The 257,964-nt window shown below is 41.1% G+C and overlaps 1 protein-coding gene and 1 long non-coding RNA gene across 3 annotated transcripts; one reads left to right on the forward strand and one right to left on the reverse strand.

Annotated features, from left to right (window-relative positions):
• Positions 1–55,413: 55,413 nt before the first annotated feature.
• On the reverse strand, positions 55,414–230,122 carry LOC125243498 (rab effector MyRIP-like). 2 transcript variants are annotated; one of them, XM_048153210.1, is made up of 3 exons: positions 229,485–230,122; positions 212,067–212,258; positions 55,414–56,533 (listed from the first exon to the last, which is right to left on the reverse strand). In XM_048153210.1, exons 2-3 carry the CDS (start codon positions 212,174–212,176, stop codon positions 56,308–56,310), a joined length of 336 nt encoding a protein of 111 aa, XP_048009167.1. In that variant the 5' UTR covers positions 212,177–212,258; positions 229,485–230,122; the 3' UTR covers positions 55,414–56,307. The 2 variants fall into 2 exon arrangements, with proteins under 2 accessions (XP_048009167.1, XP_048009168.1); XM_048153211.1 differs by lacking the exon at positions 229,485–230,122 and adding an exon at positions 213,008–213,696.
• Positions 130,160–130,527, forward strand: LOC125243499. The gene is made up of 2 exons (XR_007179054.1): positions 130,160–130,354; positions 130,437–130,527. It is a non-coding gene; the product is annotated as an uncharacterized LOC125243499 (long non-coding RNA).
• Positions 230,123–257,964: the final 27,842 nt, after the last annotated feature.

Below are 257,964 nucleotides of genomic sequence, written 5' to 3' on the forward strand. Positions count from 1 at the left end.
TAATTGTCTATATTATTGTGTTATTGGGAGTCTTTGTATTGGGTGTTCATCTTTGCGCTCCTCAGGAGTGCAAAACTACTGGAATTATATACAGCTCTCCCTAGACATAGAAATAAATATTCACACACCACAAGCCTTACTCCACAACTGAACGAACATCACTCTTCGATTCACCCTTAGGGCCCTGAGATAGATGAGAAACCTGTTTACATGCTGACAACACAGACACATGCACATAAAATTGTAAAAGGCTCTCTTTCTTTCTATTTTCAAAGCATGAAGCATGACCCTGCCATCTCTCTTGACAGATGTGTGTCCAGCCATCTTTAAACATGACATCTGCCAAATGAAAAAATGCAGCACCTGTGGAATAAAGCGCTGCCATTATTCCCATCAGAGACTGAGATATAACAGCTTTCCCATAGAAACATGGCAACAAGGCATTATGGGATGCAAAAATGGAATAGGATGACTAAAAAGCTCCAAATATCCATCACAGCAATGTCTGATCTAATAGGGCTGTGGAAAAATATCAAAATGTCTCAGCAAACAGAGATTCAAAGATCAAAAGCAAAATGGGCATTATGTGACTTTAAAGGGGTGGTTCATTATGATTTCACTTTTGTGTAATGTTGCTATTAAAGTAACACCAAAGTAAATTAAAATAACACCGCTCAAAGTTCAAAGCAAAGGGAAATAATTTCTTTTACAGAATTCTCTGTAACAAACAGCTGGTAGGGATTACAACGAGCTTCTTCCCGGGTTGGTGACATCACAAATTCTAAAATTTACATAAACCCTGCCTCCCAAGAACACGCAACAAGGCGTTGAGGCCATGTTATTGCAATACAGTACGTAACACAAATGCAACAGCATGTCATAAAAGCAACATAAGTTATAACCGTAATTAAACTAAACTATACCTGTTCTATCTTCATGCAGCATATATTCTCTGGCTCTGTTGGCATCTTACAACAGTTCCCACACGAGCGATTTATGGATTATCATGACAGAATATGCTTGTCAATGACTTTAAGACAGTTAACTCCACATCAGCTACGTAAATTCATAAACCAATCATTCAAAAAATTCCTGTTGCATTCTACATGTTGTCACTTCTTTTCTGAGTCTCTCAATCATTGTCCGACTTCGGTTTTAACATAAAAGGCTGAACAGTTTCTGACATTTTCAGTGAGTATGAGGTATTTGGCGCTGCTAACACTATGTGCTAACATAAGCTCTTGAAACTCCACCCTCTGCTTAGGAGCAGCTGCTTATTTGCATTTAAAGGGACACACACAAAAACGGAGCATTTTTTGCTCACCCTCAAAAAGTGACAAATTTAACATGATATAAAAAATTATCTGTGGGGTATGTATTTTGAGCTAAAACTTCACATACACACTCTGGGGACATCAGAGACTTATTTTTGTAAAAATGGCATTATACTGTATGATATAAATAGTATACCACCCCTTTAAGTCCAACTGAAAATGCCCATTGACTGACTAGTAAGTAGCAAATCATGGTTTATCGTTGTGATAAAAAAAAAACCTATTTGCTATAAATGGGCCAATCAATGTTTTGAACTCAATGGATGTCATTAAACTGTAACTATAGATTATGAATTCAGATTGAATAATTCCATGACCTATTACAATAAATTTGGATCACTATTATCCAATTACAAATGCCAGAACAGTTCATAAATCTCACAAATTCAGATGATTTTCAGATCTGTGGTCAAAATAAAAAATAAACTTTTAAGTTTATTAAAATAAAGTTTTTTAACTTTTGATCAATGTTAATACCAAGTATTTTTCCTAAGTTCTGTTCTTCCACAACTTTATGATATCACTTTTACAAATTGTAGTTAAAGTACTAGTTTAAAGATGGTCCTGAATAGAAAAACAGGCTTCATCTTGAACTGAATGTTACACAGCTTTGCTAGGACTAATTAAACATCTGTTTTACGGTTAACGGGAGGAATCACACTAACCAGAACAAAATCTGTCAACATCCTCCCGAACACTGTGATTGACCCACACATGCGCGGTACACTTCAGTGCTGCTCTATAATGGACGGTTACCCTTTAGCCCTAGAATGAAATCAGTTAAATGGTCAATTAAAGGGATAGCAACAGCACAACATGGGAAAACACACATAAATGATATGCTGACCATTTAGAAAATAACATTATGCTCAAACATGATCTTTTATTGTCTTTTTTTTATTGTCTCTTTTATTGTCTTTATCACTCTCTGTTGGCCTCTCCTCTTTTTTTCTGTCTTTAAGCTTTCCATAGACAGCTTAAACATTCTCTTTACTGCTGTGCTCTGCTTGACTACAAGTCATTTTAAATCATGAAAACCTCCACAAATATCCTTTCATTTCAAACATCTGTCAGTACATCTAATAAGCTCGATAAATGTCACACTGATACCAGCGTAGACCATTGCCCAGAATTAGCAGCATCACATCTGTTTCACCGCTGACGCTAGCTGACCTAACACACTTGACGTGGCCTCTGCGTAAATGAAGAAGTGAGTATTAACACCCTGGGTAAGATTTGTCCTCTGGAAGTGTTGTAACACTCAAACTGAAGAACATTTGAAAAGCATCTGTGTTCTAAATAAAAATCACACTTTACAGACGATGCATCAAATGGCTCTCAGGGGTGAGATATCACAAACATTTCATGAACAATCCCTTCTGTTTCTCACTCAGTGACCACAGTTTCTATCACAGCACACTCTTTTTCTCTCTGTCCAACAAACAGCTCATGTCTGTCCTTGACCTTTCAGGATATGAAACGCCTACTAATGCTCATGAGAATCCATATAAAAAACAAACAAAAATTAAAAATATACACTCAGATTATTCTGTTTTTCAAGTTTTTCCTGTGTCCATCAAGAGTTTCATAAGAGATCTCAAGAATGTCTCACTCAACCTGCTCAGATTGTTTGCAATCAAATGTAAGATATTTCAGTATGAACTTAAACTTCTACATTGGCTTTATAGCTATATACTTATACTGTATCTCAATTGCTTCTGTTCTAATTTATCCTTTGAAAACAAAAAGTTGACAAATGAGAAAACCATTATGCTGAGCAATCATTTTTACCACGCATTGATGAAGGACATGCCATGATGCTTTGTTCTTCTGTGGTTTGAACCCTGATCTTTGAAATATAAAACTCTATCAATAATCTCTGGGCTGTCAAGGGCTTGGACCTAAGGCAGCACCAAGTCAAGCAATATTTGAAACTTTAATTTGCCATGCTCAGCTTTCACAAAACTCAGAAAAAGACTCAAGCCCAAAGTATACTTCAGCTGATCGCATTCCGTGTGACATAATTTTTGTCATCAGGAGAGTCTGCAGATATCCGCGCACAACAGCGCATGTGCAAGGTGAACATTGAGACAAAAGAGTCCAATAGGTGACAATACACAGTTGTGATGCATTATGCAGTATTCGAATAAGATCCATATTGTTATTATTATTATTATTTATATGGGCTAGACCATATGGACGTCATATGGACTACATTTGTGATGCTTTTTGTCTTTTTTTCAAGCCTGTTCACTTTCATTGTATGGAGAGCAGCCTACACATTTTGCTAAATAACTCTTTTGTGTATCACAGACAAAAGACAGTCAAGACTGAAAAACTCTATGTCGGCACCAATGGCCTCATGGGCAGCGGCGACATGTAGCGGCAATGCGCTTCGGGCGACCCGAGTTCGAGTCCCGGCTCGTGGTTCTTTCCCGATCCCGTCCCCCTCTCTCTCCCACTTCGCTTCCTGTCTAATCACTGTCCTATCATATTAAAGGCAAAAACGGCAAAAACAAATCTTAAAAAAAAAAAAAAAAAAAAACCCTGAAAAACATTTATTCACGGAGTGGGTAAGTAAATGATGATCAAATTTAAATTTTGGGGGAACTATTTATTTAGAGTATCTTAAAAAGGCTTGATTATTTATCTCTGTAATCTCAGCCTTGATTTTAAATGTAAAATCTAAAGGTGATTAGTACAGTAATAGTTAATGATCTGGGTGAAGTAAAAGGTTGCAAGTTTACCAACAAGTACAAGCACAAACAACCAGTGACATCATATAATGCTGCTATATCAACATCATGTCTGCACAAGAGATGAGCACTTTATCCCATGGTCACTGTTTCTGTGCTCAGTGTACTAGATTCTGTGGATAAAAAGTGTATAGGCTTTGAACAACAACAAAACAAACATTGCATTACACAAGAAAGGATTGAATCATCCACAGAAACATACACTCCACTCAAAGATCACTCAGACCTCTGAACCATTCTTAAGACATGCTCAAGAGGACAAAAAGTGAATCCTGCTGAAATCATTGATGGTAATTACTTCTTTACATGCCTAGATTCTAAATGGGTCTCAAAGCACTGTGACTAATAGTGACGACACAGAGCTGTGTGCCTCATGGAGTACAGCTCATATACTTTCTACTTTCAGAAAAGTGAATACTGTCAAACTCAAGGTTTGGCTGAATAAAATGGTCCAGCTCTGTATTACCTGTTTTTTAATTATCAATAAAGAGCCCTACAATAGTTACAATGTCTATACAGTATAGCAATTGTGTTTTTATAGTCTATAGTCTGGGCTTTATACAACAGGAACTTTTTCCAAGCAATATGAAAAGAAAAAGAACACCTATACGTATGATGTGCACTGAGGAACTAAACAGAGATGCTGCTGTAAAATGTTAGCAGTTTAGTAATGTGGAAGTAACACTATTAATTAATGTGTTTGTATTGGACTCTTGATTCAGCCTAATTAATTAACTAGAATTGCATTTCCTCAAGGATATATCAGTGTTTACAGAGCAGCACTGGAATAGTGTTGTAATTTTAGGTTTTAGGCTTTGGTTCTGAGGAAATGAAACACCATGTGAGAACTGCATCAGGATGCATCTTGTTTGCAGTTGGCCACGTAAAAGTATCAATAGATAATCACTATTGTTAAAAGGCAGTTTTAAATAGGTACTGTAAATATATGCAGGTAAGATGGCCAACCACAATTCATTATGCAAATATAACATCAAATAAATTAAACCCAGCCCAGGCTCAATGGAAAAATGTGCCTGTGTAGTCATGTTATTTTTATATGTTCGAACATGTGTATAATAAGGAAAGTGTCACAGAAAAATAATGTGTAGAGTACATCAACACATTTTTTTTTTCCTTAACACAACCCTTATTGGTTCAGTTTGAATCAGGGCTGACCTGTCAATCAATTTGCCGTCTTTGATTGTAGATGAGACATAATGACTCTTAAGTGATGGGGTTTTAGCACAATAAAGGACCAGGTTTTGAACTTGTAGCCGTATATTCAAGTGATTGCAATACCAAAGTGGCATGGTAAAGAGTGGGAAACTCTGAAAACGTGAATTACACCTGTGGTGGGAGAAAACTCAAAGGTTCTTGGTAAATTATAATTGCAACTCAAATTTTTAATCAAAATTTAAACTGAATATGGGACTATTCTACTCCTGTCCATCATCGGGACATCTTTTAAACCATCCAGACTACTATATTCGTCCTTGACAGCTGCTGGACTTGATCAGGTTTGGCTGAAAGTTTTGCATTATGTTCTATGTACTTCAGAAAAGACGTAATGTCTGAAGTTAAAGTGCAACATAAAGGTAAGCACATTATTGTTGTTGTTGTTGTTGTTATTATTGTTCATTTTTTGCCGTCAGATTATCGTACACTATATATATATATGAATGACACATTTTTGTTTGACATGGTGTGTGCATGAACGTAAGTCTGCTAATTGCGATGCTTTTTCCAATCACTTATATTGGGCACTTTTTGCAATTAAATTAGCTTATTCTTACTGCTGACATTGAAAATGATGCATGTGTTTTTCCGAGGGTTAAAGTCATCTGTTAATTCCTTGATTCATTGCCGTTTTAACATTATAGCTCCAGATTTGTCATATTTGCTAATTCTCAGTTATGTTTTATATATTCTTTTGGGTGTTTAGATATGGTGGTAGGGTGAAGAGACTGAAAATATTTCTATAAAATGGTTAAAAAACTGCACCAACATATTTATTGTGAGGGTTATATTCGATTTTTGTTCCGTTTTTCGATTTTTGTTCCGACCAGGGCTTTCTCAAAAGCATCGTAAGGCTAAGTTGAACAAAGAACCATTGCTACCAATGGTCTCTAAAATGAACTTAGCTCACAATGCTTTTGGGAAACGCAGCCCAGGTTGTTAATACTTACATTAGGGGATTCAGAGAACAAAATGTACGAGGAATATCAAGCAATGTAAGTATTTACAATGCAAAAGTATCTGTGCATGTCCAGAGCACAAGATTAAGATTATCCTCAGGCTGTACAGATCCACAAATATGCAGCAAACTCAAATTCAATCTCAGTGGACTGAGTATTTACACAATTTACAACATTCGCTCTCAGACACAGACTAAAGTTCTCAAAAGAAACTAGTTATGCTGCAAGAAAAATACCAGAAACATGTAAACTTTGCATCCAGCATCCTTTATACTACTCCAGACAGACACACATCGCACCAACTCACTGTCAGCTTTTAAAAATTTACTGTTTGTAATCAGCCATCTCAAGTTACCTCTCTGCCAAGTAATTTTTCCAGTTTTCAGTGACAGATAATCAGAGCGGTGGTGAGTCAGAGTGTTTTGTCATATAGATCCAGAGGCTTCTGTCAGATCTGACACTAGAGTGACTCAGCTTTCATTTCTATATCATTATACATGAGTGTTTGTTTCTGCTGTGGAGTTATTAATCAGGTAGTGCTTGAGCACAAGCACCCAATCAAACCTAGATGGTATTAGCAGATAATGTCTGAATATTTACATGTTATTGTCCAATATGAATATGAATGAACAAATGTCTACTACATTAAAGTTTGACAGTTTATTTGACATAATTGAAAACACAATGCACCATGTTCTTTAAGAATATAATTACTATGTAAACATATTCTAATGTTAACAATTAAACATTTAATCATCATATGATTAAGTTATGATGTCATTAGCACATTAACATAAAATGGTTGTCATTTATACTTTGAATCCTTTGCAGTAGATTTGCCAATCAAAAGAGATGTCATTTACATAAAAACAACACTTAAAGTAGAGTAGCAAAAATTTGCCTGTTCAATTTGAAGAGTCATAATAGATAGTGGATATGGTCATTGAAAACTAAATTATTTTTTGGTAAAAAGAAACCTCAGAATATTAACATTTTGTCAAAACTCTTAATCATCAATAAAAGCATTCACAAATAGCCTCAGATGAGAGACATACAGTATAGGTGTTTGGTGATCAGACTGTTGTTTTAAAGGTGCTGTAAATGATAGCTACTATCTGTTGTGGAACTTCCACCACAGTTAAATCAGAATTATGTATACACCCTTTGTCCAAATTCTCACCCTACAAAGATACTGTTGTGCAGCTGAGATTGAGAAGTGCAGCAAAATGTCATCTAAAAGTTGACAAAGGCAAAAGTAGCAAATTAGCATTTTTGCTAGCAAATTAACAAGGCAAAGCAAAGTGAGGCACATTTATTTCTAAAGCACATTTAAAAACAACCAGTGCTGACCAAACTGCTGTATAATATGACAAAATAAAACAATATAATATATAATATACTGATAAGAAAACATATAAATTAATAAAACTACATTGATCCAAATACCAGAGAAAAAAATGTTTCTTGAGGGAGGTTTTTTAAACCTTTAACATCAGAAGACAACCTGATGTGTAATGGAAAATCATTCTACAGGCGTGGTGCAGCAACAGAGCAACAGAAAATGCACATTTTAACTTAAAATTGGAGAAGGAGACCTGTGATATATTGTGGACCCTGGCCATTTAACCCCATATACACTCTTGTGAAAAAGTGCACCTATGTGTATTGAAAATGCATGTGTATTTGTAAATTTTTAACTGTACTTGCAAATAATATAATAACACAATTCAACTAAATTTTACTATAATATACATTTTAAATCATCATGTTTTAATAATCTTTTGTAGTGATTTAAAGAAGTACACTTTCTTTGATGTGTTGACTAACAACGTACTTAATTATAATTTTAACTGTGTTATTTGATATTACATTAAAGTTAATATATTTTAAAAGTATGCTCTTTAGAAGTATACTCTTTAAAAGTATGCTAAACGTCAGAATGCCGACTCAGTATTGGCCGGCTCCTACGTCAGCATGACACGCATGCGTCAGCGTTCTAGCCATAGGTTCTGACGTAGAAGCCTGCACTGTCTATACAACGTACACAGCATAGGAGAATGACAGGGAAGAGACAAAATTGTTGAATAAAGTCATTATTTTTGTTTTGTTTTTGCGCGTAAAAAGTATTCTCATCACTTCATAACATTACGGTTTAACCACTGTAGTCACGTTGACTATTTTAACAATGTCTTTACTACTTTTCTGGACCTTGAATGTGGTAATTATGATGTTTTCTATGGGGGGATAAAAAAAAAAAACCTCTTGGATTTCATCAAAAATATCTTAATTTGTGTTCCTGTCACAGACACGTCAGGTTCCAACATCCACCAATCACAGCGCACGCCATCCCCAGAGTACTGATCACCGCCACCTGCACCTCATCACTCCACTCATCAACAGCACTATAAAGCACACACTCACACAGCACACTATGTCCGGTCTCGTTCGCATATACTCTCTGTTATGCTTACCTCAAGGACTCCTCTTCATATACTCACCTGTCTCCAGCGTGTCTCCTTCCCTCTGTGTGCCTCGTCTGCTGTGTGGGTGTGTTCCAGCCAGCTCCCAAGTTCTCCAGCTATCTCCAAGCTCCAGCGTGTATCTACCTGCAAAAGAAAGGACAGTAACTATACCTCATACTACCTGCTCAAACCTATCTACAACCAGTTCACTCACCTGTGTTTGTTCCTCTGCTCTACTGTGGTCAATAAAACAACCGTTACCTGTTACATCTGTGTCTGCCTCCTGTGTACTGTAACAGAAGACCGGACCAACACCGCAGACCCAGTATGAGCCAGCCGGATCCCTTTCAGGAACTTGTGGATGCGCTTCGGCACACATTATCCATCAATCCACCACCGCCATCTCCAGTCACTGTCCCTTCACCTGCACCAGCGAACACCACCGACAATGTCAACAGTCCTCCTTCGTTTCCACCGTACGCCAGTCCCATGGCCAAACTGGCGCCCTTCTCAGGATCGGCATAGGATTGCAGCGGATTCCTGCTGCAATGTACACTGGTCCTGGAGATGCAGCCGCACCTGTACCCGAGTGACACATCCAAGATAGCGTTCATCATTTCTCAGCTCAGCGGCAAAGCATTAAAATGGGCCGACTCCATCTGGTCCCAGCGGGGCGCTGTAACCCAATCCTACTCGGCGTTTATTTCCCACTTTCGGGAAGTGTTCGGGAAACCGATCACGGATTCTTCAGCTGGTGAGAAACTTTATAATTTAAAACAAGGATCAATGTCCATTTACGATTATGCTTTGCAATTCAGAACACTTGCAGCACTCAGCGGATGGAATGAACAAGCCCTGATAACAACTTATTGTCAAGGATTAGAACCTCGGGTGCGGCTGCATCTCGCTGCATGCGAGGACTCCATCGGCCTTGAAAAGTTCATCCAGCTCTCCATTCGCTGCGCCACTCGCATGCAAGCGTGCATCCAAGAGCACCAGGACCAGTCCCTCTCCAACGTGCTCCTCTGCCGATCCGAACCCGTCAGCACTCCAGAACCAGCCCAAGAACCCATGGAAGTGGAAAACTCTCGTCTATCTTCTGAAGAACGCCGCCGCCGGCTGACCCTGGAGACCCTGGGCATGTGATTGCAGCATGCCCCACATGACCGCCGCGACCCCTGGTGAGTGCTATTATTCCTGCTACTCATAAAATGAAACCACTCACTACTGTCGTCAATCTTACTGCCGCTACTGTCTCCCTTTCAGTGGTCGCGCTCATCGACTCGGGGTCAGCCGGCAACTTCGTCTCCGGCGCCATCTGTCGCCAACTACATCTCAAGACCACTCCGTCTCCGACCATCTACAAGATCAGCTCAATAACCGGCAGACCCCTGAGCCGTAAGTGCGTCCGCACCGTGGCTGGACCAGTAACACTTCAAGTTGGTTTACTACACCGAGAAGAGGCTCATATGCTGGTTCTGGAGGACTCCACCGCTGACGTGGTTCTGGGGCGCCCCTGGTTGGAGCAGCACAACCCTACCATCTCCTGGAAAACGGGCGAAATCCTGAAGTGGGGCGACACATGCTTCTCTCGCTGTCTGGCTGAACTTCCTGTTCCACCATCTCCTTCGCCTGACCTCTCTCTCTGCGCCACGTCCATCGAAAGTCCAGTCGAAGTGTTACGCCCCCTTCAGCGATGTCTTCTGCCCGCAACGGGCTTCCAAGCTGCCTCCACACCGGCCATGGGACTGTGTCATCGACCTGCTTCCGGGTGAACCAGTGCCAAAGGGTAAGATATACCCTCTTTCCATCCCGGAGGAGAAGGCCATGGAGGATTACATCAAGGAAGCCCTTGCCCAAGGTTACATCAGGCCGTCTACTTCCCCTGCTGCTTCCAGTTTCTTCTTCGTGTCTAAAAAGGACGGAGGCTTGCGGCCATGCATTGATTATCGCTCACTCAACAAAATAACAGTCAAGTTCAGGTATCCCCTTCCTCTCGTCCCGTCGGCCCTGGAACATCTCCGTGGTGCCACTGTGTTTACGAAGCTGGACCTCCGCAGCGCGTACAACCTCATCCGGATACGTGAGGGGGACGAGTGGAACCCCTACTGGCCACTACGAATATCTGGTTATGCCGTATGGACTGGTCAACGCCCCCTCCGTATTCCAGGATTTCATACATGAGGTGCTCCGGGAGTTTCTCCACCGCTTTGTCCTAGTCTACATCGACGACATACTCATATACTCCCGGAGCCAGGCCAAACATCGCCAACACGTTGCGGAGGTCCTCACCCGTCTTCGTCAGTACAACCTGTTCCTCAAGGCAGAGAAGTGCTCATTCCACCAATCCCCCGTCTCTTTCCTGGGTTACAACATAGACCACAGTGGCATCCGGATGGACGAGAGGAAGGTGGAGTCCATCACCAACTGGCCAGAACCCACCACCATAAAAGAACTCCAGCGCTTCCTCGGATTCTCCAACTTTTACAGACGGTTCATCAAAGGTTACAGTTCCATCACCCATCCACTTACCAGCCTGCTCCGCAATAAGCCCAAGTCTCTGTCCTGGAACCCAGCAGCCACCAACGCCTTTAACCAACTCAAGGAAGCCTTCACCACCGCTCCCTTACTCGTACATCCAGACCCAGAGAAACAATTCGTTGTCGAAGTGGATGCCTCGACAACTGGAGTGGGAGCGGTGTTGTCGCAGCAGCAGGGGACGCCAAGTAGACTCCATCCATGTGCCTTCTTCTCCCGCAAGCTCAGCCCGGCGGAAGTCAACTACTCCATCGGTGACAGGGAACTTCTTGCTGTGAAGCTTGCCTTGGAAGAGTGGAGGCATTGGCTGGAGGGAGCCAAGCACGCGTTCCTGGTACTGACAGACCATAAAAACCTTGAATACCTTCGGTCAGCAAAGAGACTGAACCCTAGACAAGCTCGCTGGGCCATGTTCTTCTCCCGCTTTAATTACATCATCTCCTACCACCCAGGTACCAAAAACGTGAAGGCAGATGCTCTCTCCTGTCTCCATGCTCCTGAGGAAAAGACCGAAGAACCTGAACCCATCATCCCGAGCTCTCTCATCGTGAGTCCAATTACCTGGTCAGAAGAGACCATCCCCTCCTCCACCTGGCTTGCTGTACATTCCACGGACACGACGCACTCCCACCATTCACTCGGCTCACACGTCACTTGGCACTGGTCACCCGGGGGTCAATGAAACCCTCTCGTTGCTAAAAGAACGCTTCTGGTGGCCAGGGATGGCTTCGGATGTCAGAAGGTACGTGCAGGGCTGTCGGGAGTGTGCCATCTCCAAGTCTCCTCGTCATCTGCCAGCTGGGAAACTCCTTCCGCTGCCCGTTCCAGATCGCCCATGGTCACACCTAGGAGTGGATTTCATTACTGATCTCCCTGTCTCAGAAGGAAATACCACCATCCTAGTTGTTGTGGATCGCTTCTCAAAATCATGCCGTCTGATCCCACTTCCAGGATTACCCACTGCCATGGAGACCGTCGAAATACTCTTCAACCAAGTCTTCAGATACTTCGGAATACCAGAAGATATAGTCTCCGACCGAGGACCCCAGTTCATATCCACAGTATGGAAGTCGTTCTACTCCCTCCTAGGTGTGGCCGTCAGCCTGACTTCCGGATACCACCCGCAATCGAACGGGCAGACGGAAAGGAAGGTGCAGGAGATTGGCCGCTTCCTCCGTACCTTCTGTCATGACCACCAGGACTCTTGGAACCAGTTCCTGGGTTGGGCCGAGTACGCCCAAAACTCTCTCCGGCAGTCAACTACAGGGCTCACACCATTCCAGTGCGTACTCGGCTACCAACCCCCACTGTTCCCCTGGGATGGGGAACCCTCCAACGTTCCGGCAGTGGATTACTGGTTCTGAGAGAGCGAGAGGGTCTGGGACTCAGCACACCATCAACTGCAACGAGCCCTGCGCAGACACAGGATGGTAGCCGACCACCGACGTTCCAACACCCCAGTCTTCCAGCCTGGTCAGATGGTTTGGCTATCCACCCAGGACATCAGACTGCGTCTGCCCTGCAGAAAGCTGAGTCCCAGGTTCATTGGCCCATTCCCCATCGTCAAGCAGGTCAACCCAGTCACCTATCAACTCCGTCTTCCACAAGGGTATCGTATACACCCCACTTTCCACGTGTCACTGCTGAAAGCTCACCACCCTTCTGTTCTTCCCACAGGACCTGACGTGGCTCCCGCCGAACCCCCCCTTCCACTCATCCTGGAGGACGGAGCTGCGTATGAGGTTCGTGAGATCTTGGACTCCTGGCATCGTGGTGGTCAGCTGGAATATCTAGTGGATTGGGAAGGATACGGCCCCGAGGAGCGCTCCTGGGTCCCAAGGAACGACATCTTAGACCCCAGCTTACTCCAGACATTCCACGACAGTCACCCTGAGAAACCGGCACCGCAGGGAAGAGGACGACCACCACGGCGTCGGGGTCCTCGGCCCTCTGGAGCGGGCTGTGGAGGGGGGGGGGTACTGTCACAGACACGTCAGGTTCCAACATCCACCAATCACAGCGCACGCCATCCCCAGAGTACTGATCACCGCCACCTGCACCTCATCACTCCACTCATCAACAGCACTATAAAGCACACACCCACACAGCACTCTATGTCCGGTCTCATTCGCATATACTCTCTGTTATGCTTACCTCAAGGACTCCTCTTCGTATACTCACCTGTCTCCAGCGTGTCTCCTTCCCTCTGTGTGCCTTGTCTGCTGTGTGGGTGTGTTCCAGCCAGCTCCCAAGTTCTCCAGCTATCTCCAAGCTCCAGCGTGTATCTACCTGCAAAAGAAAGGACAGTAACTATACCTCATACTACCTGCTCAAACCTATCTACAACCAGTTCACTCACCTGTGTTTGTTCCTCTGCTCTACTGTGGTCAATAAAACAACCGTTACCTGTTACATCTGTGTCTGCCTCCTGTGTACCGTAACAGTTCCGCAGATGAACAAAGGTCTTACGGGTTTGGAACGACATGATGGTGAGTAATTAATGACAGAAATTTCATTTCTGGGTGAACTACCCTTTAAAGATGGTGAGGAAAGCAAAAGCTTGTATTATAATTTCGTCTGTGTCCATTGCAAATTTTTTTACTTCCGTTTTTACTTCCTTTTCAGCCTACGTTTTCTGGGTCAGTCTACGTCTACCTTGAGTTGTTTCACCAAGTGTATAGAGTAAATGCATATACTGGATATGGGTCACTTTTATAAGAAGATGTAAGCTGTGTGTCAAAAAAACAAAACAAAAACAAAACAACAACAACAACAAAAAAACAACAAAAAACAAAAACAAATATAGTCAACAAATCAGAATTGGGCATCAAGACCTGCAGTGTAAATATGGCCATAGAGACGGATGTGATATTTCAGGACATATTGCATCTTGGAAAAGTATCAGTGATACAAGTCAGATAATAGTGATATCTTGTTCAAAACTGCTTACACTTTTAATGGAGACACGGATCGTTCGTTAAGATGCCACTTAACTGTTACAGGCTCATATGGAACACATCTGCAGCTGTGCTTGAGATAGATGTGCATGACACCAGTGCCATACTGCGATTTGAGAATAATGAGAGAGCTACTGCAGGGACACAAATTCAATGCCTGTTTCCCCTGGAGCCACACACACAAAGACTCAGTCCCACACTGCAGGCATACACACACACAGCAGCGGCTTTGATGAGGCTCCAAGCACACACAAAATGCACCAGCATACGCACACTACCCCAGGTCACATTTGCATCTGGGCATTGTCTGTGGAATACAAACAAAATTGTTATTCTCAAGTTTTGTGCTCGCTTCCTTTTTTCCATTGCAGTCTCCAACAAACATGCATTCATTAAAATGTATGCAAGTCCTATAGTGTTAGTGCTTGTTTTTACATTCACTTCTCCATTTCATCCATCCATATCTGTCTGCCCATCCATCTGTCCATCCATCAATTTATCCGTCCGCCCATCCATGTCCATCCAGACATCTAGCCAATCTTTCATCCATTCATCCCTCTATCTGTGTGTCTACCATTACAGTAAGTGACAAAATACAAAATATACCTGTTGAAATACTACAGCAAATTACAGTAAACACAGTAAAACACTGTTAAATGCCTTTTATTAGAGTAGGGATTTCCAAATTGTGGTCCAGGGAGATGCAAGGGAGTGCTATTGGGTCAGTGGAAAATTTTAGAGAAAAACAGTGTAAAAACAAATCCCTTGGATTAGAGTACAAAACCTTTGCGTTTCCCAGGGCTACTGCTCAGCCCTTTTGTATGAGCTTAAATCAGACAACATAGGGACCCTCAGCCTTGAAAACAGATCCAGTTCGAACTGACCGGGAACACCGAAAAAGGATTTGAAACAGTGTTACCAGATAAAACTGAGTCTGTGAGAGAGTGTGTGACTCACCAAACTGAATCAAAGGGTAACCAAAGCACAGGAAAACTCACTTAAAACATCAATCAAGTACAGCGAATGATATCAATGAAAACATCTCTGAAGATTTTCTTCTCTTTCAAAATTTTACCTGAAGATGAAAAGGGAGCCATGTATTTCTTTTTCCCCACAGGAAAAAAAAAATGCACACCTCTGTTAAAGCAGCAGGGGGTCTTTCCACTGCGCAATCATTGATATGCAGAAAGTGTGTACGTGTTTGAGTGAGAATGAAAGAACAGAAACATCAATTAGAAGTGCCTTTGAACAAGTGCGCAGTAGGGACAAAGGAAAATTCACATTAGCATATCCTTTAATTGTTATGCATGCACTCGGTCTCCTTCAAGGAACCAAACAAAGTGCTGCGCCAAATCTGCACACATACAACATATTCATTTGTCTTTTTTTGCAACAGAACTGCAAAGAAAGAGAGAGAAAAAGACAAAAAGGCAGTGTTTGCAGTACTACCAGAATTATTCACATGTATTCTAATTAAAGTAATGCATTGTGATGAGTTCAGTGAAAAAAATTGTCCAAGATGGCAGACAAACAGAGCAATTATTATAATAAAAGTAGCACTAGTTTATCCAGTATTTGTGTGTGCTGTGCTTTTTATGCTTCTTAGAGTATCACACTGTTAGCATAGCAAAATGCTAACAGCAAAAGCTACTGAAATCAATTGCTAGTCAAGTTTACTGTGCACTCAGCATGATTATGCTACTTGGGCACATTGGAAAAGCATACCTGTGGCGACATTTCAGCAAAATGATATTACATTGCTTCTTGCACGTTTCATGACAAATTTTCAAATTTCCAGTGAGTGATGCTAAAAGCCTGTTCAGTTTTATCCAAAACAGATAAACATGAAGCTGGCAATGTTTTATTACCTTGGTTGTTGTACTGTCATGGAAGTTCGGAAATTAAATGTCCAGTGATTGGTGCTAAAAGGTTAATCGTGCTTGAAAATAATGTCCTGTACCACCTAAAGTGAACCTTAACATAAACCTAAATGATAGTGTCAACAAAAGCAAATAAAAACACTGCTGTGCCATTAAAGATTGCTACAAGCCTTCAAACTCACATATCGGGCATTGTGTGTTTCACAGAACTCACACACGAGAGCTCTGTATCGCAAGTGCAATGCTGTACTAGGTGAGCTACCGAGCAAGTTTATTCAAAAAAGCCATACAAATGGAACTGGTTATGTTATGTTAACATCAAAATGCATTTGTTTACAAGTCATGCACTACAGTAAAAGTGTTTTGAGGTCATAACATAGTAACATTGATAATCTGCACCTGTAATCATAATTTGTGTGAAAAACAATAAAAGTTGGTGGTGTTTTACTGCCAGTAGTGTTCATTTCATCTGGAATCTGCAGTAATTGTATGAATAGGTACGTTTTTGGACCTCTACATACATTTTACAAAAATGTAGAGGCACATTTTTCCAATGAGTCTATGCTGTTCTTATTGCTATTTGTGTGATGCACGGAATTGCTGCCTATGTACAATGATTCAAATCAATGAACAAAGAAGTCCATTTCAGTATGACGTTTGAAAAAAGAGTGTGTCAAAAAAGGAAAAAAGGACAACGAGAGACTTGTGGCACTGTGACAATGAAGGATTTCAGCAATTATGAAAATGTTTGCACAGAAGCTTGGTTCCCCTCCTTCTCTACCACAGGCCCTTCTCATCTCTTGTTCGCCCTCAGTTCCTCTCTCTCTCTCTCTCTCTCTCTCTCTGCCCTCTCATCTTCAAACACTACTCTTGAGGCATGGAGTTTGCCTTGTGAATATGAAACTGCTGAGATGTCAATTTCTGAATTCACATCAATTTATAGTCAGAGACAGCAGGGGGAGAAAGAGCGAGAGTGAGATTGTAAAGGAAAAGGGGTAATGAAAGTGTTTTATTAAAATACATGATTTTGGCCTCTATATAGATTCTGCTATCATAAACACTCTTCTCCATCTTATGTTGCTCTCTAAACCATGTGTAACACGGTGGTTATGGAGCAAAACAGGGATAGCTCACTATTAGACAGACTTCACAGAGGCGATTGGTAATTACACAACCGGCGCTTTATTCCTCATGGAACTTAGGTGACAGTCTGTCACAAATGTTGTCACAAATGTCCAAAGCATTACTTGAGAAATAAATTAAAAATAGGAGCAAGAGAAAAAGACTGAAAATAACCCGCATATATGCTGTGCTTGGATCACACATACAATGCAGATCATCAGCAGTTTAACGGGAGCGCGCAGTTCTTAATGGGGCCATACTTTTACTCGTTACAGATTTCCCCCGGCCAAAAAAAAGGCTGCCCTCAGCCATACACAGCAAAGAGAACACATGTATCTAACAACCACTCATACATGAAGGAGTTGAAAAGTTACCAGGGCAGAGGAATAATGTACAGACAGTACAAGCATACATGTTAGCACAGCGTACATTAGTTTAGTAACACTGGAGAAAAGTATGACCACAAAACAGAAGTGAAACACTCAACTTTCCCTATATGAAAACCATGAATATGCATGAACATTAACAATTAACACATTTAAGTAACACTGAACCTTGGTCTGTCGTCACTACAAGTCAAACCTTTTTGCATGGTAGGGGTTGGTCCACTTATTCACCGTCCAGTCAGAAGTAATTCTAGGGGCTTTTCTTTGTCTCAGTCCCTGATTTGTGGGCTCGTCAGTAACAGTGTCAGGTGTCAAGTCATGAGAGCCTGAGACAGCTTCAACGTCAATACTGTCAGGAACAAGGTCAAGTGATTGTTCAGTGCAATGTTCTGGAGAACTTTCATCCGAGTGTTGAGTCAAAGGTTCATTTGAACAGTCCGTATCAACCCCTTGGTCTGCATTAACAGATTCCTCTCTGTCTGTTTGGGAATCAAAGTCCACATCCATAGGTAGTCACATTTCAACATCACCATAGGAACTTGCTGTAGGCATGGCTGTATCCCATGAATGAAACGGCTGCAGATTTACAACATGATACACGCCAGCATCCTCTCCAGTGTCAACATTTGAAAGTTTATAGTTAACACTAGACAGTTTCTTAGAGACGCGAAATGGTCCAGCATACACTGGGGCCAGTTTAGCAGTAAAGTTTGCGACAGCATCAGATCTTGGATGAGTCTTAACCCTGACTAAGTCCCCCACAGCATATGAAACTGTGCGTCGCTTCTTGTCATAATAACGTTTCTTTTTCTCATGGCTTGCACTTAGAGCAGATCTGGTGTGATCGTGAGATAAGATCGATCTGTTCCTGTTCTGGAGGTGGTGACTTAAGTTTCTTGAATTCAGATAACAAGTGTGCAACAAATGTTGGAAATGGTTCTCCTTGAGCTTGAACGCGGTCCAGAATACCCCTCCAGACATGCTCTTGGTTATCCGAAGGAAGAAATACAGTATTGAACAGGGTGCAGAACTGTGCCCAAGATGTAACGTGTGAACTCAGTACTATAAACCACTTTCTGGGCTCTTTAGCTAAGAAACGTGGCAATTCAAGCAACATTTGAGCATCACTGAGACCCAAAGAAGTTCTGTAGGCATCCACGAGTAGAAGCCAGTCATCAGGTTGATCTTTTCCATCGTTCACAAACACTGGGGGTTCCAGTCTTGATTGATGCAAGACTGAAGCCAAGGTTCTGGTTGCATTGTTCAATTCAAGAGAACTTTGAGCCAGGCCAAACGCATTTTCCGTTCTGGCGTTCATTGCCCCTTCGAAGGACTGAAGTCCATGTTTTTGACCAGTTTGTGCTTGAGGGTATGGGGTTGACGAAGCAACAGGTCTGAGTTGTAAAGGTAATTGGTATGTAGGAGGTATGTGCAAGTTTTGTGTGCAACTGTCAATAATACCTCTCTGTAGATCAAGAGACTCACTCAGGCATTTCCTCAGCATCGCCACTTCCTCTTTCAATGACTGAACCTGTGTCTCCAGGCGTTCCGCAACAGGTCTGACTTGTAAAGGTAATTGGTATGTAGGAGGTATGTGCAAGTTTTGTGTGCAACTATCAATAATACCTCTCTGTAGATCAAGAGACTCACTCAGGCATTTCCTCAGCATCGCCACTTCCTCTTTCAATGACTCAACCTGTGTCAACCTGAACGCGCAATATGGCGGAACTCAACCTGAATTCAGGAAAAAGTCCAGTGCAAATGCCAAAAAAAAAAAAAAAGTTTCTCAAGTTCAATTAAACCAGTTCAACAGTTTCAGTGAATGAACACAAATGGACGAGGAAACCAGGTCTGAAACAGTAAAAGTTCACAAATAGTCAAATTCCCGATTACCTCAACGAACCACAATCCTATGTGCAAGTGAAATCCATGGAAATTGTCTCCATAGTGACATAAATCCACTGGAATGTGAAGAAGTATCAGCTGCGTCACTCACACAAAATGTCCGCTGCAGCGTCGGGCAGTTCACTCCAAAGACTATAGAATAATATAAGACGTGTCACTCGTATTGTTTTGAATGGGAGAAAGTGAAATGCGCAACATGGCGGAAAAAGCCCCACCTTCTAAATAAGAGCCAATCGCCGTCTGGTAAAGTCATTGCGTCACTGCAGCAGCCATTAGAAGCACCGGTTTCTATAGAAACAGTCAGACGCGCGCCTCCGAAATGAGACACAGGAGATGCGCATTTATGTCTGCGCATGCGCATTAGCTTGACCCAGCCTAAAAAACAGTTTTTTTTGTCTTGATTCGAGCGTTTGGGAAAAAAAAAAAATGATGAGACAGTTGTTATTAGATTTGATTGGTGATTACAAATATGAAATTTAATCGAAAGCTTGGCAAACAGCTTTGGAGAATTTGATGTTTCCCCATTCAAAGAGATAGGAGTTGCACTTGCATGCCCGAGAGGCATTTCAAAGATGGCTGCCGAGTGAAATGACTTGTCTTAAAGGGACTTAGGTTCACTCTGTTCGCACTGGAATAGGCCTTATGCAGACTCACGCATGTCTACGAGAAAGACTGCAGTATTTTCGGCCTCACTCGTCACAACCCAGTTCTGCATCCGTGCAAACCTCTCCATAAATCCAAAGCCAGAGATAAAAATGTTCGGGCGGCACTTGTAACGCGGTGGTTACGGAGCAAAACAGGGATAGCTCACTATTAGACAGACTTCACAGAGGCGATTGGTAATTACACAACCGGCACTTTATTCCCCTTGGAACTTAGGTGACAGTCTGTCACAAATGTTGTGCCGCCCACAGCATTACATGAGAAATAAATTAAATAAAGGAGCAAAAGAAAAACACTGAAAATAACCCGCATACATACGGTGCTCGGATCACACATACAATGCAGATCATCAGCAGTTTAACGGGAGCACGCAGTTCTTAAAGGGGCCACACCATATTTTCACTCCTTACACATGCATACCAGAAACAAGCCACATGTAAATGAAGGCGAGAAATTGCAACATACAACACAATGTCTATAAGAAAGGAAGTCTCACCTTCCAGTTAAATAAATCTCTAAGGACATAAACATACTTCATGCAAGTATTTAACACAAAATGCTTCAAGCTTCAGACAGTAATTCATTATGAAAAGGTACTACTGCATTAGCATAAACTGTCTTCTTCTGTGGTTCATTTTCATGTCAATTACATTAGCTGAACAAACTTTATTAAAAGAAAAAATTACAATATCTTTTTTTGCCAGATTTTACTAGTGATTTGACATATGCAACTAAAATATATGATCAGCAAACAGTTTTAGAGATTACTCAGACAAGAGCTGTACTTGCATGAGCAGATTCCCCCACTCTGTCTGTGAAGTACTATACATCTAACAAATTACCAATGATTATTAAAACAAATATGAATCACTACGTAGAACCCTGCTTTCATATTTCTATCTTGTTGTTCTCTCTAAACTATGCACCACAAATCTTAAAGTCTGTAGTCAATCATTTTATCCCTTAAAACTAATCTTTGATCACCAAAATGACATATTTAAATATTTTTTTCATGTGAAAAATGTCTTCATGCCTGAAAATAGTTTGAATGTAACTCTACACCCTTGCCTCATTTCACGTCAGCTCAGTCAACTTACTGAGGTAAACGCTGCACAGTGGTGTGGCTCATTACAACATCGGACACATAACGTTAATTAATATGATTAGCCTTTGACTTGACTATGTTATCAAACAGATAATAATGTTACTAATGTTACACAAACCATGTTACCGCATGGCATGTCAGAGTCAGACAGCTGCCTTCTAACAATCAGTATCCTTACAAATGCTTTAACAACTCAGAACGTCAGTGGAGAACAGAACCATACGGCCAACACTAACTGTATGCATTATCATTAATAAATATACATTTGACAAAAGTGGTCCTGACTGAAAAGCAGTTACTGTATCTTTAAATCTTTCTGAATTTCAGACATTTTAAGTTTAAATCTATAAATGTTGTCAAACATTGTGCAATTTGTTTTCTGCCTGCTGTGCATGAAAATCAACATTCAACTTTTGTGTGCTTACACATGACCGCTTACTGTGTAAGCCTTTCCACCTCAGACTGAAAAAATATAAAGGAAATCGCAAATGTATGCTTTATGGAATGCTGCACGTGATGTTCAAAAAACACACTGCATCTGAAGAAAACACATGCAAATAGAAAAAACACCAGCAAATTAAGAAAACATCTTCATCAGTTTGAAAACACATGTGCTGCAAATACTCACAACTCAACCAAATACAGAAATGCACTGCAAATAGCACAAAGCTCATTGCGCTGCTACTGAAGAAAATATGTGCAAATAGAAAAAAACACCAACAAATTAAGAAAACATCTTCATCACTTTGTCAACACACGTGCTGCAAATACTGACAATGCAACCAAATACAGAAACGTGCAAATAGCAAATAGCATGGAAATGTTTCAAGGGGAACCCAACAAATGACGAACCGTTTTATTTTTCAATGTCTCTTTGAGGTGTTGTCTATAACCTAAAAGGTGTGTTTTTGTTTATTTTATCATCCTGATTGTATATGCATTGAATTTTTGCAGTGCGCTTCTGTATTTGGTTGCGTTGTGAGTATTTGCAGCACATGTGTTGTCAAACTGATGAAGATGTTTTCTTAATTTGCTGGTGTTTTTTCATTTTGCAAGTGTTTTCTTCAGCTGCTGTGCATTGAGCTCTCTCGGCCACTGTAAAATTGCGCCCATGTTGCACTAATTCAAAATAATAAAACATGGCCACAAATTAATAAGTCATGAAAAGAAAGGAGAAAAAATCTGCATGTCAAATGTGAGGCTTTGTAATATTTCATAATTGCAATTTTATTTCTCAAAACTGCGATTTCATATCTCACAATGTGAATTTATATCTTGCAATCAATACATTTCATGTAATTGTGACTTTATATCTTACAATTACCTGTTTTTACTCAGAAACAGGTTTTCCATGATTGTGATTCTATAAGTTCATTAGTTACAATGTCTGTGTAAACTGACATACATACGCATATACAGGTGGTGCTCGCCACTCCACAAGGGTTCTGCATACTGCATTCAATAGCAAAGACAATGGAAAACCTTTAGAACTGGAGCTCTTTGATCATTAGTCAAACATACACACTCACGCAAATGCAGAGCATGTTTCTTCTTAGTCTGGATCCAAAAGGGTGAAACAATGCAACAGAGACACAGAATAGGGCTCTGATAGAATGAGGTTAGTGAACTGAATGTAACAAAGTAAAGCATTATGACACAACAGCAGGTGCTCAGAAAAATGTTTCCTGATGTACTGGTATGGAACTGCACGGATGTAGGTAGGTGATGTTTATTAAGTGGCACTGCAACTGGGATTTAGTGAGGCACATTGGGCAATTTAGATACCAGAATGTGCAAAGAAGTATTTTTGGTCTTGCACTGACAGAAAATCCACTAGAATAATAATTTATTATTTTTACTGGCTTTCAAGCCAGTAAAACCCCACCTAGAATTGATCTGAACAGAAGGAGAGGGAGACCGAGAGAGGGGGCATTGCATCAGAAAGATGAGAAAAACTAATACATTTTTCATAACATATATTTTAACTTCTCAGTGCAGCTGTGAATGTTTATAAGGCCAAATGAACAGTTAAACACAAACACACACTCAATTCGTTTAGGAACAAGAAACTGTTCTATAGATAGATAGCACTGTATCTTCTTGGGGTACCTGTTAGGATGTTAACAGTCACAGAACAGGTGTTCATGACCATTTCCTTTGTGAAATGTCATGAGAAGGATAAGCAGTGCTAAATTGGATTTACTGCTCTGTTAAACAGATTCACTGTTCGCTTGTTGGCCCACCTATCGCACACCTCTGCAGGACTGACTTCCCCTGAGGCCTCATGGGACTGAAAGCATAGAAATCAGGTGCTGCCTACAATGCCATCGTGAGACTAGGACGCTTGTAATTAACCTTAAATATTGAGATTAAAAGTCTAACCTAGCCCCATTTCTTAACTATTTAGGTTTGCTAATTTTTGACATTTGACTTTTTTAAACCTTTTTTTGGCTTACCATATTTTGGCTAATCCACACCTTGGTCAGATTCATTACACAGCAAAACAAAGATGCTGATCTTGGGTAACATCATTCATCTGTATGTTGATGTAAATGTTAATGCAGTAGAAGAGAATCAGTTTAATATTCATTAAATATGTGTGGAATGCTCCTCTGTGCCTGACAAAATTAAATACAGCAGCCTTGCAGCTAACCCAGGCTTACAGCTTAAACTCATTTGGAGCAGTCTGGGGGGGACTGGACTTTCACTAATCAAATTTTCCAAGAAATAAACTTTCTTGTGTAAAAGAATTTAAATCTGGTGGTGAACCAAATTTTTTTTTTTTTTTTTTTTTTTTTTTTGATGATGATGATTTAATGGAGTCATATAATAAAACAATGTCTCCAGGATCTTACGAATTTCATGCACTGTGTAAAAATAAAAGCTGATTTTTTTTTTTAACTTTTCATCAAAGAATCATGCAAAATATATATATATATATATATATATATATATATATATATATATATATATGTGTGTGTGTGTGTGCGTGTGTGTGTGTGTGTGTGTGTGTGTTATGGTAATAATCTATAATTATAATATTTAAAAAAATAAAACTTTATTATAATAATGTTTAGTTATAAGTCATTTATAAGTTATTAGTTAATGATGAACTAATCATTTACAAAACATGACTACCTTCATTAATGATTAATAATGTTAATGATTTACAAATACAAAAATGAAACACAAATACAAATACAATAAAAAAAAAAAGTGATGGGAGATAGGGCTTTTTCTTCATTAGCTCCAAAACTTTGGAATTCTTTACCGATTGAGATAAGGCAATCTAAATATCTTAGCATTTTTAAAACTCACCTTAAAACTATTTTTTTTTTTTTAGGGTAGCTTTTAATTGAATAATTGTATCAATTTTTCATTGTGCTTATTTTATAGTGTATTTTGTTTCTTTAACTTTAATTTTATATTGTGTGGTGTAATTTTGTTGTTTTATTTGTTTTTGTAAAACGCTTTGAGATGTACATTTAAAGACACTATAGAAAATAAAGGTTATTATTATCATGTGTAACAGAGATAATGACACAATTTTGAAATAAATATTTAAGTCATTTATAAGTATTAATAATATATCAACTTATAACTGATTTACCATCTACTACTCTGATTTATTTCATGATTTACTAATTTAAGATAACTTATAACTCATTTGTAAATCGTTAGAATAACACTTATTAATTATTTATGAACATATAGTCATGTTTTGGAAATGATTAGTTCATCATTAGCTAACATTAACTTATAAATGACTTAAAACTGAATTAATAAAACATTCATAAAATGTTAGCATACTGTATCACTCATTAATCATTATGAATGCATAGTCATGTTTTGTAAATTAGTTCATATAGCGAAAAACTTGTGACATAACTGAATTAACAAAACATTCATAAAGTGTTAGCATATCACTTATTAATGATTTATGAATGTATAGTCATGTTTTGTAAATAATTAGTTCATCATTAACTACATTAACTAATACTGTAACATAAATGACTTATAACTAAACATTACTATAAACTGTTACATGCAATTTATACAAAGAGGCTGTTATGATGAGGAGGCAAAAACTAAATTAAACTATAAAAACCTTTATAAGATCTTTAACAAGAGTTTCTGTAAGTTAAAGGGCACTTTATATGCCAACAAGCTTTCAGAGACAGGTATAGAATTCACACAACCCTCTTTCTTTCAGCTGCAGTGGCTGACCCACAGCTAAAAATACCCCTCCACTGAAAATGAACAAAAGGAAAAGAGAGGGACCCATTCGTTTCATCCCTCCTGGGCTATTCCCTCCTATTCTTTTAACTGAGACCAGAGAAAAGAGAAACTAAACAGGCAAGCTGTTGGTGACACTTCAATTTACGGGCTGCTTCAAGCTATAACTCAGCGTTTACGACAGCGCCACAATCACAGAAATATGCACATGTGCAACTAAAAAGCCAAAACCAATCAGGCAGATGGAATACCAGTGCCTTAGATCTTCAAATAAAACAATTGCTGGAAGTGTGTCTAATCTAGACGAGAGAAGGTCATTAGATAGCACCTCTGCTAAAACTGTGCCCTTGGGTAAAGGACTTAGCCATGCATTAGCACCGGATATACTCGGCGGAGCGGATCATATCTAATGTGTGTTCTGTTGATTATATAACCATGTCTGCTGGATGACTGTAATATGATTATGGGCAGCAGAATAATGAACTTCTGGATTCATATGCACTGACACATTAGATTTATGCTTTTGGCAGATGCTTCTATCCAATGCAACTTAGCATTCAAGATACATACATTTTATCAGTTTGTGTGAAAAATCTTTTGAGCTACAAGTACCAAAAGAGCTATAGGAAGCATGTTCATTACTAATACACAAGCACATATTGTAAAAGCCAGAGAGTGATGGAAGAAAAAAGTAATTAATAGAGATGAATGACTCATTATCAGGTATTTCTTATGTCTTTTAATAGCACAAGGGAGAATCCTCATCAACATTAAGATGTCAGATATACACTAATGTATCCATTACCTCAAACCATTAATATACACATTAAAGCATTACCACAAATGTGCCATTAATGATAATGAAGGAAATGCCACTGTTAGTGTTTCATGAGAGAATTTATTTGAGAGATTGTCTTATATGGTACTAAAAGAGGAACACAGAGAGAGAGAGAGAGAGAGAGAGAGAGAGAGAGAGAAAAGAGAGAAACAACTCATTCACATCAATCAGACACAAGCACAGAGATGATATACACCCTATATGCTCACGATAGCACATTAGTTCATGGTTGGAAGTGAAATGCTCACTGACATAACAATAGACCCTCTGCAAAGACCCGCCCCCCTTAGTTACTGTTGCTTTGTCCGACAAGCCATGGTGCTGTCACGCCACAGAGTGAAAAATACATTGCAGAGCAAAGAGGACACTGACAACACATCGACAGACAAGACAGAGCAGGTTACTTATGATATTAAACAAAGTCCCAGCTTTCACACTGTGTAATTTTTCAAGAAATTCGAACAATAAAAAACGGTTTGTGGCTCTTTAATGTGTCGTGACAGATTGCTGTAGCGCCTCAGCTCAAAAGGCTCGTGAACTGATCATCTCTTCCTACTAGTTAATTTATAGCATCAAATAAACATGAACGAACATGAAAAGGAATGTTGTTTCAAATGCGGAAAGACGTCAGTACACACCATTTTTCAAGTTCAAGTCCACCGAGGTTAATCTTCTAACTCCTGACTGCTTTGTTGGACAAAATGGTGGATTTGGCATTATGATTGGTTAGACCGCTTGTCAATCAAACTCCCGGCGAAGGGTCAGTTAGCCATAAAGCATACAGCTACAGAATGTCAACACAAAATGACTATCACACATGATATTCAAGTCCCTTTTAAAACTGTGAAGAAGACCTCAAAAATGTTAGTTTCATGCAATATTATATTTATTTCTGGTGACTGTGCAGGCCATGGGAGATGTTCAACTTCACTTTCATGTTCATCAAACCATTCTGTCAAAAGTCTTGCTGTGTGCATTGGTGCATTTTCATGCTGACACACGGCCGCCGCTTCAGGGTACAATGTTTGAACCATTAGGTGCACATGGTCCTCCAGAATGCTTCTGTAGTCCTAGACAGTGACACGCATATCAAGCACAGTAGGGCATGCCATGATATTGCAGCCAAAACCATCAATGATCTACCCCTGTGCTTCACTCTGGGCAGCAACAGTCCGGGTGTTACACCGATTTGGCAATGGCAAGAGTTACTAAAAAGTTTGCTATAACAGCAGCCCGACCATTAATATTGATCGTGTGGAGCTCCCGACAAACAGTTTTGGTGGAAACAGGAGAGTCGATGTACGCATTTAATTCTGAAAAGAGTTGGGCAGCTGTTTTATGATTTTTGGACACAATCCGAGTTAGTACCTGGACATCCCTTGCTTTCTCTTGCGTCGACAGTTACTCCTATTGGATGTAGTTCGTCCTAAGTGGTGGTATGCTGACATTACTCTGGATACCATAATTCTCGATACACTACAAAGACTTGCTGTCCTGGTCACAAATGAGTCAGCGAGACATGCAGCAACAATCTGTCCTCTTTTGAACTCTGATATGTCTCTGATTATGTTGTGTGGATTGCAATATTTTACATACAGCTATTGCTCTGCTAATTCAAACTCACACTCTGCTCTTACTCAGACTGAATATAAAATCAGCGGAGATTGGCCACCATATATAGGTGAAACATTCTTCCAAATATCTTCCTTTGTGTATAGCAGAACAAAGAAATTTATACAGGTTCTGTAACAATTTGAGGGGGAGTAAATGATGACAAAATTTTCATTTTTGGGTGAGCTATCCCTTTAACATGGAAACCGTGTAGGACTTCGCCTATTTATTAGCTCAATTAAGTATAAAGAATTAAGTTACAGGGAATAAGAATCGAATCAACTGTAATTGATTCACTGTAAATGATTCAGAATTAATATTTAACACTTCATCAATTATTCTGGATAAAATATTATTCTGTGGCCAACAGTAACAATATTTTATTATGATTATTATAAGCAAGAGGTAACTTTTAGGATCTTTTGAGTTTAAGACAGTAATATGATACACAGCACAAGAAACTTGTATATGTGAAAATCAAAACAAGCTTTATTGACTACTTCTAATGATTACAAGAAACTAAGGCTAAACACACACACATACATACATACGCACACACACACACATTCGCGGAGTTGATATGAGTTATGAAGAAAGTCCCAAATACTAACTAAACATCGCAACCTGAGGAAAATCACAAAAGCAGAGCTTTGGCTTGATTCTTTAGGTTTAAAGGAGTTTCACCAGTTTCCAGCAAGAGAGAGAGAGAGAAGTTTGCTTGTACCTGCGTTTGCTCTGACAGCTGAGGTAATCGGGTTGCTCTGTGACTCGTGTGCAGCGGAGTCCCGTTTTGGATTGGCTGTCTTTGAGGTGACGTCTTCTCGGGAAAGCCCTTCGTGGGTTGTGCGGAAGCTTTGAAGTTGTTGCTGGCTGGTGAAACGTGCTGTTCTGAGCAGTTTTCTTCTTTGGAGACTTTGGTCAGATATTTCACAGAGTGTTTTGGAGTCTGGATGTGACGGCTGTTGAATGGTCAGCTGCGCGGCTTGTGGATGAAGTCGGCGACTGTTAGATGGAAAATCAGCCCCGGTAAAGGATCGGTTCTCAACTTCTTCTTTTCAGCATGACCCAAGCAACTTTTCAGCCGTGGTCAAAGTAGCGGTGCTTCGGCTACTGGGCTTCAACGACTGTGCTTCAACTCCGACTTCGCCGACCGACTTCGACAACTAGCTTGTTTGGACAGCATAGTTTTAAAGCAGCAAGTTGACTCCATCCTTCAGATGCGATCCTCCAATGAGACGTTGCTATATGGAGCTTAGACACGCCTCGTTTATTGTCTATTGATCACATCGCGTTTTATTAACAACTTTATTGCTAACGTTTCTTAATATCTTCCTGATACTGAATTTCAATGTTTCATTCACACAGAATTACAGGGAATTATAAATTCTGTATTTAGAGATCAAACATTCTTACACACATATTACTAGACTGACCTAATTAAAACAATGATTACAAGAGAAAGAAAAGGCATACAGGAATACAAACATATAATGCATTGACTCCAACATGTAAGTAATCACATCATAGCAAGTGTTATTCTGGATATAGTTAATACTTTAAATAATCGACAATTGTCCCTTTTGAGATTCAAGATTGAGTTCTTAAGCAGAGTTTAAACTTTGACCGGAGTCACGAGTGACCGGGTCAAAAGGGATTCCTAATCAGGGTATGTCTGTGAGGATCCGTTGTGCATTTAGGTCCGTTAATTAATGTTTCCTGTTCCATCCGATAATACAAGAGGGTTTTGTGAGAGAATCAATAGATTTAACATGATCAGACCCCACGTGACTTTTGATTAGTTTACTTCTGATGAGCTCAAGACAGGCTTCTTTGTTAAAAGAAGTCACGTCATCATTCCTGTTAAGGCTGGAGGTGAGGAAATGGACCTGTTGGTCAAAATGAAGCTTTGTTTGGTCAGTTCCTGGTTGATGGAGTCATAGGGCAAGTCCTGTTGAACGATGCCCTACAGTCCCCCTTTTGCTTGGCGAGGTTCCTGGTGCGAACGTCGGCAGGCACTGGAACAAGAGGCAGAGAGAGAACAGACAAACACAAGACACAAACAACGCTTCCCTCACTTGACTGAATCCTGGTTAAGGACTTGGGTATCTTGGAATAAACGGGTTAGGAACACTTCAACTAACATAGGGGCATACTGTTTAAGATCAGTTGTAATTGGGTGGTTTCGACTAATCTAATTGTCAGTGGTTCGACGAGGAGGTAGAGGCGTAATTTCAATCAGGTTGGTTGAGTTCTCGAGTTCAGGTTCTTGGTCAGTTCTATCACGTCGGAAAATGCGCGGGATGCCCGACGTGCATCTATCAAAAGACTCTTGCACGGCGTTCACCCGCTTGTGCAGGATGAAGGCCAGTGTCAAGGTCACAATATATCCTACAATAGTAGAGATGCAAAGCGCTGTGTCAGCAGCAGACCAAGACCGAATGAATGGCACACCAGCGGGCGGAAGGCGGGCTATAGCTTCTAAGGCCGTATCAACAGGGGTCAGATCAATAAGTTGCGTTCCTTCCTCCCTGATCCTTTCTTCCAATTCCGGATCGAGGACGAAGGAATGCTGTTTGAAGAACGATGAGATTTCAAGTTCAGCCTGGTACTCATCGTCGCCAAGGTGATACAATGCAAGATCGTCGACGTGGAGGATCGAGCCCTTAGGGACACTGATCCAAAGAGTTTGGTTAGGCAGAATGATGCGTGTGGCAGTATCGTGTTGATCATAGGTAAGGGTAGCGGTACGTGCAGGGGTGTTGACTAACCATCGGTTTCCTATGATTTCGGCTTGCGTTGCCTCGATTTGGGACCGTGGTGTAGCTTCGGCTGGGCAGCTAGTGTCGGGTATAATTGATTCTAGGCCGCAAATGCCCTCGGTATTGTCACGGACCAATGGTTTACTCGGGCAAAGGTAATGAATGTCTTTCGTGAGTGTACGCATTTTAGGTTTGGGGCCTGGTACAACTGTTCGTTGTTATCGTGGTACGTCATGACCTCAGGAGTGTGTATTTTGACATAGGTGTTCCCTTGCCAAAATCAAACATTCACAACGTCTTTGAGCCGGTAAATATTATTCAAATCGATAATGGGCAAGCTGAGGAGGAAGACTAATGATAGTGAAAGAGGTAAAAGGGGAAAGCATAAGGAGAGAGAGAAAATAAAACACTAATAGACACAAGGACCCTGAGTTTACTAGAGCAAAGTGAGTGTCACGTGTGAAGCGACTCCTTTCTACTAGAGGTTGTTCCTAGCAGTGCTGTGGAGGAGCATGTGTAAGTGTTGTGTAAAACAAAACCAGAAGAAAAAAAAAAAAAAAAAAACTTTCCCTAGCATGACAAAGTCATTAGTGTGGTGTAGAGTAGGGGATTGTCGGTCTGTGTCAGTGGGTTTGAACCTCCCCCTTTTCCTGTCGGTTGGAACCTTGGTGCCTCTTTATCTGGTTTCGATGGACCCATCGAAGGACAGGCTCATTGCGGCCTTGTCTGATTTTGATTCGGTAGGCAACAGGTGAGAGCTTGTCCACAATCTCAAGTGGTCCTGTCCAGTGAGGTAGGAATTTCTTTAACAGGTGATGGGGAGCTTTCTGCCTTGGCTGGGCAAAGCTGTAGTACCACACTTTGTCTCCGACATTGAGTTCTTGGTAAGAGGCCTTTTTGTCGTAGTAGGCTTTATGATCTTCCACGCTTCTTTGGAGGTTTTGTTGTGCGAAGGTGAAAGTCGCTCTCAGGTGCTGATGCAACTCTTCCAGATACTGGTGAGTGGTGTAGGCGGTGACGAGGTTCATGTCACCAGGTTGGTACAGCAGGTGTAGCGGAAGTGTCATTTGTCGCCCTGTCATCATTTCGAATGGGGCTACTCCGGTAGACCGGTGAGGGGTGGCCCTGATGGCCATCAGTACCAGAGGGAGCTTGATATCCCAATCCTTTTGGTTGGCGGACACATACTTCTTCAACATGCTTGCCACTGTCTTGTTGGCCCGTTCGACCTGCCCTGAGGAAATTGGATGATGGCTTATGTGAAGCTTGGCCTGTATGCCCAGGAGTTTCCATACATCCTGCATAACCTCAGCGGTGAAGTGGGTTCCTTGGTCAGAGTTGACTCTTAGAGGCAGTCCAAATCTTGAGAAGATGTGGTTCATTAACAGACAGGCTGCATATTGTGATGAGTGAGGGCCTAACTTGAACTGTTGTGGTGGGCAAGGGTCATTGTTAAGCCAGACCACGCCTGCTCCCGCTTTCAAGTTGCCTTGTTGATTGTAGGAGCAACCATTGACATATGCTGTGGGCATGCCTTCACACACATTCTCCTCGAAGTACCTATAGTTTGTCAGTTGCGGTGGTTCTGGTTCTTTGGCTTCTGCTGAGGTATTCAGCGTGTCCGTTGAACAGGTCTGACAGGCTGCTAGCCCGTTTCCCAGTGAGGATTTGTGGTTTTGGGCATATCTTGCCTCGGCGTCTCGTCCTTGGAGCGTCATTAACCATGTAGCTATGCGGGCGTTGGTTACCACGCCATCCCTGATTTGTTGGCTGTTGAGGAAGGTCACCGGTTGGTGACACGTTTCAATGATAACCTTCTGAGCTCCGATGTAGTTGGAGAAACGCTGAAAGACCCATACAGTGCAAAGCAAGGCTTTTTCACAGTCTGAGTATTTGCATTCTGGGGGAAGCAAGGTTTTGCTGGCATAAGCGACCACCCGTTTGTCTTTGTCGTGGAGCTGGTACAGACCTGCACTGAGGCAATGATTGGAGAATCCAGCTTCCAGATAGAATTCTTTTCCTGGGTCGGTGTAGGTGCTGTTGCAGGGTCGGATGACCCCCTTTTGTAGAAGCCTAGCTTACTGTTAAGGGTCTGGCCAGGTTGCATGTTGAGGCGGACACTGACACTCTTGCTGTAAGCGGGGACTGTGGCTTCTTGCTTGTTGATCATGGCGCATGCATCTGGTATTGTTTGACCAGATCGAAGATTCTTGAGGTTGACTGAAGATGTCAATTGGTGTGACAGGGGAGCCCATATGACGTCATTCACGGTGTCAATGCAGGCGTTGAGACGGACCATGATGTCTGCTCCTATGTAGATGTCATGAGGCAGGTTGGGGACAACCAGGAAGTAGTGACTCAAGAGTCTGTCGTTCCATCGCATGTCTGCGGCACAGACAATCTTGGAGGTAGCCATGGTTGTTGACCATGGATTGAGAGGGAAGCGGCTATGCTTCGAGATGTGTGGTATGCTCTGATTTATCTGTTTCAATGTTCTGAAGAGCTTCAGGCTGATAGCTGAGTTTTCAGCCCACAGGGCTAATGCTGCATCAGGCACGGATATGCCTTGGACATTTATGGCAGTCATGACTCGGAGGGAACCTGAGTCTGACGCCTGCAGTGAGCAGAGGAATGGGTCTTGGTTCCTGTTGCTTGGAGTGGAACTTGCTCTTGACTTTGAACTTGCATCGTCAGTCAGTGGATGGGGGGCAGTGTCTGTGGCTTGACACTGCAATTCGTTGAAGTTTACTGACTGGAGGGGCAGAGGCTCACGGACTTGTGTCCATATCTTCAGGTGTTTGAAGTCTATTAAGGGTTCAAAGCGGTTAAGCAGGTCTTTCCCAATGAGGAGAGGATATGTGTTGAGTGGTGAGACGTATACTGGGTGAACAAGGTTCATTGGTCCCACCGTTAGGTGAATTGGGGCCACATGTTTTAGTTGTAGGCCTGTGTGGGAATATGCTTGGAGGTTCAGCTCACACCTTTGAAGTTTAAAGGTTCCGTTAGACCTCTTTGTTCTGTTTTGGACTTCTTCAAGGAGTTCTGTTGACATTAGGGTGATGTCAACTCCAGTGTCGAGGAGGGCTTCGACCTTGATGTGTTGTTTGATGATAATAGAGAGGTAAAACTTTCTTGCTATACCTTTCTCGATAAGATCACCCAGGAGTTGGGGGACTGGAGTTTGGGATGAGAGAGGTAGGATGTCAGCATTTATTTCGTTTTCTTCGGAGGAGTGGCAGACGACCAAGACAGCACTTTCAGGAACTGGAGTGGTTTCCACAGCAGGTGTTTGTTGGATGCTGCTGTGATCTGACCCATCAGGTGTTGGATCAGTTTCTGACTGTTTTGCAGGATGTTCAGGTGGGACTTCTTGTCCATTTGAAGTTATGGTGCTTGTGGTTCTCTGAGAGAGAGATGAGGTGCTGTTCTCTGGGGTGTGTTGAGTCAGGTGGTCGCTGCCATCTCGTCCAGCCGCTAGTCAGGATGAATCTGGTTTTGCTTTCTCTTCCCACTTCCGGTCGTCCTCCTTCCATTGGAAGAACTCTTTCATCATCATTTTCATCAGCTCTTGAGAGTCGAAACAAGGTGAAGTCTTTAGTCCTGGTATAAATTCATTTTGAGCTCTGTCAGCTTGGAATCTTTGTGAGTTTTTTCGTCGATTCCTTGGGCTGGTTGCTCCAGGGTGTGTTTGTCGTTTTCCCTTGGATTCCCATGAGCCTTTTCCTCTGGGGTTTCCAAGTGAGCTTGGCTGGTTCCAGGTTTTCTCCCAATGACTCTCATGAGGTCTTGATTGGTTCCATGAATTTTCCCAGTGACGTCCAGGTGAGCGTTGTCGCCCACGTGGTCCATCCCAGCGGTTGTCTCTCTGTTTAGGTCGAGTACCAGTGTGGGAGTCCCACTCTCTGTTGGACAAGGATGCATTCCACTCTTTGGGTGTCGGCTTGGCAAGGTCTTGACGCTGGGTGCCCTCTAGGGCCATCCCTTGACTCTGTGTGTTGAAGTCAAGAACTGCTGTGGTTTTGGTGCCCTTTTCTAAGGCCATCTTCTGTTTGCAGTAGGCTTTGTGTGCCAAGTCTCTTAACTGTTGAGCACTCATTGTGCATGGACAGGCAAGGACGCCAAGATGGTGGCTCACCCCAGGATGGAGGTTTCTCAGGAAGAGAGTTTTGAAGTTCAATTCCTCCTCCATGTTCTGTTCGTTGCGAGACCCTAAGTACACTAGCCTGAGTCGGCTATAGAAGACTTGAGGAGTTTCGTGACAACCTTGTTTTGTTTCCAGGGCAGCCACTAGTCCTTGTTCTGACTCAGGGTCGGCGAACTCTTTAATGAGAGCTTCTCGGAGCAGGTGGTAGTCAGTCTTTGTGTGAGCAGGCTGCCGGTCCAGGAAGCTGCGCACTTCTGAGCTGGATGTGGCTCTGAGCAAATAAAGTCTATCTTTGTCAGTGACATTGGGTCTCATTTCCAGATGGAAGTCAATATCTTGCAGATAACTCTGAACATTTGGACTACCTGGCACATTTGGAGTGAATTTGCCAATGTTTCTAGCAAGCTTGTCAAGGTCTCTGAGGTCCAAGCCATGAGATGATCTGTGGTTGGCTGGAGCATGTTCTTTTAGCTTAGTGGGGAGGTAGGATTCTTCGGAGGGAGCTGGTGACTGTTTTGGCACTGCCCCCTTCTGATCATGTGCCAGTCCAGGAACAGGGGAGCCGGTCCTGCTTGGCAAAGGTGAAGTCGGTGTCTGACGTCTTCTTGACGGCTCACAGCGCAATTCATATGCATGCTTGAGTTCCTCTTTAATACTGTCGGACTCTTCTTTGATTTAGTCAAGCTGTTGTTTTAGGCGGCTGACCTCATTTCTTGACTCATTCAGGTGAGTTTCGAGAGCTTTAATTCTGCTTGTCTCTGAAGTCAGCCTTTGCTTTTTCCAGTAGCTGTTCTGCGTACTGTAGCTTGTCGGAGAGATCAGCGTAGTCTGCTCTGCCTCGTTCCATTTCTTGCGTAGTAGCTGCTAGGGTCTCTTTTAGCCTGTTGATCTCCTCTTTTGTTCCACTTCACCAGGCCCTTCTTGTCGTTCCTGAGCCTCCAGCTCCAGCTGTTCAATGCGTCGTTGTGCACGTGTCAGCTCCTGCTGGCGATGGGTGGCTTGCCTGTCGCTCAGTTTGAGGGTGGCGATGAGTGTGTGGCTTAAGGAGCCGGTGATCTTGGCTAGTTCTTTGTGACTGTAGCTCTGGCTTGGCTCTTCTTTAATGAGGCTTGCCATGTTGTCATCCAGCTGGTCCTGTGTCTGATGCTTTAGTGTTTCAGCGGCCTTAGGTAGGAGGCCAGATCCTTCCAGTGTCCAGCAGGGTCTGTTGTGCGAGACATGTTTGGCACCGCGAGGGAGATCTAAACCCGAAACTGACACAGACCTTGAAGAAAAGAACAAAACAAGACACAACAAACAAAACAAACAAGCAGGGCAAATCAAACGTGTAAGTGTGCAATGTCAACTGTGAGCTAATGGGAATGAGTAATGAGTGTGTAAATGTGCAGGTAAGACTGGTTCTCGACTGTGGTCCTCTCGTGGATGTGCTTCTAACTCGGAGTCTCTGCGAAAGGAATCAGTAAGCACACACAGATAGCACAGCTAGAGAACAGCAGAAGAAAAGAAGAGCACGAAACAACAGAATAGCATTTAGCAAACTGCAGAACAATAATGGGGTGCTTCCAGTTTCCCTATAAAATGAAGTTTCTGTCTTTAACACTGTTTGCAGAATGAGTTTTGTAAAATTTAATTTAGAAGGATGGTTCTAGACAGGGGTTTGGAAAAGGATTTCAAAGCACCAGGACTGTGATTGTTATTAAGACTCCCTTCGGGTGAAAGAAAAACAATAACAATGACAGTATTGGTTTCTCAGCTAGTAGGATTGACAACCATGCACCACTTAAAGCGTTTCTAGACGCGTGCTTGGGGTTTATGGACGCCTACCAGTCTCCTCGTCGACCTGCTCAAGCCTAGGCTGGGTAGCATAACAGGATGAGAAGGGAAGGTAAAGTGAGTGTCATACTATTTTAAAAGAAGTGTTCCGTTTCCCAAATATTTGTTAAATATTTCTCAAACACTCTGCTTTTATGACTTTCACAGGTACTGTCACGATCATCGCCTGCTCCTGTCAGTTCCCGGACTACACTTCCCACAATCCTCCCTGTCTGTCACATGTTCACGTCACACCATTCACCTGTTGCCACATCCACCCTAGCACACCACACTAATCACCACACCCAGCTGCAGCTCATAACCAGGACTATAAAGGACTGTTACACACACCACTTCACCGCGAAGTCTTGATCTTGCCCCGGCTGTCACTACTGAGCGTTATTACCCCGTTGGATTACCTGTCACTGTCTTTGTTTGCCTAACGTTTCCTGACCCTTTGCTGCCTGCCCATTGACCCTGCGCCTGCTCTCTGGACTGTGAACCTTGCTTGTTGCCCTGACCCCCTGCCTGTCTCTGACCACGTTTCTGCCTGTTCTACGTTGCTGTGTTTGCTGATTCTGACCCCTGCCTGTACGACGACGACTACTTTTAATAAAGCTTGCAAAATGGATCCCATGTCGAGTATTGAATCATTACAGAAGACTTCGCCATTACCACGATCCAGCAGCTTTCCCGGAGTTCAGTTGTACGGTATGGACATTGATCAGTTGTTACTGTGGAGTACGCAGGGCACGCGATCGTTAGAGGATTATGTGCAGGAATATCTGGACATTGCTTACCTCTCTGATCTTCCAGACTGTGCACTGATTGACTCCTCCTGTGACGGCGTCAACCAACCTCTCCAAAATCAACTAAGACGAGAGGGACCGCGTTCGTCACTCAGCAGCTTTATCGACTATACATTGTTGACTGTTGGCTCTCCGTTTACTGTGGGTGTCGCGGAGGAATGCGACACCATGGTGAATCCCGTAATGGCCGCCGCGCCAGGTAACACACACAAAATGGCGGCAACCATCACAACAGCAACAGTTCAGGTCTCCACGGACAGCCCAGAACAAAGTCACGCCTTCGCTGATCGCCCAGAGCATCGTCACGTCACTGGATCAGTTAGAGAGCGGCTAGGGTTGCGTTCCAGTGTGGCTGATCCACCGCTGATTTCAGCGCGAGCTGCTGGTATTCCTAAACATCAGCCGGCCGCTTCGCACTCCAGCCCGTCGGACACTTCGCTTTCAAGCCAGCCGGTCGCTACGCTCTCGAGCCTGGTGGCCGCTTCACCCTCAAGCCCGGTGGTCGCTACGCTCTCAAGCCCGCCGGCCGCTACGCTCTCAAGCCAGCCGGCCGCTTCGCACTCAGGCCTGCCGGTCGCTTCGCACTCAGGCCTGCCGGTCGCTTCGCACTCAAGCCAGTCTGCCGCTTCGCTCTCAAGTTCGGCGGTTGCAACGCGCTCAAGTTCGCCGGTTGCAACGCGCTTAAGTTCGCCGGTTGCAACGCTCTCAAGTTCGCCGGTTGCAACGCTCTCAAGTTCGCCGATTGCAACGCTCTCAAGTTCGCCGGTTGCAACGCTCTCAAGGCTCTCAAGTTCGCCGGTTGCAACGCTCTCAAGTTCGCCGGTTGCAACGCTCTCAAGGCTCTCAAGTTCGCCGGTTGCAACGCTCTCAAGTTCGCCGGTTGCAACGCTCTCAAGTTCGCCGGTTGCAACGCTCTCAAGTTCGCCGGTTGCAACGCTCTCAAGTTCGCCGGTTGCCATGGACTCAGGTTCGCCAATTGCAACGCACTCAAGTTCGCCGGTTGCTATGGACTCAAGCGCCCTGGACGCGCTGGACAAGATGGCTGCTTTGCCAGTGCCCACGGGCAAGATGGCCGCCCCTGCAGTGCTCAAGGATGTGGGGGGCGTTCCAGCCATTGAGTCCGCTCCAGAACCCGCTTCAGCCAGTGAGCCTGCTCCTGAACACGCTCCAACCGGTGAACCATCGCCTCATCCTCGGAAGAGGAGGAGGAGGAGGAAGAGGAAGGCTCATTCTATTCTTCCCCTTCTTACACCTAAGCTCCTCGCTCTGCCGGCGCCACCTGTGCTTCTTGCCCTGCCGGCGCCACCTGTGCTTCTTGCCCTGCCGGCGCGGCCCAAGCTCCTTGCGCTGCCAGCGCCACCCAAGCTTCCAGCCCTGCCAGCGCCATCCACGCTTCCAGCCCTGCCAGCACCACCCAAGCTTCCAGCCCTGCCAGCGCCGCTCAAACTCCTTGCGCTGCCAGCACCACTCAGGCGTCTTGCCCTGCCGGCTTCACCCACACGCCTGGCCCTGCCGCCGCCACCCGAACTCCTTGCCCACGAACCTGCGACGGGCTCCGCTGAAATCCCCAAGAACTTTTTTGGGGGGGGCAGTATACCTAGGGGTGGGGAGCTTGTGGGTGGGGACCCTGCACGGCCGCAACCATCAGTGTGCTCCGAACTGCTAGGGCCGCCCATGGATTATAAACCCCTATGGCCACTAATGGACTCTGACCTGCCGTGGCTGCCCAGGCCACCTGACCCGCCGTGGCTGCCCAAGCCGCCTGACCTGCCGTGGCTGCCCAAGCCGCCTGACCTGCCGTGGCTGCCCAAGCCGCCTGACCTGCCGCGGCTGCCCAAGCCGCCTGACCTGCCGCGGCTGCCCAAGCCACCTGACCTGCCATGGTTGCCTGAACCACCCGACCTGCCGTGGCCGCCCGAGCCACCCGACCTGCCATGGCCGCCCGAGCCACCTCACCCGCCGTGGCTGCCTGAGTCCCTGGGGCTGCATTGGAGATCCCGTCTGCCGTTAGATCTCCAATGCATCCACCCCCCCTCCCTAGCTGTTCCTTTTACGGCGCGAGGACGCGCCTTCCGGGAGGGGGGCGTCATGTCACGATCATCGCCTGCTCCTGTCAGTTCCCGGACTACACTTCCCACAATCCTCCCTGTCTGTCACATGTTCACGTCACACCAATCACCTGTTGCCACATCCACCCTAGCACACCACACTAATCACCACACCCAGCTGCAGCTCATAACCAGGACTATAAAGGACTGTTACACACACCACTTCACCGCGAAGTCTTGATCTTGCCCCGGCTGTCACTACTGAGAGTTATTACCCCGTTGGATTACCTGTCACTGTCTTTGTTTGCCTAACGTTTCCTGACCCTTTGCTGCCTGCCCATCGACCCTGCGCCTGCTCTCTGGACTGTGAACCTTGCTTGTTGCCCTGACCCCCTGCCTGTCTCTGACCACGTTTCTGCCTGTTCTACGTTGCTGTGTTTGCTGATTCTGACCCCTGCCTGTACGACGACGACTACTTTTAATAAAGCTTGCAAAATGGATCCCATGTCGAGTATTGAATCATTACAGGTACGAACCCAAAAACCAGCAGCAGTAGTCAAGGACAGCTGAGAGGGAGAGAGAGAGAACGAGAGAGGAAGAAAGAGAGTGAAATTTTTCTCCCAAAGTTTGGAAAAATTACAGGGTTGACAGAGTGGTGGCGCTGGGGAGTCGCCACAACTAGGGGGTTGGCTTACTGCGCTAACAGGAGAAGTCAACTGACCCAAGTATTGAGGAAAACCCCAAAATTCTCCTTAAATAAATGAATCAAATCAAAGACTGAGGGAGTGAAAGCCTGAGACTAACTTTATTTTAAATAAAATTTGAATTAAAATTTGGAAATTATAGTTGTGAATTAAAATTGTAATGGGTTCAGCATTAAACATTGAGAGCAATTATAATCAAATTAATCAATCAAGTATCATCTGAATTAGGGAAGCCCAAATCCTAATTAATTACTAATGAAATTAAAATTCCAAAGCAATAATGATTAGTTATTGATTAAAATTGACAGATGTTTGTAAGCAACTACCATTAAATTAATCCACAAATATCCATACCATATGAAAGCTAAACTGCATTTGATTATGAAATTGATTTACAATTAAAATTGAAATCGAATTAAGATTCCCAATCAAAAATTCATATTCCCAGATGTCATTAAAATCAGTAAGAGCAGTTACAAATAACAGGAAATGTCATCAAAAGTAATCAGGACGATTGCTAATTACTAAAACCAAAAGATCAAATTTAAGAGAGAGACAACTCTTCAACAAATGAGACTAACAAAACAGGTTTATTAATTTAACATTTGTCACGTTCTCTCAAATGGGAGGAGATGAGAAAAGATAAGATGTGTAAGTTAGAGAGAGAGAGAGAGAGAGAGAGAGAGAGAGGTGAAAGCACTAGAGTGAATTAAAGTTCAGTAAGAAAGAAGTCATTCCAACATTGCAACATTGCATTCAGACCACAAAATGCTATGCTAGCCACTAGCCCTTTAGCAATGCTATTAGCTTTACATAGACTGTAATGCAGCTGCGCTAGTTTTAGCTAGCTCAGCTTATGCTAAGCTTTGTTTACACAAAGTTGAATAGAGGGTATTCGTCGACGTCACTTTCCCGCCGAAAACGCGCTCTCTCAGCTGGACTGAGTGGCAAAAGAACCTGCTGCGTGACTGGATTTAGTAGAGGAAACTGCGAAAGTGCGAGTAAAACTAACGAATTACACTAAAGGTTGGAATTGAATGTGTTCCTTACAACTTGTCAAATAAAACCTAATACATGGATATCGACATGCAGCCAGGAGTCGTGTTTCATGACATTTATATGTGCCTGATTTCGACGGTGGGGAAATACATAAAGCAAATCTGCATGTGAATATTTTATATAACTACAATATAGGTAGGTTTAAATCCGCGTAATCACTTATATCAATGTTATATCGTCATATTGTCCAGCCCTAAAGCATATAGGCCTATATATAGTTTTATAGTATAGTTTTTGTCAGTGTTGTTTATTTAAAAACACACAATTATGCAGAATATAAGATCGAAAATATTTAATTAATGAGTTGTCAACATAATATATAACAATACAATATATACGGTATGATTTTACCTCAAAATCCAACAGTTTGACACAAAATGATAACTGCAAATCCTGTTTCTGTTGCTTTCTGATTTTTTTTAAATATATGCCTCAGGTTTTGTGTCAAAGCTATTTGTACAGTCAATCACAAAGCTCTTTCCCGTTTTGGATGTGTTTTGTGTGTTTTTCGCGACATTCACGCTGAAAACCAATGCTGCCGCTCAGTCTTTTGCATCTCAGTGGACGTGACCGCAGCCATAACGGTCGACGGTGACGTCACGTGCATACCCTCTATATGGCACTGGCAGACTGCGCATGCGCACTTAAAGGTTATCCCGGAAAAGGTTTCTTAGGGCTTCCGGGTTACAGCTGTCACTCTCGTGGTGACCGTGATGCACAACAAAGAATACACTTGTTCTATACTCTTTGCACACAGATAACAAACAACAAAAGCACAATTATTGAACTGACAGCGCAGTTCGCATTCGCAATGAATCATTCAGCTTCTCATCTTTCAGAGCTGAACATCCCCACACGTTAGAGTGAGGCACATTAATCCACAGATTTTTCTGCAATTAATAATAGTAACGTTACTGAGATCTCGGCGATTTGAAATATTCGTGTCAGTTTCTGGACACGCAACAACATGCAGGATTTACTACAACAAATACTTGATCAAGAATTTTCAAAATAATCCCATTTAAATCAAACTCAGACACGCATAGTGTTTAGAGTATTAATATCTCACGAATGAGCGGATATAGGCGGCACATTAGGTAGCTACTCTCTAATGTAACCATGCAGGGATTTTAGCTTAGTTGAAATAACATTGGAACACGCAATATTATCCACTATAGCTACAAGGCCTTAAAGCAGGGATGGGCAACTCCGGTCCTGGAGGGCCAGTGTCCTGCAGAGTTTAGCTCCAACCCTAATCAAACACACCTGAACCAGCTAATCAAGGTCTTTAGGATTAGTAGAAAGTTATAGGCAAGTGTGTCAGGTTTGGTGGGTGGTGATGAAGGAGCGAGGACTCAATTGCAGGTAGAAGAAGGGCTTTTTATTAACAATAAAAAATAAAACAAAACAAGACAACAAAAACTACCCCGTGGGGGGAAAATGACTTGACTTGACTTGACTTGACTTGACTTAAGGAAACACACACAGGAACATACGACAGGAAATTACGACAACGAACCAGCACAGGACTGCAAACACAAGGAGAATAAATAGGAGAGCAAATGAGGCAGGTAATGAGGGAGGACAGGTGGGGCAAATCAACCAATAATGAGATAACAAGGTGGGCGGGGTCAAGACAATAGACATGAGAGCACATGGCACAAAGAAACACATGACAAGCCATGTGCTCACACCAAACAAAACAAAGACACAAGCACATGGCCAATGAAGACAAATCACAAGCCATGTGCTTACACAAGACGAGACACGAACACGTGACTATGAAAACTCATAAGCCACGTGTTCACACAAAACAAGACAACATGAGAGCACGCAGCCTGTGAACACAGACTGCGTGCTACACAACAAAAGACAAAAACACAACATGAAAGCACGCGGCAGGTGGAAATAACCGCGTGCTACACAAAACATGAGACAAGAGCGCACGGCAAGTGAAAGTACACACAAACCGTGCGCTCACAATGAAGACAGGACTGGGAGCGCGAGTGTCCGAATCCCGACACGAAACCGAAACCAAACTAGACACGAGTGCCGGGATCCGAACGCCACGCTCCCAACACAAAACAATGGCACGCAGACAAGAGAGCGCACGGCCCCGAGAACACTCGAGACCGTACGCTCCCACAAAAACAGGACAAGAACGGGAGTGTCAGAGCTCTGTCACAAAACCAAGAAATAAACTAGACCGAAGTGACAGAACCCTGACAAAGTGAGTTTTTATCAGGGATGGAGATAAACTCTTCATGACACTGGCCCTCCAGGACCGGAGTTGCCCATCCCTGCCTTAAAGGAACAAAAGCAAGGAACACGCTTACTCTGTCCTGGTGCGCTCAGGTGACTTTCTTTTCGTCTTGGCAGACAATCTTAGATTAATTTACTGCAGTTTTAACAACAACAACAAAACGCACAGACAAACAACTCGAGTTCATATTTCATTCATCCACAGCGCCTTATGTGCAATCATTGTAATGACGATCAAAAGCCTAGTTTCTGTCTCTTATCTATCTTCCGGATCAATAGAAAAGATACAATCACACAAGTTACTTGTTTTGTGTACAAATTAGATTAAACTGTACAAATTTTCTCCACCAAATAATATATATGTAGGACTTCGCCTATTTATTAGCTCAATTAAGTATAAAGAATTAAGTTACAGGGAATAAGAATCGAATCAACTGTAATTGATTCACTGTAAATGATTCAGAATTAATATTTAACACTTCATCAATTATTCGTCCAGCGAAAAATTGAGGTTAAAGTATTTTACCAATTCTGGATAAAATATTATTCTGTGGCCAACAGTAACAATATTTTATTATGATTATTATAAGCAAGAGCTAACTTTTAGGATCTTTTGAGTTTAAGACAGTAATTTGATACACAACACAAGAAACTCGTATATGTGAAAATCAAAACAAGCTTTATTGTCTACTTCTAATGATTACAAGAAACTAAGGCTAAACACACACACATACATACATACGCACACACACACACACACATTCGCGGAGTTGATATGAGTTATGAAGAAAGTCCCAAATACTAACTAAACATCGCAACCTGAGGAAAATCACAAAAGCAGATCTTTGGCTTGATTCTTTAGGTTTAAAGGAGTTTCACCAGTTTCCAGCAAGAGAGAGAGAGAGAAGTTTGCTTGTACCTGCGTTTGCTCTGACAGCTGAGGTAATCGGGTTGCTCTGTGACTCGTGTGCAGTCCCGTTTTGGATTGGCTGTCTTTGAGGTGACGTCTTCTCGGGAAAGCCCTTCGTGGGCTGCGCGGAAGCTTTGAAGTTGTTGCCGGCTGGTGAAACGTGCTGTTCTGAGCAGTTTTCTTCTTTGGAGACTTTGGTCAGATATTTCACAGAGTGTTTTGGAGTCTGGATGTGATGGCTGTTGAATGGTCAGCTGCGTGGCTTGTGGATGAAGTCGGCGACTGTTAGATGGAAAATCAGCCCCGGTAAAGGATCGGTTCTCAACTTCTTCTTTTCAGCATGACCCAAGCAACTTTTCAGCCGTGGTCAAAGTAGCGGTGCTTCGGCTACTGGGCTTCAACGACTGTGCTTCAACTCCGACTTCGACGACCGACTTCGACAACTAGCTTGTTTGGACAGCATATTTTTAAAGGAGCAAGTTGGCTCCATCCTTCAGATGCGATCCTCCAATGAGACGTTGCTATATGGAGCTTAGACACGCCTCGTCTATTGTCTATTGATCACATCGCGTGATATCTGCAGAACATTCTCCTGTTTTATTAACAACTTTATAACGTTTCTTAATATCTTCCTGATACTGAATTTCAATGTTTCATTCACACAGAATTACAGGGAATTATAAATTCTGTATTTAGAGCTCAAACATGATACACTTCTTACACACATATTACTAGACTGACCTAATTAAAACACTGATTACAAGAGAAAGAAAAGGCATACAGGAATACAAACATATAATGCATTGACTCCAACATGTTAGTAATCACATCATAGCAAGTGTTATTCTGGATATAGTTAATACTTTAAATAATCGACAATTGTCCCTTTTGAGATTCAAGATTGAGTCCTTAAGCAGAGTTTAAACTTTGACCGGAGTGACGAGTGACCGGGTCAAAAGTGATTCCTAATCAGGGTATGTCTGTGAGGATCCGTTGTGCATTTAGGTCCGTTAAGTAATGTTTCCTGTTCCATCCGATAATACAAGAGGGTTTTGTGAGAGAATCAATAGATTTAACATGATCAGACCCCACGTGACTTTTGATTAGTTTACTTCTGATGAGCTCAAGACAGGCTTCTTTGTTAAAAGAAGTCACATCATCATTCCTGTTAAGGCTGGAGGTCAGAAAATGGACCTGTTGGTCAAAATGAAGCTTTGTTTGGTCAGTTCCTGGTTGATGGAGTCATAGGGCAAGTCCTGTTGAACGATGCCCTACAACCGTGACACATTTTTTTCAGGATTCTTTAGCATTTATTTGAAATAGAAATATTTTTGTAATAATTTAATGTCTTGACTGTCACTTTTGAACAATTAAATGCATCCTTGCTGAATAAAAGTATATTTTATACTTATTTCTATTTTTTTCCACACAACAACATTTGGAGTTTATGTAAGGTAAAAGCCTTCAGGATGGGGTGAAGTAAGGAGATGGAGCCGTCTTTCCAGACGGCTTCCTTTCTGTCAACTCAGATTACAGAACATTTAAAAGCTGCTCTTCTCTCTTCAATTACTGTCATTCTCATCCATGGGATGCTTTATGACTGCCCCATGCCCCTGAGTGTATAAATGCACACTAAAAGCATCTGGAAATCTGTATTCCAGTAATAGTGTTCAGGTAATGTTCTGAAGATGAATTATTCTGATAATTATACTTTAAACTAGATGACATATTCTAAATATAATTTGAGTGAGTGGTGCTGCCACAATGTTAGTGTGTTCTGGATTTTTACTGGCCTGTGGTCTCTGTGGTATTAAGGTCTGACTCTGATGCCTCCTTCTAAATAAGGATGTTTCAGCCCATTTTAACATCCAGCAAGCAAAATTATTAGTCTGATGATCACTTAGAAAAGCCACATAATTTCACATACTATTCATGTCTGTGGCATCAATGGTGCAGAACAAATTACATATTGAAGTTCATTTCCTAAACTTAAAGAATTAGTTCACTTTCAAATTAAAATTTCCTGATAATTTACTCACCCCCATGTCATCCAAGATGATCATGTCTTTCTTTCTTCAGTCAAAAAAAAATGAAGGTTTTTGATGAAAACATTCCAGGATTTTTCTCCATATAGTGGACTTCAATGGAGCCCAAACGGTTGAAGGTCAAAATTACAGTTTCATTGCAACTTCAAAGAGCTCTACATGATCCCAGACTGAGGAATAAGGGTCTTATCTAAAGAAACCATCGCTCATTTTCTTAAAAATAAATAAAAGTTTTAACAATAAATGCTCATCTTGAACTAGCTCTCTTCTTCTTCTTCTTCTTCTTCTTCTTCTTCTTCTTCTTCTTCTTCTTCTTCTTCTTCTTCTCTATTTGAATTCCATTGAAGTCCACTATATGGAGAAAAATCCTGAAATGTTTTCATCAAAAACCTTCATTTATTTTCGACTGACGGTACATATATATATATATATATATATATATATATATATATATATATATATATATATATATATATATATATATATATATATATATATATATACAGTTGCATGAAAAAGTATGGGAACCACTTGCAGAATCTGTGAAAATGTGAACAATTTTAACAAAATAAGAGGGATCATACAAAATGCATGTTATTTAGTACTGTCCTGAGTAAGATATTTTACTTAAAGATGTTTACATATAGTCCACAAGACAAAAAATTATTAAAATAACCCCGTTCAAAAGTTTGGGAGCCACTGGTTTTTAATACTGTGTGTGGTTACCTGGATGATCTACGATGATCTATCTGGATGATCTGTTTTTTTGTTTTGTGATGGTTGTTCATGAGTCCCTTGTTTGTTCTGAGCAGTTAAACTGCCCAATGTTCTTTAGAAAAATCCTCCAGGTCCTGTGGATTCTTCAGTTTTCAAGGATTTTTTGCATATTTTAATCCTTTCCAGCAGAGACTGAATGATTTTGAGATCCATATTTTCACACTGAAGACAATTGAGGGACTCAAACACAACTATTCAAAAAGGTTCAAACATTCACTGATGCTCCAGAAGGAAACACAGTGCATTAAGAGCCAGGGGATTAAAACTTTTAAACAGGAATTTTTCTTATTTTGTTGAAATATCTTTTTTTTTTTTCATTTAGTACTGCCCTTTGGAATCAACAGAAGATACCTGCATGTTTCACGGAAGACAAATTAAGTATAATTCCCCAATGGTTCCCAAACTTTTGAACGGGGTTATTTTAATAAATTCAGCTTTTTTTTTTTTGTCTTGTGGACTCTATGTAAACATTTTTTACGTAAAATATCTAACTCAGGACAGTACTAAATAAAAAAATGGCATGCATTTTGTATGAACTCTCTTATTTTGTTAAAATTATTCACATTTTCACAGATTTTGCAAGTGGTTCCCATACTTTTTCATGCAACTGTAAAATGCCAAAGTGTAAAGTGGCAAGTGTAATATATATATATATATATATATATATATATATATATATATATATATATATATATATATACATACATACATATATATATATATATATACACTATATTGCCAAAAGTTTTGGGACGCCTGCCATTACGTGCACATAAACTTTAATGACATCCCATTCTTAATCCGTAGGGTTTAATATGGAGTTGGCCCACCCTTTGCAGCTATAGCAGCTTCAACTCTTCTGGGAAGGCTTTCCACAAGGTTTAGGAGTGTGTTTATGGGAATTTTTGACCATTCTTCTAGAAGCGCATTTGTGAGGTCAGACAGTGATGTTGGCGAGAAGGCCTGGCTCGCAGTCTCCGCTCTAATTCATCCCAAAGGTGTTTTATCGAGTTGAGGTCAGGACTCTGTGCAGGCCAGTCAAGTTTCTCCACACCAAACTTGCTCATCTATGTCATTATGGACCGTGCTTTGTGCACTGGTGTGCAGTCATGTTGGAACAGGAAGGGGCCATCCCCAAACTGTTCCCACAAAGTTGGGAGCATGAAATTGTCCAAAATGTCTTGGTATGCTGAAGCATTAAGAGTTCCTTTCACTGGAACTAAGGGGCCAAGCCCAACCCCTGAAAAACAACCCCACACCATAATCCCCCCGCCACCAAACTGTACACTTGGCACAATGCAGTCAGGCAAGTACCGTTCTGGCAACCGCCAAACCCAGACTTGTCCATCAGATTGCCAGACAGAGAAGCGTGATTCGTCACTCCAGAGAACACATCTCCACTGCTCTAGAGTCCAGTGGCAGCATGTTTTACACCACTGCATCTGACGCTTTGCATTGCACTTGGTGATGTAAGGCTTGGATGCAGCTGCTCGGCCATGGAAACCCATTCCATGAAGCTTTCTACACACTGTTCTTGAGCTAATCTGTAGGCCACACCAAGTTTGGAGGTCTGTAGCTATCGACACTGCAGAAAGTTGGCGACTTCTACACACTGTGCACCTCAGCATGCGTTGACCCCATTCTGTGATTTTAAGTGGCCTACCACTTCGTGGCTGAGTTGCTGTTCCACTTTGCTATGATACCACTAACAGTTGACCGTGGAATATTTAGTAGTGAGGAAATTTCACGAATGGACTTATTGCACAGGTGGCAACCTATCACGGTACCACGCTTGAATTCACTGAGCTCCTGAGAGCTGTCACAGAACCCTTGTTCTCCTGGACTCCATTTCCCATTATCCTCCTGTTCTCCACACCTGCACTCACTTCCCTCGTCAGCTCCTCATCATCACTCATCACCTGCACCTGGACTCTATTGTCAGCACTCCCTTATTTTGCACTCACTCCCTGCACTCCTTGTCCATTCTCTGTTGTAATACTGTTTATGTTAGACGTATGTTTGGTGTTCTCTGCCTTCTGTTTAATAAATGTAGTATTGCTATTGTGGAAATCCGTATCAGCCTCATCTCTACACCACCATAATGTAACAGAAGAACGGACCTTTAAACCAACCGGATTTTCCACAAAAAAAAAAAAAAAAAAAAAAAAAAAATGGAGACTTCCACCAGCTCCCTGGCTCCTGCTCCTCCAAGGCCTCTCTCCCATCTGGCAACCGGCGATCGCCTAATCGGGCTCCTGCAGGTCGGTCGTTCGCTGGAGAGGTATGTGGAGGAGTTCGTTGAGCTTGCTTTCTTGTCTGACTGGCCTGAAGCATGTTTAATCTCCCTGTTTCTGGATGGACTGGACGACAACACTATCCGTTTTGATGAACCTGATTATCGTTTCTCCTTAAGTGAAACAATCAATTTTATTTTGTGGTTAAATGGCTCCAAATTCTTCGTGGATGAGGTTCAGGATAAGTGTATGTCTCCAGTCCATCCAGAAACACGGCTGGCCGGGCCAGTCAGTCAACCTCCGTCTTCCTCCACATACCCCTTCAGCGAACTTCCGGCCTGTTCCATGCTGGACCCACACTCCTCCACGGGGTCCAGAAAGCGGAGGAGGAGAAAGCGACCCGCTCCAGTCTCTCCAGAGCCCGCTCCAGTCTCTCCAGAGCCCGCTCCAGTCTCTCCAGAGCCCGCTCCAGTCTCTCCAGAGCCCGCTCCAGTCTCTCCAGAGCCCGTTCTAGCCCTCTCCAAGCCTGCTGCTGAGCCCTCTCCAGTCTCAGCAACCGAGCCCTCTCCTGTTCCTACGGGCATTTTAATTATGTTTGAAGGGATGGACTGGACACCACTTCAAGCCTCACACAAGCCGCCCAATGATGCGGTCTGGCTTATAGACTTTTTGACTGAGCCAAGTTCTCCAGTCTCCGCCGAGCCAAGTTCTCCAGTCTCCGCCGAGCCAAGTTCTCCAGTCTCCGCCGAGCCTGCATCTCCAGTCTCCGCCGAGCCTGCATCTCCAGTCTCCGCCGAGCCTGCATCTCCAGTCTCCGCCGAGCCTGCATCTCCAGTCTCCGCCGCCGAGCAAGCAGCGCCAGTCTCCGCCGCCGAGCAAGCAGCGCCAGTCTCCGCCGCCGAGCAAGCAGCGCCAGTCTCCGCCGCCGAGCAAGCAGCGCCAGTCTCCGCCGCCGAGCAGGCAGCGCCAGTCTCCGCCGCCGAGCAAGCAGCGCCAGTCGCCGCCGCCGAGCCCTCAGCTCCAGCCGCCGCCGAGCCAGCCGCTCCAGCTGCCGCCGAGCAAGCAGCGCCAGTCTCCGCCGCCGAGCCCTCAGCTCCAGCCGCCGCCGAGCCAGCTGCTCCTATTATGGACTTTGTTGTTGAAACATACAACCCTAAGACTGTTTTCCCTCCCTGCCTCCCTCTCCCACCTCCGTCCATGTGTGTCTGCACTGAACCTCCACCTCAAGCCCCCTCGCCCAGATCTCCACCTCGGACCTCTGGGCGATTACCTTCACCCCGGCTCCAACCTCCCTCTGCTCCACCGTTGCCCATCAGTCCTCCAGTATCACCAGTCTCCATCCTGCCTCCACTCACACCTTGGTCCCTCGTCAGCCTGCCCTCCCCTCTGGACTGCACTCCGCTCTCCGCTCCGTCCCTCAGCTCCAGTTGGCCTCCTCACTCCCCCCGGTGTTCGTTTTGTTGTCTGTCGTCTGTCTCCTACTGCGGCCTTCAGGAGCCCCGGCTGCGCTTCGGTCGGCGGAGCCTACAGTTCCGCCATCACCCGCCAGTCCTTCTGCGACGCCTGGGCTCAACGCCTCGAAGGCTTCGGCCCCTGACCCTCCATGGCTGCCCACGGCTCCTGACCCGCCATGGCTGCCCTCGGCTCCTGACCCACCATGGCTTTTGAACCTGCCCTGGAGACCTCCACTCCAGTCTGCTCCTCCCCCTGCACCAGCTTGAGGTCTCCAGGGCGCCCGCCCCCCTCCCGGTTGTTACATCTACGGCGCGAGGACGCGCCTACCGGGAGGGGGAGGTACTGTCACAGAACCCTTGTTCTCCTGGACTCCATTTCCCATTATCCTCCTGTTCTCCACACCTGCACTCACTTCCCTCGTCAGCTCCTCATCATCACTCATCACCTGCACCTGGACTCTATTGTCAGCACTCCCTTATTTTGCACTCACTCCCTGCACTCCTTGTCCGTTCTCTGTTGTAATACTGTTTATGTTAGACATATGTTTGGTGTTCTCTGCCTTCTGTTTAATAAATGTAGTATTGCTATTGTGGAAATCCGTATCAGCCTCATCTCTACACCACCATAACGTAACAAGAGCGACCCATTCTTTCACAAATGTTTTTAGAAGCAGTCTGCATGTCTAGGTGCTTGATTTTATACACCTGTGGCCATGGAGGTGATTGGAACACCTGAATTCAATGATTTGGAGGGGTGTCCCAATACTTTTGGCAATATAGTATATATGTTCATTAAAATTCAATAATATTAATGTTTTACTGTATACATTTTTTTTTTTTTTTTTTTTTTTTTTTTTTTTTTTTTTAAATCATACCGGCTTCAAACTTTTGAATGGTAGTAGTGTATATTGTATAAAAGCTGCTAGAAATGTGGCACACATATACACACACAAACATTTCAAATGTTCAATATGACATTGAATTCAAATGGGAAATCTGGTGGTTTAATTTCACAGATGGATGAAGGTTATGCTGAGAGAGACTTTTCATTACATGAAGTTTTCTAGATGTTTCTTCTTCGGCTCTGGCTTTACATAGCTTTCTTGTATCTTTCTAATACACCCACCCACAGAGTGGATGATTGGAGCAGACCTCAACCTATTACGCCTGTCAGGCCCCATCTGCACATGCACACAACATTATTTCACCATCTGTGTGTTGCACCATCCAAACGCTCATGTCTGTGTTGCTGTCTGAAGCTTACAAGATGCAGTGATACTTAGTGACAGTGCAAAGAGACCAATCTCACTTAAACTTCAAAATGGCACAAACATAAACATACACAAACACGAAAACACATTTTTTTTTTTTTACAGTTAAAAGGGAACGTGCACTGTTATGATGTGTTACTGAACGTGTTAATGCACTAAGTGTAAGTGTGAGTGAGTGGAGATGTGTGACTGTAACATCTTAGTCAGCATCTCTCTCTCACACACACACACACACACAATACATCTACTTAAAGGAATGTTCTGGGTTAATAAATTATGACTAACAACAGCATCTGTAACATTACCACAGACAATAATTTTGACTTTTACCATTCAGTTTGTAGAAACAAAACAAAACAAAACTGTGTGTCTATGGGGCAAGGCATTGCAACTGGCAATAAATGTTAAAATACTGTTCAAAAATATTTTAAACTTCTGGTATAACCTGGTAACTCTTGCATTATATGAGGAAGGACTTATATGAGGCAAAGCACAGTTTACATGGGCAAAAGTCCATCCACTACAATTATATCTGTAACATAAAATGAGACATTCGTCCGCCTAAAAAAGTAGACCCACCTAAAACAGAACAAATTTGGCATTATAGAGTTAAAAATATTTATTACATAATATATTAATATATAAATATTATTATGGCGAGCAGGGCAGGTGAGAGCCGTGAGGGAACGGCGCACGGCCATTGATGCGAGAGTTAACAAGCTCCACCTGTGAGGCGCACTGGCCTTGAGTCTCTCACGGAGGAGCTCCGGGAGCATAAAAGGAGGAGCGACGACAGTGAAGGACGAGAGAGGACCAGGCCTGGACTTTATTTTATGTTTTATTATGTTTGTGTGGCCGGCAGACGTCCGCGAGGGTCTGCCGGCATTATTTTCGTTTTGTTCTTTGTTTATTTTATTAAAGATTATTGTTGATATAGATATATAAGATATTGAATGTTCACCGGTTCCCGCCTCCTTCTTCCCACATCTACAAACTACGTTACAATTATATAATATAATTAATATAAACACACATTTCTATGTTAAAACCCTTTGTAATATCTTGCACCATAGACATCAATTTATTTGTGTAAGTGTAAATATAATTTTTTGCTTGTTTTTAACAAGAAAAAGAGAATATTATCTGCGGAAATGGCATGTCATGGATTGGATGCTGCCGACAGAAATTAACCTGTCTTGAACCCAAAACATTTCTTTAATTACAAACCCAATAAAAATGCTATTATAGGCTCTTTACAAAAGCAATTAAAATGCTTTCCTTATCACGCATAGATGATCAGTACAGCAAAGAAAGAAAAAAAAAACTTAATTTAGATGGTGATATTCATCTCTCTCAAAAGGCCATCTGACTACATAACCACATTAATTTAGAGTAAGGCGTAATTTCATTCCATGTTGGCGTAATCAGTTTTGTGAGTGGAATGCCGGGGCTACATCTCTTGAAATATTGCTAAGCAAGAAACAAGGGAAACCATTATTTGCTGATACCATGAAATGCATGTTGATGTCTGGTAATATGAAATCTGTGAGCCAGATTTTTCATACAGTGAACATTTCATGGAGGAAACATGAAAGGAAACTCGCAGAGAATAAATCCTGGTGGAGAATCAATGCCTTGGGCATGGAGTGAGTGTACGTGAGAGAAAGAAAGATATGAAGAGAGAGGGAGAAAGCAAATAAGACCGTAAGAGACAGAGTGAGCGAGAAACAGCTAAGTATGATGGGAAGTATTTTCCTGATTGATTCCTTTACTTTTAAAGAGACAGTTACCCAAAAATAATAGTAATTATTATTTTCTTCTCACCCTTGGGTCGTTCTATATATATTTATACAACATTTTTTTCGGGTTCTTGAATCTGATTAGCTGAGAGCCGTGTGAAATTCTAATGTTAACAGCACTACCTTTTCACAGTTTGTATCACTCCTCTTGAAGCGCCTGTCATGGCGGCTGAGCAAATCCACCATGTTTTTCACAAATACTACACTTGTGAACCGTAGTTTTAAGAGTTTTTTTTTAGGTGAGAATGTAGCTATTTAGACCTGAAATATATGACTTATTTTTAATCATAGTGCTTATTTTACAATATGTTTCGTTTTCAGATATGCGAGCTCTAGGCCGTCAGTGGCTGTTCTGTGCTCGTGTACCCACCGAGAACAGCTTCATCTCGGCCAGTGGCTCGCTGGCTCTTATAGTGGTTAAACATGAGATATAATTCATTTAGGGTACATAAAATGGGCAATCTTTGGTCTTATTAATCTATTACTTGTTCCTGAGCAAATTGAATTTGGCTATGTTAAATTTAATAATTTAATATTAAGGCTATATTTAACTTACATCCTGCAGCGCACAGTTTTTGTACATTTGACTGAATTGTACAAACATGTTTATTTCCTATTGTCGTTTATAATGGCTATTGTTGTTAATTTAAATATTGTTGTTCAATAAATATTATTGTATATAAATAATGTGTTGTATTTGGTGTTGAGAAAGGGTCCATTAGTGCGTAATATAGATTGAGTGAAAGTTACATTTATACGCCATTAGATTAATCGCAAGAGACTTTTAAATTGAAAGGGACATATATAAACAAAGGACATTTTTTTAGCACTGTTATGGAAAATTCCCTTAACTGTAAAAAGGACAAATACAAAGATCGCTTTCCTCAGAGGACATTCAAACAGATTTTTATAATGGATAAAATATTATGGACATCGACCTGAAGAATGAATGTTATATCAGACAGGTAATGCGATCAGGTGATTGCGATCACTCTCTCTTTCTCTCTCTCTCTCTCTCTCTCTCTCTCTCAATAATACTGTACAAAATACAATGAGTTTCAATGGAGGGACTCTGCACAAAAAAAGATTTTAAAGACACTCCATTGTTATATCTTATTTTTTTTTAACACACTCGTGGCATCGAACTGTTGTATAAACACAATATCACACTCGTAGCCATGTGATATGTCTGTACATCAGCATGCTGTGATTAACTACGGCACTCGGCTGTTACGGCCGATTCACAGCCGTAGTATATATGTGTGTATATATATATATATACACAGTATATATACAGTATGAGAGAAAAAATATGAGAGAATTTTCATTTTGGGGGTGAATTGTGCCTTTAACACAGACTCTATCAGCTCATTTGACTCACACAAACTATAAATCATCAACATATGCTGCATATATTCTTACCATCTTTCTCGCTACTGCAGCCTCTCTTTATTTATCCCGCTCTCTCCTATCTTTCTAATCTTGCTTTCTGAAAAATGCTCACACAGTCTCACACACACTATCAAAACTCCAGTGGGCTGGGGACATATTCAGCAGTCATAAAGCCAGCATTTAGGAAATCAAACATGGCTAAAAATGAGTTATCATTGTTCAAACATGAAACATAATATCTGGAGACATTAAGTAAAGGGCTCTAAGCAAAAATGCTAATGGAAGTGACAAGAAAAGCACTAGACATTAAAAATGTTGAGGCAAAAAATTAGCAGCTTTACAAAGAATAGTAAAGCTAGGAGGGGGAACTCCTCGAGATGTTTATGTCGATGAAGAAGAAGGTAGTGCTCCCCAGTGTTTCCCAACCTATTTTGTCTTAAGTACCCCCACAGCCCTATCAATAATGCTCAAGAATCCATTCATAAATACCAAACCATAAAAGTGTGCCTTAAGAACTCATAAAACGATTTAGTATAACAATTTAAAATGATTAGTCACTTAAAAATAATCAAGCAATACTGCATGTTAAAACAGAATCACATCACATTACATAATTTTTTTTGTTTTATTTCCTTATTTCCATGTGCCCCTTACAAGCTGTTCGAATGATGTGTGTGTTACCGCGTACCAGCAGGTGTAGTGTCTCCCTGTCCAGATATAATTGCATAACACTGTGCATTTTGTAGCATGTCCATTTACCAGGAAGTACAGATGTGGTCCCTCTATCCTTCAGTGTACATGTTTATGCACATGTATATGTTCGTGTGTGACTAAGGACACTTACCTGCTCTTTTGGCAGGCGGCGCAGATGTAGCCCCTCTCGCTCTGGCTGTAGGTGCGGCAGGATTTGCAGACGTTGTAGTGGCAGTCCAGACAAGGGCGCTTGGGGTTGAGCAGGAAGGTGAAGGGAGAGCAGCAGCGGATGCAGCAATGCTCGTTGAACTTGTGCTGCTTGGACAGAAGCAAACAACGACTGCCCTCCTCCTCCAGCTCCTGCTTCATTTCACTACAGAGAGCGACAGGGGGGATTGGAAGGGAGGGGTTGGTGGAAAGCGAATGAGAGAGGGAGTGGGAGGGGATAAAGAGAGAGGAGGGGGATGTGAACGAGGGGATGGAGAGAGAAAGAGAGAGAAAAAGAAAGGTGAGCAAGTGCATCTGAAGGAGAGGTTGAAGGCGCACAGTCATGCAGAATAATTGGAGATGCTGTGAGGAATAAAAAATTAAAGGGAGAATAATTCTGGAGATTATTGTATTCCTTTTCTCTTTTTAAGTCTCTATTTACACACACACACACACACACACACACACACACACACACACACACACACACACACACACACACACAAAGTATGAGGATAAGGGCTGGACTAGGATTGAAAAACAGACCACACAGCACTCCCATTATATAGCTGTGCTTTGAAACCTTATGAGCTGCCTTCTAAGGTGCAGTTCACACAGAACGTTTATTTATTTTATGCATTTCACTGCACTTGCTTTTCCATTATTTTTCTATGTAATCGTGTAAGACTGACATGTTTGACCACTGCACTCACATTTTGCATCTTTTACAGCATCTCGTGATTGGCCCTCAAGTTAAAGGGGTCATATAATGCCACTTTTACAAGATGGAAAATAAGTCTCTGATGTTCCCAGAGTGTGTATGTGAAGTTTTTTTTATAGCATGTTAAATTTGTCACTTTCTGAGGGTGACCAAAAAGCTCAGTTTTTGTGTGTGTCCCTTTAAATGCAAATAAGCTGCTGCTCCTACGAAGAGGGCGGGGTTTCAAGAGCTTGTGTTAGCAGTACCGATTACCTCAGACTCACTGAAACTGTCAGAAAAGACAGCCCTTAGACGGCACTGCATCACATACAGGAATGCTACTGTAATGGAAATCACAACATGGGCTCAGGAATACTTCCAGAAAACATTGTTGGTGAACACAATCCATTGTGCCATTCGCCGTTGCTGGCTAAAACTCTATAGGTCAAAAAAGAAGCCATATCTAAACATGATCCAGAAGCGCAGGCGTTTTCTCTGGGCCAAGGCTCATTTAAAATGGACTGTGGCAATGTGGAAAACTGTTCTGTGGTCAGACGAATCAAAATTTGAAGTTCTTTTTGGAAAACTGGGACGCCATATCATCCGGACTAAAGAGGACAAGGACTACTTGGGTTAAGTTGTTATCAGCGCTCAGTTCAGAAGCCTGCATCTCTGATGGTATGGGGTTGCATGAGTGCGTGTGGCATGGGCAGCTTACATATCTGGAAAGGCACCATCAATGCTGAAAGGTATATCCAAGTTCTAGAACAACATATGCTCCCATCCAGACATCGTCTCTTTCAGGGAAGACCTTGCATTTTCCAACATGACAATGCCAGACCACATACTGCATCAATTACAACATCATGGCTGCGTAGAAGAAGTATCCGGGTACTGAAATGGCCAGCCTGCAGTCCAGATCTTTCACCCATAGAAAACATTTGGCGCATCATAAAGAGGAAGATGCGACAAAGAAGACCTAAGACAGTTGAGCAACTAGAAGCCTGTATTAGACAAGAATGGGACAACATTCCTATTCCTAAACTTGAGCAACTTGTCTCCTCAGTCCCCAGACGTTTGCAGACTGTTATAAAAAGAAGAGGGGATGCCACACAGTGGTAAACATGGCCTTGTCCCAACTTTTTTGAGATGTGTTGATGCCATGAAATTTAAAATCAACTTATTTTTCCCTTAAAATGATACATTTTCTCAGTTTAAACATTTGATATGTTATCTATGTTATATTCTAAAATATTTAAATTTGAAACTTCCACATCATTGCATTCTGTTTTTATTCACAATTTGTACAGTGTCCCAACTTTTTTGGAATCGGGTTTGTACACTGTGTAAATGGCTCCTAAGTCAGCATCATGTGATGTCATATGTTACTGATTTTGACAAAACAGCTCTTCTGAGCACTACACAGACTTGCCTGGCAATTGATTTCAGATGAGTTTTGACATTAGCATGTTGCTAAGCTAAAAACACAATACTCTAATAAGCATAAAAACAAAGAACATACAAATATTGGGTAAAACTATTGTTTTTCACAAAATAATTATACATTGGCAAATAAACGTGAATTTCTTAGTCCAGGAGAAAGGGTAAACATTCATAATTTACAAATACTACCGACATCGTAACAATACAAGGCATTGAAAATCGGCAAACTTACACTTTAAATATGTTTATTATCAACATTTCCCTCTTTCTTCTAATTTTTGCTGCGCTAGGCAGATATAGGGCCCTATCATACACCTGGTGCAATGCAAGTGTTTTTTGCTAGTTTCAGCCCGGCGCAGTTATCGTTTCCATGTCCTGTGCCACGTTGTGTAAATAGCAAATGCATTTGTGCCCATTTGTGCGCCCATGGGCGTGCTGGTCTGAAAATGAGGTGTGTTCAGACGCATTGTAGGCACATTACTATTTTGAGGCAACTGAAATAGACTGCTTAAAAATTTGTTTTGTTATTTAAAGAGCACGTTAGTAATATGCGCCTATATGCGGGTGCACAACGCGCATGCATTCTGCTTATTATACACACAGGGAAGTGCAACAGCACACAAACATGCTAAATATTAAAAATAAAAGGATTACAATACCTTTGGAACAGCCTTTGTGTAGGGAGTAATCTACGATCCAATTGAATTGCTGCCTCTGTAGGCAGCTCACAGGTCAACCAGCTCATCGGGAAAAGTTCCTATGCCCTGACTCAAATGCTATACGTTACGCTAGGCCGTAGGCCGTTCCGCTAATATGAGCAATATATTTAGTCAACCCACCATTACACTCAGTGTGTGTATCAGCAAGAGCAAATGATCATTCCAATAAATTCTTCCACTCTACCTGCCCTCCAACACTGAAACTTTGCTTTAATTTTCAAATATTCATATTTTAAACTAGATGTATTGCTTTGGTACCCAGACATCAGGACGCCTACACAAAAAGCAAGCTGTTATGTTCCAGAGAAACATGCCAGACCAGTATCAAGCCTCTTGTTTCAGAGGAGGGGTTAGAAATGATATTTACCAGTGGGGTTTAATTTATCCAAATTAACTGTGGAAAGCTTATGAAGCAATCACTGTAAAGCCATGTGGATGAGAAAGATTTTGAGGGTTTAGGAAACACATGGAGGCATTTGAATGCATACACGTAATGTGCACAATATTCCAGAAATTAAAAAGCATAAATTCAGGCTTTAATGCTTAGAGATAAAAACAAGAAAGAACATATTTAAACCTAAATAATACAACAGTGGTCCAATTTCTGTGCGGCCCACGGAGAATTCTCCAGATTTGCCACTCCGGGCCTGGTTGGGATATTGGTACATCTAGCATTGTCAATTACTTATTTTAGCTGCATGGCTACAACCAGTCAATGACAGCTGCATTCTTGCTCACCATCTGCTCACAAGTCCATCATTCATCCAGGTGGAAATGGGCTGTAGGACAGTGTTTATGTGAGTTCAGAAGCCAAAATAGTGCCCTGCATTCCTCATAATTAACTTTGTGCAAGATTTATGGGATACGGTTGGCCATTCGGTCATTTTGAACTATGGATCCAGCAGAGGTACAAGTACAGATCTATGAAATACCGTTGCAAAAGCACTGGTGCTGTCCATGGTCCTGAAAAAACAATTCATCTAGCTACAACAAAAACTACAGCATCACATTTTCTTGCCTCTTCATGTAGCCTGGTGGTTATCAAGGCTAAAAGCAAATCTACAAAGACATACTACAATCTGTAGTTTCTTAATATATAAGTCTGCTTCATACATGTGTTGTTATACGGACAATACCATTCTGTAATACTGTCAGTCATATCACCAAGTTGAACATTTCTACTGATATTTAAGTCTGATAATGTGTAATGTCTATTTTAAACAATAACATGATATGTGAGACTCTGATGTTGAACTGCTTCCAAAACTATAGAATTAATCATATCCATCTTTTTTTTATTGCTTTTTCTATCACTCTTCTAAGCACACATAAACACACTCACACATACCAGACTCAGAGCAGTGTCTATATTAATAATGAAAAACTGCCAGTTCCGTTTTAGCAAGGTTATTCCTCACCAATAACTAAATCAGCTAATATAAAATGGCTTAGAGGGAAGGATAGATAAATGAGATAAATGGGGAAGAGGAAGTAAACAATGAATGAATAAATATAATTTAGTATATCCTAAGACTTGCGAGCCAAAGCAGACAAGTACTTAATTAAAATCAGCCATTGTCAAGACAAATTATGAGCAGAGCAGAATATTCAACATCACCAAGCGGGCTAAATGGAAAAATAATTAGGGTCATGCAGGCCAAGTCAGAATATTTAGATCTACAGATACAGTTCATGAAAGGAATAATTGACAACGAGCCATTGAACTATTAAAAAAAAAAAAAGCATTGTTTTCTAATAATTCAACGGACCAGAGTCAATTATTCTGCTTACACAACGGTTACCACACCTCAAGACCATTTTTTAGATGTTTTATTTCAAGACATTTGTCAGGTTTTTGTCCTTAAAACACTCTTATGCGTAGGACTAATTTCTTACACATCTTATCGCCTCTGTTGCTAATTCCAACAATGCAACTAATGCAGTTAATAGAGAGAGAGAGAGAGAGAGAAAGAGAGAGAGATTAAGCATGTGTGAATTACCTGAACCTGTGCGTCTCTCAACAGTGTTCGGCAGCAGTGTCTCTAAGTCTATCTGTTTCAAGAACAGTGCCTTGCTAGTGAGAAATGTCACATAGTAATCCAGTGAGATTTTTGAATACACAAGGAGTCTGACAACAGCCGGTGCTCCATACAGTGATCTGATCTCACCATCATCGAATCCGTCTGTGATTACATGAAGAAACAGATGAAACTGAGACAAACTAAATCCAGGAGAACTGTGGCCGTGTCTCTAAGATGCTTGAAGAAACCTGCCTGCAAAGATACAGTACTGTGTTACGAGTTTTAGGCACTTGTGTAAAAATGCTGAAAAAAAAAGTGAGTATGTTTTTAAAAAATACTGTTATAAATTTTATTTATCAATTAACTTATATTAACTAAATCAAAACAATATTTTGTGTGACCACCCTTTGCATTTAAAACAGCTCTTGTCCAGGTATACTTGGGCATCATTTTTTCAGGTAGCTTTGGAGGCAGGTTTCTTAACCCTCTGGAGTCTGAGGCTGATTTGGGGCCTGGAGAAGTTTTGACATGCCCTGACATTTGTGCTTTTTTCAGTTGTTCATAAACATATTAATGGAAAAAGTGTCATTACACTGTATTCAGCACAAACTAGGCTACAATAATAGGTGAGGAACATGTATGTACATGTTTGTGTTTTTGAAGGAATAACATTTATGCGTGGTTATTGAAAAAACAAAAAACTTAAGTCACTGAAATAAGGCCAAAAAAAGTATAGTAAATCTGTGTTTACAATACTTTAGGGTATTGGAGGTTGTAAACTAGAGTTTTTGCTTCAAAATTATGTAAAAATTATGCTGCCTACTCCTTCATATAAAACAATATATTGATTTAGTTTTTGTAAGACACTTTTGCCAAGAAACACAGTATGCGTGGAGGCGTGAATCACCACTGAATAATGGGCCATTCTCACCTGAGAAGACAAAATAATTGGATAGTAATGAGCTGAAATGACTTGCATATTAATGAGGCATTTCAGTCAGGTAGGCTGTGAAAAAAACCTTCTGTGATGTCTCAAGCTCATCATGATATATGAAACATACAGAAAAATATTATTACAATATAAAGTAATGGTTTTATATTATACTTTAAAATATAATGTATTTCTGTGATGCAAAGAGTCTGAATATAGGCTTTTAGTTTAAAAGCATGCACATTTGGAGAAATATTGGATTCTCATATGCTTATGTCAATTTTCTATACAGAGGAGTTATATTTATTTAATATTCATTGTCATTACTATGAGCGCTGGTGTTTTCAATTCATCCTTGAAGTCGGAGGGCGCTCTCTGTGCATTTTTAGTCCACAAATTCATCTAAAAGAAGAAGAGGCTATTCCATGAATGGAGTTTCCAATTCATACTGCCGCCGGAGGGCGCTAAAGAAACAAAAACTCATCTAAAATTCATCTATAGAAGAAAAGAAAACAGGAACTAACTGCATGTCTTCTAGAGCTCCCTAACCATCACCTTTACATCCAGATAAACACTTTTCAAGACAATAAATACACGATTGAGACGATGAATGCATGTATTGCCTCTGAATTTGCGTCTGAATAGCGCTGGCTCCGTGGGCGTGGCCGCATTAGCGGATAATGAGCTGAATCACGAACTTCTGACATGGCTCTCTTTTCATACAGATTACATAAACACAGAAGGTTTGTTTTCGATTTGACTGACATGATTTAAAACCTGACATCTTAATGCTTTTTTAGACATAAGTTTAATTTTTCTGTGATTAGTATTCACTAAGTTACAGTTCATTTTCTGAGAACTATCAGATTGGACTTCGTTCAGAGGGAGAGGAGAAATCATGCATCATGTTAGTTTTCTTTATTTTACAAAAATCACAACATTGTGTTTTTACTCTGAGTGTATACAAATAAAAGAAGATATTCTATAGCTTCAATTGATATATTACTTATGTCTCTATGACAAAAAATGACAGAGTATTTTAAGTCTGTTTTGCTGCAATGTGGAAAAAAAACCTGCAAAACGCGCCGGCGCGTTTTCAGACCTCAGAATGTTAAAATCTCTTGGAGACACGGCCAAAGTTCTTCTGGATTTGGTTTGTCTCAGTTTCATATGTTCCCATTCAGTTCCCACGAATAGGAATTTCACCAGAGGGACCAATCTACTTCGAGTGTAACTAAACAAGCCAATGCACATTGGCATGCAATCATATGCATCAGCTGCTTACCTCGCAGCGCGGGTATATAATGAGCAGCAGGTGCGTTGCATCTTCAGCTTTTCGCTTCGGAGCCAAACTACATGTTGGTGTCTACGAGCGAGTGTGAAAGAAAACGAGTCAGCTCTTTGGAAACTGCTCTTCGTTTGGTGCAGGCAGACAGCACTGCAATGGGGCCGATCTATCTTTTTAATTTTCTGTTTTTCTTTGTTTTGCCTTTTTATTGAGCAAACACGTGAAGCTGTTTCCAGCTGTAAAAGCCGTTCTTACGGCTGGTAACGGTGCGCTGTTGAGCGCTTAAAAGCTGTTCTGACAGCTGGTAAGAGAGCGGCTTCAAGGAGAGAGTGCACACGACAGGCTGCACTTTTCCCTGTCTGTGCTGCAGCGGTCATTCCCCTGCATGCTTCGGCACTTAAAAGAGCGAAGTCCCTAAAAGAGCTTGCACAAGAAGTTTTGCGTCTTTTTAAAGATGTCGTACTACTTGTGTGTTTCTGGATGTGGTCGTTACCTGGCGCCTCGGGATGGTCACCAATGCTGTATCGCGTGTTTGGTCTTAAAGCACGCTGATGCGGCGTTTGTGGATGAGTCATGCACCCATTGTGGGAAGATGACCATCGCGGAGTTGCGGTCAAGACTCCAGTTCCTGCAAAGGGGCGGAGTCCCAGTGCCGCTGCCTCGTTCCAATCCTCCTCAGAGGGTTGCTTCGGGCAGCAGTGCTGGTGATCTGAGGATCACAGTGAGTGCGCTTCCTTCGGGGAACCAACCCCCTAGGAACCCTCACTCCTCCTACACTCCGCAGCCAGTAAAGCTGCCTGGGGAACGCGGTGGACCACCCCAGAGGTGTGTACCATCCGTATCCTTCGGAGCTCCCCAAGACGACTGGATGTCGATCGCTGCCATCTCTGGCCGTGTCTCGCGGACATGAGGGATACCGACAAAGTCAGGTTTCTTAATTCCCCCGTGTCCCAGACCGGCCTCTTCGGCGACGCGGTCAAGAACTTCGCCCAACAGTTCTTGGCTGTACAGAAGCAGTCTGAGGCCATCAGCCACATCCTGCCGAGGCGGTCAGCTGCTGCACCTCCGTCACCCACAGCACCTCAGCCTGCTCGTCGCCGAGGGCACCCCCCCCGCGGCTTCCTTCTTGCAGCAAGGGTTGGAGCGTAGGCTGTCCCCCTCCACCCTCAAAGTCCATGCTGCTGCTATTTCTGCATACCATGACCACATAGATGGCAAATCCGTTGGTAAGCACGACCTGGTTGTCAGGTTCCTTAGGGGGGCGAGACGGTTAAATCCTCCTCGTCCCCCCTCCATACCCTCTTGGGACCTGGCTCTGGTGCTAAGAGAACTTCAGAATGCGTCCTTTGAGCCTTTGCAGTCAGCAGACTTAAAGGTTCTATCTATGAAGACTTTGCTGCTGGTTGCATTGGCCTCCATCAAGAGGGTAGGGGACCTGCAGTCATTTTCGGTTGACGAATCGTGCCTAGAGTTCGGGCCAGGTGACAGCCATGTGGTACTGAGCCCCCGGCCTGGCTATGTGCCCAAGGTGAGCCTGCAAGTGCTGCCCTCGGAGGAGGCAGACCCAGCCATAGCTTTGCTCTGTCCAGTTCACGCTTTGCGACTGTACATAGACAGAACCCAAAGCTTCAGGACCTCAGACCAGCTCTTTGTCTGTTATGGAGGCCAGCAGAAGGGAAAGGCTGTCTCCAAGCAGAGGATGGCCCACTGGATAGTGGATGCCATCGCCCTGGCTTACCAAGCTCAGGGCGTGCCCTGCCCGCTCAGATTGCATGCGCACTCCACGAGAGGTGTTGCATCCTCCTGGGTGCTGGCTCGTGGCGCCTCGCTGACAGACATTTGTAGAGCTGCGGGCTGGGCGACACCTAACACATTCGCTAGATTCTATAGCCTTCACGTCGAGCCGGTCTCCTCCCGTGTTCTCACCTCAGGTCAGAGGCCCCGGCTTAGTGTCGGCTTGCTGCACTTATATGTGCTTATTTCTCCAGAGAGTCCCTACAAGGCAGACCCTGTTGAGTCCTCCGATCTCCCTTCGGCAGCCGACGTGGCGGAGCGTCTGGCGCCAGGCCTATACTCCTCTGCATCCTTGAGAACCGGATTTAGGCTGGGTTCCATATGTGTGACCCTACGGGGATCCCATATGGCTGGTTCCACAGTTGCTCCTAAATGAAGCTCGTGTCTTTCCCTCTGGGAGAACCCAACTCTCATTGAGTTGGAGTCACCCCAGTTCTCCAAATGTAGCACAGCCCTACAGGGTTAGTCCATATGTTCTTTTCCACATAACTCCTTCGGGGAAGGATGTGGCTTCCGCAGCGTTCCTTTTCCACTAAAGGGTACGCTTTCCCAGTGTTATCCAATAGTCTCACTGAGTGGGTTTTGGGGAACAGCAGTGATCGACACTTTCTGTGTTAGCCCTGTCCCACTGTCCTCAGGCAAGGGGGTTCAGGTGGTTTACAACAGAGCGCTGGAAGGGGGCAGCTCCTGTGGCGCTTTGGTAGGGATTCCTATTCGTCGGTCTGTCCGACGTACATCGAACGTGACCGACTGAATGGGAACGTCTCGGTTACAAAGGTAACCCTCGTTCCCTGAAGGAGGGAACAGAGACGTACGTCCCGTCGCCACAGTCGCTGTACCCCGCTGATGCTGCCGCCTATCCTGTTCGGTTCCTCAGCGAAAAACTGAAGATGCAACGCACCTGCTGCTCATTATATACCCGCGCTGCGAGGTGAGCAGCTGATGCATATGATTGCATGCCAATGTGCACTGGCTCGTTTAGTTACACTCGAAGTAGATTGGCCTCTCTAGCGAGATTCCTATTCGTCAGTCTGTCCGACGTACGTCTCCGTTCCCTCCTTCAGGGAACAAGGGTTACCTCTGTAACCGAGACGTTTCTTCATGTAATCACAGACTTTGATGATGGTGAGCTCTGATCTCCATGTGGAGCACCGACTGTTATCAGTCTTATTGTGTATTCAAAAATTCACTGGATTAATACAAAGTTCAGTCATGAAACTCTAACTGAGCGCTGATTGGTCTTTCTACGCCATGGCATCAGCCAATCGGAAGTAATTCCATATCCACGCAACCATATATATCGTACCCTAGCCTGCGATCGACAAGCTGCGCAATGTGAAGCGCTGTTATGAGCAGGATGCTTTCAGAATTTCAACATCTAAGATAAGTAAACAGGTTTTCTTATGATATTGCACAATGCTTTGAGAAGTATGCTTTCAATTGTTGAAGTATCATACACGAGGTTCAAATCATGTCAACTCCCAACCTACATTGATAACTATATGCATTAGCAGCTAGCGTACATGCATCGCATTTGGAGCATCAAACAGATATGTTGTAAGGATACAGAAAAATAGTTTGCTAATTCAAGTGTATGGGTTTCACTCCGTTTCACACAAGCTACAGCAATTCCTAATATTTAAGCAGAAGCAACATGCCAAAACAAATATTAGCGGATATCAACAGCATAGAACGCTAACAGAAGTAAATGTGCGTTTCGCAATCGAGTGACATTGTTCAATTATCTGCTAACCACGATCGATTACTCTTTAAAAACGTACATATTCACTTAGCATATTAAGAACGTGAGCAGTTAACGTTACATACACTTTTGGGAAATATACACTACTTCATAACTATGGGACGAACGGAGAATTATGTTCAAGTCGGATACAATTCAAGCATCAGATTTCACTGCTGTCCTTCAGAAAGGTCTTCATTCCACTTACCTAAGTGTGCAAGGTAGCTTCAGTACCTTCAACGAAGCAAGTAACGTTACCGGTTGACGCTGTAATTAGGCATTTTACCTGGCAATATGGGTCGTGTGGACAGCGTTGGGTGTTCAGTTGCGGGGTGTTGCTGAGCTGCTTGACGATCACGGAGATGTTCGTTTATCTGAGTGTCTTCAGAGGTGTTTATTATTATCAGTCAGAATCAATAACTGCTCAATCACATCATTTGCTAACAGGAGTATAGGCCTAGCAGATTCATTGCAGTGCAGACATTCCACTGATGTAGCGGCACTCATACGCGCCAACTGTAAAGACTAGTGTTTGCACGATCTCGCAGCATATGTTCAGTTCATGCTTCTGTAACGAGCGCAAGCATTTGTGTTTGATATAGCTACTGACTGTGTGTGTGTGTGTGTGTGTGTGCGTGTGCGTGTTTGTGTTTGATATAGCTACTGACTGTGTGTGTGTGTGTGTGTGTGTGTGTGTATGTGTGTGTGTGTGTGATAAACACCGTGTAGATATACGCAATTTTGAACTACTGTATTTTACTATTCTCATGTACTAAAGTGAGAAACCATAATAGTGATTTGATAACCGCCGTGACTCGTGAAAGAAATTAAGTGTAAAACATATTTTAGCCTATTTTATGTCATTTTAATCCAAGTTATTCATGTCATTGTTCTAAATAACGAGATAACATATACTGCAACAAGCACATGTACTCCAGTCTCAGCTACTGCATTTACGTAGGAGCGTGGTGAATGTGATGGGCCAGATGTAAATTTGAAGATATTCATTCTACAGTTCATTACAGTGAGTTAAAAGCTGCAGGACAGTCTGGTGGTTCTGGTTTATATGGCCCGGTATCATCTCCCTGAGGGCAGCAGGTGGAACAGGTGATGTGCTGGGTGTGAATGATCTTAGCATGATGTTATGCACTCTCCCAGACAGCGGGTGGCATAGACTGCATTAATTCCATCAAATGGCATCAGGCAGCATTTTTATTCAGAAATATCTAATGGACAGTTTAGTCTTTCTGGAAGAATTCTGGGTAATTAAATGATTGTATGAGAATTAAATGCTGCTATGAATAGCTAGTGTTGCTTATGGCATTAAATCATAAATTATGATAATGAATTATAGGATAACAATTGAATAAACTATCAAGTCATGTATGCATATTGGACAAACCACGCAAACATCATATTTTAGGGGGACTGTCATGTTTAGGGAGTAGATGTTGACGCATCATTGAGTCTGCCATATTTTGATTTGGTGCTTTTCACCTCTGACCCTAAATTATATTTATTTACTACTGCATGGGATAGCGATATGGTATACAACTCGCCAGCATGCAAACTCAGACTAATAGATATAATAGAAATATATTTAAAATACTGAGTTCCATACTAAATACGTTTTAAACTAACTAAATCAAAAATATAGTTCCACAGTCTTGGTATCTATTGGTGGAGTGCTTGCTACATAGTAGTTTCTGCTTATCCTCACTAAATTCTGGGAAATTCTGGATTCGGGGCTGGGCAATCACATCTACTGCTTAGCCTTCTACAAACATCAAACCATGCCTTTGTTTTAAGAGGGTGTTACAGTCTGCATTGACGTGGGGGTAAATACAAGCATTATCAGCAGCTACACGTTCAAATCTAGTAGCAGCAAGCTTTACATAATATATAGCGACTAAACATAGTACATGAGGATTTTTAGAGTAATGGCCTTCTCGCATATACACCTTCAACCGAACTTATTATTTGCTCAACTTCCAACACACTCCAAGGCTGGTTCAGTCAACCTAGTGTGTTCGGACTGGTTCAGCCGAAGCACGTTAGGATATTGCTCCATTATCTCTGTTCTAATGACATAAACTTTCAATGGGACTATACGATTTTCCAATGATAAAGGTTGCCAAATCTTCATACTATTTGCTCAAGTGGTCCGGGAGATTTTTTTCAATCTCTTAGCTTGCAATGCATCTTGTTAAAGCACTTATGCACATTCTAATCGGACACATTCGCACCTTTTGACTGTAATCTAGCCATTAGGTTTAGGCATTCGGTGTTAAGCATTTGGTGTGTAGCAGGCATACATAGTCTTAAAGGCATTAGAGCCAAGCTTAAGCAAACTACCAGTAAATATTTATATAATAAAAAAAAAATAAAAAAAAATATGCTTCTTCAATTCACAGTTTCATCCCTGTTGCTGACTCTGGACCCCAGCGCACTAAGCCTCTCCAAGTCCCTGCAACCGTCTACTGAACAGCATAGTAAAGACATTCCCAACAACCAAAGCTATTCCTACACACCTGCGCTACATGTTTCACCACTCAGAAGGAAAGCTCTTGATCCACATTCCATACTTTTCTAGAGGCAGTTCTCACAGCTTGTATAATATAAATAAATAAAATTGTTTGTCTTACATTTAAGCACTCAAAAATGACAGATTTAACAGGTCACACTTTATTATCTAGGATTAATTCTGTGTTTTGCTCTTCTTTCATGTAACAATCCCTGCAAATTCGGAGATGCAGCTGCTCAGATCCACTGTTTCCTTACAGCTGATGGAAACTGATGACCAGGGCCTGGTTCGTTAACACCCATGTCATTCACGTGGCTTAAACCTAGAAGTCTACACTGACCACTCATCCAGATTGGTGTAGCAATGTCAGCATTCCAAGAGTACCATCCACTACCCTTAAAGAAATGGGCCGCTGGAATTCGGCAGTCCACAAATGCTACATCAGACATAATTCCAAAGACTTGAAAGGACAAGAAACATCTCTGATTTAAATTATCAGGTGGCGCTGGGCATTCTGGTATATTAATTATTCAGATACAATTATTTGATTTGATCATTTGCAGACGTTAGCAACGACGTGTATGCAACATTTTACAGTATCCGAATCCTCAGCTAGTGGAGGGGAGGATCTTGGCTGCGAGATTTAAGTTTGATGCAGGGGACCAGGGACAAATGTTTTCGGAGCGGTCACCATCCAAAAAAAAAAAAAAAGCATACCATACACTGCATTAGATAAAACCAATCACATTTTATAGGCATGTCATTTATGCATATGAGCTCTGGCTCAGTATCATTCTAGCTTAGGCCACTAGGTCAGATGCACATTTATAGGTAAGCTCAATAGCGTTAAGCCACTCGGCAAAGCAGGCCCAGGCTCACATTGATAGTCATACACGCGCATATAGCTCTACGGAGCAGCAGCAGTACACATATTTTGGCGTTCAAATCTGCTGTGTGGGGGGGTATCAGGCCGAAGCTACTCGGCTGCTTTCTTAACTTAGGTAGCACGGACCATGCGGTCCACTGCTTTGAGGGGGTTCTACCATTCTTGCAGCAGCCTTTTCCTTGTTGTTTTATTTGACTAAGCTAAACAATTTGTATTTGCTCAGCAGCAACAGCAGCAGCAGCAGTAGCAGCAGCAACAGCAGCAGCATAGCAGATCTCGTACGCCAAAATCAAGTCATGTATACTTCATACCCCATGCCAATAAATGCTGGTTGAATTTAATCCACTCCGAGAGTTGTCATGATTGAAATACAAAGTTCAGTCATGAAACTCTAACCGAGCGCTGATTGGTCTTTCTACGCCATGGCATCAGCCAATCGGAAGTAATTCCATATCCACGCAACCATATATATCGTACCCTAGCCTGCGATCGACAAGCTGCGCAATGTGAAGCGCTGTTATCCCTCCTCCTCCCCAGCGCCACCTGTAGAGATCTGCTACGGGGGTTTTACCATTCTTGCAGCAGCCTTTTCCTTGTTGTTTTATTTGACTAAGCTAAACAATTTGTATTTGCTCAGCAAAATCAAGCCATGTATACTTCAAACCCCATGTCAATAAATGCTGGTTGAATTTAATCCACTCCGAGAGTTGTCATGATTGAATTACAATTAATGGCAAAATTAATGTTTGGAATATATATATATTTGTTTTCTAAGATGTGTGTAATTTTTTTAGGTTGCGATAATCATCTGCAATAAATACTGTCAAACCTGATCTGAGACCTGCTGTAAGGGAAAAGCTTTAGCAATTTTATTGTTGTTGCTATTCAGCAAAGCTTCTGTATTGGAATTCACTAGACACTTCACAGAAAGATCTGCATTCTAGATTAGAGAGTGGTTAGAGATATTGATCTGCTTTTACTAGGGCACTGGGGTATAACACACAACCTTATTTGCTGAATTCATTTCAGCTGGATTAGAATAAAGAAGTAAATATATTATTTACTGTACACAGTGAGTGTATTGATAAGAAATATAACTGACAAAAATATTTGTAATACAAGATTAGAAACACTAATGTGTGAATAATTCAAATAATTAATAATTAAAAATGATTTTAACAAATGAAAATGATAAAAATACTATTTTTGTTTAAGTTTTATATTATAATGAAGAATAACAGTCTAAAATATATAAATAATATAAAAATATAATATTTATATATTTATAATAAATATATAAATAAATATAAATACAATTTGAAATATTAAATAAAATATTTGATTTAATTAAATTAAATAAAAATATTTATATGATAAATTATTTTAAAGGACATAGTGTGCAAGAGAAAAGGAGTGTGTGATTATTTTGTGGTCTGCTTTATGTCAGGTTACATTAAACATTGATTGTAATGGCCAGGGCACCACACCAGACATGCATCGCTTCCCCTCTTATAATTCACTTCCTACTTAACTGGTGATAATAATGGACCTATTAACATTACATTCCCCTGATTGTACTGCAGAGATTGATCACTTCACCCATCCAGCATACTCACAAAAGACACACCTCTTTGCTCTCAGCCTCTTTCTATTCTTCTCTTACAGCAAGTCGACATTCAATCAATCAGAACATAAAAGAGCACCATATGCAGTTAAAATGACATGTACATCCCATGAGCCTAGAGGAGTATTGATTCATTTCCTTGTTATCTGACCATTGTGTAAAACACTAAAGAAAATCATCCTAAACAACATTGTATTTTTATTAAATTAGCATAAATTAAAGCTGCAGTCCGTAATTTTTTTTTGGTGAAAAATGATCCAAAATCAATTTTTGAGCAAGTACATAATCAGCCAGCGTTCAAAACTATCTCATTATCTTAGCTCGATTCACAACGGTAAGCTTGTAATAATGTTTTATAATAAGAGCGACATGGTGGATTTCCGCAGGAAATTTGAGCATGCAGCAGTTCCTCTGTGCGTCATTACATCACGTCCGTAAACAGAAAGGAAGGAGTCCAGGCAAATCGGTTTTATCACGTGAGGACGCAGCTGGTAGCGGATCATTTATAGCCTGTTCTCACAGCAGCTGAAATAGTTAAACTTATCATTTTGATGGCGGATTGTTATCCAGAAAGATCCAGATTTACCCGTAGTCAAAACAAAAGACTTTGGACTGTGGAGTGGCTACAGAAATTGAAATCTACAGCTAACGCTAATACACACTAAGTACACATAGTCATGCAATGCTGTTGTTGTTAACATTAACAATTTGAGAACAATATAACAGTAATAATAATTTGCATGGTTTGACGTGATCCAAGCTAAGTGATTGTTAGATTTAATCATCATTGGCAGCGTGATTTATTGTAGGCCTAATGCCTTTTTCCTCAGTTGGTCAGAACAAAAGTGGCAGACATGTTACTTACTTGTTCAGATGATATTTTCCAGTGAAAATTCTTATATTGGTCATACTTTCAAGACGTAGAATCTGTGATTCTGAAGTACAGTATCCACCGGTGCGGTGACTGACAGCAAGCATTAGATTCATCCACGCTAATGAGCTGTGGTGAGGCACAACGCATGTACAGATAACTGTTCCGCATATGACTGCAATTGCAGGTTTCAAACACGAGATGGCGACAAAGAGGAAAAATCGCGGACTGCAGCTTTAAATATATAGTTTTATTAATTTATATATATATATATATATATATATATATATATATATATATATATATATATATATATATATATATATATATAAATTAATAAAACTGTATATTTCATATATATAATGAGAATTAGTCCTAAAATCAGGCTTTTTAATCAGAATATACTTTTTTTTATTATTATTTTAATTTCAGGGTGAAATATGGCCAGGACAAGTTCTTGACAGGTTTCATGAGATTCACCCTGCTCTACTCCGTTACACCATGTCCATAAATTTAGCTCTGTACGCCTTTCTTCTGAAACGATGAGTCACAGCACTCATGGTCTTCACAGCCCTTTTGGGACCAGGGTCGTGCATAGAATGTGGAGGCAGTTCAACTCATTTATACTAATAAAAAGGCAGCTGTTTGGCCATGCGGTGTGGTCTACATGTGCAAAGAGAGAAAAACGAACCAGTTAATTATTTCAGAGTTACAAAATATTAATTTAGCTCGTAGCCCGAGGTCTGAAATATTGAATTATGAAGAGTATGCCTGGATGCGCCCGCTGAAAAAGTCAGAAAATATACAATACAACTGAACACTTCTTGCTCATTAATCAAACATAATCAGGCTGGTCTCAGGACTTTACAGATGGAAGACAGACTGATGCACAGCATGTGAACTCACATCTGCACACACACACCTACACAACATCAATTCTGATGACAGCAGGAAAATACCAGAGGCTGTATATCGAAGTTAAGAGGTGCAAAATTTACAGCAGCTGTCTTTACTGTCTCGCAAAATTCCTGCAAACCCACAGTGCACACACTCTGATATCGACCCCAGGAGCTTGATCTCCACCCAGCTCTGCTTTCATTAACAGAGGAAGCAAATAAGACTGGACACACAGCAGTAGTTCAGAGGGGCTGTATGACCTGTGTGTTGTCCTATATGAACAGAACAGCATGGTCATAAAAAAATTTGTTTAGGTATCTTTGTGGGGACTTTTATTGTTTTTATACTGACATAACAGTATTTTCTATCCCTCAACCCTAACCATGACGTTAAACCTTTTTGCATTTTTACACTCTAAAAAATGCTGGGTTGTTTCAACCTAAATTTGGGTCAAATATGGACAAACCCAGCTGTTGGGTTAAATTTTTAAATTAAATTTTTAACCCAACGGTTGGGTTTATCCATATTTTACCCAAATTTGGGATAGAACAACCAAGCATTTTTTAGAGTGTACATTTTCGAATAAGCATAATCAAATAAGTATGTTTATTAATCCATTTCCCCTGTGGGGACTGCTGGCTGGTATTTGATCTCAGGTTTTACTATCCTTGTGGGGACATTTGGTTCCCACAATGGAGGCTACACCAGTATAGATATGCACATGTTTACTTAGCTATCTAAATGGGGACATTGCATAGACTTATGTTGTTTTTATATGCCACTAGTTATAGATACCATATCCTAACCCTAACAGAAAACTTTTTGCAGTTGTGTCCATTTTAAAAAACTCTATTTATTTTTATGCTGTTTTTACAGATGAGGTCATCCCCAAAATGAGGTTTTATGAGTTTTTGTTAGGTTTAGCTCGCTTCTGGGTACAAATTTGTACCCCAAAATATGGTTAAGTAGGCACACACACACACAGACAGACATGCACACACACAGACAGACATGCACACACACAGACAGACATGCACATACACACTCAAGCCCGCACGCACACGCGCACACACACACACACACACACAAATTTGTGTCCTAATAAATCACAAAAACGTACGCACACACACACACACACTTAAAGACATTTTTGGACATTTAAAGGTATAGTGCATTTTGACATGCACCATGGTAATATCATGTTGTTGGATGTCATTATGTTTTTTTGGACATATACCATGGCAATATTGTGTTTTTAGACAGGTTTTATGGTAACACCATGTTTTTTGGACATTTTTTCCCATGTATATCTTTCTTTTGGAAAGGTATGGTGTTGAAGTAGTTGGCGATGTCACTTTGTAAACAGACTACACGCCTGCGCACATACGCATTCTTTTACAGAGCATTCGCCTCGTGCATGCCTATCCACCATATTTTTACAGTTTACTGCACTTTGATATTCTTCTCGTTATTTCCCTATAGTGGCTAATAAATCAGAAGTCTGGCACATTCACAAAAAAAGACTAAACACGTAATACTCATGTGCATGCCATCACCGTTTTCACAGATTCATGTTTTTGCAGTTAACAATGAGTTGAAAACGGTATCCTTTTCAAAAACTTCCACTTTAAAACCCGTTTCAAAAGTTTGGTTTTCAGGTCACCAAAACGCTGTTGTCATGTAAATGAACAGCCAAAACGCATAAAAAGTTTTCTGTTTTTAGTTGAAAAAGATGTTGTGTAAACAGCACCTCAAGCATACAAATGTTAATCCTGCAAGAAAAATATATGTTAGTTATGATTAATTTAAAAATATATTAACATTATTTTGTTTATATATTTTGTTATTTTGTGGGTCCCACTGTAAATAGTTCTTATTGGTTGTTCATGCTGCAAAGCATAATGGGAATGTGCTGTTTTGGTCTCACCCTCTTGTAGAAGAGAAGTGTATGTGTTAAGTCCAAACTCATTCTGGTGTTTATCTCACAAAGCTTCCTTCAGTTTTTTTTTTCTTTCTCAGATTCCAACTGTTTTGTTGGACTCTGAAAAAACTCTGAAGGAAGCCCAACTCTTTGTCAAACTCTCAGAGTCCAACTCTTCTCAACCCTGTAACATTACAATATACTTTAAAGAATAATGTTTTTTTTAACCATTTGTGCTTTCATCTTCAGCTGTCAGTCAATAGGAGACAGTGTGTGTAAATGTGTAGCTTTGAAAGACACACATAGGAGCAGAAATGTGAATATGACATTATCAATAATGCATTTATGATCTGACAAGCCCTTGCTTGTGGCTCTCGCTCACTCTGTGTGTATACATGTATAAGAGAGAGGTCTCCCAGTGATCTCATTAGGCTGTCCCTTGGAATGCTATAAATAATTCACTCATCAATTCATTAATCTAATTATAGACTAAATGTCAGGATGTTTACCTTCTTTGTATACAGTATGTTTGAGTGTGAATGTGTTTGAAAGACTAGATTTTCAGCCATTAACTGCTAAACAAGTAAAATATGTCAGTATAAAGGAACCTCAAATGGGGTTCTAGTCTTTCACAACAGCCACATCAGAGCGAGAATAGAACATCAGGATAAGTAGCTCAAACCTCCTGACACTGGGTTCAAAAGACATGGCGCTGTTCAAATGACATGGTGCTGACAGGAACGGCATGTTTCTGGTTTGTTATTTTTGAAAAATGGCAACACAACAAACATGAGACCACAGGCAGTGGTAATGTTTGATGTCTTTAGCAAGGACACAACTCCTCACCAACAAGACCTTAATAACAGAGGACTGTGTTTTTATAATAAACTTGAGTATATTAACATCCATTTACCTTTAAAAAACGACTATAATAAGAGAATTTCATGAATAATATTTCTTCAGCCACATGAAAGAGAAATTAAATACAGTATACCAGTAATTGGACATAGCAGCACCTCATGAAATTTCGCTTTTACACCACAGACTCATGTTGCGTAATGCAAGGATTTTGACCAGGGGTATGCATACTCTTGTGGTACTTAAAAAGAGTTTGCATATACCAAGAAATCAGAAATTACAACTATTATGAAAAATAATTTGTATTATTATAATATACTATATACAATATTTAATACTGAGATTAAGATTATTTGAGAAAAATATGAGATTTTTTTTCCAGTTTCCTTTTAAGGAAAAAAAAACATTCTTAAGTAAATTATTATTAAATTACTGCACTGAATTGAATAACATTTTACATAAGAATTGTTTAATTTTCACACACACACACACACACACACGTTTGTTTTTGTGAATTGTGGGGACATTCCATAGGCGTAATGGTTTTTATATTGTACAAACCGTATTTTCTATCGCCCTACACTACCCCTACCCCTGAACCTACCCATCACAGAAAACTGTGCACATTTTTACTTTCTCAAAAAAAAAAAAAAAAAAAAAAAAACTCATTCTAGATTTATACGCCTTTTGAAAAATGGGGATATGGGGTAATGTCCTCATAAGTCACCCTCTCCTTGCAATATGTCATACCTATGTCATTATACAAATTTGTGTCCTGATACGTCACAAAAACGCGTGCACACACACACACACACACACACACACACGCATGTTTACTTAGCTATCTAAATGGGGACATTGCATAGACTTCTATTGTTCTTATATACAGATAGTTATACATTTTATAACCATGTTATAACCTAACCTTAACCTTCATCCCTTTAACAAAAAACCTTCTGCATTTTTATACCACTTTATTTTTATACCAGCTTTACACATGAAGACATCCACAAAGGGATGTTTTTGGATATTTTGTCAGGTTTTACTCACTTCTGGATACAAATTTGTCCCCAAAATATGGTTAAGCAGGTACACACATACACACAATTCTGGTTCGGTGTCAATTAAAAGCTACATAAGCTTTGCTGATGTTGCTATGGAGTTAACAATGGGATGTATGGGATTGTAGACAATATTAATAAATACACATGTATGGACTGACACTTATAAAAAAGCATATAATCTAGACACCTTTGGCTTACTATTTTATTTAGTAATTATTCATTATTATTATTATTTACTATTTTCATTCAGCAATTGATTAAACATTTGCCGGTAAGTGTTGCATATAATAATCTATCGACTGGAAATTGCTCCTCTGAGACATTTCACAGCTATGAATATGAAATTAAGTATATTAAGTTTTTGTGGGTTCTGCCAGGATGCCATCGTACTGGAACAGCAGCAATCAAATAGTTCTGATAATGGACAATATATGATAAAGATGCTGCAGCCAATGAAGACTTCCTGGAAAGACATTTGCAACACTTTTTTTAGTTTCATCTTCAGAACCTGCTTTTACTCTCTTGGGTCGACCGCATTGGTTTTGACAGGCATGACAAGCCGAGCACTGAATCCCAGGCTGAAACTCCTCTACATAGCACAATCATAAATCTTCCTTTCTGCTGTTGGGTAGCTGCCCTGCCCTCAGGACTTCACAGAGACTAACAGAGATTGTTAGTAAAGTTCCATGACATGTGAATGGTAGTGACTATATAGTATATGAACGCATTATCTCCAAAAAAACTGACTTTATCAGAAGATAAATAAGCTCATGATAGTCAAACAAAGATAAAAGTATATCACAACTGAGCTTTTAGAAACTCACAGAGCTCTTTAGTGGGATTTTCGCTTACTATTTTAAACATCTCTTGTGATTTTGTGTCTACTGCTACATCTGTCATCCTCTAACCTGGGAATGCACTGAAGTTCACTAAAATATTCAGGAGCAAATTTTAATATTAATTTCCATGTTTGTTTTAAGAGTCTGAGCGCTGTGCCCAGGGTGTGTAATAATTGAAGGCTACATGGCTAGAGCTGAGTGGGAGGGAATGTTCCAGAGTTAACATTTCACCAGGCGGGACTATGGGATATGTGCACTTGATCTACTATAGCGTATGGATATTAACTCTCTTTAATTAAGGTGCAAGATCTGTTTGCATGCATAAATACTTGAATAGAAACAAGGTTATCAATATTAAATGACAAAATACTAGGAATGTTAGCAAAAACATGCATACTTACAAATAAATCACACATGCTCAGTACTAGGAAAATTGCTGTTCACACTGTACATGTTACCATTGGGAGATATCATTAGGAAGCATGATGTTAGTTTTCACTATTATGCTGATGATATATCTATATTTATTTGCACCCCGACAAAACATATTAATTCACAAACTTAAGGGAATGCATAGCTGATATAAAAAAATTGGATAACTAGTAATTTCTTACAAATTAATTTTGGAAAAAAAAAACAGAGGTTTTACTTATTGGACCAAAAACCTCTGTACGTAATAACCCAGAATACTGTCTAAGGTTTGATGGCAGGTCTGTCTTCGTCATTAGTTAGGAACCTGGGTGTGCACTTTGATGCCAGTCTTTCATTTGAAAGCCACATTTCTAGCATCTGTAAAACCTCATTCTTCCATCTTAAAAACATATCTAAAATGCAACATATGCTGTCAGTGACAAATGAGGAATAGTTAGTTCATGCGTTCATGACCTCAAGGCTAGATTATTGTAATACTTTACTGGGTGGTTGCCCTTCATGCTTAATAAACAATCTCCAGTTGGTCCAAAACACAGCAGCTAGAGTTCTTACTAGAACAAGAAAGAATGACCATATTATTAATATAAAGATACATTTTTTAAAATAGAAGAATGCAGTTTTACATATGCTAGAAACATGGCTTTCAAATGAAAGTTTGGTATAAGAGCACACCCAGGTTCCTAACTGACGACGAAGACTTGACAGAACATCCATCAACTTTACTTACGTGCGGAGGTTTTTGGTCCAATAATTAGAATCTCTGTTTTTTTTCAGAACTAAGTAGTAGGAAATTGCTAGTCATCCAATTTTTTATATCAGCTATGCATTCCATTAATTTTGTGAGTGCTTGCGTAGTTGGGGACACCTACTATTCAACAATATTATATAGTATTATATAGATTAATATATATATATATATATATATATATATATATATATATATATATATATATATATAGATGAAATGCACTAAATTAATAAGTGATGATTTTTACAACAGAACTAAATCAACATTGAACTGACTCAAGCTAAACAATGACACTATTTTCTTCTAGAGCTGCTATACAGCTGAAACAAACTTTATTGTATAATTTTCCTGTTATCACTGTGAAGCTGCTTTGAAACATCTGTATTGTAAAAAGCGCTATATAAATAAAGGTGACTTGACTTGATTAACAAATAAATAAAAATAAATAAAATTACAAATTTGTTTTGTTTCAGACTGAGACAAACTTCTGTGCTAGACTTTCTTTGCCTTACGTAATTCAGCTCTGAATTTACTCCCAGCTAAAGTAATTTAACTTCTGCTGGGTGAATGGGACTGATAAGACTTTCAAATTAAAATATTGTTACCTTGCAAACTGCAGAGGTTTTTCAGATGGGCCAAGAATCCTGTTAAAGAAACTTGGTGTGGAAGGACGTCTAAGGGGAATCTGTTATGCAATTTGCATTTTAAACTTTATGATTTTGAATTGGTCTGTCCAAAATCTGGGACAAACACTAGGGAAAAATGAATATGTTCCAGCTCCATCTATATATGTCTTGTAGGACCAATGTGTCCATGAGAACACATAGTCCTCTCCTTGGCCTGATTTTGTGTTTTTCTTCCATTTGCCTTTTGTCCTCTATCCATTAATTCAGTTTTCTGCACATTTCTCTTTCTCTTTTTTAAAAGCCTTCTCCCAGGTGAGCTGAATATTTAGATTTTTTCAAGCTAGTGCATTTTTTCTCTCCATCCGCACCACTCCATCCGCACCCTCAGACCTGTTCTCTCTTTTTTACCTTCAAATGTTTGTGTTCAGACTCTGCTTATCTCATTATTGGCGATTTACTAAACAATATCCAAAAGAGTAAATAAAAACAGAGATACACAGGGAAAATGACAGTTTGACTGTGTGTTTGCAGTAACAAGGAAACAGGGAAATTTGATGAATATGTTCTATCTATAAGGTCATATTCTAGTCTTTTTTTTTTCAGAAAAATAATGTTGCAATTCTTTGTCATTTTGAGAGGTAATGAGTTATGAGAGTAACTTCAAGTAATTAGCATAATCAGGTTATGGCAACTGAGTGGCAACTACCATTCAAAAGTTTAAGTTTTTTTTAAATAAATTAAAGGTGCCCTCGAATGAAAAATTGAATTTATCTTGGCATAGTCAAATAACAAGAGTTCAGTACATGGAAATGACATACAGTGAGTCTCAAACTCCATTGTTTCCTCCTTCTTATAAAAATCTCATTTGTTTAAAAGACCTCAGAAGAACACGCGAATCTCAACATAACACCGACTGTTACGTAACAGTCGGGGTGTACGCCTCCAATATTTGCATATGCCAGCCCATGTTCCCAACATTATGAAAGGCATTAGACAAGGGCAGCCAGTAGCGTCTGGATCTGCACAGGTGAATCAACAGACTAGGTAAGCAAGCAAGAACAATAGCGAAAAATGGCAGATGGAGCAATAATAACTGACATGATCCATGATAACATGATATTTTTGGTGATATTTGTAAATTGTCTTTCTAAATGTTTCGTTAGCATGTTGCTAATGTACTGTTAAATGTGGTTAAAGTTACCATCGTTTCTTACTGTATTCACGGAGACAAGAGCCATCGCTATTTTCATTTTTAAACACTTGAAGTCTGTATAATGCATAAACACAACTTCATTCTTTATAAATCTCTCCAACAGTGTAGCATTATCCGTTAGCCACGGAGCACAGCCTCAAATTCATTCAGAATCAATGTAAACAATATAACAGTATACAATACTCACATAATCCGACGCATGCATGCCGCATGCATGACGAACACTTTGTAAAGATCCATTTGAGGGTTATATTAGCTGTGTAAGCTTTGTTTATGCACTGTTCAAGGCAAGTGCGAGCTCCGTGGGCGTGAAGCAGGAGAATTAAAGGGCCAGTAGCCCTGAATCGGCTCATTTATAATGATGCCCCAAAATAGGCAGTTAAAAAAATGAATTAAAAAAAAATCTATGGGGTATTTTGATCTGAAACTTCAGCTAGGAACCTGGGTGTGCTCTTTGATACCAATCTTTCATTTGAAGGCCATGTTACTAGCATCTGTAAAACCGCATTCTTCCATCTTAAAAATATATCTAAACTATGACATATGCTCTCAATGAAAAATGCAGAACAATTAGTTCATGCGTTCATGACCCCAAGGCTAGATTACTGTAACGCTTTACTGGGTGGTTGTTCATCCCTCTTGATAAATAAACTACAGCTCGTACAAAATGCAGCAGCTAGAGTTCTTACTAGAACTAGGAAGTATGACCATATTAGCCCAGTTCTGTCATCACTGCATTGGCTTCCTGTTAAACATCGTATAGATTTTAAAATCTTGCTAATTACTTACAAAGCACTAAATGGTTTAGCTCCCCAGTACCTAAGCGAGCTCTTAATGCATTATAGTCCTTCACGTTTATTGCGATCTCAGAATTCAGGCCAGCTGATAATACCTAGAATATCAAAATCAACCGCAGGCGGTAGATCCTTCTCCTATTTGGCACCCAAACTCTGGAACAATCTTCCTAGCATTGTTCGGGATGCAGACACACTCTGTCAGTTTAAATCTAGACTAAAAACGCATCTCTTTAACCTGGCATACACATAACACATTATCAATTTATATTTTCAAATCCGTTAAAGGATTATTAGGCTGCATAAATTAGGTCAGCCGGAACCGGGAACACTTCCTATAACACCAGATGTACTCGTTACATCAGAAAAAGAATGGCATCTACGCTAACATTAGTCTTTCTGTTTATCCCGAGGTTTACCGTAGTCAACCGTATCCGGGCCGTATCCAGCTGAGACCAAGGACCAGCGCCATGACACAACCACAACGCAGCCCTGAAGTATCAGCAGATATCGAGTCGACTAGATCATCCATTGTGAAGACATCATCAACATGACAGCCAGTGCCACAGTTCCTCAACAAACCGTCCATACCGGCGTGATGAATACGATCCTCAACTGGACACGACCACAACGCAGCCCTGAAGTATCAGCAGAGATCGAGTCAACTAGATCATCCATTGTGAAGACATCATCAACACGACAGCTAGTGCCACAGTTCCTCAACAAACCGTCCATACCGGCGTGATGAATACGATCCTCAACTGGACACGACCACAACGCAGCCCTGAAGTATCAGCAGAGATCGAGTCAACTAGACCATCCACTATGAAGGCCTCATCGACATGACAGCCAGTAGCACAGTTCCTCAACAAACCGTCCATACCGGCGTGATGAATACAATCCTCAACTGGATGGAACTGAAATAAATACTTTGATTGTTGCGATCCTATCAGACTTATGATAGCAACCTGAATCGTAACAAACACTGTTCGCCAGAGGAGAGGTTTCTCTTGGCCTGGTTTCACCCAAGGTTTTTTTCTCCATTTTAACACCTATTTGCCACTTGTTTGCCACCTGATGTCACCTGATGGAGTTTGGGTTCCTTGCCGCTGTCGCCTTTTTATGTACCAGTTATCAATGTAAAGCTGCTTTGACAAAATCTGCATTGTAAAAAGTATAAAGGTGACTTGACTTGACTAATAATGTAACTTTCACTGAAGTCGAAATCACAATCACTAACAGACCCTTTCTCAATACCAAATATGGGCATACAGTAGGTGGCCATCCAAAACGGTGTTTCTACCGCCGCACGTGCCGCCGCCACCGCGTCGCAAAGTGCATTTGCAGCTTTTGACCGCTGAGTGGCGTTTTAACCACATGTTATCCAACCAACGCATCAAAGCACATTTATCTTTATGCAAAATGTTAATTTTCTCACATATTAGGCCTATATTTATCAGAAATACATTTTTTATTTATATTTTAAACTCCTTTAATAAAACAGCATGGATTTTTGACACGCACATACTTTGTTATTCGTTACCTGTCCTTTATTTGACAGATAACTACTTAGGAAAAATATAGCCTATCTGTTTGGACACTGATTAAGAAATTGTTGCGTGTTTCATGAATTATATCCTTTATTTTAGTAAAACGTGAGTCACTGAATAATTTCGCTCCCATTATTAAGGCACGATTTTGCGAAATCATTGAAACTAAAAAGAATGGACGAATTAATAAAACGTCAGAAAAAAACTGCAACTCTTGCAGCCGCATTTAAATGCAGGAGTGTACTCTATTCCTTAAAATATCAAATATAAAATTCAGAAACAACACATTCCAGCGGATAGATCGCCTCTTATTTAACACAGACCTACGAATTTATTATCGAATTGAGATATTTCTTTCTTTTTAGGTACAATTATTCGCTGAGTTTAAGTTCACTTTTGAGACATTTCAAATTCTCGCAGAGAGACAGCTGAAAGCGCACCCTGTTTTTTATTTTATTTTATTTTATTTTTCAAAAGTAAAAGGCTTTGTTGTTATTGTGAGCGTACACAAATAAAAGTAGACCATTTGTAGTCTTGCACTAATCTGTAGGCTATCGCCAAAAATGACGGAAGGCCTATTTTAAGTTGTTTCAGCTGTCATGAGGAGAAAATCCATCAGAACGCGCCGGCGCTTTCATCGGCCAGAGGGATAAAAATGGAGCCAATTTAGTTTCATATTTATATTTAAATATTGGGCTATAGCCTAATATAATTTTTTTTTTTTAATATGTCACCAATGTTGATTATGAAAAGTGAATAGCATGACGGATGCGCAATGTTGGGAGACACATGCAGCGGGTCAGACATAAGTTTGACCACTTCATTAAGTTTTGTTTTATAGTAAGTCTTTCTTTAAAACGAATTTCGTTTTGTAGAAATTGTATCTTAATTTCAATCAATGTTTCATCAACCAATTATTAATAATTAGGAAGAAAACCATGAACGTCGGGTGTGGAATGGATTGAAGTGCGTAACAAACGAACTCATGTTTCCGCGGCCTTTGAATAAGGCTGAAGCGATAGACGTCTTTCTGTTTTTATTAAATTTCTTAAATATATGCCTTTATTACTTAATTAATTGATAAGATGTTTTGGTCTAACAATATATTTTAGGTGGTCTAAATTCTAAGTTAGACACAAATTTGCGTATAGGCTAGGCTAAGGTTCCCTTCTAGACAAGCGCGTACATTGCTGTTTCGGCCGCAAATTTTCAGTAATTTAGATTAATTACGTTTGGGCAATATATAATAATAATAATAATAATAATAATAATAATATCTCAGCAAAGACCGAACATATTTATTTTGTCTCGGCACACGACCGCTAACAGTAACACAGTAGCACAGCGCATCAAAGCTTGCTGTTGTCTTGGCTACCTTACAAACGGCTATGGAAACAGTGATTTTTTTCCCCCCTTTTGTGGTAATTTAGCACTATTTTCTATGGTATTCTGCTTGCATTTTTGGGCTTCAGTTGGATGCTTTATTTTTATCTTTAGTCAATTTAGTTTAGTTCTAAAAAAAGCAAAGGCTTTGGTGGTGCGGGGGTGTCCCGTACGCCCATGATGTAATGGTAATACATCGCTTACAAAGGGTTCATGTTAACTACTGTATGATTATCAGACGATTTTAATGTGTTAATGTTTCAACTATCATGCAATTATAGCTATGTAACAATCTGATAAACTGCAATTGTGCAGTTTCTACCCATTAACACGCTCATAAACATTACAAAAATAAATGTCATGCCATAAGCTACACAATTACGAACAACAACAAAAAAAACGTTGATATCCCAATAATCAACATTTTGTTATTCAACAAGTGCTAGGCTATTAAGATAAAAAGTTTCTGCTATAGTTGGCGCCTAATCTGACTCTTCACAATGGGCTACACAATGCATAAAAATATTTTATAGACCTATTTGTATTTTGACTGCAGTTAGAGCAAAATGACGAGAACATGTTTAACATTGGAAGTTTAAAATTCTTTATTAAATATTCTTACTTTATGCAAAACATATAGGCATCTGTACATTGTACCTCTATAACATCATAACATAAATTATTAAATTATAGTTCAAATGAACCGTACAAACCCAATCTTGGTTTGTGCCTATTTTTTGCCTATTTATTTAGGCCTATTTATTTATATCAGCAGATCTGTGTTGATTCAGTTTATTTCAATAACTGCTGATGTTGCAAACTGTGGTTAAGCTGTAAAGCAGCTCGAAATAATTGACCAAGATATGTAACATTATGTCTCGTTGACAAGTTTGAGATAGGGGGAAGGGCGCTTTGTTTAAAATGTTTGTCACCAAAGCCATTAATCCAGAGGGCGGGAGACTCAAAATATTAGCCTAAGCTATGCGCGTGACAGACCTTTTTGCAATCTTGGTGCTTTTTGTTAATTTTAACATCCTGATCTGGTCATATGAAATAAGCTGACGAAATACACAATTGTTAGACTCTGTTATGAGTATTTGCTGTAAGTTTCTTTATTTGTTTGTGTTATGGGGATTTGCAGTGTTTCAAACTCCACTCCAGAAGTTCCGAATGGGATCAACCCTCCCCCCGCGCGTTTGCCAGCATCTGCTGCTGCCGAGCAGAGTATGTGCGCAGTTTTGACTGGAGCGAGGATTTTTTAAAAGTCGGAGCGTCGTGGTTTTTTTTTTTTTTTAATCTGCAAGAAATGTTATGAGTTTGGCTTGTGGTAGGAAAAAAAAGTTTGCACAATAAGCCACTACGTAAATTTGTGTCTAACTAGACCAGCTAAAATATATTGTTCGACCAAAAACATCTTATCAATTATTTAAGTAATAAAGACATGTAATAAATAAATTTAATTAAAACAGAAAGACGTATATTGATTCAGCCTTAAAGGCCGCGGAAACACGAGTTCGTTTGTTACGCACTTCAATCCATTCCACACCCGATGTTCTTGGTTTTCTTCCTAATTATTAAATATAGGCAATTGGTTGATGAAACATAGATTGAAATTAAGATACAATTTCTACAAAACGAAATTCGTTTTAAAGAAAGACTTGCTATAAAACAAAACTTAATGAAGTGGTCAAACTTTTGTCTGACCCGCTGCATGTGTCTCCCAACATTGCGCATCCGTCATGCTATTCACTTTTCATAATGAACATAGGTGAAATAAAAAAAAAAGAAAAAGAAAAAGGCAATAGCCCAATATTTAAATATAAATGTGAAACTAAATTGGCTACATTTGTATCCCTCTGGCCGATGAAAGCGCCGGCGCGTTCTGATGGATTTTCTCCTCATGACAGCTGAAACAACTTAAAATAGGCCTTCCGTCATTGTTGGCGATAGCCTACAGATTAGTGCAAGACTACAAATGGTCTACTTTTATTTGTGTACGCTCACAATAACAACAAAACCTTGTACTTTTGAAAAATAAAATAAAATAAAATAAAATAAAAAATAGGGTGCGCTTTCAGCTGTCTCTCTGCGATAATCTGAAACGTCTCAAAAGTGAACTTAAACTCAGCGAATAATTGTACCTAAAAAGAAAGAAATATCTCAATTCGATAAGATATAGGTCTGTGTTAAATAAGAGGCGATCTATCCGCTGGAACGTGTTGTTTCTGAAATCATGGCCAGTGCTCGTTGCTGCTGTTATTAGTTCTCTTGGCGCTCGTGCACACGCGCAGTTTTCACACAGACAATCGAGCGTTTCGTTCTGGTAAAAGCACAAAACAAAATGCACACAACGTGTCCTTGCTCTTGATGTACAATCACTGATAAACACCTTTGGTTTTAATGAGTAAATTAGCCAAAATATTTATTCCTGCCGGTATTTTAGTCTGCGATATCAAAATCACTAACATTACATTTTTTTTTCTAAGAGCAGACCAGAATGAAAATATTACATTTTTAATCGTGTGTGTTTGCTCCTTATATATATATATATATATATATATATATATATATATATATATATATATATATATATAGTAAAACAACAATAACATTATTATATAACACACATATATATATATATATATATATATATATATATATATATATATATATATATATATATATATATATGTTATATAATAATGTTATTGTTGTTTTACTTCGTCCTTTCATCGTTTACAAACCAACATTTTATTATTACAGTCACTTTCCAATCCGTCCCTTTGCGCCACCTGGCGGTAGTTTTTTTTACACGCGACTGAATTTCAGTTAACGCAACAGCCCTGCGGCGGCGGTATGCGCGGCGGTAATACCCATTTTGGTTGTCCACCTACTGTATTATTTATAAAAAATAATATTTATTGAAGAATAATATTTAAATTAATAACAATAGCCATTAGACAATAGGAAATAATCACAAGTAAACAATTCAGTTAAACGTACAAAAGCAGCACTCTAGTACAGGATTTAAGTTAAATATAGCCTAAATATAAAGTTATTAATCTTAATTTTCCCTTTAACTCAAATTGATTTGCATCTGGAACAAGTAATAGATTAATAAGACTAAAGATTAGCCGATGGATATACCCCAACTGAATTATATCTCATGTTAAACCACTATCTACATAAGAACAAGCGGCAAATTCCTGAAGGACTGGCTGAGATCAAGCTGTTCTCTGTGGGTACATTAGCATTGAATGGCCGCTGATGGCCTGGAGCACATATCTGCAAAAGCGTCTAAACAAATTGTAAAATACGCTCTACATACGAGTCAGATATCTGAGGTCTAAATAACTACATTCTCACCTAAAAAACTCTTAAAACTACTTTCCGTGACACAACAACAGTAGTATTTGTAAAATAAATATGGTAGATTTGCTCGATCGCCATGACAGTCGTCACAAGTGGAGTGATACAAATGGTGAAACGGTTCCATTGCTGATACTGGGGGAATATCGCACGGCTCTCAGCCAATTAGATTCAAGATCAAACTTTTGAACAGTTGTATACTAACGAATATTAGAATATTTCTTGCATGTAAACATGATTATTGGTGGGCAAATAACACCAAACAACATTACACATAAACACTCACCAGCCAATTTGGGTAGGAGCCCCTTTTGCCTTCAGAACTGACTTGATACTTAATGGCATAGATTCAACAAGGTGCTGGAAACAGGTGCTGGAAACAGGTGCTGGGGGGGGGTGTTATTGTTATGACCACGGACGGTGCACGTGTACATACCGAATGCGTCTTTCCGCGCTCCTGGGCAAAGGAGTTTCTTTGAAGACTGAGACTGAGCGGAATGCGGGAAATGAAGTATACCAGGGCCCTAAATTGTAATGGACTGGAGCTCACGGTTCAAATCGAGAGAATTGGGAACGCGGGGGCACCGCGATCAAAGTGCATTCCACTGATAAGTTTTGTAAATGCAGTATTACAGTATACACCAATTAAACGCGCAGGTCCTCTCGTGCGTCCTCCCCACTGTCGGCGGTCGAGGCAATATCTTTCGTTTCTCTTTTAGATATCTCTTTTATAGATGCCATCAATGCTTTTAACTTTCTAGATGTAATTACCGAAATCAAAACAAGCCAGCTCGCGCGTCAACCTGAGAGATAAGCCTCCTTACCTTAAAGTGTCAAATTTCTCGGTTTCTAAATGGACGGTTTGGCTTGATTGACAAACGCTAACGTTCGGCCACGATTTATATACCATCGACCTGTCCTAAAACATTAGCATGCTGTGATCGATTGCTTGGAGATCGCGTCGTGTTTCTCCATTCGAGAGCGCATTTCCTGTTCACATCTGCGACAAAACAGTTGATTATTTACGAACAAAAGCACACAGGAACATGAAAATGGTCCCATTTGAAAGAAAATATCCTAAGCTAAAAGATGATATATTGTGACTGATTGAAGCAGCCCATATCAAAAGTGCGGGGGTCGATTTCTGTCTTTTCAAAACTGCGGGGGTCCTGACACCCCTGTCCCCCGTGCCAACGGCGCGCCTGGGCACAAGGCTGAAATCTATTCTGTTTTGAGTGTGTGGTTCACAGTTTTGACAGCAGTGTGTTAGCATTTGAACAAAGTGCTGTAAATCCACAGTGTTGTCCAGGTTGTGGTTAAAGTCATGGGATAAGTGTGTAGAGTTTTGAAAACTGTGTTCAAGCAATGAAAAACAAACTAGAGTTTGGTCCACATGAACTGCTGCTGTGCAGACTGTAGTTAGAGTTTTGCACATGTGACTCCAGTTGTGCCCACTGTCATTTAGCAATCGAAAAAAACTGTAGTGGCATCATGCAGTTGCTGAAGATTTGTTGGCTGTACATCCATAATGTGAATCTCCTGTTCCACCATATCCCAAAGTTGCTCTATTGGATTGAGATCTGGTGACTGTGGAGGCTGTTTGAGTATGAACCAGTTTGAGATTATTTGAGCTTTGTGATGTGGCGTGTTATCCTGCTGGAAGCAGCCATAAGAAGGTGGGTACACTGTGGTCATAAAGGGATGGACATGGTCAGCAACAATACTCAGGTAGGCTGTGGCATTTAAACAATGCCCAATTGGCACTAAGGGGTCCAAAGTGTGCCAAGTAAATATACCCCACACCATTACACTACCAGCCTGAACCGTTGATACAAGGCAGGATGGATCCATGCTTTCATGTTGTTTACTCCAAATTCTGACCCTGCCATCTGAATGTCGCAGCAGAAATCAAGACTCATCAGAACAGGCAACGTTTACAAATCTTCTATTTTCCAGTTTTGGTGAGCCATGCAAATTGTAGCCACAGTTTCCTGTTCTCAACTGACAAGAGTGGTACCTGGTGTGGTCTTCTGCTGCTGTACCCCATCTGCTCTAAGGTTCAAAGTTTTGTGCGTTCAGCTCTTCTGTAGACCTCAGTTGTAACGAGTGGATATTTGAGATACTGTTGCCTTTCTATCGGCTTGAATCATTCTTGCCAAAAATATTTTGCCCACAGAACTGCCGCTCACTGAATATTTTATCTTTTTCGGACCATTCTATGAAAACCCTAGATGGAGATGTGCATGAAAATCCCAGTAGATCAGCAGTTTCTGAAATACTCAGACCAGGCCATCTGGTACCAACAACCCCCCACCACAAAAAAAAAAAATTAATAATCAAATTACTGAGCAACCACTGACAAGAATAACACAATAGGTATCATTTTAAAGCATATAGTAATTCAGCTTTTTAATGCATCTCTTAATGAGTACTGAGTAGTCCCTCTGTGTGAGTGTACCACCGACGGGCACCACTTAGCTACGAAAGTTAATAATCATATTTTTAAAAACTACTGCCTTGATAAACACAAAATAGGTGTAATTTTAAAGCTTCTGAACTTTACAATTCATGTAGCTAATTTGATTAATTCCAAAGTAGTGCTGAGTTATTTGCTGATAAATACTAAAAAAAAAAGTTTTCATTTTTTTTTTTTTTTTGTACTATGTACTGCAATGTGTCAAAAACATACAGTTCAGATAGTCATGTGTCATATGTCATTTGAACGTTCTCACAGAGTAGAATACAACAATCATAATTGTTTTGGGCTTTGACTAGACTTGAGTGAGTTTTTGTATGTGAAGCTTCCCCAGACCCATATGTAAATAATATACAGATGCAGCATTTATGTAACGTTTTCACTCGTAACTTCAAGAAACATGTTCCAAACATGGAAAATGGCACGCATTATTTACCGCAGATTCTTACGATTAAAAAGAGCTCAAACTCACTTTAATCTGTGACTTCTGTGAGATCTAAAAATATTTCTCATGTAGTTATAACACACATAAACACCACAAATGCACATATAGTAAAAATAAAAAAAAAGTTAGCTTTCATATAGCGCTTTCACTTGTAACTTTGTGAAAGATGCTCATACCTACCTTTTGACTCTCCTTGCTATAGTTTGAGTCTTTAATTTTGAGTTATGAGTCTTTAATTTCGTGTACGTCACTAAAAGCAACTCTAATTAAAGCTGCAAGCAGCAATGAAAGGGCCCTCACACCCGGACTCACTGCCACCTGTTGGCCTTAGGAAAACAGTGAACAGTGGGCAACATGCATGTAAGCGAGTAAATACAGGAGAATTATGGCAAAGTTATTTCAAAATGACTGTAACTGAACTGCCATGTCTATCATCTGGACTATTATCAAACATGTAAAGTTTGGAGCAGATCGGACATTGTATGCCTCAGTTACAACAGCTTCCTGTTTCGTTGTGTTAATCGCAAAAATGAGCTCTTAGCCAAGTGTTTCATGATTTAACATGTTTCTAGTATGTTTGGTACTTCGTGGCATATTGAAATGTGTTTCTGGGAGTGAATTACAGTGTGAAGTAGAGCTGCACGATTAACCGTAAAAAAATCGCAATCTTGATTCAAACACCCAAACGATCTTATTTATTAATGACAATGATTCGCCTGTGTCTATTAAACCTTTGACAAAAATCCTACCGGAACATTCACATCTGTGTTCGTGCTGCCGCAGATCCAGAGAGAGCAGTTTTGAACCACACAGTAGTTATTTCAAAGACTATACAGAAAGATGCTTCACTCCTATTAGTTATGAATGGGAAAAACTGCAAAGCGGAATACGGAATACATCCCCCTTCTAAGTAAAAGAGCCAATCTCTGATTGATAATGTCACTGCGTCACTGCAGCTGCTGTTAGAAGCTCCGGTTCCCATAGAAACCTGAGACTCGCACATAGGACTGCACATGGGCATTGGCTTGTCTAGCCTGAAAAATAAGCTTTTTTTAATGCTATTGTCACAGACACGTCAGGCTCCACCGCTCACCAATCACAGCGCACCCAGTCACCAGAGTACTGATCACAGACACCTGCACCTCATTAAGTACCTCATCACTTCCAGCATAAAGAGAACTCACACACACCACTCGATGTCCGGTCTCGTTTGCATTAACTTACCTGTATGCTTACCTTAAAGACTCCCAGTGATCTACTTACCTGTCTCCAGTATTCTCCTCGTGTGTTATCTCCTCTCTGTGTGAGTTCTCCTCGTCTCCAGCGTCTCCATCGTTTCCATCTCCAAGTTCGACTCCACCTGAAACCACAAAGGACTCCATCATCACTCTGCACTTCAAGAACCTGCACTGCTTCACGTATCACTCACCTGCACTTCTGCCTTAACTCATACTGGTTCTCAATAAAGCTCCATCTCCTGTTAAAGACTGTCTCTGTCCCTTCTGTACTGTAACAGAAGACCGGACCATAACAACGCGAGGCCAGTATGAGTTCCCCGGATCCATTCCAAGAGCTCGTGGATGTTCTCCGATGAGCTCTCACCACCAGCGCACCTCCACCGTCACCAGCCATCACTTCCGCAAACACCGTCACCTCTCCTTCTCCGCCAGCGCACGCCAGTCCCATGGCCAGACCGGCGCCCTACTCAGGATCAGCGGAGGACTGCAGCGGTTTCCTCCTGCAGTGTGCACTGGTCCTGGAGATGCAACCGCACCTCTACCCCAACGACACATCCAAGGTAGCATTCATCATTTCCCAGTTGCAAGGCAAAGCGTTATAGTGGGCTGAATCCATCTGGTCTCAAAATGGTCCCGTCACACGATCACATGCACCCTTCGTGTCCCACTTCCGGGAAGTGTTCGGCAAACCTTCCTTCGACTCCTCTGTTGGTGAGAAATTGTGTAATTTCAAGCAAGGTTCCATGACCATTAACGATTATGCTTTGCAATTCAGAACGCTAGCCGCTTCAAGTGGATGGAATGAACAGGCTCTCATAACCACCTACCGACAAGGGTTGGATCCTCGGGTGCGGTTGCATCTCGCTGCATACGAGAATTCCATCGGCCTCGAGCGCTTCATCCAGCTTTCCATCCGCTTCGCCTCCCGTATGCAGTCGTGTATCGAAGAACACCAGGACCAGTCACTCTTCCATCACCTCCTCCGCCGACCTGAACCCGTCAGCCCTCCAGAACCAGCCAACGAACCTATGAACATAGACAATTCCAGACTTACTCCTTCCGAGCATCAAAGACGGGTGACCCTGAATCTCTGCCTGTACTGTGGTTTACCTGGGCACATCATCTCTGCGTGCCCAACTCGTCCACCTCGCCCCATGGTAAGTGCCATTATTCCTTCTCTCAATAAAATGAAGCCACTCACCACTGTTGTCAATCTTACTGCTGCTGGTGTCTCCCTTCCAGTGGTGGCGCTCCTCGATTCAGGGTCAGCCGGCAACTTCATCTCCGGTGCCCTCTGCCGGCAGCTCAAGCTCAAGACTACGCCCTCTCCGTCCGTCTACCAGATCCTCTGAGCCGAAGATGTGTGCGCCGATGTGTTGGTCCCATCCAACTACGTGTCGGTATACTTCATCTCGAAGATATTCATCTGCTGGTTCTGGAGAAATCCACCTCTGACGTAGTATTAGGGTGTCCCTGGTTGGAGCAGCACAACCCTACCATCTCTTGGAAAACCGGCGAGATCCTGAAGTGGGGCGAAACATGTTTCTCTAACTGCTTCTCTGACCTTCCAGTCCCTCGAGTACCATCCTCTCATGACATCTCCGTTTGTGCCACCTCCATAGAGAGTCCAGTTGAGAAACGTTCCATCAACATCCCTGAATGTTACGCCCCCTTCAGCGACGTCTTCTGCCCACAGAAAGCCTCTAAGCTGCCTCCACACCGGCCATGGGACTGAGCCATCGATCTGTTTCCGGGTGAACCAGTGCCTAGGGGTAAGATCTATCCCCTTTCCATCCCGGAGGAGAAGGCCATGGAGGAATACATCAAAGAGGCTTGAGGCCCTGCATCGACTACCGCTCATTAAACAAGATCACAGTCAAGTTCCGTTATCCCCTTCCTCTCGTCCCAGCGGCCCTGGAACATCTCCGTGGTGCCACTGTGTTCACGAAGTTGGACCTCCGCAGTGTGTACAACCTCATCCGGATACGCGAGGGGGACGAGTGGAAGACCGCCTTCATCACGCCCACCGGCCACTACGAGTACCTTGTAATGCCCTATGGCCTGGTCAACGCCCCCTCCGTATTCCAGGACTTCATACATGAGGTGCTCCAGGAGTTCCTCCACAGGTTTGTGCTGGTTTATATTGACGACATCTTGATATACTCCTGGAGCCTGGCCGAACATCGCCACCATGTTGCGGAGGTCCTCCAACGACTTTGTCAATTCCATCTCTTACTAAAAGCAGAAAAGTGCTCATTCCACCAGTCTTCAGTCCACTTCCTTGGATATATCATCGATCACAGTGGCATCCGGATGGACGAGGGGGAAGGTGGACGCCATCAAGACCTGGCCTATTCCAACATCCATCAAAGAACTCCAATGCTTCCTTGGCTTCGCAAACTTTTATCGACAGTTTATCAAGAATTACAGTTCCATCACCCATCCATTCACCAACCTGCTCCGTAATCAGCCCAAGTCTCTGTCCTGGACACCAGCTGCCACCAACGCCTTCGAAAGCCTCAAGGAAGCCTTCACCACTGCTCCCCTCCTCGTCCACCCCAATCCAGAGCTCCCTTTCGTCGCGGAAGTGGACACTTTCACCACAGGAGTGGGAGCCGTCTTGTCTCAGCAGCAGGGGACACCAAGTAGGCTCCATCCATGTGCCTTCTTCTCCCGCAAGCTAAACCCGGCGGAGGTCAACTACGACATAGGAAACAGAGAACTCCTAGCCGTGAAGTTGGCTCTAGAAGAGTGGAGGCATTGGCTGGAGGGAGCCAAACATCAGTTTCTCGTGCTAACAGACCATAAGAACCTTGAGTATTTACGAGCTGCCAAAAGGTTAAACCCCAGACAAGCACGCTGGGCCCTGTTCTTCTCCCGGTTTGACTTTACCATCTCCTATCGCCCTGGGTCTAAAAATGTTAAAGCAGATGCCCTCTCTTGCCTTCATTCTGAAGAAACCACCTTGACGCCGGGGTCCTCGGCCCTCAGGAGCGGGCCGTGGAGGAGGGGGTACTGTCACAGACACGTCAGGCTCCACCGCTCACCAATCACAGCGCATCCAGCCACCAGAGTACTGATCACAGACACCTGCACCTCATTAAGTACCTCATCACTTCCAGCATAAAGAGCACTCACACACACCATTCGATGTCCGGTCTCGATTGCATTAACTTACCTGTATGCTTACCTTAAGGACTCCCAGTGATCTACTTACCTGTCTCCAGTATTCTCCTCGTGTGTTATCTCCTCTCTGTGTGAGTGCTCCTCGTCTCCAGCGTCTCCATCGTCTCCATCTCATACATATTCAAATTATCACAGAAGTACTAAGATAAAAGTTTACAGTTAGGATATAAACACTGGACATCAGATAGCGATAAAAATAGAGCAAATCGAAACTAATGTGGTGCTTGAAATAACTGTTGTATAAATTACCTTGTTACGCCACTAGGTGGCAATTTGATCATTGAATCATTCATTCAAAAAGATTTGTTAAACCCTGATTCATCCAGTAATGAAAAAAGTATTTATTAATGAGTCATTCATATATTCAAAACTATTTTTTTAAAAATAATTCATTAAAATTAATTAAAAAATTTCTGGCATTTAGTCCAGCAATACATATTTTGTCAGAACCTCTAGTAAATTAAATGTTTTTTTTTGTTTTGTTTAGATGTCTATTCAGGATTGCAATCTTTATTTGAAACTAAGAAATCGTGATTCTCATTTTATTCAGAATCGTGCAGCTCTAGTATGAAGCATACCATTTCCTGTTGCCAGCAGGTGGCGCTATGACTAAATGAATATTGGCATACAGATGTCTCCAGGCCAGGCCTCTTATCACACGTGAAGTTTGGGGCAGATTGGACATTGTATGCCTGAGTTACATTAGCTTCGTCTTTCAAGGTGAAACATCAGATTTGTCAGTCTGCCACGGACACGCCCTTCAATGAAAACTCAAGATCATCGCAATTTAACATCACTAAGGCCTTAAGATTAGACTGACCATATAAGGTGTTTATCTGGTTTAATCTCTATGAGGAGTTAATCACAGAGTAAAACAAGTCATTTCCTGTTGCCCACAGGTGGCGTTATGACTGAATATTGCCATGTAGATGTCTTCAAGACAGGACTGTAATAAAACATGTAAAGTCTGGGGCAGATCGGACATTGTATGCCCGAGTTACAACAACCTCCTGTTTCCTGGAGAAGCATCAAACTTTGTCAGGCCGCCACGGACACACCCTTCAGCGAAAACTTTAGATCTTCGCAATTTAACATCGCAAAGGCCTTTAGATTAGACTGACCAAATATGATGTTGATCTGATTAAAGCTCTAGGAGGAGTTTGTTAAAGAATAACATCTGGAAATGGCAAAAACTGCAAAAAATTTGCAGAGAAAATTCAACCCATATCAGGCAAAATTTCATGAGTTTTCGAGCATGTTTAGGCCCTCAAAAATGCGATTCATTTCAGAGAAGAGGTATTGACTAAGCAATTACAATAGGGTCCTCACACCATCGGTGCTCGGGCCCTAAAAATGCCTTCAGGGCTTAAAGGGTTAAATCACCTTTCTTCCCTATTCTGATGCTCAGTTTGAACTTCAGCAGATCATCTTGACCATGTCTACATGCCTAAATGCATTGAGTTGCTGCCATGTGATTGGATAATTAGATATTTGCATTAACCTGCAGTTGAACAGGTAAACACCTAATAAAGTGCATGGTCAGTGAAAGTATGTTTGCATAAATAAATCTAATAAAACACAAACCTTTAATGGGGTATATACTAACTAAAGAATCTGAATAACGTTTGCAGAAGGGTTCGCCAATGTGAGACGAGAACATGAAAATATGTAATGAAAAAGCCTGCAAACAAAATTGTGAGGAGAGATGTGAAAAGAAGAAAGACAGAGGATGAGAGAGAGCTCTGGGGAAAAGATAGAAGTATTGCTAAAGCACTTGTCATTTTTTGGAGTGTATGAAGAGCAGATGAGCTCTCTGGAGGAGATGATGTGATGGTCTTGCACAGCAGGGTGCCACTCTGCACTGTAACTCCTGGCTCACACTGACCTGCTCATCTCCGAAACACACAGTTAACATCCTGCCTAAAATTTGATTTCTCTCTTTTTCAGCTTCCTGCTCTTTTGTTAAAAGTGTTGCATAGGTTTGGGATGTCAGTATTTTATATGGACACATGGAATACTGTAGCTATGCTATAGTGCAAAAGAGTTATTTTGTTTCACTTCTTTAGATATTGTAAAAGCACTAATGAATTGTTAAATGTGTATTGATGATCTAAATTTTCTGGAGCTTTATGATTTACTAGTATGATATAACACAACTGTGCATTAGCAATGACTGCTAATTCACAGCATATACAGATACACACACACATACACACACACACACACACACACACTTTATTGATTGTTTTTTAAGGTAATATTGATTCCTTGATAAAAAGTCTAGACATGATTTATATTCATATTTGTCAGGGTGCACAGAAATGGATTTCAGGACTGATGTGGACGGTAATATACCAGATATACAGTGGCATCCTGGGGTCACATTGAAAACATGGTATTTAAAATCCCATTTAAACCAGGAAATAAATCAAAAGATCTATGTTTCTGAGATAAACTGAAATTATTATTATTAATAAATTATTATTATTACTACTTGATAATGCTTTGAAAATGTACTGCTGAGACAAAACACAATGGCCCTCAACGGCCCCAAATGATCTCAGTTCGTGTTTACAGTAGATGATTCATGAACATTTCATGAGGAATGGAGTGTGAATTCAGGAATGACCATGTATGGGGGGGGATGGGCGTTAACTTAACTCACTGTACCAGGATAGATAGAAAGGCAAAGAAGAAAAGAGAAGAGCAAAGTGATCAGTAAGTGACAGAGCATGTCTGAACAGCTGAAGGGGCATGACGAGATGAAATAGGACATACTGAAAGAAAGAAGAGAAATACAAGAAGAAAAAGGGAGAGGGAGCAATTTATAATGAGAATCCGGAAGAAGGAAAGGGAAATGCATGAGGAGGAATGATTATGAGGGAACAAGACAGAGTGTGTTAGAGAGGCTATTATGAGCATAGAGAGGCCGAGAAGAGAGAGAAGGAAAATAAAAAAGGACAGAAAGAGTGTGTACTGAGAAGAAAAGAGCTGACACTTCAGTGATCATGCCAGGGGCTACATTACCAATGCCAAACATGTAAACACACACAATTCATTTGTCAGGGTTATGTCTTGTTTTTTTCTGTGTTTGAATTTTACCATGAGTTGGTTTTGCTCTGTTTTCTGTTTCCTTTGTTCCTTGTTCCCGCTTATGGTAAGTCTCCTTGGTTACCCATTTCATTAGTGTTCACACCTGGCATTCATCGCATTGATTGGTCTGGTCTGTGTATTTAAAGTCTCCATGAAATTAAAACACCATAAGTGTTTTGGCTTTTGATATGAATATGTTAGCCTTAAGGTTATCTATAAGCCTTTGGTGTATAATGCAGCAGCCAGGCTACTGACTGGCACTAAAAAGCATCAACATATTACTCCTGTGCTTGCCTCTCTCCATTGGCTACCGGTTAAGTCCCGGATTGATTTTAAGATTTTGCTCTTTGTTTTTAAAGCTTTGCTTTGCGGAACAGTTAGTTCATGCATGTTTAAAGAATTTTAATTGAGAGTATATGTTGTAGCTTAGGTATATTTTTAAGATAGAAGAATGTGGTTTTACAGATGTTAGAAATGTGGCTTTCAAATGAAAGTTTGGTATCAAAGAGCATACCCCATTCTTAACTGATAACGGAGATTTAACAGAGCAGCCATAAAGTGTTAGACAGTATTCTAGGTTATTACATGTGGAGGTTTTTGGTCCAAAAATTAGAAAAATTAGAAAAAATCTTTTTTTTCTTTTTTTTTTTTTTCTGAATTAAGTAGTAGGAAATTACTACTCATCCAAAACAATTGCTAAGTTTCATCAGGGCACAAAGAAATATAGAGCTGAGTATCATCAGCGCAACAGTGAAAACTAGCGCCATGCTTCCTAATGATATCTCCCAAGGGTAGCATGTACAGAGTAAAAAGCAACAGTCCTAGTACTGATCCTTGTGGTACTCCATACTGAACTTGTGATCGGTATGACATCTCTTTGTTTGCTGCTACAAACTGATAACAGTTAGATTTGAGCCATGCCAATGTAATTCCATTGTTTTTAACGAGTTTAGACAATTCTTCCTCTCCTACAGCAATGAATGAAAGGAATTTTTCCTCAGGGACTCTACAATGCACTGTCTGATGCAATACTGTAGTACATGGTTGCATGGTTATAATTTTCTCTCTAATATTATCAATCTTGCAAGTAAAGAAGTTCATAAAGTCATTACTGCTGTGCTGTTTGGAAATGTCAGAAGTTGAAGCTTTATTTCTTGTTAATTTAACCACTGTATCAAATAAGTACCTAGGGTTGTGTTTGTTTTCTTCTAAGCAGATCTAGCAGTTTTTAAGGCCTTTCTGTGGGCAATATTGCTTTCTTTCCACGAAATGCAAAAAAAAAAAAAAAAAAACTAGTTTTGTTTCCTTCCAGCTGCACTACATTTTTCTGTGGCTGAAATCAGTCACTTGTTTTCACAATTATGACACTTGTTCATGACACTTTAAGATTTTTTGTGAATATTGCTTATGGTTCTTCTCGTCAAAGGAGCTATGTTTCCCATTACAGTTTGGAAAGGGTGTCGGAACACCCGTCTCCTTGCAGCAGATCTATAGGACTGCCCCATAATAGTCAACTAACCGTTAGTCGATGAGAAGAGCCTTAGTCGACCAAAACTTTATTTTTCACTTAGTTGCTGGGGCCCGAGTCTAGTGCTTGCCGAGGCAGCGTGCAGCTTGCAGCTGTGGGGATCTCAGATGCAGTTGCTTGAGGAGCGTGAGCAAGTTCCCCTCACTTTTCCCCCTATCTTTGATGTCCTCATGCCTGAAATGGAAGCCCACTCGGCGTTTTCTTCCGTGGAACACGAGGACTCATTGTTCGCTCATGATTCTGACGATTCAGAAAGTGTGGAGTCAGTAGAGACAGACATGTGTAGAAAATCTGTTTCCTGCTCTATGAAGCAGAATGCTGAATATGATGAGCTAGTGGAGCTTATGACTTGTGCTATAGCCAGACTTAGCTTGGAATAGTCTGGCTTGAAGCACGAGACTGCAAGCAGCCGCTTAAGCCGAGTTCAGACTGCACAATTTTAGCCCCGATTTTGGCTCGCCGACAGGTTTTGAGAAATCACCAACAAATGCCTGAAATCACAGGCAAATCGGTGCTCGTTCACGCGAGTGACAGTCACGCAGTGTAAATGAGCAAAGACGCGATCTGAGAGAATCGCCAACGAGTCGCCGATGCCCGTAAGATATTTGGCATGCTAAATATCTGGACCTGTCGGCGATTCAAAATCCTGCTGTGTGAAAAGTGTTCTGACTGAAAACTACATCGGCGATGACCGACAGCCAATGAGAGAGCAAGATACAGAGCAGCGGGGAGTTCGGGGAGGAGTTATAGACCACTCTCGTTGCAGAACACACAATCCTTGTTCCTCGTGTCTCCCCAACCATTTCCTCCTCCATATTCTTATTTTCATTTTCTTGTTTTCGCTGCAAATCAGCACACAGGTAATTTGTATTGCAAGCTTCTTGCGGGCTACCATTTTTAATAATAATGAACAATATCTGTGCAGTCATAAGTGCACTGCTCCGGTGAGCTTTCCATTTTTCCCAGACCTGCACACTGAGGTGTCAGGTTCGTGGGAACATCCATTCTCTGCTCGCGTGGCCAATTCTGCTTCGAACTATTCTAATGTAGAGGGGCTGAATGAGTGGGGTAGTTTTTAGAAGAAGACGAAATTAAGGCATGTTTTTAGGGGAGATATCTCCTCCCTCCCCCTCCGAGAAGGGTGTTGAGGTACAACAATTCTGTTTTTAGAGGAGACTATATCTTCTCCCTCTCCCTCTGAGGAGGGTGTGGAGTACAGCATGTTGTTTTTAGAGGAGACAGCTCACTGGCTGACTTTTTAGCTCAGTGCCTAGGTACAAGATTATTTTTTTCTCCAGGCTGGCACTGGTCAGCATGTCGTAGTTGGTATTGACGTCCCCATTGCATCAGTTGATGTGGTGTTGAGTTCCCTCGAAAGGGAACGTCTCAGGGTACGCATGTAACTATGGTTCCCTGAGAGAGGAATGAGATTTCGCATTGCCACACCTCGGGCGTGCCTGCGTGTCTTCCTTCAGACATTTGAAACAGATGATGTGTTTTCAGGTGCCCCTTTCATATGCTGGGAGCACCCTGCAACGTCATCACTGCATTGGCCATGATTGGCTAAGTTGCTACACGTTGCTAAAGCGGTCTCCTTGCTGTTATCCCCCCGGCACATTCATAATCATTACTTCTGCCGGGGCGCTGTAGCAAGCTTTATGCATGCGCTTGAACACTGATTAGGCTATGTAGGCATTAAAGGCTATTTATTATGATTTATATAGTTTATTAATAAACATGTGATTAGTCAACTAATCACTTAAAATGAACAACTACAAGTCAACCAGAAAAATCTTCGAAGTCGAGGGCAGCCCTATTTGACTACAAATTTTATAAGCTCTTTTGAGTTCTTAGCTAGTAAAAATACCACCGTATGTACACACAAAATTTAGCTCAATAACAGCATTGTTTTGGATGTTCTGTATGTTGCGCTGAAAAATATCATAAAAGCTGTCCAGTCATGTTGTAACCTTATCCTTATGCCTTTTGTTTTGTATATTTAAATTTAGTGTTAAAAATAACAGTTTGAATGCAAAGTGAACCAGGAATAAATGTGTCATTTTCTTTTTTTGGTCAGGGAACAAAATAATGGAACTACAAGCGTGAACACACCCTTAGTTAGCTAAACTAATACAGAGAAATGAAAGGTGCAGTGAGGTCATGGCCTGTTCATACACCCTCCGGTTGAAATTCATTCACAAATAACAAAACAAATACTAACATTTGCACACACATTCACAGATCTATTTTAAGGGACAGCATCAGTGAAGCTCCTGTCACACTTTGTCAAATCAGAAAACATTGAGGGACAATACAATGACAGCCGGCACACACACACACACACACACACACACACACACAAAAAACACACAGTCTCACACACCCAAGAGGAAACATTCACTGATGCATTCACAATAGCTGACAAAAAAGTTCAGCCTGCACATGCATATTTGAAATACAAGAACACACCCGTCTATAAGCCATTTGCCTTAATGTCACAATACCACAAGGATGTACTTTGGGGATTTGCATGTGACAATTAAGCTGCTTTTGATGATACAATCCAAAGACAGATGGGACTAAATGAAATGGCATTTTTGGCTGGGGATGAATATGAATACTTGGACTTGTCATTTTACTATTTATCTTTATCCTAAGGTCACATACTGAAATGCAGTGTGCATCATGGAAAAATATCAATTTTATGGAAATCACCACCAGACTTGTGTTTTCCTAAGAAATGTAATTTAGATTATATAATTTTTTTGTGGATTAATGTAAGTAGATTTCTGACCAAAACACCTGTTTACATTTCCTGTTGTGTCTCTGTGGAAATTATTGCTGCCTCTGTATCAAAAGCTGCCAACGTGCATGTTGACCTTGATGTCAAAATATAATGTACTTCATGTTCTCCACATGAGTGCACAGTGCCACAGTCAAACACTCCTCATTAGGAAGATTCCAGACTAAACCATTGAGATGCACATGGGAAAATAACATGAATCAGAATGTACTCTATTCAATAATGCTCATTCCTGGTCTTGGTGTGCATCATTTATCAGTGTACATTATTTAAAAAAAAATCTTTCAATAAAATTTAAAAATGTAATGACTTGTTCTGCTTCTAAAACAACTTTCCTTTTTCTGCATGTATTAAATATTTATGCTCTTTGTACAGTAGCAGAAACTTTCACTCACAGTCTTATTATTATCTGAACATTACACACACACACACACATACACACACACACTAAGGACTAAAGATTGTGCAACCCTCCTCCACTTTAAACATCCAAGCACGTGAATTTGCATTGCTACCATATTTTTAAGTCCTGCGGCGATGGACCTCATGTGCGACGGAGACAGGCTCAGGATGGAGCTGGAAGTCTCTAGTCAAGTCAAGTCAAGTCAAATTTATTTATATAGCGCTTTTTACAATTGGTAATTGTTTCAAAGCAGCTTTACATATTAGAAGCACAGAAAAAAGAGAAGTGGTCCATGATAGTCCATGATATGCACACGGGCAGCTCCGGTCAGATGGTTGCTGGAACCTGGAACAGGAACAGCAGGCTCCTTTGGCAGCTTCCCGAGCGGCTAAGCAGGATCTGCACTGTTCCCTTTCGTGGGAACTACTGACGCTATGTCAATGACGTGATGGGAACCCTCTGTATGATGTGTTCGTGAAGCACCTCTGTATCCAACCAGTGAGCTGTCTCCTCTAAAAACAACATGCTGTACGCCACACCCTCCTCAGAGGAAGAGGGAGAAGATATAGTCTCCTCTAAAAACAGAATTGTTGTACCTTATAACCCTTCTCAGAGGGGGAGGGAGGAGATATATCCCCTAAAAACATGCCTTAATTTCGTCTTCTTCTAAAAACTACCCCACTCATTCAGCCCCTCTACATTAGAATAGTTCGAAGCAGAATTGGCCACGCGAGCAGAGAATGGATGTTCCCACGAACCTGACACCTCAGTGTGCAGCTTCCCAAGTGGCTAAGCAGGATCTGCACTGTTCCCTTTCGTGGGAACTATTGACGCTATGTCAATGACGTGATGGGAACCCTCTGTATGATGTGTTCGTGAAGCACCTCTGTATCCAACCAATGAGGAAACGAGACATCAGAAGTGGGTGACGTCACAGACTAGGAATCTATAAAGCATACCCAGAACAAAGAACGCTAGCTTCTGTTGTCTCCAGCAAGCGCTCTCTGTATCTTGTGTGTCTTATTTGGTGTTGTTTGTCTTATCACATATAAACAAGTCACAATCTCTTCATCTGAGGACAAGAGTATCCCACACCAATCCATATATTTATATATAAAAAGGACACGTATTATGGCGAGAAACAGCAGTGAAATGGGAGTTGAGTATGCCCAGGCAACTCTCAAGGCAGCTGTCTGTGTGCACTGTAAAAACTCACTCTCAGGACACTGTGCTCCAGTGTTCCCCGTGGATCGGGTCCCACTTCTGCTGAGGCAGGGCGGAGGCTCCATTCGTGGGGTTCACAAATGGATCTGACAGAGGAGTTAGAGATGGGCGCCGCCCTTTCTCTGCCCTCACCAGCCAGGTTCAGTGCTGTCTCCCAGGTGGAAGCACGCTCTGCGGTTTCTTCCCCCAGGTTGAGGCACCGATACTCACATGTCCAGCTCTGAGGAGGTGGATATTGTGATATCGATCTGAGGATCGCCGCCTCACAGTCACACACATATCGTGTTTCAAAATCACATGTTTATAACAAATCAATAGTGAACAGCAGTTTGAATCGCGTTTTCCCCTGTGCTATACTACAAAGCGAGTTGGGATACACACGATTTATGTGTCGTTTGCTGGGAGTGGAGCATGCACGTCAGCTCACAACTGACAGTGACAGTGTTCATTCATAAAAAGGTCCCGAAGAAAAGCTCCACTCCTGTTGGCTTTATTCTCGAAGGAATAAAAGTCTAACGCAAAGTTTGGATTTCGCGCTTGCTGAGGCAACGTGTGGATTGAGTTTTCATTAAAGAATATATGGCTCAGATCTCGCATTGCCGAGGCAGCGCGTGGATTGAGTTTTCATTAAAATATAGCTCAGATCTCGTGCTTGCCGAGGCAGCACATGGATTGAGTTTTCATTAAAGAATATATGGCTGGGATCTCGCGTTGCCGAGGCAGCGCGTAGATTAAGTCTGCAAGAATGAATATACGGCTCGGGTCTTGCATTTGCCGAGGCTGCGCATATATCACGTGTCCGTAATTATGCATGTGTGTGTGTGTATATATATATATATATATATATATATATATATATATATATTAAGGGATTTGAGTAGACGGGAGTTCCCTTTCTCTCTTTCCCTAAAATACCTTGCGAATTATTACGAGCTATAATTCTCTTTTGTATTCCAAATATATTCAATCTGTTCAAAATATATATATTTATATAAGAACTGGCTGCATTTAATTTGAGGATTAAATTAAATATTGAATACATTAAATTCTGAGGAATTTAAAAGAAAATAAAGGAGACCATTCTGCCAACCCTGCCACCTCGTGTGCTTCAGGGCGCAGTGGTTTCCAGTGTTCCTCCAAGAAAGAGGAGGATTGTAGAGCGGTCAGTTCAGATGTTCCCTGCCGGTTCACCGTTTCACGGCACTGGTCTGACCGTTCATCCAAAGAAAGTGTCGCCACCCTTGGTCCCCCGCAGTAAGCTTGGGGACAGGGACAGGTGACACAGCTGAAGTCTTTGTAGGGTAACACAGATCTGCCGACTGTAATTATCACCAAGAAGGCTTCGAAGAGGTCCTGATGCCAGTGGCATGGGACATTGGAGGGCAGCCCCGTCCAGAGAGGGTTGGGTATTAAAATACTTGGTACCCATCCCTCTTTGGTGCCCTCAGGGGGCCGTTCTGCTAACCCTGCCACCCAGTGTGCTTCAGGGCGCAGCGGTCTCCACCGACCCTCCGAGGAGGGCCGGTCATCTGTAACGAATGTAGCGGTTATTAATAAATTTATGGATGAAATATGAATATAATAATTCATAAGGTTATGAATAAATTATGATTCATATATCGACCCAACGGGGAATTAAACATATATTGTGAATCAATTACAACGAATTATAATCAATTACATATATGATTAGTTCTGGTTTAATAATTATTTAGAGAAACTGTTCGTTTGTCCAGCAAACTAAGTCCCTCACAGAATATTATAAACAGAGTTATTCTCTGGCCATGAAAATAACTTGCTATTATAGCATCAAAGCATAAAGCGATCGAAAAACGTTAAAGTGACTTGGTCTTCAGTTGAAAGAACAACAGAACAATCGAGCATGAATTAAGTGTTTAATATATGCAGCTACGGCTACAGAGATTATACGTCTAAAATATATACAGAAGTATACACATATATATACACAAGAGTGAGAATGAAGAAAAGACATAGAAAGAAAGATGATCAAAGGATGGCAAATTACACAAATTAAACCTTTTTGGGAGAGAGCCAGCACAGAAATCAGTTTAGACAAATTCAGATAAATGATAATACTTGCTTATTGGTTCAAGTCCGTGTGTAGTAGTTTCAATGCGCCTGGCTGGGTTGGTCCTTTCAGAGAGGGTTTCTCCGGCAGGGTTTTCAAAAGAGGTTTAAGCTGAAGTAACTTAGCCGAAGAGAGAGAGAGTCTAAGGAAGTGGTCCTCCCGAGCTGCGCGCGTGGTTGGGAAGCGCGGTCACCTGAGGCGTCCGTGCACGAGGTGCTCGTGAGTCAGTCGGGAGACAAAGGAGAAGAAGAGGAGCCAGTGAAGGTGTGTGTCGTTGTCTTTATGGAAACCCAAGCTAACACACCTCCTGAATTGTAGCGACCAATAGATGCGCAGCACTATTTGGCGGGCAAAGTTGCTTTGTTTGGTCTCCTAGCTGAATTTGCATACTTGATGATTATCCGATCGGATTTCGAGATGGAGTGCGTTCTTCGCAGGATCATTAAACACATAGAAAAATGCATTTGTCCGCTATGTGACACATCTCAATGAATAGCTCAAGTCCGGAGCTTTAAAACGAGATCAAACTCGATAGGTCAGAAAGGCATAGAGAAGGAGTTACGGTTTACAGACAAAATTCTCTCATTAAAATGCACACTAGCACAAATACACTCATTTAACACTAGGAAACATGCATGCGCTTCAAAATACAGGATGGGTATACGTCAGCATAGTTGTATTTTACATATACAGTCAAAAATGTATGATTGTGTGTTTCTATATGTGTCTGTGTGTGTGTTTTTGTGTGTCCCTGTGTGTGGGGGGTGTTGGAATGTGGATCTGGTCAGTCTCTGGGGGGGGGTGCTCCTTTTGAAGTCACCAAAGTGAGGAAGTTGCACTTTCTGTTTACCCTCGCAGGTCCACAAAAGTGTCAAGCGGGCTCATCTTTGGCAGATCTGTTCAGAGCCGGGATGGTTTTACAACCCAGTCCAGCATGCTAAAAGCGTTCTGAACATTCCAAAGTTTATTGATTATCCTGATACGTGTGCATACGCTACAATCACTTGATTCGGCTGTTCCTTGCCGGTTCGCCGCTTCAGGGCACCGAGTCAAGTGCTCAAAAAACACCAGAGGCCAGTCTCGAGAGACTGGTTCCCTTAGTAAATAAAGCAGAATGGAAACTTCTCCCAAATATTTCAAAATGGGTGCTGCTCATAATAGAAAAGGGTTACAAATTCAGCTCTCGCCCGCCCCAGTTTAACGGGGTCCTTCCCACAGTGGTGGCCCCCGAGCAGTCTCGGTAATGGAACAGGAGGTTATGACGCTCTTGCAAAAAGGAGCTATAGAAGGGGTTCTCCTCCCAGCAAGCTGTCAGGGTTTTACAACCAGTGCTTCATTGTTCCAAAGAAGGATGGAGGGTTATCCCACAGATCAGGTCCGAGGACTGGTTTGTTGTGATAGACCTGAAAGATGCTTACTTTCATGTATCCATCTATCCTCAACACAGGAAGTTCCTCAGTATTCAATATTGCCGCTTTGAGTGAAACTAGGAAGGATCATTCACCGAAGTTGGTGAGGGCTATACCTTCGTCTGGAAAGATCTCCCAGCCGATTCCCATCAAATTCACGGCATTGGTCTCATCCGTACCTCTATGTTAAACCAACGTACAGAGACTCCATTAGCCATAAGCGAGATATTAATGATGCTGCGCATCCCACTGATCAAGCATCATTATTTGACAATCATTAGAAGTTATGCTCCCACTCTTACATCTGATGATGCAACCAAGAACAGTTTTTATGTCGCACTCCACGCAGTACTCCACTCTATACCTTCCTATGACAAAATTGTCCCACTCTGTGATTTTAATGCACGTGTCAGATGTGACTACCATGTCTGGAGTGGGGTCATAGGAAGACACGGAGTTGGAAACGACAATGACAATGGCCTTCATCTATTATACACTAGGGATGCGCGATATACCAGTACTGGGAAAATACCGGTATATATTTTACTTCATATTTCATATGCTGCTGTTCCGAAGTTCACCGCTACCCAAACTGACGCAAAACTGGCAAATGTGACAACACACAGAAACAAAATGGATAAAGCAGTTGAATCTCACTCAACATGCCCAAAACTAATTAATAATGAGAGTAGACATGTAATTTGGAATTACTTTGCTTATAATTATGATTAAGAACCATCAAACCTTGCCAAGCATTCGTCACTTGCTCATCCTGACTAGTACAAGGCAATACGAGATCGACAAGGTCAGTGCGTCATTCAAACAATCTAATTTAGACATTTATTTTCTTTTAATACTGATCAACGCACATACATAAGATCATATCGATTAGATAACATGAAAGCTCCAGTGTGCGTTTGAACCAATGATGTTTCTATCTCATAATATTTGCACTTAAGTTTAGGTAGTTCTAACATAGTATTCAGGTACAGATATGCTAGTTACAGAAATTTAATAAAGTAATCAAATGTAAAATAACAGTGGATAGTCACTGTTAATACAAACCCGATTCCAAAAAAGTTGGGACACTGTATAAATTGTGAATAAAAAAGGAATGCAATATTTACAAATCTCATAAACTTATATTTTATTCACAATAGAATATAGATAACATATCAAATGTTGAAAGTGAGACATTTTGAATGGGACAGCCCAAGTTGTTATCAGCGCTCAGTTCAGAAACCTGCATCTCTAATGGTATGGGGTTGCATGAGTGCGTGTAGCACGGGTAGCTTACACATCTGGAAAGGCACCATCAATGCTGAAAGGTATATCCAAGTTCTAAAATCATTATACAGGTGAGATGTTATTCCTGCTTTGGCTTTCCAGCCTGTTGCACCTCCACCAGTGCCATTACGGTTAGCTGCAGGGTCGTCAGCTGGAGGCCCCGATCACTGATGTTTCGCCCCCTATTCCAGTACATCTCCTGGCGGGGGGGCAGTGGCATATAGGGGACGTCTCCCCGCCACCTCCTGCAGCTGCCTTTAAAGGGGTGTTGGCCCCCAACCGTTGTGCTTCCTCCAGAGCCACAGCCAGTAGCTCACTTTCTCTGCCTCCTCTCCCAACTCCTTTATGGTTTTCCGCAGGTTTGACCCCACAACTCCAACGCCTTGGAGCAGTTGGACTGCTGTCCTGCCCACGAAGCCTCTACACCCAACCTCCACTGGGTAGACCCTGACTCTCCATCCTGCCTCTTGGCACTCCGCTGCCAACTCGGAGTACTTGAGACGCTTCCTTTCATGGGCTGCTGTCATGCCCTCTTCCCAGGGGATGGTAAGTTCAATGAGGAGAACCCTTTTCTCCACCGTGGACCACAAGATGATATCTGGCCGGAGAGTAGTTGTCACGATCTCTCTTGGAAAGACCAGCTGCTTCCTGAGGTCTGCTGACATCTGCCACTCTTTGCCTGGTGTGAGCATGGTGTTCCTTTTCTAGGTAGAAGGTTGGAGCATGCTGCCAGACTTGCCAAACCCTGCCTGGAAAGACTTTACTGCTGCTGGTGTGCGATTTGCTGCTACCCGACATCTCTCTAGGACCTCCGCCAGCTTAGCCAGGACTTAATCATGACGCCACCTGAAGCGTCCCTAGGTCAGCGCCACTTTGCACCCTGATTTGCACCACTTTACCCTCCAGCCTGGTAACTTCATCCACCACCATAGTCTTCTGCTGTCTCTTGGTGGCTTTAGACCAGAGCTGCTGTGGTGCTCCCCAGCCTAGGCCAGCCCGACTGGTCTGGACCCATCACTTCTCGATGTTGCAGACTGGAGATAGCATGCTCTACCTCAGCTTGCGCCTTCCATTTGCGGCCTGTTCGGATGGGGACTTTTCAGGTGGGGATGCACTCCTTATAAGCGGGTCCGCTGAGTCCTTTAGCTCCAGTACAAGGCGTGCCTTCTCTTGTTTGTACCCCAGGCTGATGGATTTGATTGGGAGCTCAAGCATGTTCCGGCCAAAGAGACCTGCATCTGAAAAGCAGTGGGGCAAGCCCAACCACTTTCGAATGTTGTTATTGCCAAGGGTGTCCATCCTGCTAACCTCTGTTAAAGGAATTTCACAAACCTTTAGAGGCCACAGCATGCGTTGGTATAGTGTTTGCTGGTAGCACCACACTTTGAGCTTCCCAGGCAGGTGGCTTAACTCAATTCTTGCCAAGCCCTCTGTGAGTTGTTGCCTGGCTAGCTTCCCCATCTGCCTTTCAGATAAATCTGTGGTATACTGCCTCCCCAGGCTTCTCAGTGATTTCTCGTTGATCTGTGGAATGGGCTCCCCTCCAGCAACAAAGATAGTCCTGACATGAGGCACGTCTTTCCTAATTGAAAGACTTCTTGATTTTTCAGCCTTGCTCTTCATTCTTGCCCATTTAAGAACAACATATGCTCCCATCCAGACATAGTCTCTTTCAGGGAAGACCTTGCATTTTCCAACATGACAATGCCAGACCACATACTGCATCAGTTACAACATCATGGCTGCATAGAAGAAGGATACGGGTACTGAAATGGCCAGCCTGCAGTTCAGATCTTTCACCAATAGAAAACATTTGGCGCATCATAAAGAGGAAGATGCGACAAAGAATACCTAAGACAGTTGAGCAACTAGATGCCTGTATTAGACAAGAATGGGACAACATTCCTATTCCTAAACTTGAGCAACTTGTCTCTTCAGTCCCCAGACGTTTGCAGACTGTTATAAAAAGAAGAGGGGATGCCACACAGTGGTAAACATGGCCTTGTCCCAACTTTTTTGAGATGTGTTGATGCCATGAAATTTAAAATCAACTTATTTTTCCCTTAAAATGATACATTTTCTCAGTTTAAACATTTGATATTTAATCTATGTTGTATTCTGAATAAAATATTGAAATTTGAAACTTTCACATCATTGCATTCTGTGTTTATTCACAATTTGTATATTGTCCCAACTTTTTTGGAATCGGGTTTGTACATTAAATAGGTAAATCCTTATGATTAATTTAAAGTTACAAACATTATTTAGTGACAGACAGCAGCATGTATTTTATGCGTCACAGATTCGATATAGGCTACTATTACACATGTGATGACGCATACTATTAAACTGTTTATTTTCACGTAAGACATAACCGACTGTTTATGTGAATACTCTCTAAGATGCGTTCATCAAACAGCTGTGGTAACTCGGATCGGATCAGTCTACAAACACGGTGAGTCATGTCATCCTCTCCCAGTGTTATTTCGTGTTCAGTTTGTCACATGTTCAGTATAGCTCTCTCTGTCAGCGACGAGGGATTTACATGTCATAAATGTAGGGAAATAGTCAGGCTGACAGAGAGAATCTCAGAATTAGAGACACGCATCCAAACTTTAATCGAGGATAGTAAAAATGCAGGGGCTTCAGATACTGTTTTGGATGCGACTAGCTTAGTGAACTCTGTACATTGTTCGGTTCTGGCTGTAGAGCCCGCGCAGCAGGGCAATTGGGTAACAGTGAGGCGGCCTAGCCGCGGAAAACACCACTCTTCCGTTCCAATAAGAATATCAAACAGGTTCTCCCCACTCAGTGACGCACCCACTGAGAATCCTGTTGAAAGTGCCGTAGTTATTGGCGATTCTATTACACGGAACGTGAAAATAGAGACACCAGCCACCATAGTCACATGTTTGCCGGGTGCCAGAGCACCTGACATCAAAGCAAATTTAAAAGTGCTGGCTAATGCTAATTGTAAATATTCTAAAATTATTATTCACGTTGGCACAAATGATGTTCGACTTCGCCAGTCGGAGATCACTAAAATTATCATTACTGAGGTGTGTGAACTCGCAAGTACAATGTCAGGAGAAGTAATTTGCTCTGGTCCCCTTCCTGTTCGTCGGAGTGATGAGATAGTTAGCAGATTATCATCACTCAATGGCTGGCTGCCTAAGTGGTGTCTGCAGAATAATATAGGATAGACAATTGGAAAAGTTTTTGGGGCAGACTCTACCTGTTGAAAAGAGATGGTATTCATCCGTCCCGGGATGGTGCTGCTCTTCTCTCTAGTAATATGGCACATAGTCTTAGAGCTGAAACATGACAAACTGGGGCCCAGGACAGGAAGCAGACAGACTGGCTAAACCGACCATCTGCTAGCTGCCTCACGTTACAGAAGTCAGATAAATCCCAACACATAGAAACTCTTACACCTAGATATTATCACATAGAGACTGTGTCTGTACCCCGAATTAGTAAAAAGTCCAAGTCCATTAGTAAAAAAAAACTTCCAAACCCATTTAATGGTAAAAATTTAATTGATGTTCAACAAATAAAAAATAGAGATAATAATAATAAATAAAAGATAAAGCTTCGGTTGTTAAATATTAGATCACTTTCTTTAAAAGCACTTATTGTAAACGATATTATCACAGACAATAATTTAGATGTGCTGTGTTTGACAGAAACCTGGCTAAAACCGGACGATTACATTACTTTAAATGAGTCTAGTCCTCAAGGTTATGATTATCGACACAATCCTCGTCAGAAAGGCAAAGGGGGAGGTGTTGCTGTAATTTATAGTAATATTTACAGTATCAGCCAGAAGTCTTACAAATATAATTCCTTCGAAGTGATGGTGCTTTACGTAACATTATGTAAGTTGACATTTGTGCTGGCTACTGTATACAGGCCACCAGGACACCATACAGACTTTATCAAAGAATTTGCCGATTTTCTATCAGAATTAGTACTAGCTGCAGATAAAGTCCTTGTTGTTGGTGATTTTAATATCCATGTAGATAATAAAAAAGACTCATTGGGACTGGCATTTACAGACATTCTAAACTCTATTGGTGTTAGACAACACGTGTCAGGGACCCACTCATTGTCGTAATCATACTTTAGATCTAATATTGTCACAAGGAATCGATATTGATGCCGTTGAAATTCTGCAGCAGAGTGACGACATCTCAGATCATTATCTAGTCTCGTGTATACTACATTTAGTCAAAGAGGCTAAACTGCCTCCCTGCCATAAATATGGTAGAACCATCAGTTCTACCACTAAAGATCGCTTTATAAATAATCTTCCTAATCAGTTTCATCGCCTTAGCATACCAGACAGCTTAGAAGACCTCGATGTTGCAACAGAAACTATTGCCTCTGTCTTTTCCAGCACATTAGACTCAGTTGCTCCTTTGCGTTTAAAAAAGATTAAGGAAATTAATCCAACGCCATGGTACAATGAGCACACTCGGGCCCTAAAAACAGCAGCTAGAAAAATGGAGCGCAGCTGGAAGAAAACAAAACTAGAAGTATTTCGCATTTTGTGGAGAGAGAGAATGATTGAGTACAGAAAGGCCTTAAAAACTGCTAGATCTGCCTATTTTTCAAAACTTTTAGAAGAAAATAAACACAACCCTAGGTATTTATTTGATACAGCGGCTAAATTAACAAGAAATAAAGCTTCAACTTCTGATGTTTCCAAAGAGCATAGCAGTAATGACTTTATGAACTTCTTTACTTGCAAGATTGATAATATTAGAGAGAAAATTATAACCATGCAACCGTCTACTAGTATTAGTATTGTGTGAGACAGTGCACTGTAGTGTCCCTGAAGAAAAATTCAATTCATTTTCTGCTTTAGGAGAGGAAGAATTGTCTAAACTTGTCAAATCATCAAAATCAACAACATGTATGTTAGACCCTATACCGACTAAGCTATTGAAAGAGATGCTTCCGGAGGTCATAGATCCTCTTCTTAATATTGTTAATTCATCTTTATCACTAGGATATGTACCAAAAACTTTTAAGCTGGCTGTTATTAAACCTCTTATTAAAAAACCACAACTTGATCCTAGAGAATTAGTCAATTACAGGCCGATTTCAAATCTCACTTTTCTGTCAAAAATACTAGAAAGGGCAGTTTCGTCACAACTATGCTCCTTTTTAGAAAGAAATAGTATCTGTGAGGATTTCCAGTCAGGATTTAGACCATACCATAGTACTGAGACTGCTCTCATTAGAGTTACTAATGATTTGCTCTTATCATCAGATCGTGGTTGTATCTCTCTATTAGTGTTACTGGATCTTAGTGCTGCATTTGACACTATTGATCACAATATTCTTCTAAATAGACTCGAAAACTATGTTGGCATTAGTGGAATTGCATTGGCATGGTTCAAATCATACTTATCTGACCGTTATCAGTTTGTAGTAGTAAACGATGAGATGTCATATCAATCACAAGTTAAATATGGAGTACTGCAAGGCTCAGTACTGCTTTTCAGTCTGTACATTCTACCCTTGGGAGATATTAGGAAGCATGGCGTTAGTTTTCATTGTTACGCTGATGATACTCAACTCTATATTTCTTCACGCCCTGACGAAACTTACCAATTCGCTAAATTAACAGAATGTATAGCTGATATAAAAAACTGGATGACCAGTAATTTCCTACTACTAAATTCAGAAAAAACAGAGATTCTAATTTTTGGACCGAAAACTACTTCACGCAATAACCTAGAATACTGTCTAACACTTGATGGCTGCTCTGTTAAGTCTTTGTCGTCAGTTAGGAACCTGGGTGTGCTCTTTGATACCAATCTTTCATTTGAAGGCCATGTTACTAGCATCTGCAAAACCGCATTCTTTCATCTTAAAACTATATCTAAACTACGACATATGCTCTCAATGAAAAATGCAGAACAGTTAGTTCATGTGTTCATGACCTCAAGGCTAGATTACTGTAACGCTCTACTGGGTGGTTGTTCCTCCCGCTTGATAAATAAACTACAGCTCATACAAAATGGAGCAGCTAGAGTTCTTAATAGAACTAGGAGGTATGACCATAATAGCCCAGTTCTGTCATCACTGCATTGGCTTCCTGTAAAACATCGTATAGATTTTAAAATCTTGCTAATTACTTACAAAGCACTAAATGGTTTAGCTCCCCAGTACCTGAGCGAGCTCTTAAATCATTATAATCCTTCACGTTTATTGCGATCTCAGAATTCAGGCCAGCTGATAATACCTAGAATATCAAAATCAACCGCAGGCAGTAGATCCTTCTCCTATTTAGCACCCAAACTCTGGAACAATCTTCCTAACATTGTTTGGGATGCAGACACACTCTGTCAGTTTAAATCTAGACTAAAAACACATCTCTTTAACCTGGCATACACATAACACATTATCAATTTATATTTTCAAATCCGTTAAAGGATTATTAGGCTGCATAAATTAGGTCAGCCGGAACTGGGAACACTTCCTATAACACCAGATGTACTCGTTACATCAGAAAAAGAATGGCATCTACGTTAATACTAGTCTTTCTGTTTATCCCGAGGTTTACCGTAGTCAACCGGATCCGGGCCGTATCCAGCTTAGACCAAGGACCTGCACCTTGACACGACCACAACGCAGCCCTGAAGTATCAGCAGAGATCGAGTCGACTAGATTATCCATTGTGAATACATCATCAACACAACAGCCAGTGCCACAGTTCCTCAACAAACCGACCATACCGGCGTGATGAATACGATCCTCAACTGGATGGAACTGAAATAAATACTTTGATTGTTGCGATCCTATCAGACTTATGATAGCAACCTGATTCGTAACAAAGCACTGTTCGCCAGAGGGGAACTGGTCCCCCGACTAAGCCTGGTTTCTCCCAAGGTTTTTTTTTTCTTCTCCATTTTAACACCTATTTGCCACTTGTTTGCCACCTGATGTCACCTGTTGGAGTTTGGGTTCCTTGCCACTGTCGCCTTTGGCTTGCTTAGTTGGGGACACTTGACATTTGACTTGACATTTGATATTCAACAGTTTTCTTGACATTTATTCAACAGTGATTTGATCTGCCTGCATTGACACTATTCTTGAAGAGCTGCTGTGCAGCAAAAATTATGTACCGGTTATCAATGTAAAGCTGCTTTGACACAATCTGCATTGTAAAAAGCGCTATATAAATAAAGGTGACTTGACTTGACTTGAGTAAGACAGACATTTTGATGATTTTCTGTGTATTTGACCGTTTAAGGTAAAACAACTCAATCTGGAATGCGCAAGCTCTATACAGACTGCTTGTGTGTGTGCTGTTTGTTGGTATAAGCGCAAAGAAACCATCTCTCAAAGAGCTCCCAAGTACTACTGTCTGAATTATATCAAATCACTTGGATGTTCAAATTGGCAAGTTGTAAAAAGACGTGGGCAAGTGATTTCCATAATTTGTCCGAAACGTGAACGAGAGTGTTGTATCGCAGCGTGCAGCTCTCTTATATAGAACAGGCCCAATGCCTTTTAAAGCCAGAAGCAATTTGCTCATTTTGAGAGATAGAGAGGGGAGAGTATTGCTGAAATTAGTTCACAAGAAAGTTTTTATATTACTGATTTAATGTGATAGTCTGTGTTGATTAATTTACTAATAAACATTTGCGGTAATTTCCCGCTTTGTAAACGGGAAACCTGCGAGAATGAGTAAAATTATGCGCAATACCAGCAGCAAAATTTAGACCCTGTATGGTATTGACTTAATATCGATATTTCGGTATTAGATTATAGTACCGTACCGAAGCTAAAATTGAGGTATCGAGCCATCCCTACATCACTCAGACATGCATGACGTCTTGTCCACCAAAGCAATGCGAGGTGACGAATGCTGGACAGACCACCGTCTAGTCTTGAGCATACGACTGGCTGTTCAAATACAAAAAACATGGATGATGTCTCAAGGATAAGGCTTGCAATGACCTTACAATCAGAAGTGCACTTTCCAATGCATTTTCCACCAAGCTGCAATCCCTGCCTGATCCTGTTCTGTCTGAAAACAGGACCACATTTTCGCTTACTGAAGAGTGGTCGAAACTCACCAAGATCATCACTGATGCGTCCATTGAGACTCTAGGCTATACAACAAGGAGGCACCATGATTGGTTTGATGAGAATAAAATTGCCATCTGCAAGCTGCTCCAAGCTAAAAATACAGCGCATTGCCCACGAGTGCCTTACTCCACTCGCCAAGTTGTGCCGATCTTCGTAACAAATGGAAATATGTTTGCAATCATGTTCAGAAGGAGCTGCGCCAGATGGAAAATGTTTGGTGGGTAGAGAGAGCAAGAGAAATCCAACAATATGCTGATATATATGACATGCACTTCTACACTGTCATTAAGGCAGTCTGTGGTCCAACACATTCTGTGCACTCATTAAGGTCAAAGGATGGTTCCACTCTTGCCTGAGTCTGCTGCGTCCTGTCAACCTTTCTTCGTTTTTGGCTACAAAATCAGTTATGTTGAATAATTTACGAATCTGGGCAGTATTTTCACTTCCAGCTATGATCTAATCAAGTCAAGTCAAGTCAAGTCAAGTCAAATTTATTTATATAGCGCTTTTACAATTGGTAATTGTTTCAAAGCAGCTTTACATATTAGAAGCACAGAAAAAAGGGAAGTGGTTAAAAATGAGCTGTACAAACAAGCGTGGTAATATGTAACATATACAAGATGGTGGTACATTAAGCCAATGTCGGCTGACTCCCAGGGGTGGAAAAAAACCCCTAGGAGAAAAACCCAGCGTGCTAACACTGGGAAAAAAGTCCTAGGAGGGAAAAAACCCCTTGGAAGATATATATAATATATGTAAATGGATATGGAGATCAAAATCTGAATTATACATTTTTATTATAGAGATTAAAAATAGATTATATATAAATATATGTAAGCGGATACGGGGATTAAAAATCTGAATTATAGATGCAGCCAGAACTGGATCTGTAGGCCCATTGTCTCCTGGGCTACGTTGTAGTCAGGTCCAGACACAGGTTCTCCATCTGATCTGGATACGGCCTGGATCCAGCACCCGGAAAACCTCAGGATAAGCAGAGAGACAGATATTAGCGTAGATGCTATTCTTATTCTGATGTACAGGTATATCTAGTGTTATAGGAAATGTTCTCGGTTCCGGCCGACCTAATTATTGCAGCGTAACAATCCTTTAACGGATTTGAAAAATGTAAATGTATTGATAATGTGTTATGTGTATGCAAGAGCAAAGAGATGTGTTTTTAGTCTAGATTTAAACTGACAGAGTGTGTCTGCTTCCCGAACAATGCTAGGAAGATTGTTCCAGAGTTTAGGTGCTAAATAGGAAAAGGATCTGCCGCCTTCAGTTGATTTTGATATTCTGGGTATTATCAACTGGCCTGAATTCTGAGATCGCAATAAACGTGAAGGACTATAATGCATTAAGAGCTCACTTAGGTACTGGGGAGCTAAACCATTTAGAGCTTTATAAGTAAGTAGCAAGATTTTAAAATCTATACGATGTTTAATAGGGAGTCAATGTAATGTTGACAGAACTGGGCTAATATGGTCATACTTTCTGGTTCTAGTAAGAACTCTAGCTGCCGCATTTTGGACCAACTGTAGTCTGTTTAAAAGCCGAGCAGAACAACCACCCAGTAGAGCGTTACAATAATCTAGTCTTGAGGTCATGAATGCATGAACCAACTGTTCCGCATTTGTCATTGAGAGCATATGTCGTAATTTAGATATATTTTTTAGATGGAAGAAGGCGGTTTTACAGATACTAGAAACATGACTTTCAAATGAAAGATTGGTATCGAAGAGCACACCCAAGTTCTTAACTGAGGACGAAGGTTTAATGGAGCACCCGTCAAGTGTTAGAGAGTATTCAAGGTTTTTTCGTGAGGAAGTTTTTGGTCCAAAGATTAGGATATCAGTTTTTTCTGAATTTAATAATAAGAAATTTCTTGTCATCCAGTTTTTAATGTCAGCTATGCATTCTGTTAGTTTTGTGAATTTGTAGGTTTCGTCAGGGCGCGAGGAAATATAGAGCTGAGTATCATCAGCGTAGCAGTGAAAACTAACACCATGCTTCCTAATTATCTCTCCTAAGGGCAGCATGTACAGAGTGAAAAGCAACAGTCCTAGTACTGAGCCTTGTGGTACTCCATATTGAACCTGTGATCGATACGACATCTCTTCATTAACTACTACAGACTGATAACGGTCAGATAAGTACGATTTGAACCATGCCAAAGCAATTCCACTAATGCCAATATAGTTTTCAAGTCTTTTTAAAAGAATGTTTTGATCGATAGTGTCAAAAGCAGCACTGAGATCTAATAACACTAATAGAGAAATACAGCCACGATCGGATGATAGGAGTAGATCGTTTGTAACTCTAACAAGAGCAGTCTCAGTACTATGGTATGGTCTAAATCCTGACTGGAAATCCTCACAGATTCCATTTCTTTCTAAAAAGGAGCACAGTTGTGTTGAAACTGCCTTTTCTAGTATCTTTGACAGAAAAGGTAGATTCGAGATTGGCCTGTAATTTACTAAATCTCTCGGATCTAGTTGAGGTTTTTTAATAAGAGGTTTAATAATAGCCTGCTTAAAGGTTTTTGGCACGTATCCTAGTGTTAAAGATGAATTAATTATATCAAGAAGTGGACCTACGACCTCTGGAAGCATTTCTTTCAGTAGTTTAGTCGGCATTGGGTCTAACATACATGTCGTTGATTTTGATGATTTGATAAGTTTAGATAATTCTTCCTCTCCTATAGCGGCGAATGATTCTAGTTTTACCTCAGGGACACTACAGTGCACTGTCTGAAGCGAAACTGTAGACGGTTGCATGTTTTTAATTTTCTCTCTAATATTATCAATCTTGCAAGTAAAGAAGTTCATAAAGTCATTACTGCTGTGCTCTATGGAAACGTCAGCAGTTGAATCTCTGTTTCTAGTTAATTTAGCCACTGTGTCAAATAAATACCTAGGATTATGTTTGTTTTCTATTAAGAGATTTGAAAAATAAGTAGATCTAGCATTTCTTATAGCCGTTCTGTACTCAATCATTTTTTCTTTCCACGAAAGGCGAAAAACTTCTAGTTTTGTTTTCTTCCAACTACGTTCAGCTTTTCTAACAGCTCGTTTTAGAGCCCGAGTGTGCTCATCATACCACGGCGTTGGATTAGTTTCCTTAATCTTCTTTAGACGTAAAGGAGCGACTGCATCTAATGTGCTGGAAAAGAGAGAGCCAATAGTTTCTGTTGCAGCATCGAGTTCTTCTAAGTTGTCAGGTATACTAAGGCGATGAAACTGCTCGGGGAGATTATTTATAAAGCAATCTTTAGTGGTAGACGTGATGGTTCTACAATATTTATGGCTGGGTGGTGGTTTTGTAGCCTTGGCTAATTGTATTATACACGAGACTAAATAATGATCTGATATATCATCGCTCTGCTGTAGAATTTCAACAGCATCAATATCAATTCCATGCGACAGTATTAGATCTAGGGTATGATTACGACAATGAGTGGGTCCTGACACGTGTTGTCTAACTCCAATAGAGTTTAAAATGTCTGCAAATGCCAATCCAAATGCATCTTTATTATTATCTACATGGATATTAAAATCACCAACAACAAGGACTTTATCCGCAGCCAGTACTAACTCTGATATAAAATCAGCAAATTCTTTGATAAAGTCAGTATGGTGCCCTGGTGGCCTGTATACAGTAGCCAGCACAAATGTCAACTTACATAATGTTACATAAAGCACCATCACTTCAAAGGAATTATATTTGAAATTCTTTTGAATGATTCTGAATATATTACTATAAATTACAGCAACACCTCCCCCTTTGCCTTTCTGTCGAGGATTGTGTCGATAATCATAACCTTGAGGACTAGATTCATTTAAAGTAATGTAATCGTCTGGTTTTAGCCAGGTTTCTGTCAAACACAGCAAGTCTAGTTTATTGTCTGTGATAATTTCATTTACAATAAGTGCTTTTGAAGAAATAGATCTAATATTCAGTAACCCAAGCTTTATCATTTGTTTATCTGATTTATCTGTGATTTTCATTTTTTGAACATCAATTAAATTTTTACCCTTAAAAGGTTTCGGAAGTTTTTTGTATTTACTAGTTCGAGGTACAGACACAGTCTCTATGTGATAATTCAACATCGAATTAAACAAGTCTCTTCCTCCTTTGGTCGTCTGATGAACTGGGTGTTCCTAAATCACAACTTGGACTAAACCAAGATCATAGTGTACAAAGCAATTTGCGTATCTGCTCTTTTGTATTGCTTCAATATCGCCACCATATCAAAGCAATAGAAGCCTTTCATACTCATTGCCTTCAAAACATGCTTGGCATTCATTGGTGATATCATGTCACCAATAACGAACTTCGGTGCAAAGCCAAAACAGGCTCTTTGGAATATATCCTTCACCAGTGACAACTGCACTGGGTCGGTCATGTTATTAGATTGTCCTCTGACCAGATGCCACTGCAGCTGCTGTATGGTGAGCTTCTGTAAGGCCGCCCTAAAAAAATTTTATGAAGACCATCTGAAATTTATACTGAAGGCCTGTGGCATTCCAGTAATGTCCATCAAAGGTCTGGTGGCTGACAGAGTCTCCTGGAAGTCCACCTGTGAGACCTGTCTTGTTGCCTGGGAAGCAGCCATGACCCAGTCGGCAGAGAAACGCCGCCAGCACAGGCATGCTGCTGTACTTGTCACCCCAAGGGTCCGAAGAGTCAACATTGTGGGCTTCAGACTTTGGTCTCGGCAGGATGGTCTACACAGTCATTTATGTGTCCACTCTAAGACTGATCAATAGTAATGCATCGTCCTCGTTGGAATCGTCGGACATCCAAGAGTGTGCTATTTGTGAAGGCTATATCTTTGATACCAAGCATATCTGCAGACTCTATTGATTTTCTCCTGGATTCCTTTAACTCAAAAGTTAAGAATGTTATTAATAATACTGCTCCTGTGAACATCAGGAAAAAGACTGGCAGAAACACAACACCAGTTCAAAGTATGAAAAGAAAATGCAGAAAAGTTGAGCGCATGTGGTGGAAGACAAAACTTGTAGTCCATTATAACATCTATAAAGACAGCCTTCATGCTTTAAATGTGAAACTAGACACAGCTAGACAGGTTACATGCGTAACCTGAGACGTTCCCTTTTGAGAGAACTTGCGCTGCGTCAGTCTTCGACGCTGGGGGAATGTTTATACCCACACCGCCATACTGACAAGTGCCTGTCTAAGTGAAATCATGCACACTAGGACAAGAGCACATTGGTCCCAGGAGCGGAACCCAAATATAGGTTGTAAAACCTCAAAAAGGTGTGCGGAGAAGACAACCCCGCAGCATTACATACATCCTGGAGAGAAACACTTGATAATAACACACCAGCTTATTGGTGGAGAGGAGACAGAGTGATGAAGCCAATCAGTGTATGGGGATGATTAGAAGGCCATGATGGACAGAGGCCATTGGGCAAATTTGGCCAGGATGTCGGGGTTATACCCCTACTCTTTTTCGAAGGACATCCTGGGATTTTTAATGACCACAGAGAGTCAGGACCTTGGTTTAACGTCTCATCCGAAGGATGGTGCTTTTTGACAGCATAGTGTCCCCATCACTATACTGGGGCATTAGGACCCACACAGACCACAGGTTGAGCACCCCCTGCTGGCCTCACTAACACCTCTTCCAGCAGCAACCTAGTTTTCCCAGGAGGTCTCCCATCCAGGTACTAACCAGGCTCAGCCCTGCTTAGCTTCAGTGGGCAACCAATCTTGGGCTACAGGGTGATATGGCTGCTAGTGGTAAGCAGATATAGCCACCACATACACCTTTATCGTAGACAGGGATAACCTTGCAGAGAATTGTTCCTGCAGAAACTCCAGCACTGTACCAACAGGGCAGTTAATTGGCTCCTGCTGATGACCCTCACACCATGAAGCGAACAGATTCCACTTCAGATAATAATTCAGATAAGAAAATGCCTACTTCCAAATCCCAAGAAAAAGCACTGTATCCAGCAGGTGAGCCCAGAGATAGGGCCGATAAGAATCAAACAACACACCAAGGTTTTGTATAGTGGAAGAGGGTTGAACCCGAACACTGTCAACACTCTAAGGGTGCTTTCACACCTGCCTCATTTAGTTCGGTTGAATCGTACCAGAGTTCGTTTTCTCCTTTGGTGCGGTTCGTTTGGGCAGGTGTGAAAGCAGCAATCGCACTCGAGTGCGCACTAAAAGCGGACCAAACAAGCGTACCGAGACCTGCTTGAAGAGGTGGTCTCGGTATGCTTTCAAACAAACTCTGGAGCGGTTCGCTTGAGATGTGAAAGCAATCCGACCCAGTTAATGGACCAACGAACCAAATGACATCATAATTCATAACGGAAAATGTGATATAAAAAGCGGTAGTGTCTGATTCTGTGAGTGAGCACATTATTTACCACAGATGTAAACCAACGAGCGCCTCTGTTGTGTAATTGCACTTCTCCGTGTGAGAATGCTGTCCTGACAAAGCCTTTTTCCTGCTCTGCTTCATTATAAAATGTATATAGTCTCTCTCGACACACTGACAACAGGTTGCTTACTACACAGCGCTGGGAAACCAGAGACAGACCAAGAGAGACAAAGAGCGCGCGTTTGAATTTGCCGCAGTATTAATATGAATGTAGTATATAATTTAACAGCTGGAAAGACGGCTACATTTATAAAGTGTTTGCGTGTGTCTCGACAGTTACAAATAAAGCCACAATAATCTCATGGAGCGAACTTGTCAATCATTATTTTGATGGATGACGCAAAGAAAACTCTGACCAATAAGAGGACAGTTTTACTCGCATGTGACTTGCCTAAACGCATTTTGGTACGCTTTGAAATGTTGCCATGTGAAAGCGAACCGAACCAAGAAGAAAATGCAACATTGTAACAAATTTAGTCCCTGTTTCGGAACAAAACAAGCGATCCAAAGGTGTGAAAACACCCTAAAAAATGCTGGGTTAAATATGGACAAACCCAGGGATTGGGTTGTTTTCACCCAGCCATTTTTTTTTTTCAACAAATTTTGGATTTATTTTTTAGCCAGCAATGTAGTAATATAGTAAAAGGCATGTTTTTGCTCACCCCCAAATAGGGGCAAATTTGTCGGGTATTTTAAGCTGAAACTTGACCAGACCAGAGACTTATATTACATCTTGTGAAAGAGGGCATAATAGGTGCCCTTTAACCCAACCAACCGGGTCCATATTTAACCCAACTTGGGTTGTTTTTAACCCAGCATTTTTTAGAGTGAATGTTAATAGAAAAGTCATGTTGAGTGAGATCAGTTGATTTAGGGCCTACTAGCAGAATTTCAGTTTTTTCCATATTCAATTTTAAGTAGTTTTGAGCCATCCATACTTTGAGATCATGTAAGCAAGATGTTAAAGAAGAGGGAGGAAAAACAGAATTAGGTTGTACAGTAAAATAAATGTGTTTGTCATCAGCATAACTAAATTAAAGCCATTGCGGCAGATGATCTGACCTAGGGGAAGTGTGTAGATTAAAAAAAATGTGGACCAAGGACAGATCCTTGAGGCACTCCATGGGAAAAGGTGACAGAATGAGAATTGAATTTGTCAATGCTAATGAACTGCTGCCTGTCTGTGAGATATGAACTTAGCCATTGTAAAACTGTTCCTGAAATGCCGATCATAGACAAACGGGACAGAAGTATTGAGTGGCAGAGGGTGAACTCAGGTCCAAAAGGACCAGAAAGCTGAGGACACCAGAATCAGAGGCGAGGAGGAGGTCGTTCACCACTTTGAGAAGAGCAGTCTCTGTACTGTGGAGGGGGGCAAAAACCAGACTGAAATGGTTCCTGCAGATTATTTTTGTCCAAGTGAGTCTGCAGTTGTGTGGCGACCACCTTTTCTAAGATTTTAGACACAAAAGGAAGATTGGAAATTGGTCTAATGTTACTCAGTACTGTGTCATCAAGGCCAGGTTTTTTAAGTGTAAGGCTGATCATGGCTATTTTCAGTCCAGGTGGTACATAACCAGTCATAAGGGAACTATTTATCATGTGAGAGATAGGTATAATGAGGGAAGGAAGAAAGTTATTGAGTAGATGTGTTGGTAAAGGATCTAACTGGCAGGTTAGAGTTAGAGCTCATAATCAGCTGTTCAACCACAGATGTATTGGTGAGAGTAAAGTTAGAGATTGGGTAGGGTATCTGGAAAGTAGAAGTTTCTGAAGGAATAAAAGAAGAAAAAGATTGATAGATATTGTGTGTAAAAAATGTCAGAAAATTTTCACCAAGGTCAGAAGAACCATTTAGAAGTGGAGATAGTGGTTTAACAAGTTTGTTGATCTCAGAAAAAAAGGTCCTGGGTTTACACTTTGCTCTGTTTATAATATTAGACAAGTAAGTAACGCGTGCAGTGTTAAGGGCTTTTTTATATTGTGATATGAATTCAGAGTAGAGGGTAGCATGAACAGGAAGACAAGTCTTCTTATAGAGACGTTCAAGATGCCTAGCCTTCGCTTTCATTAATCTGAGCTCTGGGGTGAACCAAGGGGAAGAATAAGCTGAGGGGACAGTTCTGCTCTTTACTGGGGCCAGAGCTTCCAAGACATTAGATGTAGCTTCATTATATGATGAGAAAATTTCACCAGGACAACAGAGATTAACAGAGAGAGGCAAGGAGGAAGCAGCAATAGCAGTAGAGAAATTGTCAGCGTTTATGTTTTTCAGGTTTCGATAAGATATTGTAGATTTGATTTTAGATTTGGCCAGGGGGAGAGAGAAACTAAAATCAGTGAGTTTATGGTCAGATATGCCAACTTTGAGACCCTGGACACAAACATTATTAATACCAACAGAGCAGATTAAGTCAAGGGTATGAGAATGGCAGTGTGCAGGAAAATCAATGTGCTGTGTTAAATCAAAACAGTCCAATATAGTCATAAAGTCCTTAGCAGAAGTACAGTCAGAATCCACATGAATATTGAAATCACCAAGCATAATAATATTGTTATATTGAGCACAAGCAATAGTAAGCATCTTTAATAGTTCCTCTTCAACAACAGCCCCATAGAGGAATTTTGCCTACCCATTTCATTGGTCAGGTCAACCCTTAGGGGTGTGACTTCTCCCAGAGCTTAAAGCCAGCACGCAATGCTCCTCCCGCTCTCTTACTTCTCCGACAACACAGCGAGTGCAGGGGCTGCCTGTAGGCCTTTGGGCCTGGGCCTGCCCTGCCCCCAACCATTTGCTTGACTAGGAGAGGGAGAACTCTTTCCAGACTAAGAGTCAAATTAACTGCTCAAGTTGTTTCATATGTCTTCGACCAATGCAGAAGATATTGGTTGCAACTCTGGACCGAATCATCAAGGATTTCTCCTCAGCCGAAAAGCATTTTGCAAGTATCATACATTTTGAACACTAAACAGTGATTTAGTATTAATTTGTAAACCAACTGTGCCAGCTAAGGTGCTTTATTACTGAGGAAACTGATGATTCTTTTCCAGATTGTCTTTGACTTTTTCCCTTACCTCCATTTCTGGTCCAACTTCCGGTTCAACTCTATCATTGTTCATTTTTACCCACGTATGTGTGTGACCTGCGTGCATGCTATGTGTTTGTGAGTTAGTTAATAAAGCTTGTGCACAATACATGTTTGGTTCTGACTCTGTCTGCTAATAAATTGCCTCTTAAATGATTTAGATCTTGACTACATGCTCTGAGTAGTACTGTACAATAAGAATGTTGTTTCCCATAACCTGGAAATGAACATTTCTTAGAATTAATAAACAATTAACACTGATTGTTCACTGGACGAACAGGTTAATTGATTGTAATATTAATTTTAATGTAGCTACATCAAGTTAATCCGATTAACTGATTCACATATTCATAATTATTCCCCCTTTGAGTTAATTTGCTACACTATACAGAAAATACAGGTTTGTGCAGAATTTGATCTTTAATCTTTTAATATCACTTAGTAGGCTACATTACGCTTTATCTTAAACGGTTTTCTATGAGAGGAAAACACTTAACGTGTAGGCTAATTAAACAAATTGCGTTCATATTCTGGGCTCATCTGCTTTGCTGTATAGTATGGTTTATTATGATGTTTATGGAGTTTGGTCTTTTAATATCACTGTCTTAGTACATTAAGCCACATAGTTGGTTAAATGAAGTCGGTGTGCCACCTACAGGCCTTTTGGGTGAAGTGTAGATTGGTAAAGAACGTGCAAAATGGCCATACTTTTGGGTGAAGTGTAGGCTGGTAAAGAACGTGCAAAATGGCCATAACTACATTACCCTTTTCGATAGAATAATTGTGATTAATAATCGTGATTATAATTTTAAGCAAAATAATCGTGATGATCACTTTAACCATTATCGTGCAGCCCTAATACAGATATTCTTTATTCTTTGACAAACAGCAAAAGAGAATGTGAATTACAGTATGTTTATTATAAGGGAGTAGAATCCGCAGCTCAGTACTCACTACTCATGACTACTTTAAAATAATCTACTCTTTTACCCTTACTCAAATAGTTTTTTGGACACATACTTTTAGTCTACTCACACTACATTCTTGAAAGGCAATCGAAAGTACTCTTTTCACCCCAGCTGGATACCAGATAATCTTATTTACATGGTATTCCATGATACTTCAAAGAATACCAAGAAATTTCAATATTACAAATAAATAAATAAATAAATAAAAAACATAAAACACAAAATATTAGTGAAACTGTAAAATACTTATAGATAACTTACTAAATACTTATGTTCACAATCACCCCAGGAGATGTCACACAGCCCAGTGAAGCTGAGCAACCATTAATAATACACCCATATCAATGATAAAATTATGGCATTTTTAAATGGCAGCCTTCTGCAGAAGCACAGCAGTTCAGCACACTTCTGCTTGTGCAGAAAACCTCACAGTGAGCACTCCCCTGAGAACCTCTCGGAAAAACAACAAGCCATGTTCACAAAATGGCAGAAGAATAAACAGCAGGTCTCTTTAATATGCTCCCAGCTTTCTTCCAGTCCCATGCCATATAGTGAAATAAACTGTGTTTCATCTTAATGACTCCCAAAGGACACTGATACACACAGGAGGTTCACTACCAGGCTTATATGTGTATCTTATACATATTTTGTTTACACGTATAAGTGTGAATCAGACAATGACAAGCCTTAACAGGTCATAGGGGCTCTCATCAGTCTGCTTGTCAAAGGAGCAGAGCAAAGACGCAGCTAAGCACAGCACAGGACTAAGAGCTCAGAGACAGACAGCCAGAGGAACAAGAAGCAGGAAGCAGAGATGCTGAGGATGAGTCATTATTCAGACACACACACACACAACACACACACACACACTGAGATACAGTACAACTGAGAAACACGCAAACACCCAGAATGAGAAAAACACTATCAATCTGAAAGAAAAAAAAAATGACGATGAATAGCAAGTGTTAGCCATTATACATTAACACACACACAGAGAGAGAGAGAGAGAGAGAGAGAGAGAGAGAGACTTACAAGTTACAACTTACAAGCTTGAACTACCAGAATATGCTTTTTACCTCAAAATTTACTGATAACCCCCTTGATAATACAGGCGGTAAAATAGAAAGCCACATGATAAATAATTAGAGTTCATCTTAAAGGGTTAGTTCACCAAAAAATGAAATTTCTGTCATTAATTACTCACCCTCATGTCGTTCCACACCCGTAAGTCCTTTGTTCATCTTCAGTGATGCTGACACAGGATCCAGCCAATAATGAGCCGGAATTCGGACATAAACAAGGAAGCCTCCACTGAGTTCACTACATGTGACAATGATTCAAATTGTTGAATAAAGTTTTTTTTTTTTTTTTGTGCACAAAAAGTATTCTCGCCGCTTCAAAACATTAAAGGGCACCTATTATGCCCCTTTTTACAAGATGTAATATTGGTCTTGGGTGCCCCTCAGCACAAAATACCCCACAGTTAATTTATTATAACCATTTGAAAATGTCATTTTTGGGGCCTGTTTTAAAAAGAGCTGTTTTGGTGTATACCACCTTAAATATAAATGAGCTGCATATCCCCGCCCTGCCTTTGGATGAGGGCGTAACTTGCATACCTATGGCAATAAACAGTCGGTAGAAGCAGAATGGCTGAGAATGAGAGACCCGCTGTTTTGTATGGCATTCAGCCGTATATGTTTGAACCGGAATCAGACCCAGATGATGAAGAGACTCCGGCGTCCCCTTTGCAATTATGGATGTGCAACACACACACAAACACACTGTGATAACGTTCGCGCAATTTTTTGAAACTACAAACACAAATACTGTGATAACGTTTGCTAAGTACAAACGAAATTATATTTATGCGAGGGAACGGTTGCGTCATGTTGACATTACTTGTCGTACAGGTGCTTATGTGGCAAATGTGAGAAGATGGCTACAGAACCAGAAAATATATGCTGCAGGGAGATAGAACAGGTATTAATTTATTTACATTTGTAATTGTTGCAAAAAATAATATGTGACATAAAACTGTCTGACGCTATTTGTTGTATCAAAGGTTACAAGACGGATGAAACAACTTCAAGTCACTCCATCATGTATGGTAGACCATCCCGGAAAACATACACAGTTTTTAATACAATATCTTTTAAAAAAAAAAAAAAAAAAATATATATATATATATATATATATATATACGTGTGGATACACACTATACAAACAAGGTTTAAATTATATACACAGACATTCTACGACGACAACAACAACTTTAGACGCATTTGTTATTGAACTGGCTGACATCGACTGAAATGACTATTTGCTCAAAAAACATTAAATACACTTACTTCTTCTGGAGGTGACGTTGGATCGCGAACAGTAGGCAACGATCCACACTTGAGGATTAACTTTGAAGCAAGACCTGCTTTGAATTGACCCTCGTTCTCAAAACAGTCAGTCAAAAAATGATTCGCGCAAACATAAACGTATTTTGGAATTTTGAGTGGCGCCTTTCCTTCATAAATAAAATCCATCCACTGCGTTTTCAGTGGCTCTGATGTCGGAAGTAAGTGAAAACTACTATGTTCATTATTACATCCCACAACAGAACACTTATGTTTCTTAGGAGACATTACCGGCTGTCGTTGAAACAATGGAGGATGGTTGACTGATCACCGAGGGCGGGGTCTATGCCAAAACCAGATTGTCAATCAAACCACGTGGGTGGGGCTTAGCGCAATTCTACGTCACAGTGAGAGCAATCTTAGAACAGGGCGTTCTGAGACAGTGCTTATGAATTATTGAGATTGTAAAAAAACCACTGGGTGGATTTTTCTCATTCTAGGGTGGTTTTGCTCACACACTGCCAACACACATTTATGGTCAAACACCATGTAAAAGTGAATTTTGCATAATAGGTGCCCTTTAAGGTTGAACCACTGTAGTCACGTTGACTATTTTAACCATGTTTCAACTACCTTTCTCAACGTCAAAAGGTGCAATCACGTTGCTGCCTATGTGTGGATCAGATACCCTTGGATTTCATCAAAAATATCTTAAGTTGTGTTCCGAAGATGAATGAAGATCTTACGGGTTTGGGGCAACATGAGGGTGATTAATTAATTACAGAAATTTCATTTTTTGGGTGAATTAACCTTTTAAGTGGCCTGTCAATTAAACTTGGCCAATATTCATATAAAGATGATGCACAGGATCATACACAGAAAAGCACAAAACCATATAGGTAACACAAGGGACACTAAATTAACATTAAACATTTACTAAACAACAGCAAATGAACATAAAACACCCTAATGTACATTTAATTACATTTAATGCTTTATCAGAGTGAGTGAGTGAGTGAGTGAGTGTGCATGTGTGTGCATGTGTGTATGTGCGAGGGAAAGACAGACAGTTGGTTCTGCGGATCCTAAAAGCATCAGCCTAATGGACTGAAAAAATCTAACTGCAATTTTATCACAAAGCGAGTCATACATGTATATTTTCACATAAGATTGACATTTTTTATACAAACCCAATTCCAAAAAAGTTGGGACACTGTACAAATTGTGAATAAAAACAGAATGCAATGATGTGGAAGTTTCAAATTTCAATATTTTATTCAGAATACAACATAGATGATATATCAAATGTTTAAACTGAGAAAATGTATCATTTTAAGGGAAAAATAAGCTGATTTTAAATTTCATGGCATCAACACATCTCAAAAAAATTGGGACAAGGCCATGTTTACCACTGTGTGGCATCCCCTCTTCTTTTTATAACAGTCTGCAAACGTCTGGGGACTGAGGAGACAAGTTGCTCAAGTTTAGGAATAGGGATGTTGTCCCATTCTTGTCTAATACAGGCTTCTAGTTGCTCAACTGTCTTAGGTATTCTTTGTCACATCTTCCTCTTTATGATGCGCCAAATGTTTTCTATGGGTGAAAGATCTGGACTACAGCCTGGCCATTTCAGTACCCGGATCCTTCTTCTACGCAGCCATGATGTTGTCATTGATGCAGTATGTGGTCTGGCATTGTCATGTTGGAAAATGCAAGGTCTTCCCTGAAAGAGACGACATCTAGATGGGAGCATATGTTGTTCTAGAACTTGGATATACCTTTCAGTATTGATGGTGCCTTTCCAGATGTGTAAGCTGCCCATGCCACACGCACTCATGCAACCCCATACCATCAGAGATGCAGGCTTCTGAACTGAGTGCTGATAACAACTTGGGTTGTCCTTGTCCTCTTTAGTCCGGATGACATGGCGTCCCAGTTTTCCAAAAAGAACTTCAAATTTTGATTCGTCTGACCACAGAACGTCTCAGGTTACGTATGTAACCATGGATCCCTGAGAACAGGGAACGAGACTCTGCGCTGACTGCGCTAGAGGAACGTCCTCCGTGACCCGTGCTCGAAATGCCAAAATCACCACACTCCAATCCTATTGGCCGGCGACAGCCTATCACGTCAAACGGCGCGAACCGTGATGTATAAAGGGAGCGCCTGGGGAAACAGCCAACATCTTCTTGTCTTTGAGCGACTGTAGCAGGCATCCCGCAGCATGGCATGAAAGTGCAGAGTCTCGTTCCCTGTTCTCAGGGAACCATGGTTACATACGTAACCTGAGACATTCCCTTTCGAAAGGGAACTTCTACTCTGCGCTGACTGCGCTAGGGGAACGATATACCCACGCCGCCATGCTAGAGGAGAATGCCAGTCCAAATGTCTGGACACACATCCGGCAGTTCCAGGGAAAAACCGGGGGCAGAACTCCAAGGCTGTCAGTGACAGCATTCCCTACGGCCAACAGCCCAAGCTGAGCCTAAAAGAGGCCTTCCGAAAAAAGCCTACCAAGGCTGCTCGAGCATCTGGAACCAACACCCCGAGAGGGGGTGGTCCCTTTAAGGGAATGTGGCCAAGGAACCAAAGGAACCTCGGCCAGTCACTTGGGGGAAAAATCCATCCCGCTGCCACCAAGGAGGCCTAGCCAGATCCAGCGAAGCTAAATCTGGCCTAGCCAACCTTGTCTGATATACAGAATCTCCAAGCGCAAACTCCAAAGAGGAGAGCAGGAAAGAGCGACTGCGAAAGGCAGTAGGCAACTCAAACCCACACGCAGAGATGGGCATCCTGGAGAGCGGAACTCAGCTAAACGCTATGGACTCTCGTACGAGGGGAGTACAACCACTCATCCAAGGATCTACTCAGCCGTTAACAAGGTGCTGAGGAGGCTGTGCGCTAAAGACCCCTGACCCAGGGGAGCACAAACCAGCCTGGGGGCCGGTCTAACGGGAGACTTCATAGAAGTCTACAACCAAACCAGCTTAGGGAGCTAAGCACAATTACGCAGTTAACCCCGAAGGGAAGTACAAAGCTCAACCTAACAGACAGACCGTAAAGCAGGCACATAGTCATGGAGGCCGGGAAAAGGGCCTGCAACATAACCAGAGTTCACCAGAGAACTGAATGCAGACGGCGGTAGCCCAGGATGGCCTGTAGGGCCACACCCTATTGCATATCAAGGTGGAGCAAACACCAAGACATAACAGCTGCAAGTGCCCACGAGACAGCCCGTCCAACACAAACCAACGAGCAGTGCACTCGGTGAAGTACCTTTCTACTCTTTAAGCAAGAGGAGTACAGCATAAGCCATCATGCGCTAAGGAAAGGCCCCATGGGCCTATAATCCCAGCCGGCACGTGGCATCAGCTCGTGGCAGTGATATCACTAAAGGGAATAAATGCACAAAATACTCAGTAAAAAAAACATCTTTTACTCTCAGTGAGAGGAGTACCAAGCTAAACTCCGACATGCTAGCAAAGGAAGGCCTGAAAGCGGCCTGTAACCTTAAAGTGCGCGGCGATAGCTAGTGCATTTACCCAATCATGGAATGATGCCCGTACATGACCAGCATAGCTGGGCCAACAGGAAGCTATAAGAGAGGCCTGGAGAGGCCTGCTACTTAAAGAACCATGTGGCACTAGCCCGTGGTCATGACAGGGCCCTAGCTACAAGGAAGGGCCAGTATAACCTAAAATGACAAATTTAAGGGAACTAGCTACACAACCTGAGCCTAGGCATACACATTCCAGCAGGCAATGTTAATCATGCTAAACAGCGTGAGCGAGATGAGCATCGTAAACCAACAGTGCTGTATCCAAACAAGCTGCATACAGAGAGGCTAAAACAAATAGCCAACAATCAAAAAGCAATGAACCCCAGATGCTGTGGTGCAAACGACCGGGAGAAGTCGGGTAAACAAAATTCCCAACACTCATCCTGAGTGTGCGATCCAACAGGTGATGCACTCATTGAAACACAAACCCAAACCGGGGAGTACAACAACCACACCGTATTCATATATAGAGGCCGGATAAAGCCTGCTATCATAGAGAACAGGTGTAACCTGTGGCAGCACAAGCACGCTCACATAACACGCCTGCATAAACATATGAAGGGGAAATATGGGCAAAAAATGGCCAGCAACTTCCTCAGAAGGAGGCCAGAACTAGGAACTATACAACCACAGGGGGGATAGTCATGACAGGGGGATGTAAACAAACATACACCTAACCTAGTTCTAGCCTAGCCGCTGGCTAAGGACTGTATGTAGACCATGCTACACTTGGGCTACAAATTCCCAAACACACGGAGAAAGCAGCGCGAGCGACAGCATTAGGTGGCCGAAAAACCGGCCAATACACAATAGCGAAAGCTAGTTCTAGCTATACACAGTATCAGCCGAGAAACTACACCAATGCTAAACAACAAAGTGGCCATAAAGGGCCTGCCTGTAACAGTCAGCCTAACATACAGTAATTTGTCCAAATAACCCCCTTAAAAACATGAACAGATGACAACTATATGCATGGGAAGCTATACAGGAAAAGCAAGGTCTATATTGAGAAAGAAAAAGGGACCTGGCTTACCTCCTGCGGCTCGTAGAACACAGATTCCTCCCCGATTCATCACACGGAGGGGAAAATCCAAAGTCCCATAAGCCCAAAAGCACTTTCACTATCAAGCCAGACGGCGGGCCGTCAGGAATATATTCATCATAGGCCCACAACATCAGCCCGACTGTAAAACCCGCAGCATATAGATGTCACAAACGCTACCAGGAGGCGAAGGAAGAGCGAGGGCGAGAAAAAGCCCTTGCGAGAGCGGAGATCGATTACCGGCGCTGCCGGCGCCGCTCCTCGATCACCTCCCTCAGATCTTGCTTCTTCCTTCTAGCATCTCGCCGTCTCTGCGACTTACTCCGAGGAGGAGGAGGCGCACGAGCGGCAACACTTTCCCTCTGGGCCTGCCTCTGAGCCTCGGCTCGAGACGGCCCGGGATCTCCCGGCTGTCTGGGCCCAGAGCTGGATCTGAGCGGGATGCAAGATCTAAACGCCGCAGAGCGCGTCTTCGCCTCCCTGATCAAGATCCGTAAGCAGATCAGCCTGGTACGCCAGAAGCACAGTCATAGTGTGCAACGCCGCACCAGCCTGACCTGCAGCGGCGTAAGCCCTGCCATTCAAACGTGACGTCACCTTCAACGCTTTGGATGGCAGGGCCCTCACCGGAGTTGCCGGGCCATGGGTAGAGAGAAAAACGATCGTCTAACCTGCTGCGAGCGGGTTCCCTCCTCACGCGCTCCCAGGGCAGCTGCAGTCTGCTCGAGGCGTGTTCCATAACCTCCAGCAACTCCGAAAAACACTGCGCAGGGAGGTCGAGCGGGAGCCGAGGGCGAGCCCGCTTCTCCCACCTCGGCCATCTTCTGCTCTCCGGGGCTTTGGACCAAGAGAGCACTCGCTCCTGGGTCCGAGGATGTTAAAGATAAAACATTGTTGTCATCCGCCAGAAGCGCGTCCTCGTCAGTCGCTTCAGCTTGAGAAAAATTGACACCCCTCTCAAATTCTTCAGCGAGCTCCACCTGCGAGCCCCATGATTTCAATCGCTGCTGAGCCTCCGCACGAGCGGGGCCGGAACCACCAGGCAGCGGTGGTGGCACCTCTCCCTTCGAGAAGAGGGCCAAACGAGAACGGAGCGTTTTCATAGGAAAACGCTCACAGTTAGATTCTACTTTCCCAGACAGAAAACGCACAAGTTGTGTGTGTCCTCCGGTGTCAGAAACCTGGGACAAGGATCAGCACACTTCCTGAACGATTTAGCAGACATATTTTCTTTTGGCAGAGTGAAAAAGGCACGAGCAAAAGCAGTCGCGAAAAGACAAAAGGATGTCGGCTGTTTCCCCAGGAGCTCCCTTTATACGTCACGGTTCGCACCGTTTGACGTGATAGGCTGTCGCCGGCCAATAGGATTGGAGTGTGGTGATTTTTGGCATTTCGAGCACGGGTCATGGAGGACGTTCCCCTAGCGCAGTCAGCGCAGAGTAGAAGTTCCCTTTCGAAAGGGAACAGTTTTCCACTTTGCCACAGTCCATTTTAAACGAGCCTTGGCCCAGAGAAAACACCTGCACTTCTGGATCATGTTTAGATATGGCTTCTTTTTTGACCTATAGAGTTTTAGCCAGTAACGGCGAATGGCACGGTGGATTGTGTTCACCGACAATGTTTTCTGGAAGTAGACCTGAGCCCATGTTGTGATTTCCATTACAGTAGCATTCCTGTATGTGATGCAGTGCCGTCTAAGGGCCCGAAGATCACGGGCATCCAGTATGGTTTTCCGACCTTGACCCTTACGCACAGAGATTTTTCCAGATTCTCTGAATCTTTGGATGATATTATGCACTGTAGATGATGATAACTTCAAACTCTTTGCAATTTTTCTCTGAGAAACTCCTTTCTGTTATTGCTCCACTATTTTTCGCCGCAGCATTGGGGGAATTGGTGATCCTCTGCCCATCTTGACTTCTGAGACACTGCCACTCTGAGAGGCTCTTTTTATACCCAATCATGTTGCCAATTGACCTAATAAGTTGCAAATTGGTCCTCCAGCTGTTCCCTATATGTACATTTAACTTTTCCGGCCTCTTATTGCTACCTGTCCCAACTATTTTGGAATGTGTAGCTCTCATGAAATCCAAAATGAGCCAATATTTAACATGACATTTCAAAATGTCTCACTTTCAACATTTGATATGTCATCTACAGTATTTTCTATTGTGAATAAAATATAAGTTTATGAGATTTGTAAATATTGCATTCCTTTTTTATTCACAATTTATACAGTGTCCCAACTTTTTTGGAATCGGGTTTGTATGAAAAAAAAAAACCCACATATATGCCTGAAAACAGAGTGTGTGAGTGTGTGTGTTTGTGACCGTGAGAGTGTATCATAATGTTTATTGATTACAGCAATGCAACAGAAATCTGGTTAGATGGTGGTCTTTCACTCTCTCTATTTGTATGTTTTTCTCTGGTAAAACATGTATTAGTGATAAAACTTCAAGTTTGTTGGCTTTGTAATGAACAGGTTGTCAAAGGTCCAAGCTTTTATGGCATTAGCAAGATGAATATTCAGACAAATATTTTCAGATTAATGTTTTCTAATGCTTAAATCTGTGAACATATAAATAAAGCCACTCAACCATATGCACACAAACAGTTCAGCACGACCCATTATGCTCAGTTATGGGAGTCTGTGAGCTAAAAGCAGGAGGAAAATGTGTGCTTATTTCAGAAGCCGCATCTACTGTGTTTGAAGATCAGAGAGGGTCTCTCTGAGACTCTGGGCCACACCACCAGCACTTACAAGAGCCTCAGTAATTATTAAAGCCAAAAGTATGAAGACCACAAGCTGATTTAAAATATCAGAGCAGCTCTGCACCTCCACAGCTCCAAAAGTTCAGAGAAGGACTCCACAAAACGTAAATTAAATGTATTAATAAAGCATAAATTATCATCCATTTAAGTTAAAAAAAAAGAAAAGAAAAGAGCACTGCACGCTGTACACTAATCTTTATTCAGATACAGTTGCCCAAAAAGTTTTTACATTCCTAATGTAGCACTGTTAAATAAGATTAGTTAAAGGGATAGTTCACCCAAAAATGAAAATTTTATGTTTATCTGCTTACCCCCAGGGCATCCAAGATGTAGGTGACTTTGTTTCTTCAGTAGAACACAAATGATGATTTTTAACTCCAACTGTTGCCATCTGTCAGCCATATAATGTGGGTCAATGGGAACTTCTTTTATAAGAGTAAATAAAACTTGCTTAGACAAGTCCAAATTAAACCCTGCGGCTCGTGACAACACATTAATGAGAAACTGAACAGTATTTATATAATTTTTTAACTCTAAAACACCACTATGTCCAACTGCATTCAGCACTCGTTTAGTGAGGTCTGATCGCGCTCTGACATCGGAAGTGATGTCTAGCACTCATTGAAGTATAAGTGCGTACTTTTGAGTTACTTTCACCAAATAACTACAGAAGTAGAACTTAACATAATGGCATACAATACAAAGTTACACCAGTGAGAGGGAGATGATGAATGAAATAAATCACTAAACAAATATATCAGAAGCTGTCATTTAGTCTTTATTTACAAATTTGGACACCATACGTGGCTACCGACTGACCATGAACAGGTGATAGAACTTACTTGCGGCATTTTTCATTCATTAAAGTCTACTTTCTAATAAAAAAAAATTCCTGATAATTTACTCACCCCCATGTCATCCAAGATGTCCATGTCATTATAGTGGACTTCAATTGGCCCCAATCGGTTAAAGGTCAAAATTACAGTTTCAGTGCAGCTTCAAGGGGCTTTAAACTATACCAGACGAGGAATATGGGTCTTATCTAGAGAAACGATCAGTCATTTTCTTAAAAAAATGAAAATGCATATGCTTTATAGACACAAATGATCACATCACAAGTGCTTCCTCCAGACCGCGATTCCGTATTCTTCAAAAAGCTTACGCTGAATGTCCTACGCATTCCCAATTCAACTTACGGAACAAACGTGGCACCAGTTCTGTTTTTTCTGTGAGTTGAATAGGGAAGGTGTAGGACATTCAGCATAAGAGATCAGAGATTTTAAGTAACTAGAACTTTTTGTACACCACGTACATTATAAACCACTGAAATCGGTTGATAAATGTAAACGTTATTTTTGTTTTTATCCAGAAAAACCGCAGCTCGCCCATTTACTTGCATTTGTTAACAGCGCAGTCTTGCCCCGCACAATCTGGTGAACTCGTTGACGTATTGCAGCAACAGTCCAAAGAGGCCGATAGTGCGTCTAGTGTTTATTACAATGTCTATGTGTGGAGCCCTCTCGGATACTTTTACTACGTTTTACGGTTACAGCTGCTGAGGTTAACTAATTCGTTGTGCTTTGTAACAGTGTCATTCATTATAACGGCAGTTTAGGCAAGTGTCCAAACTCGCGCTGTGTGATTGACAGCTTCAGCCAATGTAAAGGGAGTGTACTTTGATCGCTTTCAGTATGTAATTTAATCACAATTTATAAAATCTGATTATTTTCATGCTACTAAGAGAAACAATGTAAAGTTGATCGTTTAGTCACTGGCATGATTTACTGATGCATAAACAGTATTAACCCTCAGGGGTCTGAGGATTTTTGGGACCCTGGAGAAGTTTTGACATGCCCTGACATTTGTGCTTTTTTCAGTTGTTCATAAACATATTAATGGAAAAAGTGTCATTACACTGTATTCAGCACAAACTAGGCTACAATAATATGTGAGGAACATGTATGTACATGTTTGTGTTTTTGAAGGAATAACGTTTATGCGTGGTTATTGAAAAAACAAAAAACTTAAGTCACTGAAATAAAGCCAAAAAATATATATTAAATCTTTGTTCACAAGACTTCTGGGTATTTGAGGTTGTAGACTAGAGTTTTTGCTTCAAAATGAGGTAAAAATTATGCTGCCTGCTTGTTCATATAAAACAATAGAGAGATTTAAATTTTCTAAAACATCTTTGGTCAAGAAACACAGTATGCGTGGAGGCGTGAGTAATCATGAATAATGGGTGATTCTCACCTGAGAAGACAAAAGAATCGCATAAAGAGCTCTAATGACCTGCATAAATAATGAGCTCTTTCAGACAGGTAGGCTGTGAAAAAACCCTCTGTTGATCATGTCTCAAATCTCATCATGGTGTAAATCAAACATACAGAAAAAACAGCAATACTGTGAAATATTATTACAATTTAAAATAATGGTATTCTATTATATTCTTTAAAATATAATGTATTTCTGTGATGCAAAGTGTCTGAACAATTATGTTACCTCTATGGCATTTCATATAGGCTTTTAGCTTAAAAGCATGCACATTTGGAGAAATATTGATGGATTCTCATACGTTTGTCAATTTTCTATACAGAGGAGTAATATTTATTCAGGATTTATTGTCATTACTATGAGTGCTGGATACTGTGTTTTCAATTCATACTTGCAGCCAGAGGGCGCTCTGCCCCTTTTGTCCACAAATGCCTGCTAAAGAAGAATAGGCAATCCAGGAACTAACCGAACTAACAGAGGCCAGAGATCACTAACTATGGCTATTCAAAACACTTTTCAAGACAATAAATACATGATTGAGATGATGTATGCATGTATTGACTGAATTTGCATCTGAATAGCGCTCCCTCCGTGGGCGTGGCCGCATTAGTCTAATTTTTTTGTGATTAGTATTCACTAAGTTACAGTTAATTTTCTGAGAACTATCAGATTGGAGTTCGTTCAGAGGGAGACGAGAGATCACGCATCATGTTAGTTTTCTTTATTTTACAAAAAGCACAACATTTTGTTGTTACTCTGAGTGTACACAAATAAAAGAAGATATTCCACAGATTAAAATGGTGTTTAACTCTTAATTGTATGTGCAACATTGACAGAGTATGTTGAGTCTCTTTCACACTGGTTAGAAAAAAAACGCAGTGATCACGCCGGCGTGATCGCCGACCCGAGGGAGTTAAAGGTGCAGTACGTAAGAATTCTGCCCACTAGAGGTTGCTAGAGGCCTATTCAAAACAAAGGCATAGCTTGATGACGCCAATTTTGAGAGCGGAATCTTGGGACTGTCACAGACACGTCAGGTTCCAACGTCACCCAATCACAGCGCGCACCTTCTCCAGAATACTGATCACCGCCACCTGCACCTCATCACTCTCCTCATCAACAGCACTATAAAGCACTCACGCACACAGCACTCCACGTCCGGTCTCGTTTGCATACCCTACATGTTTATGCTTACCTCAAGGACTCCTCTTCGCATACCTACCTGTCTCCATCGTGTCGATTCCCATTGTGTGCCTCGTCTGCTCAGTGAGTGTGTTCCCGTCCGCTTCCAAGTGCTCCAGCGATCTCCAGTCTCCAGCGTCTAACTCCCTGCAAAGAAAAGGACAGTAACTATCTCACTTGCTATCAGTTCAAGTCAACTACTACCAGTTCTCTCACCTGTTTCATTCCCCTTGCTCTCCTGTGGTCAAAATAAAGACTGTGTTACATTATACCTGTGTCTGTCCTCCGTCTACTGTAACAGAAGACCGGACCAACACCGTTGACCCAGGATGAGCCAACCCGACCCCTTTCAGGATTTGGTGGATGCGCTCCGGCGCACGCTGACTGTCCATCCATCGCCACCATCTCCAGTTCCTCCATCTTCACCTGCACCAGCACCAGCTAGCCCCACAGAGCACGTCAACACACCTCCTTCACTGCCGCCGTACGCCAGTCCCATGGCCAAACCGGCGCCCTACTCAGGATCGGCGGAGGATTGCAGCGGGTTTCTGCTGCAATGCACACTGGTCCTGGAGATGCAGCCGCACCTGTACCCGAGTGACACCGCCAAAATAGCGTTCATTATCTCTCAGCTCAGCAGCAAAGCATTGAAGTGGGCCGATTCCATCTGGTCCCAGCAGGGCGCCGTAACCCAATCCTACTCGTCGTTTATTTCCCACTTCCGGGAGGTATTCGGGAAACCCATCACAGACTCTTCAGCTGGTGAGAAACTCTATAATTTGAGACAAGGATCTATGTCCATCTATGATTATGCTTTGCAATTCAGAACGCTTGCAGCCCTCAGCGGATGGAACGAACAAGCCCTGATAGCGAACTACTGGCAAGGATTGGAACCTCAGGTGCGGCTGCAACTTGCTGCATGCGAGGACAACATCGGCCTAGAAAAGTTCATCCAGCTCTCCATCCGCTGCGCCACTCGCATGCAGGCGTGCCTCCAAGAGCACCAGGACCAGTTCTTCTCCACCGTGCCACTCTGCCGATCCGAACCCGTCAGCACTCCAGAACCAGCTCAAGAACCCATGGATGTAGTAAACTCTCGTCTATCTTATGAAGAACGCCGCCGCCGCCTCACCCTTCGTCTCTGTCTCTACTGTGGTGAACCGGGGCATGTGATTGCAGCATGCCCCACATGACCGCCGCGACCCCTGGTGAGTGCCATTATTCCTGCTACTCGCAAAATGAAACCACTCACTACTGCCGTCAATCTTACTGCCGCCAATGTTTCCCTTACAGTGGTCGCGCTCATCGACTCGGGGTCCGCCGGCAACTTCATCTCTGGTGCCCTCTGTCGTCAACTCCGTATCAAGACCTCTCCGTCTCCGACCATCTACAAGATCTGCTCCATAACCGGCCGACCCCTGAGCCGTAAGCGCGTCCGCTCCGTGGCAGGGCCTGTTAATATTCAAGTGGGACTTCTACATCAAGAAGAGGCGCATCTGCTGGTTCTGGAGGACTCCACCGCTGACGTGGTTCTGGGGCGCCCCTGGTTGGAGCAGCACAATCCTACCATCTCCTGGAAGACGGGCAAAGTCCTGAAGTGGGGCGACACTTGCTTCAAGCCAGTTCCACCAATTTCCTCACCTGATCTCTCTCTCTGCGCCACGTCCATCGAAAGTCCTGTTGAACAACGTTCTGTTGAAATCCCCGAGTGTTACGCCCCCTTCAGCGACGTATTTTGCCCTCAGCGGGCTTCCAAGCTGCCTCCACACCGGCCATGGGATTGCGCCATCGACCTGCTTCCGGGTGAACCAGTGCCCAAGGGAAAGATCTACCCTCTTTCCATCCCGGAGGAGAAGGCCATGGAGGATTACATCAAGGAAGCCCTCGCCCAAGGTTACATCAGGCCGTCTACTTCCCCTGCTGCTTCCAGTTTCTTCTTTGTGGCTAAAAAGGACGGAGGCTTGCGGCCCTGTATTGACTACCGAGCACTCAACAAAATAACTGTGAATTTCCGTTACCCCCTTCCTCTCGTCCCAGCGGCCCTAGAACATCTCCGTGGTGCCACTGTGTTCACAAAGTTGGACCTCCGCAGCGCGTACAACCTCATCCGGATACGTGAGGGGGACGAGTGGAAGACCGCCTTCATCACCCCTACTGGCCACTACGAGTACTTGGTCATGCCGTATGGACTAGTCAACGCCCCCTCCGTATTCCAGGACTTCATTCATGAGGTGCTCCGGGAGTTTCTCCACCGGTTTGTTCTGGTCTACATAGACGACATTCTCATCTACTCCCGGAGCCAGGCCGAACATCGCCAACACGTTGCGGAGGTCCTCACCCGCCTTCGCCAATACCATCTGTTCCTCAAGGCCGAAAAATGCACTTTCCATCAACCTTCCGTTTCATTCCTGGGATATAACATCGACCACAGTGGCATCCGGATAAACGAGAGGAAGGTGGAATCCATAACCAACTGTCCAGAACCCACCACCATAAAAGAACTCCAGCGTTTCCTCGGTTTCTCAAATTTCTACAGACGCTTCATCAAAGGTTACAGCTCTATCGCCCATCCACTCACCAGTTTACTCCGCAACCAGCCCAAGTCTCTGTCCTGGACCCCGGCAGCCACCAACGCCTTCAACCAGCTCAAAGAAGCCTTTACCACCGCTCCCTTACTCGTGCATCCTGACCCAGAGAAACAATTCATTGTTGAGGTGGTGGCGTCTACCACTGGAGTGGGGGCGGTATTATCGCAGCAGCAGGGGACCCCAAGTAGACTCCATCCATGCGCCTTCTTCTCCCGCAAGCTCAGCCCGGCGGAAGTCAACTATTCCATCGGAGACAGGGAACTTCTAGCGGTCAAGCTTGCCTTGGAAGAGTGGAGGCATTGGCTGGAGGGAGCCAAACATGCTTTCCTAGTATTAACGGATCACAAAAACTTGGAGTACCTTCGCTCTGCGAAAAGATTGAACCCTAGACAAGCTCGCTGGGCCATGTTTTTCTCCCGCTTTAACTACACGATCTCCTTCTGCCCTGGAACGAAGAATGTAAAAGCGGATGCTCTCTCCCGTCTACATGCTCCTGAGGAAAAGACTGAGGAACCAGAACCCATCATTCCTAGCTCCCTCATCGTGAGTCCCATAACATGGTCAGAAGAGACCATTCCCTCCTCCAATGCCTCCACTAACCCTCCGCCGGGCTGTCCACCAGGCTTGCTCTATCTTCCACGGACACGACGCACTCCCACCATTCACTCAGCCCACACGTCACTTGGCACTGGTCACCCGGGGGCCAATGAGACCCTCTCGTTGCTGAAAGAACGCTTCTGGTGGCCAGGGATGGCGGCCGACGTCAGAAGGTACGTGCAGGGCTGCAGGGAGTGTGCCATCTCCAAGTCTCCTCGTCATCTGCCAGCTGGGAAACTCCTTCCGCTGCCCGTTCCAGATCGCCCCTGGTCACACCTAGGAGTGGACTTCATATCTGATCTCCCTGTCTCAGACGGATACACCACCATCCTAGTTGTTGTGGACCGGTTCTCAAAGTCATGTCGTTTAATTCCACTTCCTGGATTGCCTACTGCAATGGAGACCGCCGAAATACTCTTCAACCAAGTCTTCAGATATTTCGGAATTCCAGAGGATATCGTCTCCGACCGAGGGCCTCAGTTCATATCCCGTGTATGGAAGTCCTTCTACTCACTCCTAGGTGTGGCCGTCAGCCTAACATCTGGATATCACCCCCAGTCGAACGGGCAGACGGAAAGGAAGGTTCAGGAGATTGGCCGCTTCCTCCGTACCTTCTGTCATGACCACCAGGACTCTTGGAACCAGTTCCTGGGTTGGGCCAAGTACGCCCAAAACTCTCTCCGACAGTCAACTACTGGGCTTACACCGTTTCAATGCGTACTCGGTTACCAACCCCCACTGTTCCCCTGGGATGGGGAACCCTCCAACGTTCCGGCAGTGGATTACCGGTTCCGAGAGAGCGAGAGGGTCTGGGACTCAGCACACCACCAGCTGCAACGAGCCCTGCGCAGACGCAGAATGGTAGCCGACCTCCGACGTTCCAACACCCCGGTCTTCCAGCCTGGTCAGATGGTCTGGCTATCTATGGAGTTTCTTTTGTGTCTTTTTTACTCAAACAAACATATTGTGTTTGAGAGTAAAACTAATTATTTTGTAATTAAAAAAATATATATATTGCAAAAAAGTCTTCTTAAGGCTCAAAAATAAAGAAGTTGATAACAGAATTATTTGCAGTGCGTGTAAATCTTTGAAAACCTTTATTTTTCCTTGTGCACTTCGAGAACTTTTCATCCCAAACCCACACATTTTCAAAATATTTCAAAATATTTTGCTTGCGAGGTGAATAGGTTTGCAAGCTGAAAAGTTTTGCAAGTTGAAAAGTTTTGCGAATTGAAAAGTTTTGTTTGCACGTGAAGCTGTAGCTCAGTGGGCGGTCTCTACCAACCAGGATGAAAGGCATTTTTCTATTGGTCACCCTCGATTGAAGTGACAAGTTGGCCACGCCCACTACGGTTTCCCGCCGCTGCTGCTGCCACCGAGAAGATAAGAGAAGCGAGAATGGCGAGCAACAGGTCGTTTACTGGATAAGATAAATAATTTAATATCATAAACGCAGTGACAAGTGAACTGAATGATTCTCTCTTCTTATGCTGTCCAATTTAAATACTTAACGTTGGCTAGACCAGTCTGTAGTTAGTGTTAACGTTCACTAGATTTTATTAACGTTAGCCAACACTAGCAGCCAGAGCCACCATTAGTAACGTTTGCCGTGTGGTCGATGTCCAGTGTTGCTAGCTGAGCTGACATTCATAATCACATTTGGATTTTCTCAGCGTAAAGGTTGACATAATGTGGTGTAATACTACAAAAAAAAAATATAATCATAACCTTTATCTCCATACCAAAATCCCAGATGGCCAGACAGTGATTCATCTTTTATAAATCGTTAAAATATTAATGTCTGTGACGCTGTGACCATGGAGACTGTTGTATAGACTGTAAGTATTTTAAACGTGTAACTTTAAAATGATAAATGTTTATTATGAATAAATAGCGCTCATAAACGGCCGCGGAGATGGCATTCTCAAGTCAAACTAGCCGGGGCTTGGACCCAGAAACGGCGTTCCTTACGTCACGAGTTAACAAGCCGATATTTTTACCCCAGAACCTAGGCCCAACTCTACGAACATCGAAAATAGTGCCTCTCAACCTTTACGCTGAGAAAATCCAAATGTGATTATGAATGTCAGCTCAGCTAGCAACACTGGACATCGACCACACGGCAAACGTTACTAATGGTGGCTCTGGCTGCTAGTGTTGGCTAACGTTAATAAAATCTAGTCAACGGTAACACTAACTACAGACTGGTCTAGCCAACGTTAAGTATTTAAATGGGACAGCATAAAAAGATAGAATCATTCAGTTCACTTGTCGCTGCGTTTATGATATTAAATTATTTATCTTACCCAGTAAACGACCTGTTGCTCGCCATTCTCGCTTCTCTTATCTTCTCGGTGGCAGCAGCAGAGGCTGGAAACCGTAGTGGGCGTGGCCAACTTGTCACTTCAATCGAGGGTGACCAATAGAAAAATGCCTTTCATCCTGGTTGGTAGAGACCGCCCACTGAGCTACAGCCTCACGTGCAAACAAAACTTTTCAATTCGCAAAACTTTTCAACTTGCAAAACTTTTCAGCTTGCAAACCTATTCACCTCGCAAGCAAAATATTTTGACCCGCAGAAAAGAGGTCAAAATAGAGAGAAATATAAAGGTTTTCAAAGATTTACACGCACTGCAAATAATTATGTTATCAACTTCTTTATTTTTGAGCCTTAAGAAGACTTTTTTTGCAATATATATATTTTCTAATTACAAAATAATTAGTTTTACTCTCAAACACAATATGTTTGTTTGAATAAAAAAGACACAAAAGAAACTCCATAGCTATCCACCCGTGACATCAGACTGCGTCTGCCCTGCAGAAAGCTGAGTCCCAGGTTCATTGGCCCGTTCCCCATCGTCAAGCAGGTCAACCCGGTCACCTATCAACTCCGCCTTCCACAAGGGTACCGTATACATCCAACTTTCCATGTGTCACTCCTCAAAGCTCACCATCCCTCTGTTCTTCCCACAGGACCTGACGTGGCTCCCGCCGAACCCCCCCTTCCACTCATCCTGGAGGACGGAGCTGCGTACGAGGTTCGAGAGATCTTGAACTCCCGGCGTCGTGGTGGTCAGCTTGAATACTTGGTGGATTGGGAAGGATATGGTCCCGAAGAACGCTCCTGGGTCCCAAGGGACGACATCTTAGATCCCAGTTTACTCCAAACCTTCCACGACAGTCACCCTGAGAAACCGGCACCGCGGGGAAGAGGACGACCACCACGGCGTCGGGGTTCTCGGCCCTCTGGAGCGGGCCGTGGAGGGGGGGGCACTGTCACAGACACGTCAGGTTCCAACGTCACCCAATCACAGCGCGCACCTTCTCCAGAATACTGATCACCGCCACCTGCACCTCATCACTCTCCTCATCAACAGCACTATAAAGCACTCACGCATACAGCACTCCACGTCCGGTCTCGTTTGCATACCCTACATGTTTATGCTTACCTCAAGGACTCCTCTTCGCATACCTACCTGTCTCCATCGTGTCGATTCCCATTGTGTGCCTCGTCTGCTCCGTGAGTGTGTTCCCGTCCGCTTCCAAGTGCTCCAGCGATCTCCAGTCTCCAGCGTCTAACTCCCTGCAAAGAAAAGGACAGTAACTATCCCACTTGCTATCAGTTCAAGTCAACTACTACCAGTTCTCTCACCTGTTTCATTCCCCTTGCTCTCCTGTGGTCAAAATAAAGACTGTGTTACATTATACCTGTGTCTGTCCTCCGTCTACTGTAACAGGGACATGTGGTCTCCACCTCAACAGACGGTGCAAAAGAATAGGGATAGGACTCGGGAAGAAATCATGTTCATGGATGCGATCATTAACGTTACTGTAGTATGAAGCAGAGCAAGAATGAGTGTTGTGGGAGCTGAACGAGGCTGAAAGAGCAATTGTGCAACACACCCCTCACGAGCAGCGGAACTTTTATTATGCCACAGTCGCCGGTGCCGTTTCTGCTTTTCCGGTCATGAGTACAAGGTAACATAGCTCTGTTTATCATATTAGATACATTTGAGTGTGTTGAAAATGATGTTATAACATTATTCTGTGCGTTCGCTCGGCGGCAGCTGCGAGACACTTGTTTGAGACACACTGCAGTAAGCTAGATCAATTTTAGAATATCATATTAATAAATGCTTGATGGCTTGTGTTGATAAATGGCAATTCATTTTAAAACGTATTGCATGATGGAGAAAATTCTGTATTACTGTTACTAAAAATAAAGCTGCATCTGATTATGCTATGTTAGCTACTTGACAAAATATTGTTTTTCTCGGAGGCATGGTAAAGCATGGTACTCGCAAAAAATCAAGAAAATTTGATTTAAACAATAAAACTAAACGTGTTGAGCTATATAACAACAATTAGTTCTCTATCTATAAATATATCAAAACAGTTGTTCCCTTGTCTATTAAAACATGTAATATATTAAAGTGTCTTTGGTGTTTCCATGGTTTCTACAAAATAAAACCGGAAACCGAGGCAGACAGAGGGTTAATGTGGGTATGACGCAACTGACAGGCAACTCCTCGCACTCCTCATGACTCCAGGAGTCTTGGTTAAAATTGCAATTTTCTCAAATTTTACAAATAGTTGGAAACATTTGGGATATTGTAAGTACTCAAGTGAACAAAATATATAACACTGGCCTAGTGGTTTTTGGATATTTTACTGAAAAAATTTTGGGACAAACAAAATCTGTCTGAACTTGAATAATTATGCATCAGATATCAGTGATCACAGATCAGGCATTAGAATGAACACTGTTACTTACATGTTTGTGGCGTTGCTGTCGAATCAATATCGTAAAATTTTGTTTGCAAAACCTACGTCGATATTGCAACTGAATTATTTTTCCACAGTCAGGAACAGCATCGCAATCTTGTTATTATCACAATCTTATCGTTCTTCTTCTTCGATGATGATTTTTAACGGCAGTTTGCATCCTTTAACAATCTTATCGTAAACAACTAGCCTACTTTAGATCCACTTGCTGCTCATTGAATGAACACCGGTGGGCGGGGCCAACGATGCGACGATGTAAAAGGAGGTGTTGTTGTCTTCTCTAAAAGGCAGTCGTATGCAAATGATTGTGCCCCTGTGATGTCACATGCCACCTCGAATTCAAACAAAGTATTTTTACAGCTTGATTATATAAATGCTTTTTTATTGATGACAAGGACGTTTTAAATTATGGAACTTGCAGGATGTATTAATGATACAAAGACCTCATATATGCCAAATTTGATTTCTCATGTCATGACCCCTTTAAACAATTAAAATCAAATCAAATTGATGCAGTTTTGCTGATAAGGTGAACATATCTTTTAGGATGTTTATGTGGTATTTTTAGTGGACAGATAGGCCTACTTATTTATTGCAGTACAATTGTCTAACTCGACGCGTCCCTGACAGTATTTTAAAATACTAATTACTAGGCATGTGACGAGACGGGTAGCTCACGAGACGAGACAAGACGAGACGAGACTCAAGATTGAGTTCACGAGAACGAGACGAGACAAGATTTTTACACACTATTTTTAAGAAATCCTCAATGGCGAAATACATGACTAGAAAAAATATTCTGCAGGTGTATTTGAAATGTTTTAACTAATCATCTTGTAATGAATGTCATTTCAGTTCTACTTTCTGAGTATGAATTATCATATGCAGTAAAAGACAACAATACTCAAGTACTGTAAAAGGTTTTGCCACTAACTCAACTGACTTCTCTTCTGTATGATTTCAGTCTCTTCAGATCTTACTGTACATGATTTATGAGCTTCTACAAATAAAAAATAGTCATTCATTGTTAGTTCATGATAGTTCACAGTGCATTAACTAATATTAACAAATGAAACCTTATTGTTTGGGCTTAATAAGATTAAGAGAAAACTGTTCTTCATTTTTATGGTAACACTTTACAATAAGTTCAACCATAATCACACTCTCTCAATATTCAAAGTGCAAATAAGACCAAATTTTTCTTGATACAGAGCTGAGAGATGGTTACAACTACACTGTCCAGCCTAAAATAGCTTTCATATTGAGAGATATTTGCATTCATCAGGGAGCCGTTTTCAAAATGTGGGGTATTGAATCGCGTTTGAATGCGCCCTCGCATTTACTTTCACTTTCGCGATCGCGTGTATTCTGTAAATATGGAGCGGTGGCGACCGTTACCGCTACTGAATTAAATGGTTTTTATTTAAATACAAAGCAAAACGACAGTGGAGGCGTAATGTAAACGTAGCGGTGGCATATTCTTTCTTAATCTTTCTAACCACTCTGTCATGGCAATATCACGAGACTACTTTTCGCCTCGATGAGAAATCTCGTCACATTTTAGTCTCGTGAGATCTTGTGACACGAGATCTCGTCACACCCCTACTAATTACAATAAAATAATTTTATTTCCTTCAAATACAGTGGTATTTTTCATAACTGTTTGAAGATGTCTTCACACGACATCAACAACAATTCTGTGCAGCTGCGGTTGTACAGTAAGCTGTTATCATTGGACCTATTCAAACTAGACAATGGTCCGTTCAACCACCGAATCCAGCAGTGTCTTCCATTACTGAAGTAGCCTAAGTGTGCATCATTGATCATCGTTCTCGCTAAAAATAATTTATCATAACATGATATCTGCAGTTTAGTTTAAACTACCATCATTGATGCACCTCTTGATGGAAATAACATCACAACATTTATTTCCATCAAGAGTTGCATCAATTTTTGGTCAAGATCTTGTATTGACAATGCATTGTATTGACACTCTGTAAAGTCTACTCCAGCACATCCCAAAAACTGTGAATTAAATGAATTAAATTTCTGGACACCGAGGTGCCAATTCATGTGTGAAAATGATTCTTCATGCTCCCTCGAGTCCCTCCCATCCATTCTTTCACAATTTGAGCCTGATGAATCTTAGCATTGTCATCCTGGAATATGGCCATGATGTGTCTTCCTACATGGTTGTTTAAGAAATGAAAATCTACACACTCCATCAATTAGGGTTAAAAGAACTATTGCCAAACATACAGTGGGTACGGAAAGTATTCAGACCCCCTTAAATTTTTCACTCTTTGTTATATTGCAGCCATTTCCTAAAATCATTTAAGTTCATTTTTTCCTCATTAATGTACACACAGCACCCCATATTGACAGAAAAACACAGAATTGACATTTTTGCAGATTTATTAAAAAGAAAAACTGAAATATCACATGGTCCTAAGTAGTCAGACCCTTTGCTGTGACTCATTTATTTACCTCAGGTGCTGTCCATTTCTTCTGATCATCCTTGAGATGGTTCTACACCTTCATTTGAGTCCATCTGTGTTTGATTATACTGATTGGACTTGATTAGGAAAGCCACACACCTGTCTATATAAGACCTTACAGCTCACAGTGCATGTCAGAGCAAATGAGAATCATGAGGTCAAAGGAACTGCCTGAAGTGGCCTCCATAATCCTTAAATGGAAGACGTTTGGGATGACCAGAACCCTTCCTAGAACTAGCCGTCCGACCAAACTGAGCTAATCGGGGGAGAAGAGCCTTGGTGAGAGAGGTAAAGAAGAACCCAAAGATCACTGTGGCTGAGTTCCAGAGATGCAGTCGGGAGATGGGAGAAAGTTGTAGAAAGTCAACCATCACTGCAGCCCTCCACCAGTTGGGGCTTTATGGCAGAGTGGCCCGACGGAAGCCTCTCCTCAGTGCAAGACACATGAAAGCCCGCATGGAGTTTGCTAAAAAACACCTGAAGGACTCCAAGATGGTGAGAAATAAGATTCTCTGGTCTGATGAGACCAAGATAGAACATTTTGGCCTTAATTCTAAGCGGTATGTGTGGAGAAAACCAGGCACTGCTCATCACCTGTCCAATACTGTCCCAACAGTGAAGCATGGTGGTGGCAGCATCATGCTGTGGGGGTGTTTTTCAGCTGCAGGGACAGGACAACTGGTTGCAATCAAGGGAAAGATGAATGCGGCCAAGTACAGGGATATCCTGGACGAAAACCTTCTCCAGAGTGCTCAGGACCTCAGACTGGGCCGAAGATTTACCTTCCAACAAGACAATGACCCTAAGCACACAGCTAAAATAACGAAGGAGTGGCTTCACAACAACTCCGTGACTGTTCTTGAATGGCCCAGCCAGAGCTCTGACTTAAACCCAATTGAGCATCTCTGGAGAGACCTAAAAATGGCTGTCCACCAACGTTTACCATCCAACCTGACAGAACTGGAGAGGATCTGCAAGGAGGAATGGCAGAGAATCCCAAAGGATACTTTTGGGAACTACTGTATGTATACCTGCCATATGACACATTTTTGTCTTCACTGATACTTTTAATTCTAATTATGGTTCGATTTTACAGTTCACTCTATTTTTAAGCAAACTTGGAAGCTTTAAATTCTACATTCGTTTACACAACATTTAAAATGCGGCTTCATCTAAACATCCGAAATGACTGTCTGAATTACAACTTGGCAAAGAAAACATGTAATTGTACAACATATGGCAATGTAAAGAGAAGGAATCAGATTACTATTGAGAGTATAAATTTGAAGTTATTAACGAGGTTTAGGCATTTCTGTTAAGTGGAGTTAGAGAAAAACACTTGAGCTCTGCACTCAATCAGTATGCAATCAGCCAAACGTCAGAAAGTAGTAATCACATCCTCTCTCATGCAGTCTACACTGCATTCATTCATGTATCGAACAACCACATATGCACACTAACTTACATCTAAATGTAAAGAGATAGTTCACCCAGAAATGCAATTGACATTATTTACTTTTAATGTTGTTTAAATTTTTTATTCTGTTTAGGAGCATTAACCCTAAATGACCTTCCACCTACAGTGGACAACCGAAAACAAGGGATGGACAAATAACCAAGTTCAAATGATCTAAGGGACCAGTCAGGGCAGTAGAGATAGAGTAGATCAGACAAATATGGAGGTCAAGTAAATATGTGATGCCACAGGTAGCCAGTGAAGAACATTCAGTAGAGGGGTAATGTGAGTAGAATGTCTGGTGAAGGTAAGAACTCTTGCTGTTAAGTTTTGAACATACTGTAATCTTGCAATAAGTTTTTTGGGCAGACCAAGAAATAGAGCATTCCAATAATCCAGACATGATGTAATTAATGGATGAATTAAGATTTCAGCATCAGATGAGATGCATTCAGATGAGAATGAGAGAAGATAGAAGACGTGCAATATTTGTCACGGTTTGAGTTGTTTTGTTCTGTTTAATTCATGTATAGAGTGTTTTTCTTTGGTCACATGTTCCCCTTTGTTCTCAGTTTCCCGCCACTTCTTTGTTGTCATGGTTCCTGATTTGATTAGTGTTTGAGTTCAGCTGTGTCTTGTTAGTCTCGTTTAGATCTTCTTTTCACTGTGTATTTAAGCCCTGTGTTTGTTCAGTTCCTTTGTCAGTTCTCTGTTATGTATACGTTGCTGTTCTGTTTCCTGTTTGAGTGATTCTGAGTTCTGTTCATTAAAACTTGTAAATTGCTGTAATTAGATCCTACATCTCATCCTTTTCTGCAACAACGTGTGACAATATTATGAAGATGGAAAAGTTTTTAACAACAGAAGAAAGAGTTGAGGTAAAGGATAGAGCTGAGTCAAATAAGACAAGATTACAGACAGACGAAGAAGGCTTAACATGAACCCCATTGATATCAAAGGACAGGTCTATCCTTTTGACTCAGGGCATCTGAAATAATAAACTAAGTGCAATGTGTTGTCAAATACTTTATATATTTACTATAAATATTTTTTTTCCGATACATACAGTACTAATACTGGTATCTGAAATCAGAATCAGAATGAGCTTTATTTGCCAGGTGTGCACAAACACACAAGGAATTTGTTGTGGTTTTCTTCAGGAGCTTGTGGTACATACATATACACATACACATGACGTGAGAACAGAAAGAACATTTAAATAAGTAAAACTAAGAAAATGAATAGTAATAATAATGTGGTATTCATCTGGATCAGAAGACAGATTTGTGCAATATGTATTGTATATACAGCAGGATGAATAATATATATATATATATATATATATATATATATATATATATATATATATATATATGTATATGTGTGTGTTTGTGTGTGTGTGTGTATTTGTGACCAGTCACAGAAAGTAGGGACACAAGTCGGTTCTGGGGCATTTTGAGTTATTCACAGATTCTGAAAGTATAGTCTCCAAGCTTTCCAATGATGTGTAATGGAAATCTGATAATATTTGGAGAAGTTGTGGCCATTTGAAGGTAGGCACTCAAAAAAGCTCAAAGGGCAGAAAATGACGATTTTGAAAAAAAGATTTTGCACTTCTCGCCTGTTCTCACCTGCTGGGAGTGACAAAAGGGCTCATTTAGATAAGCCATACCCCCTGTAAAGCTGCATGGTTGCAAAGCAACGACAGACGCAACGGGAAAAATCGGACCACATACTATTAATAATAAAGGATAATGTGCATTGTAAATGTCAGTAATTTATCTTTTTTGACATTAGGACTGTTTGAACAGGATTCTGTGATAAGCGTATAGTGCTGGTTTAGACCGCAGTTAGTGGTTAGACCTGGTTTGAGTCAAAGGATTAAAAAAATCCTGTACATTAAACTCTTCAATAAATACTTACATTAATAAATACGCACATTTTACGGCTACGGATACTTTATACTTTTACTTACGTTGGAATTTAATCTGATACATTTACTATTACATTAGTAAATCCTTGTTAAGAAGTAGTAACTGGCTAAAATTATTAGCGTCACATTCAATTCAAGAATAGTAAGGTTTACATGAGCTAAGTCATTCACACCAGTCAATTCAAGCAGTTAAAGCGTTATTCAAATTAACAGCAGATGCTAACATTACCATCTAAAAAGCCCATTATAGTAATGGGGGTTTTTGGCAAGTTATACGATGCTAACGATTAAAATTAAAACGACAGTCCTGAGCTAGCTAATAACAAAAGACACATGAGATAACGTGTAGCCTACGCGTTCTTAGAATGAACACAAAACAACAAACTTTGATGTTTATGGAAACTCACCCCATAAGAAACAGAAAAGATGAAATAAGTTGTTCGGGCACACTTTCTCTTTGTCGGGGTCTTCTTTGTGGATGTAACCATCTCCGAAGTTTGCACTATGCGTCTGTTTGCCTCTAAATGTCCAATAATTCACATGTCCTGCCACTCTTTTTCCGCAGCTAAAGAATCCAGCCGTATGTTGTACTTCAAAACATTTTCGGTATAACGGCCACGGTTCAGCTCGTCTGCGATATTCTTTGCGGTCCATCTTCATTAAATTTTGATATCAGCTAGAGCCGGCCAGAGCGCTGCATAAATAAGTAGCCACGCTTCCCTTGGAGGGCGGCGGCAATAACAAAAGAAACAAAAGCCGGCGTATCTGATTCCAGTATGGAAATACAAACAGACAATGACACGCCCCTACTGCGAGATAGAATCCCAGAAAAACAAGCCGATTTCAACCTCAAAATGTACGCTTTTAAATAAACCAATACTGCTACCTAAAACATGGAGATGCTCAACTAACAGATTCTGCAAAAAAACGAAAATCACCAATTTTGAAAAAAAAAAAACGCTTCTTTCTCAGTTTGCTCAATAGTTGTGCTGCCGACTTGTGTCCCTGGTTTCCGTGACGGGTCACATTTACGTAACTAATTTTTTTACTCTCTCAAGTACTAAAAGTGAATACTAAAAACTGGGATAACTGCTATGTTATATTGAAATGCTTCCAATACTCATTTTCCATAGAATAGATACACAATACCAGCTGCACTTTCTCGCTCTTTCGTCTCTCCAATAGCAAGCTGACACAAAACCCCGCCTCTCCTCACTAACTCATTTCAATATTGAATATTGAATATTGAATATTGTTGGTGTTAAAGGGCTTGAATTTTCGGCAGGGGATTGTGCATAATTTTACTAATTTCCACAGATTTTGTGCTCACGCTCAAATTACATGCACTAAAGCCATCTCTCAGTACTAAATTTAGTTCTTTTCGCTGCTTATTGTGCTTAAACAGTCAAATACAAACAAAAAAATGTCAAATTGCCAGTCTTGGCGAGTATTCACATAAACACAGTCAGTTATGTTTTAATTAAGTGAATGTTAACAGTTGAGAAGGAAAGCGCATGTGTAACAGTATAAATGGATCCGTGCTTCAGGTCTAAAAGTGACAGCAGCCATACCTGCTGCCAAGTTATGATATAATATTTAAAATATGTATATGTCAGTTTTTACCCATGGTATCGATGTCAGAATTGTGGCCAGTGAAAATGCTGATGGGCTTGTAACTTTGGATAACCACTAGCCACAGTGGCTGCGCAAAAAAGTTAATGTCAAGCCCTGTAATGGAATGTATTCTTGCCTGTTTTTTTTATATTTTATTTAATTTTTATTAATTAGTACACAATAATCCCAATTAAATATATGTGATAAACGAGTTAGGTCTTAAGTATTAAAAAAGTAGCCAGAAAACATTACCTAATATGTGTAATCCAATGGATTACTAAATACAATATTTGTTATGTAATTTGTAATCAGTAAAGGACTACAATTTGTACATGTATGTAATCTACCCAGCACTGCAGAATGATTTCTGAAGGATCTTGTGACAGCGAAGACTGGTGTAATAGCTGCTGAAAATTTAGCTTTGCATCACAAAGTGCAAAATCTTACCGACCCAAAACTTTTGAATGGTTCTCTAAATAAAAGAATAAATAAATAATTGCATCCAGACAGGATGGTTTTCATCACTGTATTACATTACAGCAATGAAAATCTAATGAGAATCAACATTGAGAATAATGAGAATCAGAATAATGAAGTGGAAAATGTGCTTTATTATCACTAGAATAATGCTGCAATGCAATGTGTCTTGATGCAAAAAACAGGGTTTATTCTTAGTGCAAGATGATACATACACTACCACTCAAAAGTTTGGGATCGGTAAGATTTTTAATGTTTTTAAAAGAAGTTTCGTCTGCTCACCAAGGGTGCATTTACTTAATTAAAAATACAGTAAAAACAGTAATATTTTGAAATATTATTACAATTTAAAATGACTGTTTTCTATTTGAAAATATTTTAAAATGTAATTTATTCTTGTGTTGGCAAAGCTGAATTTTCAGCATTGTTAATCCAGTCTTCAGTGTCACATGATCCTTCAGAAATCATTCTAATATGTCAATTTGCTGCTCAAGAAACATTTGTTGTTTACAATTGTACAAAATATTTGTGTACAATATTTTTTTTTCAGGATTCTTTGATGAATAGAAAGTTCAAAATAACAGTGTTTATTTGAAATCTAATCTTTTGTAAGATTATAAATGTCTTTACTGTCACTTTTGATTAGTATTAATTTCTTTAATTTCATTTAAAAAAAATAAAAATAAAAATTCTTACTGACCCCAAACTTTTGAACGGTAGTGTAAAATGTTACAAAAGCTTTGCTCTTTTGAACTTTCTATTCATCAAGGAATCCTGAAAAAAGTACACAACTGTTTTCAACATTGATAATAATAACAAATATTTCTTGAGGAACTAATCATCATATTAGAATGATTTCTGAAGGATCATGTGACACTGAAGACTGGAGTAATGATGCTGAAAATTCAGCTTTGCCAACACGAGAATAAATTACTTTGTAAAATATATTCAAATAGAAAACAGTTATTTTAAATTGTAATAATTTTTCACAATATTACTGTTTTTACTGTATTTTTAATTAAATAAATTAAGCCTTGGTGAGCAGACAAAACTTCTTTTAAAAACAATAAAAATCTTACCGATCCCAAACTTTTGAGCGGTAGTGTGTGTATGTGTATGTGTGTGTATATGTTTATACAACAGTTCTGTCTGGTTCTCGAATCTGATTGGCTGATAGCCATGCGATATTTCAGTGATAACAGCACTCCTACTGCCTTTTCACCGTTTGTATCACTCCGCTTGAAGTGACCGTCATGGCGGCCGATCAAATCAACCGTCATTTTTACAAATACTACTTCTTGTACCACGAACTGTAGTTTTAATAGTTTTTTAGGCGAGAATGTAGTTGTTTAGACCTGAAATATGTGACTCATATTTAATAACAGAGCCTATTTTACCATTTGTTTTGACGTTTTCGGAGATGCGAGCTCGAGTGGGTCAGCGGCCGTTCAGTGCTTCTGTAACCGCAGAGAACAGCTTAATCTCGGCCAGTGCCTCGGGGATTTGCCGCTGGCTCTTATAGTGGTTAAACATGAGACATAATTCAATTTGAGTACATAGAACGGGCAATCTTTGGTCTTATTAATCTATTATTTGTTCCAGAGCAAGTCGAATTGTGCTATATTAAATTTGATAATAATAAACATTATGTTACATCCTTATATAGCACATTGGCTACAACTAGACGGGACATATCAGACTCTTCTCCGCTCTTCAAATACGTAAAACATTAAACTTTATAAACATATGTATTTTTGAGTAAAGAAAATGCTTTACAATTTTTTTTCAACAGATCTTTATTTACCTTTGCATTGCACAGAGGACATGTCCAAATTGCGTGCGCACTTTATTCATATTCACTCATTCACTCATATGAGCAATATCACACGAGTAGCCGTGCGATATGGCTGTATATCAGCACGCTTCCTTCCGCCACGGATTCAAATCTCAATTTGACAGTTGGACCAAGCCTCCGTTACTAATTCTAAAACGTCACTTCAGAACTAGTAACGAAGGAACGTTTCAAAACTCAAGTTGTCAGTTGAACCAAGCCTCCGTTACTAACTCTAAAACGTCACTTTAGAACTAGTAACGAAGGAACGTTGAGTCGCTTCATTGAAACACATTGAATTTTGTACAGTAATAGAGAGAGCGAGAGCGAGAGCGAGAGAGAGAGTAGGCTATTACCTGTGTCTGGTATATTGCATTACATTCATTCTTCAAGTCGATGTCTATAATATTATATCCTTTATACAAGTCCGTTTGAATGTCCGCTGAGGAAAGCGATCTTTGTATTTGTCCTTTTCCGTAACATCCATTACACCACAGCGCTAAAACAACTTCCTTTTGCAAAAGTTCCTTTAAATTTAAAAGTCTCTTGTGCTTCACTGACTCATTCTCCTGTAAAGTGTTGCCGCCATCTAATGGCGTATTAATGTAATGTTCACTCAATCCATATTACTTAATGGACATCTTTATATAAAATCATATTTATTAACAATAATATTTAGAACAACAAATAAGCACAACTGTACAGTTCAGTCAAACATAAAGCACTAGTAAAATATTAGGTCACCATTTACGTGTCACAGACACGTCAGGTTTCACCTCACTCCCGTATTCACGCACTCAATCACCAGTCTACTAATCACCGACACCTGCACATCATCACCGCAGTCATCAGCACACAGTTAAATACCACACACTCACACACACTCATCGTCCGGTCTCGTTTGTGTTACAACCAGTTGTACGCTTACCTTCAAGGACTCCAAAGTGATACTTACCTGTCTCCATTGTCTCCTTCGTCTCCATCGTCTTCGGATCTCCTCGTGTGCTTACCTGCCTGTGTGTGAGTGTGTTCGTCTGCCAGCTCCAGCGTCTCCCTCCAGTTCCATCTGCATCATAAAGTAAAGGACAGTATTACCTCTCATTCACCTTCAAGATCTTCACCTTCATCTATCTACTCACCTGTCTCACTGCTGATCATTACAATAAACTGTTACGTTGCTTTCATCTCTGCCTCCGGTGTCTCTGTCATAACAGAAGACCGGACCATAACAACTATCGATCAGCATGAGCCATCACGACCCGTTTCAAGAGCTCGTGGACGCACTGCGACGAGCACTCACTCCACAACCACCGTCACCGTCACCTGTATCCACGGCCGCGGCTGCTTCCGCATCCACCATCACCGCTGCTTCTCCAATGTGCACCGCCAGTCCCATGGCCAAACCGGCGCCCTTCTCAGGATCGGCGGAGGACTGCAGCGGATTCCTCCTTCAGTGTGAGTTGGTCCTGGAGATGCAGCCGCACTTCTATCCCACCGACACAGCGAAAATAGCGTTCGTGATTTCTCAACTGCAGGGTAAGGCCCTCCAATGGGCGGATTCTCTCTGGACTCAGAAAGGACCAGTTATCAGATCCTATGCTGCTTTTGTTTCTCACTTCAGAGAAGTTTTCGGAAAACCCCTGACTGATTCTACCACTGGTGAGAAATTGTATAATTTAAAACAAGGTAACAATACTGTTAACGATTATGCCTTGCAGTTCCGAACGCTCGCCGCGACCAGCGGATGGAACGAACAAGCCCTCATCACCACCTTCCGACAAGGTCTGGAGCCCAACGTGCGGCTGCATCTCGCTGCATACGAGGACTCCATAGGACTTGAACGTTTCATCCAGCTCGCCATCCGAGTGGGTTCTCGTATGCAGTCGTGTCTCCGTGAGCACCAGGGCCAGCCACTAGCCAGCACTCTCCTCCGTCGGTCCGAACCCGTCAGCTCTCCAGAACCAGCCACCGAACCTATGCAAGTGGATAACTCCCGTTTGTCACCCACAGAAAGACAAAGAAGGCTGACCCTGAATCTGTGCTTGTATTGTGGATTACCTGGGCATGTCATCTCTGCATGCCCAACCCGTCCTCCTCGACCCGTGGTGAGTGCTATCATTCCCTCTATCCAGAACATGAAACCACTCACTACCATTGTAAACCTTACTGCTGCTGATGTTTCCATTCCAGTGGTGGCACTCCTCGATTCAGGGTCAGCAGGAAACTTCATCTCCGGCGCCCTCTGTCGACACCTCGGGATCAAGACCTCGCCGTCTCCGACTCACTATCAAATCAACTCCATCACGGGCAAACCCCTGAGCCGTAAGACGGTTCGCCGTGTCGCTGGACCCCTTCAATTACAAGTGGGTATCTTCCATCAAGAACTCATCCATCTGCTGGTTCTGGAGGAGTCCACCGCTGACGTGGTTCTAGGGCGCCCGTGGCTGGAACTCCATCATCCCACCATATCCTGGCGCACGGGTGAAGTCCTGAAGTGGGGCGACCACTGTTTCTCCAGCTGTTTTCCAGACCTTCCTGTTCCAAGATCTCCTCCATTCAAGAACCTCTCCATCAATGCTACCTCCATCGAGAGCCCTGTGGAGAAACGCTCCATCGACATACCTCCTGATTACGCCCCCTTCAGCGACGTCTTCTGCCCGCAACGCGCCTCCAAGCTTCCTCCACACCGGCCATGGGACTGTGCAATTGATCTGTTACCGGGTGAGCCAGTGCCTAGGGGACGTATCTACCCCCTATCAGTGCCGGAGGAGAAGGCCATGGAGGAATACATCAATAAGGCCCTTAACCAAGGATACATCCGCCCGTCTACTTCCCCTGCTGCTTCAAGCTTCTTCTTCGTGGCCAAGAAGGACGGAGGCTTGCGGCCCTGCATCGATTACCGGTCACTGAACAAAATCACCGTCAAATACCGGTACCCACTTCCCCTCGTCCCAGCGGCCCTGGAACATCTCCGCGGTGCCACTGTGTTCACCAAGCTGGACCTCCGCAGCGCGTACAACCTCATCCGGATACGCGAGGGGGACGAGTGGAAGACCGCCTTCGTCACGCCCACCGGTCACTACGAATACCTCGTGATGCCGTATGGCCTGGTCAACGCCCCCTCCGTATTCCAGGATTTCATCCATGAGGTGCTCCGGGAGTTTCTCCACAAGTTCGTGTTGGTCTATATCGATGACATCCTGATTTACTCCCGGAGCTTGGCCGAACATCGCCACCACGTTGCGGAGGTCCTCCAACGCTTACGGCAATACCATCTGTTCCTGAAAGCAGAGAAGTGCTCATTCCACCAGCCCTCTGTCCACTTCCTGGGATATGTGATTGATCACAGTGGCATCCGGATGGACGAGGGGAAGGTATCTGCCATCCAGAACTGGCCAGCTCCAAGCACCATAAAAGAACTCCAACGATTCCTTGGTTTCTCCAATTTCTACCGTCGATTCATAAAGAACTACAGTACCATCGTCAGCCCACTCACCAACCTCCTCCGTAAGCAGCCCAAGTCTCTGTCCTGGTCCCAACCTGCCACAGAAGCTTTTGAAACGCTCAAGAAGGCCTTCACCACCGCTCCCCTCCTCGTCCACCCCAACCCGGACCTACCATTCGTCGTGGAAGTGGATGCCTCCACCACAGGAGTGGGAGCGGTCCTATCACAGCAGCAGGGGAATCCAAGTAGGCTTCATCCATGCGCCTTCTTCTCCCGCAAGCTCAACCCGGCGGAGGTGAACTATGACATCGGGGACCGTGAACTCTTGGCTGTAAAACTCGCCCTTGAGGAATGGAGGCATTGGTTGGAGGGGGCCAATCACCCTTTCCAAGTACTCACTGACCACAAGAACCTTGAATATCTGAAAGCCGCCAAACGACTCAGCCCTCGCCAAGCCCGATGGGCGTTATTCTTCTCAAGATTCCATTTCACCATCTCATACCGACCTGGCTCTAAAAACCTGAAAGCCGATGCTCTCTCTCGTCTCCACGCCCCGGAGGAAAAGAATGAAGAACCCGAAACCATCCTACCTGAATCTATTTTCGTCAGCCCCATCGAATGGTCAGAAGAGACCTTACCCTCCTCCAATGTCTCCCCACGCACTCCGCCGGGTTGTCCCCAGGGCTTGCGCTACATCACCAGGACACGACGCACTCCACTTCTGCACTCCGTTCACACTTCACTTGGCACTGGTCACCCGGGGGTCAATGAAACCCTCTCGCTGCTCAAACAGCGCTTCTGGTGGCCAAACATGGCCAACGATGTCAGGAGGTACGTGCAGGGCTGCAGGGAGTCGACATCTCCAAGAGCCCACGCCATCTTCCCACCGGCAAGCTCCATCCTCTGCCCGTTCCTGAGAGACCCTGGTCACACCTGGGAGTAGATTTTGTCACAGATCTCCCCGAGTCTGATGGTAACACCTGCATTCTGGTCGTCGTAGACCGCTTCTCTAAAGCCTGCCGTCTTATTCCCCTGGAGGGTCTACCAACAGCTATGGCCACAGCAGAATTAATGTTCAACCATGTCTTCCGTCACTACGGAATCCCCGAAGACATAGTCTCAGACAGAGGACCACAATTCGTCTCGCGGGTATGGAAGGCTTTCTTCTCACTCCTGGGTGTGACCGTCAGTCTGTCGTCTGGATACCATCCTCAGTCGAACGGGCAGACGGAACGGAAGATCCAGGAGATTGGCCGCTTCCTGCGTACCTTCTGTCACGGCCACCAGGACTCCTGGAACCAGTACCTGGGCTGGGCCGAGTACGCCCAGAACTCCCTCCACCAAGCCACAACAGGATTAACACCTTTCCAATGCGTGCTCGGCTTCCAGCCCCCACTGTTCCCCTGGGACGGGGAACCCTCCAACGTTTCTGCTGTCGACTACTGGTTCCGGGAGAGCGAGAGGGTATGGGACTCAGCTCACCACCAGCTGCAGAGAGCCCTGCGCAGGCGCAAGACGACACCCGACCTTCGGCGCTCCCACGCTCCAAACTACCAACCGGGGCAGAAGGTCTGGCTGTCCACCAGAGACATCAAGATGCGCCTGCCCTGCAAGAAGCTGAGTCCCCGCTTCATTGGCCCGTTCACCATCCTCCAACAGATCAACCCTGTCACTTACCGGTTACAACTCCCAGCACAATACAAGAGAATTCACCCAACTTTCCATGTTTCACTATTAAAGCCTCACCACCCTTCTGTTTTTCCTCCCACAGAACCTGACGTGGCAGCCGTCGAGCCCCCCCTTCCACTCATTCTGGATGATGGAACAGCCTACGTTGTACGTAAGATTCTGGACTCCCGGCGCCGTGGTGGTCTTTTAGAGTATCTGGTGGACTGGGAGGGCTACGGTCCCGAAGAACGCTCATGGGTTCCCAAGAATGATATCCTTGATCCAGCTCTGTTACAGACCTTCCACACCAACCACCCAGACAGACCTGCCCCACGACCTCGAGGACGACCACCACGACGTCGGGGTCCACGGCCCTCTGGAGCAGGCCGTGGGAGGGGGGTACTGTCACAGACACGTCAGGTTCCACCTCACTCCCGTATCCACGCACTCAATCACCAGTCTACTAATCACCGCCACCTGCACATCATCACCGCAGTCATCAGCACACAGTTAAATACCACACACTCACACACACTCATCGTCCGGTCTCGTTTGTGTTACAACCAGTTGTACGCTTACCTTCAAGGACTCCAAAGTGATACTTACCTGTCTCCATTGTCTCCTTCGTCTCCATCGTCTTCAGATCTCCTCGTGTGCTTACCTGCCTGTGTGTGAGTGTGTTCGTCTGCCAGCTCCAGCGTCTCCCTCCAGTTCCATCTGCATCATAAAGTAAAGGACAGTATTACCTCTCATTCACCTTCAAGATCTTCACCTTCATCTATCTACTCACCTGTCTCACTGCTGATCATTACAATAAACTGTTACGTTGCTTTCATCTCTGCCTCCGGTGTCTCTGTCATAACATTACGCTTGTATGTGGGTTTTACAAATATTTAACGAATGAAAAGGATTTTAAAGAGCTTGTGACAAAACCTCCTAACTCCATTGGATCCTCAAACTGTCAATCAAGCCTCATTAATCCGCCTCACCTCCTGAATAAAGTGCGCACCCAGTTTGGATATCTCCTCTGTGCAATGCAAAGGTAAATAAAGATCTGATGTTTGAAAAAAAATTGTAAAGCGTTTTCTTTACTCAAAAAACCATATGTTTATAAAGTTTAATGTTTTACGTATTTGAAGCGGAGAAGAGTCTGATATGTCCCGTCTAGTTGTAGCCTGTAACCTTGTAGCCATGTGCTATATAAGGATGTAATGTAACGTTTATTATTATCAAACTTAATATAGCACAATTCGACTTGCTCTGTAACAAATAATAGATTAATAAGACCAAAGGTTGCCCGTTCTATGTACTCAAATTGAATTATGTCTCATGTTTAACCACTATAAGAGCCAGCGGCAAATCCCCGAGGCACTGGCCGAGATGAAGCTGTTCTCGGTGGTTACAGAAGCACTGAACGGCCGCTGACGCACTCGAGCTCGCATCTCCGAAAACGTCAAAACAAATTGTAAAATAGGCTCTGTTATTAAATATGAGTCACATATTTCAGGTCTAAACAACTACATTCTCACCTAAAAAACTATTAAAACTACAGTTCGTGGTACAAGAAGTAGTATTTGTAAAAATTACGGTTGATTTGATCGGCCGCCATGATGGTCACTTCAAGCGGAGTGATACAAACGGTGAAAAGGCAGTAGGAGTGCTGTTATCACTAAAATATCGCATGGCTATCAACCAATCAGATTCGAGAACCAGACAGAACTGTTGTATGTATATATATATATATATATATATAAAATTAAAATATATAAATATATAAAATTATTATTTGGGACATACAATGTCTGGCATATAATCTCTTCTGCTGTTCTTCATCACAGTTAATTAGTGACCAGCTGTTGACCTCTTAGAAGAAGGAAACTATTAACACAGCAGTTGAGATATGAGAGGTGCAGAAGTCCTTCAAGGCTCTCTGGCTAGTGTAAAGGGTGATGAAACAGAGGGTCAATACTATTTAAAGGGTGTATTTTAATGCAACTTGAATGGAAACAATTCAGCTGCTGTGTCCAAATCACTACTGAAATCATGCATCCACTCTCCCCACCCCCAGGCCCAGCACTAAACTTACAGAATGCCAGAGAGCACATTAACAATTCAAGACAATCAAACGTGGGTCTCACACATACAGCCACACACACTGAGAAATTTATCTCAGGCAGCACATGCCGAGGGCAGAGAGTACAAGTCAGGCTTATCATGGCAGCTCTAAGCATGTCTCAGCGGGACTCTCTCTCACAGCTCACTTGGCTTCACTCGTTTTCCCCCTCTTTTCTATAATTTTCTTGCCAAACTCAACTCAAATATAAATTCAGCCACATAATGACACATCTGCAAGGAGACCTACACACATATGCTGCTTCCTCAGTAAATTATGTGCGGAGCTCAGCAGGCGACAGGCTGGAGAAGATTACTTCACCCCAGTGAGGACTTTAGCACCCTGAGCCAAAACACACTTCAGAATGTGTAGCCACCCATGACCTGAATAAATCCTTCATTGACACTCTTAACATCATGAAAGCTTGGTCCTAATTTTAAAGCAATAATTCAACACTCACCCTCATGTTTGTCTTTCTTTAGAAATTACTAAATAATGACTTTTCAACAATATAGTGATGGGCTGATTTCAAAACACTGCTTCGGAGCTTTGCGAATCAGTGACTCGGAGCATCAAAGTCACATGATTTCAGCAGTTTAGTCATTTGATAGGAGATCTGAGTCACTGATTCGATTCATAAAGCTCCGAAGCAGTGTTCTGAAATCGGCCCATCACTATATTGTTGAAAAGTCATTATTTTGTTTTTTTGGCATACAAAAAGTATTCTCTTCTTTTTAGTACATTTATGGATCTTGAGAGAGGACATGTCATTGCTGTGAATGCAGGCCTCACTGAGCCATCGGATTTAATAAAAAATATCTTAATTTATGTTCCGAAGATGAATGAAGGCCTTACGGGTGTAGAACGACATGAGGGTGAGTAATAAATGACATTATTTTCATTTTTGGGTGAACTAACCCTTTAAGAACCCTTTGGAGCTTGGAAATTCTGGACCCAGTTGACATTCACTGTATGGACAAAAACAGTTGAAACATTCTTCAAAATATTTTCTTTTATGAAAAGAAAAAGAAGAAATAAAGTCATACAGGTTTGAAACGACATGAGGGTGATGAATAAATGATAAATAATTAATTATTGGATGAACTATCCTTTTGAAAATAGACCCTTGTAATGTCACTATTAAAACACTCAACTGCTTTATTTCTACCCTCTGCAGTTATCACTCATGAATTCATGTAATTTCTGACAGAAACTATTTATATATTTTAAAAAAGCTGCATCATCAGGGGCTGAGATTTCAGCCAGAACAATTCATTTTGCGCACTTTATCTACTATGATTCTTGTGGCCCTCCTTTGCTTCTCGGATGATAAAAATTTGATTCACTGACTTCAAGTGTGCTGCATTATTTTGGAATGCAGTTCCTCAGTGTGAATCATAGCTAAACCGCAGCTAAATGGCATGACACAATTACTAAATAACACCACTTATAAACACAGAGTCAGAGGATATATCAGTCCACCCACAAAGAGAGCTATCTTCATCACAACAAAAAAAAAAAATAAGTCGAATTTATTTTCACATGCAAGCTTAAAGTTCATTAAACTAAAAGTACCAAGGCACTACTGTTTATGGCAAGCTTTTAAGTGGTGTACTATTTAACACCATGGTACATGAATATTGCAATCTGTACCACAGTGTAACATGATATTTTTGTAAGGGAAGACATCTGCGGAGAGGGTGTTTCTGAGTACAGCATATAAAATATTGTATGACAGAACTGAAACATTTTCAGGCTCATAACTAAATATATTACTGCATTAAGTATATTTATTTGTTGTACACATTTATGTCATAAAAAAAGCGTTCATATGAATGTGTGTTTGTGGGACAACAAAGGAGCAGCACACACTAATCTGGTTATCTGTACAACATCACCACCTGCAGGTTGAATGAAGTAAAATCAATGAAGTAACATTACGTAAAAGCAATTTAATTTTAGCAGTAGGCTTCCAATTATAATATTATTACTAGTGGTATGCTATGGCAAGGAACTACTATTGTTCGCATTAATATTTAGGGATCTGAACATACCCCCTGACTCTGAGTAAGTTATTAAACTTAAAGTTTGTGCTACAGACATGAATTAAACCTCAAATCATGCAGCTTAGAAGGTTGCTACTATTTACCTAAGCGATCAGACTTATGTTTTTTTCCTGGCAGAAGATAAACCATCAAAAATACAATAAAATGCATACACTAACACTGACTCACAAAAATTGACCTGAGCTTAACTCTTGTGAAAAGAAGTACACTTTAGCATATCTTTAAAAGAGTACTTATTACAGTAATATACTTAGAAAGTATATATTAAGTGTAAAACTAATGTAATGTTTTCATGCACTTAAGTGCATGTTAATTGCAATTCAATTAAAAGTAAACAATAGCTGAACTTTAGAGTGCTTTTTAACTCACTGTAAATAGGACAAGTACATCTATAGATGCAATTTCATAATAACTCCTTTTGTCTTTGAAATATTATTAAAGTGTACTGCTGAATGTATTAACAAGCATTTATGGTAAACTAAAACTTACTTTAATGTCATTTTTATTGAAACCTGTATGTTGTGTATTTGAATATGTTTGTAATTACATATTTGTAATGGGGATGTTGCAAGTTAGCACATTTATAATATATTAATTTTAAATGTAATATTGAAATAACACACTATAGATAAAATTATAACTGTGTACTTTATGTGTGTTTTAGTATGTTATTCAACACATCAAAATAAATGTACTTCTTTAAAGCAAGGTATAATTCATTTGACATTATTACAAAGCAGACTTTTTAAAAGTGTACTTAAGTGTGTTAGAAACAGTCATGAAAATCTCCTTAAATACACTTAAGTGGTCTTTTATTTCATAATATTATATCATACCCAGAGCACCCAAACATCATGGCAGTTGCTATAACATTGAGTTAAATTTGCATGTCACATCCAATCATTGTACTACATTTACACTGTTCGACTGCACTAATCCTAAATACTATAACTATACAAAGCATGAAACTGTGTGCTTAACAGAACAAACACTTCTGTATCAATATGACTTCTAGTAATTTTAAAGCTTTGATCAGTTCTTAAAATGGTTTGATCAAAATCACATTGCTATTATTTTGATAAATTGTGATTGCAATTTGAATCAATTTTAATAAAATGTCAAATTAATATTTTGTGTTCAATTATGTGGCAAGTAAACACATAATAAGCGGAATAATTTGGGTTTTGTATCATCCGAGGTTTCTTTTGCATAACAATCGGTTGACTGTAGGCTATACACTCTCTCTTGCCACGCCCCCTTTTTATAACTCTGGGCCTTTCCCACTTTTTATAACTCTGGGCCTTCCCCCTTTTTATAACTCTGGGCCTTTCTCCAGTGTAGGAACCACTGGTTTTAGCAAAGACAATATGGTAATTTTTAATTCACGTCAGATGATTTTGGCAGCCCCAGTTTAATCATACTTAAGTTTAAGTGATTAAATAGCTGAAATCTACTGGTTAAGTGTTTGCACATGAGCTCAGTTTCATTAAACAAACAGCTTCATGTCATTGCATTGAAACACATTCATAATACTGCTTATATATGCACACTGTTGTTTTCGAACCAATCACCTGAGCCGTTGTCATGACAACGCTGATTGGCTGATAACACCAATCAGAAATCATATATGTCTATACATTGAACAACCTATAACATCAAAAGACAGCACTCATTGAAAAAATAAAATCACACATTTAAAAACCCTCCAAATGATCTGTCACTGGTAAAACCTCTACCTGTATAATATAAGATACAAATTATGCTTTTAAACATAGGTCAGTTAGACAGAAATTTGGATTTGAAATCTCCAAGATTTAAAAACTTGGATCTGATATTCGAAAATACGGAGGTGTGGAGATAGGCGTGCCAGAACTTTAAAAAGAAAATTCTGCAGAAGAATATTGTACAGAGTCAGACACACAGACATCTCTGAATGCTAAACTTGCCTTCCTAGAAACAAATTATTCAATGCAGTAGAAGGAGAAAATAAATATCTTTTTAAAAACCACAACAAATTGACAGTGCGCACACAAACACAAACACCCTTTCAATCAGTGAGGCCCAGTTCTCCCAGGTCACATTCATCTGTGCATGTCATTTCAGCCAGTTTCATTGAGTTCTTTGTTTTGACACATTCACAGTCTAAATGACATCAATGCAGTTCCTCGCTTTCTTTAACACAACCTTGAGCTGAGGATCACACTCTGAACTCCTGTTGCCATAGAAATATACAGACCAAGTCAGAGTGAGGCTTCATTGTTACTAAAATGTGTCAGCATGTGCTCAGTAAACACTGTCAAAAATTCAGCATAATGTCTGTCCCATATTGCAGCTTATTCTGGCAGAGAACCACCCACTTAGACAAGAAGAGACTGTGTGACTGGTATGTTAATTGACCAATTTTTACACAACATTTATAGGCAACACAGACTCATTGGAAAAAGTGGTTGTGGCAACATTTTCCACAAATTTATATTACGTTGCGTCTTGTACATTTCGCGACAAATTCAAAGTGAAACATCTAGAGGATTTTAGTGGCACTAAAAGCGTGTTCAGTTTTATCCCAAGCAGATGAAAGTGAATCTGGCAATGTGTTATTACGTTGGTTGTTTTATATATCGCAGCATTTCAAAAATGAAATGTCTGGTGAGTGGCGCATAAGGTCAATGTGCTATCGAGTTTGAAAATAACGTACCACCTACTCTAAACCAAAAAAACATAACTGATAGTGTTAAAAAAAAGCAAATCTGAAATAAAAACACATTTTTTGAAGCAACCATGCCATTTTAGCTTACTTCTACAAGTCTTTGAGCTGTTTTATCATGACTCATGTTTCACACCACATCACAAGTGCAATGCTGTATCAGGTATCTACTGAGCAAGTCTGCTACGTCAGAAAAGCCATAGAGCTGGTAATGTGATGCAAATGTCAAAATGTATTAGTTTACAGAGTATGCATTATGGTAAAAGTGTTTGTTCATAACATAATACTACTATGCAAGGAACTGTGCAGAAATAATTCTTCGTTAATCCATAATCTGCCCCTGTAATCATAATTCTAGTGTTCATTTCAGCTGGAAACTGCAGGGATTTGTATGTATTGGTAGGTGTTTCTAGTGTTGCAAAAATGTAGGTAGAGGCATGGTTTTTTGTTTTTTGTTTTTTAAATGAGCCTGTGTTGCATTTAGGGCTGGGGGGGATCAGAAATTGAACAGAATTCTAACCCAAAGTTTCACCAAAAAATGAAATTTCTGTCATCATTTACTCCCCATCAAGTTGTTCTAAAGCTGTATAAATGTCTTTGTTCCGTTGTACACAAAGGAAGTTTTTAGAAGAATGTTTGTAACCAAGCAGATCTTGCCCCCCATTGACCTCCATAGTAGGAAAAAAAAATACTAGGGTAGTCAATGGGGCGTGAGATCTGCTTGGTTACAAACATTCTTCCAAATATCTTCTTTTGTGTACAACAGAACAAAGAAATTTATACAGGTTTGGAACAAAATGAGGGGGAATAAACGATGACAGAATTTTTATTTTTGGGCGAACTACCCCTTTAAGAATAAAAAAAAAAAAAATTCTGCTAATGCTTTAAACTATATAGGGAGCCCTTACTTGCTGTCACGATCACCTGTGAGAGTGCCTGTAATTGTCACCAATGGGCACTCCACCCCAGACTATAGACCATTTTCACATTTCCGGGTTCCTCAGAAGGGGAAGTCATCATAGTTGGGGTAAAACTCTACGGCGGTGAATGAGAGAATACATTAAATATATTTTCTGTGTTTCCATTTGCTCAAATAGCAAAAGAAAAACTCCATAATAGTGTTTTCACAACTTTCAAAAAGAGGAAAAAAATAGAGAGCGATTGATAACGGCAGTCAGAAGAGAGAAAAATGTAATTTTTACCGTCACTCCCATAGCCACTGTATTAGAAAAACCTTCACAGCAGCGTTAACTATTTTTTTTATAATTTGATGAAAAGGTAACTGCAGGATTTACGATATTGATGACCGTTAAAACGCGTCATCACAGTCTGTGAAAAGGGTCTATAGCCACACCATCAAGGACTTCATTTCCCATAGTTCCCTGCCCGGTCTAATCATCCATGATTATATATAGCTGTGTCTCATTAGCTCATTACCTCACCTTATATAAGCCTGGTTCACTCACTCATTCCCTGCGAAGTCGTGTACATGTAACACTGCATTTCCGAGCACTCCTTGTTTATCTGTTTCATGGTCTTGAACCCTGTTGCCTTGGACACACCAAGCTCCAATGGCCACGGAGCTTGGCCCATCTTGGTCACCAGCATGTCCTGTTTTAATGATTGCCAGTCCTGTGTTTTTTGTACCTTCCTGTCCTGTGGTTCCCACACCAAAGCCTGTTCACAACATGGCTGCCACTTTAGAGCCAATTCACAACAGAGTCCCTGATCAAGATGGCCACTATGCCAGAGTAATCAGTCAAGATGGCCGCCATTCCAGAGTCTCGTCCCGTCATGCCCGCTAAGCCTGTGACTTCAGAAAAGATGGCCACTATGCCGTGTCTTAAGACAAGAGGGCCGCTATGCCTGTGTCTTCAGACAAGATGGTCACTACGCCTATATTCAGACAAGATGGCCACTACGCCTGTGTCTTCAGACAAGATGGCCGCTATGCCGGTGTCTTTAGACAAGATGGCCACCACACCAGAGCCTCTTCCCATCATGGCTGCCATGCCAGAGCCTCCAGCCGCCATGGCCGCCATGGCCGCCACGTCAGATCCTCCAGCCGTCATGGACACTACACCAGAGTCTCCAGCCTTCACGGGTGCCTTGCCAGAGTACTCAGCCGTCATGGACACCACATCTGTGTTCCCGGTCATCATGAGCGCTGCACATTAAGACATTAAGGCTTTCCCTAAGCTCTGGAGACTGGCTTTAAGACTGGAGGACACACCACTGATGTCGGTGCGAGCAGCTGGCATCTCAGCAGTAATGCCAAGCCTGGGGGTTTCTGAGGTGGTGCCACTGTCGACAGTACTTCCTGTTATGGCGATGGCCCAAACACACAGAATAGCCATACACTACTCTCCAGCCCATGAGTTCATTCCAGAGCCCGCTTCAGTCCATGAGCCCATTGCAGAGTTCACTCCAGTCCCAGAACCCAGCCTCATGACCTATGAACTTCCTGTCTGCCCTGATGCAACCACGGAGGTTGTCCCTGAGTTCACTGTCTGCCCTGATATGACCACAGTGGTCACCCCTGAGATCTCTGTCTGCCTTGTTGTGACCACAGAGATTGTACCTGAACTGCCTATCTGCCTCAACATGACCAGAGAGGTTGTATCAGAACTTCCTTTCAACCCTGAGATGACCACAGAAGCTAAACTGGAAAACCCTGTTGTTCCAGTCATGGCCATGGAGGGTGCTTCTGAGCTCCCTGCCTGTTCTGATACGGCCCCTGTGAACGTTAACCTCTCTATTCTTTATGTTTCAGTTCTACCTGATCGGCCGTGGTGGTCGTTTGCTCTGCCATGGGGGTCTTCAAGCCCGTCTGCACTGCTGTGGTGGTCGTCTGCTCTGCCATGGGGGGCTTCAAGCCCATCTGCGCTGCTGTAGTGGTCATCTGCTCCACCGTGGGGCTCCTCAAGCCCGTCTGCAAGGCCACCTGCAAAGCCTGCTTCTCCCCGACCACTTGCTGCGCCCTGGCTGCCTGCTCCACCCTGGCCGCCTGCTCCGCCCTAGCCACCTGCTCTGCCTCAGACCTCTTCCACTTCATGGACCTGGCCCTCAATCCTACCCCTGGTCCGGTCTGCCTCCACTCCACCTCCCTCCTGGACTTTTCTAGTCATGATAGGAGCATCTGGAAGCCACTCCTTAGGAAGAGGGCTATGTCACGATCACCTGTGAGAGTGCCCGTAATTGCCACCAGAGGGCACTCCACCCTGGACTATTGCCACACCATCAAGGACTTCATTTGCATTAGATCATTGCCTTGGTTGTTTACAGCCGTGTCTCATTAGCTCATTACCTCACCCTATATAAGCCTGGTTCACTTACTCATTCCCTGGGAAGTATTGTACGTGTAACACTGCATTTGTACGTAGTATTGTACGTGTAACACTGTATTATTGTACGTGTAACACTGCATTGTACGTGTAACACTGCATTTCTGAGTGCTCCAGCCACCATAGTCACATGTTTGCCGGGGGCCAGAGCACCTGACATCAAAGCAAATTTAAAAGTGCTGGCTAATGCTAAACGTAAATATTCTAAAATCATTATCCACGTCGGCACAAATGATGTTCAACTTCGCCAGTCGGAGATCACTAAAATTAACATTAAAGAGGTGTGTGAACTCGCAAATTCAATGTCAGCAGAAGTAATTTGTTCTGGCCCTCTTCCTGTTCGTCGGAGTGATGAGATAGTTAGCAGGTTATCATCACTCAATGGCTGGCTGTCTAAGTGGTGTCCGCAGAATAATATAGGTTTCATAGACAATTGGAAAAGCTTTTGGGGCAGACCTGATCTGTTGAAAAGAGATGGTATTCATCCCTCCCGGGATGGTGCTGCTCTTCTATCTAGAAATTTGGCAAATAGTCTTAGAGCTAAACTATGACAAACCAGGGCCCAGATCAGGACGCAGACAAACTGGCTAAACCGACCGTCTGCTAGCCGCCTCACGTCACAGAACTCAGATAATTCACAGCACATAGAAACTCTTTCACCTAGATATTATCACATAGAGACTGTGTCTGTACCTCGAACTAGTAAATACAAAAAACTTCCAAAACCTTTTAAGGGTAAAAATTTAATTGATGTTCAAAAAATGAAAATCACAGATAAATCAGATAAACAAATGATAAAGCTTGGGTTACTGAATATTAGATCTATTTCTTCAAAAGCACTTATTGTAAATGAAATTATCACAGACAATAAACTAGACTTGCTGTGTTTGACAGAAACCTGGCTAAAACCAGACGATTACATTACTTTAAATGAATCTAGTCCTCAAGGTTATGATTATCGACACAATCCTCGACAGAAAGGCAAAGGGGGAGGTGTTGCTGTAATTTATAGTAATATATTCAGAATCATTCAAAAGAATTTCAAATATAATTCCTTTGAAGTGATGGTGCTTTATGTAACATTATGTAAGTTGACATTTGTGCTGGCTACTGTATACAGGCCACCAGGGCACCATACTGACTTTATCAAAGAATTTGCTGATTTTCTATCAGAGTTAGTACTGGCTGCGGATAAAGTCCTTGTTGTTGGTGATTTTAATATCCATGTAGATAATAATAAAGACGCATTTGGATTGGCATTTGCAGACATTTTAAACTCTATTGGAGTTAGACAACACGTGTCAGGACCCACTCATTGTCGTAATCATACCTTAGATCTAATACTGTCGCATGGAATTGATATTGATGCTGTTGAAATCCTACCGCAGAGCGATGATATATCAGATCATTATTTAGTCTCGTGTATAATACAATTAGCCAAGGCTACAAAACCACCACCCAGCCATAAATATTGTAGAACCATCACGTCTACCACTAAAGATTGCTTTATAAATAATCTCCCCGAGCAGTTTCATCGCCTTAGTATACCTGACAACTTAGAAGAACTCGATGCTGCAACAGAAACTATTGGCTCTCTCTTTTCCAGCACATTAGATGCAGTCGCTCCTTTACGTCTAAAGAAGATTAAGGAAACTAATCCAACGCCGTGGTATGATGAGCACACTCGGGCTCTAAAACGAGCTGTTAGAAAAGCTGAACGTAGTTGGAAGAAAACAAAACTAGAAGTTTTTCGCCTTTCATGGAAAGAAAAAATGATTGAGTACAGAACGGCTATAAGAAATGCTAGATCTACTTATTTTTCAAATCTCTTAATAGAAAACAAACATAATCCTAGGTATTTATTTGACACAGTGGCTAAATTAACTAGAAACAGAGATTCAACTGCTGACGTTTCCATAGAGCACAGCAGTAATGACTTTATGAACTTCTTTACTTGCAAGATTGATAATATTAGAGAGAAAATTAAAAACATGCAACCGTCTACAGTTTCGCTTCAGACAGTGCACTGTAGTGTCCCTGAGGTAAAACTAGAATCATTCGCCGCTATAGGAGAGGAAGAATTATCTAAACTTATCAAATCATCAAAATCAACGACATGTATGTTAGACCCAATGCCGACTAAACTACTGAAAGAAATGCTTCCAGAGGTCGTAGGTCCACTTCTTGATATAATTAATTCATCGTTAACACTAGGATACGTGCCAAAAACCTTTAAGCAGGCTATTATTAAACCTCTTATTAAAAAACCTCAACTAGATCCGAGAGATTTAGTAAATTACAGGCCAATCTCGAATCTACCTTTTCTGTCAAAGATACTAGAAAAGGCAGTTTCATCACAACTGTGTTCCTTTTTAGAAAGAAATGGAATCTGTGAGGATTTCCAGTCAGGATTTAGACCGTACCATAGTACTGAGACTGCTCTTGTTAGAGTTACAAACGATCTACTCTTATCATCCGATCGTGGCTGTATTTCTCTATTAGTGTTATTAGATCTCAGTGCTGCTTTTGACACTATCGATCACAACATTCTTTTAAAAAGACTTGAAAACTATATTGGCATTAGTGGAATTGCTTTGGCATGGTTCAAATCGTACTTATCTGACCGTTATCAGTCTGTAATAATTAATGAAGAGATGTCGTATCGATCACAGGTTCAGTATGGAGTACCACAAGGCTCAGTACTAGGACCGTTGCTTTTCACTCTGTACATGCTGCCCTTAGGAGAGATAATTAGGAAGCATGGTGTTAGTTTTCACTGCTACGCTGACGATACTCAGCTCTATATTTCCTTGCGCCCTGACGAAACCTACAAATTCACAAAACTAACAGAATGCATAGCTGACATTAAAAACTGGATGACAAGAAATTTCTTATTATTAAATTCAGAAAAAACTGATATCCTAATCTTTGGACCAAAAACTTCCTCACGAAAAAACCTTGAATACTCTCTAACACTTGACGGGTGCTCCATTAAATCTTCGTCCTCAGTTAGGAACTTGGGTGTGCTCTTCGATACCAATCTTTCATTTGAAAGTCATGTTTCTAGTATCTGTAAAACCGCCTTCTTCCATCTAAAAAATATATCTAAATTACGACATATGCTCTCAATGACAAATGCGGAACAGTTGATTCATGCATTCATGACCTCAAGACTAGATTACTGTAACGCTCTACTGGGTGGTTGTTCTGCTCGGCTTTTAAACAGACTACAGTTGGTCCAAAATGCGGCAGCTAGAGTTCTTACTAGAACCAGAAAGTATGACCATATTAGCCCAGTTCTGTCAACATTACATTGGCTCCCTATTAAACATCGTATAGATTTTAAAATCTTGCTACTTACTTATAAAGCACTAAATGGTTTAGCTCCCCAGTACCTAAGTGAGCTCTTAATGCATTATAGTCCTTCACGTTTATTGCGATCTCAGAATTCAGGCCAGTTGATAATACCCAGAATATCAAAATCAACTGAAGGCGGCAGATCCTTTTCCTATTTAGCACCTAAACTCTGGAACAATCTTCCTAGCATTGTTCGGGAAGCAGACACACTCTGTCAGTTTAAATCTAGACTAAAAACACATCTCTTTGCTCTTGCATACACATAACACATTATCAATACATTAACATTTTTCAAATCCGTTAAAGGATTGTTACGCTGCAATAATTAGGTCGGCCGGAACCGAGAACATTTCCTATAACACTAGATATACCTGTACATCAGAATAAGAATGGCATCTACGCTAATATCTGTCTCTCTGCTTATCCCGAGGTTTTCCGGGTGCTGGATCCAGGCCGTATCCAGATCAGATGGAGAACCTGTGTCTGGACCTGACTACAACGCAGCCCAGGAGAAAATGGGCCTACAGATCCAGTTCTGGCTGCATAGATTTTTAAATCCCCGTATCCGCTTACAAATATATATATATAATCTATTTTTAATCTCTATAATAAAAATGTATAATTCAGATTTTGATCTCCATATCCATTTACATATATTATATATATCTTCCAAGGGTTTTTTTCCCTCCTAGGACTTTTTCCCACGCTGGGTTTTCTCCTAGGGGGTTTTTTCCACCCCTGGGAGTCAGCCGACATTGGCTTAATGTAGCACCATCTTGTATATGTTACATATTACCACGCTTGTTTGTACAGCTTATTTTTAACCACTTCCCTTTTTTTCTGTGCGTCTAATATGTAAAGCTGCTTTGAAACAATTACCAATTGTAAAAGCGCTATATAAATAAATTTGACTTGACTTGACTTGACTCCTTGTTTATCTGTTTTATGGTCTTGACCCTGTTTCCTGTTTTCTTGACTATCCCCATTCGCCTGTCTCTTGGATTACCCTGTCTGCCTGTGTTCCTGTGCCCTGTAATTGGTTGGACTGTTTACCCAGTGTATGACCTTTTGCCGTTTTTGACCACGATTGTGGATTACCCTTTCAGTAAAACTGCATTTGGATCCTCAACCTTCGAGGCTCAGAGCAGTATGTTACACTTGCACATTATTGTAGGCAAATATTAAAGGTTCAGAGCCCAAACTATTAACCTAAATTTAGTTGCTATTTATTTTTAGATAATAATCAACACTCAAATAACAAATTGTACATAAGTCTTTGCCTTTTAGTTTTTGCCTTAACTTTATGTTTTTACTCCAGTTCCTTGTTGAAATGTAATCATTTGCACAGTGGCTGTCATTTTCATGACAGATTTATTTAAACCTTCATTACATAATCAAGACATCGGTAACAAGTTAAAATATAATGAATATATAGGCTAATATAGTGCATATATTTAGCGAGAGTTCATTTCTCTGGCAATCTAACAAGCTGTGGACTCGCCTGAGGTAAATGCTATGTGACACAGTGTTTACAAGCTGTTTTATTGGCGTCCTTCCACCATTGAAACACGGAGCGATTACACAAGATATTATACATTTCAGTAAGTTGTACTGTATCTTTCAACATACCTTCAGGTGTTCATTCATGTTTATTCTGTAACTAGTATTAAAGAGGAAGACATGATCTGCCACTTGAAATGAGGCGCCTGTACAGTGATCTGTCATGCCACATTAAAGAGCATCAAATAGGCTTTTTTTTTATTTCATGATAAAATGGAAAGAATTTGAAATATGACACTTTGTTTCTTATTGAAAGTAACAAAACAAGGAGCGTATTGCGATTATTGGTGGTTAATGGTGGTTAGGCTACAACCCTGTATTTGTCGTTTAGATCGATTTTTTTCTGTTACTTTGGATCAATTTAGTGCATCCTTGCTGAATAAAAGTATTCTTTTTTCAAAAAAATACATCATCTTAACATCATCATATTTAAAGATTCAGTACTGCGTTGCAAAACTATTAATAATATTTTTCAGGAAATTAAATGAAGCTGAAATAAAATTAATATTAGATGAAAGACTTCAAATTTGAATCCTGCCTTGACAATTACAGAAATAAATAAGTTAAAGTTGAAGTACTCACCTTTTTAAATCTAAAACTGAAATAAAATTTTTAAAAAAAGTGACAAAAGAAAACAGTTTTGGGTGTACCAAAAAGATCTGTAGGAGTGGCAAAGGCTTTTTTCATGAATATTAAGTAGGCTATGAAAAAAAAAATGTAATGAATACTAAAATGTACCTAAACAAGGTTTAGAAAAAGGATGGATGGATGGACATGTAAACAATTCCAATAACACAAGTTGCTATTTTTTCAAGCTGGTGAAGAAATGAAAAAGAAAAAAACAATTATGCCTTACTGGTCATGGTGGTAATGTTTTTGCTGAAAAATACAAGGGATTATTAATTGTAATCTTCACTAATGTAAATTTTATTCCACACCATAAACTAAAGTTGTATCTGTATGGTTCCTAAAAAGTCCTAAGTCTTAAACTGAAAGTTAAATTGTAAAGTCTTAATTACAATTTCAAGAGGTCTTAAATTTGTGGAAACAGAAAACGGGGATTGTGATATGGATTAATGTGATTATTAAACTTCAAAAGGATTTAATTGTTTGTTTTATTTGTGCATGTCTTAAAAAAGGTCTTAAAAGGCCTTAACATTAAGGTGAGTTAAGTAGATTTTGGAAAACGCTGTTGGACATTGTTGATATTTGAAATCAACCCAAACAAATTCACCCCCTCTTCATTGCTCTGCCTCCAAAACTCACACGCCAATCCTAGCTACCCTGCTTCGTTCGAACCTCGGCCCAATTGCTGCTGGCATGCACTAACAATGACACTAAACACCACATTCTCTAGCAGTCGTGTGCAGTAGTTTAACTGCACATCTCTCACTATCTGGCCACTGTTACACATACAATGCGAGTGGATGTCTGTTTATCACAGCTGATACGCAACAAAATGCTTCACGAAAAATAAAGCACAGTTGATGAACGAATGACAAGGAAGCACAAAAAATGAACATACAGTGCAAAAGAGTGTTACTTACAGTACATGAGAAGGAGTCAAATCAGCCTCCGCGTCTGTTTTCAGGCCTTCCCACTTAGCTCTCTCCAGCGCTGGAAAGCTTTTCTAATATAAACGTGGGTCCTAAACCACTTGCCCAGTCATAAACCTTCATTCCAGTGATATTCTTTTGAACGTTTGTATTGTGTCCCATGTCTCATTTTGCAGATTTTTTTTCTTCTCAACCATCATACGCCACCTAATGCTGATTGATTAGATGTTTGTTGTCGGTGTTGGCCTGACTAACTTCCAAACAGTGTTTTTGAAATTGAGTCCACAATTAAATAAAAAACCCTGCAGATACACTTTGCTTTTTTATTTTGTGATTATCTGAGAGCTGTGTGCTGTTTTATAAAGTGGTGGGCACTCCACCATAAATTACATCTTTGCCAAGTAGAAAAAAAAGATAACAACAGAGAGTTTTTTTTAGACAGCCTGCTCTATTTCAAGCCCCAAATGGAAAAAGCCTGTCTGGTCCCAAAATCAAAATAGGGACTCATTTGACATTTTAGCTGCTTGTTCTTTCATTGTAAAACCATTCACACACACACTGTTCACAAACACCCAGCCCTTCAGTGTTCATTCATGTTTTCTCACCTTCCTCATAGCTCTCCCTCCCTTCCCTCTCTGATCTTTCATTTCTTACTTTTTGAAATTCATCTCTATACTTGCATTGTCAGTTCAGATGCTGAGGTACAGAATGTGTAATGCTCAATCTCACCTAGGGGAAAGAAAGAGAGAAGGTGAGAGAGAGAGAGAGCGACAGAAGCAACTGAGGATTATTCTAATACATGCAGCACATTAAAATGGACTCAAGAGACATCCTCTTACTTCCACATAGTATGACTTATGGGGGTTATGAGGGATTAGGGTAGTCTGACCCCCTTATTAAAACTTGAATATCTGAAGGCAGTCGAAACTTAATTTTGGGGGTCATAAAAAGTATATATAGTAGGATGCTCTAAATACTAGCATTCAAAAGTTTGTAGTCAGTACTATTTTTAATGTTTTTAAAAGAAGTCTCTTATACTCACCAATACTACATTTATTTGATCAAAAATACTGTAAAGCAGTAATACTGTGAAATATTATTACAAATTAAACTAACTGGTTTCTATTTTTAATATATTTTAAAATGCAATTTATTTATGTGATGTCAAAGTAGAATTTTCAGCATCATTACTCCAGTCTTCAGTGTCACATGACCTATCAAAAATTATTTTAATATGCTTATTTTGTGCTTAAGAAACATTTATTATCATCAATGTTGAAAACAGTTGTGCTGCTTCATATTTTTGTACCAACCATAATATTTATATATTTTTATTCTTTGGTGAATAGATTGTTCAAAAGCAGCATTTATTTTAAACAGAAATCTTTTGTACCAATATGAAAGTCTGTGCTGTCACTTTCGTGTACTTGCTGAATATATTTTATTTAAAAAATAAATAAATAAAAAACTGACCAAACTTTTCAATAGTAGTGTAAGTTAAAGTCAATATTAAAGTTGTTTACCGAACTGACCATCAGCAATCATGCAATTAGACACAAAAATTTGTATTTGATCGTCTTTTAATAAAGAAATATAGGCTGTAGGAAATAGTTTTCTTTATTACATTTTTTACATACTGAGATTGTGAGAAAGTAGTACACAATCACAGTATTACATAATGAATAATAGTAGAAACTGATTAGATAAAATGTATACACCAATGGGCCAAAACATTACGACCACCTGCCTAATATGCTGTTGGTCCTCCGTGTGGTGCCAAAACAGCAACGACACGTTAATGCACTCTACAAGACCCCTGAAGGTGTCCTGTGTTATATGGGACCAATACATTAGCAGCAGATCATTCATGTCCTGTGGGTTGCGAGATGGAGATGCCATGGATCGAACTTGTTGGTCCAAAACATCCCTCAGGTGCTCAAATGGGCTGAGATCTGATGAATTTGGAGGCCAAGGCAACACCTTGATGTCTTCATCATGCCATTTCTGAAAATGTGTGCAGTGTGGCAGGGTGCATTATCCTGCTGAAAAAGGCCACTTCTACCAGGGAACACCATTGTCATGAAGAGGAGTACCTGGTCTGAAACAAAGTTTAGGCAGGTGGCACGTGTCAAATTTATGTTCACATCAATGGCCGCACCCGGGGTTTCCCAGCAGAGCATTGCCCAGTGCGTCACACTCCCTCCACCGGCTTGTCGTCCTCCCACAGTCCATCACTTTCCCAGGTAAATGGTGCACACATACCCGGTCGTCCAAGTGATGTAAAGAAAATTTGACTCAAAGATCCAGGCGACCTTCCACTGCTGCAAATGTCCAGTTCTGGCGATCACATGCCAATTGTAGGTGCTTTCGAGGTCATCATAGGTATTCTGACTGGTCTGCGGCAACGCACATCATTATGCAGCAGAGTGCGATGCTCTGTGTGAAACATTCCTCTCATAACCATCATTAAAATTTTGTGTGACTTGTGCCACAGTTGGCTCGGAACAGACGGGATAGCTTTTGTTGCCCTTGTGTATCGATGAGCCTTGGGTACCCAACACCCTGTTACCATTATTGGTAAATTCTCACCACTGCTGATTGAGAGCAACCAGCAAGCTTTGTAATTTCAGACATATTCTGACCCAGTCGCCTTTACATATCAATTTGGCCCTTGTCAAAATTGCTCAGATCTTCATTCCTGCCCGTTTCTCCTGCATCTAACACATTGATTACAAGAACTGATAATTTGCTTACCATCTAATCTCAGACCTTAATTTGTGGCTTTGTTAGGAGATGATCAATGCTATTCGCTTCACCTGTGACTGGTAATAATAATGTTTTGTGTAAATAAGTGTAAATACCAGTGTCCTTCTTTTTGCACTCATATTTCATTGGCCATAAGCAAGAGAAAGGGTAAAGGCATGAGGCAGTTATATATATATATATATATATATATATATATATATATATATATTACATGAAGAAAAGTTGACAGGTGTTACTCTTTTACAGAATGAGAGATCAGAACGTTACACATTCATTTCAAGCACACTTAACAGCCAGAAGCTAGAGGCATCAAACTGACAGACAGACAGGCGGAGTGAAGAAAGGAAAAAATAGGTGCAGTTAAGGCTTGAAAGTCGTCTCGTGTCTTCAAGGATAGAAAATGGGGTGATGGAAGCATACACGATGCAACTGAGCTTCAAGGGAGAACTGAGCAAATGGAAATAACCATTTTAAGAAAGCCATTTTGCAAAGATTTAGAGACTTTGAAAGAGAGTTTGTGTGTCTGTATAATCCAATAGGTTCTAGTTATCACACCTCTGCAGGACTGGGAAAGAGCCTCAGATCCAGGTTACGAAATCTGTCAGACTTACCCTGAAGCTTTAGTCATAATGCTCTGTAATGATCCATTTTTGCTTTGGAATTATGCATCAGGTGGAGTGTCTCAAAAATCTGTTCACAGCATTTCATTTAAGAGTTACAATTGTTATAAACAAACAAATAAAAATAGTAAAGTACTGATGAACTAAGTGAATAAAACAATAGGCAATAGGCTGATTCATCTGAGTGTAATATATTTGAAAGGAATCACTGGCAGTAAAACTGTAACGTGTGTTCTCTGTTTCTTTTATTTGGTTCTGTCATGTTCACCTATTGTTTAACATAGTTTTCCCTGTGACCTAGTTTTTTGAATGCCATTATATTTACATGTGTCTTGTTAATTTACTCATTAGTCCTTTTGTTTGCTCTGTGTACTTACTGTAAGCCTTGTGTTCTCCCTCACTCTTGGTCCCTTCTCCTTAAAGGGGTACTTCACCCCTGGAAAGATGAATGTGTATTTAAAATTGGTCATTTATGTAGTAGAAATGTGAAATTATTTTTGAATTTGGAGCTTTCTAGACTGAGAAAAGGCAGAACATGTATTTTTGATTAATGTGGATGAAAGACAACAACTCCCACAATGCACTTGTTTTGCTGCCCTTGCGAGGCCACGCCCAAACCACGCCTATCGGTTACAGGTGGCATTACCAGGAAAATTCAAACAACTAGGCTTGCTTTGTTACATATTAATTCTATAAATCGTGAGTTAGTTCATACATTTACAGCGAAATGGTGCTAAATTGCTTTGTACCTGGATGTACACCCAAAACCAGGAAAGGACAAGTAAGTTTCCATCATTTTCCGATTAAGTTAAAGATTTGGAGCGATGTAAACAGTGGCTGCGGGCCATCAAACACCCGAAGTTTGGAGATGACACCGTTATAGAAAACCTAAAAAAAACGCAGAATATGTAGTCTCCATTTCAAGCACGAGGACTACGAACCAAATATCTTTGCAATGAAGAGAACCATTCTGAAGGACACCGCGATACCATCGATATTCACTTTCCCAGAGGACGAACAGCCTGGGCATCTGGTACTAAGCGTATTCGCCTAGAGGTAAGACTCGCTGATACTAGACTGATAACACAGTAGCCTATATGTAGTGTTGTAGGTAGCAGTAAAACTGCAAACTTAGCAAAGTAACGTTAGATAGACAATTACATATAAGTTGCATATAAGTTGACTGTTATCAAAGTAAAGCCACTGTTCTGTAAAACTGAGTTAGTCTATTTATCTATTTATGCTAACGTTGCCACAAAAGCCTGTTGCTGTACTGGTTGAGATGACTGCAGAGACCGATAAATTTGCGAGATGAACCACTGATGTAGTGCAGACAAAATAAAGTTAATTACTGTAAGCTTAAAAATATAATTGACACCCACTTTTGATAAAATCTTTGATTTATGTCCGTGAGTAACCTCAAACGCGCATATGTATGGGCGTGGTGAAAAAAATGCGGAACTACCTGCTATTACTGGCTGTAGTTTTAAGCCTCTGGCCAAAAAAGCCTCCGATGACGCAAAATGACGATTTTTGCGTCATCGGAGGCTTTTTTACAGAATAAAAATGCATAAATCTCTCATCTCTGGCTGATATGAAGGGGGAAAGCATGGTAATTCGAAAATAATAGTGGTATTCTACTAATACAAAGCTTAATGCTAAATCCTGAAGTATCCCTTTAATGTTAGCGTCAATGTTAATGTGTTGCCTATTACTCCTGTGTTATTCCAGTTTCTTGAGTATTTGTTATTCCTGTTTCTTGAGTATTTGTTATTAAAGCCTGTCTCCTTGAAGTATTCCTCATCGTGAGAGTTTCTATTCACCATGTTACGTAACAAAAACTGTAATGTGTTATTTTTAAAATGTAACATTAACATGACAGTAATTTGAACAATGTAAAGCTCATTGCTTCAGAGTCTATCATTACACTGTGCACCTCATATTTAGAAACAGAGAGAAAAATCCTTCTTAAAGTATTTGATAGCCGTTGATAAAGACTGTCAACACCAGGCTTTGACATTTAAACAGAACTGCACATATTAGATATCAGCTCATCTGATCAGAACATCATTAAACCTTTGTTTCCTATTTCATAATATTAGCTTTGGCCTTTTCGGGTTGCTTATGACTCACATCTCTCAGACAGAAGACTTATTCTGATACACTAAGGGCAGAGGGGACCTGTGCTTTTAAAATGTCATAAAAATAGAAACTTTGGATGCTGCCTGAATACTGCATTATAATCTTTCTTTTACCACAGGCAGCTAGCCAGGTTATCTAACACCACAATTTTAGCTGATTGAAATGATGACTAATAGGTAAAGAATTTTAAGTATTGTATTATATCATGCACTGCACACTCCAAATAATACTTACTAGGGATGTGCAAGACTAGTCGACTAAATGATAATGCTGCTTGTCGACATGGGAAATACTAGTCATATATATATATATATATATATCTGTGTGTGTGTGTGTGTGTGTGCTTTGCTTCAGAAGGCCTTTACTAACCCCCCGGAGATGTTAGGAGTACTTTTACGATGGATTGACTTTTTTTGGCTTCAAAATCAGGCCCCCCATTCACTGCTATTATAAAGCTTGGAAGAGCCAGGATATTTGTATTCATCTGAAAGAAGAAAGTCATATACACATTGTATGGCTTGAGGGTGAGTAAATCATGGGGTAATTTTTATTTTTGAGTGAACTATCCCTTTAAGAACTTCTATCAAGTGAGGTCTACAAGAGCACAACACCTGTCTGTTGAGGGATAGATGACCCTTTCTCCTCTATCTCTTTAATTTCCTCTTTACTTCAAGGATTGGACCAAACATAACCCATGGCTGACCAGCTTGCTGTTGATTAAAATGTAACATTTCAAAGTGACCTGCTGTTTGTGTTTGTCTGCACTTGTGTGTGCAACATCAGCTCTCTCAACAAATAGGTAGTCAGCTACATTATAATCCTGTTATATGTTATGCCAGCATTTTATTGGCACTGTATCTTGTCTCGGCTGGTCATTTTTGATTGTTTAGTTGATTGTCATATAATAATGCATTTTTATAGCAAAATCAGTAATAATTTATTAGGGGCCAAGCACCGAAGGTGCGGAGGCACCTATTGTATCCGTTAGATTTCTTTTTTTTATTTATTATTAGGGGCCAAGCACCGAAGGTGCGTAGGCACCTATTGTATCTGTTGGTGTTCCGTACGCTTATTATTCTTCTTCTTCCGTTTCTTCTTCTTCTTCCGCTCTTGAAGTCTATGGCAGCCCATAGAACCGCTTGCGGGAAAGTTATGAAATTTGGCACACAGTTAGAGGACAGTCTGAGCTATGTCCATAGCAAATTTGGAGTCTCTAACTCAATCCCTCTAGCACCACTAGCTGTCCAAAGTTGCACTTATGTTTATGTTAATAACTTTTGAACCATAAGGGCTAGAAACAAAATTCTTTTTCCCCTGATTCCTCGGCTCAAGAAGAATCGATTGCACCCTATGACGTCAAATTTGAAAATTTTTCCGCCATTTTGAATTTTCTGAAAAAACTACTTTTTCGAACTCCTCCTAGGCCGTTACTCCAATTTTGACGAAAATTGAACCAGATTATATTCAGACCATGGTGACAAAAAGTTATGGAACTCAAGTCGATTTGTCAAACCGTTTTCGTAAAACACGCAAACGAATTGTACATAGTGCTTGCGAAAATAGACATAAGGCTGTATCTCCGCAACGCTTTATCGTATTCAGACCAAACTTGGTACATGTCATCACAAGCATGACCTGAGGCATCATGCAGCATTCTGGCACAGCGCCACCTACTGCTGCGGAAATATGAAAAATGGCTATTTTTGCTTATAACTTCTGATGGTTTTGTCCAAAAATCATATATTTTGTCTTGTTAGATTCGGGGCATCATGCCGAGTCCATCGATATCAAATTTTCCCATATCGGACATTTTGACCGTCGGCCATTTTGAATTTTGTGCTAAAATGCTGTATTTTACGAACGCATTAGCGTATTGTTACAAAATTCGGTATGGGTCTTTGGCACCATGCCCTTACAATACTCAAAAACTTTTGTTGCAGCGCCACCTTGTGGTCAAAAGTTATAACATAATTAATGAAAATGCTAATAACTTTTGACTTTATTTACCGATTGTAATGGAACTGGTCTCATTAGATTCCTTGGGTCATGCTGAGAACATAGATATCAAATGTGCCATAGTTGGCCGAACTTCCTGTCCGCCGTATTGTTTTTCTTTATAAACCAACTTTTTCGAACTCCTCCTAGACCGTTGCTCCGATTTTCACCAAAATCGAACCGTATCATCATCAGACCATGCCGACAAAAAGTTATGGATTTCAAGTCGATACGTCAAACCGTTTTTGTATACTGGAACAATGAATTTGAGGCATGATGCAAAACAAACACTTGAAGCTGTATCTCTGCACTGCTTTATCATATTCAGACCAAACTTGGTACATGTCATCACAAGTATGACCTGAGGCATCGTGCAGTGTTTCGGAGCAGCACCACCTACTGGACTGGAGATATAAAAAATGGATATTTTTGCTTATAACTTCTGAAATTTGGTCTCGTTAGATTCGGGGCATCATGCTGAGTCGAATGATATCCAATTTTCCCATATCGGCCATTTTGGCCATCATCCAATTTGAATTTTGTGCTTAAACACTGTACTTTACGAACGCATTAGCATATCGATACGAAACTCGGTATGGGTCATCAGGACAATGCCCTGAAGGAGCCTGAGAGGTTTTGGACCAGCACCCCCTTGTGGTCAAAAGTTATAACCACATTTATAAAAATGTTAATAACTTTTGATTTTATTAACCAATTGTAATGAAACTGGTCTCATTAGATTCCTTGGGTCATGCTGAGAACATAGATATCAAATGTGCCATAGTTGGCCGAACTTCCTGTCCGCCGTATTGTTTTTCTTTATAAACCAACTTTTTCGAACTCCTCCTAGACCGTTGCTCCGATTTTCACCAAAATCGAACCGTATCATCATCAGACCATGCCGACAAAAAGTTATGGATTTCAAGTCGATACGTCAAACCGTTTTTGTATACTGGAACAATGAATTTGAGGCATGATGCAAAACAAACACTTGAAGCTGTATCTCTGCACTGCTTTATCATATTCAGACCAAACTTGGTACATGTCATCACAAGTATGACCTGAGGCATCGTGCAGTGTTTCGGAGCAGCACCACCTACTGGACTGGAGATATAAAAAATGGATATTTTTGCTTATAACTTCTGAAATTTGGTCTCGTTAGATTCGGGGCATCATGCTGAGTCGAATGATATCCAATTTTCCCATATCGGCCATTTTGGCCATCATCCAATTTGAATTTTGTGCTTAAACACTGTACTTTACGAACGCATTAGCATATCGATACGAAACTCGGTATGGGTCATCAGGACAATGCCCTGAAGGAGCCTGAGAGGTTTTGGACCAGCACCCCCTTGTGGTCAAAAGTTATAACCACATTTATAAAAATGTTAATAACTTTTGATTTTATTAACCAATTGTAATGAAACTGGTCTCAGTAGATTCCTTGGGTCATGCTGAGAACATAGATATCAAATTTGCCATAGTCGGATGAACTTCCTGTTCGCCATATTGTTTTTCTTTAAAAACATACTTTTTCGAACTCGTCCTAGACCGTTGCTCTGATTTTCACCAAAATTGAACCGTATCATCTTGAGTCAATGCCGACAAAAAGTTATGGATTTCAAGTTGATACGTCAAACGGTTTTCATATACCGGAGCAACGAATTTGAGGCATGATGCAAAAATGGATATTTTTGCTTTTAACTTCTGATGGGTTTGTCCAAAAATCATAAATTTGGTCTCGTTGGATTCGGGGAATCATGCCGAGTCGAATGATATCCAATTTTCCCATATTGGCCATTTTAGCCGTCGGCCATTTTGAATTTTGTGCTAAAATGCTGTATTTTACGAACGCATTAGCGTATCGTTACGAAACTCGGTATGGGTCATCAGGACAATGCCCTGAAGGAGCCTGAGAATTTTCGGCACTGCGCCACCTTGTGGTCAAAAGTTATAAAAAAATTTACAAAAATGCTAATAACTTTTGACTATATTAACCGATTGTAATGAAACTGGTCTCAGTAGATTCCTTGGGTCATGTTGAGAACATAGATATCAAATTTGCTATAGTCGGCTGAACTTCCTGTCCGCAATATTGTTTTTCTTTGAAAACCTACTTTTTCTAACTCCTCCTAGACCGTTGCTCTGATTTTCACCAAAATTTAAATGTATCACCTTCAGACCATGCCGACAAAAAGTTATGGATTTCAAGTCGATATAAAAAACCGTTTTCGTATACCGGAGCAATGAATTTGAGGCATGTTGTAAAACACACTCTTGAAGCTGTATCTCTGCACTGCTTTATCGTATTCAGACCAAACTTGGTACCTGTCATCACAACTATGACCTGAGGCATCATGCAGTGTTTCGGCGCAGCGCCACCTACTGGTGCGGAAATATGAAAAATGGCTATTTTTGCTTATAAATTCTGATGGGTTTGTCCAAAAATCATAAATTTGGTCTTGTTGGATTCGGGGCATCATGCCGAGTCGAATGATAACCATTATTACCATATCAGCAATTTTGGCCGTCGGACATTTTGAATTTTGTGCTAAAATGCTGTATTTTATGAACGCATTAGCGTATCTTTACAAAACTCGGTATGGGTCATCAGCAAAATGCCCTGAAGGTGCCTGAGAATATTCGGACCAGCGCCACCTTGTGGCCAAAAGTTATAACAAAATTTGCAAAAATGCTAATAACTTTTGACTATTTTAATTGATTGTAATGAAACTGGTCTCAGTTGATTCCTTGGGCCATGCCGAGAACACAGATATCAAATTTGCCATAGTCAGCTGAACTTCCTGTCCGCCATATTGTTTTTCTTTTAAAACCTACTTTTTCAAACTCCTCCTAGACCGTTGCTCTGATTTTCACCAAAATTGAACCGTATCATCTTCAGACCATGCCGACAAAAGTTATGGATTTCAAGTCGACAAGTCAAACCGTTTTCGTATAACGGAGCAAAGAATTGGAGGCATGATGCAAAAACGACTCTTGAAGCTGTATCTCTGCAATGCTTTGACATATTGACACCAAACTTTGCAAGTGTCATTGTCACCTCACTCTGACCATACCACATTCATTTGGTCACAGCGCCACCTATTGGTGGAATGTGATAAACCAGTAAATACTCATTTTTGATCATTATTCAGCTCTTTTGCCTAAAATGATCTCAATAGGTCTTTAATTACTCACTGTTGCAGGTGCTCTGATGCTCAAAGCTATGTTGGCTGGCTTATTGTGCCGCTTTTGTGCTTGGCCCTGTAATTGCTGCTTGCAGCTATATTTTTCTTCATAATCATTTTCCAGCCTCTCACTAATCTGAATGAAAATGAGCCACTTCTCAGAGTGCTTGCACCACCTTTTTCCTTCCTTGATGTTTTTCCAAAATTGATTTGTTTTGTTTTTTCACTGAAGGGATAAGGCGTTTATGGCTTTGAGGCAAGGAAATCATAAAAACAGGTGGGAAAGAGACAAACCAAAAGAAAGAGTTTGTTTAAGCTCACAGAGGGAAACAGACGCATCCCTTCCAGCCCATTTCCCATGATCACTGAGTGAAATCAGGTGAGAGCACAACATGATTACCCAGCACTCCATCATTTTCACTATCTACCTTTCTTTCCTTTTCTCCTGCCCCACAAAACATTAATCCATATTTTACTTTACTTTCACATTTGACCCCTCCTCTCATATTACATTAAAAGTTGAAACTAGAGAGCAAAATTCTACATTACAGCTTTTGGCATGACAATTAGTTTGAACCTTAGCCAGTTATAATATCAGGATCTTCTAAAGTATACTGATCCTTTATGAGGGAATGAGGTCGATCAAAGCAATTCTCTCACACTCTCACCCTCATTAATTGAATTTAACTTGACTTACCTCTCTGATTAAAAGGCCTGATTAGATAGCAGAAGTTTGCATATGACGTGAGTGTGTGTAATGAGTGTGTATCCAGTGTAAATGGAACTTTGTGTAGGGGCCATATATACATTTTTATTTCTTTCATATATTTTTATTGTTATCATTTTTTGTTGTTGTTGTTGTTGTTTATTTTCTTATGTGCTAGGGAAAATATAAATTTGCAATTCCAAATCTGTAAATCTGCAAAACATAAAAAAAGCCTAATACAAAATAAAAATTAAGTTAACATTAGTCAAGTTTAACAATATGATGGTCCCTCGTAAGGAGATTATCATATTTTGGGATCCTTGAAATCTGTACTATGCCCTACCTCAGACATTGTGCATCACAGTTTTTTAGGATCAGGAATGCTTTGTTTTTTAGAGATTCAAAACTTAGTCTAATTATGAGGTTCTTTATGCTGAGGATGACAGGATACTACCACAGCATCAGTTCATCTTTCATTTCCATGTTAATCAAACTCTTAATCAGAGACTATTTCAGCACAGAACAAGAGAGAGAATCAGAGATGGGCGCAGAGAAGCCCATTACTGTCATAACTTAATAGCTTTGTTTTTTTCTGGAGCAAAACGCAAACAGGATATTCTTCCAAAGTTATTTTTTGTCTAATAAGGGATGGACGTGCCAATGACCAAACAATGAGAAACATGTTTTTCTACATACACTTCGGCTCACATTTACACACATAAACACAAAGTTGAACTGTAGAAAGGAGAGAATTTGCTTGTTAAGCGTAGTTTATTTGCAGGTGTGTTGTTTTAGCACCTGATTCACTGCATGAATTATTGAAATCAGTAAACATGTAAACACCCAATAAAGTAGCACTAATCACAACTGGATGAATCATTTGATGAATTACTGTTGTTATATTATGTTTACCACCAGCTTTCTATGGGCAGTAATAGCACAACATTAACTGCATCAGGCAAAAATAGCTTATGTTTGTGAATCATGCACATCCTTTAATGTGCCTCATTTGCATAAAAGGGGCATGTCTGTGTGGAAAAAAATACAATTTACTTGCATACCAGAGTGTAGTTCAGGTTTTACTGAATCATGGTTGTTCTGAATAAGAAACAACGTGTTGCGCTGAAATACAATGTGCAACTGTTGAATGAATCTTTAAAACGACTCTCTTATCCAGCTCACTTAACTGATCCTACTTGTTTCACATAAAAGCCACACAAAAATCACAGATTTCCACAAAATTGAAGGGAATGGGAAGCATTTTACATAAATATGGGTCTTTCAGCAACTCTATCACAGCTCAGCTCTCAGTCAAACACAGTCTGATTGATAACTGAGCCCAGACCTTACACAATATCTACAATGGCCCTCGTTTTATTTTTGTCTGCATCCAAAGATGGAAAGAAGGAAAAACAAAGTGAAATTTTCAGTACAAAGGTCAAGTGGTGTGTATTTATATGTCTAGCTGAATAGGAAACAAGAATAACAGTCACTGCCCACAATTATGTTACAAAATAGCTAAGTAAAGGACAATGTTCAGTATAGTCAGTTATCAAAAAATAAACATCGACAGACTGACCCAAATACAAAATGGAGGTGTCTTGTATCACCCTGAAGGAGTTTATTTTGCAATAATGACTTACTGTACATCCCACTTTTTGCAGAGTTGCTTACCAAATAAATAAATAAATGGACACTGATTATTGTACTGAATTTATTTTCTGGGAGAATGAGAGCAGTGATAAAACTATAGTGCAATGACTAGCACCAAACAATTTAGCTCTCATTAGACACATTTTTATCACAGAATGCCACAATTGACCAGAATCAAGTATCCCAGAGAGACGTATAATAAGCAAATGTTTACTGAAAAACTAGACATTTGAGTCACAGTATGGGGTAGATTATGCAAGGTTAACAAGGTTAATTATTTGGTGTGATTAACCTCTGCTAATGCTACTTTATGGTGAAAGAAAGTCACATGTTACCAGTGTTCTTATTATAATACACTTATAATGCAGAAAATGCTCACACCATACAGAATTTAAAGGCTTTATGATGCATAAACAATACCGCTATGCAATATTATCAGGTCAAACCCCAGAAACCCCATTTTAAGTATTTAACAAAATGTTAATTCTTCATGTGATGGTGAATAATGTACATTTCACTAACTAAACTGAAAAATCAGCAACTGTAATTGGTGCCTTAATTTATGGCTGCCTAGGCTGGGTAACCTAGCCTGATATGCCGGAGATTTAATTTCGCCCGGCAACTCAGTCTGGAAACCCATACATTCATTTCTACTGCTTCTGTTACACTTTTGCGGGAACCAATCACAGACTGGCTTATCCACCTTGCTCGCTATTGGTGGGTATAACACGATGACGATAGAGAAGCGACGGCAAGCACGACCGTCAATCCAATTCCTTTTAACCTCTCGACGATGCTGAATGACTTCTTTAGTTTAGCAAACAAATCGCTCGAGTGGGTATAAATACCACTCACTTTCATGTTTTTTTGCACAACCTGCAAAAATCGCTCGATGCCATTGCTGCTTCTGCAAACTGCTGATCAATGCTACAAACCAATACAGGGTATGCACGTGACGTCACCGTCGACCGTTACAACTGTGGTCACGCCCGCTAAGTGGCACAAAGACTGAGTGGCAGCATTGGTTTTCAGCGTGAATGCCGCGAAAAACACACAAAACACATCCAAAATGGAAAAGAGCTTTGTGATTGACTGTACAAATAGCTTTGACACAAAACCTGAGGTATATATTTAAAGACTGCCGAAAAAGAAGCAAATGTATCACTGCAATTCACAGAAACAACTCGACTCCAGCAGAGAAACATGGAGTTGCAGTTATTTTGTGTCAAATTGTTGGATTTTGAGTTAAAATCATACCGTATATATTGTATTGTTATATATTATGTTGACAAATCATCAATTAAATATTTTCCATCTTATATTCTGCATAATTGTGTGATTTAAAATAAACACTGACAAAAACTATACTATAAAACAATATATTATAGGGCTGGGCGATTTGACGATATATATAACATTGATATAAGCGATTACTCGGATTTAAGCCTACCGATATTGTAGTTATATAAAATATTCACAGGCAGATTTGCTTTATGTATTTCCCCGGCATCAAATCAGGCACATATAAATGTCAGGAAACACGACTCCAGGCTGCATGTCAATATCCATGGATTAGGTTTATTTGACAAGCTGTAAGAAACACTTTCGAGTCCAACCTTTAGTGTAATTCGTTAGTTTTACTCATGTTTTCGCAGTTTCCCCTATTAAATCCAGTCACGCAGCAGGTTCTTTTGCCACTCAGTACAGCTGAGGGAGCGCATTCCGATGGGAAAGTGACGTCGATGCATACCCTCTATACAAACTAAACCTGTCTGGAGTTTTTGCGTCGCCCTGCAAAATACGTCACCCGGATCGTTGATCTGACTGGTTGAAGGACTATCCAATTGCGTGAATAATGCTCGTTGATCATGCCTCTTGTGCAGTAGAAAATACATAGCAGACTCCCCAGACCAATGTTCAATTTTAAATTGAGCTTGGTCTGGTGATAGCCAGACAAATGGCTGCCATCTTTGGATGTGCAACAGTATTTTTTTTTTTTTTTTTTCCCATGCAAAAACACATCAGACGTCTAAAGCTAATAGGATGCAAGTGTTACAGAAAACCTCAAGGCTTTTAGTGTGGCAGTCATTGTTAATGCAAGCCATTTTTCTGTAACATTTAAAATATAAATAGATTGATCTTTCTAACATTCTCTTTAGATATGGGTGACAGCCAAAACAGACTGAAAACAACTAGAAAAACAGGAAATGGGGTCCTAAAGGAAGTAACTATATATATTGAGAGGCACTTCAAAACTCACTACAATGGGCACTACAATGGTGATCCCAAGAGAGAAAGATAACTTTTTTATTTTAATCTAAAATCCTTGTTAAGCAACTAACTAGTCTATCTTTAGTAACAATGTGGTCACACTTTATATTAGATTTGTTTAACTACTATGTACTTACATCAAAAAATAAGTACAATGTATTTATTGTGTTCATGTTGTATTGCAAAACACTTTTGCTGGCTATTGAGGTGGAATATTGGTAGGTTTGGTTGTATGATTAGGTTTAAGGGTGGGTTAAGGGAACGGTCAACAGTGTAATTATAGATGCAGGGCTCGACAATAAGGACTGCCCGATGGCCCGGGGCCAGTGTGAACGACGCTCGGGACAGTAGATGGAACGGTCACTTGCCAGATCGGGCCAGTGCTGTACGGTGTGCGATATCGTCTATGTCTATGATATCCTAAATGTTGAGTTAACGATCCGAAATTATCGAGTATGTCCCTCAATTTACAAAACCAAACAAAAACACACACATTGAGTGCACGCATGCATGTATTGTATTATTAACAGTTAGACTAGTGCGCGTACGCTTTCACTGCGCGTGATTTAGTCTATTAAAATGCCTTTAGAATGCCCCAGAATTCAAGATAAGGGGCAAAAATGCCCCAGTATATCGTTTATATTTATATCATTTAATATAGTTAACCAATATTACACAGCGTCGTTTTTCTCCAAATATCAACAATTACAAATGTGATATTGATTTTATACAGCAGCATACAGTTTAATGAACAAGAAATTAATATAAAGTGACTTACATTTTAGACACCAAATTGCCTGTTTCACTCTATTTCGCCAACGAAAATATTTCCAAACAAAGTCCACAGAATTGTTTTGCGTCTCTGAGCAACACTTCCTGAATGAATCAGCCGTTTGAATGAATCAGTTGAATCCGGTTGAATCTCAATGACTCACTCATTAGCAGGGACTTGCTGCCACCTACTGGCGGGTTTAATTTCAGGTTTAAAGTGTCTTTTCATTTTTAAAATAATTAAAAAATATATATATTTAACGTTTTATATTTTCAACATTTCAAAACATTATTTATGCATCTGTAACTGCTCTCGAGTGATTAATAAAGTTTAATCTAAAGTTATATAGTTATATTATATATCTATAATTATATAGTTATAGATATTACAATTTCTGTACCTGAAAATCTCCTGTTTAAACCTACATGAAAAACATGAAAAGCATTGTTTATTTCATTTATATGTTTGTTCTGTTGTCTTCATTTGTGCTAGTACTCGTAATTTGATTATTTATTACCATTTTATTACTTGAATTTTGACGGGGCAAGTAAAAATTTGAACCACTGGCCCGACCGGGCCAGTAGAAAAAATCCTTAGCGTTGAGCCCTGAGATGTAATTACAGAAATTAATTACAGCTGTAATTACATGCACAGATATTTATATGTACAATGTAAAAACATGTATGCACACAATAAGTGGATTGTATCAAATGATTTAAATAACTGAAATGTTATTACATAGTTAAAGACACCTAATATAAAGTGGGACCATAAATTGTTTGTGTGCTAATGTGTAATTTTATCTTCACGTTATAGCACATTAAACACACATATTAAAAAGTAGCCCATCCCAGTCATTCCTCACTGAAAATGTGCTTACAATATAAAAGTGTGGAAGTACCCGGGCTGCTACATGGGAAGAACATTAGTCTACGGGATAATTATCCATGTGGCATTGAGGCTTTTAGGATGGTATTTTTTACCATGGGTCTCTCACTCTTCAGGGTATACATAACATGTCATGTGTGGACTCCATTAATGCAAGTCTGTTTTTTTTTTTGTTTTTTTTTGTGTGTGTGTGTGTGTGTGTGTGTGTGTGTGTGTGTAGGTGTGTGTGTGTGTGTAGGTGTGTGTGTGTGTAGGTGTGTGCGTGCGTGTGTGTGTGTGTGTGTGTGTGTGTGTGTGTGTGTGTGTGTGTGTGTGTGTGTGTGTGTGTGTGTGTGTTTTTTTTCCAAGTTGCCTTAATATAGTAATTTGCATTTTTCTCAGTCAATAATAAGCAACTCCTCCTTGATTTTTCCTCAACAAAAAGCAATTACCAGCAAGTACCAGAGCATTTTAACATCAGTGAAAGAAAACAGATAAGTATTTTAAATATTGTGTATCTATTTGGTACTACTTGGTACACATCATTCTGCCTAACTAATGCAAAAAGACAAATATCTCATCTTAGTATTTTAGCTGTAAAAGAACAGTAGAAGAGATATTGAGTGGCTAATTCACTTTTATGATTCATAATTGAGTGCAATCAAAGATTCATATATTCAGAGTCACAAATGCAAAGCACATGATTAACTTCAAGGAGTTTCCGCAATGTGTTGGATTCAGTAAACTCTGAAATAACAAGGATGTTTTGTCTCAAACCATACATATTATAAACTGATAAAATATTTATATTTTAATCTTATTTTAATAAAAAATAATATTCAAGTGAATGTTCACTCCAGTGATATTCAGATTTACCCTTTGTACTTCTCTGCTACGTTTCCATGAATAAAACTTTTTTCCTGAAATCTTATCCCATTTATCTTTCCTGGCAGATGGAATGAATATGTATGAGATGGGGCAATATCAATTAAAAGTTCACTGCATTTGTGGAATACATTATCCCTCTACTTGGCTCACTTATTGACCTCATAACAAATCTAGGCATGTGGAGATGGGGGAGGTAGAGGGCTTCAAAGGAACTCTGATAACGGACGGACGGACAGACACTTGGATGGATGGATGGATGGATTTGATTTTGAAACACAGCTTCAGTGTCCTAAAGACTTTGTATTATGAGATTATTGTGTTAGTTTATAAACTGCAGTGAACTCTGGCCTTTGATTATCTCACTAGATTAGCCAACAAGAAAAAAATGAGCTTCTGTTTGACTCTTCTTCAGCTTTAATCTGGGACAGAAACACTTGTCCAATAGCCAAGAGTTGGACATCTTGAGCCAATGCTGTGTGCCCAGTCGTGTGAAGTGGATTGTGTGTCTGTCCCTGTTGAACTGAGCTTTAGCACAACCAAACTACTCTACAGCAATGTGACTGACACAGCACAATCAAAGACAGGCTGACAGGACTTGGGCCAACACCACCATCAATTGTACTGAGGGACTGAAACAGAGACAGACAGACACTGGTGCCAATGAAAAGAGAGTGGGAACAAAGGGGGATGACAGGAAAATGCCAAAACTTTTGGCACAACGGATGCTTGTTTAAGAAAACTAAAATGAACTCTGGCATATACACTACCAGTCAAAATTTTGGAATAATTAAGATTTTTTAGTCTCTTATGCTCACCCAGGCTGAATCTGTCCCATAGGGTTTGAATCTGTAGTCATGCACAAAAAAACAATGGCCAAGGTCAGGATTTACGTTAAATAATACGTAATTATTTAATTACTGATTATTTTTCACCATACCTTATTGTATACCCTGAACACTTGGAATATATAGCACGTGTCGCATGGGATCATTCTGTGATACTTTTGTTTTTGTTTTTTTAAACTTTGAGTTTACATGAGTAAACATGAGTTTAAAAACATGAGTTTTTTTAAACTTTTGACCAAACTGATCTTGAATAATGTCCGAACAAATATCTCAGCAACTAAACTGCTGTCCACCATTTTGAATTTCAATGAAAACCTGCTTTTTCAAACTCCTCCTAGAGGAGGTTAACGTTGGTCCAATTTTCAACAAAATTGGTTCAGATCATCTTCATATCATGCCAGCAAAAAGTTATTAAAAGTTATTTTTCAGCTTTATGATTGACTAGATTGTTCTCGATTAACACATGAACGAAATTGATGGCATGATGCCAAGCTGAACTCTGAACACTGGCATATTGAAACTAAACTTTGTACTGTATGGGCCCTATCATACACGCAATGTGGCGCTAGGCGCAACGCAAGTGTTTTTTGCTAGTTTCAACCCGAATCAGTTATAATTCTCACATCCTGCGCCACTTTGTTTAAATAGCAAATGCATTTGCGCCCATTTGTGCGCCCATGGGCGTGCTTGTCTGAAAAACGAGGTGTGTTCAAGCATATTGTGGGTGCGTTACTATTTTGAGGCAACTGAAATAGACTGCGCCATTGACCAACTGAAGTCAATGGTGCTATATTTGTTGTGTTATTTAAAGAGCGCGTTAGTAATATGCGCCTATATGCGGATGCACAACGCGCGCACTCTGCTTATTACACACACAGGGATGCGCAGCAGCATACAAACATGCCAAATATTAAAAATAAAAGGATTAGAATGTAAAAGATTATTGTATGCATAAAGATAAAAATGCTTTGGTGGAATCCAGCTTTTCCCGTAGATGGTCTGCTCGCATGCTTTAACCTTGTGCATGAGAAGATCCATCTCACTAGAGAAGCGTTCAGTTTTTCTGCTTGCAAATTCCACCATGTAAATAGTGAATCAGCCATGGTGCGAGTGCAACTGACTTTTAAAGGGAATGGGAGATGAGACTCTGATTGGTTTATTGCATGATACGCCCAAAACACACCCATGACTCAGGGCAACCCTTTTAGACCATGTGCTGGGCACGCCAACCATTTTTCCTGTCATTAAACTAGCAAAAGTGGATTCAGAGACGCCCTGAGCGCCACACGCTTAGATCGTTAAAATAGGGCCCTATGTGTCATTGTCACCCAACACTGACCACACAACATCAATTTGGTAACAGCATCACCTATTGGTCAAAAGTGATAAGCAATTAAATCATATTATTAGTGTATTGTTGATTTTTCAGCCGTTTTTCTGAAAATCATCTAAAAATGTCTTGAATTACTCATTGTTGCTGCAAGTCTGATGATCCCAGCCATTTTTGCATAACATGCTTGCTTTTTTTCAGCTTGGCCCCTTAAAGGTAGGGTAGGGTTTTATAGGGTTTTATAAACACTTTTTATTATACTGGTTAAAACTCTCTTCACATCCTGATAGCAATCAATAACAGAAGTGATCTAAATATTAAAGCATGTATCTTATGCATCTTATGTGGACATCTCAGGACCAAAAAATGTTTGTCCAATCATTGCATTCAGTCCGAATGTCACATATGTATTTCCATACCTTTATGCACCCTGCTTGTGCAGACATCACACGTCATCAGCCTGTTCCATAAGGCTATGCCGAGTTGAAGATGAGTGCCACAAACAAACAGCAAACGCCTTTTACAGTTCCTCTTGAACCAAAACAACGAGCTTATGCTACGTTCACGCTGTGTCGTAACCGTAATTATGAGATGGAAACCCGTGACATTCCCGATGCGGAGATGTTCACATCCTCAAACCAAGATTTATGCGTTTCTATGTCAACACTATCAATGCCGAAATTAATCTGCAACAGTCAGGAGGTACAAATAAGAGCTCTGTAAGTTGTTTACATTAATTATTATTGTACTGTTATGTGCTTTGAGACATGAGGTAATTTAACGCTGTCTCTCGTCTTGTGCTGTGTGCGCGTTCATGTCTTTTGAAGGAGGCGTGGCTTTGGAGAGCGCTTTGAAGGAAGGGTGGGATCTCATGCTGTCAAATCTAGCTTGCTATTGCTAGCCTCTCCTGAATTGCCTACCTTTAATTGCTGATTGCAGATATATTTATCAATTATTATTGGTGCTCAATTATTAATAATTGTTCTTAGAATAAATAATTATTTTTGCTGCTAAATACTTTGTTGATACTCTTCACCAGTAGTGTGCACTATGTAAAAAAAAAAAAAGACTCATAACTCATAAATCATAACTCCCTTGCCTCCCTGTGAATTAATTGCATTCCAAATACATGAGTTTTATCCTGAAGCCATGCAAATTGTATTTTAACCAACATCACACTGAGAAACATTTACCATCTGAATAGTGCTTGAGTCTAAACACACACCTGAGCTTGATTTTACAGAGTTCCTCTGTTGATATACAGTACAAGGACATCAGACTACTCATCTCAGTGTGTGTGTGTGTGTGTGTGTGTGTGTGTGTGTGTGTGTGTGTGTGTGTGTGTGTGTGTGTGTGTGTGTACTTCCCAATTTTTTTCAGAAGCGCCAGCTGGTGTTTGATCAAAAGTCAAACACATTTCAGAATGATACCAAGCTATTCTAATTCTAACAAGTATCTGATTGGCTATTCACAGATGAAGGGAAAGTTATGAGCTTTCTCAAAGATGGTGATTCTGCACAAAGTTCTCAGCTGATTGTGAGCTCTGCATATTTCTAAGATATTGAAAATAAAGAATGTGTGATTGCCAATCAGGATTGTTCTGGATCGCTTTAATAAAGGCAAGTGTGTAAACTATGGCTTAGCCATTAGGGATGTGCTTGCAGCTGAATACTTTATTCGAAAAGGCATGGATAATGGCTTCAAAATGTATAACGAATTCTACCGAATAGAAAAAATATTGGGCAGACACAGTAACTCCTCATGTTTGCTGGATAACAGATGAGCCAGGAGATAGAACAGCACTATATTATACATAAACCTATAAAATCACTGTGCAATATAATGAGTGTGTGAAGTGAATGAGTGTAAACTCTATGAATGAAATGAGCACAAATAGCAGCTCAAAAAATGAGTGACCTCGCACCATAACAAAACAATAAACTAAAGAGGGAGGGAGGGTGGAGGCTTTGGAGGTGGGCGAGGAGCTGGAGAAGGGCTGGGGAGAAGGAGCAGGCAGATGGCTGGCAGAAACAGGCAGGCCAGTCAGCAGAGACTCCATGGAGGAACAGATGGAGGGAGCATCCATGGGGGCAGTAACGGGAGGAGCGGCCAGATGATACCAACCCAGAGCACAGAGTGTCGAAGGAGGGAGGAGCCAAGGAGTAGGCGTGGTCGACGACCTCCGTGGGACGACCGATGGAGACTGATCTGATCTCAGGGATCCCCAGGCGATGAGGGAGAGCTGATGGGACCGAGAGATGCCACTGGAACTGGAGACCTTGGCGGAGGCGCAGTGACGAACGCCCAAGGCGACATCAGAGCTCCCAAGACCTGAAGCGGAGCCAGTGCAACCGTGGACCTAGGTGAGTCCGGGGGAGAGGAGGATCCCACTGCAGCCATAGGGGTGGAGAGCACAGCGGGAGGCTCGTAAGTCCGTGGCGCAAGTGTGATGACTGACCAAGGGTGAGCTGACGGGACAGGGGAGCCTGGTGCAGCTTCATGGTCGAGGGTCTCTGGTGGAGTCAAGGGTGGTAGGAGACAAGGTGAAGCCAACCGGTCGACAGTCCGAGGTGGTACGAGAGGATCAGAGGCCGGAGGCTAAGCCACAGGATCCACTAGATCTGCCGATGCTGCTGAGTGCAGACACGGAGACTTCACCTTACTGCCAGTTAACACCGGGGAAGACGAGGGGCTGCAGGAGGACAGCTGAGGCAGGGCTGGAGAATTGGCAGTGCTTGATGGTGGGTGTGAGAGAGGAAGATTAGGGTGGGGCAGGGTGGGAAGCAGTACCTCTGAATTCCAGTCAATTAGCTGGTCTTCCCCAGTGTCGAACTCCACCAATATCCCCACCAGAACAGCTGTTGCCGGCTCACACCCCTGGTCAGACTCACATGGGAACTTCGGCTCCGGGGCTCTAGTGGGCGCTGTGGTTGCAGGCTCCATCCTAGCGGTGGGCGGAAGCTCTCCACCTGCGGGGGGCTCAGGCGTCGTCATCTCCATGGTGATGGGTACAGGTGGGCTGTGCTCTCGGTCGGCTTGCAAGACGTCTGTGGGGTGTGGCTGGACAAGGCTCCTGGAATCCTCCGCTTCGCCCACTGTGAACTCGGATCCGCTCGTCCACAGCGCAAAGTTGATGTAGCTTACTAGGGTTTGACTTCCGGTTCAACGCTGCTCAACGCTGCTGCCTGCCTGCTGTCTGACCTACGCTCGGAGCTTCGTGGAGTTTATCCTAAATCCTTCTCTTTATTCCTATTCACATAATACAACTTTCTTATTTTTCACTAGATTACTTAACCTATTGCATAGTATTACTAAACGGAACGATTTATTACTAGCAATCCACCAGCGTAATCACCTAGTGTTAGCCATAGCCTGCTAGCTACCGTCTACTTTCTTTTTTCCTCTAAACCAACCTTCCTTGTCGATTTAATGGCGGATTTATCAGATGTATGTTATTCTGATCTGTCCTCGCCAGATCGGGAAGCTGTGGAGACGTTGCTGCCCGGCATTCATCGATCCACCGCGAGGTACAGCGTCCCGCACATCACCCTTGCCCCAGGCACCGGCAAGCGACCGAGACATCCAGCCAGCGAGTCCCGTGTGCGTTGCAGTTTTTCGGACAGCGTTCATCAAACACATGGTCAGTCATGTCCGACGATTATCATGTGTATTAAATGCAACATGTACAGCTTAGCTCTTTCTGTCAGCAGTGAGCCTTACACATGTGATAAATGCAGGGATATTGTCAGGCTGACAGAGAGAATCTCAGAATTAGAGACACGCATCCAAACTTTAATTGAGGATAGTGAGAATGAAAGGGCCTTAGATACTGCTTTGGATGCGACTAGCCTAGTAAACACTGCACATTCGGTTCCGGTTGTAGAAGCCATGCAGCAGGCTAACTGGGTGACTGTGAGGCGGCATAATGGCAAGAACAAACACCACTCTTCCGTTCCGATTAGAACATCAAACAGGTTCTCCCCACTCAGTGACGCACCCACTGAGAATCCTGTTGAAAGTGCCCTAGTTATTGGCGATTCTATTACACGGAACGTGAAAATAGAGACACCAGCCACCATAGTCACATGTTTGCCGGGGGCCAGAGCACCTGACATCAAAGCAAATTTAAAAGTGCTGGCTAATGCTAAACGTAAATATTCTAAAATCATTATCCACGTCGGCACAAATGATGTTCGACTTCGCCAGTCGGAGATCACTAAAATTAACATTAAAGAGGTGTGTGAACTCGCAAATTCAATGTCAGCAGAAGTAATTTGTTCTGGCCCTCTTCCTGTTCGTCGGAGTGATGAGATAGTTAGCAGGTTATCATCACTCAATGGCTGGCTGTCTAAGTGGTGTCCGCAGAATAATATAGGTTTCATAGACAATTGGAAAAGCTTTTGGGGCAGACCTGATCTGTTGAAAAGAGATGGTATTCATCCCTCCCGGGATGGTGCTGCTCTTCTATCTAGAAATTTGGCAAATAGTCTTAGAGCTGAAACATGACAAACCAGGGCCCAGATCAGGACGCAGACAAACTGGCTAAACCGACCGTCTGCTAGCCGCCTCACGTCACAGAACTCAAATAATTCACAGCACATAGAAACTCTTTCACCTAGATATTATCACATAGAGACTGTGTCTGTACCTCGAACTAGTAAATACAAAAAACTTCCGAAACCTTTTAAGGGTAAAAATTTAATTGATGTTCAAAAAATGAAAATCACAGATAAATCAGATAAACAAATGATAAAGCTTGGGTTACTGAATATTAGATCTATTTCTTCAAAAGCACTTATTGTAAATGAAATTATCACAGACAATAAACTAGACTTGCTGTGTTTGACAGAAACCTGGCTAAAACCAGACGATTACATTACTTTAAATGAATCTAGTCCTCAAGGTTATGATTATCGACACAATCCTCGACAGAAAGGCAAAGGGGGAGGTGTTGCTGTAATTTATAGTAATATATTCAGAATCATTCAAAAGAATTTCAAATATAATTCCTTTGAAGTGATGGTGCTTTATGTAACATTATGTAAGTTGACATTTGTGCTGGCTACTGTATACAGGCCACCAGGGCACCATAATGACTTTATCAAAGAATTTGCTGATTTTATATCAGAGTTAGTACTGGCTGCGGATAAAGTCCTTGTTGTTGGTGATTTTAATATCCATGTAGATAATAATAAAGACGCATTTGGATTGGCATTTGCAGACATTTTAAACTCTATTGGAGTTAGACAACACGTGTCAGGACCCACTCATTGTCGTAATCATACCTTAGATCTAATACTGTCGCATGGAATTGATATTGATGCTGTTGAAATTCTACAGCAGAGCGATGATATATCAGATCATTATTTAGTCTCGTGTATAATACAATTAGCCAAGGCTACAAAACCACCACCCAGCCATAAATATTGTAGAACCATCATGTCTACCACTAAAGATTGCTTTATAAATAATCTCCCCAAGCAGTTTCATCGCCTTAGTATACCTGACAACTTAGAAGAACTCGATGCTGCAACAGAAACTATTGGCTCTCTCTTTCCAGCACATTAGATGCAGTTGCTCCTTTACGTCTAAAGAAGATTAAGGAAACTAATCCAACGGCGTGGTATGATGAGCACACTCGGGCTCTAAAACGAGCTGTTAGAAAAACTGAACGTAGTTGGAAGAAAACAAAACTAGAAGTTTTTCGCCTTTCGTGGAAAGAAAAAATGATTGAGTACAGAACGGCTATAAGAAATGCTAGATCTACTTATTTTTCAAATCTCTTAATAGAAAACAAACATAATCCTAGGTATTTATTTGACACAGTGGCTAAATTAACTAGAAACAGAGATTCAACTGCTGACGTTTCCATAGAGCACAGCAGTAATGACTTTATGAACTTCTTTACTTGCAAGATTGATAATATTAGAGAGAAAATTAAAAACATGCAACCGTCCACAGTTTCGCTTCAGACAGTGCACTGTAGTGTCCCTGAGGTAAAACTAGAATCATTCGCCGCTATAGGAGAGGAAGAATTATCTAAACTTATCAAATCATCAAAATCAACGACATGTATGTTAGACCCAATGCCGACTAAACTACTGAAAGAAATGCTTCCAGAGGTCGTAGGTCCACTTCTTGATATAATTAATTCATCCTTAACACTAGGATACGTGCCAAAAACCTTTAAGCAGGCTATTATTAAACCTCTTATTAAAAAACCTCAACTAGATACGAGAGATTTAGTAAATTACAGGCCAATCTCGAATCTACCTTTTCTGTCAAAGATACTAGAAAAGGCAGTTTCAACACAACTGTGCTCCTTTTTAGAAAGAAATGGAATCTGTGAGGATTTCCAGTCAGGATTTAGACCATACCATAGTACTGAGACTGCTCTCGTTAGAGTTACAAACGATCTACTCTTATCATCCGATCGTGGCTGTATTAGATCTCAGTGCTGCTTTTGACACTATCGATCACAACATTCTTTTAAAAAGACTTGAAAACTATATTGGCATTAGTGGAATTGCTTTGGCATGGTTCAAATCGTACTTATCTGACCGTTATCAGTCTGTAGTAGTTAATGAAGAGATGTCGTATCGATCACAAGTTCAATATGGAGTACCACAAGGCTCAGTACTAGGACCGTTGCTTTTCACTCTGTACATGCTGCCCTTAGGAGAGATAATTAGGAAGCATGGTGTTAGTTTTCACTGCTACGCTGATGATACTCAGCTCTATATTTCCTCGCGCCCTGACGAAACCTACAAATTCACAAAACTAACAGAATGCATAGCTGACATTAAAAACTGGATGACAAGAAATTTCTTATTATTAAATTCAGAAAAAACTGATATCCTAATCTTTGGACCAAAAACTTCCTCACGAAAAAACCTTGAATACTCTCTAACACTTGACGGGTGCTCCATTAAACCTTCATCCTCAGTTAGGAACCTGGGTGTGCTCTTCGATACCAATCTTTCATTTGAAAGTCATGTTTCTAGTATCTGTAAAACCGCCTTCTTCCATCTAAAAAATATATCTAAATTACGACATATGCTCTCAATGACAAATGCGGAACAGTTGGTTCATGCATTCATGACCTCAAGACTAGATTATTGTAACGCTCTACTGGGTGGTTGTTCTGCTCGGCTTTTAAACAGACTACAGTTGGTCCAAAATGCGGCAGCTAGAGTTCTTACTAGAACCAGAAAGTATGACCATATTAGCCCAGTTCTGTCAACATTACATTGGCTCCCTATTAAACATCGTATAGATTTTAAAATCTTGCTACTTACTTATAAAGCTCTAAATGGTTTAGCTCCCCAGTACCTAAGTGAGCTCTTAATGCATTATAGTCCTTCACGTTTATTGCGATATCAGAATTCAGGCCAGTTGATAATACCCAGAATATCAAAATCAACTGAAGGCGGCAGATCCTTTTCCTATTTAGCACCTAAACTCTGGAACAATCTTCCTAGCATTGTTCGGGAAGCAGACACACTCTGTCAGTTTAAATCTAGACTAAAAACACATCTCTTTGCTCTTGCATACACATAACACATTATCAATACATTAACATTTTTCAAATCCGTTAAAGGATTGTTACGCTGCAATAATTAGGTCGGCCGGAACCGAGAACATTTCCTATAACACTAGATATACCTGTACATCAGAATAAGAATGGCATCTACGCTAATATCTGTCTCTCTGCTTATCCTGAGGTTTGCCGGGTGCTGGATCCAGGCCGTATCCAGATCAGATGGAGAACCTGTGTCTGGACCTGACTACAACGTAGCCCAGGAGACAATGGGCCTACAGATCCAGTTCTGGCTGCATCTATAATTCAGATTTTTAATCCCCGTATCCGCTTACATATATTTATATATAATCTATTTTTAATCTCTATAATAAAAATGTATAATTCAGATTTTGATCTCCATATCCATTTACATATATTATATATATCTTCCAAGGGGTTTTTTCCCTCCTAGGACTTTTTTCCCAGTGTTAGCACGCTGGGTTTTTCTCCTAGGGGGTTTTTTCCACCCCTGGGAGTCAGCCCACATTGGCTTAATGTAGCACCATCTTGTATATGTTACATATTACCACGCTTGTTTGTACAGCTTATTTTTAACCACTTCCCTTTTTTCTGTGCTTCTAATATGTAAAGCTGCTTTGAAACAATTACCAATTGTAAAAGCGCTATATAAATAAATTTGACTTGACTTGACTAGGGTCCAGCAGGGATCACCGCGGGGCATGATGAAGCAGAGATCTTCGTCCAGACCACACCGAAATCCCTCCATAAGACAGACGTCATAGCAGGTGGCGTGATGGCAGATGTTGAGGAACTCCTCCACGTACAGCTCCAAGTCTCTGCCGCTCTGGAAAACAAAAACTGTTCCTCTCTCCAAAAATAGTTTGTTGCCCCTCATTGGGACAACATTAATCGAAGCAATTTTTCTTGCTTTTCTCATTGGGTCTGGTATTCTGTTACGGTGGCTCCAAGGAAGACAAAGAAGAGTACAAAAATCCAACAAAGTTTATTTAGAAGACTCCAAAAGCGCAACAGTGTGCTACAAACACAAGTAATACCAGACAACTGAAGAGTGCAAAGGCAGGAACTTAAATACATAGCAAATGAGGGAACTAATAATGAACAGCTGTGATGATTGAATGAATTACCATGACAACTAAAAGGTGGTGGGAAAACAGAAAAAAGGAAGACATGTGACATAAGAAAACAAACTAAATGTCCATGAGAACTAAGACGAACATAACATAACTGTAACAATACTATATGATAGGCTACATGATATTTCTGTCTCATTCTCTCTCGGAGACGGCAAGCATTATCATTTCAGATTTATATTCATAGTAACACATTGTTTTAGCAGTTTTCAACCACAGGATATTTTCTTCTTCTCTAATCAGCTAATTTATATAGAATCCGATTCAGTGGCATAGCAAGTCAGCCCTGGGCCCATATGCAAAAAATTTTGAGTGGCATACCTCTACCCAAAAACTTTTCACAACCAAAACGGAGCTAACATAAGTAAGGGATATTTCATGGATAGGTCTGCATTAAATGATTTTAATGCACGAGTGGAGGCAAAGAACCACTGATGTGAAGCGGAGACTGGAATGGTAAAAATGACTGTTATTTCATCAGTTATTTTGTCTACAGGTTGAATTAGCATTCTGGCCGCTTTAAATCTGACACAGAGATAAAGTAGCTTGGCAAGATTACATTTATTTGTATGAATGAGAGAGAGAGAGAGAGAGAGAGAGAGAGAGATAGATAGAGAGAGAGAGATTGTGTGTGTGTGAATTTATGAATAGTCTCTATTAATAGTAAAGCTGTGTGCTGAATTACTTCAAAAAACAGGGATGCTTCCACTTTGTTGCTGAGAAATAAAATATAGCGTTTCAGTAGTGAATCTATTTGTAATAACAGTCATGGGCAGAGTTGACATTAGCAGATGGGCTGGTATTGCAGAAGTTGGCTAATGGCAGAATATTTTTTATGAACTAAATCAGGTTTAACCACAGTTTAGTTGGAGTCACTGAAAGTCAAGATGAAAATGTGAAAAGTGGTTGAATGACAAATTATACTCTTAACTGCCAGCTAGCTCACACAACCCAGTTGAGAAGCACTCAGAAAATACACTGGACATGAAAATATATCGGGTTCACAGACAGTGAGGCCCTTAAGGGGTCTATGACATGGTGTTGACTCATCAAAATAAAGAATCCAAAAGATCAAGACCAAAGTGAGTCAAGTCTGACAATGTTTAAAATTACAACACTGAAGTGTTACTGCTGATATTGTTTTAAAATGCTTCAGACTCACAGGTGGGTGTGTAGAACCCTATTTTGGCTGTAAGAACAAACAACATCCATATGTGCATTCTTCCTAAGAAATGCAACAGGCTACGTTACACAGCTTTAGAACATAAATATCATACATCAAAGAGACTGCCCTGTGTTTAGTTATTCTCTGCAGAACAATTGAGTTTCTGAATGCATCAATAAGACAAAAGAAAAAAAAGACCAGCAACATCAATAATAAAGAGATAAAGTAAGACAATTATTAGTGACAGAGAAATATATGGATTTCCACATTGGCATTTACCCACAAATTACAATTGTCATTTACTCACTATCATCTTATTTTCTTTCTTCTTTTTTCATTCACTTTTATTTTGTCCTTTTTCCTTTGGATTTGAGGATTTGCTCATAAAGATTTTCTTTTTTTTTTTAAATCTTTGGATGGTGCCTCATATAAATTACAGAACAATTATATAAAAACTTGACATATAAACACAAAAGGTTATCTGGCGAAATGTCCAGGTTGCTCTTTTCTAATCAACAAAGGTGTATACTGTTGCAGCTTGAGCTGTTGAGCTAAAAAAAGAGAACCATAAAAGTACCATAATAGTGGTATGATTGAGTGGCTGTAATATCCATACAATTTGTGGATGATATTCTAAATTTTCTAAAGTTTTGTTTGAGAAATTTAAGCTACTATTTGCTGAAAATCTTTCCCTTACTGTAAATCTTAAATTTCACATTTGCACTCAGTTCAACACATCACATCATTACTGGCCACGAGGCCATGAAACCCTCAAACCACATATTGAGACACCGTCTTTGAATTAGCATTAGAGCAAATGATGACAAAATTTTCACTAGATGAGGCTTATATAGATGGCAACAACAGGAAATGAGTGACTCAATCATCACCTATACTTCACTGAGTGTCTTATTTTTCCTCATCAGCCAATGCAAACAAACACACACAGCCTCACAGATACATACTCAAGAACTGTGAGCCAAATTAAATAAAATTTTGACGGATATCTAACATGTACTGTTACCTGAGTCTCTCTTCTTCCTTCTTACGGAGTTGCATGTCCCTCTGTACCACTCTGAGCACATGCTCAGCTTCGTCATTGCTCAGACCGGACAGGTCCAGTTTACGTCCCATCACTGCTTTGGAGTCAAGGGTCAAGACGCTGGAACCACAGATGGTTGTCCTTAAATACTTTTAAGATAAAGCCTGGAAGTCACTGAGGAATAAAAGAGAAATGAAAGTCATTCTGTATTCTATAGGTCAAGGTTTTCTATAGGTTAGTGGCATCAAATCTTTAAAAGGCATTTGTTTTCTCAGTTACATCTGTGAAATAATCAGTGTACTTTTAGATGGACAGAAATCCTGATTACAAAGTCTATAACTCGACAAAATCCAGTGTTTTCACAGTTTTTCCATGGCTGCCTATTTTTGTAGTTTCAACAATCTCTTTTAAACCATGTACATAAAACAAAACAAAAAACACCCACAAACAAAAGAAAAAGCAAAAACAAATAAAATGCATACAAATATAATAAATAAATAATAAAATAAATATATAATAAAATAAAAATTCACACAGAAATTAATTTTGCTTGTGTATCAAAACAAAACAATTGACTCAAGATTATGTGGCTTGGGTGTGTTTGTATTATTATTATTTTTTAAATGCCATGGGGGGCATAACATATATAACTGAAAATATATCACAAAAAAAAAACACAGAAATGCACACATGCAATTACAAATGTCATGACTCAAATGTCATAGCAAGTCAATGTTTCTCCACAGAGAGACCGTATAAACATAAAACCATAAAATACATTTATACTAAAAAGTTCCTGAAATACAAGTCGGTTATCTTTAACAAGCGAACAGGCTGTCTGAGATAAGACCGGTACAGTGCACACATGGATTTGGAGCTGCATTAACGTGCTAAGCCAGGCTACAGTTATCGGGAGATTCTACCTGTGGGCCAAGATGTCTCTCTCTCTTCTCTCTCTCATTAAAGTCCTACATGGGGATAGAAGAGATCAGGACAATTCAGAATGGGCTCAGCAGAGGCAAACAATAAGAGAGAGACAGATAAGATAAAGTCAAGGGTGAGAGAAATATGTATTATACCAAACAGGAAGGCTACAGTACATTAGTCAGGGTTTTTATAGGACATATCAAACATAGATGTTTATTCTGCTAACTGAACTGTTGGGGTGCACATTAATGGGGGATAATGTGTGTGTAGCTGCTTATTGATGAAGAGCCATGAAATAAAATAGGAAACAAGAGGAGACTGTGTGGAAAGAGGTAGGCCAATTATAGGAAGAGACAGAGATGGTATTACAGAGAAGGAGAGGGGGAGAGATGCTGACAAAGAGAAGGAGAGAGAGTGTATGACGTTAAACGCAGCCTCTGGGTGATGACTCAGTCAGCTGTGCCCTTTAAGCTCCACCAATCACATTACACTCCACCTGTTTACAATCTTCTATTTCACACACATACAACAAAGACACACAGACATATAGGCAACTATTTTCTCGCCAGCATTTCTGAAATTATCAAAGATCCGGAAGTCTAATTTCACACATAAACACCCAAAACTCATCACACACCTCTATATTCACAGATCCTGAAAAGATTTTCACAAAGACCTTTTTCAGTCTGAGAGATGCATCCAATAGTGCTAGCTAACTATGCATTTACTGAGAGAAAAATAGGAGGTAGTTTTACAAAAGGCTATAATATAGACTGACTTTGACAAAACAGCATAATGTCCAGGTCACTTTGCAACTTATTCTGGACAAAAACGTCCCACTTAATAAATTGCCTGATTGACAGTAAAGTCACCAACAAGAGTTCTTTTTGTTTTTACATATGGTTCTGTAGAGATTCAGTTCACCTGTAGAATTAAATCCGTGTAGGACTGAACTTGTTTGTATGTTTGTCTGAAAAACATACAATACAAATTAAAATTTCCATAGGTTATAGACTAAGCTATAGCTGTCACAGACACGTCAGGTTCCACCTCACTCCCTTACCCACGCACCCAATCACCAGAGTACTGATCACCGCCACCTGCAACTCATTATCACCATGATCACCTCACTACTTAAGCCCCACACTCACACACACACATTGTCCGGTCTCGTTCATGATACACTAGTTGTATGCTTACCTCAAGGACTCCCAAAACGACACTTACCTGTCTCCATACTCTCCATCGTCTCCATCGTCTCCTGGTCTCCTCGTGTCTCTACCTACCTGTGTGTGTGAGTGTTCCCGTCTGCCAACTCCAACGTCTTCATCAAACTGCATCTGCAATACAAACAAGGACAGTATTACCTCTCTTTCATCCTCAAGATCTTCATTACCATCATTGCACTTACCTGTTGCTCTGCTGATTTTTTCTAAATAAACATCCAAACTGTATTTACATCTGTCTCCGGTGTCTCTACTGTAACAGAAGACCGGACCCTAACAGCTTACAATCAGCATGAGCCGTCAAGACCCTTTCCAGGAGCTCGTGGATGCAGTTCGGCGAGCACTCACTCCTCAACCACCGTCACCATCACCAGCACCAGCCACCGCTGCTGCCACCGCCGCCACAGTCACCTCTACTTCGCCGGTATTCACCGCCAGTCCCATGGCCAAACCGGCGCCCTACTCAGGATCGGCGGAGGATTGCAGCGGATTCCTCCTTCAGTGTGAGCTGGTCCTGGAGATGCAGCCGCACCTCTACCCCACCGATACGGCGAAAATAGCGTTCATTATCTCCCAACTGCAAGGTAAGGCCCTACAATGGGCAGATTCGCTCTGGACTCAAAATGGATCAGTTGTCAAATCCTACACGGCATTCGTTACCCACTTCAGAGAAGTCTTCGGAAAACCTTTGGCAGATTCTTCAACTGGTGAGAAATTGTATAATTTAAAACAAGGAAATAAGACTGTTAACGATTATGCCTTGCAGTTCAGAACGCTCGCCGCAACCAGCGGATGGAACGAACAAGCCCTCATCACTACCTTTCGACAAGGTCTGGAGCCAAACGTGCGGCTGCATCTCGCTGCATACGAGGACTCCATAGGACTTGAAAGATTCATCCAACTCGCCATCCGCGTGGGTTCTCGTATGCAGTCGTGTCTCCTCGAGCACCAGGGCCAGTCACAGGCTACACCTCTCCTCCGTCGGTCCGAACCCGTCAGCTCCCCAGAACCAGCCCCCGAGCCCATGCAAGTGGATAACTCCCGTTTGTCACCCACAGAAAAACAGAGAAGGCTGACCCTGAATCTATGCTTATACTGTGGATCTCCTGGGCATGTCATCTCCACATGCCCAACCCGTCCTCCTCGACCTGTGGTGAGTGCTATCATTCCCTCTATCCAAAAGATGAAACCACTCACTACTGTAGTAAACCTTACTGCTGCTAATGCTTCCATTCCAGTGGTGGCGCTCCTCGATTCAGGGTCAGCAGGAAATTTCATCTCCGGCGCCCTCTGTCGACACCTCGGGATTAAGACCTCGCCTTCTCCGATTAACTACCAGGTCCACTCTATCACGGGCAAACCCCTGAGCCGCAAGACGATTCGACGCGTCACTGGACCCCTTCAACTGCACGTGGGTATCTTCCACACCGAATCCATCCATCTGCTGGTTCTGGAGGAATCCACCGCTGACGTGGTTCTAGGGCGCCCGTGGCTGGAACTCCACAATCCCAACATCTCATGGCGCACGGGCGAAGTCCTGAAGTGGGGCGACCACTGTTTCCCTGGCTGTTTTCCAGAACTTCCCATTCCAAGATCTCCTCTCTCAACAAGTCTCTCTATCAACGCTACCTCCATCGAAAGCCCCATGGAAAAACGCTCCGTCGAAGTTCCACCCGACTACGCCCCCTTCAGTGACGTCTTCTGCCCGCAACGCGCCTCCAAGCTTCCTCCACACCGGCCATGGGACTGTGCCATCGATCTGTTACCGGGTGAACCAGTGCCCAGGGGACGCATATACCCCCTGTCAGTACCGGAGGAGAAGGCCATGGAGGAATACATCAAAGAGGCCCTTAATCAAGGATACATCCGCCCGTCTACTTCCCCTGCTGCTTCAAGCTTCTTCTTCGTGGCCAAGAAGGACGGAGGCTTGAGGCCTTGCATTGATTACCGCTCATTAAACAAGATCACAGTCAAATTCCGGTATCCACTTCCCCTCGTCCCAGCGGCTCTGGAACATCTCCGCGGTGCCACTGTGTTCACCAAGCTGGACCTCCGCAGCGCGTACAACCTCATCCGGATACGCGAGGGGGACGAGTGGAAGACCGCCTTCGTCACGCCCACCGGCCACTATGAATACCTAGTTATGCCGTATGGCCTGGTCAACGCCCCCTCCGTATTCCAGGACTTTATCCATGAGGTGCTCCGGGAGTTCCTCCACAAGTTCGTTCTCGTGTATATTGATGACATCCTCATCTACTCCCGGAGCTTGGCCGAACATCGCCACCACGTTGCGGAGGTCCTCAAGCGCTTACGGCAGTTCCATCTCTTCCTAAAAGCAGAGAAGTGCTCGTTCCATCAGCCCTCAGTCCACTTCCTAGGATATGTGATTGACCACAGTGGCATCCGGATGGACGAGGGGAAGGTCTCTGCCATCCAGAACTGGCCCACTCCAAGTACCATAAAAGAACTCCAACGTTTCCTCGGATTTTCCAATTTCTACCGCCGATTCATCAAGAATTACAGCACCATAGTCAGTCCACTCACCAACCTCCTCCGGAAGCAGCCCAAGTCTCTGTCCTGGTCCCAGCCTGCCACAGAAGCTTTCGAGTCACTCAAGAAGGCCTTCACCACCGCTCCCCTCCTCGTCCACCCCAATCCAGACCTCCCATTCGTCGTGGAGGTGGACGCCTCCACCACCGGAGTGGGAGCGGTACTATCACAGCAGCAGGGGAACCCAAGTAGGCTCCATCCATGCGCCGCCTTCTCCCGTAAGCTCAACCCGGCGGAGGTGAACTATGATATCGGGGATCGCGAACTCCTGGCTGTAAAGCTCGCCCTTGAAGAGTGGAGGCATTGGTTGGAGGGGGCAAACCACCCATTCCAAGTTCTAACCGACCATAAGAACCTCGAGTATCTGAAAGCTGCCAAGCGACTCAACCCTCGTCAAGCCCGGTGGGCGATGTTCTTCTCACGATTCAACTTCACAATTTCATACCGCCCTGGTGTCAAGAACATTAAAGCCGATGCTCTCTCACGTCTCCACGCCCCCGAGGAAAAGAACGACGAACCTGAACCTATCCTGCCTGATACCCTCTTCGTGAGCCCCATCGAATGGTCAGAAGAGACCCTACCCTCCTCCAATGCCTCCTCACGCACTCCGCCGGGTTGCCCCCAAGGCTTACGCTACATCACCCGGACACGACGCACTCCACTCCTGCACTCCGTTCACTCTTCACTTGGCACTGGTCACCCGGGGGTCAATGAGACCCTCTCGCTGCTTAAACAGCGCTTCTGGTGGCCCAACATGGCCAGCGACGTCAGAAGGTACGTGCAGGGCTGCAGGGAGTGCGCCATCTCCAAGAGCCCACGCCATCTACCAACCGGCAAGCTTAATCCTCTGCCCGTTCCTGAGAGACCCTGGTCACACCTGGGAGTGGATTTCGTCACGGATCTCCCAGAGTCTGATGGTCACACCTGCATTGTGGTCGTCGTGGACCGTTTCTCCAAAGCCTGCCGTCTAATACCCCTGGAAGGTCTACCGACTGCCATGGCCACAGCGGAATTAATGTTCAACCATGTCTTTCGTCACTATGGAATCCCCGAAGATATAGTCTCTGACAGAGGACCTCAATTCGTCTCTCGAGTCTGGAAGGCGTTCTTCTCCCTCCTGGGTGTGACCGTCAGCCTATCGTCTGGATACCATCCTCAGTCGAACGGGCAGACGGAACGGAAGATCCAGGAGATCGGCCGCTTCCTGCGTACCTTCTGTCACGGCCACCAGAACTCCTGGAACCAGTACCTGGGTTGGGCCGAGTACGCCCAGAACTCCCTCCGTCAAGCCACTACTGGATTAACACCTTTCCAATGCGTACTCGGTTTCCAACCCCCACTGTTCCCCTGGGACGGGGAACCCTCCAACGTTCCTGCAGTTGACTACTGGTTCCGGGAGAGCGAGAGGGTATGGGACTCAGCTCACCACCAGCTGCAGAGAGCCCTGCGCAGGCGCAAGATGACAGCCGACCTTCGGCGCTCCCAAGCTCCAACCTACCAACCGGGGCAGAAGGTCTGGCTGTCCACCAGAGACATCAGGATGCGCCTGCCCTGCAAGAAGCTGAGTCCCCGCTTCATTGGCCCGTTCACCATCCTTCGACAGATCAACCCCGTCACCTACAGACTACAACTCCCTGCACAGTACAAAAGAATTCATCCCACTTTCCACGTGTCACTATTAAAACCTCACCACCCTTCTGTTCTTCCTTCCACAGAACCTGACGTGGCAGCCGCCGAGCCCCCCTTCCACTCATCCTGGACGATGGAACTGCTTACGTGGTGCGAGAGATCCTGGACTCCCGGCGCCGTGGTGGTCTCTTAGAATACCTGGTGGATTGGGAAGGCTATGGCCCCGAGGAACGCTCATGGGTCCCCAAGAATGATATCCTTGATCCTACTCTGTTACAGACTTTCCACACCAACCACCCAGACAGACCTGCCCCACGACCTCGAGGACGACCACCACGACGTCGGGGTCCTCGGCCCTCAGGAGCGGGCCGTGGGAGGGGGGGTACTGTCACAGACACGTCAGGTTCCACCTCACTCCCTTACCCACGCACCCAATCACCAGAGTACTGATCACCGCCACCTGCAACTCATTATCACCATGATCACCTCACTACTTAAGCCCCACACTCACACACACACATTGTCCGGTCTCGTTCATGATACACTAGTTGTATGCTTACCTCAAGGACTCCCAAAACGACACTTACCTGTCTCCATACTCTCCATCGTCTCCATCGTCTCCTGGTCTCCTCGTGTCTCTACCTACCTGTGTGTGTGAGTGTTCCCGTCTGCCAACTCCAACGTCTTCATCAAACTGCATCTGCAATACAAACAAGGACAGTATTACCTCTCTTTCATCCTCAAGATCTTCATTACCATCATTGCACTTACCTGTTGCTCTGCTGATTTTTTCTAAATAAACATCCAAACTGTATTTACATCTGTCTCCGGTGTCTCTACTGTAACAATAGCAGGCTAATCGGCAAACAACATGCTAGGCTGGAGATCTAACAAGTTTTTGCAAAACATAAGTGAACTAAAAAATATGCAAAGAAAAATAAATGTTTAAATTCACAATCTGTTGCACTGCTTATCATATGTAACCGATAATTTAAAAAGACATATATAAAAAGACTTGTTATATTGTCATTTAGTTTCTTTTTCTTTTCTTTTTTTTTTATTGGATAGTGTAGAATGTAGTATTTGATGAAAAGAGAAAATATTCTGCAGGATGAGAAGCAATAATAACACAGCACAAGGGAATTTGTCTGTGACAGAGGAAGGTTGTTTTAGAGGCCACTGTCACAATCAAGATTCCTGGTGGACATCTCAGCTGCAGCACATACATACAGTACACAATGAACCAATATAACCTTGTTGTTTTGTACTCACCATCTGTTCATAGTCGAAACTTTACTTACTGGGTACAGGTTATTATGGAAAAAAAAGAATACATATGTCCTTTAATCTAAAATAAAACTGTGCCTTACTCTCTTTTTAATGTTTTATTGAAACAACATTTTTTGAAGAAAATGTAAGAGTCACGTGGTTTACCGTTTGTAGAGGCTGTATGATTTGAGGTATCATTCATGTCCATAGCACACACAGCAATAATAATTGTAATGGTGGCATTAGCAAGCACTAATCACTGCTCAAAAAGTGTTGATCATAATAGCATAGGCCCCGGTATACTTCAAACTAAATCGAAGAACGAACTGATGTGACGTCATTTCAAACAAAATCAGGCCAAAACGAAGTTCGTTTTGTGTTCTTTTTGGAAGTTCGAAACGGCTTGCCAAAGCAAAAACACCTTCGTACTACCATTGGTCCGTGACGATAACGTAATAGGAGGTGTGCGCTGAGGCTCTGCCTTCACTCGCGTCCAACACGTCTCATTTTGTGTGTTTGAGTTCGTCGAGGTAAGATCTCTGCAGGTGAAAACATGAACACACTGGATAGCGGCTTTATAGTACAAAATGAAGTTGTGATTGTAAAAAATGAGGCACTAACACTGTTTTTCATGTTTGATACTGTAAAGCTGCTTGATTTTTAGCAATCTATTGAATAAAGTGCTATATGAAGACGTGACGTGACTGGAGTGCTACTTTGCAGAGCTCGTGCTAACATTCCCATGCTGTTATGATCAGACGCTTTTCTTATGCTTTCTATAATAAATGCTTGCTGTTTTCTCATTTTTGTTGTGTTTATTTTGTTACTGAGAAGAAAGTGCATGGCACATATTTATAACCGTCGATCTCAGCAGTGTGGGCGGTGTCAGGTGTTCGTTTACAGTATACCGCAGCTCACGCATTTCGAACTTCGTTTTACTCCTAATGAAGAACAAAAAAGAACTTTGTTTGAAGTATACCAGGGCCTTGAGTTAATCTGCAAATGGGTCAAATTAAATTGTAACCGTAATTAAAAAAATAAACTACTTTTAATCCACCTATGCCGATGGCAATGCCCAGGTTTCATAAATAACAGTCTGCCACTTTCTTAGAATGAGTTCAAGTATAAATTCCCTCTACAAATAAGAAACATCATAATTCTCATGGAGTAATTTCTCTAGTGTCATTTGGGTCATTTGTCTGCACTAAATAATGAGTGTTCTGACATATGGCGCAAATGCATTCATGGCGACCCGAGTTCAATTCCCGTCTCGAGGCCCTTTGCTACGGTGCTAACCAGTGCCAGCCCTAGCCTCTTTGGCACCCTAGGCAAGATTTTTTTTGGGCGCCCCCTTATATTGAGATTTATCTAAACGGGCGAATCTAGATAATTAATTATAGGGTGGCAAAGGGGTGGCATGAGGTCTATGAGGGGTGGCTACACCAAAGCAAGCACCCATGCATAGTTTTTGGAGATTTATAGCCTTACATACACAATTGTGTTCACAAACATTGCATTACCAGAAAGTATCTATATACTGTTTAAAATTAATAAATAACAAAATTTCATTTTCATTTCTTAAACAAGACTTGAAGTTGGGTTTATGACAAGCCAACATAAATTTGTCCTTCAAACTTTTCAGTCTCTATTGTTTTTCTTGATTGCTAATGCACAATTCATGAAAGAATTCAACATTTTCTCACAACTAAACACAATATCAAAACTATACACCAACTTGCACAAACCTCAAACGTCCAGGTCAAAATAAAATGTTCTAGTCAAAAACTTCTTCTTGTCTGACAAAATCAAACTTTGGTATCAGATGACACACAAAACATAACAAATACACAGACTACTGCACTGCCCAGTGAACACTAGTGAGATCAATTCATATAACACGGTAACAAAAATACCTCTTTCATTTTACTATTATAAATTGATCTTGCAGTAGATGAAAAGCATGAGATAAATAAGTATAAACTTGGTATGCACCACAATGCAGTATACTGTCAATTGCAGTAAAAGTAAATTCAGCATCCTCTGCACATTTGGTTAAATTTCATTACAGTACTATAACTTGGGTAAAGTTGGTTTTATATTCGCACATTCGGACATCCGTATTCAATAGCCTTGTTAATCACACTACATTGGACTTTCAGTGGACATTCACAAGTAAATATGCCATTAAAACAATACTTGCCTATTTTGATCGACTGTGAAAGATTTTGTAAGTTGACAATTGTTGGTTGTCAATATCATGTCGCTGCTTAAAATTCGCAAACATTAATTTATTGCACATTTATTGGAAAGTCTGAATTTATCAGAAGTCCGAATGTGCGAACATAAAACCAACTTTACCGAAGTAGTACTATAGCAGTGTATTGGTCTTCTGACACAAGACTATATCCCTAGGCAATCATTTCTCAACGCTGCAACAAATACAGTATACATATAACAAATGGCTACAAAGAAAGTTGACGATCACAACATTGAGGGTGTACAACGTGAAATTTCCCTGATCTAAAGTAGCCTACTGGTACTGTGTAAGTTTAAGGGTGCTTTCACACTTGGTTCGATTGCCTGGACCGAACCCGAGTTCGATTGCTCCCTCCTCCCCCTGCCGCCACTGGACTGTGTTCACATTATATTATTTGGGTCCGACCCACGGTTCGTTTGCGTCATCAAACCAGCAACTGTTTACTACGTTGCTTAGTAACGATGGCGCATGAGAAGGCGGCAAAATGCATAACGTTGCTCTCCTCACTTTTATATTTTTGAACCGTTGGTTTTGTTCATGCGTCTATCTGCCGCGAATGTAGAATGCTGAAAGCGAGCAGAAATGAGAAAAGCTACGCTACAGCTTTCTGTTTGCAGCACGTCAGTCACACTCGTCGGGAAAGTGAGTGAAACACACACAAACACACATTTTTATCAAATAATACGGCATTAATAGCGGTTCACTTCCGCAATTTGGTACGTTTGCATTCATATCAGAAGCGAACCGAAAGAAGTTCACTTGAACCGCACCCCAGACCACCCTTTTTACGCGGACTCGGGTACGGTTCGCGGGTGCGCACCCGAGTTCAGAAGACAGTGTTCACATCATCCAAACGTACCGAACTCTGACGTCAATCGAACCCGGGTGCGCACCAGAAGTGCTAATGTGAAAGCACCCTAAAACCCCTGTAAATTATTCATTCAGCTCTCTCAGATTTTTACTGGTGTGTCATCAGTTTTGCTACCTAATGCTGTCATTGTTAAACGTTTTGAGAAATGTGTCTTTGTTTTGATAACTGAAGGAATGGTTTGAGAAACTGGGCCAAATGAATCACTTATGATGTGTTAGCAATCAAAAAAAGCTAAAATACGTTTATATTCTTACCCCAACTCTGCTATTAGTTTCTGTGATCGGGATCTCCGTATTGATTTCATGTTATTGGTTCGTCGGATGGCAAAAATAAAATCCATGATGAAAGTGGAGCGGGCGGTCGCTGAATCAGCTCGCCAAAAAATTACGAAAATCTCAGACATATTCGGATGGGACTACATTTCTCACAGGACTTCTGAGTTAGCCGGGAAGCAGTAATTTTCCGATTCACGTACAAATATGGGAAAAAATCGTAAGTGAACTTGGCTGCGCTGTGTTTTTGACTCTCAAAGAACCGGTTCATAAGAGTCATTTGTTAATGAAGCACACTGGGCGCGCTGCGTGCAACCATCATGCACAGTTTATTGAAAGACGTGTTTTCTTGCCATTACTTTGCGTTACGCAATTTTTTTAGTCATCTCATCATATTAAAGCGCCGCTCCTGAAAAGCAGTACTTGAAACACTGCTTATATATTTTATTCTGTGATAATTTTGGGGTGGCAAAGCTTTTTCTTAGGGTGGCAGATGCCCCGGTAGATCCGCCCCTGTCCACGCATCCGGCCTCTTTGGCGCCCCCTAGCGAGATTGCGCCCATAGCATTTGCCTATACTGTCTATATAACGGGCCGGCTCTGATTGAAAGACGTGTTTTCTTGCCATTACTTTGTGTTACGCAATTTTTTTAGTCATCTCATCATATTGAAGCGCCGCTCCTGAAAAGCAGTACTTGAAACACTGCAGATGCCACCCCGGTAGATCCGCCCCTGTCCACGCATCCGGCCTCTTTGGCGCCCCCTAGCGAGATTGCGCCCATAGCATTTGCCTATACTGCCTATATAACAGGCCGGCTCTAGTGCTAACGTGGTGCAAATGAAGAAAACACATGCAAATAGAAAAAACACCAGCAAATAAAGAAAACTTCTTCATCAGTTTGACAACACATGCGCTGCAAAAGTCCACAACACTTACAAATAGACAAACATATAATACTCGGGTACGGGTAGATATTCACAGCTTTATGGGCTCGAATCCACCATCCTATACTAGTTTTTTGTCATTAAAACCAGTGCTTTCATCAGTGATTGTATATCAAGGGCAGTTGCAAGTTTGTGTGCTTTTTATTTTGTGGTTTCAATGGAATTAATAGGGACTGAAGCGCGCGTCTGTGCACAAGCCGTCGTCACTGACAACAGCAGCAACGAGCAGTGTGATTTCAAGAGCAACACATTTCAACATAAGATCGCCTTTTATTTAACACAGACAAATTAAATTAATAATCTGCCAGTCAACTAGAGATGCTCCGTTTGTTATAGGTATGTCTGTACCGCGAAATGTTAAAAAGCCTCACTTTTCAATGACGCAGCAGGAGTCGCATACAGGGGAATATCTGATCTATCCGCTTACAATGCCGATTCATATCTGATTTATAACCACATATGAATGAGGCCATAGTGAAACGCACTGCAAAAGTCCACAACACTTACAAACAGACAAACGCGCTGCAAAAGTCCACAGCACTTACAAATAGTGAAACGCGCTGCAAATAGGCCTGATCATAATGCACATACAATCAGAATGTTAACAAACAAAAGTATAAACAAAAAAACTCACCTTTCAGGTGCACACCATGAGTAAACATTGAACAATCCCAGCCAGCGGTCCCAGACAGGTATGTCAATGTGTTCCCTATAACATTTTCGTTGTGGTCTGTGCCAGTCCTGGCGCCAGGACAAACGATTTGGGGGATATTATTTTGTGTTTAAAAATATTATTAATAAATTATTAATAATAAATAATATATATTTTTAAAAACTTTCTTCAATGCAACATAACACTTTAATATGCATGTCAGAGGTAATTAACAGTCAGATGACCAGATAATGACCATTATCTCAATACAACCTCCCAATACAGGTCTTGTGTCACCCTGAAGGGGTTTATTTTGCAATTATGACTCAGCTGACTGCACACTGTCCCGCTTTTTATGTGACTACTTGGCAAGCAAATAAATAAATAAATGGACATGAAATATTGATTTGAGAAACACTAAACTATTAAATCATACTCTCGTAATGGACAGTGGTCAATTAGACAGTTAACAGTCATCATGTTAAAAAAAATACTTGACCACAGAATACTGAGATTGGCCAATCAGAATTAAGTATTCCAAAGAGCTGTGTAATAAAATACTATAAGAAAAGGTAAATTCACAAATGCAGTGGTTAACCGGCTATGAAAATCCAACGACCATGCAATGTCTAAAATGGGTACTACTATGGGTAAAGAAAGTCACAAACTCTCACTGCCCTTGTGACCAAATATCCTTTTTCACAACAGCACTAATAATCCAAAAGCACTCTTGTGACCCTGTCTTTACTGAGTGTGTTCTGTACATCCCCAAAACAATGCAGTGAAAACCGCGAGCATTAGTCTGTCATTATTCACTATCATGTTGAATCAAAGCAGCTGTGCAGGTTAGCTCAATGCATGCAGAGAGAATGATTCATTGAGCTGCCTTCATCCACCCCTAACACAACCATGAGGAAAAATGAAGTGACACACAGATGTTATATTCACATGATACATTCTCCGCAAACACAGCTCTGGGTGGTCAGCTGGGGGTTTACAGTGCAATACTATTGCAATTGTGCAAAAAAAGTATGAATGAATGTAAAAATAGCCAGCTCTCTCAAGGAAGAATACAGCATCACTGTGACCAGAAGGGAGTACGTATGGCAAGCTGTTGTAACATTTATTCCTATAAATTATATTTACATCTATTCATTCAGCAGATGGAAAATAATAAATTTTATTAGTATTCAAGCTAGAGCTGAAGTGAAATACAGAAAAGAAGAAAAAGTGTTCATGGTTGTGTAGTAGCAAACAGTGACTCTTGATAGGCAAACAGCACAGTGAAAGTTATCACCAAAATTAAACAAAATGTTAAAAAATGCAAATCCTCATTACAAATAATTGCATCATCACACAATCGGTTTGTGCACTTAAGCGGAATATGGTGACAAAACGAATGACACACAAAACCATCAAAATGTAATGTAAGCCAATGCATCATGACAGCACTCACAGCAAAGCAAATTAGCAAAAGACACCACACCACAGACAGTGAACAGCAACTGTGGCATTTTGGAACCCACCACAAACAAGCAGTGTTTATAATAAATCATATTATTAGATTGGCGCAATTAAATGTAAGTAACGGACTGTAAAAAATGTATGGTTTATTTGAGGAAAAATATAACTTATGCAGAATTACAGCAAATGTGCATAATGGTGCTGAGTTGGTAAATTTACAGATTGACTAGTAATTCTGCAAAATGGCAGTTTTATCTAATAAAGCATAACATATATAAAACGTTGGCATTGTGGGTAGAATAAAATCAGTTGGCATGGTGGCCTATTAGATTTTAAATAACTTACCCAAATAGCAAACAATTCCAGCTGTAAAGCTTTTGCATTTTGGTTGATGCTGTCATCCAGGGTTATTGCTTGTAATTGATGGGGTTGAAATGCTTTCAAAAGCTTTGTTTTTCTGCACCAAATCAAGCTCTGGTATAGTTCTTCCTTTGCTGATTAACTCCAAATTTTCATTAAAAGTTAATCTTGAAAATGGTGTGGATAAAAAATTAACAACAATGTCCTCCTCACTAATGTTACTTGCAGTTTCCATAGTTAACAGCGCTAGCTATTTTATCAGCTATTTTCCCTGATAGTTTTACCCACAGCAGGCAGAACTTGTCAAAGGGCCCTATTTTCATGACCTAAGTGCATGGTCTAAAGTGCACGGCGCAAGTGCACTTAGTGCACTTTGTCCAAATTCATTTTTGCTAGTTTAACGATGGGAAAAATGGTTGAAAAAGGGTTGTCCCTATTCTCTTAATGAGTAACGTGTGTTTTGGGCATAATGTGCAATAAACCAATCAGAGTCTCATCTCCCATTCCCTTTAAAAGCCCCATGGCCGATTCGCTATTTACATGGCGGAATTTGCAAGCAGAAAAACTGAACGCTTCTATAGCGAGGAAACAGATTTGCTCATGCACGAGGTTAAAGTACTAGCAAAACTAGCAAAAAAACACTTGTGCTTGGTGTATGATAGGGCCCATAAAGTTAGTTAAACCCAACTCATTTAGAGGGACAATTTGATTGGTCCATTTTACTGTCATTTGAAAATTATCATTTACTTAAATCATTTACTTAATACTGCTTGGCCCTCTGTAATTTCATAGCTTGACCACCTATCACAGAGCTGTAAGCTTTAGGTGGAAAAATTCTAATAGAGAGAGAAAAGAGGAGTCTTTCATTTAATTTTTCACAATCCAACACAAAATGAATAGGAAGATTAGAAGAGTTTATTTCATCAAAAAATATCTTATAGAACTGATTACTTTTTATTAAACTTTTTATTAAAAAGTTTATAGTTGTTAAAATATTATTTAAAAGTTTTTAAATAATATTTTTACAATAATCTCTATACTGGCATGATGAATCCATTCATCAAGCAGAAGGAACTGTATGAAATATTTTTAATGATACCAATCCACAATCTGACTTGTGACTTGTGATGCAGCCTGGAATTAAACCACACCATGTTGCTTCATTTGGCCAGAGAAGAACTGGCCAACCGACTGAGCCTGGTTTCTCCCAAGGTTTTTTTCTCTATTTCTGTCACTGATAGAGTTTGGGTTCCTTGCCACTGTTGCCTCTGGATTGCTTGGTTGGGGACACATAATATTCAACAATATTATTGATCTGACTGCACTGACACTATTTGATGAGAAATGAACTGAGATGGATGAAGACATCACTGTTTTCTGCAGAGCTGCTTTATACCCGAATTGAACTAATTTAATAATTGATTGAGCTTTACAATGGAACTGATTTAACACTGAACTGACTTCAGCTGATCAATGACACTTTTTTTAGAGCTGTATGCTTAACAGCGAATTGAACTCTGTTTGTATAATTGAATCATTATTTTCCAGTTGATCACTGTAAAGCTGCTTTGAAACAATCTGTATTGTATAAAGTGCTATAAATAAAAAGGTGACTTGACTTGACAAAATAGTTTAATCCTCGCTGAGGGCCTAGAGGGCCCTGATGGTTCTCCTCTGTGGTTGTAAATTAGTTAAGTGCTTGTGGAAGAGGTGTGTCTTCAGCTTCAAAACTAACTAGCATTCAAATAGTAACTAGAATCTAGTCAGTAACTAGTACATAGTTCTTTCCTAATAGTCATTATCTACTAATAACCTATTAAGCAATAGCAACAGAAACTTTCTTTATATAGTACAATTAAAACAACATAAGTTGACCAATGTGCTTTACAATGTCACGCAGAAAAACAAGTATCACACAGGCAAAACATATAAGACACGTTTTGACGTGAGGTGACAAAGAGCCAAAATCTAGCTGTGCTGTACCCCTGGCTCCACTAGAACCAAAAACTATAATCTCAGTTGTAAAAAATTAGAAGCCAGCCATGTTTTAAGATCTAAAAGACAGGCCATAAGAGGTTCTAAACTATTTTCATGTGATAGTGGCAAATACACTTGTACATCATCAGGGTAGCAGTGAAAAGCAATATTATATTTCTTGAAAATATTTCCCAAAGGAATCATATAAAGAGAGAAAAAAAATAGGAACAAGGATGGAGCCTTGAGGCACACCACACATGATCGGTGCTGATCTAGAGGAACAGGCCCCAATATTCAAGAGATCTGGTTCTACATATAGAACCCTATTGAATCATATCCTGTAGAACCATAACTAATATTGCATTAGCTACAGCTGCTTTATACTTGTCACTTACAGACAATTACTTTGAATGATGTATAGTTTAATGTACAAAATACTAGAGAATTATACATATTAGGCTACTCATACCGACTAGAACACACACTAGTATCTACTCAGCTACCAGCAATAAATAGACATCAAAATCAGTAAATAGTTAAATAGTTAAATAGGTAAATAGTTGATATCTGAACCACAAATTGAGTAGAATTCAACAATAATGTCAATGGGATAATGACTGGTAGCAAAGAAAAAAAATACTAGTAGCCTATGTAATTAGTAGTTACTAGTAAAACTAATGAATTTGCAGATTACTAAAGTAAGTAGGTTACTAATGACATGAAACAAAAACTAGTTTGTTTTAATAACTGAATGTTAAAACGGCTTGCCATAGGCAGAGGACTAAATGTGTCAGGTGCATCTAGCACACTTTGCATGTAAAATAAATCAATAACTGTAATATACACGCGGGTCACATACACAAACATTCACCTCTCTTCATCCCCTCATTGTACTGGGCAATTGTACAATTCACACAGAAACTTTTGCACATTCATTAACGATTCAAACAGCTCACGCAATAGGATCCAAACAGAATCAATGTGGCATCTGCACAAACTTACGTGAAATAAACATCCACGGAATGTCCGCAGGCTACAGACGTCCACGCACTGAAAGCGAGGCGGGTTTGGCTCGGTTAACTTCCATTGATCGGTGATATGTGATTTCCCACGCAGGCACACACACAGTCACGCGCTTTGACTTATGGGGCGCCGACTGGTGCGAACTGATTTACAGGATTTCCGTCTGTTTACAGCAATATATTTCTGCAGCGGGTAATTTATTGTTTGATGAATAAATGAAACGGCTAATAGTTGATTAGCCCTTTATCAGAACGCTTTCTTTCCCCCCTCATTGTGGCTATCTCTTCTCATACACATGCTGACATCCAGCGGCTGCTTGCATCCTCCTCCAGCACCTGAGCATCCCGCTGATCAGCCAATCACAGCGTAGGTTTCAGCCCGTTATTGAAACATCCACTAACACACGCAGAACCAGGCTACTCCACTACATCCTCTCTCAAAGTAAAGGCAAATGAAAAGCGAGGTAATCGAATTGGTAATGTTGCAGTGCATATCAGAGAGCTTAATTAAAATAAATTTAATTCATTTGGCATTACTAGGAGTCCAGGAACTTTCCGCTAGTTAATACGAGTAAAGCAGTTATTAGATGGATTGACGAATGGATGAAGGTATATGGAAAAAGGAATAGATAATAGGACTGAAGAAGAGATGAATGGATGGATGGATAGATAGATTTACCCTACCCTTTTATAAATCTAATTAAATCTAAAACTCTTATTTAATAATAATTATTAAATAATAATAATAATAATAATAATAATAATAATTACTATTAAGCCCAGATGCAGTGTTTAAATCAGAAAGTTATATCATTCATAAAATGTACTGACTGATTTTTTTTTTTTTTTTTTTTTTTTTTTTACATTTAAGCAAGGTTTAAAAGTATCACTTGGCAAGCACCAAATGTTTCAAATCAGACTTATTCATGGCCGTTTTTCTCAATTTACCTGCTACTGGCAGGTGGCAAAAGGTTCTGAAAGAAAAAAAGAAAAGAAAGAAACTCTGGATATATGTCATATTCCCTGTACCTTTAAATCACAATGTAAAATGAGGAGACATAGACAAATAGATAGAAATGACAGAAAGCACTTCTGTTGTTTGTGACTCTCATTAACACATTAAATGTCAACACACAAAGTCTCAACAGTCTAATCTATCAGTGCTGTATCGATACAACCTGTAAACACATTCCTCACGGTGGTGGTTTGGACAGCAGCCAGAAAGAGGATCAAATAAAAAGGCACGACAACTCTCAGCTCCTTATCGCTACAGTGCAGTGGTGGAAACTGCTGAGAGCAGCAGGCTTCAGAGGACTAACTAAAGTACTTCACAGTGGATGTGAAGAAAATAACAGAAGAGAATTAGGATAAACAACATCCACAGTTCAAATATCCCACAAACAGCCACTTCCAACTGAGCCTGACAGAGATTAGGGAATCCAGCTGCTGCTCAGATTTACTCAAGCCCATTCATCTGAGGGAACATGTTTGTATGGACTCCATACAAATGATAAACATAGATCTCTTGAAAACTGTGGTCGTTATCATACATACTACATACTATTTTCAAAAGACAGTAGTCAGGGCATATTGTGTACAGAATGCAAATTTCATGTATGCATACATTATAGCTGTATACTAAGCATGTACTAATAGCACAGTAATAATTCAGTCTGATTAGATATGTGGTTTAGTTATCATTTTCTTATTTTTCTATCGAGTGAATAAGATATAGAGCAGTGTTTCCCAACTAGTGATGTGTAATACAAAAACAAAACATGGCATGTCTGTTATTTCTGGACACAATACACCACAAAATAGTCTTAGGATTTGCACCCTCAATTAAACTTGAGACGAAGGCACAAACACAATTTTTGACCCCAAAAAATAAATAGACTCTAAATGTTATGACATTTGGTCTTAAATGTCTAAAAACTTTCCTATAAATGTTAAGGTCTCATTGTAATAAATGACCAGAAATATGCTCTAGAACAAAGGGTTCAAAAGTTATTTGAAAATTGAATTTTTTAATTGGTGGTGGTCCTAAAAAGTTGGTTCTAGAGACTCCAAAGCTGGTCAGATTACTATCCAGGACCACCCCTATAACTGCCTAATTTCATAATTTTAGAAGGTACACTTCATAGGGCTGCCATAAACTCCTATTGGGGAGGAATAATAAAAATAAAGAAAACCTACGTGCAGCGCCAGACTACTCTAACTACTATAGACTACTATAACTGTCACAGTCACGTCATGTTCTGTTTGTTTTGGTTTTCATTCTGTCACATGTGCTCCTTTGTTGTGTTTACCGTAACAATAACTGTCTGAAGTCTAAAGTATAACAAATGTATCTGGTATAATGGGAATTCCGGAAATGTTGGGACGTTTTTTAAATTTGAATAAAATGAAAACTAAAAGGCTTTCAAATCACATGAGCCAATCTTTTATTCACAATAAAACATAGGTAACATAACAAATGTGTAAACTGAGAAATTTTACACTTTTATCCACTAAATGAGTTTATTTCAAATTTGATGCCTGCTACAGGTCTCAAAAAAGTTGGCACAGGGGCAACAAATGGCTGGAGCAGGACATTTTGAAAAGATACAGCTGGGAGAATATCTAGCAACTAATTAAGTTAATTGATATCAGGTCTGTAACATGATTAGCAATAAAAGGGATGTCTTAGAGAGGCAGAGTCTCTCAGAAGTAAAGATGGGCAGAGCAGTGAAAGAGTGCGTAAAAAGATTGTGGAATACTTTAAAAACAATGTTCCTCAACGTCAAATTGCAAAGGCTTTGCAAATCTCATCATCTACAGTGCATAAAATCATCAAAAGATTCAGAGAAACTGGAGAAATCTCTGTGCGTAAGGGACAAGGACGAAGACCTTTATTGGATTTCATCGGCATGATTGTGTCAATGACATTACTAAATGGGCCCAGGAATACTTCCAGAAACCACTGTCAGTAAATACAATCCACCGTGCCATCTGCAGATGCCAACTAAAGCTCTGTCATGCAAAAAGGAAGCCATATGTGAACATGGTCCAGAAGCGCCATCGTGTCTGTTTCAAAGTGGAAAAGTGTTCTATGGTCAGACGAGTCCAAATTTGACATTCTTGTTGGAAATCACGGACGCTGTGTCCTCCGGGCTAAAGAGGAGGGAGACCTTCCAGTGTGTTATCAGTATCTCTGATGGTATGGACAGCTTGCATGTTTTGGAAGGCATTATGAATACTGAAAGGTTTATAAATGTTTTAGAGCAACATATGCTCCCCTCCAGATGATGTCTATTTCAGGCAAGGCCTTGTGTATTTCAGCAGGACAATGCAAAACCACATACTGCAGCTATTACAACAGCATGACTTTGTCGTAGAAGAGTCCAGGTGCCGAATTGGCCTGCCTGTAGTCTAGATCTTTCACCTATAAAGAACATTTGGTGCATCATTAAACGAAAGATGACCACGAACTCTTCAGCAGCTGGAAACCTATATCAGGCAAGAATGGGACCAAATTCCAACACCAAAACTCCAGAAACTCATAACCTTGATGCCAAGACATCTTCAAACTGTTTTGAAAAGAAGAGGAGATGCTACATCATTCCCCCGTCCCAACTATTTTGAGACCTGTAGCAGGCATCAAACTTGAAATGAGTTCATTTTGTGCATAAAATTGTACAATTTTTGAGTTTAAACATGTAATATAATAACATTTATGTTATCTATGTTCTATTGTGAATAGAATATTGGCTCATTTGATTTGAAAGTCTTTTAGTTTTCATTTTATTCAAATTTAAAAAAATGTCCCAACATTTCCGGAATTCAGGTTGTACAAATAATGATTGTACACAATAACATTCATGCATTACACAATGTGGAAACAGGAAAGACACTTGTAACACAGATCCACTGGATTGAATGGTCAGTCTCTAGAGCAATTCAGGATTTAGTGCTTTTCTCAAGGGTACATTGTGTGATAGAGGAAAATTGTGATTTCAGCAACGTTTCAACCCCTAGATGATTGTTGCTTTTTCTGCTTGGAACTGAATCAGATTGACGTGGCAAAACAATTATGGCTAATCACCTTGTTCACCTTTTTCCATTATAGGGATTACAAAGGGAACATCCTGTAAAATTATCTAATTACTGATGTTTGCTGAAGTAAGCACACCTAGAACCACCAAGAACTATCCCAAACATCTCAGTAACAACCTAAAACACCTTTGCAATTACATAGCAACACCCGGGCATCCATCCACATCACCCTTGCATTATTGTGAAAACTCAATATTACTTTAAAATATATTTTTAGGAATCAATGAATAGTTTTAGTGATAAAAATTCAAACAATTATACTATAGGCCTATATATTTTTTTCCTAACTGACATTTAAGAGGCGTTTAATCCTTGTCACCTGTTTTTAACCAAAAAAGTTTAAAAAGGTCAAAGTTTAGTTTCTGTAATCTTAAGATTATAATCGTGTGTGTGTGTGTGTGTGTGTGTGTGTGTGTGTGTGTGTGTGTGTGTGGCTGAAAGTGGATAATCTGCACTGCTGGAATGTTTCAAGCTCTTTTCTACTTGCTTGCCTTTGATTAAACGCTCCCTGTAAATGCATTCCTCTCAAAAATGTCATACTTTAAACTGGAGTAACTGGGCCACGTATCCTCAAAAACAGGGCAGCCGTTGATTTATGAGATAAACAGCTCAGGTGGGCCCAGCAGTTTAAATTCAAGCACTGTTTGGTGGCTGTATATTACAAAAGCCCACTTCCACCTGAAAATAAATCAGGCAATTTGTTATGTTCATTGTTAACTACTATTTTAAAGTGTTGTGTTCTGATGTAATGTGTGAAGAACGTCAAGTTTGAAGTTTTCTAACAGATAAAACAAATTAGGCATTTGAATTACCAGAAGTTACTGTACTATACACAGAATATTCAGCTCATACTCCCAGCATTACAAGCACAGTGACTATATTTACTTCTGACTCACAGACTTGTGTGGTGGATTTGGTGGTTGACAGTGGGTCTTCCATATCTATCCTGCCTTACAGCACTTATGCATGCCATTACAGTAACATTATGGTGTCGCAGTCCACAGACAGGCTTGTGACATATTCAAATACTTAAATTCAAGTGGTTGGATGGTTGTTGGTGGTTTCTGGTGGTTGGTTTATTGTGGACAAAGGGACACCCCTCATAGGAAGGGACTTAATGTCTGCACTGTATGTGAGGATTGAAAACAATCAAGGCCTGCCTCCTAATGCCCTTCCCGAGCCAGTCAGTGCACTGTTGCTGAGTCAACTGAGTTTGGATGTGCTAAAAACTTACACCGCGTAAAGCTGGATGAAACCATCACACCTGTGTGCCAAAAACATCCCGGGTTACTCACACAACCATGATTCCCTGAGAGGAGGGAATGAGAAATTACGTTGAAATCTGACACATTGGGGAAAACTCCCTTTCACCGAAATGCTGAAGCCTGATTGAATCACACTATTGCACTATCAATAGCCAATGGCGCTCAAGCGCAGGAAGGCTTGGTCACTATATAAGTCCGCACTGAGCGCTATTGCCTTTGGATCTTTCAACTGAACAATAGCATACAGCAAAGACTTAAATATTTTTACACAGCAGCTTATGCAATTTCTCCTTTCCTCCTCTCAGGGAACCATGCTTACGTGAGTAAACCGAGACCTTCCCTAGATCAGTCTCTCGACATTGCATTGAAAGCTGACATATAAGCTGACATATAAAAACCCCGCCATGTAAAAACAACGGGACCCTCCCTCCGCGGCTGGGTCAACTTGAATGCTTGAAGTGTTATAACCTGTACTCTGAATGTGGTTGAGAGCACTTTGGGTGTATACCCTCGCCTAGGGGTAAGCCAGTCGTCCACCATGAACTCGATATAAGCACTGTTAACCGAGAGAGCTTGCACATCTCCTACTTGCTTCCCACATGCTAGCTCAAGCAGCAGTGCTGTCTCAAATAAGAGCACTTTCAACTCACTCGCGTGAAGTGATTCGAAGGACGGGGTTGACAGCACTCTGAGTACTAAAGACAGGTCCTAGACTGGCATGAAATAAGGGCTGGGAGGATTCAACTACCACGTGCCACACAGAAAGCTCGTTATTAGAGCGTGCTTGCCAACTGAACGTCCCTCAATAGTGGTATGAAAGACAGCTATAGCGGCTACATATACTTTTAATGTAGAAGGCGAGCTTGCTGAATCCAGCTGGTCTTGCAAAAAAGTCAGGATCACCGGTATGGAGCAGGTGTTAGGGATCTCGTCCTTTGCCATGCACCAAGCTGAAAACACTAGAGGTCTTCACGGGTCCAAAGATTTGTACCCAAACCCTTAGAGACCCGTAAATGTGCAACCGACCTGGGCCTGTCAATTATTTGAAAGTTGGACTCGGACCCGTGCATAACCGAGAAATTCCATAAATGTAATACCCGGAACAAACGCGGACCTGTCTATTATCTGAAAGCTGGACCCTAACCCAACCACTCAGCGACACATCTGTGGTGATCATTTTCCATCTGACCACCCTGCCCATGCTGATCCTCTGCTCGAACATGGTCCTGTCGAACCAAGGAGACAGCTAATCATGGTACATGCATTCTCCCCTCTTTCCACTCTCTCTGTGGAATGCGATCTTTCAGCCAGAGCTGTAATGGCCTCATATACAGCAATCCAAAGTGGCAAACAGAAGCTGCAGCTACCATCAAACTCAGTAATCTCTGGAAAGTTTTCAGGGGAAAGGCTCTGCCCTGACAAAGTATGGTCAAAGCATTGAAAATGGTCTGAACCCGCTCTGCTGACAGCTGCACATTCATTGAGCATAAGTCTAAAATCATTCCCAGGAAAGTGATGGACTGAGAAAACTGAAGCTTGGTCTTTTGCATGTTCACTGACAGGCCAAGGCAAGCTAAATACGAGAGAAATGCACAAGATGAGTGAGGGTAGCGCTATACCCGGGTGACTTTTTCATGTAGCTCTGAGAAAAATGGCGCCTATCTCTGAGGGGCAGCTTACTGGCAGCCCACTTGCAGATAGGAACCATGCATCCACTTCTTAGATGGCTGATCCAGGGCTGATCATTCCAGGACCATCTCAGCCACCGCTTCAGAGAGGATATTCATAAGCTTCTCATCCAGGGGGATCACGGGTGGAACGGTCTCATCAATGACAGTCTCTGACTAAGCACCTGGGTCAGAGGCATTAGTTGACATCGAGTTGTCCTCCCCAGATCTGAAGAAGACCAGATCTCATGCTTCAGGTGAAGGGTGAAGAAACGCGTAAGAAACCGGAGGCTGTGGAGGACGATGAGCACACGGGCGCTGAGCTGGTGTAAGCTGATCGTGAGAGCCTCCTGACTGAGGTCGCCGGTCTGCGGCTCGACAGCAATGGGAAGGGGAGGCGCAACAATGTGTGGGTTGCTGAAGACTGCAGCAAGCCTTGTGCGGAGAGTCTTGATTGACACATCCTCGCAAAAGTGGCAATCAGATCTCTACATGGCTGCCTCGGCATGGGTGTGGCCCAGGCACAGAATGCACTGATTGCACGATGCGCAGGTGCGGCATCTTTGCAGTGACATTCTTCACCACCAGATGGCAAGAGGAATTCCTATCTTCATTCTTCAACTCGACATGAGTATCCACAGCGAAAACAACACAGTCAAGTTAAGGAGAATGATTCAAAGGCAATAGCACTCAGCACAGATTTATATAGCTGCTGAGCCTTCAAGTGCTTGAGTGCCGTTAGCTACTGCAGGTGCAATAGCGTGATTAAATCATGCTTCAGCGTTTTGCAGAAAGGGAGCTTTCCCCAATGCATCAGCTTTCGACACAATGCCGAGAGACTGATCTCGAAAAGGAGCTTCGCTGTCTGTCACTCTCTGTTCATAGTGCTGTGTCAGAGGTGTAAGGCCCGCCCAATCGGCCCAACAGCGGATTTCCACTGGATGGGGAAGGTTTCTTGCACGTTTGGTCTATTCAGTGTGGCAAAGTAGTTTAATTCCAAATAATCTTTTATCTGACTCCATGTTATTATGACCTTGAATTTAGTTTAGAATGTCAATTGATTATTGGTCATTTGTATAATAATTTGGACATTTGAATATTCTATTTAACTCTTCACTCTTATTGTACTCGTTCATTCGGTTCTCAGAGTCACGCAGGGACCTTGCACTGGCCATTCATTAATTATGCGTGCCCACGATCACAAACTCACTAGTCTTGGTCACTAGACAGAGGTAATTGACTATACTGTTTAGAAGGCCACTTTCATGCTTGCTCTATCTAAAAGTATTTTCCTTAGTCCCCATAGATCTGTATACACTTGAATTAAAGTAACACTAACTCTAGTCAGAGGTCATAAGCACTACTACAGATAAGCCGACCAATATTACTTCTCTTATAGTAGCTTTGGTTTGGTTATGCCATGGTTTCCCATGTACACTTAGCTAGAGTAACATTACAATAAACTGAGGTAAGGCTCACCCTATTTAGGTTGGTCGATCAACATTTTGTTGCCCTAAACGGAAATTCCCTTTTAGCCTTTACAGTCTAAGTACACTTGAACTAATGCCAAGCGTTAGTCGGAGTTCTAAAATCACAGTTGGTGCGCCCTATGCTCCACTCAAAACTGGACTTTAGTCCGTTACTAACCTGACGCAGATTAGGGCTTCATCTGAATACAGAGTCGCACTGAGCCTTTTGCAACATTTCTTTAAATACTCAGACCAAGACAAAACATCCCCCAATGTGGGGCATGAACTTACAATCAGAATTTGCATTGACTAGGGTCACAGACCTAGGGGGTTCGCACCTTGCTGTGGATCAGGAAGTAATTTGGATGAAAGACCCTGGGAAAGGGGCACACCCATGGTTGCAACCAAAGTATCTCTAAACTCTTAAAACCTTTAATACCTTTGGTTTACTTCCATGTAGACGAGACCATTGTACCAGTTGCACTGAGACATTTCAAACGATACCAAACATGTATAGCATTCTTTGATGATTGTTCACATTAAACCATATAGATTTTGGGTGAATTTCAGGTCATCTCTGCATGTAGAGAGAAGAGATGGGGGAAGAGGGGGTGAAGGAAGGGAAATGTAGATTAAGGCAATGCTGAGGTGTGACTGACTCAGTGGGATTGCATCTCAGATGGGGATGCTAATTTTGCAAGAGAGAGTTCAAATGTTAATTTCCTTTGTTTTCTCAAAGAGTAGGCCTTTCTTGGTCCAGGCACTCTGGCATCAGTCTTACAGAGGAATTAAATTGCTTGCAAGCAGCTGGGGTGATAGAATGCATGGCTTTTTGCCCAGGCTAAAGCGGAAAACTACATCTTACCTCACATTTAGATAAACAAGGCGACATAATGGATGGCACTCATCTCAAAAAACAATTTTCCAAAAAAATATTTTTTTATATAAAGATTTAAATGCAAAAGAAAAGGCATGAGAGTCGTCTGATTTTGTCAGTTGTGTATTTTAATTTAAAATGCTTTTGTTTTTAAATTTTTTTGCCACTTGCTTGAACAACTTAATATATAATTCTATATAGAATTAAAGAATTGCATAATATATTTTTAAATTTAGTGTATTTAAACATGAATACGTCTATGAAAGATTATATAACGTCTCGGGTTACGACTGTAACCCTGGTTCCCTGAGAACAGGGAACTCGACAGCCTAATATCAATCCTTCAGGGAGGTCTCACAAGAGTCCTTCCACCTTCTGACCGGTCCTCGGGTGCAAGTCCAAAGACCTTAAAAATGAGGGGAGAACTGAGCTCGACTGGGACGAGCAAAACCAAGCTTGAACAAACAAAGAGTTGTAAAACAGCACCAAAAACAGTGAAGATTCCCAGAAAAGCCTGGAGAATCTAAACAGCACAGAGATGGAGGTAGACAGAAAGTGAAACCTACCGCCATCAAGATAAACATTCCCAAGGAGGCTCTGAGGAGCCAACCACCTGGAAGTGAGAGAATATGTCGCAAGCTAGGAATACTTGTTCGCTCAGCAAACACGAGCCATGTGCTCAGCATATCCCACCGGGATGACAAGGAGGCCTCATGAAGGGCCTACTACTCCCAAAAAACCATGGCCGCAGGCTCGGGTTGCCAATGCTGGAGCTCAAGGGGAGTGAACTCCATTTACCAACAGGAAGGAGAATTAGCGCATTCAACCCGAGCAGTATAGGTGTAAAGCATGCATGGGTCATAGAGCTTTGGAAGTATAGATTAAGAGAGACCGGGGGATTTCAGAGAGACTTGAAGGAGCTAGCTCCGGATGAACAGCAGCATCAACGTATGCCTAGGCCGGGAACAGGGACGGCCCACACGGTGGTGCGGAAAGCCAGGTCTGTGGTGCGACGCAGCTCGGCCACCGCATCAGGGGAAAGACCCTGGCCCTGTTCCAAATCTTTCAACAGATCAGCCTGGTATGCTTGAAGCACTGCCATAATGTGCAGTGCAGCACCAGCCTGACCTGCAGCCGCGTATGTCCTGCCATTCAACCGTAAAGTTGTTTTAAGCGGTCTAGTAGTCAGGGCCAGAGCCTTCAAAGTTGACATTCCACCACCAACAAGATAGTTCGCAAACGTCTCGTTGATAGGGGGCATCACCACATATCCGTGCTCACGTATCCCCTCGACACTGGCATAATTCGCATGCCCATGTCGATGAATACAGGCCGAGTATGGCTCACGGGAGCTGGAGGATTATGGCCAGAAAGAAGACGTTTGTCAAGCCTCCCATGAACTGCCTCTTCCCTAGCGCGCACCCACAGCAGCTTTAAACTGCCCGAGGCGCATTGCATAATATCCAACAATTCAACATACAGGCAGGATGGTCGCGTGGGCTCAGATGAAATGCTCTCACGGCCTTCAACAACCATCATCTGTTCTTCAGTGGCTAGAAGCCAAAAGAGCACTATCTGCTGAACTGGAGGATGCCAGAGAAATGGCATCCTCATTGAGCAGATCACTCTCGTGAGCCGCTGAATTGCAAGAAAGAGAGACACCTTTCTCAAACTTGCAAAGCACCTAGCGAGCTCCACCTGCGAGCCCCACGACTTGAGTCTCCTCTCACCCTCAGCACGAGAAGGACCTGAGCCACTAGGTACAGATGCCTGTCCCTCTTCCCTCGAGAAGATTAAAAGGCGAGAGCAGAGCGTCCGCATCGGCAGAGGCTCACAATGAACGCAAACAGATCCCTCTAGAACTGAACGCATGTGCTCCTCACCCAGGCAGTGAATGCACAAGTCGTGTGTGTCCTCCGGTGTCAGATATCTCGGACACGGATCAGCACAATGCTTGAAACGCTTCTCAGACATAGTAAAGCTTACCTTGAAACAACAACCGCAACAGACAAAACAGTCACTGAAGATTAAAAGAGCGGACGACATGTTCTCTAGGCACCCCTTATATACTGTCTGGTCGCACTAGAATGACGTCATAGGCTGTCGCCGGCCAATAGGATTGGCATGATTCAACTATCGCTTCAGACACCTGTCACGCGATGGCGTTCCCCATATGCGTACTAGGACGCAGTGAGAGTTCCCTTTTGAAAGGGAACTGTACTGTGTACAATGAGAATCACAATGCTGAACAATGCTGAATGCTGAATTGGCCCACCCAATCAGAGGCTTGGCCCACCCTGGCCCCACACCACATAACAGCCGATCACAAAATTAGTGTGATATTCAATTCAGCTCCAGACACGTTATTTTCTAATTTCTGCCCAACCCCCTCTTTTTTTCCCTCTGAGACAGACAGACTTAGCTCATTCACTTCGCAACCTTTGAGGTAAACGGTCGTGCTGAATTATAAAGCAATAAACGACAGTAACAGCCAATTCATTATTAATAATTAGAACTGTTAGTGAACTCAATTACCACACTATATAGTAGCCTAATAAAATACAACATGTACAGATTTCTTGTTCCGAAAGGACAAAAGAAAACCATTTTAGCTCACCAGGACACAGCTACCACCTCCTCATCCATTTGCGGCAATGAGGTCGGAGAAATTGATGAGTCGAGTTCATCAGCAGCTTCCGATGGTGTCAAAAGCACAAATACACTAGGGTGACCGTTATAAAAAACGGGGACAGTCCCGGTTTTTGGTGCTCCGTCCCTGACTGGAGCTGTCCCCAGAAATGTCTCCTTTTTATATCTTGTTCAAAATAATCCGCAAATACATTGCAAAAAAAAGTCTGGCCAGCATACAGCATAGAGGTTTCTTAATAGTGCTGTTAAAATATATATTTTTTCTAAACATGTCTCTAAAATATGTTAAACCGTTCAATACCGCTTCTCTACAGTATCCAAATGACAGCGAGTTCACGCACATCGCAGCCTCCTGTCACTCTCTCAGAGCAGCGGCAGGCCTCGAGACTCTCGTTCGGTCCGGTTGAAGCGTTTTTGTTATGATAACAACTGATACGACAACTTTAGCATTCATTCATTCAGTGTTTCCCATTAATGACCCTGTGTGCCGCCACCGTTTCATAATGAACCGAAAATTTAAAACATAAATGGTCTCTACATTGTATTTTGCCAATGAACTAAAATCGAAACCGTAATGGCTTTGTGCCTTAATAAAGCACCAAAATATATACAGTGATTAAGTATATATTTAGTCTGTTTGTGCTGCGTGTTTTAAAGAGAAGTGCGCACTTTGCTCACACGATCAGCTGGCGATTTGGTGATCAAAATTAAAGCTCAAGGATTAGAAATTGGCTACAAACTAGTATTTTAATTTTCCTATACGTTGTGTAAAGTAGCCTAACCAATATATATATATTAGATTGCATTTGTTACAATAGCCTATATGGATATTACTGTCATATGTATAATTATATAGGCCTAAAACATTATTATATTTTTATTTTATTGTTATAATTGTTTGGCATCCTAAAACACCTAAAACGATGTAGACTTTATATCACAACTAAAAATATGTTTGAACCCTCTTTAATGTCCAGGTACAAGTCAATGTTGTTTCTTTGGTCAATTTGCACACTGTACATGAGTTGAAGCTCTTAATTTTGAGCTTCCAAAGTGCACCAGATTGATGCATTTAACCTTAAAATGTACAAAATTTTCTTACGGGGGTGCATGCCCCCGGACCCCCCTAGAGGAGGTATTGGACAAAAGTTCTAATTTCGTACAGTATAAACAGCTCGTGCAAAAAAAATTAAATAATAGATGTTGCAAATATTATTTGTGTTATCTCACATTATAAAATTTGTAATGTGATTTTTCAAAATAGTATAATAGTTTATAACAATAACAATAACAAACAACCCTAACAATTGCCTTATCTATATCAATAGACGTGTGAGATTAAAGCATTAAAGCCCCCCACCAATCCGACCGGCCCACCTGGAATATCATTTGGCCCACCTTTCATCTCATATCTGGAGCCGGGCCTGACTGCACATGCACTGCATACGCACTGCAAACAGAGTATGTGTGAACCTGGCTTAATGCTTGATACTGAGTGTCATTGCATGTGGACAGTTGTGACCTCACAGCCTTTATTAATCATGACGGACTGTTACGTTTTTGTCATGATCCTTACAGATTGGCTTCAGTACCTGCAGAAGATGGTATTTGATAAAATGGTACATTTCAGAAGATGATGACCATCATCCTGACTGGCTTGTCACTGGTTTAAAATTACCTGGATGACATTATCATCCTTGATGTGACATGTCTATGCATGACAAAGCACTTCAAGTGGTCTTACAATGACTAGAAGCTGTTGGTTTGCAGCTCAATAAATAGTCGCTTCCGGCAAACCAGCCTGCTGTTCTTCTTAGGCAATACTGTTTCAGTGGAGGGTCTTCTTCATGATTAATCATGTGTGCAGGCAATTCAAAATGCTCTAGCTGGTTATCTGTCACGTTTGTCCTTACCTGCTGCTCCTGCAGATAATGCTGTTGCTCTAGCTCCTGTTGATGATGTTGATGAGGAGTTTGTTGCTTTTCTATCTGCTGCCTGTAATTCTTTGTCTGCTGCTGATGTTGATGCTTCATGTGCTTCTTGCCCTGCACTAACCAATCTTCGTACACAGATTTCTAATGGTTGGCCTCCTTCACCCAAGGGACAGGACACTGAGTTGTTACAATACTATAAACTGCGACTGGAGCTGTCTGGTAAAGACTACTTTGTCTTCCGAGGCTCACAGCTGATTGCACCTGCTGCTCTTCAATCTGTGCTGGTCTCCATAGTGCACGAAGGACATCATGGAGAGGTGAGAACCAAACAATGCCTTTGTGATCTCTATTAGTGGCCAGGGATGGATGCTCAGATTCAAGATACTGTCCATTCTTGCCACGTGTGTCAGCTCAATGACAAAACTGTCATATCCTGCTCTTCTCCAGCCAGTGGCGCTGCTAGATGGACCATGGCAGAAAGTGGCTATAGTCAGGCCATTTTACACTGCTGCATCCAACTGCAGGTTTGCTATAACATTAAAAGATTAATACAGCAAATGGCCTGAGGTCTCCTTTACTCACACTGTCACTATGGATTCTGTAGTTTCGTTTCTGTCATCAGTCTTCAGCTGCCATGGAAATCCATTGAGTATTGTTCTTGCAGGTATGCCTTGCCATTCCACGTTGCAACTGGTACTTCACGCTTTCAGCTCCTCTATGGCAGGTAAATGAGAACAAGGCTGTCTATTTTGCCATGTGCTCCTGTGCACCCACCAACTGATATGATTGTTCACCGAAAGGTTACGCGGGTCCAACAAGGATTGTGGGTGTTCGCAATCCTTGTTTTCAGGAGGGGGATAAAGTGAGGGTACGGAAAGTTTACTGATCCTCACAGAGTTGTCAAAACTGGGGTTGGGTACATACATTCTTATTGATGGAAAGACATTGAATGCTTCCCATCTCACTACATTTCCATGCCCACCAACAACTCCGGCTGAGAACACAGCTCACTACAGGCGCACACACACACACACACACACGTTTGTTTTTGTGAATTGTGGGGACATTCCATAGGCGTAATTGTTTTTATACTGTACAAACCATATTTTCTATCCCCCTACACTACCCCTACCCCTAAACCTACCCATCACAGAAAACTGTGCACATTTTTACTTTCTCAAAAAATCTCATTCTCTATGATTTAATAAGCCTTTTGAAAAATGGGGACATGGGGTAATGTCCTCATAAGTCTCCCTCTCCTTGTAATACCTATGTCATACTGTCATACCCATGTCATTATACAAATTTGTGTCCTGATATGACAAAAAAAAAACACGCTCACACACACACACACACACACACACACACACCACTAAACCTAAGCCTGATGTTAGGAAGACTAGTTGAAGGACTATGTTACTTAGATCTGATGTGTGGATGTGTCTGAAGTGTTGATGCAACTCTATTCTGTTTTTTTTTTTTTTTTTAAAAAAAGGGGAAAATGTTGTATTCATGAGAAGAATTATATTGTTGAATACTATTATTAAGCATTGTGTTCTGACTCATGTCTGATGAGATTTATTGCTGTTTAATGCCTCCTGACAGATGCCACATCATTTTGTGGATAAAGAAAAATTAAAATAAGAAACTGTTATATAAAGTCTTACTGTGACATAAAATCCCAGTGATGAAAAATGAATTGATTTCCTACACTAAATATTATAAAACTCCATGGAGTAAAAGCACATGAAAAAGGCACACATAGCTATTAAAGGTGCTATAGAGGATGTTTTCGACGACTGAGAAACCAAAGACTGTTACTGACTTTTTGAAATGAGCGCAAGCGTAAGAACAACCCCCCTCCTTCACAGCTCATTTCGAGGGAACGCCTCCCAAAACTCGTACACAAGTATTGGAACACGAGTGTTTGTTTACCACCGACATTCGCTGTGTCGTGTTAGTGGATTCATTATGTCAGACTCACCGCAGGTAACTCATAATCTGCAGTTGTTACTCCTGACAAAAACATTGCATGCGGCGCCTGTGGAGTGTGGAAAGTTACTGGAGCGTGCACGTCTCTCACAAGGAACGTAATGGCAGTGACTGACAAGCCAGAGGGCCAATCGTTTATGCAATGATCACACAAACGATTGGCTGATGTTTTTAAGGCCCTACCTCGTGCACAGATGATGTATATTGATATTATTCCTTTGAGTGCACCTAATAAATAGTAAAATCCTTTTATTCCAGCCTGAATTTAATAATGAGGTCATTTTGAGGTTGTACTGCTTTCTGATTCTTTTTTTCTGATTTATTTTTTCGGTTAAACTTTGCTAAGCAGATAATATAATTTGCAATCAAATTGGGTTACACTTTATTTCACTTTATTTGGTCCACTTTAGACATTCTACTAAACTATAAGTAACTTTGCAACTACAGTACATCAACTAACTCTCATTACAGTATTAGTAGACTGTAAGGTTAGGGTTAGGTTTTAGGGTTTGGGTTAGTAGAAAAAATTGATGTAGTTGCAAAGTTACTTATAGTCAGTATAATGTTTGTTTGGGCACCATCAAAATAAAGTGTTAGCAGATATTAAGCAAACAGTCTACTAAAACTCCAATGACTGCTAGATGACATGCAGTTGCAAAGTTACTCGCGGCTGACAGAGGGCACGTCTAAAACTCGGTGCTGACATGACCGTCATAGTGACAACAGCCACTTCCAGACTAGAGACATTACTTCCAGCTTTCTTTCATGCTATGCTATGCTAGATGTCATTCAATGATAAAAAGAGTACATGGACACAATACAAGCACAATACACACCAGATTCACCAACCACCTCTGCCACCTCCTTCCAGGCTTGGTTCCTCCTGTATGAGTCCTGGTACGTATATAAAGACTGATCGTAAAGAACAGGGTGATTACCCACCACAATGAAGCGCTTTTCCTCCATTTTGATGTTCCTCTATTTTCCGGTGTTGCATGAACACAATTGGCCAGAATCTGTGCTAGGGTATGTGCATAAGGCATAAACTGAAAATTTTTCAACTTCTGCCTCAAGCAACTTCAGTGACGCGATGCAACGGAACCCACAATTCAGTTCAGCAATGCATGACGTCACCCATTCAAAGTAAACAAGAAGCATCCAGATGCCTCGTGTGAATCAGTCATTATAGAATGTATAAAGTCGACCCCAGTATATCAGTGAAAATGGGTTAGAAAGTTGTTAGTGTCTCACCAGAGCTTTAGAAAGATTTGCAACATTAAGTCTGGTGCAGATGTTGTCACACACTAACACACACAACATGGTGTACTGTAGAAGCAGCCAAATGTGGTAAAGTTGGTTTTGAGATCTGCTTTGATCTCATATGTGGGTTTTAGTCTCATACATGTGTAGCCATGGAAACAGATCAAACATCTCTGCAGCACATCACCTAAACATCACTAAACATCTCTGGTCAAATCAGTGGAGTGGGAGAACCAAGACCTGCAATCTACTGAAACATTACCATCTCTCTTTAACTCACTCCCTCTCTTTACATTTACTTGTTTCCACTATTTGGCTTTCATTGTGTCCTTGTGCCCAAAACCACTCTCTCATTTCTTATTTTCTGCTGGAGGATCTCTTTCTCCAACCACAAATCTAAAAACCCTTCATTTAATGATGCGGCTTCATTTGTGGTTACATGTTTTCTACTTTTGTTCCACTTTACAGCTGTAACTGCCAATTTTTTTTTTTAAAACTATTTTTAAGTTGATTAAACTTTAACACAGAATCTTTTAGACAATTAAAGTTAACATGACACTAAATGAAAATGTTAAGTTCTCAGTGGTTTCACATTCTACACTTATTTTGTAATTTTGGCACTTTCTAAGACTGCAGTATACTTTGGTGTAACAAAGTGTTTTGTAGTGAGAACTGAACCAGCATATTAAAAACTCAAACAAAATAAATACAAAACAAAACAGCTTATTTAATATTTAGTTGGACTAACTAAAGTTGACAATTGACAATTCTATTTCAAATAAATGGTATTCTTTTAACTTTCATCAAAGAAAAAGATATCATGGTCTCCACAATAATATTAAGCAGCACATCTGTTTTCAACAGTGATAATAATAAGAAATATTTCTTGAGCACCAAATCAGCATTTGAGTGATAAAATCTGAAGGATCATGTGACCTAGGGCCCAAAGATAGCCGTAAGTTCCACTACCTTCCTTGAATCATATGTCAAATGTTTTCCACAATAAAAAGCTTATAAAACAATACATTAGTTTACCTCAAGAAGTGATTCACAATCAAACAATAAAACGTTTGCTATGGACAACAGGAACTGATTTCCTGCACAGTAGTTCTGCTAGGCAGCATGGATGGTGGTCCAAAATGGTGCTGTTTGCCAATGGTGTGAATTTATGAAGGATTACCTGCCTGATTGCTGAGGTTCTTAAATAACATAATTAAGCTTCTAGTATTACTCAACTTCATTGTTTACAAAGCTTCAAGCAACCATCTGGCAGCAGAGTCAGTGACATGTTTGCAAATCTAAAGAGACTCAGGGGCCAGTGATATGCATTGAATGTGGGTGGATGGAGTGTTATGCATTGGACTGAAATATGCGGCATCTGATTGTTTACCACAGCAGTTTCAGAGCTTGATGTACAGTACCAATACACTAGAGCTTAGGCTGTCTTATTTGGGTCTGCAGTGCCAGTCTGTTATTCAAACAGTGTGCATTTACTTAGAAAAAGAGTAAAAAGAGAGAGAAGGAGAGAGACAGCTCAACAGAATTCTTAAAGGGATAGTTAACTAATTTCTCAAAATTTTCTAGTTTCCTCACCCTTAAGTTGTTCGAAACCTGCATGAAAACATTTCTTCTGTTGAACACAAAAGAAGATATTTTAAAGAATGTTGGTCTCCAAACAGTTGATGGGCCTCATTGACTTCCATAGTATGAGAAAAAAAAAAAATAGTAAGGAAGTCAACGGTTCCTCCACAACTGTTTGATTACCAACATTTTTCAAAATATCTTCTTTTCCCTTTAAAGGGATAGTTCACACACAAAATAAAAATTCTGTCATTATTTACTCACCCTCATGTCATGTCTAACCCCTAAAAAATTCTTCGTAATGTAGAAAACAAAAGGAGATATTGTGACTAATGTTCAGACTTCTCTTTTCTAAACAATGAAAGTAAATCATAATTTATACTGTCAGCTCTAAAAAAAGAAAATACATAAATTTTAAATATGTCATACAATAGCTTTATATGAGGGAAAGACTAAAAGGGTTAGTTTACCCAAAAATGAAAAAAATTGTCAATATATTCACCCATTTTGTGCCAAATGGACTGCAAAAATAATGATTGTTTTGAAACAAGTCTCACAAACAATCCCCATGTCTGCTACTGGCCTCTTAAACAGATTGCCCTGCCCCTAACTCACTCTATTGGTTCAGCTGTTGCTGTGCCAGCCTGGTCAAATGTCTTAAAAAATACTGCACAGACAGCTACAGTGCATACACTTTACACAACTTTAAACATTAATACAGAACTGACAAAATAGGCACTCAGACGTTTACAGGTTACATGCAGCCTCCACTCTCACATACAGACACAAAGTCAATATCCCCTGGCCTTGAAAGCACTTGATGAATTCTCATCTTCATTTGGCAAAAAATTACTAAAACCTCTACAACACCGAGCACTCTAAAAAAAAAAAAAAAACTAAAAAAAAAAGAACATAAGCTTTGAGCTGATTTATAAATCAAACGAATTGATTACAGTCAGGACAATGTGATTGTCCTGACGGTATAAAGTGTTTGATGGCAGAACAGATTATTTTTCTCACTGTTTCTCAACAGGTTCATTTTCTCTCTGGATCATACTTGAGGGTGAGGGGGTGGAAATATGACATACACATACACAACAGCAGTACCAGCAGCAGCTTAAAGCATGACTAATCAAGAATGAAGTGGCATGGATGCAATTGAGCAAACGAACAACCAAAACCAAATGCTAAACAAACCATGACTCATATAACAAGTCAGCTTCTGTGTGTGCAATTCTGTGCCTCTGGAAACCTCACTCATCTTTGACCTTCATGCCAAATGATGGCATTATGATCTCAATGAGCTTTTAAAGCAGGTATGTCAGGTGCTTAAGGAAAAACTCTTTTTTTTTCTTGTTAATAAGTTTTCAACATCCCAATGTACTGTCGCCATTGACATTTCATAAACATGGCGAAGCACCGAGGTAATGGAGGGGTTTCCCTTGGCTATGCAGACATGCAGAATAAAACCTCAAGCACTAGGACTAATTTTGTTCATGTATGAGTTATGTGACCTGCCTATTAAAATGGTAATCTCAGCTCACAGCTGTTTTCATCATCATTCATATTCCAAATTAAAGTTTTGTATCCTGGTTACTCTTACATGCCACACAGCCAATTAAGACACGCAACAGATGGTAATAAACCGACATTTAAGAAAAGCAATGACATACATCTCTGGCACAAGACTTTCCAGGTTGCCACTAACAGTCACGGACAGATGAGACAGATGAGACAGATGAAGAGATATCTGTTTCTGTCATAATCAGTCATGACTTGACTTGCTCATGATATGTAATAATAAATAGTAACCATTAAATTTGCATACTGTCTATCCATCCATTCTCCACACTTCCAGTTCAATGTAGGGTTTTTTAACCCAGTCGCATTCAATCTCAAAATGTAATTTTGAATGTAAAAGGGCTGAGCAAAATTAGGAATGTAACATATTTTGAACTATTACTACTAATAATGCTAATAATGCTAATAATAATAATAATAATAATAATAATAACAATGTTATTGTTAGTATATGATCATGATTGTTTAATGAGAAATGCTGTCTTAGAATCTTAGTATGTCAACAGGTTTTACTGAAATAATTGTTAGAACATAAATGAATGCTGTCATCCTCAAAAATTTCAGCTGTGCCCTACAATGTACTGTAAGTTAGGCATAAACAGCAAATATTTGTAATGGTTATGTTTGGGGTCATTGTGTTTTAGTTTGGTTTTCCCTGTTCACATTTGTCTGAGTTTATTTTTGTTCCCATGGTTTCTAATTGAGTTAGTTACTCACCTGTTCTCTGTTCTGTTGATTATCTTGCCTTGTGTATTTAAGCCCTGAGTTTTCTTTAGTTCCTTGTCCTTGTACTCTTGCATTTTATGCTTCATAAAGATTTGTTCGTTCATCATTTTGTTTCACGCCTCATTCCTGTGGATTTACTACAGCCAACCAAGACAATATTCGAGACATCCTGTCAAATAAATACAGACCATCTGGTGAGGCAGCACACGGGCAGCTGAGGACGAACACAGTAGCAGAGGCTGTGATTGGTGTGCAGAAAGGGGCTTTTCTGTCTCACACTCTGCCAAAAAAAACAGCTGCTTACTGTTAATTACAGCAGAGTGCCAGAGGATGGAAGTGAGACAACCCTGGAGCCAAAGAAAAACCTACTACATCCTGAGACACTGAGAGGGAAAAGATTACACTATATTCTATACAATAAAAAATATTGTTTTGACCAGGGGTTGCAAAACTTTTCAGCCCACGACCCCCAAAATAACGATGCCAGTGACTCGCGACCCTCATTATCCTCGGAGGTCGTTAAAGTATATAAAAATTGTGTGCAATGGCGCACACACACTAACGCCTGTTTCACACATACTCTATTTGCAGTGTGCATTTTTTTCTGTGCCCATATTAACGGATTAGAGCGTTCACACTGCACGCGGATGCGGTCCGGCAGTGTGTTCCAGGAGCGATGCGTCTGCAGCAGTGCAGTGATCGTTTCCATGCCAAGTCTATTTTTTCTGTATTGCAAGTCTATTTGTGCTGTAAATGTAGTGTGTTTAAATGTGACATTTATGAAATATAGTGTATACAAAGAGAATCGCAATGCTGACACACCGTGTTCAGTAACAACTTTTTGATTTGAAATAAAAATAAGTAAATGTTGTGTTTGTGATATATAGCCATGGATCAATTGCGCACTGCAAACGCGGCATATGTGAAAACACAATAGATAACCTCAGAGATGACGTGTTTTTGTAGGCCAACCCGGAAATTAGCGGTGCACGGGTTCCCTCGATTGAAAGCCTATGCATTTTTCCCATAGACTTTTGGAAAATTGCAAAAAAATAAGCTCTGTGTTTAACAAAGGGTTATGACACTTTTTTTTTTTTTTGTCTATCAAGATAATCTTTACAAGTTAACACAACATTTATACATTTTGAATCCTAAATAAAATCGTCAGATATAAAAAGCTAACAGTAGGCTATAAACGGACTACAGCACATCATGGTCCCAGATCAATGTCACCACCACCAAGCTTCCTCAAACTTTATTTAAAAAATAACTTTATTTAAAAACATGCTCGCTCACTTTTTCATGAGAAATGCTGTCCAAATGTCCTGTTTGTCATGATGACGTATAAAGTCCCCGCCAAAGGAATTAGTCCCTTTTTATCAACTTGTTAGCAACCGCCATTTTTAAGACACAATAAAGGTTTAAAAAAATCACAAGCGGGTTATAACTGGTGTGTTTTTATGTCATAGATCAAAAGAGATTTAGCAGCTTTTTTTTTTTTCGCGGAAATTTAGAGGCTTTGTTAAACACAGACATTATTTCAGGCGATTTAGCAAAAACCCATTCAAAAAACCCATAGACTTTAGGGGGATGGAACCGGAAGTCCTAAAATGATAACTCGCTTCCGGGTTTTGCATACAAAAACATGTAATCTCTGAGGTACTCTATAGCATGTGCTGCATATGTACTGCAAAGGCATGACAGTGGTGCTTCTCCACTCTCCTCCGCTGGCCTCCCTGCGTTGTCTTTTTTGGTCGATATTAACCAACGTTTCATTTCAACAAACATAATATCCAAAGCTTAAAGCCTAAAGAACTAATATGTCGTTAATCTGTCGTAATCTCCTCAGGAGTCACGGTCGAGGGGAAGGAAAATCGAAAGGTTGATGGATTTTTTTTTTTATTTTAATTTAACTACTATTTTTAGTATTTTGTTACAATTATTGATAAAATATGCTATTTCTAATCATTTAAAACATTTTTTTTTTTTTATTTATGGAAATCATCTCGCGACTCCCACTTTGGGAACCACTAGTTTAGACTATTAGACTGGATTAGTATTGTATTGTATTGTATGTAACTGTTTAACGCTCTTTAATCTCTTCACTCCATCTTGTATGCCACAACCTGACTTGAACTCAGTGCTGCCATGGCAACTGAATCATGAAAGCCAGTAAGAAAGGCAAAAAAAAAAACGCAATCATTTTTTCAGTTTCTGACTTCTAGATCTGTACATGTACTTATGTGTTTAAATGGGTCAAATTACACTACCCTTTTTAAACTTTTTTATATATTTATATAGAAAATATAAACACTGTATATTATTTATATAATAATAATACATATTAACATATTATATATATATTAATATATATTATTAAATTCTATTCATCAATTCATTTATAAATGAATATAATACTTTACACAAATTTTATATGCTGACTTCTGATGTAGTTAAGTACTTAAGTCTATATGACTGGTTGAACTTGTACGTGAAATGGAAAACCACACTTCAAAGCACACATGCAATACAAAACACAAATAATCAAACAAACCACACAACCTTCAGCATTATATCATTAACAGTGGTTTTACAGTGGTATTTTGTTTGTTACCACTGATTTTGGAATATTATCATAAAAGTGGTGTAGAAATGACTGACGTGGGTGAAACAGTTTCTCCAGCGCTCTTCAGAGAGCGTATGAGGACTGAATGATGGAAAATGCCTCTGGCCCAGCTTTTTCTTTCTTCCTAATTCACCGTCTGACCTCTCTTCAACCCACCCTCTATTTCCTCTCTCATTGACCTCATCCATTTGTCTGCACCACCCTCTCATCCTAATGGATGCCACTAGCTTTTCTTAGATCCTTCCACTCCAGCAGTATACAATCTCTCTTTGTCTCTCACTGTCTGCACCTGCACTTTTTATATGAAAAATGATTGCACGCTGAGCACTTCAGAGACATGGTGGAGCACCGTTGGGAGAGAGTGCCAGGCAAAGCGTCTGGCTGAACTGAATTACTTCTTATTCATGCTCTCACGGCTGTGCGTGTGAATGTGTGATGGGGAAAATGGAGACTTAATGATTCATCTCTTACTCAAAACAAGTGAGGGGAAACTGTGGATCACTTAGTGTGACAGTGTTAGTGCAAATAAATAATGGAGTGATTTCCAGGAATCACAGACCTTTCACACTACAGCCCTGTGACTATTTAGCAATATTTTTTTTAGCAAGAACTATATACAGTGCTCAGCGTAAATGAGTACACCCACTTTGAAAAGTACCATTTTAAACAATTTCTCAATGAACACAAAAACTATTTCTAAAATGTTGAAAAGACTGTTTAATATAACATCTGTTTAACTTATAACATGAAAGTAAGGTTCATAATATAACTTAGATTACACATTTTACAGTTTTACTCAAATTAGAGTGATGCAAAAATGAGTACACCCCACAACAAATCTACTACATCTAGTACTTTGTATGGCCTCCATGATTTTTAATGACAGCACCAAATCTTCTAGGCATGGAATGAACAAGCTGGCGACATTTTGCAACATCTATGTTTTTACATTCTTCAAGAATGACCTCTTTTAGAGACTGGATGCTGGTTGGAGAGTGATGCTCAATTTGTCTCTTCAGAATTCCCTATAGGTGTTCGATTTGGTTCAGATCAGGAGCCACTGAATCACTTTCACCCTGTTCTTCTTCAGAAATCCAAAATGGCCTTAGAGGTGCATTTAGGATCATTGTCATGTTGGAAAAGTGCACAACAACCAAAGGCACGGAGTGATGGTAGCATCTTCTCTTTCAGTATAGAGCAGAACATTCATGAATTCATGATGCCATCAATGAAATGCAGCTCCCCGACACCAGCAGCACTCATGCAGCCCCAAATAAGGACACTGCCACCACCATGTTTCACTGTAGGTACCATGCATCTTTCTTTGTACTCCTCACCTTTGCGACGCCATACAGTTTTGAAGCCATCAGTTCCAAAAACAATTATCTTGGTCATATCACTCCAGAGTATGGAGTCCCAGTAGTCTTCATCTTTGTCAGCATGGGCACTGGCAAACTCTAGGCGGGATTTTTTGTGCCTGGGCTTTAGGAAAGACTTCTTTCGTGGACAGCACCCATGCGTGCCATTCCTTTGCAGTGTACGCCATATTGTGTCACGGGAAATAGTCAGTTTGGCTTTCTACTTCTTTAGATAACAGCAGTGAACTTGCATTGCATTGATTATCTTCAACCTTTCTCATCAGAAGACGCTCCTGTCAAGGTGTTAACTTCCGTGGACAACCTGGACATCTCTGTGAGATGGTTGCAGTTCCATCTTTTTAAAATTTTTGCATAACTTTTGCTACAGAATTCTGAGTGATAAGTTAAGCTTTGCTGATCTTCTTGTAGCCTTCACCTTTCTGGTGTAAAGAAATTATTTTCTTTCTCAGGTCTTGTGACATTTCTCTTCCATGTGGTGCCATTGCTGACAGCATGAAATGGGAAAGGGTTTTAACACCCCTTTATAGTCAACTGTCTGCTCGACACCTGTGTAATGAATAATTAGACTCACCTGTATTTGAATTCTTGTTAAATTTGACATTTGTAGTCTAAAATTTAGCTTTGCTCCAGAGACTTTCAGTGGAGTGTACTCATTTTTGCATCACCCTAATTTGAGTAAAACTGAAAATTTTGTTCTCTAAGTTATATTATTAACCTTACTTTTATGTTATAAGTTAAACAGATGTTATATATTGTATTGTAAATACACTTGTTGGGTGCTTTCTTCGGTTACCAGTTTAGGTAACCATAGTTTTCTGCCAGCAGCAGATGTCATCAGGTGGTACCCAACCTTCCTTGAGTGTTTCGACCCTTAACCACAACACTCTCCAGTTGGTGGGTTGGCAGTGGTGGTCAAATCACTGCCCATCTGCACCTGGCTTCCAGCTTTCTTCCTCTCTCTTACTCCATATCCAACATGAAGCTCGTTCAGCCTCCTGTCCCATCCTATGGGTCGCATGCTTCTTGCTCCTTTCATCCATGCCTAAAGCTGACAGCAACTGCCATGCTGATTTGGCAGGAAAGCCTCTACAACCTATTTCCACAGGGAACAGCCATGCCTGCCACCCCTTGTTTTTGCACTCTTGGATTAACAGCTGATATTTCAAGGCTTTTCTCTCATGTGCCTCCTCACAGCCCTCCTCCCATGGCACGGTCAGTTCAACTAGGATGATTTTACGATCTTTGTTTACGATCCTTGCCCAAGTGGCTACGTTATCCAGGGTTTCCAATACCCATCTCGCTTGGACATGTGTCACAGTTGTTATTGTTAGGTCATCCATGAAACCCCGCATCACTGGCTGCATGATGCCTGATTCCAGGATGGGGCCACGGGTTACACCTTCCGCTGCTGTTATCAGAAGGTTCATGCCCATAATAAAGAGAATAGGGGAGATGGTACAACATGTTGGAATTCCCTTCTGGAGATCCTGCCACTTGGTTGTCCACTGGGCTGATGTGAACCTCAGTTTAATCCCTACTAGATAATTGGTGATCATTTCTTGAATAGCAGTTGGAATATGGTAATGGTCGAGTCCGCGCTGGATGAGATCGTGTGGGATAGATCCAGAAGCGTTCGCTAAATCTAACAATACCACTTTTAGATCACTTTTCTTCTGTTTGGCCTCTCTGATCAACTGGCTAATCATTGATTGTGGCAAGGGGGGTGTGGTTCAGCGAACGCTGCAGCGGGGGAGAGCGTCAGGAGACGCGCGGTGGATGAGCGGGTTAAGCGCACATAACAAACACCTGTCTCTCGTTACAGTAATTGGCGTGGAGAGAGTATTTAACGGCAGGAGAAACAGGAGCGAGCTAGAGAGAGAAGGACTACTGGCTGCCACACTCCTGGAGACCTGCTGAAACTGCTGGAGTGAATCACGATATTATTTATGACTGTTTTTGTGCCTGTCTGCACACCTTTTTGTTTAATTATATTAATAAAGCAGCCAGTAGTCACAGCCGACCCTTGTCATCTTCCTTCCTTGTATTACGAACTCTGTTACACTGATGTATGTTCCAGACAGCCTGAAAAGCCTGGGATGCCACATTTCTAAAATTAAAACTTAGTCTTGTGGGGAGGGGAAGATGGCATCGTAGAGTAGTAACGTCTTTTGGTGAGCTCCTGTGACATCAGTACAAATATTCGGTTAATTTATATTTTCACTCAGTGAAATCATTTAGCTTGGTTAGATGGTTATTGGGCCATGTCTTTAGATCAATATTTTTCAAAAGGATCTGACAGAATGCTAAGAAGATTGCGCCGAAAAATTCCAATGCTATCAGCGAGCATGATGCTAATATGGACGACGTGAGCATGAAGAGTCGCGAAGAGGAGAGTTCGAACTCTAACTTTGCTCAAGCTTTGGACAAATTAACTGAAAACATTACGAAGATAATAGATGAGAAAGTAATACTGTTCTAGCCGCGATAAACGATCAAACTGTTCAGTTCCAGGCTCTGGTGGAGCGAGTGGGCCAGGCGGAGGAACGAATCACTGGTGTGGAAAATTCAACGGAATCCCTGCAGGCTATGGTGGTTGATCTTCAAAAGAAAGTGAGCGAAATGTCAGCGCACATCGACGATTAACCTAGTCGGTTTGCCGGAGGGAAAGGAAGGCAGTGATCCAGTGCAGTTCTTTGAAAGGTGGCTGCCCGATTACTTAAAGATTGAAACAAAAGCAGGACAGATCAAGCTTGATCGTGCTCACCGCTCTTTAGCGCCATTACCGGGACCTAAGCAACGACCCAGGCCTGTCATCATAAAGTTCCATAACTTTATGGACAAGCAGCGAGTGTTAAACGCAGCTCGTCGTGTTGGTACCGATCCCAACAGGAGCACAGACGCTGGACCGAGGATTTCATTCTTCAACGATTTTTCTGCGATGGTGATAAAGAAACGCAAGGCTTTCGACGATATCAAAAAGCGATTGCAGAAGATGAAGATTGAATATGCCCTGCTGTATCCTGCAACTTTGAGGCTGACCATCAGCGGGACAGTGAAACGCTTCGACTCTCCAGATGACGTGACTGCTTTCATTGACCGCCTGAGCTAGTTTGATAAGCTTTCACGAACAGTTATGTGGTACATAAACAAAACAACTTGCTGAGTGAAGATGTGTATCTTGTTACTGAGAGCGTGACGATGAGGTTGGTGTTTACCCTATATTCAAGGATGTGAGGTGTGTTTGGGGGGGTAGGCAGTTGACTGCACAAGAAAAGATGAGGAATAGTTCTTCCTGCATGTTTGGCAGGTTTGTTCCCTTGTATAGTTTTCTGTGTTTTATTGGTGTTTTATTTCATTTT

The sequence above is a fragment of the Megalobrama amblycephala genome, linkage group LG13 (assembly GCF_018812025.1).
Source record: "Megalobrama amblycephala isolate DHTTF-2021 linkage group LG13, ASM1881202v1, whole genome shotgun sequence".
Taxonomy (NCBI): domain Eukaryota; kingdom Metazoa; phylum Chordata; class Actinopteri; order Cypriniformes; family Xenocyprididae; genus Megalobrama; species Megalobrama amblycephala.

Coding starts and splice junctions, on each gene's coding strand:
- LOC125243498 (XM_048153210.1), bottom strand. CDS start 212,176: ATGGGACGTAAACTGGACCTGTCCGGTCTGAGCAATGACGAAGCTGAG. Junction 56,534..212,066: donor AAGGAAGAAGAGAGACTCAG/GTAACAGTACAT, acceptor CGCTCTCTGTAG/TGAAATGAAGCAGGAGCTGG.